The sequence below is a fragment of the Oncorhynchus mykiss genome, chromosome 27 (assembly GCF_057628025.1).
Source record: "Oncorhynchus mykiss isolate SJ-2025 chromosome 27, ASM5762802v1, whole genome shotgun sequence".
NCBI lineage: Eukaryota > Metazoa > Chordata > Actinopteri > Salmoniformes > Salmonidae > Oncorhynchus > Oncorhynchus mykiss.
Window position 1 is genome coordinate 50,205,268 of NC_143048.1, and position 284,448 is coordinate 50,489,715.

Sequence of the window (284,448 nt, forward strand, 5' to 3'; positions counted from 1 at the left end):
GGAGGGCATTAACCAGAGAGGCAACAAAGCGACCAAAGATAACCCTGAAGGCGCTGCAAAGCTCCACAGTGAAGATTGGAGTATCTGCCCATAGGACCACTTTAAGCCGTACACTCCACAGAGTTTAAAGAGCTTTATGGGAGTGGCCAGAAAAAAGCCATTATTTAAAGAAAAAATAAGCAAACACGTTTGGTGTTTTCCAAAAGGCATGTGGGAGATTCCCCAAACATATGGAAGAAGATCCTCTGGTTAGATGAGACTAAAATTGAGCTTTTGGGCCATCAAGGAAAACATTGTGTCTGGCACAAACCCAACACCTCTCATCACCCCGAAAATATCATCCCCACAGTGAAACATGGTGGTGACAGCATCATGCTGTGGGGATGTTTTTCATCAGCAGGGACTGGGAAACTGGTCAGAATTGAAGGAATGATGGATGGCGCTAAATACAGGGAAATTCTTGAGGGACACCCGTTTCAATCTTCAAGAGATTTAAGACTGAGACCGAGGTTCACCTTCCAGCAGGACAATGACCCTAAGCATACTGCTAAAGCAACACTGAAGTGGTTTAAGGGGAAACATTTATGTCTTGGAATGGCCTAGTCAAAGCCCAGGGGTTGAATAGTTATGCATGCTCAAGTTTTCCATTTTCTTTGTCTTGTTTCTTGTTTGTTTCACCCCACAAAATATTTAGCATCTTCAAAGTGGTAGGCATGTTGTGTAAATCAAACTATACAACCCCCCAAAAATCAATTTTAATTCCAGGTTGGAAGGCAACAAAATAGGAAAAATGCAAAGGGGGTGAATACTTTCGCAAGCCACTATAAATACTATCAGCATATTGATTGTATGACCTGTATATACATTGACTCTGTACCGTAAAACCCTGTATATAGCCTTCTCATTGACTGTACCGTAACACCCTGTATATAGTCTCCACATTGACTCTGTACCGGTACCCCCTGTATATAGCCTCCTCATTGACCCTGTACTGGTACCCCCTGTATATAGCCTCCACATTGACCCAGTACTGGTACCCCCTGTATATAGCCTCCACATTGACTCTGTACCGTAACACCCTGTATATAGCCTCCACATTGACTCTGTACCGTAACACCCTGTATATAGCCTCCACATTGACTCTGTACCGTAACACCCTGTATATAGCCTCCACATTGAATCTGTACCGTAACACCCTGTATATAGCCTCCACATTGACTCTGTACCGGTACCCCCTGTATATAACCTCCACATTGACTCTGTACCGGTACCCCCTGTATATAGCCTCCACATTGACTCTGTACCGGTACCTCCTGTATATAGCCTCCACATTGACTCTGTACTGGTACCCCCTGTATATAGCCTCCACATTGACTCTGTACCGGTACCTCCTGTATATAGCCTCCACATTGACTCTGTACTGGTACCCCCTGTATATAGCCTCCACATTGACTCTGTACCAGTACCCCCCTGTATATAGCCTCCACATTGAGTCTGTACTGGTACCCCCTGTATATAGCCTCCACATTGACTCTGTACTGGTACCCCCTGTATATAGCCTCCACATTGACTCTGTACTGGTACCCCCTGTATATAGCCTCCACATTGACTCTGTACCGTAACACCCTGTATATAGCCTCCACATTGACTCTGTACCGTAACACCCTGTATATAACCTCCACATTGACTCTGTACCGTAACACCCTGTATATAGCCTCCACATTGACTCTGTACCGTAACACCCTGTATATAACCTCCACATTGACTCTGTACCGTAACACCCTGTATATAGCCTCCACATTGACTCTGTACCGTAACACCCTGTATATAGCCTCCACATTGACTCTGTACCGTAACACTCTGTATATAGCCTCCACATTGACTCTGTACCGTAACACCCTGTATATAGCCTCCACATTGACTCTGTACCGGTACCCCCTGTATATAGCCTCCACATTGACTCTGTACCGGTACCCCCTGTATATAGCCTCCACATTGACTCTGTACCGTAACACTCTGTATATAGCCTCCACATTGACTCTGTACCGTAACACCCTGTATATAACCTCCACATTGACTCTGTACCGTAACACCCTGTATATAGCCTCCACATTGACTCTGTACCGTAACACCCTGTATATAGCCTCCACATTGACTCTGTACCGTAATACCCTGTATATAGCCTCCACATTGACTCTGTACCGTAACACCCTGTATATAGCCTCCACATTGACTCTGTACCGTAACACCCTGTATATAGCCTCCACATTGACTCTGTACCGTAACACCCTGTATATAGCCTCCACATTGACTCTGTACCGTAACACCCTGTATATAGCCTCCACATTGACTCTGTACCGTAACACCCTGTATATAGCCTCCACATTGACTCTGTACCGTAACACCCTGTATATAGCCTCCACATTGACTCTGTACCGTAACACCCTGAATATAGCCTCCACATTGACTCTGTACCGTAACACCCTGTATATAGCCTCCACGTTGACTCTGTACCGTAACACCCTGAATATAGCCTCCACATTGACTCTGTACCGTAACACCCTGTATATAGCCTCCACATTGACTCTGTACCGTAACACCCTGAATATAGCCTCCACATTGACTCTGTACCGTAACACCCTGTATATAGCCTCCACGTTGACTCTGTACCGTAACACCCTGAATATAGCCTCCACATTGACTCTGTACCGGTACACCCTGTATATAGCCTCCACATTGACTCTGTACCGTAATACCCTGTATATAACCTTGTTATTCTTATTGTGTTACTTTTTATTATTACTTTTTATTTTAGTCTACTTGGTAAATATTTTCTTCTTCTTGAACTGCACTGTTGGTTAAGGGCTTGTCAGGAAGCATTTCACGGTAAGGTCTACACTTGTTGTATTCAGCATTTCACGGTAAGGTCTACACTTGTTGTATTCAGCATTTCACGGTAAGGTCTACACTTGTTGTATTCAGCATTTCACGGTAAGGTCTACACTTGTATTCGGCGCATGTGGCAAATAAAGTTTGTTTTGATTTGATAAAGTGCTTTGAGAGACTAGTCAAGGATCATATCACCTCCACTTTACCTGTCACACTAGACCCACTGCAATTTGCATACCGCCCCACAGATGATGCAATCGCCATCACACTGCACACTGCCCTAACCCATCTAGACAAGTGGAATACCTATGTAAGAATGCTGTTCATTGACTACAGCTCAGCATTTAGCATCATAGTACCCTCCAAGCTCATCATTAAGCTAGAGGCCCTGGGATTCAACCCGGCCCTGTGCAATTGGGTCCTGGACTTTCTGATGGGACCCCCCCCAGGTGGTGAAGGTAGGAAACAACATCTTCACTTCGCTGATCCTCAATACTGTGGCCCCACAAGGGTGCGTGCACAGCCACCTCCTGTACTCCCTGTTCACCAATGACTGTGTGGCCATGCACGCCTCCAACTTAATCATCACGTTTGCAGACGACACTACATTGGTAGGCTTGATTACCAACAACGACAAGACGGCCTACAGGGAGGAGGTGAGGGCCCTCAGAGTGTGGTGTCAGGAAAACAACCTCTCACTCAACGTCAACAAAACAAAGGAGATGATTGTGGATTTCAGGAAACAGCAGAGGGAGCACCCCCCTATCCAAATTGAGCACCTCCCTATCCACAGCGCCTCTTCAACCTCAGGAGGCTGAAGAAATTTGGCTTGTCACCTAAAATCCTCACACACTTTTACAGATGCACAATTGAGAGCATCCTGTTGGGCTGTATCACCACCTGGTACGGCAACTGCACTGCCCTCTCCAGAGGCTGGTGAGGTCTGCACAATGCATCGCTGGGGGGCAAACTACCTGCCCTCCATGACACCTACACCACCCGATGTCACAGGAAGGCCATAAAGATCATCAAGGACAACAACCACCCGAGCCACTGCCTGTTCACCCCACTACCATCCAGAAAGCGAGGTCAGTACAGATGCATCGAAGCTGGGACCAAGAGACTGAAAAATAGCTTCTATCTCAAGGCCATCAGACTGTTAAGCAGCCATCACTAACAGAGGATGCTGCCTACATTGACATACAGACCTGAAATCATTGGCCACTTTAATAATGATGTTTTAATTTCTTGCATTACTCAGCTCATACAGTGCCTTGCGAAAGTATTTGCCCCCCTTGAACTTTGCGACCTTTTGCCACATTTCAGGCTTCAAACATAAAGATATAAAACTGTATTTTTTTGTGAAGAATCAACAACAAGTGGGACACAATAATGAAGTGGAACGACATTTATTGGATATTTCAAACTTTTTTAACAAATCAAAAACTGAAAAATTGGGCGTGCAAAATTATTTGAAGCCTGAAATGTGGCAAAAGGTCGCAAAGTTCAAGGGGGCCGAATACTTTCGCAAGGCACTGTATGTATATACTATACTATACTCATCGCTCATCCATATGTACATGTTCTTATTCCATCCCTTCAGATTTGTGTGTATTAGGAAGTTGTTGTGCAATTGTTAGATTACTTGTTGATATTGCTGCACTGTCGAAACTAGAAGCACAAGCATTTCGCTACACACGCAATAACATCTGCTAACCATATGTATGTGACCAATAACATCTGCTAACCATATGTATGTGACCAATAACATTTGACTTGATTTGATTTTGTTACTTGATAATTAATAATAGTAATAGCCAACGTGTTGCATTCAAGCCTCAAAGTCCTAACCTGATCCCAGATCTGTTCGTACCGTCTTGCCAACGCCTATGGCCATTGTCACAGAAAACAGAAACAGATCTGGGACCAATCAAACACATTTATTTATAAAGTCCCTTTATACATCAGCAGATGTCACAAAATGCTGGTACAGAAACCCAGCCTAAAACCCCAAAGACCACAAACAGCAAGCAGATGTAGTAGCATGTTGGCTAGGAAAAACTCCCTAGAAAGGCAGGAACCTAGAGAGGAACCAGGCTAAGAGTGGTGGACAGTCCTCTTCTGGCTGTTTCCCGGGTGGAGATTATAATTAAGGCCAGATTGTTCAGATGTTCATAGATGACCAGCAGGGTCAAATAATATACAAAGAGGTCAGATGTAAGAATAAATGTCAGATGGCTTTTCATAGCCGAGCTTCAACTGTATATATTGTGTATATGTTGTGTATATGTTGTGTATATGTTGTGTATATGTTGTGTATATGTTGTGTATATGTTGTGTATATGTTGTGTATATGTTGTGTATATGTTGTGTATATGTTGTGTATATGTTGTGTATATGTTGTGTATATGTTGTGTATATGTTGTGTTTATGTTGTGTATATGTTGTGTTTATGTTGTGTATATATTGTGTATATGTTGTGTTTGTTGCATATATGTTGTGTATATATATGTTTAAAATGATAAATGTGGATTAGCTAACACAACGTGCCATTGGAACTGATAATTGGCCACTTTAATCAGCCGTTTCCAGCTACAATAGTCATTTACAACATTAACAATGTCTACACTGGCCTCCCGGGTGGCGCAGTGGTTAAGGGCGCTGTACTGCAGCGCCAGCTGTGCCATCAGAGACTCTGGGATCGCGCCCAGGCTCTGTCGTAACCGGCCGCGACCGGGAGGTCCATGGGGCGATGCACAATTGGCGTAGCGGGCTTGGTCGGTAGGGGTGTCCTTGTCTCATCGCGCACCAGCGACTCCTGTGGCGGGCTGGGCGCAGTGTGCGCTAACCAAGGTGGCCAGGGGCACGGTGTTTCCTCCGGCGCATTGGTGCGGCTGGCTTCCGGGTTGGATGCGTGCTGTGTTAAGAAGCAGTGCGGCTTGGTTGGGTTGTGTATCGGAGGACGCATGACTTTCAACCTTCGTCTCTCCCGAGCCCGTACGGGAGTTGTAGCGATGAGACAAGATAGTAGCTACTCCAACAATTGGATACCATGAAATTGGGGAGAAAAAGGGGTAAAATTAAAAAAAAAATAAAAAAAAAAATATATATATATATATAGTCTAGTCAGTGTGTATATAGTGTGTACACGGTTGAAGTCGGAAGTTTACATACACCTTAGCCAAATACATTTAAACTCAGTTTTTCACAATTCCTGACATTTAATCCTAGTAAAAAAAAAGTACGTTCATTCCTGACATTTAATCCTAGTAAAAATTCCCTGTCTTAGGTCAGTTAGGATCACCACTTTATTTTAAGAATGTGAAATGTCAGAATAATAGAGAGAGAGAATGATTTATTTCAGCTTTTATTTCTTTCATCACATTCCCAGTGGGTCAGAAATGTACATACACTCAATTAGTATTTGGTAGCATTGCCTTTACATTGTTTAACTTCCACAAGCTTCCCACAATAAGTTGGGTGAATTTTGGCCCATTCCTCCTGACAGAGCTGGTGTAACTGAGTCAGGTTTGTAGGCCTCCTTGCTCACAGACGGTTTTCCAGTTCTGCCCAAACATTTTCTATAGGCTTGAGGTCAGGGCTTTGTGATGGCCACTCCAATACCTTGACTTTGTTGGACAAAGACCCCAAAATGGCTTAAGGACATTTGGAAGACCCATTTGCGACCAAGCTTTAACTTCCGGACAGATGTCTTGAGATGTTGCTTCAATATATCCACATAATGTTCCTGCCTCATGATGCTATCTATTTTGTTAAGTGCACCAGTCCCTCCTGCAGCAAAGCACCTCCACAACATGATGCTGCCACCCCCGTGCTTCACGGTTGGGATGGTGTTCTTCGGCTTGCAAGCCTCCTCCTTTTTCCTCCAAACATAATGATGGTCATTATGGCCAAACAGTTCTATTTTTGTTTCATCAGACCAGAGGACATTTCTCCAAGTACGATCTTTGTCCCTATGTGCAGTTGCAAACCGTAGTCTGGGTTTTTTACGGCGGTTTTGAAGCAGTGGATTCTTCCATGCTAAGCGGTCTTTCAGGTTATGTCGATATAGGACTCGTTTAACTGTGGATATAGATACTTTTGTACCTGTTTCCTCCAGCATCTTCACAGGGTCCTTTGCTGTTGTTCTGGGATTGATTTCCACTTTTCGCACCAAAGTACGTTCATCTCTAGGAGACAGAATGCGTCTCCTACCTGAGCGGTATGACGGCTGCGTGGTCCCATGGTGTTTATACTTGTGTACTATTGTTTGTACAGATGAACGTGGTACCTTCAGGAGTTTGGAAATTGCTCCCAAGGATGAACCAGACTTGTGGAGGTCTACAATTTTTTACTGAGGTCTTGGCTGATTTCTTTAGATTTTCCCATGATGTCAAGCAAAGAGGCACTAAGTTTGAAGGTAGGCCTTGAAATACATCCACAGGTACACCTCCAATTGACTCAAATGATGTTAATTAGCCTATCAGAAGCTTCTAAAGCCATGACATCATATTCTGGAATTTTCCAATCTGTTTAAAGGCACAGTCAACTTAGTGTATGTGAACTTCTGACCCACTGGAATTGTGATACAGTGAAGTATAAGTGTCTGTAAAACAATTGTTGGAAAAATGACTTGTGTCATGCACAAAGTAGATGTTCTAACCGACTTGCCAAAACTATAGTTTGTTGTTGGTGGTTGAAAAACAACCAGAAGCGCCATGTGTACTACCTGCTCTTCCTCTAGTAACCCCGGTGGACCAGAACTTTCAATGATCTGTTCACATTGTTGATGTGCAGCAGCTGATTGGTCGGAGATCGATCAGACTCTACTCCACCACAACAGACACGACGACCTGACATATTAATACCTCTAAAGAAACTCTCATTAGGAGGTCAAAGGGTGAGAATACTGGAAAGTCCATGTAGAGTACTGCGAAACAAACTAAAGAATAAATATATAAAAAGAGATGTATTCTGTGATTTACTTACATTTCTTAAATATATGATACTTAAAATCATCTTAATCAGTCCTCTCTGAGAAGATGTTAAGGGAGAAACACTCGTTGGAGCCCAGGCTACAAAGTTCTAGAAACCTGTTTGGTGAGTGTGCTGCCCAAACCATTTCGTCACATCTGAAATAGAAAAATTCTTGCCTGATATGTACTGCTTGTGTCTCCGCCTCAGACAAGTCACAGCAAGCTGACTGGAGACAGAGGGAGAAGTGTTCACAGCAAGTTGACTGGAGACAGAGGGAGAAGTGTTAACAGCAAGCTGACTGGAGACAGAGGGAGAAGTGTTAATAGCAAGCTGACTGGAGACAGAGGGAGAAGTGTTAACAGCAAGCTGACTGGAGACAGAGGGAGAAGTGTTCACAGTAGGCTGACTGAAGACAGAGGGAGAAGTGTTAACAGCAAGCTGACTGGAGACAGAGGGAGAAGTGTTAACAGCAAGCTGACTGGAGACAGAGGGAGAAGTGTTAACAGCAAGCTGACTGGAGACAGAGAGAGAAGTGCTAACAGCAAGCTGACTGGAGACAGAGAGAGAAGTGTTAACAGCAAGCTGACTGGAGACAGAGGGAGAAGTGTTCACAGCAAGTTGACTGGAGACAGAGGGAGAAGTGTTAACAGCAAGCTGACTGGAGACAGAGGGAGAAGTGTTAATAGCAAGCTGACTGGAGACAGAGGGAGAAGTGTTAACAGCAAGCTGACTGGAGACAGAGGGAGAAGTGTTCACAGTAGGCTGACTGAAGACAGAGGGAGAAGTGTTAACAGCAAGCTGACTGGAGACAGAGGGAGAAGTGTTAACAGCAAGCTGACTGGAGACAGAGGGAGAAGTGTTAACAGCAAGCTGACTGGAGACAGAGAGAGAAGTGTTAACAGCAAGCTGACTGGAGACAGAGAGAGAAGTGTTAACAGCAAGCTGACTGGAGACAGAGGGAGAAGTGTTCACAGCAAGCTGATGGAGACAGAGGGAGAAGTGTTAACAGCAAGCTGACTGGAGACAGAGGTAGAAGTGTTAACAGCAAGCTGACTGGAGACAGAGGGAGAAGTGTTAACAGCAAGCTGACTGGAGACAGAGGTAGAAGTGTTAACAGCAAGCTGACTGGAGACAGAGGGAGAAGTGTTCACAGCAAGCTGACTGGAGACAGAGGTAGAAGTGTTCACAGCAAGCTGACTGGAGACAGAGGGAGAAGTGTTCACAGCAAGCTGACTGGAGCCACACTTAAATCACTGATTGCTGTTCCCCTTAATACAGAATGTTTGGTAATGCTTCACATTAAGACATTTATAGTACCATACAAGTTAAATGTGTTTAGATGTTGTTAATAAAACAGTAATAAACCTGTTGAAACATTCTACAGTAGGAGTAATAGTTTAGAAAACAGAATTGACATTTAGATAGAGCTGAGTGTTTTTTCTAATGACCATAAAAATAAAAATAGGATCCTCTGTTTCTGTACCTACCCTTGTTGACCTTGTTGGGCCAGTGGAGTGAGTCTTCTGTACACGTCGTACACACTGGATCTCACTCAACTGGCACCCAACAACAATCAACACACACACCTCTGATCAACTGGCACCCAACAACAATCAACACACACACCTCTGATCAACTGGCACCCAACAACAATCAACACACACACCTCTGATCAACTGGCACCCAACAACAATCAACACACACACCTCTGATCAACTGGCACCCAACAACAATCAACACACACACCTCTGATCAACTGGCACCCAACAACAATCAACACACACACCTCTGATCAACTGGCACCCAACAACAATCAACACACACACCTCTGATCAACTGGCACCCAACAACAATCAACACACACACCTCTGATCAACTGGCACCCAACAACAATCAACACACACCTCTGATCAACTGGCACCCAACAACAATCAACACACACCTCTGATCAACTGGCACCCAACAACAATCAACACACACACCTCTGATCAACTGGCACCCAACAACAATCAACACACACACCTCTGATCAACTGGCACCCAACAACAATCAACACACACCTCTGATCAACTGGCACCCAACAACAATCAACACACACACCTCTGATCAACTGGCACCCAACAACAATCAACACACACACCTCTGATCAACTGGCACCCAACAACAATCAACACACACCTCTGATCAACTGGCACCCAACAACAATCAACACACACACCTCTGATCAACTGGCACCCAACAACAATCAACACACACCTCTGATCAACTGGCACCCAACAACAATCAACACACACCTCTGATCAACTGGCACCCAACAACAATCAACACACACACCTCTGATCAACTGGCACCCAACAACAATCAACACACACCTCTGATCAACTGGCACCCAACAACAATCAACACACACACCTCTGATCAACTGGCACCCAACAACAATCAACACACACCTCTGATCAAGTTGAACTGAATGGTATTGAAAGACTGCTGACGCTGCATCACACGAACAGGTTTCACATCTTATGAACATCCTTTAGACAAGAGGTAACTTGTGACCCCCCCTAGAGGACAATCCACAACCAACAAAACTAAACGTGAGGTAACTTGTGACCCCCCCTAGAGGACAATCCACAACCAACAAAACTAAACGTGAGGTAACTTGTGACCCCCCCTAGAGGACAATCCACAACCAACAAAACTAAACGTGAGGTAACTTGTGACCCCCCCTAGAGGACAATCCACAACCAACAAAACTAAACGTGAGGACAGAATGACTTTATTTTGCTTTATCATTATCAAGATTAGTTTACACACTGACACACATCAGTATACAATCCTATTGGTATCATTGTGTACAATACAATGATACCAATACGATACACAATACATTGTGTACAATCATTGTGTACAATACACACACACACACACACACACACACACACACACACACACACACACACACACACACCCACCCACCCACACACACACACACACACACCCACACACACACACACCGCACAATTTTTCGGGAAAATAAATATATTTATCTCATACAAAAATAATCTCTATCAATTAAAGGCCAAAACCAAATAGCAAAGCCTGGCTGTATATAAGACTGAAGCTATAATGTGTAAATAAGTCAATATAAGTACTGTAATTTGATAATGGACTTATTCACAGGCCCGGGTTGTGAAGCCTTCATCCCAGCAGAGAGAGTTAGTGGTGGTGCTGTAACTCGGGGAGGGTTATTATAAAGATATTTTTGTTAAACAGCAGTGTATAAGGTTGGAGTGAAGCACAAGCTGACAGAGTGACATTCAGGCGGCCATATTGGACCGTTGTTGGACCGTTGTGTCAGAATCTCCTCTGGGTTCTCGGGCGGTTGTCGGTGGAGACCGTGCGGTGTTTACGGTGGGCAGCACCCGTCCCTTCCTCTGTCTGAGAGGAGACAGGAAACGGTCATGTTTAACAACACTCAGAGTCAACGATCATCTACAAATTAATTCAAATCAATCACAAGTGTTGGTACAAACATTTATTATTTCAAAACCACAGAGATACTCACAAAGGGCGCTTCGCCACATAGGAAAGCTCTATCTGCAGGGCGGCCTCCAGCTGAGGCCTGCACATCTGCAATGTATCACAATATCATGTCAGAGAGCGAGTAGGGGGTGGAGACGAGACCACTGGAAAACTCTGGGCTCTAGTTAGGGTCCCTAGACACGGGCAGTAACAGGCTGATCAAAGTTGGGGTCGTTGCAGGGTTGTACTCACATTGCAGCCGACGATTGAGTCGATTCAGGGACAGCAGCACTTTCTGCTCCTCCAGGGAGATGTTGGTGATGGTGGAGACCTGGCCCTGCTCTTGGGCTTGGTGCCCCCGGGCTTGGTGCCCCTGGTGCCCCTGGGCTTGGTGCCCCCGGGCTTGGTGCCCCTGGCTGTGGCTGGTAGTGATCGATTGGCCCTGGTGCTGGCTGTGACCTCCACCTGGCTCTAGCCTCTGGGATGGCACCGTCTCCTTGGCAACCACTATATCACTGTCTGCCAGCAGGCCTTCACTGTGGGCTGCCACTTCTGCATACTCTGAACCAAAAAGCAGTCAAGCAGTCAATCCAGGCAGCACAGACCACACCGTCAGTATAATCAACACAGACAACACGGTCAGTATAATCAACACAGACAACACCGTCAGTATAATCAACACAGACAGTATAGTCAACACAGACAACACCGTCAGTATAGTCAACACAGACAACACCGTCAGTATAATCAACACAGACAACACCGTCAGTATAATCAACACAGACAGTATAGTCAACACAGACAACACCGTCAGTATAGTCAACACAGACAACACCGTCAGTATAGTCAACACAGACAAAACCGTCAGTATAGTCAACACAGACAAAACCGTCAGTATAGTCAACACCGTCAGTATAGTCAACACAGACAACACCGTCAGTATAGTCAACACAGACAACACCGTCAGTATAGTCAACACAGACAACACCGTCAGTATAGTCAACACAGACAACACCGTCAGTATAGTCAATACAGACAACACCGTCAGTATAGTCAACACAGTCAGTATAGTCAACACAGACAACACAGACAACACCGTCAGTATAGTCAACACAGACAACACCGTCAGTATAGTCAACACCGTCAGTATAGTCAACACAGACAACACCGTCAGTATAGTCAACACAGTCAACACCGTCAGTATAGTCAACACCGTCAGTATAGTCAACACAGACAACACCGTCAGTATAGTCAACACAGACAACACCGTCAGTAGAGTCAACACAGACAACACCGTCAGTATAGTCAATACAGACAACACCGTCAGTATAGTCAACACAGACAACACAGACAACACCGTCAGTATAGTCAACACAGACAACACCGTCAGTATAGTCAACACAGACAACACCGTCAGTATAGTCAACACAGACAACACCGTCAGTACAGTCAACACAGACAACACCGTCAGTATAATCAACACAGACAACACTGTCAGTATAGTCAACACAGACAACACCGTTAGTATAATCAACACAGACAACACAGTCAGTAGAGTCAATACAGACAACACCGTCAGTATAGTCAATACAGACAACACCGTCAGTATAGTCAACACAGACAACACCGTCAGTATAGTCAACACAGACCACACCGTCAATATAGTCAACACAGACAACACCGTCAGTATAGTCAACACAGACCACACCGTCAGTATAGTCAACACAGACAACACAGTCAGTAGAGTCAACACAGACAACACTGTCAGTAGAGTCAATACAGACAACACCGTCAGTATAGTCAATACAGACAACACCGTCAGTATAGTCAATACAGACAACACCGTCAGTATAGTCAACAGACAACACCGTCAGTAGAGTCAACACAGACAACACCGTCAGTAGAGTCAGCACAGACAACACCGTCAGTATAGTCAATACAGACAACACCGTCAGTATAGTCAACAGACAACACCGTCAGTATAGTCAACAGACAACACCGTCAGTATAGTCAACACCGACAGTAGAGTCAACACAGACAACACCGTCAGTATAGTCAACACAGACAACACCGTCAGTAGAGTCAGCACAGACAACACCGTCAGTATAGTCAATACAGACAACACCGTCAGTATAGTCAACAGACAACACCGTCAGTATAGTCAACACCGACAGTAGAGTCAACACAGACAACACCGTCAGTATGGTCAACAGACGACACCGTCAGTATAGTCAACACAGACAACACAGTCAGTATAGTCAACACAGACAACACCGTCAGTATAGTCAACACAGACAACACCGTCAGTATAGTTAACACAGACAACACCGTCAGTATAATCAACACAGAAAACACCGTCAGTATAGTCAATACAGACAAAACCGTCAGTATAATCAACACAGACAGCACCGTCAGTATAGTCAATACAGACAAAACCGTCAGTATAGTCAACACAGACAACACCGTCAACACAGACAACACCGTCAGTATAGTCAACACAGACAACACCGTCAGTATAGTCAACACAGACAACACCGTCAGTATAGTCAACACAGACAACACCGTCAGTATATTCAACACTGACAACACAGTCATCGCAGTCTACATAAACATCAAGGTCAACAAATATATATCACAGTCAGCACAGTAATCACAGTCAACACAGTAAAGACAGTCAACACAGTAAAGACAGTCAACACAGTAAAGACAGTCAACACAGTAATCACAGTCAACACAGTAAAGACAGTCAACATAGTAACACAGTAAAGACAGTCAACACAGTAAAGACAGTTAACACAGTAAAGCCAGTCAACATAGTGATCACAGTCAACACAGTAAAGACAGTCAACACAGTAATCACAGTCAACACAGTAAAGACAGTTAACACAGTAAAGACAGTCAACATAGTGATCACAGTCAACACAGTAAAGACAGTCAACACAGTAAACACAGTAAAGACAGTCAACACAGTCAACACGGTAAAGACAGTCAACACGGTAAAGACAGTCAACACGGTAAAGACAGTCAACACGGTAAGACAGTCAACACAGTAAAGACAGTCAACACAGTAAAGACAGTCAACACAGTAAAGACAGTCAACACAGTAAAGACAGTCAACACACACATGTATTTTGTCTCCATGTGTCTATCGCCGATCAGAACATTGACCGATTAGCAACTAGCTGTCCTCTCAAGAGGAAGCTTCTAAAAAATAAAAACAATTGTTCAACTAAATTATGCAAAAGAGATGGCAAACAAGTTAAGCTGCTCAGCTGATTGGTTGACACACAGTAAATTGAGAAATGTAAACAAAACAAAAAATCACAAAAAGAACAAGAACCTATATGACCAAATAAGGATAAATAAAACAACGGGAAAACACTTTGGAGTACCGTAAATCATTACAACAGAAACCTTTGGCTACGGCCAATCATTACAACAGAATCCTTTGGCTACGGCCAATCATTTCAACAGAAACCTTTGGCTACGGCCAATCATTTCAACAGAAACCTTTGGCTACGGCCAATCATTACAACAGAATCCTTTGGCTACGGCCAATCATTTCAACAGAAACCTTTGGCTACGGCCAATCATTTCAACAGAAACCTTTGGCTACGGCCAATCATTACAACAGAATCCTTTGGCTACGGCCAATCATTTCAACAGAAACCTTTGGCTACGGCCAATCATTTCAATCACTATTTCCCTGGGAAAGTGGACAAACTGAGAAGTGAAATGACAACACTGAACAGTGAGCCATCATACTTTTGTATAAAATATCTAATAATGAAAGAGAAGGATCGCTGTTCTGAATTTGGTCACGTTTGTGTGGAAGAGGTGGAAAACCTATTGTTATCCATCAATAATGATGAGCCACCAGGTATAGACAACCTAGATGGTCAACTATAGACAACCTAGATGGTAAACTATAGACAACCTAGATGGTAAACTATAGACAACCTAGATGGTAAACTATAGACAACCTAGATGGTAAACTATAGACAACCTAGATGGTAAACTATAGGGAATGGTAGCAGACTGTATAGACAACCTAGATGGTCAACTATAGAGAATGGTAGCAGACTGTATAGACAACCTAGATGGTCAACTATAGAGAATGGTAGCAGACTGTATAGACAACCTAGATGGTCAACTATAGAGAATGGTAGCAGACTGTATAGACAACCTAGATGGCAAACTATAGATAACGGTAGCAGACTGTATAGACAACCTAGATGGTCAACTATAGAGAATGGTAGCAGACTGTATAGACAACCTAGATGGTCAACTATAGAGAATGGTAGCAGACTGTATAGACAACCTAGATGGTAAACTATAGGGAATGGTAGCAGACTGTATAGACAACCTAGATGGTAAACTATAGATAACGGTAGCAGACTGTATTGCCACCCCTATTGACCATATCTTTAACCAAAGCCTAAAGGAGTGTCTGTCCACAGGCGTGGAAGGACCTAAAGGATTTCCACTGCCTAAAAATAGTAAAGCATCCTTTGCTGGCCCCAACAGCCGGCCAATCAGTTTGCTGCCTGTTCTTAGTAAACAGATGGAGACACAAAGACACAATGCTAACCGCTAACTTTCAGCTTATAGAGGAGAACACTGCACTTGCACTGCACTGATTCAGATGACTGCTGATTGGTTAAAAGAAATTGATAATATGATGATAGTTGGAGCTGTTATTGTTAGATTTGTTAGTGAGAGATGTTATTGATCATAAATTGTTACAAACAAAAAAAATCCACTTTTCTATGGCTTTACACCACCTGTCATCACATGGTTGGTTATTTATCAATATAACCCAGAGAGTATTCTTTAACAGAAGCTTCTCTAACATCAGATATGTACAGTGCGGTGTCCCTCAGGGTAATTTCCTTGAGCCGTTACTCTTCTCCAGATTTACAAATGATTTGCCGCTGGTCTTACAGGCAGCTAGAATGGCGGATGTATGAGGATGTTTACACACTCTACACGTCAGCACCCAAAGCCAACGAGCTACCTGGGATTCTAAATAAGGAGTTACAGTCGATTAATAATGAATAAATACATCTCAGACTAAAAGCCTTGTACCTGGTTCAAAACATTCTCTAAGACCTAAACCTCAACCGGTGTTGTACATAAAAAAGGTGTGACCATTGAACAAGTTGAGGAAGCTAAACTCCTAGGAGTTACATTGGATGGTCAATTATCATAGTCATATTGGCAAAGTTGTTTTGAAGATGGGGAGAGAAAAGAAAAAAAAGAAAAATCTGCATTTGTTTTTTACAAAAAAACAACTGTACTAGGTTCAGGCTCTGATATACTCCCCATCTTGATTACAGTCCAGAAATATGGTCAAGTGCAGCAAGGAAAGAACCAGCAAAGCTTCAGCTGGCTGAAAACAAAGCACCATGCCTTGCCCTTAACTGCACACACAGAAGTAACATCAACAACATGAATGATAGTCTTTCCTGGTTGAGGGTTGACGAGAGATTAACCGCTTCTCTTTATTGTTTTATGAGAAATAATACTGTGATGAAAATGTCATATTGTCTGCATTATCAAATAACATTCGGCTCAGACACCCATACATACCCCACTAGACATGCCACCAGGGGTCTCTTCAGACACCCATACATACCCCACTAGACTTACCACCAGGGGTCTCTTCAGACACCCATACATACCCCACTAGACATGCCACCAGGGGTCTCTTCAGACACCCATACATACCCCACTAGACATGCCACCAGGGGTCTCTTCACAGTCCCCAAGTCCAAAACGAACTCACGGCAACAGACAGTATTATACCAACTAGACATGCCACCAGGGGTCTCTTCACAGTCCCCAAGTCCAAAACGAACTCACGGTAACAGACAGTATTATACCAACTAGACATGCCACCAGGGGTCTCTTCACAGTCCCCAAGTCCAAAACGAACTCACGGTAACAGACAGTATTATACCAACTAGACATGCCACCAGGGGTCTCTTCAGACACCCATACATACCCCACTAGACATGCCACCAGGGGTCTCTTCACAGTCCCCAAGTCCAAAACGTACTCACGGCAACACACAGTATTATACCAACTAGACATGCCACCAGGGGTCTCTTCACAGTCCCCAAGTCCAAAACGAACTCACGGCAACGGACAGTTTTATACAGAGCCGTGATCGCATGGAACTCACTACCATCTCCAGTTACTCAAGCTAACAGTAACATTACCTTTAAAACACAGATTAAAAAACAACTCATTGAACGACATTTATTAACGACAAGCTTGCCATAAAAAAAGGGTTATGGACTCATCACATTTCAGCTTTTAAATTTTAATTAATTTGTAAAAATCACAATTCCACTTTGACATTATGTGGTATTGTCTATAGGCCAGTGACAAACAAATCTCAATTGAATCCATTTTATATTCAGGCTTTAGCACAACAAAATGTAGAAACAGTCAAGGGGTGAGACTACTTTGTGAAGTTGCTGTAGATCATAGAATTTCCTCAGCTATCAGTGCTGTGTTACTTGTCATGTTTTGTGCTTTAGTGTTTTGTTCCATGTTTTGTGCTTTCTGAGGACCCCAGGAAGAGTAGCTGCTGCTTCCGCAAAAGCTAATGGGGATCCCAATAACACATAAACACAGCGTGTTTATGGACAATACAGTCAGCACAGTCATCATGGACAATACAGTCAGCACAGTCAACATGGACAATACAGTCAGCACAGTCAACATGGACAATACAGTCAGCACAGTCAACATGGACAATACAGTCAGCAGTCAACATGGACAATACAGTCAGCACAGTCAACATGGACAATACAGTCAGCACAGACAATACAGTCAGCACAGTCAACATGGACAATACAGTCAGCACAGTCAACATGGACAATACAGTCAGCACAGACAATACAGTCAGCACAGTGAACATGGACAATACAGTCAGCACAGTCATCATGGACAATACAGTCAGCACAGTCAACATGGACAATACAGTCAGCACAGTCAACATGGACAATACAGTCAGCAGTCAACATGGACAATACAGTCAGCACAGTCAACATGGACAATACAGTCAGCACAGACAATACAGTCAGCACAGTCAACATGGACAATACAGTCAGCACAGTCAACATGGACAATACAGTCAGCACAGACAATACAGTCAGCACAGTCAACATGGACAATACAGTCAGCACAGTCAACATGGACAATACAGTCAGCACAGACAATACAGTCAGCACAGTCAACATGGACAATACAGTCAACACAGTCAACATGGACAATACAGTCAGCACAGTCAACATGGACAATAGAGTCAGCACAGTCAACATGGACAATACAGTCAACATAGTCAACACAGTCAACATGGACAATACAGTCAACACAGTCAACATAGACAATACAGTCAGCACAGATACTCCCATACATTCATGTTGAGGGGTTGAAATACCACCTTCCGTACAGATACACACTACTCATACAGACATTACCACAGATACTCCCATACCTCCATGTTGATGTGTCAGGTCGTGTTTGCTGTGTAATGGTGTTATCAGCACCATGGCCTGTGGAAAACAAAACACACACTGACACGAAGAAAACGTGTATTTACAATGTTCTGCAGCAGTCTTCATCATGAAGTCATTGTGTTCTACTCTATTACTCAGTCTTCATCATGAAGTCATTGTGTTCTACTCTATTACTCAGTCTTCATCATGAAGTCATTGTGTTCTACTCTATTACATACAAGAAAACACCTCGGAATGACACATTTACTACCCTGTGCAAGAGTTTTTAATTTTTTTTATAAACTACTGTATACACTTAACTAATTAATTAACTACACGTGTTGTAACAGGTAAACATGACTATACAGCAGAACGCATACTACACTAGTCACCCTATCGAAAAGTACAGCCCGACCTGACAATAAAGAGACCCAGTCACAGTCCCTGCCTTCCCAGTGAATTGCCATATTGATCCGGACTCAAACACAACAAGTTCTGAAACACCCTGTGTTCACAGTAGGATATCAACTATCCCACAATGCAACTGAAGTGCCCAATGCATGCAGCTACCTGAACTGTCATGTACAACTGGCATGTAGTCTATCTGAGACTGAGATTAGGAGGGTACCAACCAACCTATCTGAGACTGAGATTAGGAGGGTACCAACCAGCCCACCTGAGACTGAGATTAGGAGGATACCTGACAGCCTACCTGAGACTGAGATTAGGAGGGTACCTGACAGCCTACTTGAGACTGAAATTAGGAGGGTACCTGACAGTCTGAGACTGAGATTAGGAGGGTACCTGACAGCCTACCTGAGACTGAGATTAGGAGGATACCTGACAGCCTACCTGAGACTGAGATTAGGAGGGTACAAACCAACCTATCTGAGACTGAGATTAGGAGGGTACAAACCAACATACCTGAGACTGAGATTAGGAGGGTACAAACCAACCTATCTGAGACTGAGATTAGGAGGGTACAAACCAACATACCTGAGACTGAGATTAGGAGGGTACAAACCAGCCTACCTGAGACAGCGATTAGGAGGGCACCTGACAGCCTGCCTGAGACTGAGATTAGGAGGGTACCAACCAGCCCACCTGAGACTGAGATTAGGAAGGTACCAACCAGCCCACCTGAGACTGGGATTAGGAGGGTACCTGACAGCCTGCCTGAGACTGAGATTAGGAGGGTACCTGAAATCCTACCTGAGACAGAGATTAGGAGGGTACCTGACATCCTACCTGAGAGCTTGCCAGAGTGTTTGAGGGGATCAGTTTGAGCAAGGCCAGATACAAAATCGCTAATCTTGGTCACATAATGAGTAGTTATTTGGGTTGGACGGTGATTTGTGCAATGCTGCAATGTGCCTGTCTGTATTCATGCACCTGAGACTGGGAGTGTAGAGGAAGGGAAGCCTGTACCTGAGACTGGGATGGTAGAGGAAGGGAAGCCTGTACCTGAGACTGGGAGGGTAGAGGAAGGGAAGCCTGTACCTGGGAGGGTAGAGGAAGGGAAGCCTGTACCTGTACCTGAGACTGGGATGGTAGAGGAAGGGAAGCCTGTACATGAGACTGGGAAGGTAGAGGAAGGGAAGCCTGTACCTGACACTGGGAGGGTAGAGGAAGGGAAGCCTGTACCTGGGAGGGTAGAGGAAGGGAAGCCTGTACCTGAGACTGGGATGGTAGAGGAAGGGAAGCCTGTACATGAGACTGGGAGGGTAGAGGAAGGGAAGCCTGTACCTGAGACTGGGAGTGTAGAGGAAGGGAAGCCTGTACCTGAGACTGAGAGGATAGAGGAAGGGAATCCTGTACCTGAGACTGGGAGGGTAGAGGAAGGGAAGCCTGTACCTGAGACTGTGAGGGTAGAGGAAGGGAAGCCTGTACATGAGACTGGGAGGGTAGAGGAAGGGAAGCCTGTACCTGAAATTGGGAGGGTAGAGGAAGGGAAGCCTGTACCTGAGACTGAGAGGATAGAGGAAGGGAATCCTGTACCTGAGACTGGGAGGGTAGAGGAAGGGAAGCCTGTACCTGAGACTGTGAGGGTAGAGGAAGGGAAGCCTGTACATGAGACTGGGAGGGTAGAGGAAGGGAAGCCTGTACCTGAAATTGGGAGGGTAGAGGAAGGGAAGCCTGTACCTGGGAGGGTAGAGGAAGGGAAGCCTGTACCTGAGACTGGGATGGTAGAGGAAGGGAAGCCTGTACATGAGACTGGGAGGGTAGAGGAAGGGAAGCCTGTACCTGAAATTGGGAGGGTAGAGGAAGGGAAGCCTGTACCTGGGAGGGTAGAGGAAGGGAAGCCTGTACCTGAGACTGGGATGGTAGAGGAAGGGAAGCATGTACATGAGACTGGGAGAGTAGAGGAAGGGAAGCCTGTACCTGAGACTGGGAGTGTAGAGGAAGGGAAGCCTGTACCTGAGACTGAGAGGATAGAGGAAGGGAATCCTGTACCTGAGACTGGGAGGGTAGAGGAAGGGAAGCCTGTACCTGAGACTGTGAGGGTAGAGGAAGGGAAGCCTGTACCTGAGACTGGGATGGTAGAGGAAGGGAAGCCTGAACCTGAGAGGGTAGAGGAAGGACAGAGGAAGGGAAGCCTGTACCTGAGACTGGGAGGGTAGAGGAAGGGAAGCCTGTACCTGAGACTGGGATGGTAGAGGAAGGGAAGCCTGTACCTGAGACTAGGATGGTAGAGGAAGGGAAGCCTGTACCTGAAATTGGGAGGGTAGAGGAAGGGAAGCCTGTACCTGGGAGGGTAGAGGAAGGGAAGCCTGTACCTGAGACTGGGATGGTAGAGGAAGGGAAGCCTGTACATGAGACTGGGAAGGTAGAGGAAGGGAAGCCTGTACCTGACACTGGGAGGGTAGAGGAAGGGAAGCCTGTACCTGGGAGGGTAGAGGAAGGGAAGCCTGTACCTGAGACTGGGATGGTAGAGGAAGGGAAGCCTGTACATGAGACTGGGAGGGTAGAGGAAGGGAAGCCTGTACCTGAGACTGGGAGTGTAGAGGAAGGGAAGCCTGTACCTGAGACTGAGAGGATAGAGGAAGGGAATCCTGTACCTGAGACTGGGAGGGTAGAGGAAGGGAAGCCTGTACCTGAGACTGTGAGGGTAGAGGAAGGGAAGCCTGTACATGAGACTGGGAGGGTAGAGGAAGGGAAGCCTGTACCTGAAATTGGGAGGGTAGAGGAAGGGAAGCCTGTACCTGGGAGGGTAGAGGAAGGGAAGCCTGTACCTGAGACTGGGATGGTAGAGGAAGGGAAGCCTGTACATGAGACTGGGAGGGTAGAGGAAGGGAAGCCTGTACCTGAGACTGGGAGTGTAGAGGAAGGGAAGCCTGTACCTGAGACTGAGAGGATAGAGGAAGGGAATCCTGTACCTGAGACTGGGAGGGTAGAGGAAGGGAAGCCTGTACCTGAGACTGTGAGGGTAGAGGAAGGGAAGCCTGTACCTGAGACTGGGAGGGTAGAGGAAGGGAAGCCTGTACCTGAGAATGGGAGGGTAGAGGAAGGGAAGCCTGTACCTGAGACTGGGATGGTAGGGGAAGGGAAGCCTGTACCTGAGAATGGGAGGGTAGAGGAAGGGAAGCCTGTACCTGAGACTGGGATGGTAGGGGAAGGGAAGCCTGTACCTGAGACTGGGAGGGTAGAGGAAGGGAAGCCTGTACCTGAGACTGGGATGGTAGAGGAAGGGAAGCCTGTACCTGGCAGGGTTGAGGAAGGGAAACCTGTACCTGAGACTGGGATGGTAGAGGAAGGGAAGCCTGTACCTGAGACTGGGAGGGTATAGGAAGGGAAGCCTGTACCTGAGACTGGGAGTGTAGAGGAAGGGAAGCCTGTACCTGAGACTGGTAGGATAGAGGAAGGGAAGCCTGTACTTGAGACTGGGAGGGTAGAGGAAGGGAAGCCTGTACCTGAGACTGTGAGGGTAGAGGAAGGGAAGCCTGTACCTGAGACTGGGAGGGTAGAGGAAGGGAAGCCTGTACCTGAGACTGGGATGGTAGAGGAAGGGAAGCCTGTACCTGAGACTGGGATGGTAGAGGAAGGGAAGCCTGTACCTGAGACTGGGATGGTAGAGGAAGGGAAGTCTGTACCTGAGACTGGGATGGTAGAGGAAGGGAAGCCTGTACCTGAGACTGGGATGGTAGAGGAAGGGAAGCCTGTACCTGAGACTGGGATGGTAGAGGAAGGGAAGCCTGTACCTGGCAGGGTTGAGGAAGGGAAACCTGTACCTGAGACTGGGATGGTAGAGGAAGGGAAGCCTGTACCTGAGACTGGGAGGGTATAGGAAGGGAAGCCTGTACCTGAGACTGGGAGTGTAGAGGAAGGGAAGCCTGTACCTGAGACTGGTAGGATAGAGGAAGGGAAGCCTGTACTTGAGACTGGGAGGGTAGAGGAAGGGAAGCCTGTACCAGAGACTGTGAGGGTAGAGGAAGGGAAGCCTGTACCTGAGACTGGGAGGGTAGAGGAAGGGAAGCCTGTACCTGAGACTGGGATGGTAGAGGAAGGGAAGCCTGTACCTGAGACTGGGATGGTAGAGGAAGGGAAGCCTGTACCTGAGACTGGGATGGTAGAGGAAGGGAAGTCTGTACCTGAGACTGGGATGGTAGAGGAAGGGAAGCCTGTACCTGAGACTGGGATGGTAGAGGAAGGGAAGCCTGTACCTGAGACTGGGATGGTAGAGGAAGGGAAGCCTGTACCTGGCAGGGTTGAGGAAGGGAAACCTGTACCTGAGACTGGGATGGTAGAGGAAGGGAAGCCTGTACCTGAGACTGGGAGGGTATAGGAAGGGAAGCCTGTACCTGAGACTGGGAGTGTAGAGCAAGGGAAGCCTGTACCTGAGACTGGTAGGATAGAGGAAGGGAAGCCTGTACTTGAGACTGGGAGGGTAGAGGAAGGGAAGCCTGTACCTGAGACTGTGAGGGTAGAGGAAGGGAAGCCTGTACCTGAGACTGGGAGGGTAGAGGAAGGGAAGCCTGTACCTGAGACTGGGATGGTAGAGGAAGGGAAGCCTGTACCTGAGACTGGGATGGTAGAGGAAGGGAAGCCTGTACCTGAGACTGGGATGGTAGAGGAAGGGAAGTCTGTACCTGAGACTGGGATGGTAGAGGAAGGGAAGCCTGTACCTGAGACTGGGATGGTAGAGGAAGGGAAGCCTGAACCTGAGACTGGGAGGGTAGAGGAAGGACAGAGGAAGGGAAGCCTGTACCTGAGACTGGGAGGATAGAGGAAGGGAAGCCTGTACCTGAGACTGGGATGGTAGAGGAAGGGAAGCCTGTACCTGAGACTGGGATGGTAGAGGAAGGGAAGCCTGTACCTGACACTGGGAGGGGAGAGGAAGGGAAGCCTGTACCTGAGACTGGGAGGGTAGAGGAAGGGAAGCCTGTACCTGGGAGGGTAGAGGAAGGGAAGCCTGTACCCGAGACTGGGATGGTAGAGGAAGGGAAGCCTGTACCTGAGACTGGGAGGGTAGAGGAAGGGAAGCCTGTACCTGGGAGGGTAGAGGAAGGGAAGCCTGTACCCGAGACTGGGATGGTAGAGGAAGGGAAGCCTGTACCTGAGACTGGGAGGGTAGAGGAAGGGAAGCCTGTACCTGAGACTGTGAGGGTAGAGGAAGGGAAGCCTGTACCTGAGACTGGGAGGGTAGAGGAAGGGAAGCCTGTACCTGAGACTGGGAGGGTAGAGGAAGGGAAGCCTGTACCTGAGACTGGGATGGTAGAGGAAGGGAAGCCTGTACCTGAGACTGGGATGGTAGAGGAAGGGAAGCCTGTACCTGAGACTGGGATGGTAGAGGAAGGGAAGCCTGTACCTGAGACTGGGATGGTAGAGGAAGAGAAGCCTGTACCTGAGACTGTGATGGTAGAGGACGGGAAGCCTGTACCTGAGACTGGGATGGTAGAGGAAGGGAAGCCTGAACCTGAGACTGGGAGGGTAGAGGAAGGGAAGCCTGTACCTGAGACTGGGAGGACAGAGGAAGGGAAGCCTGTACCTGAGACTGGGAGGATAGAGGAAGGGAAGCCTGTACCTGAGACTGGGATGGTAGAGGAAGGGAAGCCTGTACCTGAAACTGGGATGGTAGAGGAAGGGAAGCCTGTACCAGAGACTGGGATCGTAGAGGAAGGGAAGCCTGTACCTGAGACTGGGAGGGTAGAGGAAGGGAAGCCTGTACCTGGGAGGGTAGAGGAAGGGAAGCCTGAACCTGAGACTGGGATGGTAGAGGAAGGGAAGCCTGTACCTGAGACTGGGAGGATAGAGGAAGCGAAGCCGGTACCTGAGAATGGGAGGGTAGAGGAAGGGAAGCCTGTACCTGAGACTGGGAGGGAAGAGGAAGGGAAGCCTGTACCTGAGACTGGGAGGGTAGAGGAAGGGAAGCCTGTACCTGAGACTGGGATGGTAGAGGAAGGGAAGCCTGTACCTGGGAGGGTAGAGGAAGGGAAACCTGTACCCGAGACTGGGATGGTAGAGGAAGGGAAGCCTGTACCTGAGACTGGGATGGTAGAGGAAGGGAAGCCTGTACCTGGGACGGTAGAGGAAAGGAAGCCTGTACCTGAGACTGGGATGGTAGAGGAAGGGAAGCCGGTACCTGAGAATGGGAGGGTAGAGGAAGGGAAGCCTGTACCTGACACTGGGCGGGTAGAGGAAGGGAAGCCTGTACCTGAGACTGGGATGGTAGAGGAAGGGAAGCCTGTACCTGAGACTGGGATGGTAGAGGAAGAGAAGCCTGTACCTGGGAGGGTAGAGGAAGGGAAGCATGTACCTGAGACTGGGATGGTAGAGGAAGGGAAGCCTGTACCTGAGACTGGGATGGTAGAGGAAGGGAAGCCTGTACCTGAGACTGGGAGGGTAGAGGAAGGGAAGCCTGTACCTGAGACTGGGAGGATAGAGGAAGGGAAGCCTGTACCTGAGACTGGGATGGTAGAGGAAGGGAAGCCTGTACCTGAGACTGGGAGGGTAGAGGAAGGGAAGCCTGTACCTGAGACTGGGATGGTAGAGGAAGGGAAGCCTGTACCTGAGACTGGGATGGTAGAGGAAGGGAAGCCTGTACCTGAAATTGGGAGGGTAGAGGAAGGAAAGCCTGTACCTGGGAGGGTAGAGGAAGGGAAGCCTGTACCTGAGACTGGGATGGTAGAGGAAGGGAAGCCTGTACATGAGACTGGGAAGGTAGAGGAAGGGAAGCCTGTACCTGAAATTGGGAGGGTAGAGGAAGGGGAGCCTGTACCTGGGAGGGTAGAGGAAGGGAAGCCTGTACCTGAGACTGGGAGGGTAGAGGGAGGGAAGCCTGTACCTGAGACTGGGAGTGTAGAGGAAGGGAAGCCTGTACCTGAGACTGAGAGGATAGAGGAAGGGAATCCTGTACCTGAGACTCGGCGGGTAGAGGAAGGGAAGCATGTACCTGAGACTGGGATGGTAGAGGAAGCGAAGCCGGTACCTGAGAATGGGAGGGTAGAGGAAGGGAAGCCTGTACCTGAGACTGGGAGGGAAGAGGAAGGGAAGCCTGTACCTGAGACTGGCAGGGTAGAGGAAGGGAAGCCTGTACCTGAGACTGGGATGGTAGAGGAAGGGAAGCCTGTACCTGGGAGGGTAGAGGAAGGGAAGCCTGTACCCGAGACTGGGATGGTAGAGGAAGGGAAGCCTGTACCTGAGACTGGGATGGTAGAGGAAGGGAAGCCTGTACCTGGGAGGGTAGAGGAAGGGAAGCCTGAACCTGAGACTGGGATGGTAGAGGAAGGGAAGCCTGTACCTGAGACTGGGAGGATAGAGGAAGCGAAGCCGGTACCTGAGAATGGGAGGGTAGAGGAAGGGAAGCCTGTACCTGAGACTGGGAGGGAAGAGGAAGGGAAGCCTGTACCTGAGACTGGCAGGGTAGAGGAAGGGAAGCCTGTACCTGAGACTGGGATGGTAGAGGAAGGGAAGCCTGAACCTGGGAGGGTAGAGGAAGGGAAGCCTGTACCCGAGACTGGGATGGTAGAGGAAGGGAAGCCTGTACCTGAGACTGGGATGGTAGAGGAAGGGAAGCCTGTACCTGAGACTGGGATGGTAGAGGAAGGGAAGCCTGTACCTGAGACTGGGATGGTAGAGGAAGGGAAGCCTGTACCTGGGAGGGTAGAGGAAGGGAAGCCTGAACCTGAGACTGGGATGGTAGAGGAAGGGAAGCCTGTACCTGAGACTGGGAGGATAGAGGAAGCGAAGCCGGTACCTGAGAATGGGAGGGTAGAGGAAGGGAAGCCTGTACCTGAGACTGGGAGGGAAGAGGAAGGGAAGCCTGTACCTGAGACTGGCAGGGTAGAGGAAGGGAAGCCTGTACCTGAGACTGGGATGGTAGAGGAAGGGAAGCCTGTACCTGAGACTGGGATGGTAGAGGAAGGGAAGCCTGTACCTGAGGCTGGGATGGTAGAGGAAGAGAAGCCTGTACCTGAGACTGTGATGGTAGAGGATGGGAAGCTTGTACCTGAGACTGGGATGGTAGAGGAAGGGAAGCCTGAACCTGAGACTGGGAGGGTAGAGGAAGGGAAGCCTGTACCTGAGACTGGGAGGACAGAGGAAGGGAAGCCTGTACCTGAGACTGGGAGGATAGAGGAAGGGAAGCCTGTACCTGAGACTGGGATGGTAGAGGAAGGGAAGCCTGTACCTGAAACTGGGATGGTAGAGGAAGGGAAGCCTGTACCAGAGACTGGGATCGTAGAGGAAGGGAAGCCTGTACCTGAGACTGGGAGGGTAGAGGAAGGGAAGCCTGTACCTGGGAGGGTAGAGGAAGGGAAGCCTGAACCTGAGACTGGGATGGTAGAGGAAGGGAAGCCTGTACCTGAGACTGGGATGGTAGAGGAAGGGAAGCCTGTACCCGAGACTGGGATGGTAGAGGAAGGGAAGCCTGTACCTGAAATTGGGAGGGTAGAGGAAGGGGAGCCTGTACCTGGGAGGGTAGAGGGAGGGAAGCCTGTACCTGAGACTGGGAGTGTAGAGGAAGGGAAGCCTGTACCTGAGACTGAGAGGATAGAGGAAGGGAATCCTGTACCTGAGACTGGGCGGGTAGAGGAAGGGAAGCCTGTACCTGAGACTGGGATGGTAGAGGAAGCGAAGCCGGTACCTGAGAATGGGAGGGTAGAGGAAGGGAAGCCTGTACCTGAGACTGGGAGGGAAGAGGAAGGGAAGCCTGTACCTGAGACTGGCAGGGTAGAGGAAGGGAAGCCTGTACCTGAGACTGGGATGGTAGAGGAAGGGAAGCCTGTACCTGGGAGGGTAGAGGAAGGGAAGCCTGTACCCGAGACTGGGATGGTAGAGGAAGGGAAGCCTGTACCTGAGACTGGGATGGTAGAGGAAGGGAAGCCTGTACCTGGGAGGGTAGAGGAAGGGAAGCCTGAACCTGAGACTGGGATGGTAGAGGAAGGGAAGCCTGTACCTGAGACTGGGAGGATAGAGGAAGCGAAGCCGGTACCTGAGAATGGGAGGGTAGAGGAAGGGAAGCCTGTACCTGAGACTGGGAGGGAAGAGGAAGGGAAGCCTGTACCTGAGACTGGCAGGGTAGAGGAAGGGAAGCCTGTACCTGAGACTGGGATGGTAGAGGAAGAGAAGCCTGTACCTGGAAGGGTAGAGGAAGGGAAGCCTGTACCTGAGACTGGGATGGTAGAGGAAGGGAAGCCTGTACCTGAGACTGGGATGGTAGAGGAAGGGAAGCCTGTACCTGAGACTGGGAGGGTAGAGGAAGGGAAGCCTGTACCTGAGACTGGGATGGTAGAGGAAGGGAAGCCTGTACCTGAGACTAGGATGGTAGAGGAAGGGAAGCCTGTACCTGAAATTGGGAGGGTAGAGGAAGGGAAGCCTGTACCTGGGAGGGTAGAGGAAGGGAAGCCTGTACCTGAGACTGGGATGGTAGAGGAAGGGAAGCCTGTACATGAGACTGGGAAGGTAGAGGAAGGGAAGCCTGTACCTGACACTGGGAGGGTAGAGGAAGGGAAGCCTGTACCTGGGAGGGTAGAGGAAGGGAAGCCTGTACCTGAGACTGGGATGGTAGAGGAAGGGAAGCCTGTACATGAGACTGGGAGGGTAGAGGAAGGGAAGCCTGTACCTGAGACTGGGAGTGTAGAGGAAGGGAAGCCTGTACCTGAGACTGAGAGGATAGAGGAAGGGAATCCTGTACCTGAGACTGGGAGGGTAGAGGAAGGGAAGCCTGTACCTGAGACTGTGAGGGTAGAGGAAGGGAAGCCTGTACATGAGACTGGGAGGGTAGAGGAAGGGAAGCCTGTACCTGAAATTGGGAGGGTAGAGGAAGGGAAGCCTGTACCTGGGAGGGTAGAGGAAGGGAAGCCTGTACCTGAGACTGGGATGGTAGAGGAAGGGAAGCCTGTACATGAGACTGGGAGGGTAGAGGAAGGGAAGCCTGTACCTGAGACTGGGAGTGTAGAGGAAGGGAAGCCTGTACCTGAGACTGAGAGGATAGAGGAAGGGAATCCTGTACCTGAGACTGGGAGGGTAGAGGAAGGGAAGCCTGTACCTGAGACTGTGAGGGTAGAGGAAGGGAAGCCTGTACCTGAGACTGGGAGGGTAGAGGAAGGGAAGCCTGTACCTGAGAATGGGAGGGTAGAGGAAGGGAAGCCTGTACCTGAGACTGGGATGGTAGGGGAAGGGAAGCCTGTACCTGAGACTGGGAGGGTAGAGGAAGGGAAGCCTGTACCTGAGACTGGGATGGTAGAGGAAGGGAAGCCTGTACCTGGCAGGGTTGAGGAAGGGAAACCTGTACCTGAGACTGGGATGGTAGAGGAAGGGAAGCCTGTACCTGAGACTGGGAGGGTATAGGAAGGGAAGCCTGTACCTGAGACTGGGAGTGTAGAGGAAGGGAAGCCTGTACCTGAGACTGGTAGGATAGAGGAAGGGAAGCCTGTACTTGAGACTGGGAGGGTAGAGGAAGGGAAGCCTGTACCTGAGACTGTGAGGGTAGAGGAAGGGAAGCCTGTACCTGAGACTGGGAGGGTAGAGGAAGGGAAGCCTGTACCTGAGACTGGGATGGTAGAGGAAGGGAAGCCTGTACCTGAGACTGGGATGGTAGAGGAAGGGAAGCCTGTACCTGAGACTGGGATGGTAGAGGAAGGGAAGTCTGTACCTGAGACTGGGATGGTAGAGGAAGGGAAGCCTGTACCTGAGACTGGGATGGTAGAGGAAGGGAAGCCTGAACCTGAGACTGGGAGGGTAGAGGAAGGACAGAGGAAGGGAAGCCTGTACCTGAGACTGGGAGGATAGAGGAAGGGAAGCCTGTACCTGAGACTGGGATGGTAGAGGAAGGGAAGCCTGTACCTGAGACTGGGATGGTAGAGGAAGGGAAGCCTGTACCTGACACTGGGAGGGGAGAGGAAGGGAAGCCTGTACCTGAGACTGGGAGGGTAGAGGAAGGGAAGCCTGTACCTGGGAGGGTAGAGGAAGGGAAGCCTGTACCCGAGACTGGGATGGTAGAGGAAGGGAAGCCTGTACCTGAGACTGGGAGGGTAGAGGAAGGGAAGCCTGTACCTGAGACTGTGAGGGTAGAGGAAGGGAAGCCTGTACCTGAGACTGGGAGGGTAGAGGAAGGGAAGCCTGTACCTGAGACTGGGAGGGTAGAGGAAGGGAAGCCTGTACCTGAGACTGGGATGGTAGAGGAAGGGAAGCCTGTACCTGAGACTGGGATGGTAGAGGAAGGGAAGCCTGTACCTGAGACTGGGATGGTAGAGGAAGGGAAGCCTGTACCTGAGACTGGGATGGTAGAGGAAGAGAAGCCTGTACCTGAGACTGTGATGGTAGAGGACGGGAAGCCTGTACCTGAGACTGGGATGGTAGAGGAAGGGAAGCCTGAACCTGAGACTGGGAGGGTAGAGGAAGGGAAGCCTGTACCTGAGACTGGGAGGACAGAGGAAGGGAAGCCTGTACCTGAGACTGGGAGGATAGAGGAAGGGAAGCCTGTACCTGAGACTGGGATGGTAGAGGAAGGGAAGCCTGTACCTGAAACTGGGATGGTAGAGGAAGGGAAGCCTGTACCAGAGACTGGGATCGTAGAGGAAGGGAAGCCTGTACCTGAGACTGGGAGGGTAGAGGAAGGGAAGCCTGTACCTGGGAGGGTAGAGGAAGGGAAGCCTGAACCTGAGACTGGGATGGTAGAGGAAGGGAAGCCTGTACCTGAGACTGGGAGGATAGAGGAAGCGAAGCCGGTACCTGAGAATGGGAGGGTAGAGGAAGGGAAGCCTGTACCTGAGACTGGGAGGGAAGAGGAAGGGAAGCCTGTACCTGAGACTGGCAGGGTAGAGGAAGAGAAGCCTGTACCTGAGACTGGGATGGTAGAGGAAGGGAAGCCTGTACCTGGGAGGGTAGAGGAAGGGAAACCTGTACCCGAGACTGGGATGGTAGAGGAAGGGAAGCCTGTACCTGAGACTGGGATGGTAGAGGAAGGGAAGCCTGTACCTGGGACGGTAGAGGAAAGGAAGCCTGTACCTGAGACTGGGATGGTAGAGGAAGGGAAGCCGGTACCTGAGAATGGGAGGGTAGAGGAAGGGAAGCCTGTACCTGACACTGGGCGGGTAGAGGAAGGGAAGCCTGTACCTGAGACTGGGATGGTAGAGGAAGGGAAGCCTGTACCTGAGACTGGGATGGTAGAGGAAGAGAAGCCTGTACCTGGGAGGGTAGAGGAAGGGAAGCCTGTACCTGAGACTGGGATGGTAGAGGAAGGGAAGCCTGTACCTGAGACTGGGATGGTAGAGGAAGGGAAGCCTGTACCTAAGACTGGGAGGGTAGAGGAAGGGAAGCCTGTACCTGAGACTGGGAGGATAGAGGAAGGGAAGCCTGTACCTGAGACTGGGATGGTAGAGGAAGGGAAGCCTGTACCTGAGACTGGGAGGGTAGAGGAAGGGAAGCCTGTACCTGGGACGGTAGAGGAAAGGAAGCCTGTACCTGAGACTGGGATGGTAGAGGAAGGGAAGCCGGTACCTGAGAATGGGAGGGTAGAGGAAGGGAAGCCTGTACCTGACACTGGGCGGGTAGAGGAAGGGAAGCCTGTACCTGAGACTGGGATGGTAGAGGAAGGGAAGCCTGTACCTGAGACTGGGATGGTAGAGGAAGAGAAGCCTGTACCTGGGAGGGTAGAGGAAGGGAAGCCTGTACCTGAGACTGGGATGGTAGAGGAAGGGAAGCCTGTACCTGAGACTGGGATGGTAGAGGAAGGGAAGCCTGTACCTAAGACTGGGAGGGTAGAGGAAGGGAAGCCTGTACCTGAGACTGGGAGGATAGAGGAAGGGAAGCCTGTACCTGAGACTGGGATGGTAGAGGAAGGGAAGCCTGTACCTGAGACTGGGAGGGTAGAGGAAGGGAAGCCTGTACCTGAGACTGGGATGGTAGAGGAAGGGAAGCCTGTACCTGAGACTGGGATGGTAGAGGAAGGGAAGCCTGTACCTGAAATTGGGAGGGTAGAGGAAGGAAAGCCTGTACCTGGGAGGGTAGAGGAAGGGAAGCCTGTACCTGAGACTGGGATGGTAGAGGAAGGGAAGCCTGTACATGAGACTGGGAAGGTAGAGGAAGGGAAGCCTGTACCTGAAATTGGGAGGGTAGAGGAAGGGGAGCCTGTACCTGGGAGGGTAGAGGAAGGGAAGCCTGTACCTGAGACTGGGAGGGTAGAGGGAGGGAAGCCTGTACCTGAGACTGGGAGTGTAGAGGAAGGGAAGCCTGTACCTGAGACTGAGAGGATAGAGGAAGGGAATCCTGTACCTGAGACTGGGCGGGTAGAGGAAGGGAAGCCTGTACCTGAGACTGGGATGGTAGAGGAAGCGAAGCCGGTACCTGAGAATGGGAGGGTAGAGGAAGGGAAGCCTGTACCTGAGACTGGGAGGGAAGAGGAAGGGAAGCCTGTACCTGAGACTGGCAGGGTAGAGGAAGGGAAGCCTGTACCTGAGACTGGGATGGTAGAGGAAGGGAAGCCTGTACCTGGGAGGGTAGAGGAAGGGAAGCCTGTACCCGAGACTGGGATGGTAGAGGAAGGGAAGCCTGTACCTGAGACTGGGATGGTAGAAGAAGGGAAGCCTGTACCTGGGAGGGTAGAGGAAGGGAAGCCTGAACCTGAGACTGGGATGGTAGAGGAAGGGAAGCCTGTACCTGAGACTGGGAGGATAGAGGAAGCGAAGCCGGTACCTGAGAATGGGAGGGTAGAGGAAGGGAAGCCTGTACCTGAGACTGGGAGGGAAGAGGAAGGGAAGCCTGTACCTGAGACTGGCAGGGTAGAGGAAGGGAAGCCTGTACCTGAGACTGGGATGGTAGAGGAAGGGAAGCCTGAACCTGGGAGGGTAGAGGAAGGGAAGCCTGTACCCGAGACTGGGATGGTAGAGGAAGGGAAGCCTGTACCTGAGACTGGGATGGTAGAGGAAGGGAAGCCTGTACCTGAGACTGGGATGGTAGAGGAAGGGAAGCCTGTACCTGAGACTGGGATGGTAGAGGAAGGGAAGCCTGTACCTGGGAGGGTAGAGGAAGGGAAGCCTGAACCTGAGACTGGGATGGTAGAGGAAGGGAAGCCTGTACCTGAGACTGGGAGGATAGAGGAAGCGAAGCCGGTACCTGAGAATGGGAGGGTAGAGGAAGGGAAGCCTGTACCTGAGACTGGGAGGGAAGAGGAAGGGAAGCCTGTACCTGAGACTGGCAGGGTAGAGGAAGGGAAGCCTGTACCTGAGACTGGGATGGTAGAGGAAGGGAAGCCTGTACCTGAGACTGGGATGGTAGAGGAAGGGAAGCCTGTACCTGAAATTGGGAGGGTAGAGGAAGGAAAGCCTGTACCTGGGAGGGTAGAGGAAGGGAAGCCTGTACCTGAGACTGGGATGGTAGAGGAAGGGAAGCCTGTACATGAGACTGGGAAGGTAGAGGAAGGGAAGCCTGTACCTGAAATTGGGAGGGTAGAGGAAGGGGAGCCTGTACCTGGGAGGGTAGAGGAAGGGAAGCCTGTACCTGAGACTGGGAGGGTAGAGGGAGGGAAGCCTGTACCTGAGACTGGGAGTGTAGAGGAAGGGAAGCCTGTACCTGAGACTGAGAGGATAGAGGAAGGGAATCCTGTACCTGAGACTGGGCGGGTAGAGGAAGGGAAGCCTGTACCTGAGACTGGGATGGTAGAGGAAGCGAAGCCGGTACCTGAGAATGGGAGGGTAGAGGAAGGGAAGCCTGTACCTGAGACTGGGAGGGAAGAGGAAGGGAAGCCTGTACCTGAGACTGGCAGGGTAGAGGAAGGGAAGCCTGTACCTGAGACTGGGATGGTAGAGGAAGGGAAGCCTGTACCTGGGAGGGTAGAGGAAGGGAAGCCTGTACCCGAGACTGGGATGGTAGAGGAAGGGAAGCCTGTACCTGAGACTGGGATGGTAGAAGAAGGGAAGCCTGTACCTGGGAGGGTAGAGGAAGGGAAGCCTGAACCTGAGACTGGGATGGTAGAGGAAGGGAAGCCTGTACCTGAGACTGGGAGGATAGAGGAAGCGAAGCCGGTACCTGAGAATGGGAGGGTAGAGGAAGGGAAGCCTGTACCTGAGACTGGGAGGGAAGAGGAAGGGAAGCCTGTACCTGAGACTGGCAGGGTAGAGGAAGGGAAGCCTGTACCTGAGACTGGGATGGTAGAGGAAGGGAAGCCTGAACCTGGGAGGGTAGAGGAAGGGAAGCCTGTACCCGAGACTGGGATGGTAGAGGAAGGGAAGCCTGTACCTGAGACTGGGATGGTAGAGGAAGGGAAGCCTGTACCTGAGACTGGGATGGTAGAGGAAGGGAAGCCTGTACCTGAGACTGGGATGGTAGAGGAAGGGAAGCCTGTACCTGGGAGGGTAGAGGAAGGGAAGCCTGAACCTGAGACTGGGATGGTAGAGGAAGGGAAGCCTGTACCTGAGACTGGGAGGATAGAGGAAGCGAAGCCGGTACCTGAGAATGGGAGGGTAGAGGAAGGGAAGCCTGTACCTGAGACTGGGAGGGAAGAGGAAGGGAAGCCTGTACCTGAGACTGGCAGGGTAGAGGAAGGGAAGCCTGTACCTGAGACTGGGATGGTAGAAGAAGGGAAGCCTGTACCTGAGACTGGGATGGTAGAGGAAGGGAAGCCTGTACCTGAGGCTGGGATGGTAGAGGAAGAGAAGCCTGTACCTGAGACTGTGATGGTAGAGGATGGGAAGCTTGTACCTGAGACTGGGATGGTAGAGGAAGGGAAGCCTGAACCTGAGACTGGGAGGGTAGAGGAAGGGAAGCCTGTACCTGAGACTGGGAGGACAGAGGAAGGGAAGCCTGTACCTGAGACTGGGAGGATAGAGGAAGGGAAGCCTGTACCTGAGACTGGGATGGTAGAGGAAGGGAAGCCTGTACCTGAAACTGGGATGGTAGAGGAAGGGAAGCCTGTACCAGAGACTGGGATCGTAGAGGAAGGGAAGCCTGTACCTGAGACTGGGAGGGTAGAGGAAGGGAAGCCTGTACCTGGGAGGGTAGAGGAAGGGAAGCCTGAACCTGAGACTGGGATGGTAGAGGAAGGGAAGCCTGTACCTGAGACTGGGATGGTAGAGGAAGGGAAGCCTGTACCCGAGACTGGGATGGTAGAGGAAGGGAAGCCTGTACCTGAAATTGGGAGGGTAGAGGAAGGGGAGCCTGTACCTGGGAGGGTAGAGGGAGGGAAGCCTGTACCTGAGACTGGGAGTGTAGAGGAAGGGAAGCCTGTACCTGAGACTGAGAGGATAGAGGAAGGGAATCCTGTACCTGAGACTGGGCGGGTAGAGGAAGGGAAGCCTGTACCTGAGACTGGGATGGTAGAGGAAGCGAAGCCGGTACCTGAGAATGGGAGGGTAGAGGAAGGGAAGCCTATACCTGAGACTGGGAGGGAAGAGGAAGGGAAGCCTGTACCTGAGACTGGCAGGGTAGAGGAAGGGAAGCCTGTACCTGAGACTGGGATGGTAGAGGAAGGGAAGCCTGTACCTGGGAGGGTAGAGGAAGGGAAGCCTGTACCCGAGACTGGGATGGTAGAGGAAGGGAAGCCTGTACCTGAGACTGGGATGGTAGAGGAAGGGAAGCCTGTACCTGGGAGGGTAGAGGAAGGGAAGCCTGAACCTGAGACTGGGATGGTAGAGGAAGGGAAGCCTGTACCTGAGACTGGGAGGATAGAGGAAGCGAAGCCGGTACCTGAGAATGGGAGGGTAGAGGAAGGGAAGCCTGTACCTGAGACTGGGAGGGAAGAGGAAGGGAAGCCTGTACCTGAGACTGGCAGGGTAGAGGAAGGGAAGCCTGTACCTGAGACTGGGATGGTAGAGGAAGGGAAGCCTGTACCTGGGAGGGTAGAGGAAGGGAAGCCTGTACCCGAGACTGGGATGGTAGAGGAAGGGAAGCATGTACCTGAGACTGGGATGGTAGAGGAAGGGAAGCCTGTACCTGGGAGGGTAGAGGAAAGGAAGCCTGTACCTGAGACTGGGATGGTAGAGGAAGGGAAGCCGGTACCTGAGAATGGGAGGGTAGAGGAAGGGAAGCCTGTACCTGACACTGGGCGGGTAGAGGAAGGGAAGCCTGTACCTGAGACTGGGATGGTAGAGGAAGGGAAGCCTGTACCTGAGACTGGGATGGTAGAGGAAGAGAAGCCTGTACCTGGGAGGGTAGAGGAAGGGAAGCCTGTACCTGAGACTGGGATGGTAGAGGAAGGGAAGCCTGTACCTGAGACTGGGATGGTAGAGGAAGGGAAGCCTGTACCTGAGACTGGGAGGGTAGAGGAAGGGAAGCCTGTACCTGAGACTGGGAGGATAGAGGAAGGGAAGCCTGTACCTGAGACTGGGATGGTAGAGGAAGGGAAGCCTGTACCTGAGACTGGGAGGGTAGAGGAAGGGAAGCCTGTACCTGAGACTGGGATGGTAGAGGAAGGGAAGCCTGTACCTGAGACTGGGATGGTAGAGGAAGGGAAGCCTGTACCTGAAATTGGGAGGGTAGAGGAAGGAAAGCCTGTACCTGGGAGGGTAGAGGAAGGGAAGCCTGTACCTGAGACTGGGATGGTAGAGGAAGGGAAGCCTGTACATGAGAATGGGAAGGTAGAGGAAGGGAAGCCTGTACCTGAAATTGGGAGGGTAGAGGAAGGGGAGCCTGTACCTGGGAGGGTAGAGGAAGGGAAGCCTGTACCTGAGACTGGGAGGGTAGAGGGAGGGAAGCCTGTACCTGAGACTGGGAGTGTAGAGGAAGGGAAGCCTGTACCTGAGACTGAGAGGATAGAGGAAGGGAATCCTGTACCCGAGACTGGGAGGGTAGAGGAAGGGAAGCCTGTACCTGAGACTGTGAGGGTAGAGGAAGGGAAGCCTGTACCTGAGACTGGGATGGTAGAGGAAGGGAAGCCTGTACCTGAGACTGGGATGGTAGAGGAAGGGAAGCCTGTACCTGGGAGGGTAGAGGAAGGGAAGCCTGTACCCGAGACTGGGATGGTAGAGGAAGGGAAGCCTGTACCTGAGACTGGGATGGTAGAGGAAGGGAAGCCTGTACCTGGGAGGGTAGAGGAAGGGAAGCCTGAACCTGAGACTGGGATGGTAGAGGAAGGGAAGCCTGTACCTGAGACTGGGAGGATAGAGGAAGCGAAGCCGGTACCTGAGAATGGGAGGGTAGAGGAAGGGAAGCCTGTACCTGAGACTGGGAGGGAAGAGGAAGGGAAGCCTGTACCTGAGACTGGCAGGGTAGAGGAAGGGAAGCCTGTACCTGAGACTGGGATGGTAGAGGAAGGGAAGCCTGTACCTGGGAGGGTAGAGGAAGGGAAGCCTGTACCCGAGACTGGGATGGTAGAGGAAGGGAAGCATGTACCTGAGACTGGGATGGTAGAGGAAGGGAAGCCTGTACCTGGGAGGGTAGAGGAAAGGAAGCCTGTACCTGAGACTGGGATGGTAGAGGAAGGGAAGCCGGTACCTGAGAATGGGAGGGTAGAGGAAGGGAAGCCTGTACCTGACACTGGGCGGGTAGAGGAAGGGAAGCCTGTACCTGAGACTGGGATGGTAGAGGAAGGGAAGCCTGTACCTGAGACTGGGATGGTAGAGGAAGAGAAGCCTGTACCTGGGAGGGTAGAGGAAGGGAAGCCTGTACCTGAGACTGGGATGGTAGAGGAAGGGAAGCCTGTACCTGAGACTGGGATGGTAGAGGAAGGGAAGCCTGTACCTGAGACTGGGAGGGTAGAGGAAGGGAAGCCTGTACCTGAGACTGGGAGGATAGAGGAAGGGAAGCCTGTACCTGAGACTGGGATGGTAGAGGAAGGGAAGCCTGTACCTGAGACTGGGAGGGTAGAGGAAGGGAAGCCTGTACCTGAGACTGGGATGGTAGAGGAAGGGAAGCCTGTACCTGAGACTGGGATGGTAGAGGAAGGGAAGCCTGTACCTGAAATTGGGAGGGTAGAGGAAGGAAAGCCTGTACCTGGGAGGGTAGAGGAAGGGAAGCCTGTACCTGAGACTGGGATGGTAGAGGAAGGGAAGCCTGTACATGAGACTGGGAAGGTAGAGGAAGGGAAGCCTGTACCTGAAATTGGGAGGGTAGAGGAAGGGGAGCCTGTACCTGGGAGGGTAGAGGAAGGGAAGCCTGTACCTGAGACTGGGAGGGTAGAGGGAGGGAAGCCTGTACCTGAGACTGGGAGTGTAGAGGAAGGGAAGCCTGTACCTGAGACTGAGAGGATAGAGGAAGGGAATCCTGTACCCGAGACTGGGAGGGTAGAGGAAGGGAAGCCTGTACCTGAGACTGTGAGGGTAGAGGAAGGGAAGCCTGTACCTGAGACTGGGATGGTAGAGGAAGGGAAGCCTGAACCTGAGACTGGGAGGGTAGAGGAAGGGAAGCCTGTACCTGAGACTGGGAGGGAAGAGGAAGGGAAGCCTGTACCTGAGACTGGCAGGGTAGAGGAAGGGAAGCCTGTACCTGAGACTGGGATGGTAGAGGAAGGGAAGCCTGTACCTGGGAGGGTAGAGGAAGGGAAGCCTGTACCCGAGACTGGGATGGTAGAGGAAGGGAAGCCTGTACCTGAGACTGGGATGGTAGAGGAAGGGAAGCCTGTACCTGAGACTGGGAGGGTATAGGAAGGGAAGCCTGTACCTGAGACTGGGAGTGTAGAGGAAGGGAAGCCTGTACCTGAGACTGGTAGGATAGAGGAAGGGAAGCCTGTACTTGAGACTGGGAGGGTAGAGGAAGGGAAGCCTGTACCTGAGACTGGGATGGTAGAGGAAGGGAAGTCTGTACCTGAGACTGGGATGGTAGAGGAAGGGAAGGCTGTACCTGAGACTGGGATGGTAGAGGAAGGGAAGCCTGTACCTGAGACTGGGATGGTAGAGGAAGGGAAGCCTGTACCTGAAACTGCGATGGTAGAGGAAGGGAAGCCTGTACCAGAGACTGGGATCGTAGAGGAAGGGAAGCCTGTACCTGAGACTGGGAGGGTAGAGGAAGGGAAGCCTGTACCTGGGAGGGTAGAGGAAGGGAAGCCTGTACCTGAGACTGGGATGGTAGAGGAAGGGAAGCCTGTACCTGAGACTGGGAGGATAGAGGAAGCGAAGCCGGTACCTGAGAATGGGAGGGTAGAGGAAGGGAAGCCTGTACCTGAGACTGGGAGGGAAGAGGAAGGGAAGCCTGTACCTGAGACTGGCAGGGTAGAGGAAGGGAAGCCTGTACCTGAGACTGGGATGGTAGAGGAAGGGAAGCCTGTACCTGGGAGGGTAGAGGAAGGGAAGCCTGTACCCGAGACTGGGATGGTAGAGGAAGGGAAGCATGTACCTGAGACTGGGATGGTAGAGGAAGGGAAGCCTGTACCTGGGAGGGTAGAGGAAAGGAAGCCTGTACCTGAGACTGGGATGGTAGAGGAAGGGAAGCCGGTACCTGAGAATGGGAGGGTAGAGGAAGGGAAGCCTGTACCTGACACTGGGCGGGTAGAGGAAGGGAAGCCTGTACCTGAGACTGGGATGGTAGAGGAAGGGAAGCCTGTACCTGAGACTGGGATGGTAGAGGAAGAGAAGCCTGTACCTGGGAGGGTAGAGGAAGGGAAGCCTGTACCTGAGACTGGGATGGTAGAGGAAGGGAAGCCTGTACCTGAGACTGGGATGGTAGAGGAAGGGAAGCCTGTACCTGAGACTGGGAGGGTAGAGGAAGGGAAGCCTGTACCTGAGACTGGGAGGATAGAGGAAGGGAAGCCTGTACCTGAGACTGGGATGGTAGAGGAAGGGAAGCCTGTACCTGAGACTGGGAGGGTAGAGGAAGGGAAGCCTGTACCTGAGACTGGGATGGTAGAGGAAGGGAAGCCTGTACCTGAGACTGGGATGGTAGAGGAAGGGAAGCCTGTACCTGAAATTGGGAGGGTAGAGGAAGGAAAGCCTGTACCTGGGAGGGTAGAGGAAGGGAAGCCTGTACCTGAGACTGGGATGGTAGAGGAAGGGAAGCCTGTACATGAGACTGGGAAGGTAGAGGAAGGGAAGCCTGTACCTGAAATTGGGAGGGTAGAGGAAGGGGAGCCTGTACCTGGGAGGGTAGAGGAAGGGAAGCCTGTACCTGAGACTGGGAGGGTAGAGGGAGGGAAGCCTGTACCTGAGACTGGGAGTGTAGAGGAAGGGAAGCCTGTACCTGAGACTGAGAGGATAGAGGAAGGGAATCCTGTACCCGAGACTGGGAGGGTAGAGGAAGGGAAGCCTGTACCTGAGACTGTGAGGGTAGAGGAAGGGAAGCCTGTACCTGAGACTGGGATGGTAGAGGAAGGGAAGCCTGAACCTGAGACTGGGAGGGTAGAGGAAGGGAAGCCTGTACCTGAGACTGGGAGGGAAGAGGAAGGGAAGCCTGTACCTGAGACTGGCAGGGTAGAGGAAGGGAAGCCTGTACCTGAGACTGGGATGGTAGAGGAAGGGAAGCCTGTACCTGGGAGGGTAGAGGAAGGGAAGCCTGTACCCGAGACTGGGATGGTAGAGGAAGGGAAGCCTGTACCTGAGACTGGGATGGTAGAGGAAGGGAAGCCTGTACCTGAGACTGGGAGGGTATAGGAAGGGAAGCCTGTACCTGAGACTGGGAGTGTAGAGGAAGGGAAGCCTGTACCTGAGACTGGTAGGATAGAGGAAGGGAAGCCTGTACTTGAGACTGGGAGGGTAGAGGAAGGGAAGCCTGTACCTGAGACTGGGATGGTAGAGGAAGGGAAGTCTGTACCTGAGACTGGGATGGTAGAGGAAGGGAAGGCTGTACCTGAGACTGGGATGGTAGAGGAAGGGAAGCCTGTACCTGAGACTGGGATGGTAGAGGAAGGGAAGCCTGTACCTGAAACTGCGATGGTAGAGGAAGGGAAGCCTGTACCAGAGACTGGGATCGTAGAGGAAGGGAAGCCTGTACCTGAGACTGGGAGGGTAGAGGAAGGGAAGCCTGTACCTGGGAGGGTAGAGGAAGGGAAGCCTGTACCTGAGACTGGGATGGTAGAGGAAGGGAAGCCTGTACCTGAGACTGGGAGGATAGAGGAAGCGAAGCCGGTACCTGAGAATGGGAGGGTAGAGGAAGGGAAGCCTGTACCTGAGACTGGGAGGGAAGAGGAAGGGAAGCCTGTACCTGAGACTGGCAGGGTAGAGGAAGGGAAGCCTGTACATGAGACTGGGAAGGTAGAGGAAGGGAAGCCTGTACCTGAAATTGGGAGGGTAGAGGAAGGGGAGCCTGTACCTGGGAGGGTAGAGGAAGGGAAGCCTGTACCTGAGACTGGGAGGGTAGAGGGACGGAAGCCTGTACCTGAGACTGGGAGTGTAGAGGAAGGGAAGCCTGTACCTGAGACTGAGAGGATAGAGGAAGGGAATCCTGTACCTGAGACTGGGAGGGTAGAGGAAGGGAAGCCTGTACCTGAGACTGGGAGGGAAGAGGAAGGGAAGCCTGTACCTGAGACTGGCAGGGTAGAGGAAGAGAAGCCTGTACCTGAGACTGGGATGGTAGAGGAAGGGAAGCCTGTACCTGGGAGGGTAGAGGAAGGGAAACCTGTACCCGAGACTGGGATGGTAGAGGAAGGGAAGCCTGTACCTGAGACTGGGATGGTAGAGGAAGGGAAGCCTGTACCTGGGACGGTAGAGGAAAGGAAGCCTGTACCTGAGACTGGGATGGTAGAGGAAGGGAAGCCGGTACCTGAGAATGGGAGGGTAGAGGAAGGGAATCCTGTACCCGAGACTGGGAGGGTAGAGGAAGGGAAGCCTGTACCTGAGACTGTGAGGGTAGAGGAAGGGAAGCCTGTACCTGAGACTGGGATGGTAGAGGAAGGGAAGCCTGAACCTGAGACTGGGAGGGTAGAGGAAGGGAAGCCTGTACCTGAGACTGGGAGGGAAGAGGAAGGGAAGCCTGTACCTGAGACTGGCAGGGTAGAGGAAGGGAAGCCTGTACCTGAGACTGGGATGGTAGAGGAAGGGAAGCCTGTACCTGGGAGGGTAGAGGAAGGGAAGCCTGTACCCGAGACTGGGATGGTAGAGGAAGGGAAGCCTGTACCTGAGACTGGGATGGTAGAGGAAGGGAAGCCTGTACCTGAGACTGGGAGGGTATAGGAAGGGAAGCCTGTACCTGAGACTGGGAGTGTAGAGGAAGGGAAGCCTGTACCTGAGACTGGTAGGATAGAGGAAGGGAAGCCTGTACTTGAGACTGGGAGGGTAGAGGAAGGGAAGCCTGTACCTGAGACTGGGATGGTAGAGGAAGGGAAGTCTGTACCTGAGACTGGGATGGTAGAGGAAGGGAAGGCTGTACCTGAGACTGGGATGGTAGAGGAAGGGAAGCCTGTACCTGAGACTGGGATGGTAGAGGAAGGGAAGCCTGTACCTGAAACTGCGATGGTAGAGGAAGGGAAGCCTGTACCAGAGACTGGGATCGTAGAGGAAGGGAAGCCTGTACCTGAGACTGGGAGGGTAGAGGAAGGGAAGCCTGTACCTGGGAGGGTAGAGGAAGGGAAGCCTGTACCTGAGACTGGGATGGTAGAGGAAGGGAAGCCTGTACCTGAGACTGGGAGGATAGAGGAAGCGAAGCCGGTACCTGAGAATGGGAGGGTAGAGGAAGGGAAGCCTGTACCTGAGACTGGGAGGGAAGAGGAAGGGAAGCCTGTACCTGAGACTGGCAGGGTAGAGGAAGGGAAGCCTGTACATGAGACTGGGAAGGTAGAGGAAGGGAAGCCTGTACCTGAAATTGGGAGGGTAGAGGAAGGGGAGCCTGTACCTGGGAGGGTAGAGGAAGGGAAGCCTGTACCTGAGACTGGGAGGGTAGAGGGACGGAAGCCTGTACCTGAGACTGGGAGTGTAGAGGAAGGGAAGCCTGTACCTGAGACTGAGAGGATAGAGGAAGGGAATCCTGTACCTGAGACTGGGAGGGTAGAGGAAGGGAAGCCTGTACCTGAGACTGGGAGGGAAGAGGAAGGGAAGCCTGTACCTGAGACTGGCAGGGTAGAGGAAGAGAAGCCTGTACCTGAGACTGGGATGGTAGAGGAAGGGAAGCCTGTACCTGGGAGGGTAGAGGAAGGGAAACCTGTACCCGAGACTGGGATGGTAGAGGAAGGGAAGCCTGTACCTGAGACTGGGATGGTAGAGGAAGGGAAGCCTGTACCTGGGACGGTAGAGGAAAGGAAGCCTGTACCTGAGACTGGGATGGTAGAGGAAGGGAAGCCGGTACCTGAGAATGGGAGGGTAGAGGAAGGGAAGCCTGTACCTGACACTGGGCGGGTAGAGGAAGGGAAGCCTGTACCTGAGACTGGGATGGTAGAGGAAGGGAAGCCTGTACCTGAGACTGGGATGGTAGAGGAAGAGAAGCCTGTACCTGGGAGGGTAGAGGAAGGGAAGCCTGTACCTGAGACTGGGATGGTAGAGGAAGGGAAGCCTGTACCTGAGACTGGGATGGTAGAGGAAGGGAAGCCTGTACCTGAGACTGGGAGGGTAGAGGAAGGGAAGCCTGTACCTGAGACTGGGAGGATAGAGGAAGGGAAGCCTGTACCTGAGACTGGGATGGTAGAGGAAGGGAAGCCTGTACCTGAGACTGGGATGGTAGAGGAAGGGAAGCCTGTACCTGAAATTGGGAGGGTAGAGGAAGGAAAGCCTGTACCTGGGAGGGTAGAGGAAGGGAAGCCTGTACCTGAGACTGGGATGGTAGAGGAAGGGAAGCCTGTACATGAGACTGGGAAGGTAGAGGAAGGGAAGCCTGTACCTGAAATTGGGAGGGTAGAGGAAGGGGAGCCTGTACCTGGGAGGGTAGAGGAAGGGAAGCCTGTACCTGAGACTGGGAGGGTAGAGGGAGGGAAGCCTGTACCTGAGACTGGGAGTGTAGAGGAAGGGAAGCCTGTACCTGAGACTGAGAGGATAGAGGAAGGGAATCCTGTACCTGAGACTGGGCGGGTAGAGGAAGGGAAGCCTGTACCTGAGACTGGGATGGTAGAGGAAGCGAAGCCGGTACCTGAGAATGGGAGGGTAGAGGAAGGGAAGCCTGTACCTGAGACTGGGAGGGAAGAGGAAGGGAAGCCTGTACCTGAGACTGGCAGGGTAGAGGAAGGGAAGCCTGTACCTGAGACTGGGATGGTAGAGGAAGGGAAGCCTGTACCTGGGAGGGTAGAGGAAGGGAAGCCTGTACCCGAGACTGGGATGGTAGAGGAAGGGAAGCCTGTACCTGAGACTGGGATGGTAGAGGAAGGGAAGCCTGTACCTGGGAGGGTAGAGGAAGGGAAGCCTGAACCTGAGACTGGGATGGTAGAGGAAGGGAAGCCTGTACCTGAGACTGGGAGGATAGAGGAAGCGAAGCCGGTACCTGAGAATGGGAGGGTAGAGGAAGGGAAGCCTGTACCTGAGACTGGGAGGGAAGAGGAAGGGAAGCCTGTACCTGAGACTGGCAGGGTAGAGGAAGGGAAGCCTGTACCTGAGACTGGGATGGTAGAGGAAGGGAAGCCTGAACCTGGGAGGGTAGAGGAAGGGAAGCCTGTACCCGAGACTGGGATGGTAGAGGAAGGGAAGCCTGTACCTGAGACTGGGATGGTAGAGGAAGGGAAGCCTGTACCTGAGACTGGGATGGTAGAGGAAGGGAAGCCTGTACCTGAGACTGGGATGGTAGAGGAAGGGAAGCCTGTACCTGGGAGGGTAGAGGAAGGGAAGCCTGAACCTGAGACTGGGATGGTAGAGGAAGGGAAGCCTGTACCTGAGACTGGGAGGATAGAGGAAGCGAAGCCGGTACCTGAGAATGGGAGGGTAGAGGAAGGGAAGCCTGTACCTGAGACTGGGAGGGAAGAGGAAGGGAAGCCTGTACCTGAGACTGGCAGGGTAGAGGAAGGGAAGCCTGTACCTGAGACTGGGATGGTAGAGGAAGGGAAGCCTGTACCTGAGACTGGGATGGTAGAGGAAGGGAAGCCTGTACCTGAGGCTGGGATGGTAGAGGAAGAGAAGCCTGTACCTGAGACTGTGATGGTAGAGGATGGGAAGCTTGTACCTGAGACTGGGATGGTAGAGGAAGGGAAGCCTGAACCTGAGACTGGGAGGGTAGAGGAAGGGAAGCCTGTACCTGAGACTGGGAGGACAGAGGAAGGGAAGCCTGTACCTGAGACTGGGAGGATAGAGGAAGGGAAGCCTGTACCTGAGACTGGGATGGTAGAGGAAGGGAAGCCTGTACCTGAAACTGGGATGGTAGAGGAAGGGAAGCCTGTACCAGAGACTGGGATCGTAGAGGAAGGGAAGCCTGTACCTGAGACTGGGAGGGTAGAGGAAGGGAAGCCTGTACCTGGGAGGGTAGAGGAAGGGAAGCCTGAACCTGAGACTGGGATGGTAGAGGAAGGGAAGCCTGTACCTGAGACTGGGATGGTAGAGGAAGGGAAGCCTGTACCCGAGACTGGGATGGTAGAGGAAGGGAAGCCTGTACCTGAAATTGGGAGGGTAGAGGAAGGGGAGCCTGTACCTGGGAGGGTAGAGGGAGGGAAGCCTGTACCTGAGACTGGGAGTGTAGAGGAAGGGAAGCCTGTACCTGAGACTGAGAGGATAGAGGAAGGGAATCCTGTACCTGAGACTGGGCGGGTAGAGGAAGGGAAGCCTGTACCTGAGACTGGGATGGTAGAGGAAGCGAAGCCGGTACCTGAGAATGGGAGGGTAGAGGAAGGGAAGCCTGTACCTGAGACTGGGAGGGAAGAGGAAGGGAAGCCTGTACCTGAGACTGGCAGGGTAGAGGAAGGGAAGCCTGTACCTGAGACTGGGATGGTAGAGGAAGGGAAGCCTGTACCTGGTAGGGTAGAGGAAGGGAAGCCTGTACCCGAGACTGGGATGGTAGAGGAAGGGAAGCCTGTACCTGAGACTGGGATGGTAGAGGAAGGGAAGCCTGTACCTGGGAGGGTAGAGGAAGGGAAGCCTGAACCTGAGACTGGGATGGTAGAGGAAGGGAAGCCTGTACCTGAGACTGGGAGGATAGAGGAAGCGAAGCAGGTACCTGAGAATGGGAGGGTAGAGGAAGGGAAGCCTGTACCTGAGACTGGGAGGGAAGAGGAAGGGAAGCCTGTACCTGAGACTGGCAGGGTAGAGGAAGGGAAGCCTGTACCTGAGACTGGGATGGTAGAGGAAGGGAAGCCTGTACCTGGGAGGGTAGAGGAAGGGAAGCCTGTACCCAAGACTGGGATGGTAGAGGAAGGGAAGCATGTACCTGAGACTGGGATGGTAGAGGAAGGGAAGCCTGTACCTGGGAGGGTAGAGGAAAGGAAGCCTGTACCTGAGACTGGGATGGTAGAGGAAGGGAAGCCGGTACCTGAGAATGGGAGGGTAGAGGAAGGGAAGCCTGTACCTGACACTGGGCGGGTAGAGGAAGGGAAGCCTGTACCTGAGACTGGGATGGTAGAGGAAGGGAAGCCTGTACCTGAGACTGGGATGGTAGAGGAAGAGAAGCCTGTACCTGGGAGGGTAGAGGAAGGGAAGCCTGTACCTGAGACTGGGATGGTAGAGGAAGGGAAGCCTGTACCTGAGACTGGGATGGTAGAGGAAGGGAAGCCTGTACCTGAGACTGGGAGGGTAGAGGAAGGGAAGCCTGTACCTGAGACTGGGAGGATAGAGGAAGGGAAGCCTGTACCTGAGACTGGGATGGTAGAGGAAGGGAAGCCTGTACCTGAGACTGGGAGGGTAGAGGAAGGGAAGCCTGTACCTGAGACTGGGATGGTAGAGGAAGGGAAGCCTGTACCTGAGACTGGGATGGTAGAGGAAGGGAAGCCTGTACCTGAAATTGGGAGGGTAGAGGAAGGAAAGCCTGTACCTGGGAGGGTAGAGGAAGGGAAGCCTGTACCTGAGACTGGGATGGTAGAGGAAGGGAAGCCTGTACATGAGACTGGGAAGGTAGAGGAAGGGAAGCCTGTACCTGAAATTGGGAGGGTAGAGGAAGGGGAGCCTGTACCTGGGAGGGTAGAGGAAGGGAAGCCTGTACCTGAGACTGGGAGGGTAGAGGGAGGGAAGCCTGTACCTGAGACTGGGAGTGTAGAGGAAGGGAAGCCTGTACCTGAGACTGAGAGGATAGAGGAAGGGAATCCTGTACCCGAGACTGGGAGGGTAGAGGAAGGGAAGCCTGTACCTGAGACTGTGAGGGTAGAGGAAGGGAAGCCTGTACCTGAGACTGGGATGGTAGAGGAAGGGAAGCCTGAACCTGAGACTGGGAGGGTAGAGGAAGGGAAGCCTGTACCTGAGACTGGGAGGGAAGAGGAAGGGAAGCCTGTACCTGAGACTGGCAGGGTAGAGGAAGGGAAGCCTGTACCTGAGACTGGGATGGTAGAGGAAGGGAAGCCTGTACCTGGGAGGGTAGAGGAAGGGAAGCCTGTACCCGAGACTGGGATGGTAGAGGAAGGGAAGCCTGTACCTGAGACTGGGATGGTAGAGGAAGGGAAGCCTGTACCTGAGACTGGGAGGGTATAGGAAGGGAAGCCTGTACCTGAGACTGGGAGTGTAGAGGAAGGGAAGCCTGTACCTGAGACTGGTAGGATAGAGGAAGGGAAGCCTGTACTTGAGACTGGGAGGGTAGAGGAAGGGAAGCCTGTACCTGAGACTGGGATGGTAGAGGAAGGGAAGTCTGTACCTGAGACTGGGATGGTAGAGGAAGGGAAGGCTGTACCTGAGACTGGGATGGTAGAGGAAGGGAAGCCTGTACCTGAGACTGGGATGGTAGAGGAAGGGAAGCCTGTACCTGAAACTGCGATGGTAGAGGAAGGGAAGCCTGTACCAGAGACTGGGATCGTAGAGGAAGGGAAGCCTGTACCTGAGACTGGGAGGGTAGAGGAAGGGAAGCCTGTACCTGGGAGGGTAGAGGAATGGAAGCCTGTACCTGAGACTGGGATGGTAGAGGAAGGGAAGCCTGTACCTGAGACTGGGAGGATAGAGGAAGCGAAGCCGGTACCTGAGAATGGGAGGGTAGAGGAAGGGAAGCCTGTACCTGAGACTGGGAGGGAAGAGGAAGGGAAGCCTGTACCTGAGACTGGCAGGGTAGAGGAAGGGAAGCCTGTACATGAGACTGGGAAGGTAGAGGAAGGGAAGCCTGTACCTGAAATTGGGAGGGTAGAGGAAGGGGAGCCTGTACCTGGGAGGGTAGAGGAAGGGAAGCCTGTACCTGAGACTGGGAGGGTAGAGGAAGGGAAGCCTGTACCTGAGACTGGGAGTGTAGAGGAAGGGAAGCCTGTACCTGAGACTGAGAGGATAGAGGAAGGGAATCCTGTACCTGAGACTGGGAGGGTAGAGGAAGGGAAGCCTGTACCTGAGACTGTGAGGGTAGAGGAAGGGAAGCCTGTACCTGAGACTGGGAGGGTAGAGGAAGGGAAGCCTGTACCTGAGAATGGGAGGGTAGAGGAAGGGAAGCCTGTACCTGAGATTGGGATGGTAGAGGAAGGGAAGCCTGTACCTGGGAGGGTAGAGGAAGGGAAGCCTGTACCTGAGACTGGGATGGTAGAGGAAGGGAAGCCTGTACCTGAGACTGGGAGGGTATAGGAAGGGAAGCCTGTACCTGAGACTGGGAGTGTAGAGGAAGGGAAGCCTGTACCTGAGACTGGTAGGATAGAGGAAGGGAAGCCTGTACTTGAGACTGGGAGGGTAGAGGAAGGGAAGCCTGTACCTGAGACTGGGATGGTAGAGGAAGGGAAGTCTGTACCTGAGACTGGGATGGTAGAGGAAGGGAAGCATGAACCTGAGACTGGGAGGGTAGAGGAAGGACAGAGGAAGGGAAGCCTGTACCTGAGACTGGGAGGATAGAGGAAGGGAAGCCTGTACCTGAGACTGGGATGGTAGAGGAAGGGAAGCCTGTACCTGAGACTGGGATGGTAGAGGAAGGGAAGCCTGTACCTGAGACTGGGATGGTAGAGGAAGGGAAGCCTGTACCTGAGACTGGGAGGGTAGAGGAAGGGAAGCCTGTACCTGAGACTGGGAGGATAGAGGAAGGGAAGCCTGTACCTGAGACTGGGATGGTAGAGGAAGGGAAGCCTGTACCTGAGACTGGGAGGATAGAGGAAGGGAAGCCGGTACCTGAGAATGGGAGGGTAGAGGAAGGGAAGCCTGTACCTGACACTGGGCGGGTAGAGGAAGCTAAGCCTGTACTTGACACTGGGATGGTAGAGGAAGGGAAGCCTGTACCTGAGACTGGGATGGTAGAGGAAGGGAAGCCTGTACCTGGGAGGGTAGAGGAAGGGAAGCCTGTACCTGAGACTGGGATGGTAGAGGAAGGGAAGCCTGTACATGAGACTGGGAGGGTAGAGGAAGGGAAGCCTGTACCTGAGACTGGGAGTGTAGAGGAAGGGAAGCCTGTACCTGAGACTGAGAGGATAGAGGAAGGGAATCCTGTACCTGAGACTGGGAGGGTAGAGGAAGGGAAGCCTGTACCTGAGACTGGGAGGATAGAGGAAGGGAAGCCTGTACCTGAGACTGGGAGGGTAGAGGAAGGGAAGCCTGTACCTGAGACTGTGAGGGTAGAGGAAGGGAAGCCTGTACCTGAGACTGGGAGGGTAGAGGAAGGGAAGCCTGTACCTGAGACTGGGATGGTAGAGGAAGGGAAGCCTGTACCTGAGACTGGGATGGTAGAGGAAGGGAAGCCTGTACCTGGGAGGGTAGAGGAAGGGAAGCCTGTTTCTGAGACTGGGATGGTAGAGGAAGGGAAGCCTGTACCTGAGACTGGGAGGATAGAGGAAGGGAAGCCGGTACCTGAGAATGGGAGGGTAGAGGAAGGGAAGCCTGTACCTGAGACTGGGAGGGTAGAGGAAGGGAAGCCTGTACCTGAGACTGGGAGGGTAGAGGAAGGGAAGCCTGTACCTGAGACTGGGAGTGTAGAGGAAGGGAAGCCTGTACCTGAGACTGGTAGGATAGAGGAAGGGAAGCCTGTACTTGAGACTGGGAGGGTAGAGGAAGGGAAGCCTGTACCTGAGACTGTGAGGGTAGAGGAAGGGAAGCCTGTACCTGAGACTGGGAGGGTAGAGGAAGGGAAGCCTGTACCTGAGACTGGGATGGTAGAGGAAGGGAAGCCTGTACCTGAGACTGGGATGGTAGAGGAAGGGAAGCCTGTACCTGAGACTGGGATGGTAGAGGAAGGGAAGCCTGTACCTGAGACTGGGATGGTAGAGGAAGGGAAGCCTGTACCTGAGACTGGGATGGTAGAGGAAGGGAAGCCTGTACCTGAGACTGGGATGGTAGAGGAAGGGAAGCCTGTACCAGAGACTGTGATGGTAGAGGAAGGGAAGCCTTTACCTGAGACTGGGATGGTAGAGGAAGGGAAGCCTGAACCTGAGACTGGGAGGGTAGAGGAAGGGAAGCCTGTACCTGAGACTGGGAGGACAGAGGAAGGGAAGCCTGTACCTGAGACTGGGAGGATAGAGGAAGGGAAGCCTGTACCTGAGACTGGGATGGTAGAGGAAGGGAAGCCTGTACCTGAGACTGGGATGGTAGAGGAAGGGAAGCCTGTACCAGAGACTGGGATCGTAGAGGAAGGGAAGCCTGTACCTGAGACTGGGAGGGTAGAGGAAGGGAAGCCTGTACCTGGGAGGGTAGAGGAAGGGAAGCCTGTACCTGAGACTGGGATGGTAGAGGAAGGGAAGCCTGTACCTGAGACTGGGAGGAAAGAGGAACCAAAGCCGGTACCTGAGAATGGGAGGGTAGAGGAAGGGAAGCCTGTACCTGAGACTGGGAGGGAAGAGGAAGGGAAGCCTGTACCTGAGACTGGCAGGGTAGAGGAAGGGAAGCCTGTACCTGAGACTGGGATGGTAGAGGAAGGGAAGCCTGTACCTGGGAGGGTAGAGGAAGGGAAGCCTGTACCCGAGACTGGGATGGTAGAGGAAGGGAAGCCTGTACCTGACACTGGGATGGTAGAGGAAGGGAAGCCTGTACCTGGGAGGGTAGAGGAAGGGAAGACTGTACCTGAGACTGGGATGGTAGAGGAAGGGAAGCCGGTACCTGAGAATGGGAGGGTAGAGGAAGGGAAGCCTGTCCCTGACACTGGGCGGGTAGAGGAAGGGAAGCCTGTACCTGAGACTGGGAAGGTAGAGGAAGGGAAGCCTGTACCTGAGACTGGGATGGTAGAGGAAGGGAAGCCTGTACCTGGGAGGGTAGAGGAAGGGAAGCCTGTACCTGAGACTGGGAGGGTAGAGGGAGGGAAGCCTGTACCTGAGACTGGGAGTGTAGAGGAAGGGAAGCCTGTACCTGAGACTGAGAGGATAGAGGAAGGGAATCCTGTACCCGAGACTGGGAGGGTAGAGGAAGGGAAGCCTGTACCTGAGACTGTGAGGGTAGAGGAAGGGAAGCCTGTACCTGAGACTGGGATGGTAGAGGAAGGGAAGCCTGTACCTGAGACTGGGAGGGTAGAGGGAGGGAAGCCTGTACCTGAGACTGGGAGTGTAGAGGAAGGGAAGCCTGTACCTGAGACTGAGAGGATAGAGGAAGGGAATCCTGTACCCGAGACTGGGAGGGTAGAGGAAGGGAAGCCTGTACCTGAGACTGTGAGGGTAGAGGAAGGGAAGCCTGTACCTGAGACTGGGATGGTAGAGGAAGGGAAGCCTGAACCTGAGACTGGGAGGGTAGAGGAAGGGAAGCCTGTACCTGAGACTGAGAGGGAAGAGGAAGGGAAGCCTGTACCTGAGACTGGCAGGGTAGAGGAAGGGAAGCCTGTACCTGAGACTGGGATGGTAGAGGAAGGGAAGCCTGTACCTGGGAGGGTAGAGGAAGGGAAGCCTGTACCCGAGACTGGGATGGTAGAGGAAGGGAAGCCTGTACCTGAGACTGGGATGGTAGAGGAAGGGAAGCCTGTACCTGAGACTGGGAGGGTATAGGAAGGGAAGCCTGTACCTGAGACTGGGAGTGTAGAGGAAGGGAAGCCTGTACCTGAGACTGGTAGGATAGAGGAAGGGAAGCCTGTACTTGAGACTGGGAGGGTAGAGGAAGGGAAGCCTGTACCTGAGACTGGGATGGTAGAGGAAGGGAAGTCTGTACCTGAGACTGGGATGGTAGAGGAAGGGAAGGCTGTACCTGAGACTGGGATGGTAGAGGAAGGGAAGCCTGTACCTGAGACTGGGATGGTAGAGGAAGGGAAGCCTGTACCTGAAACTGCGATGGTAGAGGAAGGGAAGCCTGTACCAGAGACTGGGATCGTAGAGGAAGGGAAGCCTGTACCTGAGACTGGGAGGGTAGAGGAAGGGAAGCCTGTACCTGGGAGGGTAGAGGAAGGGAAGCCAGTACCTGAGACTGGGATGGTAGAGGAAGGGAAGCCTGTACCTGAGACTGGGAGGATAGAGGAAGCGAAGCCGGTACCTGAGAATGGGAGGGTAGAGGAAGGGAAGCCTGTACCTGAGACTGGGAGGGAAGAGGAAGGGAAGCCTGTACCTGAGACTGGCTGGGTAGAGGAAGGGAAGCCTGTACATGAGACTGGGAAGGTAGAGGAAGGGAAGCCTGTACCTGAAATTGGGAGGGTAGAGGAAGGGGAGCCTGTACCTGGGAGGGTAGAGGAAGGGAAGCCTGTACCTGAGACTGGGAGGGTAGAGGGACGGAAGCCTGTACCTGAGACTGGGAGTGTAGAGGAAGGGAAGCCTGTACCTGAGACTGAGAGGATAGAGGAAGGGAATCCTGTACCTGAGACTGGGAGGGTAGAGGAAGGGAAGCCTGTACCTGAGACTGTGAGGGTAGAGGAAGGGAAGCCTGTACCTGAGACTGGGAGGGTAGAGGAAGGGAAGCCTGTACCTGAGAATGGGAGGGTAGAGGAAGGGAAGCCTGTACCTGAGATTGGGATGGTAGAGGAAGGGAAGCCTGTACCTGGGAGGGTAGAGGAAGGGAAGCCTGTACCTGAGACTGGGATGGTAGAGGAAGGGAAGCCTGTACCTGAGACTGGGAGGGTATAGGAAGGGAAGCCTGTACCTGAGACTGGGAGTGTAGAGGAAGGGAAGCCTGTACCTGAGACTGGTAGGATAGAGGAAGGGAAGCCTGTACTTGAGACTGGGAGGGTAGAGGAAGGGAAGCCTGTACCTGAGACTGGGATGGTAGAGGAAGGGAAGTCTGTACCTGAGACTGGGATGGTAGAGGAAGGGAAGCATGAACCTGAGACTGGGAGGGTAGAGGAAGGACAGAGGAAGGGAAGCCTGTACCTGAGACTGGGAGGATAGAGGAAGGGAAGCCTGTACCTGAGACTGGGATGGTAGAGGAAGGGAAGCCTGTACCTGAGACTGGGATGGTAGAGGAAGGGAAGCCTGTACCTGAGACTGGGATGGTAGAGGAAGGGAAGCCTGTACCTGAGACTGGGAGGGTAGAGGAAGGGAAGCCTGTACCTGAGACTGGGAGGATAGAGGAAGGGAAGCCTGTACCTGAGACTGGGATGGTAGAGGAAGGGAAGCCTGTACCTGAGACTGGGAGGATAGAGGAAGGGAAGCCGGTACCTGAGAATGGGAGGGTAGAGGAAGGGAAGCCTGTACCTGACACTGGGCGGGTAGAGGAAGCTAAGCCTGTACTTGACACTGGGATGGTAGAGGAAGGGAAGCCTGTACCTGAGACTGGGATGGTAGAGGAAGGGAAGCCTGTACCTGGGAGGGTAGAGGAAGGGAAGCCTGTACCTGAGACTGGGATGGTAGAGGAAGGGAAGCCTGTACATGAGACTGGGAGGGTAGAGGAAGGGAAGCCTGTACCTGAGACTGGGAGTGTAGAGGAAGGGAAGCCTGTACCTGAGACTGAGAGGATAGAGGAAGGGAATCCTGTACCTGAGACTGGGAGGGTAGAGGAAGGGAAGCCTGTACCTGAGACTGGGAGGATAGAGGAAGGGAAGCCTGTACCTGAGACTGGGAGGGTAGAGGAAGGGAAGCCTGTACCTGAGACTGTGAGGGTAGAGGAAGGGAAGCCTGTACCTGAGACTGGGAGGGTAGAGGAAGGGAAGCCTGTACCTGAGACTGGGATGGTAGAGGAAGGGAAGCCTGTACCTGAGACTGGGATGGTAGAGGAAGGGAAGCCTGTACCTGGGAGGGTAGAGGAAGGGAAGCCTGTTTCTGAGACTGGGATGGTAGAGGAAGGGAAGCCTGTACCTGAGACTGGGAGGATAGAGGAAGGGAAGCCGGTACCTGAGAATGGGAGGGTAGAGGAAGGGAAGCCTGTACCTGAGACTGGGAGGGTAGAGGAAGGGAAGCCTGTACCTGAGACTGGGAGGGTAGAGGAAGGGAAGCCTGTACCTGAGACTGGGAGTGTAGAGGAAGGGAAGCCTGTACCTGAGACTGGTAGGATAGAGGAAGGGAAGCCTGTACTTGAGACTGGGAGGGTAGAGGAAGGGAAGCCTGTACCTGAGACTGTGAGGGTAGAGGAAGGGAAGCCTGTACCTGAGACTGGGAGGGTAGAGGAAGGGAAGCCTGTACCTGAGACTGGGATGGTAGAGGAAGGGAAGCCTGTACCTGAGACTGGGATGGTAGAGGAAGGGAAGCCTGTACCTGAGACTGGGATGGTAGAGGAAGGGAAGCCTGTACCTGAGACTGGGATGGTAGAGGAAGGGAAGCCTGTACCAGAGACTGGGATGGTAGAGGAAGGGAAGCCTGTACCTGAGACTGGGATGGTAGAGGAAGGGAAGCCTGTACCAGAGACTGTGATGGTAGAGGAAGGGAAGCCTTTACCTGAGACTGGGATGGTAGAGGAAGGGAAGCCTGAACCTGAGACTGGGAGGGTAGAGGAAGGGAAGCCTGTACCTGAGACTGGGAGGACAGAGGAAGGGAAGCCTGTACCTGAGACTGGGAGGATAGAGGAAGGGAAGCCTGTACCTGAGACTGGGATGGTAGAGGAAGGGAAGCCTGTACCTGAGACTGGGATGGTAGAGGAAGGGAAGCCTGTACCAGAGACTGGGATCGTAGAGGAAGGGAAGCCTGTACCTGAGACTGGGAGGGTAGAGGAAGGGAAGCCTGTACCTGGGAGGGTAGAGGAAGGGAAGCCTGTACCTGAGACTGGGATGGTAGAGGAAGGGAAGCCTGTACCTGAGACTGGGAGGAAAGAGGAACCGAAGCCGGTACCTGAGAATGGGAGGGTAGAGGAAGGGAAGCCGGTACCTGAGACTGGGAGGGAAGAGGAAGGGAAGCCTGTACCTGAGACTGGCAGGGTAGAGGAAGGGAAGCCTGTACCTGAGACTGGGATGGTAGAGGAAGGGAAGCCTGTACCTGGGAGGGTAGAGGAAGGGAAGCCTGTACCCGAGACTGGGATGGTAGAGGAAGGGAAGCCTGTACCTGAGACTGGGATGGTAGAGGAAGGGAAGCCTGTACCTGGGAGGGTAGAGGAAGGGAAGACTGTACCTGAGACTGGGATGGTAGAGGAAGGGAAGCCGGTACCTGAGAATGGGAGGGTAGAGGAAGGGAAGCCTGTCCCTGACACTGGGCGGGTAGAGGAAGGGAAGCCTGTACCTGAGACTGGGAAGGTAGAGGAAGGGAAGCCTGTACCTGAGACTGGGATGGTAGAGGAAGGGAAGCCTGTACCTGGGAGGGTAGATGAAGGGAAGCCTGTACCTGAGACTGGGATGGTAGAGGAAGGGAAGCCTGTACCTGAGACTGGGATGGTAGAGGAAGGGAAGCCTGTACCTGAGACTGGGAGGGTAGAGGAAGGGAAGACTGTACCTGAGACTGGGAGGATAGAGGAAGGGAAGCCTGTACCTGAGACTGGGATGGTAGAGGAAGGGAAACCTGTACCTGAGACTGGGAGGGTAGAGGAAGGGAAGCCTGTACCTGAGACTGGGAGTGTAGAGGAAGGGAAGCCTGTACCTGAGACTGGGATGGTAGAGGAAGGGAAGCCTGCACCTGGGAGGATAGAGGAAGGGAAGCCTGTACCTGAGACTGGGATGGTAGAGGAAGGGAAGCCTGTACCTGAGACTGGGATGGTATAGGAAGGGAAGCCTGTACCTGAGACTGGGAGGGTAGAGGAAGGGAAGACTGTACCTGAGACTGGGAGGATAGAGGAAGGGAAGCCTGTACCTGACACTGGGCGGGTAGAGGAAGGAAAGCCTGTACCTGGGAGGGTAGAGGAAGGGAAGCCTGTACCTGAGACTGGGATGGTAGAGGAAGGGAAGCCTGTACCTGAGACTGGGATGGTAGAGGAAGGGAAGCCTGTACCTGAGACTGGGAGGGTAGAGGAAGGGAAGACTGTACCTGAGACTGGGAGGGTAGAGGAAGGGAAGCATGAACCTGAGACTGGGAGGGTAGAGGAAGGACAGAGGAAGGGAAGCCTGTACCTGAGACTGGGAGGACAGAGGAAGGGAAGCCTGTACCTGAGACTGGGAGGATAGAGGAAGGGAAGCCTGTACCTGAGACTGGGATGGTAGAGGAAGGGAAGCCTGTACCTGAGACTGGGATGGTAGAGGAAGGGAAGCCTGTACCTGAGACTGGGATGGTAGAGGAAGGGAAGCCTGTACCTGAGACTGGGAGGGTAGAGGAAGGGAAGCCTGTACCTGAGACTGGGAGGATAGAGGAAGGGAAGCCTGTACCTGAGACTGGGATGGTAGAGGAAGGGAAGCCTGTACCTGAGACTGGGAGGATAGAGGAAGGGAAGCCGGTACCTGAGAATGGGAGGGTAGAGGAAGGGAAGCCTGTACCTGACACTGGGCGGGTAGAGGAAGCTAAGCCTGTACTTGACACTGGGATGGTAGAGGAAGGGAAGCCTGTACCTGAGACTGGGATGGTAGAGGAAGGGAAGCCTGTACCTGGGAGGGTAGAGGAAGGGAAGCCTGTACCTGAGACTGGGATGGTAGAGGAAGGGAAGCCTGTACATGAGACTGGGAGGGTAGAGGAAGGGAAGCCGGTACCTGAGAATGGGAGGGTAGAGGAAGGGAAGCCTGTACCTGAGACTGGGAGGGAAGAGGAAGGGAAGCCTGTACCTGAGACTGGCAGGGTAGAGGAAGGGAAGCCTGTACCTGAGACTGGGATGGTAGAGGAAGGGAAGCCTGTACCTGGGAGGGTAGAGGAAGGGAAGCCTGTACCCGAGACTGGGATGGTAGAGGAAGGGAAGCCTGTACCTGAGACTGGGATGGTAGAGGAAGGGAAGCCTGTACCTGGGAGGGTAGAGGAAGGGAAGACTGTACCTGAGACTGGGATGGTAGAGGAAGGGAAGCCGGTACCTGAGAATGGGAGGGTAGAGGAAGGGAAGCCTGTACCTGACACTGGGCGGGTAGAGGAAGGGAAGCCTGTACCTGAGACTGGGAAGGTAGAGGAAGGGAAGCCTGTACCTGAGACTGGGATGGTAGAGGAAGGGAAGCCTGTACCTGGGAGGGTAGATGAAGGGAAGCCTGTACCTGAGACTGGGATGGTAGAGGAAGGGAAGCCTGTACCTGAGACTGGGATGGTAGAGGAAGGGAAGCCTGTACCTGAGACTGGGAGGGTAGAGGAAGGGAAGACTGTACCTGAGACTGGGAGGATAGAGGAAGGGAAGCCTGTACCTGAGACTGGGATGGTAGAGGAAGGGAAACCTGTACGTGAGACTGGGAGGGTAGAGGAAGGGAAGCCTGTACCTGAGACTGGGAGTGTAGAGGAAGGGAAGCCTGTACCTGAGACTGGGATGGTAGAGGAAGGGAAGCCTGCACCTGAGACTGGGAGGGTAGAGGAAGGGAAGACTGTACCTGAGACTGGGAGGGTAGAGGAAGGGAAGCATGAACCTGAGACTGGGAGGGTAGAGGAAGGACAGAGCAAGGGAAGCCTGTACCTGAGACTGGGAGGATAGAGGAAGGGAAGCCTGTACCTGAGACTGGGATGGTAGAGGAAGGGAAGCCTGTACCTGAGACTGGGATGGTAGAGGAAGGGAAGCCTGTACCTGAGACTGGGATGGTAGAGGAAGGGAAGCCTGTACCTGAGACTGGGAGGGTAGAGGAAGGGAAGCCTGTACCTGAGACTGGGAGGATAGAGGAAGGGAAGCCTGTACCTGAGACTGGGATGGTAGAGGAAGGGAAGCCTGTACCTGAGACTGGGAGGATAGAGGAAGGGAAGCCGGTACCTGAGAATGGGAGGGTAGAGGAAGGGAAGCCTGTACCTGACACTGGGCGGGTAGAGGAAGCTAAGCCTGTACTTGACACTGGGATGGTAGAGGAAGGGAAGCCTGTACCTGAGACTGGGATGGTAGAGGAAGGGAAGCCTGTACCTGGGAGGGTAGAGGAAGGGAAGCCTGTACCTGAGACTGGGATGGTAGAGGAAGGGAAGCCTGTACATGAGACTGGGAGGGTAGAGGAAGGGAAGCCTGTACCTGAGACTGGGAGTGTAGAGGAAGGGAAGCCTGTACCTGAGACTGAGAGGATAGAGGAAGGGAATCCTGTACCTGAGACTGGGAGGGTAGAGGAAGGGAAGCCTGTACCTGAGACTGGGAGGATAGAGGAAGGGAAGCCTGTACCTGAGACTGGGAGGGTAGAGGAAGGGAAGCCTGTACCTGAGACTGTGAGGGTAGAGGAAGGGAAGCCTGTACCTGAGACTGGGAGGGTAGAGGAAGGGAAGCCTGTACCTGAGACTGGGATGGTAGAGGAAGGGAAGCCTGTACCTGAGACTGGGATGGTAGAGGAAGGGAAGCCTGTACCTGGGAGGGTAGAGGAAGGGAAGCCTGTTTCTGAGACTGGGATGGTAGAGGAAGGGAAGCCTGTACCTGAGACTCGGAGGATAGAGGAAGGGAAGCCGGTACCTGAGAATGGGAGGGTAGAGGAAGGGAAGCCTGTACCTGAGACTGGGAGGGTAGAGGAAGGGAAGCCTGTACCTGAGACTGGGAGGGTAGAGGAAGGGAAGCCTGTACCTGAGACTGGGAGTGTAGAGGAAGGGAAGCCTGTACCTGAGACTGGTAGGATAGAGGAAGGGAAGCCTGTACTTGAGACTGGGAGGGTAGAGGAAGGGAAGCCTGTACCTGAGACTGTGAGGGTAGAGGAAGGGAAGCCTGTACCTGAGACTGGGAGGGTAGAGGAAGGGAAGCCTGTACCTGAGACTGGGATGGTAGAGGAAGGGAAGCCTGTACCTGAGATTGGGATGGTAGAGGAAGGGAAGCCTGTACCTGAGACTGGGATGGTAGAGGAAGGGAAGCCTGTACCTGAGACTGGGATGGTAGAGGAAGGGAAGCCTGTACCTGAGACTGGGATGGTAGAGGAAGGGAAGCCTGTACCTGAGACTGGGATGGTAGAGGAAGGGAAGCCTGTACCAGAGACTGTGATGGTAGAGGAAGGGAAGCCTTTACCTGAGACTGGGATGGTAGAGGAAGGGAAGCCTGAACCTGAGACTGGGAGGGTAGAGGAAGGGAAGCCTGTACCTGAGACTGGGAGGACAGAGGAAGGGAAGCCTGTACCTGAGACTGGGAGGATAGAGGAAGGGAAGCCTGTACCTGAGACTGGGATGGTAGAGGAAGGGAAGCCTGTACCTGAGACTGGGATGGTAGAGGAAGGGAAGCCTGTACCAGAGACTGGGATCGTAGAGGAAGGGAAGCCTGTACCTGAGACTGGGAGGGTAGAGGAAGGGAAGCCTGTACCTGGGAGGGTAGAGGAAGGGAAGCCTGTACCTGAGACTGGGATGGTAGAGGAAGGGAAGCCTGTACCTGAGACTGGGAGGAAAGAGGAACCGAAGCCGGTACCTGAGAATGGGAGGGTAGAGGAAGGGAAGCCTGTACCTGAGACTGGGAGGGAAGAGGAAGGGAAGCCTGTACCTGAGACTGGCAGGGTAGAGGAAGGGAAGCCTGTACCTGAGACTGGGATGGTAGAGGAAGGGAAGCCTGTACCTGGGAGGGTAGAGGAAGGGAAGCCTGTACCCGAGACTGGGATGGTAGAGGAAGGGAAGCCTGTACCTGAGACTGGGATGGTAGAGGAAGGGAAGCCTGTACCTGGGAGGGTAGAGGAAGGGAAGACTGTACCTGAGACTGGGATGGTAGAGGAAGGGAAGCCGGTACCTGAGAATGGGAGGGTAGAGGAAGGGAAGCCTGTACCTGACACTGGGCGGGTAGAGGAAGGGAAGCCTGTACCTGAGACTGGGAAGGTAGAGGAAGGGAAGCCTGTACCTGAGACTGGGATGGTAGAGGAAGGGAAGCCTGTACCTGGGAGGGTAGATGAAGGGAAGCCTGTACCTGAGACTGGGATGGTAGAGGAAGGGAAGCCTGTACCTGAGACTGGGATGGTAGAGGAAGGGAAGCCTGTACCTGAGACTGGGAGGGTAGAGGAAGGGAAGACTGTACCTGAGACTGGGAGGATAGAGGAAGGGAAGCCTGTACCTGAGACTGGGATGGTAGAGGAAGGGAAACCTGTACCTGAGACTGGGAGGGTAGAGGAAGGGAAGCCTGTACCTGAGACTGGGATGGTAGAGGAAGGGAAGCCTGTACCTGGGAGGATAGAGGAAGGGAAGCCTGTACCTGAGACTGGGATGGTAGAGGAAGGGAAGCCTGTACCTGAGACTGGGATGGTATAGGAAGGGAAGCCTGTACCTGAGACTGGGAGGGTAGAGGAAGGGAAGACTGTACCTGAGACTGGGAGGATAGAGGAAGGGAAGCCTGTACCTGACACTGGGCGGGTAGAGGAAGGAAAGCCTGTACCTGGGAGGGTAGAGGAAGGGAAGCCTGTACCTGAGACTGGGATGGTAGAGGAAGGGAAGCCTGTACATGAGACTGGGAGGGTAGAGGAAGGGAAGCCTGTACCTGAGACTGGGAGTGTAGAGGAAGGGAAGCCTGTACCTGAGACTGAGAGGATAGAGGAAGGGAATCCTGTACCTGAGACTGGGAGGGTAGAGGAAGGGAAGCCTGTACCTGAGACTGGGAGGATAGAGGAAGGGAAGCCTGTACCTGAGACTGGGAGGGTAGAGGAAGGGAAGCCTGTACCTGAGACTGTGAGGGTAGAGGAAGGGAAGCCTGTACCTGAGACTGGGAGGGTAGAGGAAGGGAAGCCTGTACCTGAGACTGGGATGGTAGAGGAAGGGAAGCCTGTACCTGAGACTGGGATGGTAGAGGAAGGGAAGCCTGTACCTGGGAGGGTAGAGGAAGGGAAGCCTGTTTCTGAGACTGGGATGGTAGAGGAAGGGAAGCCTGTACCTGAGACTCGGAGGATAGAGGAAGGGAAGCCGGTACCTGAGAATGGGAGGGTAGAGGAAGGGAAGCCTGTACCTGAGACTGGGAGGGTAGAGGAAGGGAAGCCTGTACCTGAGACTGGGAGGGTAGAGGAAGGGAAGCCTGTACCTGAGACTGGGAGTGTAGAGGAAGGGAAGCCTGTACCTGAGACTGGTAGGATAGAGGAAGGGAAGCCTGTACTTGAGACTGGGAGGGTAGAGGAAGGGAAGCCTGTACCTGAGACTGTGAGGGTAGAGGAAGGGAAGCCTGTACCTGAGACTGGGAGGGTAGAGGAAGGGAAGCCTGTACCTGAGACTGGGATGGTAGAGGAAGGGAAGCCTGTACCTGAGATTGGGATGGTAGAGGAAGGGAAGCCTGTACCTGAGACTGGGATGGTAGAGGAAGGGAAGCCTGTACCTGAGACTGGGATGGTAGAGGAAGGGAAGCCTGTACCTGAGACTGGGATGGTAGAGGAAGGGAAGCCTGTACCTGAGACTGGGATGGTAGAGGAAGGGAAGCCTGTACCAGAGACTGTGATGGTAGAGGAAGGGAAGCCTTTACCTGAGACTGGGATGGTAGAGGAAGGGAAGCCTGAACCTGAGACTGGGAGGGTAGAGGAAGGGAAGCCTGTACCTGAGACTGGGAGGACAGAGGAAGGGAAGCCTGTACCTGAGACTGGGAGGATAGAGGAAGGGAAGCCTGTACCTGAGACTGGGATGGTAGAGGAAGGGAAGCCTGTACCTGAGACTGGGATGGTAGAGGAAGGGAAGCCTGTACCAGAGACTGGGATCGTAGAGGAAGGGAAGCCTGTACCTGAGACTGGGAGGGTAGAGGAAGGGAAGCCTGTACCTGGGAGGGTAGAGGAAGGGAAGCCTGTACCTGAGACTGGGATGGTAGAGGAAGGGAAGCCTGTACCTGAGACTGGGAGGAAAGAGGAACCGAAGCCGGTACCTGAGAATGGGAGGGTAGAGGAAGGGAAGCCTGTACCTGAGACTGGGAGGGAAGAGGAAGGGAAGCCTGTACCTGAGACTGGCAGGGTAGAGGAAGGGAAGCCTGTACCTGAGACTGGGATGGTAGAGGAAGGGAAGCCTGTACCTGGGAGGGTAGAGGAAGGGAAGCCTGTACCCGAGACTGGGATGGTAGAGGAAGGGAAGCCTGTACCTGAGACTGGGATGGTAGAGGAAGGGAAGCCTGTACCTGGGAGGGTAGAGGAAGGGAAGACTGTACCTGAGACTGGGATGGTAGAGGAAGGGAAGCCGGTACCTGAGAATGGGAGGGTAGAGGAAGGGAAGCCTGTACCTGACACTGGGCGGGTAGAGGAAGGGAAGCCTGTACCTGAGACTGGGAAGGTAGAGGAAGGGAAGCCTGTACCTGAGACTGGGATGGTAGAGGAAGGGAAGCCTGTACCTGGGAGGGTAGATGAAGGGAAGCCTGTACCTGAGACTGGGATGGTAGAGGAAGGGAAGCCTGTACCTGAGACTGGGATGGTAGAGGAAGGGAAGCCTGTACCTGAGACTGGGAGGGTAGAGGAAGGGAAGACTGTACCTGAGACTGGGAGGATAGAGGAAGGGAAGCCTGTACCTGAGACTGGGATGGTAGAGGAAGGGAAACCTGTACCTGAGACTGGGAGGGTAGAGGAAGGGAAGCCTGTACCTGAGACTGGGATGGTAGAGGAAGGGAAGCCTGTACCTGGGAGGATAGAGGAAGGGAAGCCTGTACCTGAGACTGGGATGGTAGAGGAAGGGAAGCCTGTACCTGAGACTGGGATGGTATAGGAAGGGAAGCCTGTACCTGAGACTGGGAGGGTAGAGGAAGGGAAGACTGTACCTGAGACTGGGAGGATAGAGGAAGGGAAGCCTGTACCTGACACTGGGCGGGTAGAGGAAGGAAAGCCTGTACCTGGGAGGGTAGAGGAAGGGAAGCCTGTACCTGAGACTGGGATGGTAGAGGAAGGGAAGCCTGTACCTGAGACTGGGATGGTAGAGGAAGGGAAGCCTGTACCTGAGACTGGGAGGGTAGAGGAAGGGAAGACTGTACCTGAGACTGGGAGGATAGAGGAAGGGAAGCCTGTACCTGAGACTGGGATGGTAGAGGAAGGGAAGCCTGTACCTGAGACTGGGAGGGTAGAGGAAGGGAAGCCTGTACCTGAGACTGGGATGGTAGAGGAAGGGAAGCCTGTACCTGAGACTGGGATGGTAGAGGAAGGGAAGCCTGTACCTGGGAGGGTAGAGGAAGGGAAGCCTGTACCTGAGACTGGGATGGTAGAGGAAGGGAAGCCTGTACATGAGACTGGGAGGGTAGAGGAAGGGAAGCCTGTACCTGGGAGGGTAGAGGAAGGGAAGCCTGTACCTGGGAGGGTAGAGGAAGGGAAGCCTGTAGCCAAGACTGGGATGGTAGAGGAAGGGAAGCCTGTACCTGAGACTGGGATGGTAGAGGAAGGGAAGCCTGTACCGGGGAGGGTAGAGGAAGGGAAGCCTGTACCTGAGACTGTGATGTAGAGGAAGGGAAGCCTGTACCTGAGACTGGGATGGTAGAGGAAGGGAAGCATGAACCTGAGACTGGGAGGGTAGAGGAAGGACAGAGGAAGGGAAGCCTGTACCTGAGACCGGGAGGATAGAGGAAGGGAAGCCTGTACCTGAGACTGGGATGGTAGAGGAAGGGAAGCCTGTACCTGAGACTGGGATGGTGGAGGAAGGGAAGCCTGTACCTGAGACTGGGATGGTAGAGGAAAGGAAGCCTGTACCTGAGACTGGGAGGGTAGAGGAAGGGAAGACTGTACCTGAGACTGGGATGGTATAGGAAGGAAAGCCTGTACCTGAGACTGGGAGGGTAGAGGAAGGGAAGACTGTACCTGAGACTGGGAGGATAGAGGAAGGGAAGCCTGTACCTGACACTGGGCGGGTAGAGGAAGGAAAGCCTGTACCTGGGAGGGTAGAGGAAGGGAAGCCTGTACCTGGGAGGGTAGATGAAGGGAAGCCTGTACCTGAGACTGGGATGGTAGAGGAAGGGAAGCCTGTACCTGAGACTGGGATGGTAGAGGAAGGGAAGCCTGTACCTGAGACTGGGAGGGTAGAGGAAGGGAAGACTGTACCTGAGACTGGGAGGATAGAGGAAGGGAAGCCTGTACCTGAGACTGGGAGGGTAGAGGAAGGGAAGCCTGTACCTGAGACTGGGAGTGTAGAGGAAGGGAAGCCTGTACCTGAGACTGGGATGGTAGAGGAAGGGAAGCCTGTACCTGGGAGGATAGAGGAAGGGAAGCCTGTACCTGAGACTGGGATGGTAGAGGAAGGGAAGCCTGTACCTGAGACTGGGATGGTATAGGAAGGGAAGCCTGTACCTGAGACTGGGAGGGTAGAGGAAGGGAAGACTGTAGCTGAGACTGGGAGGATAGAGGAAGGGAAGCCTGTACCTGACACTGGGCGGGTAGAGGAAGGAAAGCCTGTACCTGGGAGGGTAGAGGAAGGGAAGCCTGTACCTGAGACTGGGATGGTAGAGGAAGGGAAGCCTGTACCTGAGACTGGGATGGTAGAGGAAGGGAAGCCTGTACCTGAGACTGGGAGGGTAGAGGAAGGGAAGACTGTACCTGAGACTGGGAGGATAGAGGAAGGGAAGCCTGTACCTGAGACTGGGATGGTAGAGGAAGGGAAGCCTGTACCTGAGACTGGGAGGGTAGAGGAAGGGAAGCCTGTACCTGAGACTGGGATGGTAGAGGAAGGGAAGCCTGTACCTGAGACTGGGATGGTAGAGGAAGGGAAGCCTGTACCTGACACTGGGAGGGTAGAGGAAGGGAAGCCTGTACCTGGGAGGGTAGAGGAAGGGAAGCCTGTACCTGAGACTGGGATGGTAGAGGAAGGGAAGCCTGTACATGAGACTGGGAGGGTAGAGGAAGGGAAGCCTGTACCTGGGAGGGTAGAGGAAGGGAAGCCTGTACCTGGGAGGGTAGAGGAAGGGAAGCCTGTAGCCAAGACTGGGATGGTAGAGGAAGGGAAGCCTGTACCTGAGACTGGGATGGTAGAGGAAGGGAAGCCTGTACCTGGGAGGGTAGAGGAAGGGAAGCCTGTACCTGAGACTGTGATGTAGAGGAAGGGAAGCCTGTACCTGAGACTGGGATGGTAGAGGAAGGGAAGCATGAACCTGAGACTGGGAGGGTAGAGGAAGGACAGAGGAAGGGAAGCCTGTACCTGAGACTGGGAGGATAGAGGAAGGGAAGCCTGTACCTGAGACTGGGATGGTAGAGGAAGGGAAGCCTGTACCTGAGACTGGGATGGTAGAGGAAGGGAAGCCTGTACCTGACACTGGCAGGGTAGAGGAAGGGAAGCCTGTACCTGAGACTGGGATGGTAGAGGAAGGGAAGCCTGTACCTGGGAGGGTAGAGGAAGGGAAGCCTGTACCCGAGACTGGGATGGTAGAGGAAGGGAAGCCTGTACCTGAGACTGGGATGGTAGAGGAAGGGAAGCCTGTACCTGGGAGGGTAGAGGAAGGGAAGACTGTACCTGAGACTGGGATGGTAGAGGAAGGGAAGCCGGTACCTGAGAATGGGAGGGTAGAGGAAGGGAAGCCTGTACCTGACACTGGGCGGGTAGAGGAAGTGAAGCCTGTACCTGAGACTGGGAAGGTAGAGGAAGGGAAGCCTGTACCTGGGAGGGTAGATGAAGGGAAGCCTGTACCTGAGACTGGGATGGTAGAGGAAGGGAAGCCTGTACCTGAGACTGGGATGGTAGAGGAAGGGAAGCCTGTACCTGAGACTGGGAGGGTAGAGGAAGGGAAGACTGTACCTGAGACTGGGAGGATAGAGGAAGGGAAGCCTGTACCTGAGACTGGGATGGTAGAGGAAGGGAAACCTGTACCTGAGACTGGGAGGGTAGAGGAAGGGAAGCCTGTACCTGAGACTGGGAGTGTAGAGGAAGGGAAGCCTGTACCTGAGACTGGGATGGTAGAGGAAGGGAAGCCTGTACCTGGGCGGATAGAGGAAGGGAAGCCTGTACCTGAGACTGGGATGGTAGAGGAAGGGAAGCCTGTACCTGAGACTGGGATGGTATAGGAAGGGAAGCCTGTACCTGAGACTGGGAGGGTAGAGGAAGGGAAGACTGTAGCTGAGACTGGGAGGATAGAGGAAGGGAAGCCTGTACCTGACACTGGGCGGGTAGAGGAAGGAAAGCCTGTACCTGGGAGGGTAGAGGAAGGGAAGCCTGTACCTGAGACTGGGATGGTAGAGGAAGGGAAGCCTGTACCTGAGACTGGGATGGTAGAGGAAGGGAAGCCTGTACCTGAGACTGGGAGGGTAGAGGAAGGGAAGACTGTACCTGAGACTGGGAGGATAGAGGAAGGGAAGCCTGTACCTGAGACTGGGATGGTAGAGGAAGGGAAGCCTGTACCTGAGACTGGGAGGGTAGAGGAAGGGAAGCCTGTACCTGAGACTGGGATGGTAGAGGAAGGGAAGCCTGTACCTGAGACTGGGATGGTAGAGGAAGGGAAGCCTGTACCTGACACTGGGAGGGTAGAGGAAGGGAAGCCTGTACCTGGGAGGGTAGAGGAAGGGAAGCCTGTACCTGAGACTGGGATGGTAGAGGAAGGGAAGCCTGTACATGAGACTGGGAGGGTAGAGGAAGGGAAGCCTGTACCTGGGAGGGTAGAGGAAGGGAAGCCTGTACCTGGGAGGGTAGAGGAAGGGAAGCCTGTAGCCAAGACTGGGATGGTAGAGGAAGGGAAGCCTGTACCTGAGACTGGGATGGTAGAGGAAGGGAAGCCTGTACCTGGGAGGGTAGAGGAAGGGAAGCCTGTACCTGAGACTGTGATGTAGAGGAAGGGAAGCCTGTACCTGAGACTGGGATGGTAGAGGAAGGGAAGCATGAACCTGAGACTGGGAGGGTAGAGGAAGGACAGAGGAAGGGAAGCCTGTACCTGAGACTGGGAGGATAGAGGAAGGGAAGCCTGTACCTGAGACTGGGATGGTAGAGGAAGGGAAGCCTGTACCTGAGACTGGGATGGTAGAGGAAGGGAAGCCTGTACCTGAGACTGGGATGGTAGAGGAAAGGAAGCCTGTACCTGAGACTGGGAGGGTAGAGGAAGGAAAGCCTGTACCTGAGACTGGGAGGGTAGAGGAAGGGAAGCCTGTACCTGAGACTGGGAGGATAGAGGAAGGGAAGCCTGTACCTGAGACTGGGATGGTAGAGGAAGGGAAGCCTGTACCTGAGACTGGGATGGTAGAGGAAGGGAAGCCTGTACCTGACACTGGCAGGGTAGAGGAAGGGAAGCCTGTACCTGAGACTGGGATGGTAGAGGAAGGGAAGCCTGTACCTGGGAGGGTAGAGGAAGGGAAGCCTGTACCCGAGACTGGGATGGTAGAGGAAGGGAAGCCTGTACCTGAGACTGGGATGGTAGAGGAAGGGAAGCCTGTACCTGGGAGGGTAGAGGAAGGGAAGACTGTACCTGAGACTGGGATGGTAGAGGAAGGGAAGCCGGTACCTGAGAATGGGAGGGTAGAGGAAGGGAAGCCTGTACCTGACACTGGGCGGGTAGAGGAAGGGAAGCCTGTACCTGAGACTGGGAAGGTAGAGGAAGGGAAGCCTGTACCTGAGACTGGGATGGTAGAGGAAGGGAAGCCTGTACCTGGGAGGGTAGATGAAGGGAAGCCTGTACCTGAGACTGGGATGGTAGAGGAAGGGAAGCCTGTACCTGAGACTGGGATGGTAGAGGAAGGGAAGCCTGTACCTGAGACTGGGAGGGTAGAGGAAGGGAAGACTGTACCTGAGACTGGGAGGATAGAGGAAGGGAAGCCTGTACCTGAGACTGGGATGGTAGAGGAAGGGAAACCTGTACCTGAGACTGGGAGGGTAGAGGAAGGGAAGCCTGTACCTGAGACTGGGAGTGTAGAGGAAGGGAAGCCTGTACCTGAGACTGGGATGGTAGAGGAAGGGAAGCCTGTACCTGGGAGGATAGAGGAAGGGAAGCCTGTACCTGAGACTGGGATGGTAGAGGAAGGGAAGCCTGTACCTGAGACTGGGATGGTAGAGGAAGGGAAGCCTGTACCTGAGACTGGGAGGGTAGAGGAAGGGAAGACTGTAGCTGAGACTGGGAGGATAGAGGAAGGGAAGCCTGTACCTGACACTGGGCGGGTAGAGGAAGGAAAGCCTGTACCTGGGAGGGTAGAGGAAGGGAAGCCTGTACCTGAGACTGGGATGGTAGAGGAAGGGAAGCCTGTACCTGAGACTGGGATGGTAGAGGAAGGGAAGCCTGTACCTGAGACTGGGAGGGTAGAGGAAGGGAAGACTGTACCTGAGACTGGGAGGATAGAGGAAGGGAAGCCTGTACCTGAGACTGGGATGGTAGAGGAAGGGAAGCCTGTACCTGAGACTGGGAGGGTAGAGGAAGGGAAGCCTGTACCTGAGACTGGGATGGTAGAGGAAGGGAAGCCTGTACCTGAGACTGGGATGGTAGAGGAAGGGAAGCCTGTACCTGACACTGGGAGGGTAGAGGAAGGGAAGCCTGTACCTGGGAGGGTAGAGGAAGGGAAGCCTGTACCTGAGACTGGGATGGTAGAGGAAGGGAAGCCTCTACATGAGACTGGGAGGGTAGAGGAAGGGAAGCCTGTACCTGGGAGGGTAGAGGAAGGGAAGCCTGTACCTGGGAGGGTAGAGGAAGGGAAGCCTGTAGCCAAGACTGGGATGGTAGAGGAAGGGAAGCCTGTACCTGAGACTGGGATGGTAGAGGAAGGGAAGCCTGTACCTGGGAGGGTAGAGGAAGGGAAGCCTGTACCTGAGACTGTGATGTAGAGGAAGGGAAGCCTGTACCTGAGACTGGGATGGTAGAGGAAGGGAAGCATGAACCTGAGACTGGGAGGGTAGAGGAAGGACAGAGGAAGGGAAGCCTGTACCTGAGACTGGGAGGATAGAGGAAGGGAATTCTGTACCTGAGACTGGGATGGTAGAGGAAGGGAAGACTGTACCTGAGACTGGGATGGTAGAGGAAGGGAAGCCTGTACCTGAGACTGGGATGGTAGAGGAAGGGAAGCCTGTACCTGAGACTGGGAGGGTATAGGAAGGGAAGCCTGTACCTGAGACTGGGAGTGTATAGGAAGGGAAGCCTGTACCTGAGACTGGTAGGATAGAGGAAGGGAAGCCTGTACTTGAGACTGGGAGGGTAGAGGAAGGGAAGCCTGTACCTGAGACTGGGATGGTAGAGGAAGGGAAGTCTGTACCTGAGACTGGGATGGTAGAGGAAGGGAAGCATGAACCTGAGACTGGGAGGGTAGAGGAAGGACAGAGGAAGGGAAGCCTGTACCTGAGACTGGGAGGATAGAGGAAGGGAAGCCTGTACCTGAGACTGGGATGGTAGAGGAAGGGAAGCCTGTACCTGAGACTGGGATGGTAGAGGAAGGGAAGCCTGTACCTGAGACTGGGATGGTAGAGGAAGGGAAGCCTGTACCTGAGACTGGGAGGGTAGAGGAAGGGAAGCCTGTACCTGAGACTGGGAGGATAGAGGAAGGGAAGCCTGTACCTGAGACTGGGATGGTAGAGGAAGGGAAGCCTGTACCTGAGACTGGGAGGATAGAGGAAGGGAAGCCGGTACCTGAGAATGGGAGGGTAGAGGAAGGGAAGCCTGTACCTGACACTGGGCGGGTAGAGGAAGCTAAGCCTGTACTTGACACTGGGATGGTAGAGGAAGGGAAGCCTGTACCTGAGACTGGGATGGTAGAGGAAGGGAAGCCTGTACCTGGGAGGGTAGAGGAAGGGAAGCCTGTACCTGAGACTGGGATGGTAGAGGAAGGGAAGCCTGTACATGAGACTGGGAGGGTAGAGGAAGGGAAGCCTGTACCTGAGACTGGGAGTGTAGAGGAAGGGAAGCCTGTACCTGAGACTGAGAGGATAGAGGAAGGGAATCCTGTACCTGAGACTGGGAGGGTAGAGGAAGGGAAGCCTGTACCTGAGACTGGGAGGATAGAGGAAGGGAAGCCTGTACCTGAGACTGGGAGGGTAGAGGAAGGGAAGCCTGTACCTGAGACTGTGAGGGTAGAGGAAGGAAAGCCTATACCTGAGACTGGGAGGGTAGAGGAAGGGAAGCCTGTACCTGAGACTGGGATGGTAGAGGAAGGGAAGCCTGTACCTGAGACTGGGATGGTAGAGGAAGGGAAGCCTGTACCTGAGACTGGGATGGTAGAGGAAGGGAAGCCTGTACCTGGGAGGGTAGAGGAAGGGAAGCCTGTATCTGAGACTGGGATGGTAGAGGAAGGGAAGCCTGTACCTGAGACTGGGAGGATAGAGGAAGGGAAGCCGGTACCTGAGAATGGGAGGGTAGAGGAAGGGAAGCCTGTACCTGAGACTGGGAGGGTAGAGGAAGGGAAGCCTGTACCTGAGACTGGGAGGGTAGAGGAAGGGAAGCCTGTACCTGAGACTGGGAGTGTAGAGGAAGGGAAGCCTGTACCTGAGACTGGTAGGATAGAGGAAGGGAAGCCTGTACTTGAGACTGGGAGGGTAGAGGAAGGGAAGCCTGTACCTGAGACTGTGAGGGTAGAGGAAGGGAAGCCTGTACCTGAGACTGGGAGGGTAGAGGAAGGGAAGCCTGTACCTGAGACTGGGATGGTAGAGGAAGGGAAGCCTGTACCTGAGACTGGGATGGTAGAGGAAGGGAAGCCTGTACCTGAGACTGGGATGGTAGAGGAAGGGAAGCCTGTACCTGAGACTGGGATGGTAGAGGAAGGGAAGCCTGTACCTGAGACTGGGATGGTAGAGGAAGGGAAGCCTGTACCTGAGACTGGGATGGTAGAGGAAGGGAAGCCTGTACCAGAGACTGTGATGGTAGAGGAAGGGAAGCCTTTACCTGAGACTGGGATGGTAGAGGAAGGGAAGCCTGAACCTGAGACTGGGAGGGTAGAGGAAGGGAAGCCTGTACCTGAGACTGGGAGGACAGAGGAAGGGAAGCCTGTACCTGAGACTGGGAGGATAGAGGAAGGGAAGCCTGTACCTGAGACTGGGATGGTAGAGGAAGGGAAGCCTGTACCTGAGACTGGGATGGTAGAGGAAGGGAAGCCTGTACCAGAGACTGGGATCGTAGAGGAAGGGAAGCCTGTACCTGAGACTGGGAGGGTAGAGGAAGGGAAGCCTGTACCTGGGAGGGTAGAGGAAGGGAAGCCTGTACCTGAGACTGGGATGGTAGAGGAAGGGAAGCCTGTACCTGAGACTGGGAGGAAAGAGGAACCGAAGCCGGTACCTGAGAATGGGAGGGTAGAGGAAGGGAAGCCTGTACCTGAGACTGGGAGGGAAGAGGAAGGGAAGCCTGTACCTGAGACTGGCAGGGTAGAGGAAGGGAAGCCTGTACCTGAGACTGGGATGGTAGAGGAAGGGAAGCCTGTACCTGGGAGGGTAGAGGAAGGGAAGCCTGTACCAGAGACTGGGATCGTAGAGGAAGGGAAGCCTGTACCTGAGACTGGGAGGGTAGAGGAAGGGAAGCCTGTACCTGACACTGGGCGGGTAGAGGAAGGGAAGCCTGTACCTGAGACTGGGAAGGTAGAGGAAGGGAAGCCTGTACCTGAGACTGGGATGGTAGAGGAAGGGAAGCCTGTACCTGGGAGGGTAGATGAAGGGAAGCCTGTACCTGAGACTGGGATGGTAGAGGAAGGGAAGCCTGTACCTGAGACTGGGAGGGTAGAGGAAGGGAAGACTGTACCTGAGACTGGGAGGATAGAGGAAGGGAAGCCTGTACCTGAGACTGGGATGGTAGAGGAAGGGAAACCTGTACCTGAGACTGGGAGGGTAGAGGAAGGGAAGCCTGTACCTGAGACTGGGAGTGTAGAGGAAGGGAAGCCTGTACCTGAGACTGGGATGGTAGAGGAAGGGAAGCCTGTACCTGGGAGGATAGAGGAAGGGAAGCCTGTACCTGAGACTGGGATGGTAGAGGAAGGGAAGCCTGTACCTGAGACTGGGATGGTATAGGAAGGGAAGCCTGTACCTGAGACTGGGAGGGTAGAGGAAGGGAAGACTGTAGCTGAGACTGGGAGGATAGAGGAAGGGAAGCCTGTACCTGACACTGGGCGGGTAGAGGAAGGAAAGCCTGTACCTGGGAGGGTAGAGGAAGGGAAGCCTGTACCTGAGACTGGGATGGTAGAGGAAGGGAAGCCTGTACCTGAGACTGGGATGGTAGAGGAAGGGAAGCCTGTACCTGAGACTGGGAGGGTAGAGGAAGGGAAGACTGTACCTGAGACTGGGAGGATAGAGGAAGGGAAGCCTGTACCTGAGATTGGGATGGTAGAGGAAGGGAAGCCTGTACCTGAGACTGGGAGGGTAGAGGAAGGGAAGCCTGTACCTGAGACTGGGATGGTAGAGGAAGGGAAGCCTGTACCTGAGACTGGGATGGTAGAGGAAGGGAAGCCTGTACCTGACACTGGGAGGGTAGAGGAAGGGAAGCCTGTACCTGGGAGGGTAGAGGAAGGGAAGCCTGTACCTGAGACTGGGATGGTAGAGGAAGGGAAGCCTGTACATGAGACTGGGAGGGTAGAGGAAGGGAAGCCTGTACCTGGGAGGGTAGAGGAAGGGAAGCCTGTACCTGGGAGGGTAGAGGAAGGGAAGCCTGTAGCCAAGACTGGGATGGTAGAGGAAGGGAAGCCTGTACCTGAGACTGGGATGGTAGAGGAAGGGAAGCCTGTACCTGGGAGGGTAGAGGAAGGGAAGCCTGTACCTGAGACTGGGATGGTAGAGGAAGGGAAGCATGAACCTGAGACTGGGAGGGTAGAGGAAGGACAGAGGAAGGGAAGCCTGTACCTGAGACTGGGAGGATAGAGGAAGGGAAGCCTGTACCTGAGACTGGGATGGTAGAGGAAGGGAAGCCTGTACCTGAGACTGGGATGGTAGAGGAAGGGAAGCCTGTACCTGACACTGGCAGGGTAGAGGAAGGGAAGCCTGTACCTGAGACTGGGATGGTAGAGGAAGGGAAGCATGAACCTGAGACTGGGAGGGTAGAGGAAGGACAGAGGAAGGGAAGCCTGTACCTGAGACTGTGATGTAGAGGAAGGGAAGCCTGTACCTGAGACTGGGATGGTAGAGGAAGGGAAGCATGAACCTGAGACTGGGAGGGTAGAGGAAGGACAGAGGAAGGGAAGCCTGTACCTGAGACTGGGAGGATAGAGGAAGGGAAGCCTGTACCTGAGACTGGGATGGTAGAGGAAGGGAAGCCTGTACCTGAGACTGGGATGGTAGAGGAAGGGAAGCCTGTACCTGACACTGGCAGGGTAGAGGAAGGGAAGCCTGTACCTGAGACTGGGATGGTAGAGGAAGGGAAGCCTGTACCTGGGAGGGTAGAGGAAGGGAAGCCTGTACCCGAGACTGGGATGGTAGAGGAAGGGAAGCCTGTACCTGAGACTGGGATGGTAGAGGAAGGGAAGCCTGTACCTGGGAGGGTAGAGGAAGGGAAGACTGTACCTGAGACTGGGATGGTATAGGAAGGGAAGCCTGTACCTGAGACTGGGAGGGTAGAGGAAGGGAAGACTGTAGCTGAGACTGGGAGGATAGAGGAAGGGAAGCCTGTACCTGACACTGGGCGGGTAGAGGAAGGAAAGCCTGTACCTGGGAGGGTAGAGGAAGGGAAGCCTGTACCTGAGACTGGGATGGTAGAGGAAGGGAAGCCTGTACCTGAGACAGGGATGGTAGAGGAAGGGAAGCCTGTACCTGAGACTGGGAGGGTAGAGGAAGGGAAGACTGTACCTGAGACTGGGAGGATAGAGGAAGGGAAGCCTGTACCTGAGATTGGGATGGTAGAGGAAGGGAAGCCTGTACCTGAGACTGGGAGGGTAGAGGAAGGGAAGCCTGTACCTGAGACTGGGATGGTAGAGGAAGGGAAGCCTGTACCTGAGACTGGGATGGTAGAGGAAGGGAAGCCTGTACCTGACACTGGGAGGGTAGAGGAAGGGAAGCCTGTACCTGGGAGGGTAGAGGAAGGGAAGCCTGTACCTGAGACTGGGATGGTAGAGGAAGGGAAGCCTGTACATGAGACTGGGAGGGTAGAGGAAGGGAAGCCTGTACCTGGGAGGGTAGAGGAAGGGAAGCCTGTACCTGGGAGGGTAGAGGAAGGGAAGCCTGTAGCCAAGACTGGGATGGTAGAGGAAGGGAAGCCTGTACCTGAGACTGGGATGGTAGAGGAAGGGAAGCCTGTACCTGGGAGGGTAGAGGAAGGGAAGCCTGTACCTGAGACTGGGATGGTAGAGGAAGGGAAGCATGAACCTGAGACTGGGAGGGTAGAGGAAGGACAGAGGAAGGGAAGCCTGTACCTGAGACTGGGAGGATAGAGGAAGGGAAGCCTGTACCTGAGACTGGGATGGTAGAGGAAGGGAAGCCTGTACCTGAGACTGGGATGGTAGAGGAAGGGAAGCCTGTACCTGACACTGGCAGGGTAGAGGAAGGGAAGCCTGTACCTGAGACTGGGATGGTAGAGGAAGGGAAGCATGAACCTGAGACTGGGAGGGTAGAGGAAGGACAGAGGAAGGGAAGCCTGTACCTGAGACTGTGATGTAGAGGAAGGGAAGCCTGTACCTGAGACTGGGATGGTAGAGGAAGGGAAGCATGAACCTGAGACTGGGAGGGTAGAGGAAGGACAGAGGAAGGGAAGCCTGTACCTGAGACTGGGAGGATAGAGGAAGGGAAGCCTGTACCTGAGACTGGGATGGTAGAGGAAGGGAAGCCTGTACCTGAGAATGGGATGGTAGAGGAAGGGAAGCCTGTACCTGACACTGGCAGGGTAGAGGAAGGGAAGCCTGTACCTGAGACTGGGATGGTAGAGGAAGGGAAGCCTGTACCTGGGAGGGTAGAGGAAGGGAAGCCTGTACCCGAGACTGGGATGGTAGAGGAAGGGAAGCCTGTACCTGAGACTGGGATGGTAGAGGAAGGGAAGCCTGTACCTGGGAGGGTAGAGGAAGGGAAGACTGTACCTGAGACTGGGATGGTATAGGAAGGGAAGCCTGTACCTGAGACTGGGAGGGTAGAGGAAGGGAAGACTGTAGCTGAGACTGGGAGGATAGAGGAAGGGAAGCCTGTACCTGACACTGGGCGGGTAGAGGAAGGAAAGCCTGTACCTGGGAGGGTAGAGGAAGGGAAGCCTGTACCTGAGACTGGGATGGTAGAGGAAGGGAAGCCTGTACCTGAGACTGGGATGGTAGAGGAAGGGAAGCCTGTACCTGAGACTGGGAGGGTAGAGGAAGGGAAGACTGTACCTGAGACTGGGAGGATAGAGGAAGGGAAGCCTGTACCTGAGATTGGGATGGTAGAGGAAGGGAAGCCTGTACCTGAGACTGGGAGGGTAGAGGAAGGGAAGCCTGTACCTGAGATTGGGATGGTAGAGGAAGGGAAGCCTGTACCTGAGACTGGGATGGTAGAGGAAGGGAAGCCTGTACCTGACACTGGGAGGGTAGAGGAAGGGAAGCCTGTACCTGGGAGGGTAGAGGAAGGGAAGCCTGTACCTGAGACTGGGATGGTAGAGGAAGGGAAGCCTGTACATGAGACTGGGAGGGTAGAGGAAGGGAAGCCTGTACCTGGGAGGGTAGAGGAAGGGAAGCCTGTACCTGGGAGGGTAGAGGAAGGGAAGCCTGTAGCCAAGACTGGGATGGTAGAGGAAGGGAAGCCTGTACCTGAGACTGGGATGGTAGAGGAAGGGAAGCCTGTACCTGGGAGGGTAGAGGAAGGGAAGCCTGTACCTGAGACTGGGATGGTAGAGGAAGGGAAGCATGAACCTGAGACTGGGAGGGTAGAGGAAGGACAGAGGAAGGGAAGCCTGTACCTGAGACTGGGAGGATAGAGGAAGGGAAGCCTGTACCTGAGACTGGGATGGTAGAGGAAGGGAAGCCTGTACCTGAGACTGGGATGGTAGAGGAAGGGAAGCCTGTACCTGACACTGGCAGGGTAGAGGAAGGGAAGCCTGTACCTGAGACTGGGATGGTAGAGGAAGGGAAGCATGAACCTGAGACTGGGAGGGTAGAGGAAGGACAGAGGAAGGGAAGCCTGTACCTGAGACTGTGATGTAGAGGAAGGGAAGCCTGTACCTGAGACTGGGATGGTAGAGGAAGGGAAGCATGAACCTGAGACTGGGAGGGTAGAGGAAGGACAGAGGAAGGGAAGCCTGTACCTGAGACTGGGAGGATAGAGGAAGGGAAGCCTGTACCTGAGACTGGGATGGTAGAGGAAGGGAAGCCTGTACCTGAGACTGGGATGGTAGAGGAAGGGAAGCCTGTACCTGACACTGGCAGGGTAGAGGAAGGGAAGCCTGTACCTGAGACTGGGATGGTAGAGGAAGGGAAGCCTGTACCTGGGAGGGTAGAGGAAGGGAAGCCTGTACCCGAGACTGGGATGGTAGAGGAAGGGAAGCCTGTACCTGAGACTGGGATGGTAGAGGAAGGGAAGCCTGTACCTGGGAGGGTAGAGGAAGGGAAGACTGTACCTGAGACTGGGATGGTAGAGGAAGGGAAGCCGGTACCATAGAATGGGAGGGTAGAGGAAGGGAAGCCTGTACCTGACACTGGGCGGGTAGAGGAAGGGAAGCCTGTACCTGAGACTGGGAAGGTAGAGGAAGGGAAGCCTGTACCTGAGACTGGGATGGTAGAGGAAGGGAAGCCTGTACCTGGGAGGGTAGATGAAGGGAAGCCTGTACCTGAGACTGGGATGGTAGAGGAAGGGAAGCCTGTACCTGAGACTGGGATGGTAGAGGAAGGGAAGCCTGTACCTGAGACTGGGAGGGTAGAGGAAGGGAAGACTGTACCTGAGACTGGGAGGATAGAGGAAGGGAAGCCTGTACCTGAGACTGGGATGGTAGAGGAAGGGAAACCTGTACCTGAGACTGGGAGGGTAGAGGAAGGGAAGCCTGTACCTGAGACTGGGAGTGTAGAGGAAGGGAAGCCTGTACCTGAGACTGGGATGGTAGAGGAAGGGAAGCCTGTACCTGGGAGGATAGAGGAAGGGAAGCCTGTACCTGAGACTGGGATGGTAGAGGAAGGGAAGCCTGTACCTGAGACTGGGATGGTATAGGAAGGGAAGCCTGTAACTGAGACTGGGAGGGTAGAGGAAGGGAAGACTGTAGCTGAGACTGGGAGGATAGAGGAAGGGAAGCCTGTACCTGACACTGGGCGGGTAGAGGAAGGAAAGCCTGTACCTGGGAGGGTAGAGGAAGGGAAGCCTGTACCTGAGACTGGGATGGTAGAGGAAGGGAAGCCTGTACCTGAGACTGGGATGGTAGAGGAAGGGAAGCCTGTACCTGAGACTGGGAGGGTAGAGGAAGGGAAGACTGTACCTGAGACTGGGAGGATAGAGGAAGGGAAGCCTGTACCTGAGACTGGGATGGTAGAGGAAGGGAAGCCTGTACCTGACACTGGGAGGGTAGAGGAAGGGAAGCCTGTACATGGGAGGGTAGAGGAAGGGAAGCCTGTACCTGAGACTGGGATGGTAGAGGAAGGGAAGCCTGTACATGAGACTGGGAGGGTAGAGGAAGGGAAGCCTGTACCTGGGAGGGTAGAGGAAGGGAAGCCTGTACCTGGGAGGGTAGAGGAAGGGAAGCCTGTAGCCAAGACTGGGATGGTAGAGGAAGGGAAGCCTGTACCTGAGACTGGGATGGTAGAGGAAGGGAAGCCTGTACCTGGGAGGGTAGAGGAAGGGAAGCCTGTACCTGAGACTGTGATGTAGAGGAAGGGAAGCCTGTACCTGAGACTGGGATGGTAGAGGAAGGGAAGCATGAACCTGAGACTGGGAGGGTAGAGGAAGGACAGAGGAAGGGAAGCCTGTACCTGAGACTGGGAGGATAGAGGAAGGGAAGCCTGTACCTGAGACTGGGATGGTAGAGGAAGGGAAGCCTGTACCTGAGACTGGGATGGTAGAGGAAGGGAAGCCTGTACCTGAGACTGGGATGGTAGAGGAAAGGAAGCCTGTACCTGAGACTGGGAGGGTAGAGGAAGGGAAGCCTGTACCTGAGACTGGGAGGGTAGAGGAAGGGAAGCCTGTACCTGAGACTGGGAGGATAGAGGAAGGGAAGCCTGTACCTGAGACTGGGAGGATAGAGGAAGGGAAGCCTGTACCTGAGACTGGGATGGTAGAGGAAGGGAAGCCTGTACCTGAGACTGGGATGGTAGAGGAAGGGAAGCCTGTACCTGAGACTGGGATGGTAGAGGAAGGGAAGCCTGTACCTGAAATTGGGAGGGTAGAGGAAGGAAAGCCTGTACCTGGGAGGGTAGAGGAAGGGAAGCCTGTACCTGAGACTGGGATGGTAGAGGAAGGGAAGCCTGTACATGAGACTGGGAAGGTAGAGGAAGGGAAGCCTGTACCTGAAATTGGGAGGGTAGAGGAAGGGGAGCCTGTACCTGGGAGGGTAGAGGAAGGGAAGCCTGTACCTGAGACTGGGATGGTAGAGGAAGGGAAGCCTGTACATGAGACTGGGGGGGTAGAGGAAGGGAAGCCTGTACCTGAGACTGTGAGGGTAGAGGAAGGGAAGCCTGTACCTGAGACTGGGAGGGTAGAGGAAGGGAAGCCTGTACCTGAGAATGGGAGGGTAGAGGAAGGGAAGCCTGTACCTGAGACTGGGATGGTAGAGGAAGGGAAGCCTGTACCTGGGAGGGTAGAGGAAGGGAAGCCTGTACCTGAGACTGGGATGGTAGAGGAAGGGAAGCCTGTACCTGAGACTGGGAGGGTATAGGAAGGGAAGCCTGTACCTGAGACTGGGAGTGTAGAGGAAGGGAAGCCTGTACCTGAGACTGGTAGGATAGAGGAAGGGAAGCCTGTACTTGAGACTAGGAGGGTAGAGGAAGGGAAGCCTGTACCTGAGACTGGGATGGTAGAGGAAGGGAAGTCTGTACCTGAGACTGGGATGGTAGAGGAAGGGAAGGCTGTACCTGAGACTGGGATGGTAGAGGAAGGGAAGCCTGTACCTGAGACTGGGATGGTAGAGGAAGGGAAGCCTGTACCTGAGACTGGGAGGGTAGAGGAAGGGAAGCCTGTACCTGAGACTGGGATGGTAGAGGAAGGGAAGCCTGTACCTGAGACTGGGATGGTAGAGGAAGGGAAGCCTGTACCTGAGACTGGGATGGTAGAGGAAGGGAAGCCTGTACCTGAGACTGGGATGGTAGAGGAAGGGAAGCCTGTACCTGAAATTGGGAGGGTAGAGGAAGGGAAGCCTGTACCTGAGACTGGGATGGTAGAGGAAGGGAAGCATGAACCTGAGACTGGGAGGGTAGAGGAAGGACAGAGGAAGGGAAGCCTGTACCTGAGACTGGGAGGATAGAGGAAGGGAAGCCTGTACCTGAGACTGGGATGGTAGAGGAAGGGAAGCCTGTACCTGAGACTGGGATGGTAGAGGAAGGGAAGCCTGTACCTAAGACTGGGATGGTAGAGGAAGGGAAGCCTGTACCTGAGACTGGGAGGGTAGAGGAAGGGAAGCCTGTACCTGAGACTGGGAGGATAGAGGAAGGGAAGCCTGTACCTGAGACTGGGATTGTAGAGGAAGGGAAGCCTGTACCTAAGACTGGGAGGGTAGAGGAAGGGAAGCCTGTACCTGAGACTGGGATGGTAGAGGAAGGGAAGCCTGTACCTGAGACTGGGATGGTAGAGGAAGGGAAGCCTGTACCTGAAATTGGGAGGGTAGAGGAAGGGAAGCCTGTACCTGAGACTGGGATGGTAGAGGAAGGGAAGCCTGTACATGAGACTGGGAAGGTAGAGGAAGGGAAGCCTGTACCTGAAATTGGGAGGGAAGAGGAAGGGGAGCCTGTACCTGGGAGGGTAGAGGAAGGGAAGCCTGTACCTGAGACTGGGATGGTAGAGGAAGGGAAGCCTGTACATGAGACAGGGAGGGTAGAGGGAGGGAAGCCTGTACCTGAGACTGGGAGTGTAGAGGAAGGGAAGCCTGTACCTGAGACTGAGAGGATAGAGGAAGGGAATCCTGTACCTGAGACTGGGAGGGTAGAGGAAGGGAAGCCTGTACCTGAGACTGTGAGGGTAGAGGAAGGGAAGTCTGTACCTGAGAATGGGAGGGTAGAGGAAGGGAAGCCTGTACCTGAGAATGGGAGGGTAGAGGAAGGGAAGCCTGTACCTGAGACTGGGATGGTAGAGGAAGGGAAGCCTGTACCTGAGACTGGGAGGGTAGAGGAAGGGAAGCCTGTACCTGAGACTGGGATGGTAGAGGAAGGGAAGCCTGTACCTGGGAGGGTAGAGGAAGGGAAGCCTGTACCTGAGACTGGGATGGTAGAGGAAGGGAAGCCTGTACCTGAGACTGGGAGGGTATAGGAAGGGAAGCCTGTACCTGAGACTGGGAGTGTAGAGGAAGGGAAGCCTGTACCTGAGACTGGTAGGATAGAGGAAGGGAAGCCTGTACTTGAGACTGGGAGGGTAGAGGAAGGGAAGCCTGTACCTGAGACTGTGAGGGTAGAGGAAGGGAAGCCTGTACCTTAGACTGGGAGGGTAGAGGAAGGGAAGCCTGTACCTGAGACTGGGATGGTAGAGGAAGGGAAGCCTGTACCTGAGACTGGGATGGTAGAGGAAGGGAAGCCTGTACCTGAGACTGGGATGGTAGAGGAAGGGAAGTCTGTACCTGAGACTGGGATGGTAGAGGAAGGGAAGGCTGTACCTGAGACTGGGATGGTAGAGGAAGGGAAGCCTGTACCTGAGACTGGGATGGTAGAGGAAGGGAAGCCTGTACCTGAGACTGTGATGGTAGAGGAAGGGAAGCCTGTACCTGAGACTGGGATGGTAGAGGAAGGGAAGCATGAACCTGAGACTGGGAGGGTAGAGGAAGGACAGAGGAAGGGAAGCCTGTACCTGAGACTGGGAGGATAGAGGAAGGGAAGCCTGTACCTGAGACTGGGATGGTAGAGGAAGGGAAGCCTGTACCTGAGACTGGGATGGTAGAGGAAGGGAAGCCAGTACTAGAGACTGGGATGGCAGAGGAAGGGAAGCCTGTACCTGAGACTGGGAGGGTAGAGGAAGGGAAGCCTGTACCTGGGAGGGTAGAGGAAGGGAAGCCTATACCTGAGACTGGGATGGTAGAGGAAGGGAAGCCTGTACCTGAGACTGGGAGGATAGAGGAAGGGAAGCCGGTACCTAAGAATGGGAGGGTAGAGGAAGGGAAGCCTGTACCTGAGACTGGGAGGGTAGAGGAAGGGAAGCCTGTACCTGAGACTGGGAGGGTAGAGGAAGGGAAGCCTGTACCTGAGACTGGGATGGTAGAGGAAGGGAAGCCTGTACCTGGGAGGGTAGAGGAAGGGAAGCCTGTACCTGAGACTTGGATGGTAGAGGAAGGGATGCCTGTACCTGAGACTGGGAGGAAAGAGGAAGGGAAGCCGGTACCTGAGAATAGGAGGGTAGAGGAAGGGAAGCCTGTACCTGAGACTGGGCGGGTAGAGGAAGGGAAGCCTGTACCTGAGACTGGGATGGTAGAGGAAGGGAAGCCTGTACCTGAGACTGGGAGGGTAGAGGAAGGGAAGCCTGTACCTGAGACTGGGAGGGTAGAGGAAGGGAAGCCTGTACCTGAGACTGGGAGGATAGAGGAAGGGAAGCCTGTACCTGAGACTGGGATGGTAGAGGAAGGGAAGCCTGTACCTGAGACTGTGAGGGTAGAGGAAGGGAAGCCTGGACCTGAGACTGGGATGGTAGAGGAAGGGATGCCTGTACCTGAGACTGGGAGGAAAGAGGAAGGGAAGCCGGTACCTGAGAATGGGAGGGTAGAGGAAGGGAAGCCTGTACCTGAGACTGGGATGGTAGAGGAAGGGAAGCCTGTACCTGAGACTAGGAGGGTAGAGGAAGGGAAGCCTGTACCTGAGACTGGGAGGGTAGAGGAAGGGAAGCCTGTACCTGAGACTGGGAGGATAGAGGAAGGGAAGCCTGTACCTGAGACTGGGATGGTAGAGGAAGGGAAGCCTGTACCTGAGACTGGGATGGTAGAGGAAGGGAAGCCTGTACCTGAGACTGGGAGGGTAGAGGAAGGGAAGACTGTACCTGAGACTGGGAGGGTAGAGGAAGGGAAGCCTGTACCTGAGACTGGGAGGATAGAGGAAGGGAAGCCTGTACCTGAGACTGGGATGGTAGAGGAAGGGAAGCCTGTACCTGAGACTGTGAGGGTAGAGGAAGGGAAGCCTGTACCTGAGACTGGGATGGTAGAGGAAGGGAAGCCTGTACCTGAGACTGGGATGGTAGAGGAAGGGAAGCCTGTACCTGAGACTGGGAGGATAGAGGAAGGGAAGCCTGTACCTGAGACTGGGATGGTAGAGGAAGGGAAGCCTGTAACTGAGACTGGGAGGGTAGAGGAAGGGAAGCCTGTACCTGAGACTGGGATGGTAGAGGAAGGGAAGCCTGTACCTGAGACTGGGATGGTAGAGGAAGGGAAGCCTGTACCTGAAATTGGGAGGGTAGAGGAAGGGAAGCCTGTACCTGGGAGGGTAAGAGGAAGGGAAGCCTGTACCTGAGACTGGGATGGTAGAGGAAGGGAAGCCTGTACATGAGACTGGGAGGGTAGAGGAAGGGAAGCCTGTACCTGAAATTGGGAGGGTAGAGGAAGGGAAGCCTGTACCTGGGAGGGTAGAGGAAAGGAAGCCTGTACCTGAGACTGGGAGGGTAGAGGAAGGGAAGCCTGTACCTGAGACTGGGATGGTAGAGGAAGGGAAGCATGTACCTGAGACTGGGATGGTAGAGGAAGGGAAGCCTGTACCTGAGACTGGGATGGTAGAGGAAGGGAAGCCTGTTCCTGAGACTGGGATGGTAGAGGAAGGGAAGCCTGTACCTGAGACTGTGATGGTAGAGGAAGGGAAGCCTGTACCTGAGACTGGGATGGTAGAGGAAGGGAAGACTGTACCTGAGACTGGGATGGTAGAGGAAGGGAAGCCTGTACCTGAGACTGGGATGGTAGAGGAAGGGAAGCCTGTACCTGAGACTGGGATGGTAGAGGAAGGGAAGCCTGTACATGAGGCTGGGAGGGTAGAGGAAGGGAAGCCTGTACCTGAGACTGGGAGTGTAGAGGAAGGGAAGCCTGTACCTGAGACTGAGAGGGTAGAGGAAGGGAAGCCTGTACCTGAGACTGGGATGGTAGAGGAAGGGAAGCCTGTACCTGAGACTGTGGGGGTAGAGGAAGGGAAGCCTGTACCTGAGACTGGGAGGGTAGAGGAAGGGAAGCCTGTACCTGAGACTGGGATGGTAGAGGAAGGGAAGCCTGTACCTGAGACTGGGATGGTAGAGGAAGGGAAGCCTGTACCTGAGACTGGGATGGTAGAGGAAGGGAAGCCTGAACCTGAGACTGGGAGGGTAGAGGAAGGGAAGCCTGTACCGGAGACTGGGAGGGTAGAGGAAGGGAAGCCTGTACCTGAGACAGTGGGGATAGAGGAAGGGAAGCCTGTACCTGAGCCTGGGATGGTAGAGGAAGGGAAGCCTGTACCTGAGACTGGGATGGTAGAGGAAGGGAAGCCTGAACCTGAGACTGGGATGGTAGAGGAAGGGAAGCCTGTACCTGAGACTGGGAGGGTAGAGGAAGGGAAGCCTGTACCTGAGACAGTGGGGATAGAGGAAGGGAAGCCTGTACCTGAGCCTGGGAGGACAGAGGAAGGGAAGCCTGTACCTGAGACTGGGAGGATAGAGGAAGGGAAGCCTGTACCTGAGACTGGGAGGGTAGAGGAAGGTAAGCCTGTACCTGAGACTGGGATGGTAGAGGAAGGGAAGCCTGTACCTGAGACTGGGATGGTAGAGGAAGGGAAGCCTGTACCTGAGACTGGGAGGGTAGAGGAAGGGAAGCCTGTACCTGAGAATGGGATGGTAGAGGAAGGGAAGCCTGTACCTGAGACTGGGATGGTAGAGGAAGGGAAGCCTGTACCTGAGACTGGGATGGTAGAGGAAGGGAAGCCTGTACCTGAGACTGGGAGGGTAGAGGAAGGGAAGCCTGTACCTGAGACTGGGAGGGTAGAGGAAGGGAAGCCTGTACCTGGGAGGGTAGAGGAAGGGAAGCCTGTACCTGAGACTGGGATGGTAGAGGAAGGGAAGCCTGTACCTGAGACTGGGAGGATAGAGGAAGGAAAGCCGGTACCTGAGAATGGGAGGGTAGAGGAAGGGAAGCCTGTACCTGAGACTGGGAGGGTAGAGGAAGGGAAGCCTGTACCTGAGACTGGGATGGTAGAGGAAGGGAAGCCTGTACCTGAGACTGGGATGGTAGAGGAAGGGAAGCCTGTACCTGAGACTGGGAGGGTAGAGGAAGGGAAGCCTGTACCTGAGACTGGGATGGTAGAGGAAGGGAAGCCTGAAACTGAGACTGGGAGGGTAGAGGAAGGGAAGCCTGTACCTGAGACTGGGTGGGTAGAGGAAGGGAAGCCTGTACCTGAGACTGGGATGGTAGAGGAAGGGAAGCCTGTACCTGAGACTGGGATGGTAGAGGAAGGGAAGCCTGAACCTGAAACTGGGATGGTAGAGGAAGGGAAGCCTGTACCTGAGACTGGGAGGGTAGAGGAAGGGAAGCCTGTACCTGAGACTGGGAGGGTAGAGGAAGGGAAGCCTGTACCTGACACTGGGAGGACAGAGGAAGGGAAGCCTGTACCTGAGACTGGGAGGATAGAGGAAGGGAAGCATGTACCTGAGACTGGGAGGGTAGAGGAAGGGAAGCTTGTACCTGAGACTGTGATGGTAGAGGAAGGGAAGCCTGTACCTGAGACTGGGATGGTAGAGGAAGGGAAGCCTGTACCTGAGACTGGGAGGGTAGAGGAAGGGAAGCCTGTATCTGAGACTGGGATGGTAGAGGAAGGGAAGCCTGTACCTGAGACTGGGAGGGTAGAGGAAGGGAAGCCTGTACCTGGGAGGGTAGAGGAAGGGATGCCTGTACCTGAGACTGGGATGGTAGAGGAAGGGAAGCCTGTACCTGAGACTGGGATGGTAGAGGAAGGGAAGCCTGTACCTGAGACTGGGATGGTAGAGGAAGGGAAGCCTGAACCTGAGACTGGGAGGGTAGAGGAAGGGAAGCCTGTACCGGAGACTGGGAGGGTAGAGGAAGGGAAGCCTGTACCTGAGACAGTGGGGATAGAGGAAGGGAAGCCTGTACCTGAGCCTGGGATGGTAGAGGAAGGGAAGCCTGTACCTGAGACTGGGATGGTAGAGGAAGGGAAGCCTGAACCTGAGACTGGGATGGTAGAGGAAGGGAAGCCTGTACCTGAGACTGGGATGGTAGAGGAAGGGAAGCCTGTACCTGAGACTGGGAGGGTAGAGGAAGGGAAGCCTGTACCTGAGAATGGGATGGTAGAGGAAATGAAGCCTGTACCTGAGACTGGGATGGTAGAGGAAGGGAAGCCTGTACCTGAGACTGGGATGGTAGAGGAAGGGAAGCCTGTACCTGAGACTGGGAGGGTAGAGGAAGGGAAGCCTGTACCTGAGACTGGGAGGGTAGAGGAAGGGAAGCCTGTACCTGAGACTGGGAGGGTAGAGGAAGGGAAGCCTGTACCTGGGAGGGTAGAGGAAGGGAAGCCTGTACCTGAGACTGGGATGGTAGAGGAAGGGAAGCCTGTACCTGAGACTGGGAGGATAGAGGAAGGAAAGCCGGTACCTGAGAATGGGAGGGTAGAGGAAGGGAAGCCTGTACCTGAGACTGGGAGGGTAGAGGAAGGGAAGCCTGTACCTGAGACTGGGATGGTAGAGGAAGGGAAGCCTGTACCTGAGACTGGGAGGGTAGAGGAAGGGAAGCCTGTACCTGAGACTGGGAGGGTAGAGGAAGGGAAGCCTGTACCTGAGACTGGGAGGGTAGAGGAAGGGAAGCCTGTACCTGGGAGGGTAGAGGAAGGGAAGCCTGTACCTGAGACTGGGATGGTAGAGGAAGGGAAGCCTGTACCTGAGACTGGGAGGATAGAGGAAGGAAAGCCGGTACCTGAGAATGGGAGGGTAGAGGAAGGGAAGCCTGTACCTGAGACTGGGAGGGTAGAGGAAGGGAAGCCTGTACCTGAGACTGGGATGGTAGAGGAAGGGAAGCCTGTACCTGAGACTGGGATGGTAGAGGAAGGGAAGCCTGTACCTGAGACTGGGAGGGTAGAGGAAGGGAAGCCTGTACCTGAGACTGGGATGGTAGAGGAAGGGAAGCCTGAAACTGAGACTGGGAGGGTAGAGGAAGGGAAGCCTGTACCTGAGACTGGGTGGGTAGAGGAAGGGAAGCCTGTACCTGAGACTGGGATGGTAGAGGAAGGGAAGCCTGTACCTGAGACTGGGATGGTAGAGGAAGGGAAGCCTGAACCTGAAACTGGGATGGTAGAGGAAGGGAAGCCTGTACCTGAGACTGGGAGGGTAGAGGAAGGGAAGCCTGTACCTGAGACTGGGAGGGTAGAGGAAGGGAAGCCTGTACCTGACACTGGGAGGACAGAGGAAGGGAAGCCTGTACCTGAGACTGGGAGGATAGAGGAAGGGAAGCATGTACCTGAGACTGGGAGGGTAGAGGAAGGGAAGCTTGTACCTGAGACTGTGATGGTAGAGGAAGGGAAGCCTGTACCTGAGACTGGGATGGTAGAGGAAGGGAAGCCTGTACCTGAGACTGGGAGGGTAGAGGAAGGGAAGCCTGTATCTGAGACTGGGATGGTAGAGGAAGGGAAGCCTGTACCTGAGACTGGGAGGGTAGAGGAAGGGAAGCCTGTACCTGGGAGGGTAGAGGAAGGGATGCCTGTACCTGAGACTGGGATGGTAGAGGAAGGGAAGCCTGTACCTGAGACTGGGATGGTAGAGGAAGGGAAGCCTGTACCTGAGACTGGGATGGTAGAGGAAGGGAAGCCTGAACCTGAGACTGGGAGGGTAGAGGAAGGGAAGCCTGTACCGGAGACTGGGAGGGTAGAGGAAGGGAAGCCTGTACCTGAGACAGTGGGGATAGAGGAAGGGAAGCCTGTACCTGAGCCTGGGATGGTAGAGGAAGGGAAGCCTGTACCTGAGACTGGGATGGTAGAGGAAGGGAAGCCTGAACCTGAGACTGGGATGGTAGAGGAAGGGAAGCCTGTACCTGAGACTGGGAGGGTAGAGGAAGGGAAGCCTGTACCTGAGACAGTGGGGATAGAGGAAGGGAAGCCTGTACCTGAGCCTGGGAGGACAGAGGAAGGGAAGCCTGTACCTGAGACTGGGAGGATAGAGGAAGGGAAGCCTGTACCTGAGACTGGGAGGGTAGAGGAAGGTAAGCCTGTACCTGAGACTGGGATGGTAGAGGAAGGGAAGCCTGTACCTGAGACTGGGATGGTAGAGGAAGGGAAGCCTGTACCTGAGACTGGGAGGGTAGAGGAAGGGAAGCCTGTACCTGAGAATGGGATGGTAGAGGAAATGAAGCCTGTACCTGAGACTGGGATGGTAGAGGAAGGGAAGCCTGTACCTGAGACTGGGATGGTAGAGGAAGGGAAGCCTGTACCTGAGACTGGGAGGGTAGAGGAAGGGAAGCCTGTACCTGAGACTGGGAGGGTAGAGGAAGGGAAGCCTGTACCTGGGAGGGTAGAGGAAGGGAAGCCTGTACCTGAGACTGGGATGGTAGAGGAAGGGAAGCCTGTACCTGAGACTGGGAGGATAGAGGAAGGAAAGCCGGTACCTGAGAATGGGAGGGTAGAGGAAGGGAAGCCTGTACCTGAGACTGGGAGGGTAGAGGAAGGGAAGCCTGTACCTGAGACTGGGATGGTAGAGGAAGGGAAGCCTGTACCTGAGACTGGGATGGTAGAGGAAGGGAAGCCTGTACCTGAGACTGGGAGGGTAGAGGAAGGGAAGCCTGTACCTGAGACTGGGATGGTAGAGGAAGGGAAGCCTGAAACTGAGACTGGGAGGGTAGAGGAAGGGAAGCCTGTACCTGAGACTGGGTGGGTAGAGGAAGGGAAGCCTGTACCTGAGACTGGGATGGTAGAGGAAGGGAAGCCTGTACCTGAGACTGGGATGGTAGAGGAAGGGAAGCCTGAACCTGAAACTGGGATGGTAGAGGAAGGGAAGCCTGTACCTGAGACTGGGAGGGTAGAGGAAGGGAAGCCTGTACCTGAGACTGGGAGGGTAGAGGAAGGGAAGCCTGTACCTGACACTGGGAGGACAGAGGAAGGGAAGCCTGTACCTGAGACTGGGAGGATAGAGGAAGGGAAGCATGTACCTGAGACTGGGAGGGTAGAGGAAGGGAAGCTTGTACTTGAGACTGTGATGGTAGAGGAAGGGAAGCCTGTACCTGAGACTGGGATGGTAGAGGAAGGGAAGCCTGTACCTGAGACTGGGAGGGTAGAGGAAGGGAAGCCTGTATCTGAGACTGGGATGGTAGAGGAAGGGAAGCCTGTACCTGAGACTGGGAGGGTAGAGGAAGGGAAGCCTGTACCTGGGAGGGTAGAGGAAGGGATGCCTGTACCTGAGACTGGGATGGTAGAGGAAGGGAAGCCTGTACCTGAGACTGGGATGGTAGAGGAAGGGAAGCCTGTACCTGAGACTGGGAGGGTAGAGGAAGGGAAGCCTGTACCTGAGACTGGGAGGATAGAGGAAGGGAAGCCTGTACCTGAGACTGGGATGGTAGAGGAAGGGAAGCCTGTAACTGAGACTGGGAGGGTAGAGGAAGGGAAGCCTGTACCTGAGACTGGGATGGTAGAGGAAGGGAAGCCTGTACCTGAGACTGGGATGGTAGAGGAAGGGAAGCCTGTACCTGAAATTGGGAGGGTAGAGGAAGGGAAGCCTGTACCTGGGAGGGTAAGAGGAAGGGAAGCCTGTACCTGAGACTGGGATGGTAGAGGAAGGGAAGCCTGTACCTGAGACTGGGAGGGTAGAGGAAGGGAAGCCTGTACCTGAGACTGGGATGGTAGAGGAAGGGAAGCCTGTACCTGAGACTGGGAGGGTAAAGGAAGGGAAGCCTGTACCTGAGACTGGGATGGTAGAGGAAGGGAAGCCTGTACCTGAGACTGGGATGGTAGAGGAAGGGAAGCCTGTTCCTGAGACTGGGATGGTAGAGGAAGGGAAGCCTGTACCTGAGACTCTGATGGTAGAGGAAGGTAAGCCTGTACCTGAGACTGGGATGGTAGAGGAAGGGAAGCCTGTACCTGAGACTGGGATGGTAGAGGAAGGGAAGCCTGTACCTGAGACTGTGATGGTAGAGGAAGGGAAGCCTGAACCTGAGACTGGGTTGGTAGAGGAAGGGAAGCCTGTACCTGAGACTGGGAGGGTAGAGAAAGGGAAGCCTGTACCTGAGACTGGGAGGGTAGAGGAAGGGAAGCCTGTACCTGAGCCTGGGAGGACAGAGGAAGGGAAGCCTGTACCTGAGACTGGGAGGATAGAGGAAGGGAAGCCTGTACCTGAGACTGGGATGGTAGAGGAAGGGAAGCCTGTACATGAGGCTGGGAGGGTAGAGGAAGGGAAGCCTGTACCTGAGACTGGGAGTGTAGAGGAAGGGAAGCCTGTACCTGAGACTGAGAGGATAGAGGAAGGGAATCCTGTACCTGAGACTGGGATGGTAGAGGAAGGGAAGCCTGTACCTGAGACTGTGGGGGTAGAGGAAGGGAAGCCTGTACCTGAGACTGGGAGGGTAGAGGAAGGGAAGACTGTACCTGAGACTGGGATGGTAGAGGAAGCGAAGCCTGTACCTGAGACTGGGATGGTAGAGGAAGGGAAGCCTGTACCTGAGACTGGGATGGTAGAGGAAGGGAAGCCTGAACCTGAGACTGGGATGGTAGAGGAAGGGAAGCCTGTACCTGAGACTGGGAGGGTAGAGGAAGGGAAGCCTGTACCTGAGACAGTGGGGATAGAGGAAGGGAAGCCTGTACCTGAGCCTGGGAGGACAGAGGAAGGGAAGCCTGTACCTGAGACTGGGAGGATAGAGGAAGGGAAGCCTGTACCTGAGACTGGGAGGGTAGAGGAAGGGAAGCCTGTACCTGAGACTGGGATGGTAGAGGAAGGGAAGCCTGTACCTGAGACTGGGATGGTAGAGGAAGGGAAGCCTGTACCTGAGACTGGGATGGTAGAGGAAGGGAAGCCTGAAACTGAGACTGGGAGGGTAGAGGAAGGGAAGCCTGTACCTGAGACTGGGATGGTAGAGGAAGGGAAGCCTGTACCTGAGACTGGGAGGGTAGAGGAAGGGAAGCCTGTACCTGAGACTGGGAGGGTAGAGGAAGGGAAGCCTGTACCTGAGACTGGGAGGGTAGAGGAAGGGAAGCCTGTACCTGAGACTGGGAGGGTAGAGGAAGGGAAGCCTGTACCTGACACTGGGAGGACAGAGGAAGGGAAGCCGGTACCTGAGAATGGGAGGGTAGAGGAAGGGAAGCCTGTACCTGAGACTGGGAGGGTAGAGGAAGGGAAGCCTGTACCTGAGACTGGGATGGTAGAGGAAGGGAAGCCTGTACCTGAGACTGGGATGGTAGAGGGAGGGAAGCCTGTACCTGAGACTGGGAGTGTAGAGGAAGGGAAGCCTGTACCTGAGACCGGGATGGTAGAGGAAGGGAAGCCTGAAACTGAGACTGGGAGGGTAGAGGAAGGGAAGCCTGTAACTGAGACTGGGTGGGTAGAGGAAGGGAAGCCTGTACCTGAGACTGGGATGGTAGAGGAAGGGAAGCCTGTACCTGATACTGTGATGGTAGACGAAGGGAAGCCTGAACCTGAGACTGGGATGGTAGAGGAAGGGAAGCCTGTACCTGAGACTGGGAGGGTAGAGGAAGGGAAGCCTGTACCTGAGACTGGGATGGTAGAGGAAGGGAAGCCTGTACCTGAGACTGGGATGGTAGAGGAAGGGAAGCCTGTACCTGAGACTGGGAGGGTAGAGGAAGGGAAGCCTGTACCTGAGACTGGGATGGTAGAGGAAGGGAAGCCTGAAACTGAGACTGGGAGGGTAGAGGAAGGGAAGCCTGTACCTGAGACTGGGATGGTAGAGGAAGGGAAGCCTGTACCTGAGACTGTGATGGTAGAGGAAGGGAAGCCTGAACCTGAGACTGGGATGGTAGAGGAAGGGAAGCCTGTACCTGAGACTGGGAGGGTAGAGGAAGGGAAGCCTGTACCTGAGACTGGGAGGGTAGAGGAAGGGAAGCCTGTACCTGACACTGGGAGGACAGAGGAAGGGAAGCCTGTACCTGAGACTGGGATGGTAGAGGAAGGGAAGCCTGTACCTGAGACTGGGATGGTAGAGGAAGGGAAGCCTGTACCTGAGACTGGGAGGGTAGAGGAAGGGAAGCCTGTACCTGAGACTGGGAGGGTAGATGAAGGGAAGCCTGTACCTGGGAGGGTAGAGGAAGGGAAGCCTGTACCTGAGACTGGGATGGTAGAGGAAGGGAAGCCTGTACCTGAGACTGGGAGGATAGAGGAAGGAAAGCCGGTACCTGAGAATGGGAGGGTAGAGGAAGGGAAGCCTGTACCTGAGACTGGGAGGGTAGAGGAAGGGAAGCCTGTACCTGAGACTGGGATGGTAGAGGAAGGGAAGCCTGTACCTGAGACTGGGATGGTAGAGGAAGGGAAGCCTGTACCTGAGACTGGGAGGGTAGAGGAAGGGAAGCCTGTACCTGAGACTGGGAGGGTAGAGGAAGGGAAGCCTGTACCTGGGAGGGTAGAGGAAGGGAAGCCTGTACCTGAGACTGGGATGGTAGAGGAAGGGAAGCCTGTACCTGAGACTGGGAGGATAGAGGAAGGAAAGCCGGTACCTGAGAATGGGAGGGTAGAGGAAGGGAAGCCTGTACCTGAGACTGGGAGGGTAGAGGAAGGGAAGCCTGTACCTGAGACTGGGATGGTAGAGGAAGGGAAGCCTGTACCTGAGACTGGGATGGTAGAGGGAGGGAAGCCTGTACCTGAGACTGGGAGGGTAGAGGAAGGGAAGCCTGTACCTGAGACCGGGATGGTAGAGGAAGGGAAGCCTGAAACTGAGACTGGGAGGGTAGAGGAAGGGAAGCCTGTAACTGAGACTGGGTGGGTAGAGGAAGGGAAGCCTGTACCTGAGACTGGGATGGTAGAGGAAGGGAAGCCTGTACCTGATACTGTGATGGTAGACGAAGGGAAGCCTGAACCTGAGACTGGGATGGTAGAGGAAGGGAAGCCTGTACCTGAGACTGGGAGGGTAGAGGAAGGGAAGCCTGTACCTGAGACTGGGATGGTAGAGGAAGGGAAGCCTGTACCTGAGACTGGGATGGTAGAGGAAGGGAAGCCTGTACCTGAGACTGGGAGGGTAGAGGAAGGGAAGCCTGTACCTGAGACTGGGATGGTAGAGGAAGGGAAGCCTGAAACTGAGACTGGGAGGGTAGAGGAAGGGAAGCCTGTACCTGAGACTGGGATGGTAGAGGAAGGGAAGCCTGTACCTGAGACTGTGATGGTAGAGGAAGGGAAGCCTGAACCTGAGACTGGGATGGTAGAGGAAGGGAAGCCTGTACCTGAGACTGGGAGGGTAGAGGAAGGGAAGCCTGTACCTGAGACTGGGAGGGTAGAGGAAGGGAAGCCTGTACCTGACACTGGGAGGACAGAGGAAGGGAAGCCTGTACCTGAGACTGGGAGGGTAGAGGAAGGGAAGCCTGTACCTGAGACTGGGAGGGTAGAGGAAGGGAAGCCTGTACCTGGGAGGGTAGAGGAAGGGAAGCCTGTACCTGAGACTGGGATGGTAGAGGAAGGGAAGCCTGTACCTGAGACTGGGAGGATAGAGGAAGGAAAGCCGGTACCTGAGAATGGGAGGGTAGAGGAAGGGAAGCCTGTACCTGAGACTGGGAGGGTAGAGGAAGGGAAGCCTGTACCTGAGACTGGGATGGTAGAGGAAGGGAAGCCTGTACCTGAGACTGGGATGGTAGAGGAAGGGAAGCCTGTACCTGAGACTGGGAGGGTAGAGGAAGGGAAGCCTGTACCTGAGACTGGGAGGGTAGAGGAAGGGAAGCCTGTACCTGGGAGGGTAGAGGAAGGGAAGCCTGTACCTGAGACTGGGATGGTAGAGGAAGGGAAGCCTGTACCTGAGACTGGGAGGATAGAGGAAGGAAAGCCGGTACCTGAGAATGGGAGGGTAGAGGAAGGGAAGCCTGTACCTGAGACTGGGAGGGTAGAGGAAGGGAAGCCTGTACCTGAGACTGGGATGGTAGAGGAAGGGAAGCCTGTACCTGAGACTGGGATGGTAGAGGGAGGGAAGCCTGTACCTGAGACTGGGAGGGTAGAGGAAGGGAAGCCTGTACCTGAGACTGGGATGGTAGAGGAAGGGAAGCCTGAAACTGAGACTGGGAGGGTAGAGGAAGGGAAGCCTGTACCTGAGACTGGGATGGTAGAGGAAGGGAAGCCTGTACCTGAGACTGTGATGGTAGAGGAAGGGAAGCCTGAACCTGAGACTGGGATGGTAGAGGAAGGGAAGCCTGTACCTGAGACTGGGAGGGTAGAGGAAGGGAAGCCTGTACCTGAGACTGGGAGGGTAGAGGAAGGGAAGCCTGTACCTGACACTGGGAGGACAGAGGAAGGGAAGCCTGTACCTGAGACTGGGATGGTAGAGGAAGGGAAGCCTGTACCTGAGACTGTGATGGTAGAGGAAGGGAAGCCTGTACCTGAGACTGGGAGGGTAGAGGAAGGGAAGCCTGTACCTGAGACTGGGAGGGTAGAGGAAGGGAAGCCTGTACCTGGGAGGGTAGAGGAAGGGAAGCCTGTACCTGAGACTGGGATGGTAGAGGAAGGGAAGCCTGTACCTGAGACTGGGAGGATAGAGGAAGGAAAGCCGGTACCTGAGAATGGGAGGGTAGAGGAAGGGAAGCCTGTACCTGAGACTGGGAGGGTAGAGGAAGGGAAGCCTGTACCTGAGACTGGGATGGTAGAGGAAGGGAAGCCTGTACCTGAGACTGGGATGGTAGAGGAAGGGAAGCCTGTACCTGAGACTGGGAGGGTAGAGGAAGGGAAGCCTGTACCTGAGACTGGGAGGGTAGAGGAAGGGAAGCCTGTACCTGGGAGGGTAGAGGAAGGGAAGCCTGTACCTGAGACTGGGATGGTAGAGGAAGGGAAGCCTGTACCTGAGACTGGGAGGATAGAGGAAGGAAAGCCGGTACCTGAGAATGGGAGGGTAGAGGGAGGGAAGCCTGTACCTGAGACTGGGAGGGTAGAGGAAGGGAAGCCTGTACCTGAGACCGGGATGGTAGAGGAAGGGAAGCCTGAAACTGAGACTGGGAGGGTAGAGGAAGGGAAGCCTGTAACTGAGACTGGGTGGGTAGAGGAAGGGAAGCCTGTACCTGAGACTGGGATGGTAGAGGAAGGGAAGCCTGTACCTGATACTGTGATGGTAGACGAAGGGATGCCTGAACCTGAGACTGGGATGGTAGAGGAAGGGAAGCCTGTACCTGAGACTGGGAGGGTAGAGGAAGGGAAGCCTGTACCTGAGACTGGGATGGTAGAGGAAGGGAAGCCTGTACCTGAGACTGGGATGGTAGAGGAAGGGAAGCCTGTACCTGAGACTGGGAGGGTAGAGGAAGGGAAGCCTGTACCTGAGACTGGGATGGTAGAGGAAGGGAAGCCTGAAACTGAGACTGGGAGGGTAGAGGAAGGGAAGCCTGTACCTGAGACTGGGATGGTAGAGGAAGGGAAGCCTGTACCTGAGACTGTGATGGTAGAGGAAGGGAAGCCTGAACCTGAGACTGGGATGGTAGAGGAAGGGAAGCCTGTACCTGAGACTGGGAGGGTAGAGGAAGGGAAGCCTGTACCTGAGACTGGGAGGGTAGAGGAAGGGAAGCCTGTACCTGACACTGGGAGGACAGAGGAAGGGAAGCCTGTACCTGAGACTGGGATGGTAGAGGAAGGGAAGCCTGTACCTGAGACTGGGATGGTAGAGGAAGGGAAGCCTGTACCTGAGACTGGGAGGGTAGAGGAAGGGAAGCCTGTACCTGAGACTGGGAGGGTAGAGGAAGGGAAGCCTGTACCTGGGAGGGTAGAGGAAGGGAAGCCTGTACCTGAGACTGGGATGGTAGAGGAAGAGAAGCCTGTACCTGAGACTGGGAGGATAGAGGAAGGAAAGCCGGTACCTGAGAATGGGAGGGTAGAGGAAGGGAAGCCTGTACCTGAGACTGGGAGGGTAGAGGAAGGGAAGCCTGTACCTGAGACTGGGATGGTAGAGGAAGGGAAGCCTGTACCTGAGACTGGGATGGTAGAGGAAGGGAAGCCTGTACCTGAGACTGGGAGGGTAGAGGAAGGGAAGCCTGTACCTGAGACTGGGAGGGTAGAGGAAGGGAAGCCTGTACCTGGGAGGGTAGAGGAAGGGAAGCCTGTACCTGAGACTGGGATGGTAGAGGAAGGGAAGCCTGTACCTGAGACTGGGAGGATAGAGGAAGGAAAGCCGGTACCTGAGAATGGGAGGGTAGAGGAAGGGAAGCCTGTACCTGAGACTGGGAGGGTAGAGGAAGGGAAGCCTGTACCTGAGACTGGGATGGTAGAGGAAGGGAAGCCTGTACCTGAGACTGGGATGGTAGAGGGAGGGAAGCCTGTACCTGAGACTGGGAGGGTAGAGGAAGGGAAGCCTGTACCTGAGACCGGGATGGTAGAGGAAGGGAAGCCTGAAACTGAGACTGGGAGGGTAGAGGAAGGGAAGCCTGTAACTGAGACTGGGTGGGTAGAGGAAGGGAAGCCTGTACCTGAGACTGGGATGGTAGAGGAAGGGAAGCCTGTACCTGATACTGTGATGGTAGACGAAGGGAAGCCTGAACCTGAGACTGGGATGGTAGAGGAAGGGAAGCCTGTACCTGAGACTGGGAGGGTAGAGGAAGGGAAGCCTGTACCTGAGACTGGGATGGTAGAGGAAGGGAAGCCTGTACCTGAGACTGGGATGGTAGAGGAAGGGAAGCCTGTACCTGAGACTGGGAGGGTAGAGGAAGGGAAGCCTGTACCTGAGACTGGGATGGTAGAGGAAGGGAAGCCTGAAACTGAGACTGGGAGGGTAGAGGAAGGGAAGCCTGTACCTGAGACTGGGATGGTAGAGGAAGGGAAGCCTGTACCTGAGACTGTGATGGTAGAGGAAGGGAAGCCTGAACCTGAGACTGGGATGGTAGAGGAAGGGAAGCCTGTACCTGAGACTGGGAGGGTAGAGGAAGGGAAGCCTGTACCTGAGACTGGGAGGGTAGAGGAAGGGAAGCCTGTACCTGACACTGGGAGGACAGAGGAAGGGAAGCCTGTACCTGAGACTGGGATGGTAGAGGAAGGGAAGCCTGTACCTGAGACTGGGAGGGTAGAGGAAGGGAAGCCTGTACCTGAGACTGGGAGGGTAGAGGAAGGGAAGCCTGTACCTGGGAGGGTAGAGGAAGGGAAGCCTGTACCTGAGACTGGGATGGTAGAGGAAGGGAAGCCTGTACCTGAGACTGGGAGGATAGAGGAAGGAAAGCCGGTACCTGAGAATGGGAGGGTAGAGGAAGGGAAGCCTGTACCTGAGACTGGGAGGGTAGAGGAAGGGAAGCCTGTACCTGAGACTGGGATGGTAGAGGAAGGGAAGCCTGTACCTGAGACTGGGATGGTAGAGGAAGGGAAGCCTGTACCTGAGACTGGGAGGGTAGAGGAAGGGAAGCCTGTACCTGAGACTGGGAGGGTAGAGGAAGGGAAGCCTGTACCTGGGAGGGTAGAGGAAGGGAAGCCTGTACCTGAGACTGGGATGGTAGAGGAAGGGAAGCCTGTACCTGAGACTGGGAGGATAGAGGAAGGAAAGCCGGTACCTGAGAATGGGAGGGTAGAGGAAGGGAAGCCTGTACCTGAGACTGGGAGGGTAGAGGAAGGGAAGCCTGTACCTGAGACTGGGATGGTAGAGGAAGGGAAGCCTGTACCTGAGACTGGGATGGTAGAGGGAGGGAAGCCTGTAACTGAGACTGGGAGGGTAGAGGAAGGGAAGCCTGTACCTGAGACCGGGATGGTAGAGGAAGGGAAGCCTGAAACTGAGACTGGGAGGGTAGAGGAAGGGAAGCCTGTAACTGAGACTGGGTGGGTAGAGGAAGGGAAGCCTGTACCTGAGACTGGGATGGTAGAGGAAGGGAAGCCTGTACCTGATACTGTGATGGTAGACGAAGGGAAGCCTGAACCTGAGACTGGGATGGTAGAGGAAGGGAAGCCTGTACCTGAGACTGGGAGGGTAGAGGAAGGGAAGCCTGTACCTGAGACTGGGATGGTAGAGGAAGGGAAGCCTGTACCTGAGACTGGGATGGTAGAGGAAGGGAAGCCTGTACCTGAGACTGGGAGGGTAGAGGAAGGGAAGCCTGTACCTGAGACTGGGATGGTAGAGGAAGGGAAGCCTGAAACTGAGACTGGGAGGGTAGAGGAAGGGAAGCCTGTACCTGAGACTGGGATGGTAGAGGAAGGGAAGCCTGTACCTGAGACTGTGATGGTAGAGGAAGGGAAGCCTGAACCTGAGACTGGGATGGTAGAGGAAGGGAAGCCTGTACCTGAGACTGGGAGGGTAGAGGAAGGGAAGCCTGTACCTGAGACTGGGAGGGTAGAGGAAGGGAAGCCTGTACCTGACACTGGGAGGACAGAGGAAGGGAAGCCTGTACCTGAGACTGGGATGGTAGAGGAAGGGAAGCCTGTACCTGAGACTGGGATGGTAGAGGAAGGGAAGCCTGTACCTGAGACTGGGAGGGTAGAGGAAGGGAAGCCTGTACCTGAGACTGGGAGGGTAGAGGAAGGGAAGCCTGTACCTGGGAGGGTAGAGGAAGGGAAGCCTGTACCTGAGACTGGGATGGTAGAGGAAGGGAAGCCTGTACCTGAGACTGGGAGGATAGAGGAAGGAAAGCCGGTACCTGAGAATGGGAGGGTAGAGGAAGGGAAGCCTGTACCTGAGACTGGGAGGGTAGAGGAAGGGAAGCCTGTACCTGAGACTGGGATGGTAGAGGAAGGGAAGCCTGTACCTGAGACTGGGATGGTAGAGGAAGGGAAGCCTGTACCTGAGACTGGGAGGACAGAGGAAGGGAAGCCTGTACCTGAGACTGGGATGGTAGAGGAAGGGAAGCCTGAAACTGAGACTGGGAGGGTAGAGGAAGGGAAGCCTGTACCTGAGACTGGGTGGGTAGAGGAAGGGAAGCCTGTACCTGAGACTGGGATGGTAGAGGAAGGGAAGCCTGAACCTGAGACTGGGATGGTAGAGGAAGGGAAGCCTGTACCTGAGACTGGGAGGGTAGAGGAAGGGAAGCCTGTACCTGAGACTGGGAGGGTAGAGGAAGGGAAGCCTGTACCTGACAATGGGAGGACAGAGGAAGGGAAGCCTGTACCTGAGACTGGGAGGATAGAGGAAGGGAAGCATGTACCTGAGACTGGGAGGGTAGAGGAAGGGAAGCTTGTACCTGAGACTGTGATGGTAGAGGAAGGGAAGCCTGTACCTGAGACTGGGATGGTAGAGGAAGGGAAGCCTGTACCTGAGACTGGGAGGGTAGAGGAAGGGAAGCCTGTATCTGAGACTGGGATGGTAGAGGAAGGGAAGCCTGTACCTGAGACTGGGAGGGTAGAGGAAGGGAAGCCTGTACCTGGGAGGGTAGAGGAAGGGAAGCCTGTACCTGAGACTGGGATGGTAGAGGAAGGGAAGCCTGTACCTGAGACTGGGAGGATAGAGGAAGGAAAGCTGGTACCTGAGAATGGGAGGGTAGAGGAAGGGAAGCCTGTACCTGAGACTGGGAGGGTAGAGGAAGGGAAGCCTGTACCTGAGACTGGGATGGTAGAGGAAGGGAAGCCTGAAACTGAGACTGGGAGGGTAGAGGAAGGGAAGCCTGTACCTGAGACTGGGATGGTAGAGGAAGGGAAGCCTGTACCTGGGAGGGTAGAGGAAGGGAAGCCTGTACCTGAGACTGGGATGGTAGAGGAAGGGAAGCCTGTAACTGAGACTGGGATGGTAGAGGAAGGGAAGCCTGAAACTGAGACTGGGAGGGTAGAGGAAGGGAAGCCTGTACCTGAGACTGGGAGGGTAGAGGAAGGGAAGCCTGTACCTGAGACTGGGAGGGTAGAGGAAGGGAAGCCTGTACCTGGGAGGGTAGAGGAAGGGAAGCCTGTACCTGAGACTGGGATGGTAGAGGAAGCCTGTACCTGAGACTGGGAGGGTAGAGGAAGGGAAGCCTATACCTGAGACTGGGAGGGTAGAGGAAGGGAAGCCTGTACCTGAGACTGGGAGGATAGAGGAAGGGACGCCTGCACCTGAGACTGGGATGGTAGAGGAAGGGAAGCCTGTAGCTGAGACTGGGAGGGATGAGGAAGGGAAGCCTGTACCTGAGACTGGGATGGTAGAGGAAGGGAAGCCTGTACCTGAGACTGGGATGGTAGAGGAAGGGAAGCCTGTACCTGACACTGGGAGGGTAGAGGAAGGGAGGCCTGTACCTGGGAGGGTAGAGGAAGGGAAGCCTGTACCTGAGACTGGGAGTGTAGAAGAAGGGAAGCCTGTACCTGAGACTGGGAGGATAGAGGAAGGGAAGCCTGTACTTGAGACTGGGAGGGTAGAGGAAGGGAAGCCTGTACCTGAGACTGTGAGGGTAGAGGAAGGGAAGCCTGTACCTGAGACTGGGAGGGTAGAGGAAGGGAAGCCTGTACCTGAGACTGGGATGGTAGAGGAAGGGAAGCCTGTACCTGAGACTGTGATGGTAGAGGAAGGGAAGCCTGAACCTGAGACTGGGATGGTAGAGGAAGGGAAGCCTGTACCTGAGACTGGGAGGGTAGAGGAAGGGAAGCCTGTACCTGAGACTGGGAGGGTAGAGGAAGGGAAGCCTGTACCTGACACTGGGAGGACAGAGGAAGGGAAGCCTGTACCTGAGACTGGGATGGTAGAGGAAGGGAAGCCTGTACCTGAGACTGGGATGGTAGAGGAAGGGAAGCCTGTACCTGAGACTGGGAGGGTAGAGGAAGGGAAGCCTGTACCTGAGACTGGGAGGGTAGAGGAAGGGAAGCCTGTACCTGGGAGGGTAGAGGAAGGGAAGCCTGTACCTGAGACTGGGATGGTAGAGGAAGGGAAGCCTGTACCTGAGACTGGGAGGATAGAGGAAGGAAAGCCGGTACCTGAGAATGGGAGGGTAGAGGAAGGGAAGCCTGTACCTGAGACTGGGAGGGTAGAGGAAGGGAAGCCTGTACCTGAGACTGGGATGGTAGAGGAAGGGAAGCCTGTACCTGAGACTGGGATGGTAGAGGAAGGGAAGCCTGTACCTGAGACTGGGAGGACAGAGGAAGGGAAGCCTGTACCTGAGACTGGGATGGTAGAGGAAGGGAAGCCTGAAACTGAGACTGGGAGGGTAGAGGAAGGGAAGCCTGTACCTGAGACTGGGTGGGTAGAGGAAGGGAAGCCTGTACCTGAGACTGGGATGGTAGAGGAAGGGAAGCCTGAACCTGAGACTGGGATGGTAGAGGAAGGGAAGCCTGTACCTGAGACTGGGAGGGTAGAGGAAGGGAAGCCTGTACCTGAGACTGGGAGGGTAGAGGAAGGGAAGCCTGTACCTGACAATGGGAGGACAGAGGAAGGGAAGCCTGTACCTGAGACTGGGAGGATAGAGGAAGGGAAGCATGTACCTGAGACTGGGAGGGTAGAGGAAGGGAAGCTTGTACCTGAGACTGTGATGGTAGAGGAAGGGAAGCCTGTACCTGAGACTGGGATGGTAGAGGAAGGGAAGCCTGTACCTGAGACTGGGAGGGTAGAGGAAGGGAAGCCTGTATCTGAGACTGGGATGGTAGAGGAAGGGAAGCCTGTACCTGAGACTGGGAGGGTAGAGGAAGGGAAGCCTGTACCTGGGAGGGTAGAGGAAGGGAAGCCTGTACCTGAGACTGGGATGGTAGAGGAAGGGAAGCCTGTACCTGAGACTGGGAGGATAGAGGAAGGAAAGCTGGTACCTGAGAATGGGAGGGTAGAGGAAGGGAAGCCTGTACCTGAGACTGGGAGGGTAGAGGAAGGGAAGCCTGTACCTGAGACTGGGATGGTAGAGGAAGGGAAGCCTGAAACTGAGACTGGGAGGGTAGAGGAAGGGAAGCCTGTACCTGAGACTGGGATGGTAGAGGAAGGGAAGCCTGTACCTGGGAGGGTAGAGGAAGGGAAGCCTGTACCTGAGACTGGGATGGTAGAGGAAGGGAAGCCTGTAACTGAGACTGGGATGGTAGAGGAAGGGAAGCCTGAAACTGAGACTGGGAGGGTAGAGGAAGGGAAGCCTGTACCTGAGACTGGGAGGGTAGAGGAAGGGAAGCCTGTACCTGAGACTGGGAGGGTAGAGGAAGGGAAGCCTGTACCTGGGAGGGTAGAGGAAGGGAAGCCTGTACCTGAGACTGGGATGGTAGAGGAAGCCTGTACCTGAGACTGGGAGGGTAGAGGAAGGGAAGCCTATACCTGAGACTGGGAGGGTAGAGGAAGGGAAGCCTGTACCTGAGACTGGGAGGATAGAGGAAGGGACGCCTGCACCTGAGACTGGGATGGTAGAGGAAGGGAAGCCTGTAGCTGAGACTGGGAGGGATGAGGAAGGGAAGCCTGTACCTGAGACTGGGATGGTAGAGGAAGGGAAGCCTGTACCTGAGACTGGGATGGTAGAGGAAGGGAAGCCTGTACCTGACACTGGGAGGGTAGAGGAAGGGAGGCCTGTACCTGGGAGGGTAGAGGAAGGGAAGCCTGTACCTGAGACTGGGAGTGTAGAAGAAGGGAAGCCTGTACCTGAGACTGGGAGGATAGAGGAAGGGAAGCCTGTACTTGAGACTGGGAGGGTAGAGGAAGGGAAGCCTGTACCTGAGACTGTGAGGGTAGAGGAAGGGAAGCCTGTACCTGAGACTGGGAGGGTAGAGGAAGGGAAGCCTGTACCTGAGACTGGAATGGTAGAGGAAGGGAAGCCTGTACCTGAGACTGGGATGGTAGAGGAAGGGAAGCCTGTACCTGAGACTGGGATGGTAGAGGAAGGGAAGCCTGTACCTGAGACTGTGATGGTAGAGGAAGGGAAGCCTGTACCTGAGACCGGGATGGTAGAGGAAGGGAAGCCTGAACCTGAGACTGGGAGTGTAGAGGAAGGGAAGCCTGTACCTGAGACTGAGAGGATAGAGGAAGGGAATCCTGTACCTGAGACTGGGATGGTAGAGGAAGGGAAGCCTGTACCTGAGACTGTGGGGGTAGAGGAAGGGAAGCCTGTACCTGAGACTGGGAGGGTAGAGGAAGGGAAGACTGTACCTGAGACTGGGATGGTAGAGGAAGCGAAGCCTGTACCTGAGACTGGGATGGTAGAGGAAGGGAAGCCTGTACCTGAGACTGGGATGGTAGAGGAAGGGAAGCCTGAACCTGAGACTGGGATGGTAGAGGAAGGGAAGCCTGTACCTGAGACTGGGAGGGTAGAGGAAGGGAAGCCTGTACCTGAGACAGTGGGGATAGAGGAAGGGAAGCCTGTACCTGAGCCTGGGAGGACAGAGGAAGGGAAGCCTGTACCTGAGACTGGGAGGATAGAGGAAGGGAAGCCTGTACCTGAGACTGGGAGGGTAGAGGAAGGGAAGCCTGTACCTGAGACTGTGAGGGTAGAGGAAGGGAAGCCTGTACCTGAGACTGGGAGGGTAGAGGAAGGGAAGCCTGTACCTGAGACTGGGATGGTAGAGGAAGGGAAGCCTGTACCTGAGACTGTGATGGTAGAGGAAGGGAAGCCTGAACCTGAGACTGGGATGGTAGAGGAAGGGAAGCCTGTACCTGAGACTGGGAGGGTAGAGGAAGGGAAGCCTGTACCTGAGACTGGGAGGGTAGAGGAAGGGAAGCCTGTACCTGACACTGGGAGGACAGAGGAAGGGAAGCCTGTACCTGAGACTGGGATGGTAGAGGAAGGGAAGCCTGTACCTGAGACTGGGATGGTAGAGGAAGGGAAGCCTGTACCTGAGACTGGGAGGGTAGAGGAAGGGAAGCCTGTACCTGAGACTGGGAGGGTAGAGGAAGGGAAGCCTGTACCTGGGAGGGTAGAGGAAGGGAAGCCTGTACCTGAGACTGGGATGGTAGAGGAAGGGAAGCCTGTACCTGAGACTGGGAGGATAGAGGAAGGAAAGCCGGTACCTGAGAATGGGAGGGTAGAGGAAGGGAAGCCTGTACCTGAGACTGGGAGGGTAGAGGAAGGGAAGCCTGTACCTGAGACTGGGATGGTAGAGGAAGGGAAGCCTGTACCTGAGACTGGGATGGTAGAGGAAGGGAAGCCTGTACCTGAGACTGGGAGGACAGAGGAAGGGAAGCCTGTACCTGAGACTGGGATGGTAGAGGAAGGGAAGCCTGAAACTGAGACTGGGAGGGTAGAGGAAGGGAAGCCTGTACCTGAGACTGGGTGGGTAGAGGAAGGGAAGCCTGTACCTGAGACTGGGATGGTAGAGGAAGGGAAGCCTGAACCTGAGACTGGGATGGTAGAGGAAGGGAAGCCTGTACCTGAGACTGGGAGGGTAGAGGAAGGGAAGCCTGTACCTGAGACTGGGAGGGTAGAGGAAGGGAAGCCTGTACCTGACAATGGGAGGACAGAGGAAGGGAAGCCTGTACCTGAGACTGGGAGGATAGAGGAAGGGAAGCATGTACCTGAGACTGGGAGGGTAGAGGAAGGGAAGCTTGTACCTGAGACTGTGATGGTAGAGGAAGGGAAGCCTGTACCTGAGACTGGGATGGTAGAGGAAGGGAAGCCTGTACCTGAGACTGGGAGGGTAGAGGAAGGGAAGCCTGTATCTGAGACTGGGATGGTAGAGGAAGGGAAGCCTGTACCTGAGACTGGGAGGGTAGAGGAAGGGAAGCCTGTACCTGGGAGGGTAGAGGAAGGGAAGCCTGTACCTGAGACTGGGATGGTAGAGGAAGGGAAGCCTGTACCTGAGACTGGGAGGATAGAGGAAGGAAAGCTGGTACCTGAGAATGGGAGGGTAGAGGAAGGGAAGCCTGTACCTGAGACTGGGAGGGTAGAGGAAGGGAAGCCTGTACCTGAGACTGGGATGGTAGAGGAAGGGAAGCCTGAAACTGAGACTGGGAGGGTAGAGGAAGGGAAGCCTGTACCTGAGACTGGGATGGTAGAGGAAGGGAAGCCTGTACCTGGGAGGGTAGAGGAAGGGAAGCCTGTACCTGAGACTGGGATGGTAGAGGAAGGGAAGCCTGTAACTGAGACTGGGATGGTAGAGGAAGGGAAGCCTGAAACTGAGACTGGGAGGGTAGAGGAAGGGAAGCCTGTACCTGAGACTGGGAGGGTAGAGGAAGGGAAGCCTGTACCTGAGACTGGGAGGGTAGAGGAAGGGAAGCCTGTACCTGGGAGGGTAGAGGAAGGGAAGCCTGTACCTGAGACTGGGATGGTAGAGGAAGCCTGTACCTGAGACTGGGAGGGTAGAGGAAGGGAAGCCTATACCTGAGACTGGGAGGGTAGAGGAAGGGAAGCCTGTACCTGAGACTGGGAGGATAGAGGAAGGGACGCCTGCACCTGAGACTGGGATGGTAGAGGAAGGGAAGCCTGTAGCTGAGACTGGGAGGGATGAGGAAGGGAAGCCTGTACCTGAGACTGGGATGGTAGAGGAAGGGAAGCCTGTACCTGAGACTGGGATGGTAGAGGAAGGGAAGCCTGTACCTGACACTGGGAGGGTAGAGGAAGGGAGGCCTGTACCTGGGAGGGTAGAGGAAGGGAAGCCTGTACCTGAGACTGGGAGTGTAGAAGAAGGGAAGCCTGTACCTGAGACTGGGAGGATAGAGGAAGGGAAGCCTGTACTTGAGACTGGGAGGGTAGAGGAAGGGAAGCCTGTACCTGAGACTGTGAGGGTAGAGGAAGGGAAGCCTGTACCTGAGACTGGGAGGGTAGAGGAAGGGAAGCCTGTACCTGAGACTGGAATGGTAGAGGAAGGGAAGCCTGTACCTGAGACTGGGATGGTAGAGGAAGGGAAGCCTGTACCTGAGACTGGGATGGTAGAGGAAGGGAAGCCTGTACCTGAGACTGTGATGGTAGAGGAAGGGAAGCCTGTACCTGAGACCGGGATGGTAGAGGAAGGGAAGCCTGAACCTGAGACTGGGAGTGTAGAGGAAGGGAAGCCTGTACCTGAGACTGAGAGGATAGAGGAAGGGAATCCTGTACCTGAGACTGGGATGGTAGAGGAAGGGAAGCCTGTACCTGAGACTGTGGGGGTAGAGGAAGGGAAGCCTGTACCTGAGACTGGGAGGGTAGAGGAAGGGAAGACTGTACCTGAGACTGGGATGGTAGAGGAAGCGAAGCCTGTACCTGAGACTGGGATGGTAGAGGAAGGGAAGCCTGTACCTGAGACTGGGATGGTAGAGGAAGGGAAGCCTGAACCTGAGACTGGGATGGTAGAGGAAGGGAAGCCTGTACCTGAGACTGGGAGGGTAGAGGAAGGGAAGCCTGTACCTGAGACAGTGGGGATAGAGGAAGGGAAGCCTGTACCTGAGCCTGGGAGGACAGAGGAAGGGAAGCCTGTACCTGAGACTGGGAGGATAGAGGAAGGGAAGCCTGTACCTGAGACTGGGAGGGTAGAGGAAGGGAAGCCTGTACCTGAGACTGGGATGGTAGAGGAAGGGAAGCCTGTACCTGAGACTGGGATGGTAGAGGAAGGGAAGCCTGTACCTGAGACTGGGAGGGTAGAGGAAGGGAAGCCTGTACCTGAGACTGGGAGGGTAGAGGAAGGGAAGCCTGTACCTGAGACTGGGATGGTAGAGGAAGGGAAGCCTGTACCTGAGACTGGGAGGGTAGAGGAAGGGAAGCCTGTACCTGAGACTGGGAGGGTAGAGGAAGGGAAGCCTGTACCTGGGAGGGTAGAGGAAGGGAAGCCTGTACCTGAGACTGGGATGGTAGAGGAAGGGAAGCCTGTACCTGAGACTGGGAGGATAGAGGAAGGAAAGCCGGTACCTGAGAATGGGAGGGTAGAGGAAGGGAAGCCTGTACCTGAGACTGGGAGGGTAGAGGAAGGGAAGCCTGTACCTGAGACTGGGATGGTAGAGGAAGGGAAGCCTGTACCTGAGACTGGGATGGTAGAGGGAGGGAAGCCTGTACCTGAGACTGGGAGTGTAGAGGAAGGGAAGCCTGTACCTGAGACCGGGATGGTAGAGGAAGGGAAGCCTGAAACTGAGACTGGGAGGGTAGAGGAAGGGAAGCCTGTAACTGAGACTGGGTGGGTAGAGGAAGGGAAGCCTGTACCTGAGACTGGGATGGTAGAGGAAGGGAAGCCTGTACCTGATACTGTGATGGTAGACGAAGGGAAGCCTGAACCTGAGACTGGGATGGTAGAGGAAGGGAAGCCTGTACCTGAGACTGGGAGGGTAGAGGAAGGGAAGCCTGTACCTGAGACTGGGATGGTAGAGGAAGGGAAGCCTGTACCTGAGACTGGGATGGTAGAGGAAGGGAAGCCTGTACCTGAGACTGGGAGGGTAGAGGAAGGGAAGCCTGTACCTGAGACTGGGATGGTAGAGGAAGGGAAGCCTGAAACTGAGACTGGGAGGGTAGAGGAAGGGAAGCCTGTACCTGAGACTGGGATGGTAGAGGAAGGGAAGCCTGTACCTGAGACTGTGATGGTAGAGGAAGGGAAGCCTGAACCTGAGACTGGGATGGTAGAGGAAGGGAAGCCTGTACCTGAGACTGGGAGGGTAGAGGAAGGGAAGCCTGTACCTGAGACTGGGAGGGTAGAGGAAGGGAAGCCTGTACCTGAGACTGGGAGGGTAGAGGAAGGGAAGCCTGTACCTGGGAGGGTAGAGGAAGGGAAGCCTGTACCTGAGACTGGGATGGTAGAGGAAGGGAAGCCTGTACCTGAGACTGGGAGGATAGAGGAAGGAAAGCCGGTACCTGAGAATGGGAGGGTAGAGGAAGGGAAGCCTGTACCTGAGACTGGGAGGGTAGAGGAAGGGAAGCCTGTACCTGAGACTGGGATGGTAGAGGAAGGGAAGCCTGTACCTGAGACTGGGATGGTAGAGGAAGGGAAGCCTGTACCTGAGACTGGGAGGGTAGAGGAAGGGAAGCCTGTACCTGAGACTGGGAGGGTAGAGGAAGGGAAGCCTGTACCTGGGAGGGTAGAGGAAGGGAAGCCTGTACCTGAGACTGGGATGGTAGAGGAAGGGAAGCCTGTACCTGAGACTGGGAGGATAGAGGAAGGAAAGCCGGTACCTGAGAATGGGAGGGTAGAGGAAGGGAAGCCTGTACCTGAGACTGGGAGGGTAGAGGAAGGGAAGCCTGTACCTGAGACTGGGATGGTAGAGGAAGGGAAGCCTGTACCTGAGACTGGGATGGTAGAGGGAGGGAAGCCTGTAACTGAGACTGGGAGGGTAGAGGAAGGGAAGCCTGTACCTGAGACCGGGATGGTAGAGGAAGGGAAGCCTGAAACTGAGACTGGGAGGGTAGAGGAAGGGAAGCCTGTAACTGAGACTGGGTGGGTAGAGGAAGGGAAGCCTGTACCTGAGACTGGGATGGTAGAGGAAGGGAAGCCTGTACCTGATACTGTGATGGTAGACGAAGGGAAGCCTGAACCTGAGACTGGGATGGTAGAGGAAGGGAAGCCTGTACCTGAGACTGGGAGGGTAGAGGAAGGGAAGCCTGTACCTGAGACTGGGATGGTAGAGGAAGGGAAGCCTGTACCTGAGACTGGGATGGTAGAGGAAGGGAAGCCTGTACCTGAGACTGGGAGGGTAGAGGAAGGGAAGCCTGTACCTGAGACTGGGATGGTAGAGGAAGGGAAGCCTGAAACTGAGACTGGGAGGGTAGAGGAAGGGAAGCCTGTACCTGAGACTGGGATGGTAGAGGAAGGGAAGCCTGTACCTGAGACTGTGATGGTAGAGGAAGGGAAGCCTGAACCTGAGACTGGGATGGTAGAGGAAGGGAAGCCTGTACCTGAGACTGGGAGGGTAGAGGAAGGGAAGCCTGTACCTGAGACTGGGAGGGTAGAGGAAGGGAAGCCTGTACCTGACACTGGGAGGACAGAGGAAGGGAAGCCTGTACCTGAGACTGGGATGGTAGAGGAAGGGAAGCCTGTACCTGAGACTGGGATGGTAGAGGAAGGGAAGCCTGTACCTGAGACTGGGAGGGTAGAGGAAGGGAAGCCTGTACCTGAGACTGGGAGGGTAGAGGAAGGGAAGCCTGTACCTGGGAGGGTAGAGGAAGGGAAGCCTGTACCTGAGACTGGGATGGTAGAGGAAGGGAAGCCTGTACCTGAGACTGGGAGGATAGAGGAAGGAAAGCCGGTACCTGAGAATGGGAGGGTAGAGGAAGGGAAGCCTGTACCTGAGACTGGGAGGGTAGAGGAAGGGAAGCCTGTACCTGAGACTGGGATGGTAGAGGAAGGGAAGCCTGTACCTGAGACTGGGATGGTAGAGGAAGGGAAGCCTGTACCTGAGACTGGGAGGACAGAGGAAGGGAAGCCTGTACCTGAGACTGGGATGGTAGAGGAAGGGAAGCCTGAAACTGAGACTGGGAGGGTAGAGGAAGGGAAGCCTGTACCTGAGACTGGGTGGGTAGAGGAAGGGAAGCCTGTACCTGAGACTGGGATGGTAGAGGAAGGGAAGCCTGAACCTGAGACTGGGATGGTAGAGGAAGGGAAGCCTGTACCTGAGACTGGGAGGGTAGAGGAAGGGAAGCCTGTACCTGAGACTGGGAGGGTAGAGGAAGGGAAGCCTGTACCTGACAATGGGAGGACAGAGGAAGGGAAGCCTGTACCTGAGACTGGGAGGATAGAGGAAGGGAAGCATGTACCTGAGACTGGGAGGGTAGAGGAAGGGAAGCTTGTACCTGAGACTGTGATGGTAGAGGAAGGGAAGCCTGTACCTGAGACTGGGATGGTAGAGGAAGGGAAGCCTGTACCTGAGACTGGGAGGGTAGAGGAAGGGAAGCCTGTATCTGAGACTGGGATGGTAGAGGAAGGGAAGCCTGTACCTGAGACTGGGAGGGTAGAGGAAGGGAAGCCTGTACCTGGGAGGGTAGAGGAAGGGAAGCCTGTACCTGAGACTGGGATGGTAGAGGAAGGGAAGCCTGTACCTGAGACTGGGAGGATAGAGGAAGGAAAGCTGGTACCTGAGAATGGGAGGGTAGAGGAAGGGAAGCCTGTACCTGAGACTGGGAGGGTAGAGGAAGGGAAGCCTGTACCTGAGACTGGGATGGTAGAGGAAGGGAAGCCTGAAACTGAGACTGGGAGGGTAGAGGAAGGGAAGCCTGTACCTGAGACTGGGATGGTAGAGGAAGGGAAGCCTGTACCTGGGAGGGTAGAGGAAGGGAAGCCTGTACCTGAGACTGGGATGGTAGAGGAAGGGAAGCCTGTAACTGAGACTGGGATGGTAGAGGAAGGGAAGCCTGAAACTGAGACTGGGAGGGTAGAGGAAGGGAAGCCTGTACCTGAGACTGGGAGGGTAGAGGAAGGGAAGCCTGTACCTGAGACTGGGAGGGTAGAGGAAGGGAAGCCTGTACCTGGGAGGGTAGAGGAAGGGAAGCCTGTACCTGAGACTGGGATGGTAGAGGAAGCCTGTACCTGAGACTGGGAGTGTAGAAGAAGGGAAGCCTGTACCTGAGACTGGGAGGATAGAGGAAGGGAAGCCTGTACTTGAGACTGGGAGGGTAGAGGAAGGGAAGCCTGTACCTGAGACTGTGAGGGTAGAGGAAGGGAAGCCTGTACCTGAGACTGGGAGGGTAGAGGAAGGGAAGCCTGTACCTGAGACTGGAATGGTAGAGGAAGGGAAGCCTGTACCTGAGACTGGGATGGTAGAGGAAGGGAAGCCTGTACCTGAGACTGGGATGGTAGAGGAAGGGAAGCCTGTACCTGAGACTGTGATGGTAGAGGAAGGGAAGCCTGTACCTGAGACCGGGATGGTAGAGGAAGGGAAGCCTGAACCTGAGACTGGGATGGTAGAGGAAGGGAAGCCTGTACCTGAGACTGGGAGGATAGAGGAAGGGACGCCTGCACCTGAGACTGGGATGGTAGAGGAAGGGAAGCCTGTACCTGAGACTGGGAGGGATGAGGAAGGGAAGCCTGTACCTGAGACTGGGATGGTAGAGGAAGGGAAGCCTGTACCTGAGACTGGGATGGTAGAGGAAGGGAAGCCTGTACCTGACACTGGGAGGGTAGAGGAAGGGAGGCCTGTACCTGGGAGGGTAGAGGAAGGGAAGCCTGTACCTGAGACTGCGATGGTAGAGGAAGGGGAGCCTGTACCTGAGACTGGGAGGGTAGAGGAAGGGAAGCCTTTATCTGAGACTGGGAGTGTAGAAGAAGGGAAGCCTGTACCTGAGACTGGGAGGATAGAGGAAGGGAAGCCTGTACTTGAGACTGGGAGGGTAGAAGAAGGGAAGCCTGTACCTGAGACTGTGAGGGTAGAGGAAGGGAAGCCTGTACCTGAGACTGGGAGGGTAGAGGAAGGGAAGCCTGTACCTGAGACTGGAATGGTAGAGGAAGGGAAGCCTGTACCTGAGACTGGGATGGTAGAGGAAGGGAAGCCTGTACCTGAGACTGGGAGGGTAGAGGAAGGGAAGCCTGTACCTGGGAGGGTAGAGGAAGGGAAGCCTGTACCTGAGACTGGGATGGTAGAGGAAGGGAAGCCTGTACCTGAGACTGGGAGGATAGAGGAAGGAAAGCTGGTACCTGAGAATGGGAGGGTAGAGGAAGGGAAGCCTGTACCTGAGACTGGGAGGGTAGAGGAAGGGAAGCCTGTACCTGAGACTGGGATGGTAGAGGAAGGGAAGCCTGAAACTGAGACTGGGAGGGTAGAGGAAGGGAAGCCTGTACCTGAGACTGGGATGGTAGAGGAAGGGAAGCCTGTACCTGAGACTGGGAGGGTAGAGGAAGGGAAGCCTGTACCTGAGACTGGGATGGTAGAGGAAGGGAAGCCTGTAACTGAGACTGGGATGGTAGAGGAAGGGAAGCCTGAAACTGAGACTGGGAGGGTAGAGGAAGGGAAGCCTGTACCTGAGACTGGGAGGGTAGAGGAAGGGAAGCCTGTACCTGAGACTGGGAGGGTAGAGGAAGGGAAGCCTGTACCTGGGAGGGTAGAGGAAGGGAAGCCTGTACCTGAGACTGGGATGGTAGAGGAAGCCTGTACCTGAGACTGGGAGGGTAGAGGAAGGGAAGCCTATACCTGAGACTGGGAGGGTAGAGGAAGGGAAGCCTGTACCTGAGACTGGGAGGATAGAGGAAGGGACGCCTGCACCTGAGACTGGGATGGTAGAGGAAGGGAAGCCTGTAGCTGAGACTGGGAGGGATGAGGAAGGGAAGCCTGTACCTGAGACTGGGATGGTAGAGGAAGGGAAGCCTGTACCTGAGACTGGGATGGTAGAGGAAGGGAAGCCTGTACCTGACACTGGGAGGGTAGAGGAAGGGAGGCCTGTACCTGGGAGGGTAGAGGAAGGGAAGCCTGTACCTGAGACTGGGAGGGTAGAGGAAGGGAAGCCTGTACCTGAGACTGTGAGGGTAGAGGAAGGGAAGCCTGTACCTGAGACTGGGAGGGTAGAGGAAGGGAAGCCTGTACCTGAGACTGGAATGGTAGAGGAAGGGAAGCCTGTACCTGAGACTGGGATGGTAGAGGAAGGGAAGCCTGTACCTGAGACTGGGATGGTAGAGGAAGGGAAGCCTGTACCTGAGACTGTGATGGTAGAGGAAGGGAAGCCTGTACCTGAGACCGGGATGGTAGAGGAAGGGAAGCCTGAACCTGAGACTGGGATGGTAGAGGAAGGGAAGCCTGTACCTGAGACTGGGAGGGTAGAGGAAGGGAAGCCTGTACCTGAGACTGGGAGGACAGAGGAAGGGAAGCCTGTACCTGAGACTGGGATGGTAGAGGAAGGGAAGCCTGTACCTGAGACTGGGATGGTAGAGGAAGGGAAGCCTGTACCTGAGACTGGGAGGATAGAGGAAGGGAAGCCTGTACCTGAGACTGGGAGGGTAGAGGAAGGGAAGCCTGTACAAGAGACTGGGATGGTAGAGGAAGTGAAGCCTGTACCTGAGACTGGGAGGGTAGAGGAAGAGAAGCCTGTACCTGGGAGGATATAGGAAGGGAAGCCTGTACCTGAGACTGGGATGGTAGAGGAAGGGAAGCCTGTACCTGAGACTGTGATGGTAGAGGAAGGGAAGCCTGTACCTGAGACTGGGATGGTAGAGGAAGGGAAGCCTGAACCTGAGACTGGGATGGTAGAGGAAGGGAAGCCTGTACCTGAGACTGGGAGGGTAGAGGAAGGGAAGCCTGTACCTGAGACTGTGGGGGTAGAGGAAGGGAAGCCTGTACCTGAGCCTGGGAGGACAGAGGAAGGGAAGCCTGTACCTGAGACTGGGAGGATAGAGGAAGGGAAGCCTGTACCTGAGACTGGGAGGGTAGAGGAAGGGAAGCCTGTACCTGAGACTGGGATGGTAGAGGAAGGGAAGCCTGTACCTGAGACTGGGATGGTAGAGGAAGGGAAGCCTGTACCTGAGACTGGGAGGGTAGAGGAAGGGAAGCCTGTACCTGAGACTGGGAGGGTAGAGGAAGGGAAGCCTGTACCTGAGACTGGGATGGTAGAGGAAGGGAAGCCTGTACCTGAGACTGGGAGGATAGAGGAAGGGAAGCCTGTACCTGAGACTGGGAGGGTAGAGGAAGGGACGCCTGTACCTGAGACTGGGATGGTAGAGGAAGGGAAGCCTGTACCTGAGACTGGGATGGTAGAGGAAGGGAAGCCTGTACCTGAGACTGGGAGGGTAGAGGAAGGGAAGCCTGTACCTGGGAGGATATAGGAAGGGAAGCCTGTACCTGAGACTGGGATTGTAGAGGAAGGGAAGCCTGTACCTGAGACTGGGATGGTAGAGGAAGGGAAGCCTGTACCTGAGACTGTGATGGTAGAGGAAGGGAAGCCTGTACCTGAGACTGGGAGGGTAGAGGAAGGGAAGCCTGTACCTGGGAGGATATAGGAAGGGAAGCCTGTACCTGAGACTGGGATTGTAGAGGAAGGGAAGCCTGTACCTGAGACTGGGAGGGTAGAGGAAGGGAAGCCTGTACCTGGGAGGACAGAGGAAGGGAAGCCTGTACCTGAGACTGGGATGGTAGAGGAAGGGAAGCCTGTACCTGAGACTGTGATGGTAGACGAAGGGAAGCCTGAACCTGAGACTGGGATGGTAGAGGAAGGGAAGCCTGTACCTGAGACTGGGAGGGTAGAGGAAGGGAAGCCTGTACCTGAGACTGGGAGGGTAGAGGAAGGGAAGCCTGTACCTGACACTGGGAGGACAGAGGAAGGGAAGCCTGTACCTGAGACTGGGATGGTAGAGGAAGGGAAGCCTGTACCTGAGACTGGGATGGTAGAGGAAGGGAAGCCTGTACCTGAGACTGGGAGGGTAGAGGAAGGGAAGCCTGTACCTGAGACTGGGATGGTAGAGGAAGGGAAGCCTGAAACTGAGACTGGGAGGGTAGAGGAAGGGAAGCCTGTACCTGAGACTGGGATGGTAGAGGAAGGGAAGCCTGTACCTGAGACTGTGATGGTAGAGGAAGGGAAGCCTGAACCTGAGACTGGGATGGTAGAGGAAGGGAAGCCTGTACCTGAGACTGGGAGGGTAGAGGAAGGGAAGCCTGTACCTGAGACTGGGAGGGTAGAGGAAGGGAAGCCTGTACCTGACACTGGGAGGACAGAGGAAGGGAAGCCTGTACCTGAGACTGGGATGGTAGAGGAAGGGAAGCCTGTACCTGAGACTGGGATGGTAGAGGAAGGGAAGCCTGTACCTGAGACTGGGAGGGTAGAGGAAGGGAAGCCTGTACCTGAGACTGGGAGGGTAGAGGAAGGGAAGCCTGTACCTGGGAGGGTAGAGGAAGGGAAGCCTGTACCTGAGACTGGGATGGTAGAGGAAGGGAAGCCTGTACCTGAGACTGGGATGGTAGAGGAAGGGAAGCCTGTACCTGAGACTGGAATGGTAGAGGAAGGGAAGCCTGTACCTGAGACTGGGATGGTAGAGGAAGGGAAGCCTGTACCTGAGACTGGGATGGTAGAGGAAGGGAAGCCTGTACCTGAGACTGTGATGGTAGAGGAAGGGAAGCCTGTACCTGAGACCGGGATGGTAGAGGAAGGGAAGCCTGAACCTGAGACTGGGATGGTAGAGGAAGGGAAGCCTGTACCTGAGACTGGGAGGGTAGAGGAAGAGAAGCCTGTACCTGGGAGGATATAGGAAGGGAAGCCTGTACCTGAGACTGGGATGGTAGAGGAAGGGAAGCCTGTACCTGAGACTGTGATGGTAGAGGAAGGGAAGCCTGTACCTGAGACTGGGATGGTAGAGGAAGGGAAGCCTGAACCTGAGACTGGGATGGTAGAGGAAGGGAAGCCTGTACCTGAGACTGGGAGGGTAGAGGAAGGGAAGCCTGTACCTGAGACTGTGGGGGTAGAGGAAGGGAAGCCTGTACCTGAGCCTGGGAGGACAGAGGAAGGGAAGCCTGTACCTGAGACTGGGAGGATAGAGGAAGGGAAGCCTGTACCTGAGACTGGGAGGGTAGAGGAAGGGAAGCCTGTACCTGAGACTGGGATGGTAGAGGAAGGGAAGCCTGTACCTGAGACTGGGATGGTAGAGGAAGGGAAGCCTGTACCTGAGACTGGGAGGGTAGAGGAAGGGAAGCCTGTACCTGAGACTGGGAGGGTAGAGGAAGGGAAGCCTGTACCTGAGACTGGGATGGTAGAGGAAGGGAAGCCTGTACCTGGGAGGACAGAGGAAGGGAAGCCTGTACCTGAGACTGGGAGGACAGAGTAAGGGAAGCCTGTACCTGAGACTGGGAGGATAGAGGAAGGGAAGCCTGTACCTGAGACTGGGAGGGTAGAGGAAGGGAAGCCTGTACCTGAGACTGGGATGGTAGAGGAAGGGAAGCCTGTACCTGAGACTGGGATGGTAGAGGAAGGGAAGCCTGTACCTGAGACTGGGAGGGTAGAGGAAGGGAAGCCTGTACCTGAGACTGGGAGGGTAGAGGAAGGGAAGCCTGTACCTGAGACTGGGATGGTAGAGGAAGGGAAGCCTGTACCTGGGAGGACAGAGGAAGGGAAGCCTGTACCTGAGACTGGGAGGACAGAGTAAGGGAAGCCTGTACCTGAGACTGGGAGGATAGAGGAAGGGAAGCCTGTACCTGAGACTGGGAGGGTAGAGGAAGGGAAGCCTGTACCTGAGACTGGGAGGGTAGAGGAAGGGAAGCCTGTACCTGAGACTGTGGGGGTAGAGGAAGGGAAGCCTGTACCTGAGCCTGGGAGGACAGAGGAAGGGAAGCCTGTACCTGAGACTGGGAGGATAGAGGAAGGGAAGCCTGTACCTGAGACTGGGAGGGTAGAGGAAGGGAAGCCTGTACCTGAGACTGGGATGGTAGAGGAAGGGAAGCCTGTACCTGAGACTGGGATGGTAGAGGAAGGGAAGCCTGTACCTGAGACTGGGAGGGTAGAGGAAGGGAAGCCTGTACCTGAGACTGGGATGGTAGAGGAAGGGAAGCCTGTACCTGAGACTGGGAGGATAGAGGAAGGGAAGCCTGTACCTGGGAGGATATAGGAAGGGAAGCCTGTACCTGAGACTGGGATGGTAGAGGAAGGGAAGCCTGTACCTGAGACTGGGAGGGTAGAGGAAGGGAAGCCTGTACCTGAGACTGTGGGGGTAGAGGAAGGGAAGCCTGTACCTGAGCCTGGGAGGACAGAGGAAGGGAAGCCTGTACCTGAGACTGGGAGGATAGAGGAAGGGAAGCCTGTACCTGAGACTGGGAGGGTAGAGGAAGGGAAGCCTGTACCTGAGACTGGGATGGTAGAGGAAGGGAAGCCTGTACCTGAGACTGGGATGGTAGAGGAAGGGAAGCCTGTACCTGAGACTGGGAGGGTAGAGGAAGGGAAGCCTGTACCTGAGACTGGGAGGGTAGAGGAAGGGAAGCCTGTACCTGAGACTGGGATGGTAGAGGAAGGGAAGCCTGTACCTGGGAGGACAGAGGAAGGGAAGCCTGTACCTGAGACTGGGAGGACAGAGTAAGGGAAGCCTGTACCTGAGACTGGGAGGATAGAGGAAGGGAAGCCTGTACCTGAGACTGGGAGGGTAGAGGAAGGGAAGCCTGTACCTGAGACTGGGATGGTAGAGGAAGGGAAGCCTGTACCTGAGACTGGGATGGTAGAGGAAGGGAAGCCTGTACCTGAGACTGGGAGGGTAGAGGAAGGGAAGCCTGTACCTGAGACTGGGAGGGTAGAGGAAGGGAAGCCTGTACCTGAGACTGGGATGGTAGAGGAAGGGAAGCCTGTACCTGGGAGGACAGAGGAAGGGAAGCCTGTACCTGAGACTGGGAGGACAGAGTAAGGGAAGCCTGTACCTGAGACTGGGAGGATAGAGGAAGGGAAGCCTGTACCTGAGACTGGGAGGGTAGAGGAAGGGAAGCCTGTACCTGAGACTGGGAGGGTAGAGGAAGGGAAGCCTGTACCTTAGACTGTGGGGGTAGAGGAAGGGAAGCCTGTACCTGAGCCTGGGAGGACAGAGGAAGGGAAGCCTGTACCTGAGACTGGGAGGATAGAGGAAGGGAAGCCTGTACCTGAGACTGGGAGGGTAGAGGAAGGGAAGCCTGTACCTGAGACTGGGATGGTAGAGGAAGGGAAGCCTGTACCTGAGACTGGGATGGTAGAGGAAGGGAAGCCTGTACCTGAGACTGGGAGGGTAGAGGAAGGGAAGCCTGTACCTGAGACTGGGATGGTAGAGGAAGGGAAGCCTGTACCTGAGACTGGGAGGATAGAGGAAGGGAAGCCTGTACCTGGGAGGATATAGGAAGGGAAGCCTGTACCTGAGACTGGGATGGTAGAGGAAGGGAAGCCTGTACCTGAGACTGGGAGGGTAGAGGAAGGGAAGCCTGTACCTGAGACTGGGATGGTAGAGGAAGGGAAGCCTGTACCTGGGAGGACAGAGGAAGGGAAGCCTGTACCTGAGACTGGGAGGACAGAGTAAGGGAAGCCTGTACCTGAGACTGGGAGGATAGAGGAAGGGAAGCCTGTACCTGAGACTGGGAGGGTAGAGGAAGGGAAGCCTGTACCTGAGACTGGGAGGGTAGAGGAAGGGAAGCCTGTACCTGAGACTGTGGGGGTAGAGGAAGGGAAGCCTGTACCTGAGCCTGGGAGGACAGAGGAAGGGAAGCCTGTACCTGAGACTGGGAGGATAGAGGAAGGGAAGCCTGTACCTGAGAATGGGAGGGTAGAGGAAGGGAAGCCTGTACCTGAGACTGGGATGGTAGAGGAAGGGAAGCCTGTACCTGAGACTGGGATGGTAGAGGAAGGGAAGCCTGTACCTGAGACTGGGAGGGTAGAGGAAGGGAAGCCTGTACCTGAGACTGGTGTGGTAGAGGAAGGGAAGCCTGTACCTGAGACTGGGAGGATAGAGGAAGGGAAGCCTGTACCTGGGAGGATATAGGAAGGGAAGCCTGTACCTGAGACTGGGATGGTAGAGGAAGGGAAGCCTGTACCTGAGACTGTGATGGTAGAGGAAGGGAAGCCTGTACCTGAGACTGGGATGGTAGAGGAAGGGAAGCCTGAACCTGAGACTGGGATGGTAGAGGAAGGGAAGCCTGTACCTGAGACTGGGAGGGTAGAGGAAGGGAAGCCTGTACCTGAGACTGTGGGGGTAGAGGAAGGGAAGCCTGTACCTGAGCCTGGGAGGACAGAGGAAGGGAAGCCTGTACCTGAGACTGGGAGGATAGAGGAAGGGAAGCCTGTACCTGAGACTGGGAGGGTAGAGGAAGGGAAGCCTGTACCTGAGACTGGGATGGTAGAGGAAGGGAAGCCTGTACCTGAGACTGGGATGGTAGAGGAAGGGAAGCCTGTACCTGAGACTGGGAGGGTAGAGGAAGGGAATCCTGTACCTGAGACTGGGATGGTAGAGGAAGGGAAGCCTGTACCTGAGACTGGGAGGATAGAGGAAGGGAAGCCTGTACCTGGGAGGATATAGGAAGGGAAGCCTGTACCTGAGACTGGGATGGTAGAGGAAGGGAAGCCTGTACCTGAGACTGTGATGGTAGAGGAAGGGAAGCCTGTACCTGAGACTGGGATGGTAGAGGAAGGGAAGCCTGAACCTGAGACTGGGATGGTAGAGGAAGGGAAGCCTGTACCTGAGACTGGGAGGGTAGAGGAAGGGAAGCCTGTACCTGAGACTGTGGGGGTAGAGGAAGGGAAGCCTGTACCTGAGCCTGGGAGGACAGAGGAAGGGAAGCTTGTACCTGAGACTGGGAGGATAGAGGAAGGGAAGCCTGTACCTGAGACTGGGAGGGTAGAGGAAGGGAAGCCTGTACCTGAGACTGTGGGGGTAGAGGAAGGGAAGCCTGTACCTGAGCCTGGGAGGACAGAGGAAGGGAAGCCTGTACCTGAGACTGGGATGGTAGAGGAAGGGAAGCCTGTACCTGAGACTGGGAGGGTAGAGGAAGGGAAGCCTGTACCTGAGACTGGGATGGTAGAGGAAGGGAAGCCTGTACCTGAGACTGGGAGGATAGAGGAAGGGAAGCCTGTACCTGAGACTGGGAGGGTAGAGGAAGGGACGCCTGTACCTGAGACTGGGATGGTAGAGGAAGGGAAGCCTGTACCTGAGACTGGGATGGTAGAGGAAGGGAAGCCTGTACCTGAGACTGGGAGGGTAGAGGAAGGGAAGCCTGTACCTGAGACTGGGAGGACAGAGGAAGGGAAGCCTGTACCTGAGACTGGGAGGACAGAGGAAGGGAAGCCTGTACCTGAGACTGGGAGGATAGAGGAAGGGAAGCCTGTACCTGAGACTGGGAGGGTAGAGGAAGGGAAGCCTGTACAAGAGACTGGGATGGTAGAGGAAGGGAAGCCTGTACCTGAGACTGGGATGGAAGAGGAAGGGAAGTCTGTACCTGAGACTGGGAGGGTAGAGGAAGGGAAGCCTGTACCTGGGAGGATATAGGAAGGGAAGCCTGTACCTGAGACTGGGATGGTAGAGGAAGGGAAGCCTGTACCTGAGACTGGGAGGATAGAGGAAGGGAAGCCGGTACCTGAGACTGGGAGGGTAGAGGAAGGGAAGCCTGTACCTGAGACTGGGAGGATAGAGGAAGGGAAGCCTGTACCTGAGACTGGGAGGGTAGAGGAAGGGAAGCCTGTACCTGAGACTGGGATGGTAGAGGAAGGGAAGCCTGTACCTGAGACTGGGATGGTAGAGGAAGGGAAGCCTGTACCTGAGACTGGGAGGGTAGAGGAAGGGAAGCCTGTACCTGGGAGGGTAGAGGAAGGGAAGCCTGTACCTGAGACTGGGATGGTAGAGGAAGGGAAGCCTGTACCTGAGACTGGGAGGATAGAGGAAGGGAAGCCGGTACCTGAAAATGGGAGGGTAGAGGAAGGGAAGCCTGTACCTGAGACTGGGATGGTAGAGGAAGGGAAGCCTGTACCTGAGACTGGGAGGGTAGAGGAAGGGAAGCCTGTACCTGAGACTGGGATGGTAGAGGAAGGGAAGCCTGGACCTGAGACTGGGAGGGTAGAGGAAGGGAAGCCTGTACCTGAGACTGGGAGGATAGAGGAAGGGAAGCTTGTACCTGAGACTGGGATGGTAGAGGAAGGGAAGCCTGTACATGAGACTGGGAGGGTAGAGGAAGGGAAGCCTGTACCTGAGACTGGGATGGTAGAGGAAGGGAAGCCTGTACCTGAGACTGGGAGGGTAGAGGAAGGGAAGCCTGTACCTGACACTGGGAGGACAGAGGAAGGGAAGCCTGTACCTGAGACTGGGATGGTAGAGGAAGGGAAGCCTGTACCTGAGACTGGGATGGTAGAGGAAGGGAAGCCTGTACCTGAGACTGGGAGGGTAGAGGAAGGGAAGCCTGTACCTGAGACTGGGAGGGTAGAGGAAGGGAAGCCTGTACCTGGGAGGGTAGAGGGAGGGAAGCCTGTACCTGAGACTGGGATGGTAGAGGAAGGGAAGCCTGTACCTGAGACTGGGAGGATAGAGGAAGGAAAGCCGGTACCTGAGAATGGGAGGGTAGAGGAAGGGAAGCCTGTACCTGAGACTGGGAGGGTAGAGGAAGGGAAGCCTGTACCTGAGACTGGGATGGTAGAGGAAGGGAAGCCTGTACCTGAGACTGGGATGGTAGAGGAAGGGAAGCCTGTACCTGAGACTGGGAGGGTAGAGGAAGGGAAGCCTGTACCTGAGACTGGGATGGTAGAGGAAGGGAAGCCTGAAACTGAGACTGGGAGGGTAGAGGAAGGGAAGCCTGTACCTGAGACTGGGTGGGTAGAGGAAGGGAAGCCTGTACCTGAGACTGGGATGGTAGAGGAAGGGAAGCCTGTACCTGAGACTGTGATGGTAGAGGAAGGGAAGCCTGAACCTGAGACTGGGATGGTAGAGGAAGGGAAGCCTGTACCTGAGACTGGGAGGGTAGAGGAAGGGAAGCCTGTACCTGAGACTGGGAGGGTAGAGGAAGGGAAGCCTGTACCTGACAATGGGAGGACAGAGGAAGGGAAGCCTGTACCTGAGACTGGGAGGATAGAGGAAGGGAAGCATGTACCTGAGACTGGGAGGGTAGAGGAAGGGAAGCTTGTACCTGAGACTGTGATGGTAGAGGAAGGGAAGCCTGTACCTGAGACTGGGATGGTAGAGGAAGGGAAGCCTGTACCTGAGACTGGGAGGGTAGAGGAAGGGAAGCCTGTATCTGAGACTGGGATGTTAGAGGAAGGGAAGCCTGTACCTGAGACTGGGAGGGTAGAGGAAGGGAAGCCTGTACCTGGGAGGGTAGAGGAAGGGAAGTCTGTACCTGAGACTGGGATGGTAGAGGAAGGGAAGCCTGTACCTGAGACTGGGAGGGTAGAGGAAGGGAAGCCTGTACCTGAGACTGGAATGGTAGAGGAAGGGAAGCCTGTACCTGAGACTGGGATGGTAGAGGAAGGGAAGCCTGTACCTGAGACTGGGATGGTAGAGGAAGGGAAGCCTGTACCTGAGACTGTGATGGTAGAGGAAGGGAAGCCTGTACCTGAGACCGGGATGGTAGAGGAAGGGAAGCCTGAACCTGAGACTGGGATGGTAGAGGAAGGGAAGCCTGTACCTGAGACTGGGAGGGTAGAGGAAGGGAAGCCTGTACCTGAGACTGGGAGGACAGAGGAAGGGAAGCCTGTACCTGAGACTGGGATGGTAGAGGAAGGGAAGCCTGTACCTGAGACTGGGAGGATAGAGGAAGGGAAGCCTGTACCTGAGACTGGGAGGGTAGAGGAAGGGAAGCCTGTACAAGAGACTGGGATGGTAGAGGAAGTGAAGCCTGTACCTGAGACTGGGAGGGTAGAGGAAGAGAAGCCTGTACCTGGGAGGATATAGGAAGGGAAGCCTGTACCTGAGACTGGGATGGTAGAGGAAGGGAAGCCTGTACCTGAGACTGTGATGGTAGAGGAAGGGAAGCCTGTACCTGAGACTGGGATGGTAGAGGAAGGGAAGCCTGAACCTGAGACTGGGATGGTAGAGGAAGGGAAGCCTGTACCTGAGACTGGGAGGGTAGAGGAAGGGAAGCCTGTACCTGAGACTGTGGGGGTAGAGGAAGGGAAGCCTGTACCTGAGCCTGGGAGGACAGAGGAAGGGAAGCCTGTACCTGAGACTGGGAGGATAGAGGAAGGGAAGCCTGTACCTGAGACTGGGAGGGTAGAGGAAGGGAAGCCTGTACCTGAGACTGGGATGGTAGAGGAAGGGAAGCCTGTACCTGAGACTGGGATGGTAGAGGAAGGGAAGCCTGTACCTGAGACTGGGAGGGTAGAGGAAGGGAAGCCTGTACCTGAGACTGGGAGGGTAGAGGAAGGGAAGCCTGTACCTGAGACTGGGATGGTAGAGGAAGGGAAGCCTGTACCTGGGAGGACAGAGGAAGGGAAGCCTGTACCTGAGACTGGGAGGACAGAGTAAGGGAAGCCTGTACCTGAGACTGGGAGGATAGAGGAAGGGAAGCCTGTACCTGAGACTGGGAGGGTAGAGGAAGGGAAGCCTGTACCTGAGACTGGGAGGGTAGAGGAAGGGAAGCCTGTACCTGAGACTGTGGGGGTAGAGGAAGGGAAGCCTGTACCTGAGCCTGGGAGGACAGAGGAAGGGAAGCCTGTACCTGAGACTGGGAGGATAGAGGAAGGGAAGCCTGTACCTGAGACTGGGAGGGTAGAGGAAGGGAAGCCTGTACCTGAGACTGGGATGGTAGAGGAAGGGAAGCCTGTACCTGAGACTGGGATGGTAGAGGAAGGGAAGCCTGTACCTGAGACTGGGAGGGTAGAGGAAGGGAAGCCTGTACCTGAGACTGGGATGGTAGAGGAAGGGAAGCCTGTACCTGAGACTGGGAGGATAGAGGAAGGGAAGCCTGTACCTGGGAGGATATAGGAAGGGAAGCCTGTACCTGAGACTGGGATGGTAGAGGAAGGGAAGCCTGTACCTGAAACTGTGATGGTAGAGGAAGGGAAGCCTGTACCTGAGACTGGGATGGTAGAGGAAGGGAAGCCTGTACCTGAGACTGGGAGGGTAGAGGAAGGGAAGCCTGTACCTGAGACTGGGAGGGTAGAGGAAGGGAAGCCTGTACCTGAGACTGTGGGGGTAGAGGAAGGGAAGCCTGTACCTGAGCCTGGGAGGACAGAGGAAGGGAAGCCTGTACCTGAGACTGGGAGGATAGAGGAAGGGAAGCCTGTACCTGAGACTGGGAGGGTAGAGGAAGGGAAGCCTGTACCTGAGACTGGGATGGTAGAGGAAGGGAAGCCTGTACCTGAGACTGGGATGGTAGAGGAAGGGAAGCCTGTACCTGAGACTGGGAGGGTAGAGGAAGGGAAGCCTGTACCTGAGACTGGGATGGTAGAGGAAGGGAAGCCTGTACCTGAGACTGGGAGGATAGAGGAAGGGAAGCCTGTACCTGGGAGGATATAGGAAGGGAAGCCTGTACCTGAGACTGGGATGGTAGAGGAAGGGAAGCCTGTACCTGAGACTGTGATGGTAGAGGAAGGGAAGCCTGTACCTGAGACTGGGATGGTAGAGGAAGGGAAGCCTGAACCTGAGACTGGGATGGTAGAGGAAGGGAAGCCTGTACCTGAGACTGGGAGGGTAGAGGAAGGGAAGCCTGTACCTGAGACTGTGGGGGTAGAGGAAGGGAAGCCTGTACCTGAGCCTGGGAGGACAGAGGAAGGGAAGCTTGTACCTGAGACTGGGAGGATAGAAGAAGGGAAGCCTGTACCTGAGACTGGGAGGGTAGAGGAAGGGAAGCCTGTACCTGAGACTGGGATGGTAGAGGAAGGGAAGCCTGTACCTGAGACTGGGATGGTAGAGGAAGGGAAGCCTGTACCTGAGACTGGGAGGGTAGAGGAAGGGAAGCCTGTACCTGAGACTGGGAGGGTAGAGGAAGGGAAGCCTGTACCTGAGACTGTGGGGGTAGAGGAAGGGAAGCCTGTACCTGAGCCTGGGAGGACAGAGGAAGGGAAGCCTGTACCTGAGACTGGGAGGATAGAGGAAGGGAAGCCTGTACCTGAGACTGGGAGGGTAGAGGAAGGGAAGCCTGTACCTGAGACTGGGATGGTAGAGGAAGGGAAGCCTGTACCTGAGACTGGGATGGTAGAGGAAGGGAAGCCTGTACCTGAGACTGGGAGGGTAGAGGAAGGGAAGCCTGTACCTGAGACTGGGATGGTAGAGGAAGGGAAGCCTGTACCTGAGACTGGGAGGATAGAGGAAGGGAAGCCTGTACCTGGGAGGATATAGGAAGGGAAGCCTGTACCTGAGACTGGGATGGTAGAGGAAGGGAAGCCTGTACCTGAGACTGTGATGGTAGAGGAAGGGAAGCCTGTACCTGAGACTGGGATGGTAGAGGAAGGGAAGCCTGAACCTGAGACTGGGATGGTAGAGGAAGGGAAGCCTGTACCTGAGACTGGGAGGGTAGAGGAAGGGAAGCCTGTACCTGAGACTGTGGGGGTAGAGGAAGGGAAGCCTGTACCTGAGCCTGGGAGGACAGAGGAAGGGAAGCTTGTACCTGAGACTGGGAGGATAGAGGAAGGGAAGCCTGTACCTGAGACTGGGAGGGTAGAGGAAGGGAAGCCTGTACCTGAGACTGGGATGGTAGAGGAAGGGAAGCCTGTACCTGAGACTGGGATGGTAGAGGAAGGGAAGCCTGTACCTGAGACTGGGAGGGTAGAGGAAGGGAAGCCTGTACCTGAGACTGGGAGGGTAGAGGAAGGGAAGCCTGTACCTGAGACTGGGATGGTAGAGGAAGGGAAGCCTGTACCTGGGAGGACAGAGGAAGGGAAGCCTGTACCTGAGACTGGGAGGACAGAGTAAGGGAAGCCTGTACCTGAGACTGGGAGGATAGAGGAAGGGAAGCCTGTACCTGAGACTGGGAGGGTAGAGGAAGGGAAGCCTGTACCTGAGACTGTGGGGGTAGAGGAAGGGAAGCCTGTACCTGAGCCTGGGAGGACAGAGGAAGGGAAGCCTGTACCTGAGACTGGGAGGATAGAGGAAGGGAAGCCTGTACCTGAGACTGGGAGGGTAGAGGAAGGGAAGCCTGTACCTGAGACTGGGATGGTAGAGGAAGGGAAGCCTGTACCTGAGACTGGGAGGGTAGAGGAAGGGAAGCCTGTACCTGAGACTGGGAGGGTAGAGGAAGGGAAGCCTGTACCTGGGAGGGTAGAGGAAGGGAAGCCTGTACCTGAGACTGGGATGGTAGAGGAAGGGAAGCCTGTACCTGAGACTGGGATGGTAGAGGAAGGGAAGCCTGTACCTGAGACTGGGAGGGTAGAGGAAGGGAAGCCTGTACCTGGGAGGGTAGAGGAAGGGAAGCCTGTACCTGAGACTGGGATGGTAGAGGAAGGGAAGCCTGTACCTGAGACTGGGAGGATAGAGGAAGGGAAGCCGGTACCTGAAAATGGGAGGGTAGAGGAAGGGAAGCCTGTACCTGAGACTGGGATGGTAGAGGAAGGGAAGCCTGTACCTGAGACTGGGAGGGTAGAGGAAGGGAAGCCTGTACCTGAGACTGGGATGGTAGAGGAAGGGAAGCCTGGACCTGAGACTGGGAGGGTAGAGGAAGGGAAGCCTGTACCTGAGACTGGGAGGATAGAGGAAGGGAAGCTTGTACCTGAGACTGGGATGGTAGAGGAAGGGAAGCCTGTACATGAGACTGGGATGGTAGAGGAAGGGAAGCCTGTACCTGGGAGGGTAGAGGAAGGGAAGCCTGTATCTGAGACTGGGATGGTAGAGGAAGGGAAGCCTGTAGCTGAGACTGGGAGGGTAGAGGAAGGGAAGCCTGTACCTGGGAGGGTAGAGGAAGGGAAGCCTGTAGCTGAGACTGGGAGGATAGAGGAAGGAAAGCCGGTACCTGAGAATGGGAGGGTAGAGGAAGGGAAGCCTGTACCTGAGACTGGGAGGGTAGAGGAAGGGAAGCCTGTACCTGAGACTGGGATGGTAGAGGAAGGGAAGCCTGTACCTGAGACTGGGATGGTAGAGGAGGGGAAGCCTGTACCGAGACTGGGAGGGTAGAGGAAGGGAAGCCTGTACCTGAGACTGGAATGGTAGAGGAAGGGAAGCCTGAAACTGAGACTGGGAGGGTAGAGGAAGGGAAGCCTGTACCTGAGACTGGGAGGGTAGAGGAAGGGAAGCCTGTACCTGAGACTGGGAAGGTAGAGGAAGGGAAGCCTGTACCTGGGAGGGTAGAGGAAGGGAAGCCTGTACCTGAGACTGGGTTGGTAGAGGAAGGGAAGCCTGTACCTGAGACTGGGATGGTAGAGGAAGGGAAGCCTGAAACTGAGACTGGGAGGGTAGAGGAAGGGAAGCCTGTACCTGAGACTGGGAGGGTAGAGGAAGGGAAGCCTGTACCTGAGACTGGGAGGGTAGAGGAAGGGAAGCCTGTACCTGGGAGGGTAGAGGAAGGGAAGCCTGTACCTGAGACTAGGATGGTAGAGGAAGCCTGTACCTGAGACTGGGAGGGTAGAGGAAGAGAAGCCTATACCTGAGACTGGGAGGGTAGAGGAAGGGAAGCCTGTACCTGGGACTGGGAGGATAGAGGAAGGGACGCCTGCACCTGAGACTGGGATTGTAGAGGAAGGGAAGCCTGTACCCGGGAGGGTAGAGGAAGGGAAGCCTGTACCTGAGACTGGGATGGTAGAGGAAGGGAAGCCTGTACCTGAGACTGGGATGGTAGAGGAAGGGAAGCCTGTACCTGAGACTGGGAGGGTAGAGGAAGGGAAGCCTGTACCTGGGAGGGTAGAGGAAGGGAAGCCTGTACCTGAGACTGGGATGGTAGAGGAAGGGAAGCCTGTACCTGAGACTGGGACGGTAGAGGAAGGGAAGCCTGTACCTGAGACTGGGATGGTAGAGGAAGGGAAGCCTGTACCTGAGACTGGGATGGTAGAGGAAGGGAAGCCTGTACCTGAGACTGGGAGGGTAGAGGAAGGGAAGCCTGTACCTGGGAGGGTAGAGGAAGGGAAGCCTGTACCTGAGACTGGGATGGTAGAGGAAGGGAAGCCTGTACCTGAGACTGGGAGGATAGAGGAAGGGAAGCCGGTACCTGAAAATGGGAGGGTAGAGGAAGGGAAGCCTGTACCTGAGACTGGGATGGTAGAGGAAGGGAAGCCTGTACCTGAGACTGGGAGGGTAGAGGAAGGGAAGCCTGTACCTGAGACTGGGATGGTAGAGGAAGGGAAGCCTGGACCTGAGACTGGGAGGGTAGAGGAAGGGAAGCCTGTACCTGAGACTGGGAGGATAGAGGAAGGGAAGCTTGTACCTGAGACTGGGATGGTAGAGGAAGGGAAGCCTGTACATGAGACTGGGATGGTAGAGGAAGGGAAGCCTGTACCTGAGACTGGGAGGGTAGAGGAAGGGAAGCCTGTATCTGAGACTGGGATGGTAGAGGAAGGGAAGCCTGTAGCTGAGACTGGGAGGGTAGAGGAAGGGAAGCCTGTACCTGGGAGGGTAGAGGAAGGGAAGCCTGTACCTGAGACTGGGATGGTAGAGGAAGGGAAGCCTGTACCTGAGACTGGGAGGGTAGAGGAAGGGAAGCCTGTACCTGAGACTGGGATGGTAGAGGAAGGGAAGCCTGTACCTGAGACTGGGAGGATAGAGGAAGGGAAGCCTGTACCTGGGAGGATATAGGAAGGGAAGCCTGTACCTGAGACTGGGATGGTAGAGGAAGGGAAGCCTGTACCTGAGACTGTGATGGTAGAGGAAGGGAAGCCTGTACCTGAGACTGGGATGGTAGAGGAAGGGAAGCCTGAACCTGAGACTGGGATGGTAGAGGAAGGGAAGCCTGTACCTGAGACTGGGAGGGTAGAGGAAGGGAAGCCTGTACCTGAGACTGTGGGGGTAGAGGAAGGGAAGCCTGTACCTGAGCCTGGGAGGACAGAGGAAGGGAAGCCTGTACCTGAGACTGGGAGGATAGAGGAAGGGAAGCCTGTACCTGAGACTGGGAGGGTAGAGGAAGGGAAGCCTGTACCTGAGACTGGGATGGTAGAGGAAGGGAAGCCTGTACCTGAGACTGGGATGGTAGAGGAAGGGAAGCCTGTACCTGAGACTGGGAGGGTAGAGGAAGGGAAGCCTGTACCTGAGACTGGGAGGGTAGAGGAAGGGAAGCCTGTACCTGAGACTGGGATGGTAGAGGAAGGGAAGCCTGTACCTGGGAGGACAGAGGAAGGGAAGCCTGTACCTGAGACTGGGAGGACAGAGTAAGGGAAGCCTGTACCTGAGACTGGGAGGATAGAGGAAGGGAAGCCTGTACCTGAGACTGGGAGGGTAGAGGAAGGGAAGCCTGTACCTGAGACTGGGAGGGTAGAGGAAGGGAAGCCTGTACCTGAGACTGTGGGGGTAGAGGAAGGGAAGCCTGTACCTGAGCCTGGGAGGACAGAGGAAGGGAAGCCTGTACCTGAGACTGGGAGGATAGAGGAAGGGAAGCCTGTACCTGAGACTGGGAGGGTAGAGGAAGGGAAGCCTGTACCTGAGACTGGGATGGTAGAGGAAGGGAAGCCTGTACCTGAGACTGGGATGGTAGAGGAAGGGAAGCCTGTACCTGAGACTGGGAGGGTAGAGGAAGGGAAGCCTGTACCTGAGACTGGGATGGTAGAGGAAGGGAAGCCTGTACCTGAGACTGGGAGGATAGAGGAAGGGAAGCCTGTACCTGAGACTGGGAGGGTAGAGGAAGGGACGCCTGTACCTGAGACTGGGATGGTAGAGGAAGGGAAGCCTGTACCTGAGACTGGGATGGTAGAGGAAGGGAAGCCTGTACCTGAGACTGGGAGGGTAGAGGAAGGGAAGCCTGTACCTGAGACTGGGAGGACAGAGGAAGGGAAGCCTGTACCTGAGACTGGGAGGACAGAGGAAGGGAAGCCTGTACCTGAGACTGGGAGGATAGAGGAAGGGAAGCCTGTACCTGAGACTGGGATGGAAGAGGAAGGGAAGTCTGTACCTGAGACTGGGAGGGTAGAGGAAGGGAAGCCTGTACCTGGGAGGATATAGGAAGGGAAGCCTGTACCTGAGACTGGGATGGTAGAGGAAGGGAAGCCTGTACCTGAGACTGGGAGGATAGAGGAAGGGAAGCCGGTACCTGAGACTGGGAGGGTAGAGGAAGGGAAGCCTGTACCTGAGACTGGGAGGATAGAGGAAGGGAAGCCTGTACCTGAGACTGGGAGGGTAGAGGAAGGGAAGCCTGTACCTGAGACTGGGATGGTAGAGGAAGGGAAGCCTGTACCTGAGACTGGGATGGTAGAGGAAGGGAAGCCTGTACCTGAGACTGGGAGGGTAGAGGAAGGGAAGCCTGTACCTGGGAGGGTAGAGGAAGGGAAGCCTGTACCTGAGACTGGGATGGTAGAGGAAGGGAAGCCTGTACCTGAGACTGGGAGGATAGAGGAAGGGAAGCCGGTACCTGAAAATGGGAGGGTAGAGGAAGGGAAGCCTGTACCTGAGACTGGGATGGTAGAGGAAGGGAAGCCTGTACCTGAGACTGGGAGGGTAGAGGAAGGGAAGCCTGTACCTGAGACTGGGATGGTAGAGGAAGGGAAGCCTGGACCTGAGACTGGGAGGGTAGAGGAAGGGAAGCCTGTACCTGAGACTGGGAGGATAGAGGAAGGGAAGCTTGTACCTGAGACTGGGATGGTAGAGGAAGGGAAGCCTGTACCTGAGACTGGGAGGGTAGAGGAAGGGAAGCCTGTACCTGAGACTGGGAGGGTAGAGGAAGGGAAGCCTGTATCTGAGACTGGGATGGTAGAGGAAGGGAAGCCTGTAGCTGAGACTGGGAGGGTAGAGGAAGGGAAGCCTGTACCTGGGAGGGTAGAGGAAGGGAAGCCTGTACCTGAGACTGGGATGGTAGAGGAAGGGAAGCCTGTACCTGAGACTGGGAGGATAGAGGAAGGAAAGCCGGTACCTGAGAATGGGAGGGTAGAGGAAGGGAAGCCTGTACCTGAGACTGGGAGGGTAGAGGAAGGGAAGCCTGTACCTGAGACTGGGATGGTAGAGGAAGGGAAGCCTGTACCTGAGACTGGGATGGTAGAGGAGGGGAAGCCTGTACCGAGACTGGGAGGGTAGAGGAAGGGAAGCCTGTACCTGAGACTGGAATGGTAGAGGAAGGGAAGCCTGAAACTGAGACTGGGAGGATAGAGGAAGGGAAGCCGGTACCTGAGACTGGGAGGGTAGAGGAAGGGAAGCCTGTACCTGAGACTGGGAGGATAGAGGAAGGGAAGCCTGTACCTGAGACTGGGAGGGTAGAGGAAGGGAAGCCTGTACCTGAGACTGGGATGGTAGAGGAAGGGAAGCCTGTACCTGAGACTGGGATGGTAGAGGAAGGGAAGCCTGTACCTGAGACTGGGAGGGTAGAGGAAGGGAAGCCTGTACCTGGGAGGGTAGAGGAAGGGAAGCCTGTACCTGAGACTGGGATGGTAGAGGAAGGGAAGCCTGTACCTGAGACTGGGAGGATAGAGGAAGGGAAGCCGGTACCTGAAAATGGGAGGGTAGAGGAAGGGAAGCCTGTACCTGAGACTGGGATGGTAGAGGAAGGGAAGCCTGTACCTGAGACTGGGAGGGTAGAGGAAGGGAAGCCTGTACCTGTGACTGGGATGGTAGAGGAAGGGAAGCCTGGACCTGAGACTGGGAGGGTAGAGGAAGGGAAGCCTGTACCTGAGACTGGGAGGATAGAGGAAGGGAAGCTTGTACCTGAGACTGGGATGGTAGAGGAAGGGAAGCCTGTACCTGAGACTGGGAGGGTAGAGGAAGGGAAGCATGTACCTGAGACTGGGAGGGTAGAGGAAGGGAAGCCTGTATCTGAGACTGGGATGGTAGAGGAAGGGAAGCCTGTAGCTGAGACTGGGAGGGTAGAGGAAGGGAAGCCTGTACCTGGGAGGGTAGAGGAAGGGAAGCCTGTACCTGAGACTGGGATGGTAGAGGAAGGGAAGCCTGTACCTGAGACTGGGAGGATAGAGGAAGGAAAGCCGGTACCTGAGAATGGGAGGGTAGAGGAAGGGAAGCCTGTACCTGAGACTGGGAGGGTAGAGGAAGGGAAGCCTGTACCTGAGACTGGGATGGTAGAGGAAGGGAAGCCTGTACCTGAGACTGGGATGGTAGAGGAGGGGAAGCCTGTACCGAGACTGGGAGGGTAGAGGAAGGGAAGCCTGTACCTGAGACTGGAATGGTAGAGGAAGGGAAGCCTGAAACTGAGACTGGGAGGGTAGAGGAAGGGAAGCCTGTACCTGAGACTGGGAGGGTAGAGGAAGGGAAGCCTGTACCTGAGACTGGGAAGGTAGAGGAAGGGAAGCCTGTACCTGGGAGGGTAGAGGAAGGGAAGCCTGTACCTGAGACTGGGTTGGTAGAGGAAGGGAAGCATGTACCTGAGACTGGGATGGTAGAGGAAGGGAAGCCTGAAACTGAGACTGGGAGGGTAGAGGAAGGGAAGCCTGTACCTGAGACTGGGAGGGTAGAGGAAGGGAAGCCTGTACCTGAGACTGGGAGGGTAGAGGAAGGGAAGCCTGTACCTGGGAGGGTAGAGGAAGGGAAGCCTGTACCTGAGACTAGGATGGTAGAGGAAGCCTGTACCTGAGACTGGGAGGGTAGAGGAAGAGAAGCCTATACCTGAGACTGGGAGGGTAGAGGAAGGGAAGCCTGTACCTGGGACTGGGAGGATAGAGGAAGGGACGCCTGCACCTGAGACTGGGATTGTAGAGGAAGGGAAGCCTGTACCTGGGAGGGTAGAGGAAGGGAAGCCTGTACCTGAGACTGCGATGGTAGAGGAAGGGAAGCCTGTACCTAAGACTGGGAGGGTAGAGGAAGGGAAGCCTTTACCTGAGACTGGGAGTGTAGAAGAAGGGAAGCCTGTACCTGAGACTGGGAGGATAGAGGAAGGGAAGCCTGTACTTGAGACTGGGAGGGTAGAGGAAGGGACGCCTGTACCTGAGACTGTGAGGGTAGAGGAAGGGAAGCCTGTACCTGAGACTGGGAGGGTAGAGGAAGGGAAGCCTGTACCTGAGACTGGGATGGTAAAGGAAGGGAAGCCTGTACCTGAGACTGGGATGGTAGAGGAAGGGAAGCCTGTACCTGAGACTGGGACGGTAGAGGAAGGGAAGCCTGTACCTGAGACTGGGATGGTAGAGGAAGGGAAGCCTGTACCTGAGACTGGGATGGTAGAGGAAGGGAAGCCTGTACCTGAGACTGGGAGGGTAGAGGAAGGGAAGCCTGTACCTGGGAGGGTAGAGGAAGGGAAGCCTGTACTTGAGACTGGGATGGTAGAGGAAGGGAAGCCTGTACCTGAGACTGGGAGGATAGAGGAAGGGAAGCCGGTACCTGAAAATGGGAGGGTAGAGGAAGGGAAGCCTGTACCTGAGACTGGGATGGTAGAGGAAGGGAAGCCTGTACCTGAGACTGGGAGGGTAGAGGAAGGGAAGCCTGTACCTGAGACTGGGATGGTAGAGGAAGGGAAGCCTGGACCTGAGACTGGGAGGGTAGAGGAAGGGAAGCCTGTACCTGAGACTGGGAGGATAGAGGAAGGGAAGCTTGTACCTGAGACTGGGATGGTAGAGGAAGGGAAGCCTGTACATGAGACTGGGATGGTAGAGGAAGGGAAGCCTGTACCTGAGACTGGGAGGGTAGAGGAAGGGAAGCCTGTATCTGAGACTGGGATGGTAGAGGAAGGGAAGCCTGTAGCTGAGACTGGGAGGGTAGAGGAAGGGAAGCCTGTACCTGGGAGGGTAGAGGAAGGGAAGCCTGTACCTGAGACTGGGATGGTAGAGGAAGGGAAGCCTGTACCTGAGACTGGGAGGATAGAGGAAGGAAAGCCGGTACCTGAGAATGGGAGGGTAGAGGAAGGGAAGCCTGTACCTGAGACTGGGAGGGTAGAGGAAGGGACGCCTGTACCTGAGACTGGGATGGTAGAGGAAGCCTGTACCTGAGACTGGGAGGGTAGAGGAAGGGAAGCCTATACCTGAGACTGGGAGGGTAGAGGAAGGGAAGCCTGTACCTGAGACTGGGATGGTAGAGGAGGGGAAGCCTGTACCGAGACTGGGAGGGTAGAGGAAGGGAAGCCTGTACCTGAGACTGGAATGGTAGAGGAAGGGAAGCCTGAAACTGAGACTGGGAGGGTAGAGGAAGGGAAGCCTGTACCTGAGACTGGGAGGGTAGAGGAAGGGAAGCCTGTACCTGAGACTGGGTTGGTAGGGGAAGGGAAGCCTGTACCTGAGACTGGGATGGTAGAGGAAGGGAAGCCTGAAACTGAGACTGGGAGGGTTGAGGAAGGGAAGCCTGTACCTGAGACTGGGAGGGTAGAGGAAGGGAAGCCTGTACCTGAGACTGGGAGGGTAGAGGAAGGGAAGCCTGTACCTGGGAGGGTAGAGGAAGGGAAGCCTGTACCTGAGACTAGGATGGTAGAGGAAGCCTGTACCTGAGACTGGGAGGGTAGAGGAAGAGAAGCCTATACCTGAGACTGGGAGGGTAGAGGAAGGGAAGCCTGTACCTGGGACTGGGAGGATAGAGGAAGGGACGCCTGCACCTGAGACTGGGATTGTAGAGGAAGGGAAGCCTGTACCCGGGAGGGTAGAGGAAGGGAAGCCTGTACCTGAGACTGCGATGGTAGAGGAAGGGAAGCCTGTACCTAAGACTGGGAGGGTAGAGGAAGGGAAGCCTTTACCTGAGACTGGGAGTGTAGAAGAAGGGAAGCCTGTACCTGAGACTGGGATGGTAGAGGAAGGGAAGCCTGTACATGAGACTGGGATGGTAGAGGAAGGGAAGCCTGTACCTGAGACTGGGAGGGTAGAGGAAGGGAAGCCTGTATCTGAGACTGGGATGGTAGAGGAAGGGAAGCCTGTAGCTGAGACTGGGAGGGTAGAGGAAGGGAAGCCTGTACCTGGGAGGGTAGAGGAAGGGAAGCCTGTACCTGAGACTGGGATGGTAGAGGAAGGGAAGCCTGTACCTGAGACTGGGAGGATAGAGGAAGGAAAGCCGGTACCTGAGAATGGGAGGGTAGAGGAAGGGAAGCCTGTACCTGAGACTGGGAGGGTAGAGGAAGGGAAGCCTGTACCTGAGACTGGGATGGTAGAGGAAGGGAAGCCTGTACCTGAGACTGGGATGGTAGAGGAGGGGAAGCCTGTACCGAGACTGGGAGGGTAGAGGAAGGGAAGCCTGTACCTGAGACTGGGATGGTAGAGGAAGGGAAGCCTGAAACTGAGACTGGGAGGGTAGAGGAAGGGAAGCCTGTACCTGGGAGGGTAGAGGAAGGGAAGCCTGTACCTGAGACTGGGATGGTAGAGGAAGGGAAGCCTGTACCTGGGAGGGTAGAGGAAGGGAAGCCTGTACCTGAGACTGGGATGGTAGAGGAAGGGAAGCCTGTACCTGAGACTGGGATGGTAGAGGAAGGGAAGCCTGAAACTGAGACTGGGAGGGTAGAGGAAGGGAAGCCTGTACCTGAGACTGGGAGGGTAGAGGAAGGGAAGCCTGTACCTGAGACTGGGATGATAGAGGAAGGGAAGCCTGTACCTGAGACTGGGAGGATAGAGGAAGGGAAGCCGGTACCTGAGACTGGGAGGGTAGAGGAAGGGAAGCCTGTACCTGAGACTGGGAGGATAGAGGAAGGGAAGCCTGTACCTGAGACTGGGGGGGTAGAGGAAGGGAAGCCTGTACCTGAGACTGGGATGGTAGAGGAAGGGAAGCCTGTACCTGAGACTGGGAGGGTAGAGGAAGGGAAGCCTGTACCTGAGACTGGGATGGTAGAGGAAGGGAAGCCTGGACCTGAGACTGGGAGGGTAGAGGAAGGGAAGCCTGTACCTGAGACTGGGAGGATAGAGGAAGGGAAGCTTGTACCTGAGACTGGGATGGTAGAGGAAGGGAAGCCTGTACATGAGACTGGGATGGTAGAGGAAGGGAAGCCTGTACCTGAGACTGGGAGGGTAGAGGAAGGGAAGCCTGTATCTGAGACTGGGATGGTAGAGGAAGGGAAGCCTGTAGCTGAGACTGGGAGGGTAGAGGAAGGGAAGCCTGTACCTGGGAGGGTAGAGGAAGGGAAGCCTGTACCTGAGACTGGGATGGTAGAGGAAGGGAAGCCTGTACCTGAGACTGGGAGGATAGAGGAAGGAAAGCCGGTACCTGAGAATGGGAGGGTAGAGGAAGGGAAGCCTGTACCTGAGACTGGGAGGGTAGAGGAAGGGACGCCTGTACCTGAGACTGGGATGGTAGAGGAAGCCTGTACCTGAGACTGGGAGGGTAGAGGAAGGGAAGCCTATACCTGAGACTGGGAGGGTAGAGGAAGGGAAGCCTGTACCTGAGACTGGGATGGTAGAGGAGGGGAAGCCTGTACCGAGACTGGGAGGGTAGAGGAAGGGAAGCCTGTACCTGAGACTGGAATGGTAGAGGAAGGGAAGCCTGAAACTGAGACTGGGAGGGTAGAGGAAGGGAAGCCTGTACCTGAGACTGGGAGGGTAGAGGAAGGGAAGCCTGTACCTGAGACTGGGTTGGTAGGGGAAGGGAAGCCTGTACCTGAGACTGGGATGGTAGAGGAAGGGAAGCCTGAAACTGAGACTGGGAGGGTTGAGGAAGGGAAGCCTGTACCTGAGACTGGGAGGGTAGAGGAAGGGAAGCCTGTACCTGAGACTGGGAGGGTAGAGGAAGGGAAGCCTGTACCTGGGAGGGTAGAGGAAGGGAAGCCTGTACCTGAGACTAGGATGGTAGAGGAAGCCTGTACCTGAGACTGGGAGGGTAGAGGAAGAGAAGCCTATACCTGAGACTGGGAGGGTAGAGGAAGGGAAGCCTGTACCTGGGACTGGGAGGATAGAGGAAGGGACGCCTGCACCTGAGACTGGGATTGTAGAGGAAGGGAAGCCTGTACCCGGGAGGGTAGAGGAAGGGAAGCCTGTACCTGAGACTGCGATGGTAGAGGAAGGGAAGCCTGTACCTAAGACTGGGAGGGTAGAGGAAGGGAAGCCTTTACCTGAGACTGGGAGTGTAGAAGAAGGGAAGCCTGTACCTGAGACTGGGATGGTAGAGGAAGGGAAGCCTGTACATGAGACTGGGATGGTAGAGGAAGGGAAGCCTGTACCTGAGACTGGGAGGGTAGAGGAAGGGAAGCCTGTATCTGAGACTGGGATGGTAGAGGAAGGGAAGCCTGTAGCTGAGACTGGGAGGGTAGAGGAAGGGAAGCCTGTACCTGGGAGGGTAGAGGAAGGGAAGCCTGTACCTGAGACTGGGATGGTAGAGGAAGGGAAGCCTGTACCTGAGACTGGGAGGATAGAGGAAGGAAAGCCGGTACCTGAGAATGGGAGGGTAGAGGAAGGGAAGCCTGTACCTGAGACTGGGAGGGTAGAGGAAGGGAAGCCTGTACCTGAGACTGGGATGGTAGAGGAAGGGAAGCCTGTACCTGAGACTGGGATGGTAGAGGAAGGGAAGCCTGTACCGAGACTGGGAGGGTAGAGGAAGGGAAGCCTGTACCTGAGACTGGGATGGTAGAGGAAGGGAAGCCTGAAACTGAGACTGGGAGGGTAGAGGAAGGGAAGCCTGTACCTGGGAGGGTAGAGGAAGGGAAGCCTGTACCTGAGACTGGGATGGTAGAGGAAGGGAAGCCTGTACCTGGGAGGGTAGAGGAAGGGAAGCCTGTACCTGAGACTGGGATGGTAGAGGAAGGGAAGCCTGTACCTGAGACTGGGATGGTAGAGGAAGGGAAGCCTGAAACTGAGACTGGGAGGGTAGAGGAAGGGAAGCCTGTACCTGAGACTGGGAGGGTAGAGGAAGGGAAGCCTGTACCTGAGACTGGGATGATAGAGGAAGGGAAGCCTGTACCTGAGACTGGGAGGATAGAGGAAGGGAAGCCGGTACCTGAGACTGGGAGGGTAGAGGAAGGGAAGCCTGTACCTGAGACTGGGAGGATAGAGGAAGGGAAGCCTGTACCTGAGACTGGGGGGGTAGAGGAAGGGAAGCCTGTACCTGAGACTGGGATGGTAGAGGAAGGGAAGCCTGTACCTGAGACTGGGATGGTAGAGGAAGGGAAGCCTGTACCTGAGACTGGGAGGGTAGAGGAAGGGAAGCCTGTACCTGGGAGGGTAGAGGAAGGGAAGCCTGTACCTGAGACTGGGATGGTAGAGGAAGGGAAGCCTGTACCTGAGACTGGGAGGATAGAGGAAGGGAAGCCGGTACCTGAGAATGGGAGGGTAGAGGAAGGGAAGCCTGTAACTGAGACTGGGATGGTAGAGGAAGGGAAGCCTGTACCTGAGACTGGGAGGGTAGAGGAAGGGAAGCCTGTACCTGAGACTGGGATGGTAGAGGAAGGGAAGCCTGGACCTGAGACTGGGAGGGTAGAGGAAGGGAAGCCTGTACCTGAGACTGGGAGGATAGAGGAAGGGAAGCTTGTACCTGAGACTGGGATGGTAGAGGAAGGGAAGCCTGTACATGAGACTGGGATGGTAGAGGAAGGGAAGCCTGTACCTGAGACTGGGAGGGTAGAGGAAGGGAAGCCTGTATCTGAGACTGGGATGGTAGAGGAAGGGAAGCCTGTAGCTGAGACTGGGAGGGTAGAGGAAGGGAAGCCTGTACCTGGGAGGGTAGAGGAAGGGAAGCCTGTACCTGAGACTGGGATGGTAGAGGAAGGGAAGCCTGTACCTGAGACTGGGAGGATAGAGGAAGGAAAGCCGGTACCTGAGAATGGGAGGGTAGAGGAAGGGAAGCCTGTACCTGAGACTGGGAGGGTAGAGGAAGGGACGCCTGTACCTGAGACTGGGATGGTAGAGGAAGGGAAGCCTGTACCTGAGACTGGGATGGTAGAGGAGGGGAAGCCTGTACCGAGACTGGGAGGGTAGAGGAAGGGAAGCCTGTACCTGAGACTGGGAGGATAGAGGAAGGGAAGCCGGTACCTGAGACTGGGAGGGTAGAGGAAGGGAAGCCTGTACCTGAGACTGGGAGGATAGAGGAAGGGAAGCCTGTACCTGAGACTGGGGGGGTAGAGGAAGGGAAGCCTGTACCTGAGACTGGGATGGTAGAGGAAGGGAAGCCTGTACCTGAGACTGGGATGGTAGAGGAAGGGAAGCCTGTACCTGAGACTGGGAGGGTAGAGGAAGGGAAGCCTGTACCTGGGAGGGTAGAGGAAGGGAAGCCTGTACCTGAGACTGGGATGGTAGAGGAAGGGAAGCCTGTACCTGAGACTGGGAGGATAGAGGAAGGGAAGCCGGTACCTGAGAATGGGAGGGTAGAGGAAGGGAAGCCTGTAACTGAGACTGGGATGGTAGAGGAAGGGAAGCCTGTACCTGAGACTGGGAGGGTAGAGGAAGGGAAGCCTGTACCTGAGACTGGGATGGTAGAGGAAGGGAAGCCTGGACCTGAGACTGGGAGGGTAGAGGAAGGGAAGCCTGTACCTGAGACTGGGAGGATAGAGGAAGGGAAGCTTGTACCTGAGACTGGGATGGTAGAGGAAGGGAAGCCTGTACATGAGACTGGGATGGTAGAGGAAGGGAAGCCTGTACCTGAGACTGGGAGGGTAGAGGAAGGGAAGCCTGTATCTGAGACTGGGATGGTAGAGGAAGGGAAGCCTGTAGCTGAGACTGGGAGGGTAGAGGAAGGGAAGCCTGTACCTGGGAGGGTAGAGGAAGGGAAGCCTGTACCTGAGACTGGGATGGTAGAGGAAGGGAAGCCTGTACCTGAGACTGGGAGGATAGAGGAAGGAAAGCCGGTACCTGAGAATGGGAGGGTAGAGGAAGGGAAGCCTGTACCTGAGACTGGGAGGGTAGAGGAAGGGACGCCTGTACCTGAGACTGGGATGGTAGAGGAAGGGAAGCCTGTACCTGAGACTGGGATGGTAGAGGAGGGGAAGCCTGTACCGAGACTGGGAGGGTAGAGGAAGGGAAGCCTGTACCTGAGACTGGAATGGTAGAGGAAGGGAAGCCTGAAACTGAGACTGGGAGGGTAGAGGAAGGGAAGCCTGTACCTGAGACTGGGAGGGTAGAGGAAGGGAAGCCTGTACCTGAGACTGGGAAGGTAGAGGAAGGGAAGCCTGTACCTGGGAGGGTAGAGGAAGGGAAGCCTGTACCTGAGACTGGGTTGGTAGAGGAAGGGAAGCCTGTACCTGAGACTGGGATGGTAGAGGAAGGGAAGCCTGAAACTGAGACTGGGAGGGTTGAGGAAGGGAAGCCTGTACCTGAGACTGGGAGGGTAGAGGAAGGGAAGCCTGTACCTGAGACTGGGAGGGTAGAGGAAGGGAAGCCTGTACCTGGGAGGGTAGAGGAAGGGAAGCCTGTACCTGAGACTAGGATGGTAGAGGAAGCCTGTACCTGAGACTGGGAGGGTAGAGGAAGAGAAGCCTATACCTGAGACTGGGAGGGTAGAGGAAGGGAAGCCTGTACCTGGGACTGGGAGGATAGAGGAAGGGACGCCTGCACCTGAGACTGGGATTGTAGAGGAAGGGAAGCCTGTACCCGGGAGGGTAGAGGAAGGGAAGCCTGTACCTGAGACTGCGATGGTAGAGGAAGGGAAGCCTGTACCTAAGACTGGGAGGGTAGAGGAAGGGAAGCCTTTACCTGAGACTGGGAGTGTAGAAGAAGGGAAGCCTGTACCTGAGACTGGGATGGTAGAGGAAGGGAAGCCTGTACATGAGACTGGGATGGTAGAGGAAGGGAAGCCTGTACCTGAGACTGGGAGGGTAGAGGAAGGGAAGCCTGTATCTGAGACTGGGATGGTAGAGGAAGGGAAGCCTGTAGCTGAGACTGGGAGGGTAGAGGAAGGGAAGCCTGTACCTGGGAGGGTAGAGGAAGGGAAGCCTGTACCTGAGACTGGGATGGTAGAGGAAGGGAAGCCTGTACCTGAGACTGGGAGGATAGAGGAAGGAAAGCCGGTACCTGAGAATGGGAGGGTAGAGGAAGGGAAGCCTGTACCTGAGACTGGGAGGGTAGAGGAAGGGAAGCCTGTACCTGAGACTGGGATGGTAGAGGAAGGGAAGCCTGTACCTGAGACTGGGATGGTAGAGGAGGGGAAGCCTGTACCGAGACTGGGAGGGTAGAGGAAGGGAAAATTGTACCTGAGACTGGGATGGTAGAGGAAGGGAAGCCTGAAACTGAGACTGGGAGGGTAGAGGAAGGGAAGCCTGTACCTGGGAGGGTAGAGGAAGGGAAGCCTGTACCTGAGACTGGGATGGTAGAGGAAGGGAAGCCTGAAACTGAGACTGGGAGGGTAGAGGAAGGGAAGCCTGTACCTGAGACTGGGAGGGTAGAGGAAGGGAAGCCTGTACCTGAGACTGGGATGGTAGAGGAAGGGAAGCCTGTACCTGAGACTGGGAGGATAGAGGAAGGGAAGCCGGTACCTGAGACTGGGAGGGTAGAGGAAGGGAAGCCTGTACCTGAGACTGGGAGGATAGAGGAAGGGAAGCCTGTACCTGAGACTGGGAGGGTAGAGGAAGGGAAGCCTGTACCTGAGACTGGGATGGTAGAGGAAGGGAAGCCTGTACCTGAGACTGGGATGGTAGAGGAAGGGAAGCCTGTACCTGAGACTGGGAGGGTAGAGGAAGGGAAGCCTGTACCTGGGAGGGTAGAGGAAGGGAAGCCTGTACCTGAGACTGGGATGGTAGAGGAAGGGAAGCCTGTACCTGAGACTGGGAGGATAGAGGAAGGGAAGCCGGTACCTGAGAATGGGAGGGTAGAGGAAGGGAAGCCTGTAACTGAGACCGGGATGGTAGAGGAAGGGAAGCCTGTACCTGAGACTGGGATGGTAGAGGAAGGGAAGCCTGTACCTGAGACTGGGAGGGTAGAGGAAGGGAAGCCTGTACCTGAGACTGGGATGGTAGAGGAAGGGAAGCCTGTACCTGAGACTGGGAGGGTAGAGGAAGGGAAGCCTGTACCTGAGACTGGGAGGATAGAGGAAGGGACGCCTGCACCTGAGACTGGGAGGACAGAGGAAGGGAAGCCTGTACCTGAGACTGGGATGGAAGAGGAAGGGAAGTCTGTACCTGAGACTGGGAGGGTAGAGGAAGGGAAGCCTGTACCTGGGAGGATATAGGAAGGGAAGCCTGTACCTGAGACTGGGATGGTAGAGGAAGGGAAGCCTGTACCTGGGAGGGTAGAGGAAGGGAAGCCTGTACCTGAGACTGGGATGGTAGAGGAAGGGAAGCCTGTACCTAAGACTGGGAGGGTAGAGGAAGGGAAGCCTTTACCTGAGACTGGGAGTGTAGAAGAAGGGAAGCCTGTACCTGAGACTGGGAGGATAGAGGAAGGGAAGCCTGTACTTGAGACTGGGAGGGTAGAGGAAGGGACGCCTGTACCTGAGACTGTGAGGGTAGAGGAAGGGAAGCCTGTACCTGAGACTGGGAGGGTAGAGGAAGGGAAGCCTGTACCTGAGACTGGGATGGTAAAGGAAGGGAAGCCTGTACCTGAGACTGGGATGGTAGAGGAAGGGAAGCCTGTACCTGAGACTGGGACGGTAGAGGAAGGGAAGCCTGTACCTGAGACTGGGATGGTAGAGGAAGGGAAGCCTGTACCTGAGACTGGGAGGGTAGAGGAAGGGAAGCCTGTACCTGGGAGGATATAGGAAGGGAAGCCTGTACCTGAGACTGGGATGGTAGAGGAAGGGAAGCCTGTACCTGAGACTGGGAGGACAGAGGAAGGGAAGCCGGTACCTGAGACTGGGAGGGTAGAGGAAGGGAAGCCTGTACCTGAGACTGGGAGGATAGAGGAAGGGAAGCCTGTACCTGAGACTGGGAGGATAGAGGAAGGGAAGCCTGTACCTGAGACTGGGAGGATAGAGGAAGGGAAGCCTGTACCTGAGACTGGGAGGGTAGAGGAAGGGAAGCATGTACCTGAGACTGGGATGGTAGAGGAAGGGGAGCCTGTACCTGAGATTGGGATGGTAGAGGAAGGGAAGCCTGTACCTGAGACTGGGATGGTAGAGGAAGGGAAGCCTGTACCTGAGACTGTGATGGTAGAGGAAGGGAAGCATGTACCTGAGACCGGGATGGTAGAGGAAGGGAAGCCTGAACCTGAGACTGGGATGGTAGAGGAAGGGAAGCCTGTACCTGAGACTGGGAGGGTAGAGGAAGGGAAGCCTGTACCTGAGACTGGGAGGACAGAGGAAGGGAAGCCTGTACCTGAGACTGGGAGGACAGAGGAAGGGAAGCCTGTACCTGAGACTGGGAGGATAGAGGAAGGGAAGCCTGTACCTGAGACTGGGAGGGTAGAGGAAGGGACGCCTGTACCTGAGACTGGGATGGTAGAGGAAGGGAAGCCTGTACCTGAGACTGGGAGGGTAGAGGAAGGGAAGCCTGTACCTGAGACTGGGAGGACAGAGGAAGGGAAGCCTGTACCTGAGACTGGGAGGACAGAGGAAGGGAAGCCTGTACCTGAGACTGGGAGGATAGAGGAAGGGAAGCCTGTACCTGAGACTGGGAGGATAGAGGAAGGGAAGCATGTACCTGAGACTGGGATGGTAGAGGAAGGGAAGCCTGTACCTGAGACTGGGATGGTAGAGGAAGGGAAGCCTGTACCTGAGACTGGGAGGGTAGAGGAAGGGAAGCCTGTACCTGGGAGGGTAGAGGAAGGGAAGCCTGTACCTGAGACTGGGATGGTAGAGGAAGGGAAGCCTGTACCTGAGACTGGGAGGATAGAGGAAGGGAAGCCGGTACCTGAGAATGGGAGGGTAGAGGAAGGGAAGCCTGTACCTGAGACTGGGATGGTAGAGGAAGGGAAGCCTGTACCTGAGAATGGGAGGGTAGAGGAAGGGAAGCCTGTACCTGAGACTGGGATGGTAGAGGAAGGGAAGCCTGGACCTGAGACTGGGAGGGTAGAGGAAGGGAAGCCTGTACCTGAGACTGGGAGGATAGAGGAAGGGAAGCCTGTACCTGAGACTGGGAGGGTAGAGGAAGGGAAGCTTGTACCTGAGACTGGGATGGTAGAGGAAGGGAAGCCTGTACATGAGACTGGGATGGTAGAGGAAGGGAAGCCTGTACCTGAGACTGGGAGGGTAGAGGAAGGGAAGCCTGTATCTGAGACTGGGATGGTAGAGGAAGGGAAGCCTGTAGCTGAGACTGGGAGGGTAGAGGAAGGGAAGCCTGTACCTGGGAGGGTAGAGGAAGGGAAGCCTGTACCTGAGACTGGGATGGTAGAGGAAGGGAAGCCTGTACCTGAGACTGGGATGGTAGAGGAAGGGAAGCCTGTACCTGAGACTGGGAGGATAGAGGAAGGAAAGCCGGTACCTGAGAATGGGAGGGTAGAGGAAGGGAAGCCTGTACCTGAGACTGGGAGGGTAGAGGAAGGGAAGCCTGTACCTGAGACTGGGATGGTAGAGGAAGGGAAGCCTGTACCTGAGACTGGGATGGTAGAGGAGGGGAAGCCTGTACCGAGACTGGGAGGGTAGAGGAAGGGAAGCCTGTACCTGAGACTGGGATGGTAGAGGAAGGGAAGCCTGAAACTGAGACTGGGAGGGTAGAGGAAGGGAAGCCTGTACCTGGGAGGGTAGAGGAAGGGAAGCCTGTACCTGAGACTGGGATGGTAGAGGAAGGGAAGCCTGTACCTGGGAGGGTAGAGGAAGGGAAGCCTGTACCTGAGACTGGGATGGTAGAGGAAGGGAAGCCTGTACCTGAGACTGGGATGGTAGAGGAAGGGAAGCCTGAAACTGAGACTGGGAGGGTAGAGGAAGGGAAGCCTGTACCTGAGACTGGGAGGGTAGAGGAAGGGAAGCCTGTACCTGAGACTGGGATGGTAGAGGAAGGGAAGCCTGTACCTGAGACTGGGAGGATAGAGGAAGGGAAGCCGGTACCTGAGACTGGGAGGGTAGAGGAAGGGAAGCCTGTACCTGAGACTGGGAGGATAGAGGAAGGGAAGCCTGTACCTGAGACTGGGAGGGTAGAGGAAGGGAAGCCTGTACCTGAGACTGGGATGGTAGAGGAAGGGAAGCCTGTACCTGAGACTGGGATGGTAGAGGAAGGGAAGCCTGTACCTGAGACTGGGAGGGTAGAGGAAGGGAAGCCTGTACCTGGGAGGGTAGAGGAAGGGAAGCCTGTACCTGAGATTGGGATGGTAGAGGAAGGGAAGCCTGTACCTGAGACTGGGAGGATAGAGGAAGGGAAGCCGGTACCTGAGAATGGGAGGGTAGAGGAAGGGAAGCCTGTAACTGAGACCGGGATGGTAGAGGAAGGGAAGCCTGTACCTGAGACTGGGATGGTAGAGGAAGGGAAGCCTGTACCTGAGACTGGGAGGGTAGAGGAAGGGAAGCCTGTACCTGAGACTGGGATGGTAGAGGAAGGGAAGCCTGTACCTGAGACTGGGAGGGTAGAGGAAGGGAAGCCTGTACCTGAGACTGGGAGGATAGAGGAAGGGACGCCTGCACCTGAGACTGGGAGGACAGAGGAAGGGAAGCCTGTACCTGAGACTGGGATGGAAGAGGAAGGGAAGTCTGTACCTGAGACTGGGAGGGTAGAGGAAGGGAAGCCTGTACCTGGGAGGATATAGGAAGGGAAGCCTGTACCTGAGACTGGGATGGTAGAGGAAGGGAAGCCTGTACCTGGGAGGGTAGAGGAAGGGAAGCCTGTACCTGAGACTGGGATGGTAGAGGAAGGGAAGCCTGTACCTGAGACTGGGATGGTAGAGGAAGGGAAGCCTGTACCTGAGACTGGGAGGGTAGAGGAAGGGAAGCCTGTAACTGAGACCGGGATGGTAGAGGAAGGGAAGCCTGTACCTGAGACTGGGATGGTAGAGGAAGGGAAGCCTGTACCTGAGACTGGGAGGGTAGAGGAAGGGAAGCCTGTACCTGAGACTGGGATGGTAGAGGAAGGGAAGCCTGTACCTGAGACTGGGAGGGTAGAGGAAGGGAAGCCTGTACCTGAGACTGGGAGGATAGAGGAAGGGACGCCTGCACCTGAGACTGGGATGGTAGAGGAAGGGAAGCCTGTACCTGAGACTGGGAGGGTAGAGGAAGGGAAGCCTGTACCTGAGACTGGGATGGTAGAGGAAGGGAAGCCTGTACCTGAGACTGGGATGGTAGAGGAAGGGAAGCCTGTACCTGACACTGGGAGGGTAGAGGAAGGGAGGCCTGTACCTGGGAGGGTAGAGGAAGGGAAGCCTGTACCTGAGACTGCGATGGTAGAGGAAGGGAAGCCTGTACCTGAGACTGGGAGGGTAGAGGAAGGGAAGCCTTTACCTGAGACTGGGAGTGTAGAGGAAGGGAAGCCTGTACCTGAGACTGGGAGGATAGAGGAAGGGAAGCCTGTACCTGAGACTGGGAGGGTAGAGGAAGGGAAGCCTGTACCTGAGACTGTGAGGGTAGAGGAAGGGAAGCCTGTACCTGAGACTGGGAGGGTAGAGGAAGGGAAGCATGTACCTGAGACTGGGATGGTAGAGGAAGGGGAGCCTGTACCTGAGATTGGGATGGTAGAGGAAGGGAAGCCTGTACCTGAGACTGGGATGGTAGAGGAAGGGAAGCCTGTACCTGAGACTGTGATGGTAGAGGAAGGGAAGCCTGTACCTGAGACCGGGATGGTAGAGGAAGGGAAGCCTGAACCTGAGACTGGGATGGTAGAGGAAGGGAAGCCTGTACCTGAGACTGGGAGGGTAGAGGAAGGGAAGCCTGTACCTGAGACTGGGAGGACAGAGGAAGGGAAGCCTGTACCTGAGACTGGGAGGACAGAGGAAGGGAAGCCTGTACCTGAGACTGGGAGGATAGAGGAAGGGAAGCCTGTACCTGAGACTGGGAGGGTAGAGGAAGGGACGCCTGTACCTGAGACTGGGATGGTAGAGGAAGGGAAGCCTGTACCTGAGACTGGGATGGTAGAGGAAGGGAAGCCTGTACCTGAGACTGGGAGGGTAGAGGAAGGGAAGCCTGTACCTGGGAGGATATAGGAAGGGAAGCCTGTACCTGAGACTGGGATGGTAGAGGAAGGGAAGCCTGTACCTGAGACTGGGATGGTAGAGGAAGGGAAGCCTGTACCTGAGACTGTGATGGTAGAGGAAGGGAAGCCTGTACCTGAGACCGGGATGGTAGAGGAAGGGAAGCCTGAAGCTGAGACTGGGATGGTAGAGGAAGGGAAGCCTGTACCTGAGACTGGGAGGGTAGAGGAAGGGAAGCCTGTACCTGAGACTGGGAGGGTAGAGGAAGGGAAGCCTGTACCTGAGACTGGGAGGACAGAGGAAGGGAGGCCTGTACCTGAGACTGGGAGGACAGAGGAAGGGAAGCCTGTACCTGAGACTGGGAGGATAGAGGAAGGGAAGCCTGTACCTGAGACTGGGAGGGTAGAGGAAGGGAAGCCTGTACAAGAGACTGGGATGGTAGAGGAAGGGAAGCCTGTACCTGAGACTGGGATGGTAGAGGAAGGGAAGCCTGTACCTGAGACTGGGAGGGTAGAGGAAGGGAAGCCTGTACCTGGGAGGATATAGGAAGGGAAGCCTGTACCTGAGACTGGGATGGTAGAGGAAGGGAAGCCTGTACCTGAGACTGGGAGGATAGAGGAAGGGAAGCCGGTACCTGAGACTGGGAGGGTAGAGGAAGGGAAGCCTGTACCTGAGACTGGGAGGATAGAGGAAGGGAAGCCTGTACCTGAGACTGGGAGGGTAGAGGAAGGGAAGCCTGTACCTGAGACTGGGATGGTAGAGGAAGGGAAGCCTGTACCTGAGACTGGGATGGTAGAGGAAGGGAAGCCTGTACCTGAGACTGGGAGGGTAGAGGAAGGGAAGCCTGTACCTGGGAGGGTAGAGGAAGGGAAGCCTGTACCTGAGACTGGGATGGTAGAGGAAGGGAAGCCTGTACCTGAGACTGGGAGGATAGAGGAAGGGAAGCCGGTACCTGAGAATGGGAGGGTAGAGGAAGGGAAGCCTGTACCTGAGACTGGGATGGTAGAGGAAGGGAAGCCTGTACCTGAGACTGGGATGGTAGAGGAAGGGAAGCCTGTACCTGAGACTGGGAGGGTAGAGGAAGGGAAGCCTGTACCTGAGACTGGGATGGTAGAGGAAGGGAAGCCTGGACCTGAGACTGGGAGGGTAGAGGAAGGGAAGCCTGTACCTGAGACTGGGAGGATAGAGGAAGGGAAGCCGGTACCTGAGAATGGGAGGGTAGAGCAAGGGAAGCCTGTACCTGAGACTGGGATGGTAGAGCAAGGGAAGCCTGTACCTGAGACTGGGATGGTAGAGGAAGGGAAGCCTGTACCTGAGACTGGGATGGTAGAGGAAGGGAAGCCTGTACCTGAGACTGGGATGGTAGAGGAAGGGAAGCCTGTACCCGAGACTGTGATGGTAGAGGAAGGGAAGCCTGTACCTGAGACCGGGAGGATAGAGGAAGGGAAGCCGGTACCTGAGAATGGGAGGGTAGAGGAAGGGAAGCCTGTAACTGAGACTGGGATGGTAGAGGAAGGGAAGCCTGTACCTGAGACTGGGATGGTAGAGGAAGGGAAGCCTGTACCTGAGACTGGAAGGGTAGAGGAAGGGAAGCCTGTACCTGAGACTGGGATGGTAGAGGAAGGGAAGCCTGTACCTGAGACTGGGAGGGTAGAGGAAGGGAAGCCTGTACCTGAGACTGGGAGGATAGAGGAAGGGACGCCTGCACCTGAGACTGGGATGGTAGAGGAAGGGAAGCCTGTACCTGAGACTGGGAGGGTAGAGGAAGGGAAGCCTGTACCTGAGACTGGGATGGTAGAGGAAGGGAAGCCTGTACCTGAGACTGGGAGGGTAGAGGAAGGGAAGCCTGTACCTGAGACTGGGATGGTAGAGGAAGGGAAGCCTGTACCTGAGACTGGGAGGGTAGAGGAAGGGAAGCCTGTACCTGAGACTGGGAGGATAGAGGAAGGGACACCTGCACCTGAGACTGGGATGGTAGAGGAAGGGAAGCCTGTACCTGAGACTGGGAGGGTAGAGGAAGGGAAGCCTGTACCTGAGACTGGGATGGTAGAGGAAGGGAAGCCTGTACCTGAGACTGGGATGGTAGAGGAAGGGAAGCCTGTACCTGACACTGGGAGGGTAGAGGAAGGGAGGCCTGTACCTGGGAGGGTAGAGGAAGGGAAGCCTGTACCTGAGACTGCGATGGTAGAGGAAGGGAAGCCTGTACCTGAGACTGGGAGGGTAGAGGAAGGGAAGCCTTTACCTGAGACTGGGAGTGTAGAGGAAGGGAAGCCTGTACCTGAGACTGGGAGGATAGAGGAAGGGAAGCCTGTACCTGTGACTGGGAGGGTAGAGGAAGGGAAGCCTGTACCTGAGACTGTGAGGGTAGAAGAAGGGAAGCCTGTACCTGAGACTGGGAGGGTAGAGGAAGGGAAGCATGTACCTGAGACTGGGATGGTAGAGGAAGGGGAGCCTGTACCTGAGATTGGGATGGTAGAGGAAGGGAAGCCTGTACCTGAGACTGGGATGGTAGAGGAAGGGAAGCCTGTACCTGAGACTGTGATGGTAGAGGAAGGGAAGCCTGTACCTGAGACCGGGATGGTAGAGGAAGGGAAGCCTGAACCTGAGACTGGGATGGTAGAGGAAGGGAAGCCTGTACCTGAGACTGGGAGGGTAGAGGAAGGGAAGCCTGTACCTGAGACTGGGAGGACAGAGGAAGGGAAGCCTGTACCTGAGACTGGGAGGACAGAGGAAGGGAAGCCTGTACCTGAGACTGGGAGGATAGAGGAAGGGAAGCCTGTACCTGAGACTGGGAGGGTAGAGGAAGGGACGCCTGTACCTGAGACTGGGATGGTAGAGGAAGGGAAGCCTGTACCTGAGACTGGGATGGTAGAGGAAGGGAAGCCTGTACCTGAGACTGGGAGGGTAGAGGAAGGGAAGCCTGTACCTGGGAGGATATAGGAAGGGAAGCCTGTACCTGAGACTGGGATGGTAGAGGAAGGGAAGCCTGTACCTGAGACTGGGAGGATAGAGGAAGGGAAGCCGGTACCTGAGACTGGGAGGGTAGAGGAAGGGAAGCCTGTACCTGAGACTGGGAGGATAGAGGAAGGGAAGCCTGTACCTGAGACTGGGAGGGTAGAGGAAGGGAAGCCTGTACCTGAGACTGGGATGGTAGAGGAAGGGAAGCCTGTACCTGAGACTGGGATGGTAGAGGAAGGGAAGCCTGTACCTGAGACTGGGAGGGTAGAGGAAGGGAAGCCTGTACCTGGGAGGGTAGAGGAAGGGAAGCCTGTACCTGAGACTGGGATGGTAGAGGAAGGGAAGCCTGTACCTGAGACTGGGAGGATAGAGGAAGGGAAGCCGGTACCTGAGAATGGGAGGGTAGAGGAAGGGAAGCCTGTACCTGAGACTGGGATGGTAGAGGAAGGGAAGCCTGTACCTGAGACTGGGATGGTAGAGGAAGGGAAGCCTGTACCTGAGACTGGGAGGGTAGAGGAAGGGAAGCCTGTACCTGGGAGGGTAGAGGAAGGGAAGCCTGTACCTGAGACTGGGATGGTAGAGGAAGGGAAGCCTGTACCTGAGACTGGGAGGATAGAGGAAGGGAAGCCGGTACCTGAGAATGGGAGGGTAGAGGAAGGGAAGCTTGTACCTGAGACTGGGATGGTAGAGGAAGGGAAGCCTGTACCTGAGACTGGGATGGTAGAGGAAGGGAAGCCTGTACCTGAGACTGGGAGGGTAGAGGAAGGGAAGCCTGTACCTGAGACTGGGATGGTAGAGGAAGGGAATCCTGGACCTGAGACTGGGAGGGTAGAGGAAGGGAAGCCTGTACCTGAGACTGGGAGGATAGAGGAAGGGAAGCCGGTACCTGAGAATGGGAGGGTAGAGGAAGGGAAGCCTGTACCTGAGACTGGGATGGTAGAGGAAGGGAAGCCTGTACCTGAGACTGGGATGGTAGAGGAAGGGAAGCCTGTACCTGAGACTGGGATGGTAGAGGAAGGGAAGCCTGTACCTGAGACTGGGATGGTAGAGGAAGGGAAGCCTGTACCTGAGACTGTGATGGTAGAGGAAGGGAAGCCTGTACCTGAGACCGGGAGGATAGAGGAAGGGAAGCCGGTACCTGAGAATGGGAGGGTAGAGGAAGGGAAGCCTGTAACTGAGACTGGGATGGTAGAGGAAGGGAAGCCTGTACCTGAGACTGGGATGGTAGAGGAAGGGAAGCCTGTACCTGAGACTGGGAGGGTAGAGGAAGGGAAGCCTGTACCTGAGACTGGGATGGTAGAGGAAGGGAAGCCTGTACCTGAGACTGGGAGGGTAGAGGAAGGGAAGCCTGTACCTGAGACTGGGAGGATAGAGGAAGGGACGCCTGCACCTGAGACTGGGATGGTAGAGGAAGGGAAGCCTGTACCTGAGACTGGGAGGGTAGAGGAAGGGAAGCCTGTACCTGAGACTGGGATGGTAGAGGAAGGGAAGCCTGTACCTGAGACTGGGATGGTAGAGGAAGGGAAGCATGTACCTGACACTGGGAGGGTAGAGGAAGGGAGGCCTGTACCTGGGAGGGTAGAGGAAGGGAAGCCTGTACCTGAGACTGCGATGGTAGAGGAAGGGAAGCCTGTACCTGAGACTGGGAGGGTAGAGGAAGGGAAGCCTTTACCTGAGACTGGGAGTGTAGAGGAAGGGAAGTCTGTACCTGAGACTGGGAGGATAGAGGAAGGGAAGCCTGTACCTGAAACTGGGAGGGTAGAGGAAGGGAAGCCTGTACCTGAGACTGTGAGGGTAGAGGAAGGGAAGCCTGTACCTGAGACTGGGAGGGTAGAGGAAGGGAAGCCTGTACCTGAGACTGGGATGGTAGAGGAAGGGAAGCCTGTACCTGAGACTGGGAGGGTAGAGGAAGGGAAGCCTGTACCCGAGACTGGGATGGTAGAGGAAGGGAAGCCTGGACCTGAGACTGGGAGGGTAGAGGAAGGGAAGCCTGTACCTGAGACTGGGAGGATAGAGGAAGGGAAGCCGGTACCTGAGAATGGGAGGGTAGAGGAAGGGAAGCCTGTACCTGAGACTGGGATGGTAGAGGAAGGGAAGCCTGTACCTGAGACTGGGATGGTAGAGGAAGGGAAGCCTGTACCTGAGACTGGGATGGTAGAGGAAGGGAAGCCTGTACCTGAGACTGGGATGGTAGAGGAAGGGAAGCCTGTACCTGAGACTGTGATGGTAGAGGAAGGGAAGCCTGTACCTGAGACCGGGAGGATAGAGGAAGGGAAGCCGGTACCTGAGAATGGGAGGGTAGAGGAAGGGAAGCCTGTAACTGAGACTGGGATGGTAGAGGAAGGGAAGCCTGTACCTGAGACTAGGATGGTAGAGGAAGGGAAGCCTGTACCTGAGACTGGGAGGGTAGAGGAAGGGAAGCCTGTACCTGAGACTGGGATGGTAGAGGAAGGGAAGCCTGTACCTGAGACTGGGAGGGTAGAGGAAGGGAAGCCTGTACCTGAGACTGGGAGGATAGAGGAAGGGACGCCTGCACCTGAGACTGGGATGGTAGAGGAAGGGAAGCCTGTACCTGAGACTGGGAGGGTAGAGGAAGGGAAGCCTGTACCTGAGACTGGGATGGTAGAGGAAGGGAAGCCTGTACCTGAGACTGGGATGGTAGAGGAAGGGAAGCATGTACCTGACACTGGGAGGGTAGAGGAAGGGAGGCCTGTACCTGGGAGGGTAGAGGAAGGGAAGCCTGTACCTGAGACTGCGATGGTAGAGGAAGGGAAGCCTGTACCTGAGACTGGGAGGGTAGAGGAAGGGAAGCCTTTACCTGAGACTGGGAGTGTAGAGGAAGGGAAGTCTGTACCTGAGACTGGGAGGATAGAGGAAGGGAAGCCTGTACCTGAAACTGGGAGGGTAGAGGAAGGGAAGCCTGTACCTGAGACTGTGAGGGTAGAGGAAGGGAAGCCTGTACCTGAGACTGGGAGGGTAGAGGAAGGGAAGCCTGTACCTGAGACTGGGATGGTAGAGGAAGGGAAGCCTGTACCTGAGACCGGGAGGATAGAGGAAGGGAAGCCGGTACCTGAGAATGGGAGGGTAGAGGAAGGGAAGCCTGTAACTGAGACTGGGATGGTAGAGGAAGGGAAGCCTGTACCTGAGACTAGGATGGTAGAGGAAGGGAAGCCTGTACCTGAGACTGGGAGGGTAGAGGAAGGGAAGCCTGTACCTGAGACTGGGATGGTAGAGGAAGGGAAGCCTGTACCTGACACTGGGAGGGTAGAGGAAGGGAAGCCTGTACCTGAGACTGGGAGGATAGAGGAAGGGACGCCTGCACCTGAGACTGGGATGGTAGAGGAAGGGAAGCCTGTACCTGAGACTGGGAGGGTAGAGGAAGGGAAGCCTGTACCTGAGACTGGGATGGTAGAGGAAGGGAAGCCTGTACCTGAGACTGGGATGGTAGAGGAAGGGAAGCATGTACCTGACACTGGGAGGGTAGAGGAAGGGAGGCCTGTACCTGGGAGGGTAGAGGAAGGGAAGCCTGTACCTGAGACTGCGATGGTAGAGGAAGGGAAGCCTGTACCTGAGACTGGGAGGGTAGAGGAAGGGAAGCCTTTACCTGAGACTGGGAGTGTAGAGGAAGGGAAGTCTGTACCTGAGACTGGGAGGATAGAGGAAGGGAAGCCTGTACCTGAAACTGGGAGGGTAGAGGAAGGGAAGCCTGTACCTGAGACTGTGAGGGTAGAGGAAGGGAAGCCTGTACCTGAGACTGGGAGGGTAGAGGAAGGGAAGCCTGTACCTGAGACTGGGATGGTAGAGGAAGGGAAGCCTGTACCTGAGACTGGGAGGGTAGAGGAAGGGAAGCCTGTACCTGAGACTGGGATGGTAGAGGAAGGGAAGCCTGGACCTGAGACTGGGAGGGTAGAGGAAGGGAAGCCTGTACCTGAGACTGGGAGGATAGAGGAAGGGAAGCCGGTACCTGAGAATGGGAGGGTAGAGGAAGGGAAGCCTGTACCTGAGACTGGGATGGTAGAGGAAGGGAAGCCTGTACCTGAGACTGGGATGGTAGAGGAAGGGAAGCCTGTACCTGAGACTGGGATGGTAGAGGAAGGGAAGCCTGTACCTGAGACTGGGAGGGTAGAGGAAGGGAAGCCTGTACCTGAGACTGGGATGGTAGAGGAAGGGAAGCCTGGACCTGAGACTGGGAGGGTAGAGGAAGGGAAGCCTGTACCTGAGACTGGGAGGATAGAGGAAGGGAAGCCGGTACCTGAGAATGGGAGGGTAGAGGAAGGGAAGCCTGTACCTGAGACTGGGATGGTAGAGGAAGGGAAGCCTGTACCTGAGACTGGGATGGTAGAGGAAGGGAAGCCTGTACCTGAGACTGTGATGGTAGAGGAAGGGAAGCCTGTACCTGAGACCGGGAGGATAGAGGAAGGGAAGCCGGTACCTGAGAATGGGAGGGTAGAGGAAGGGAAGCCTGTAACTGAGACTGGGATGGTAGAGGAAGGGAAGCCTGTACCTGAGACTAGGATGGTAGAGGAAGGGAAGCCTGTACCTGAGACTGGGAGGGTAGAGGAAGGGAAGCCTGTACCTGAGACTGGGATGGTAGAGGAAGGGAAGCCTGTACCTGAGACTGGGAGGGTAGAGGAAGGGAAGCCTGTACCTGAGACTGGGAGGATAGAGGAAGGGACGCCTGCACCTGAGACTGGGATGGTAGAGGAAGGGAAGCCTGTACCTGAGACTGGGAGGGTAGAGGAAGGGAAGCCTGTACCTGAGACTGGGATGGTAGAGGAAGGGAAGCCTGTACCTGAGACTGGGATGGTAGAGGAAGGGAAGCCTGTACCTGACACTGGGAGGGTAGAGGAAGGGAGGCCTGTACCTGGGAGGGTAGAGGAAGGGAAGCCTGTACCTGAGACTGCGATGGTAGAGGAAGGGAAGCCTGTACCTGAGACTGGGAGGGTAGAGGAAGGGAAGCCTTTACCTGAGACTGGGAGTGTAGAGGAAGGGAAGCCTGTACCTGAGACTGGGAGGATAGAGGAAGGGAAGCCTGTACCTGAGACTCGGAGGGTAGAGGAAGGGAAGCCTGTACCTGAGACTGTGAGGGTAGAGGAAGGGAAGCCTGTACCTGAGACTGGGAGGGTAGAGGAAGGGAAGCCTGTACCTGAGATTGGGATGGTAGAGGAAGGGGAGCCTGTACCTGAGATTGGGATGGTAGAGGAAGGGAAGCCTGTACCTGAGACTGGGATGGTAGAGGAAGGGAAGCCTGTACCTGAGACCGGGATGGTAGAGGAAGGGAAGCCTGTACCTGAGACTGGGAGGGTAGAGGAAGGGAAGCCTGTACCTGAGACTGGGATGGTAGAGGAAGGGAAGCCTGGACCTGAGACTGGGAGGGTAGAGGAAGGGAAGCCTGTACCTGAGACTGGGAGGATAGAGGAAGGGAAGCCGGTACCTGAGAATGGGAGGGTAGAGGAAGGGAAGCCTGTACCTGAGACTGGGATGGTAGAGGAAGGGAAGCCTGTACCTGAGACCGGGATGGTAGAGGAAGGGAAGCCTGAACCTGAGACTGGGATGGTAGAGGAAGGGAAGCCTGTACCTGAGACTGGGAGGGTAGAGGAAGGGAAGCCTTTACCTGAGACTGGGAGTGTAGAGGAAGGGAAGTCTGTACCTGAGACTGGGAGGATAGAGGAAGGGAAGCCTGTACCTGAAACTGGGAGGGTAGAGGAAGGGAAGCCTGTACCTGAGACTGTGAGGGTAGAGGAAGGGAAGCCTGTACCTGAGACTGGGAGGGTAGAGGAAGGGAAGCCTGTACCTGAGACTGGGATGGTAGAGGAAGGGAAGCCTGTACCTGAGACTGGGAGGGTAGAGGAAGGGAAGCCTGTACCTGAGACTGGGATGGTAGAGGAAGGGAAGCCTGGACCTGAGACTGGGAGGGTAGAGGAAGGGAAGCCTGTACCTGAGACTGGGAGGATAGAGGAAGGGAAGCCGGTACCTGAGAATGGGAGGGTAGAGGAAGGGAAGCCTGTACCTGAGACTGGGATGGTAGAGGAAGGGAAGCCTGTACCTGAGACTGGGATGGAAGAGGAAGGGAAGCCTGTACCTGAGACTGGGATGGTAGAGGAAGGGAAGCCTGTACCTGAGACTGGGATGGTAGAGGAAGGGAAGCCTGTACCTGAGACTGTGATGGTAGAGGAAGGGAAGCCTGTACCTGAGACCGGGAGGATAGAGGAAGGGAAGCCGGTACCTGAGAATGGGAGGGTAGAGGAAGGGAAGCCTGTAACTGAGACTGGGATGGTAGAGGAAGGGAAGCCTGTACCTGAGACTAGGATGGTAGAGGAAGGGAAGCCTGTACCTGAGACTGGGAGGGTAGAGGAAGGGAAGCCTGTACCTGAGACTGGGATGGTAGAGGAAGGGAAGCCTGTACCTGAGACTGGGAGGGTAGAGGAAGGGAAGCCTGTACCTGAGACTGGGAGGATAGAGGAAGGGACGCCTGCACCTGAGACTGGGATGGTAGAGGAAGGGAAGCCTGTACCTGAGACTGGGAGGGTAGAGGAAGGGAAGCCTGTACCTGAGACTGGGATGGTAGAGGAAGGGAAGCCTGTACCTGAGACTGGGATGGTAGAGGAAGGGAAGCCTGTACCTGACACTGGGAGGGTAGAGGAAGGGAGGCCTGTACCTGGGAGGGTAGAGGAAGGGAAGCCTGTACCTGAGACTGCGATGGTAGAGGAAGGGAAGCCTGTACCTGAGACTGGGAGGGTAGAGGAAGGGAAGCCTTTACCTGAGACTGGGAGTGTAGAGGAAGGGAAGCCTGTACCTGAGACTGGGAGGATAGAGGAAGGGAAGCCTGTACCTGAGACTCGGAGGGTAGAGGAAGGGAAGCCTGTACCTGAGACTGTGAGGGTAGAGGAAGGGAAGCCTGTACCTGAGACTGGGAGGGTAGAGGAAGGGAAGCCTGTACCTGAGATTGGGATGGTAGAGGAAGGGGAGCCTGTACCTGAGATTGGGATGGTAGAGGAAGGGAAGCCTGTACCTGAGACTGGGATGGTAGAGGAAGGGAAGCCTGTACCTGAGACCGGGATGGTAGAGGAAGGGAAGCCTGTACCTGAGACCGGGATGGTAGAGGAAGGGAAGCCTGAACCTGAGACTGGGATGGTAGAGGAAGGGAAGCCTGTACCTGAGACTGGGAGGGTAGAGGAAGGGAAGCCTGTACCTGAGACTGGGAGGACAGAGGAAGGGAAGCCTGTACCTGAGACTGGGAGGATAGAGGAAGGGACGCCTGCACCTGAGACTGGGATGGTAGAGGAAGGGAAGCCTGTACCTGAGACTAGGATGGTAGAGGAAGGGAAGCCTGTACCTGAGACTGGGAGGGTAGAGGAAGGGAAGCCTGTACCTGAGACTGGGATGGTAGAGGAAGGGAAGCCTGTACCTGAGACTGGGAGGGTAGAGGAAGGGAAGCCTGTACCTGAGACTGGGAGGATAGAGGAAGGGACGCCTGCACCTGAGACTGGGATGGTAGAGGAAGGGAAGCCTGTACCTGAGACTGGGAGGGTAGAGGAAGGGAAGCCTGTACCTGAGACTGGGATGGTAGAGGAAGGGAAGCCTGTACCTGAGACTGGGATGGTAGAGGAAGGGAAGCCTGTACCTGACACTGGGAGGGTAGAGGAAGGGAGGCCTGTACCTGGGAGGGTAGAGGAAGGGAAGCCTGTACCTGAGACTGCGATGGTAGAGGAAGGGAAGCCTGTACCTGAGACTGGGAGGGTAGAGGAAGGGAAGCCTTTACCTGAGACTGGGAGTGTAGAGGAAGGGAAGCCTGTACCTGAGACTGGGAGGATAGAGGAAGGGAAGCCTATACCTGAGACTCGGAGGGTAGAGGAAGGGAAGCCTGTACCTGAGACTGTGAGGGTAGAGGAAGGGAAGCCTGTACCTGAGACTGGGAGGGTAGAGGAAGGGAAGCCTGTACCTGAGATTGGGATGGTAGAGGAAGGGGAGCCTGTACCTGAGATTGGGATGGTAGAGGAAGGGAAGCCTGTACCTGAGACTGGGATGGTAGAGGAAGGGAAGCCTGTACCTGAGACCGGGATGGTAGAGGAAGGGAAGCCTGTACCTGAGACCGGGATGGTAGAGGAAGGGAAGCCTGAACCTGAGACTGGGATGGTAGAGGAAGGGAAGCCTGTACCTGAGACTGGGAGGGTAGAGGAAGGGAAGCCTGTACCTGAGACTGGGAGGACAGAGGAAGGGAAGCCTGTACCTGAGACTGCTAGGACAGAGGAAGGGAAGCCTGTACCTGAGACTGGGAGGGTAGAGGAAGGGACGCCTGTACCTGAGACTGGGATGGTAGAGGAAGGGAAGCCTGTACCTGAGACTGGGATGGTCGAGGAAGGGAAGCCTGTACCTGAGACTGGGAGGGTAGAGGAAGGGAAGCCTGTACCTGGGAGGATATAGGAAGGGAAGCCTGTACCTGAGACTGGGATGGTAGAGGAAGGGAAGCCTGTACCTGAGACTGGGAGGATAGAGGAAGGGAAGCCGGTACCTGAGACTGGGAGGGTAGAGGAAGGGAAGCCTGTACCTGAGACTGGGAGGATAGAGGAAGGGAAGCCTGTACCTGAGACTGGGAGGGTAGAGGAAGGGAAGCCTGTACCTGAGACTGGGATGGTAGAGGAAGGGAAGCCTGTACCTGAGACTGGGATGGTAGAGGAAGGGAAGCCTGTACCTGAGACTGGGAGGGTAGAGGAAGGGAAGCCCTTACCTGGGAGGGTAGAGGAAGGGAAGCCTGTACCTGGGAGGATATAGGAAGGGAAGCCTGTACCTGAGACTGGGATTGTAGAGGAAGGGAAGACTGTACCTGAGACTGGGATGGTAGAGGAAGGGAAGCCTGTACCTGAGACTGTGATGGTAGAGGAAGGGAAGCCTGTACCTGAGACCGGGATGGTAGAGGAAGGGAAGCCTGAACCTGAGACTGGGATGGTAGAGGAAGGGAAGCCTGTACCTGAGACTGGGAGGGTAGAGGAAGGGAAGCCTGTACCTGAGACTGGGAGGACAGAGGAAGGGAAGCCTGTACCTGAGACTGGGAGGACAGAGGAAGGGAAGCCTGTACCTGAGACTGGGAGGATAGAGGAAGGGAAGCCTGTACCTGAGACTGGGAGGGTAGAGGAAGGGAAGCCTGTACCTGAGACTGGGAGGGTAGAGGAAGGGAAGCCTGTACCTGAGACTGTGGGGGTAGAGGAAGGGAAGCCTGTACCTGAGCCTGGGAGGACAGAGAAAGGGAAGCCTGTACCTGAGACTGGGAGGATAGAGGAAGGGAAGCCTGTACCTGAGACTGGGAGGGTAGAGGAAGGGAAGCCTGTACCTGAGACTGGGATGGTAGAGGAAGGGAAGCCTGTACCTGAGACTGGGATGGTAGAGGAAGGGAAGCCTGTACCTGAGACTGGGAGGGTAGAGGAAGGGAAGCTTGTACCTGAGACTGGGATGGTAGAGGAAGGGAAGCCTGTACCTGAGACTGGGAGGATAGAGGAAGGGAAGCCTGTACCTGAGACTGGGAGGGTAGAGGAAGGGACGCCTGTACCTGAGACTGGGATGGTAGAGGAAGGGAAGCCTGTACCTGAGACTGGGAGGATAGAGGAAGGGAAGCCTGTACCTGAGACTGGGATGGTAGAGGAAGGGAAGCCTGTACCTGAGACTGTGATGGTAGAGGAAGGGAAGCCTGTACCTGAGACCGGGATGGTAGAGGAAGGGAAGCCTGAACCTGAGACTGGGATGGTAGAGGAAGGGAAGCCTGTACCTGAGACTGGGATGGTAGAGGAAGGGAAGCCTGTACCTGACACTGGGAGGGTAGAGGAAGGGAGGCCTGTACCTGGGAGGGTAGAGGAAGGGAAGCCTGTACCTGAGACTGCGATGGTAGAGGAAGGGAAGCCTGTACCTGAGACTGGGAGGGTAGAGGAAGGGAAGCCTTTACCTGAGACTGGGAGTGTAGAGGAAGGGAAGCCTGTACCTGAGACTGGGAGGATAGAGGAAGGGAAGCCTGTACCTGAGACTGTGAGGGTAGAGGAAGGGAAGCCTGTACCTGAGACTGGGAGGGTAGAGGAAGGGAAGCCTGAACCTGAGACTGGGATGGTAGAGGAAGGGAAGCCTGTACCTGAGACTGGGAGGACAGAGGAAGGGAAGCCTGTACCTGAGACTGGGAGGACAGAGGAAGGGAAGCCTGTACCTGAGACTGCTAGGACAGAGGAAGGGAAGCCTGTACCTGAGACTGGGAGGGTAGAGGAAGGGACGCCTGTACCTGAGACTGGGATGGTAGAGGAAGGGAAGCCTGTACCTGAGACTGGGATGGTAGAGGAAGGGAAGCCTGTACCTGAGACTGGGAGGGTAGAGGAAGGGAAGCCTGTACCTGAGACTGGGATGGTAGAGGAAGGGAAGCCTGTACCTGAGACTGGGATGGTAGAGGAAGGGAAGCCTGTACCTGACACTGGGAGGGTAGAGGAAGGGAGGCCTGTACCTGGGAGGGTAGAGGAAGGGAAGCCTGTACCTGAGACTGCGATGGTAGAGGAAGGGAAGCCTGTACCTGAGACTGGGAGGGTAGAGGAAGGGAAGCCTTTACCTGAGACTGGGAGTGTAGAGGAAGGGAAGCCTGTACCTGAGACTGGGAGGATAGAGGAAGGGAAGCCTGTACCTGAGACTCGGAGGGTAGAGGAAGGGAAGCCTGTACTTGAGACTGTGAGGGTAGAGGAAGGGAAGCCTGTACCTGAGACTGGGAGGGTAGAGGAAGGGAAGCCTGTACCTGAGATTGGGATGGTAGAGGAAGGGGAGCCTGTACCTGAGATTTGGATGGTAGAGGAAGGGAAGCCTGTACCTGAGACTGGGATGGTAGAGGAAGGGAAGCCTGTACCTGAGACCGGGATGGTAGAGGAAGGGAAGCCTGTACCTGAGACCGGGATGGTAGAGGAAGGGTAGCCTGAACCTGAGACTGGGATGGTAGAGGAAGGGAAGCCTGTACCTGAGACTGGGAGGGTAGAGGAAGGGAAGCCTGTACCTGAGACTGGGAGGACAGAGGAAGGGAAGCCTGTACCTGAGACTGCTAGGACAGAGGAAGGGAAGCCTGTACCTGAGACTGGGAGGGTAGAGGAAGGGAAGCCTGTACCTGAGACTGGGAGGGTAGAGGAAGGGAAGCCTGAACCTGAGACTGGGATGGTAGAGGAAGGGAAGCCTGTACCTGAGACTGGGAGGACAGAGGAAGGGAAGCCTGTACCTGAGACTGGGAGGACAGAGGAAGGGAAGCCTGTACCTGAGACTGCTAGGACAGAGGAAGGGAAGCCTGTACCTGAGACTGGGAGGGTAGAGGAAGGGACGCCTGTACCTGAGACTGGGATGGTAGAGGAAGGGAAGCCTGTACCTGAGACTGGGATGGTAGAGGAAGGGAAGCCTGTACCTGAGACTGGGAGGGTAGAGGAAGGGAAGCCTGTACCTGAGACTGGGATGGTAGAGGAAGGGAAGCCTGTACCTGAGACTGGGATGGTAGAGGAAGGGAAGCCTGTACCTGACACTGGGAGGGTAGAGGAAGGGAGGCCTGTACCTGGGAGGGTAGAGGAAGGGAAGCCTGTACCTGAGACTGCGATGGTAGAGGAAGGGAAGCATGTACCTGAGACTGGGAGGGTAGAGGAAGGGAAGCCTTTACCTGAGACTGGGAGTGTAGAGGAAGGGAAGCCTGTACCTGAGACTGGGAGGATAGAGGAAGGGAAGCCTGTACCTGAGACTCGGAGGGTAGAGGAAGGGAAGCCTGTACCTGAGACTGTGAGGGTAGAGGAAGGGAAGCCTGTACCTGAGACTGGGAGGGTAGAGGAAGGGAAGCCTGTACCTGAGATTGGGATGGTAGAGGAAGGGGAGCCTGTACCTGAGATTTGGATGGTAGAGGAAGGGAAGCCTGTACCTGAGACTGGGATGGTAGAGGAAGGGAAGCCTGTACCTGAGACCGGGATGGTAGAGGAAGGGAAGCCTGTACCTGAGACCGGGATGGTAGAGGAAGGGTAGCCTGAACCTGAGACTGGGATGGTAGAGGAAGGGAAGCCTGTACCTGAGACTGGGAGGGTAGAGGAAGGGAAGCCTGTACCTGAGACTGGGAGGACAGAGGAAGGGAAGCCTGTACCTGAGACTGCTAGGACAGAGGAAGGGAAGCCTGTACCTGAGACTGGGAGGGTAGAGGAAGGGACGCCTGTACCTGAGACTGGGATGGTAGAGGAAGGGAAGCCTGTACCTGAGACTGGGATGGTCGAGGGAGGGAAGCCTGTACCTGAGACTGGGAGGGTAGAGGAAGGGAAGCCTGTACCTGGGAGGATATAGGAAGGGAAGCCTGTACCTGAGACTGGGATGGTAGAGGAAGGGAAGCCTGTACCTGAGACTGGGAGGATAGAGGAAGGGAAGCCGGTACCTGAGACTGGGAGGGTAGAGGTAGGGAAGCCTGTACCTGAGACTGGGAGGATAGAGGAAGGGAAGCCTGTACCTGAGACTGGGAGGGTAGAGGAAGGGAAGCCTGTACCTGAGACTGGGATGGTAGAGGAAGGGAAGCCTGTACCTGAGACTGGGATGGTAGAGGAAGGGAAGCCTGTACCTGAGACTGGGAGGGTAGAGGAAGGGAAGCCCTTACCTGGGAGGGTAGAGGAAGGGAAGCCTGTACCTGGGAGGATATAGGAAGGGAAGCCTGTACCTGAGACTGGGATTGTAGAGGAAGGGAAGCCTGTACCTGAGACTGGGATGGTAGAGGAAGGGAAGCCTGTACCTGAGACTGTGATGGTAGAGGAAGGGAAGCCTGTACCTGAGACCGGGATGGTAGAGGAAGGGAAGCCTGAACCTGAGACTGGGATGGTAGAGGAAGGGAAGCCTGTACCTGAGACTGGGAGGGTAGAGGAAGGGAAGCCTGTACCTGAGACTGGGAGGACAGAGGAAGGGAAGCCTGTACCTGAGACTGGGAGGACAGAGGAAGGGAAGCCTGTACCTGAGACTGGGAGGATAGAGGAAGGGAAGCCTGTACCTGAGACTGGGAGGGTAGAGGAAGGGAAGCCTGTACCTGAGACTGGGAGGGTAGAGGAAGGGAAGCCTGTACCTGAGACTGTGGGGGTAGAGGAAGGGAAGCCTGTACCTGAGCCTGGGAGGACAGAGAAAGGGAAGCCTGTACCTGAGACTGGGAGGATAGAGGAAGGGAAGCCTGTACCTGACACTGGGAGGGTAGAGGAAGGGAGGCCTGTACCTGGGAGGGTAGAGGAAGGGAAGCCTGTACCTGAGACTGCGATGGTAGAGGAAGGGAAGCCTGTACCTGAGACTGGGAGGGTAGAGGAAGGGAAGCCTTTACCTGAGACTGGGAGTGTAGAGGAAGGGAAGCCTGTACCTGAGACTGGGAGGATAGAGGAAGGGAAGCCTGTACCTGAGACTCGGAGGGTAGAGGAAGGGAAGCCTGTACCTGAGACTGTGAGGGTAGAGGAAGGGAAGCCTGTACCTGAGACTGGGAGGGTAGAGGAAGGGAAGCCTGTACCTGAGATTGGGATGGTAGAGGAAGGGGAGCCTGTACCTGAGACTGGGAGGGTAGAGGAAGGGAAGCCTGTACCTGAGACTGTGGGGGTAGAGGAAGGGAAGCCTGTACCTGAGCCTGGGAGGACAGAGAAAGGGAAGCCTGTACCTGAGACTGGGAGGATAGAGGAAGGGAAGCCTGTACCTGACACTGGGAGGGTAGAGGAAGGGAGGCCTGTACCTGGGAGGGTAGAGGAAGGGAAGCCTGTACCTGAGACTGCGATGGTAGAGGAAGGGAAGCCTGTACCTGAGACTGGGAGGGTAGAGGAAGGGAAGCCTTTACCTGAGACTGGGAGTGTAGAGGAAGGGAAGCCTGTACCTGAGACTGGGAGGATAGAGGAAGGGAAGCCTGTACCTGAGACTCGGAGGGTAGAGGAAGGGAAGCCTGTACCTGAGACTGTGAGGGTAGAGGAAGGGAAGCCTGTACCTGAGACTGGGAGGGTAGAGGAAGGGAAGCCTGTACCTGAGATTGGGATGGTAGAGGAAGGGGAGCCTGTACCTGAGATTGGGATGGTAGAGGAAGGGAAGCCTGTACCTGAGACTGGGATGGTAGAGGAAGGGAAGCCTGTACCTGAGACCGGGATGGTAGAGGAAGGGAAGCCTGTACCTGAGACCGGGATGGTAGAGGAAGGGAAGCCTGTACCTGAGACTGGGATGGTAGAGGAAGGGAAGCCTGTACCTGAGACTGTGATGGTAGAGGAAGGGAAGCCTGTACCTGAGACCGGGATGGTAGAGGAAGGGAAGCCTGAACCTGAGACTGGGATGGTAGAGGAAGGGAAGCCTGTACCTGAGACTGGGATGGTAGAGGAAGGGAAGCCTGTACCTGAGACCGGGATGGTAGAGGAAGGGAAGCCTGTACCTGAGACCGGGATGGTAGAGGAAGGGAAGCCTGAACCTGAGACTGGGATGGTAGAGGAAGGGAAGCCTGTACCTGAGACTGGGAGGGTAGAGGAAGGGAAGCCTGTACCTGAGACTGGGAGGACAGAGGAAGGGAAGCCTGTACCTGAGACTGCTAGGACAGAGGAAGGGAAGCCTGTACCTGAGACTGGGAGGGTAGAGGAAGGGACGCCTGTACCTGAGACTGGGATGGTAGAGGAAGGGAAGCCTGTACCTGAGACTGGGATGGTCGAGGAAGGGAAGCCTGTACCTGAGACTGGGAGGGTAGAGGAAGGGAAGCCTGTACCTGGGAGGATATAGGAAGGGAAGCCTGTACCTGAGACTGGGATGGTAGAGGAAGGGAAGCCTGTACCTGAGACTGGGAGGATAGAGGAAGGGAAGCCGGTACCTGAGACTGGGAGGGTAGAGGAAGGGAAGCCTGTACCTGAGACTGGGAGGATAGAGGAAGGGAAGCCTGTACCTGAGACTGGGAGGGTAGAGGAAGGGAAGCCTGTACCTGAGACTGGGATGGTAGAGGAAGGGAAGCCTGTACCTGAGACTGGGATGGTAGAGGAAGGGAAGCCTGTACCTGAGACTGGGAGGGTAGAGGAAGGGAAGCCCTTACCTGGGAGGGTAGAGGAAGGGAAGCCTGTACCTGGGAGGATATAGGAAGGGAAGCCTGTACCTGAGACTGGGATTGTAGAGGAAGGGAAGCCTGTACCTGAGACTGGGATGGTAGAGGAAGGGAAGCCTGTACCTGAGACTGTGATGGTAGAGGAAGGGAAGCCTGTACCTGAGACCGGGATGGTAGAGGAAGGGAAGCCTGAACCTGAGACTGGGATGGTAGAGGAAGGGAAGCCTGTACCTGAGACTGGGAGGGTAGAGGAAGGGAAGCCTGTACCTGAGACTGGGAGGACAGAGGAAGGGAAGCCTGTACCTGAGACTGGGAGGACAGAGGAAGGGAAGCCTGTACCTGAGACTGGGAGGATAGAGGAAGGGAAGCCTGTACCTGAGACTGGGAGGGTAGAGGAAGGGAAGCCTGTACCTGAGACTGGGAGGGTAGAGGAAGGGAAGCCTGTACCTGAGACTGTGGGGGTAGAGGAAGGGAAGCCTGTACCTGAGCCTGGGAGGACAGAGAAAGGGAAGCCTGTACCTGAGACTGGGAGGATAGAGGAAGGGAAGCCTGTACCTGAGACTGGGAGGGTAGAGGAAGGGAAGCCTGTACCTGAGACTGGGATGGTAGAGGAAGGGAAGCCTGTACCTGAGACTGGGATGGTAGAGGAAGGGAAGCCTGTACCTGAGACTGGGAGGGTAGAGGAAGGGAAGCTTGTACCTGAGACTGGGATGGTAGAGGAAGGGAAGCCTGTACCTGAGACTGGGAGGATAGAGGAAGGGAAGCCTGTACCTGAGACTGGGAGGGTAGAGGAAGGGACGCCTGTACCTGAGACTGGGATGGTAGAGGAAGGGAAGCCTGTACCTGAGACTGGGAGGATAGAGGAAGGGAAGCCTGTACCTGAGACTGGGATGGTAGAGGAAGGGAAGCCTGTACCTGAGACTGTGATGGTAGAGGAAGGGAAGCCTGTACCTGAGACCGGGATGGTAGAGGAAGGGAAGCCTGAACCTGAGACTGGGATGGTAGAGGAAGGGAAGCCTGTACCTGAGACTGGGATGGTAGAGGAAGGGAAGCCTGTACCTGACACTGGGAGGGTAGAGGAAGGGAGGCCTGTACCTGGGAGGGTAGAGGAAGGGAAGCCTGTACCTGAGACTGCGATGGTAGAGGAAGGGAAGCCTGTACCTGAGACTGGGAGGGTAGAGGAAGGGAAGCCTTTACCTGAGACTGGGAGTGTAGAGGAAGGGAAGCCTGTACCTGAGACTGGGAGGATAGAGGAAGGGAAGCCTGTACCTGAGACTGTGAGGGTAGAGGAAGGGAAGCCTGTACCTGAGACTGGGAGGGTAGAGGAAGGGAAGCCTGAACCTGAGACTGGGATGGTAGAGGAAGGGAAGCCTGTACCTGAGACTGGGAGGACAGAGGAAGGGAAGCCTGTACCTGAGACTGGGAGGACAGAGGAAGGGAAGCCTGTACCTGAGACTGCTAGGACAGAGGAAGGGAAGCCTGTACCTGAGACTGGGAGGGTAGAGGAAGGGACGCCTGTACCTGAGACTGGGATGGTAGAGGAAGGGAAGCCTGTACCTGAGACTGGGATGGTAGAGGAAGGGAAGCCTGTACCTGAGACTGGGAGGGTAGAGGAAGGGAAGCCTGTACCTGAGACTGGGATGGTAGAGGAAGGGAAGCCTGTACCTGAGACTGGGATGGTAGAGGAAGGGAAGCCTGTACCTGACACTGGGAGGGTAGAGGAAGGGAGGCCTGTACCTGGGAGGGTAGAGGAAGGGAAGCCTGTACCTGAGACTGCGATGGTAGAGGAAGGGAAGCCTGTACCTGAGACTGGGAGGGTAGAGGAAGGGAAGCCTTTACCTGAGACTGGGAGTGTAGAGGAAGGGAAGCCTGTACCTGAGACTGGGAGGATAGAGGAAGGGAAGCCTGTACCTGAGACTCGGAGGGTAGAGGAAGGGAAGCCTGTACCTGAGACTGTGAGGGTAGAGGAAGGGAAGCCTGTACCTGAGACTGGGAGGGTAGAGGAAGGGAAGCCTGTACCTGAGATTGGGATGGTAGAGGAAGGGGAGCCTGTACCTGAGATTTGGATGGTAGAGGAAGGGAAGCCTGTACCTGAGACTGGGATGGTAGAGGAAGGGAAGCCTGTACCTGAGACCGGGATGGTAGAGGAAGGGAAGCCTGTACCTGAGACCGGGATGGTAGAGGAAGGGTAGCCTGAACCTGAGACTGGGATGGTAGAGGAAGGGAAGCCTGTACCTGAGACTGGGAGGGTAGAGGAAGGGAAGCCTGTACCTGAGACTGGGAGGACAGAGGAAGGGAAGCCTGTACCTGAGACTGCTAGGACAGAGGAAGGGAAGCCTGTACCTGAGACTGGGAGGGTAGAGGAAGGGAAGCCTGTACCTGAGACCGGGATGGTAGAGGAAGGGAAGCCTGAACCTGAGACTGGGATGGTAGAGGAAGGGAAGCCTGTACCTGAGACTGGGATGGTAGAGGAAGGGAAGCCTGTACCTGACACTGGGAGGGTAGAGGAAGGGAGGCCTGTACCTGGGAGGGTAGAGGAAGGGAAGCCTGTACCTGAGACTGCGATGGTAGAGGAAGGGAAGCCTGTACCTGAGACTGGGAGGGTAGAGGAAGGGAAGCCTTTACCTGAGACTGGGAGTGTAGAGGAAGGGAAGCCTGTACCTGAGACTGGGAGGATAGAGGAAGGGAAGCCTGTACCTGAGACTGTGAGGGTAGAGGAAGGGAAGCCTGTACCTGAGACTGGGAGGGTAGAGGAAGGGAAGCCTGAACCTGAGACTGGGATGGTAGAGGAAGGGAAGCCTGTACCTGAGACTGGGAGGACAGAGGAAGGGAAGCCTGTACCTGAGACTGGGAGGACAGAGGAAGGGAAGCCTGTACCTGAGACTGCTAGGACAGAGGAAGGGAAGCCTGTACCTGAGACTGGGAGGGTAGAGGAAGGGACGCCTGTACCTGAGACTGGGATGGTAGAGGAAGGGAAGCCTGTACCTGAGACTGGGATGGTAGAGGAAGGGAAGCCTGTACCTGAGACTGGGAGGGTAGAGGAAGGGAAGCCTGTACCTGAGACTGGGATGGTAGAGGAAGGGAAGCCTGTACCTGAGACTGGGATGGTAGAGGAAGGGAAGCCTGTACCTGACACTGGGAGGGTAGAGGAAGGGAGGCCTGTACCTGGGAGGGTAGAGGAAGGGAAGCCTGTACCTGAGACTGCGATGGTAGAGGAAGGGAAGCCTGTACCTGAGACTGGGAGGGTAGAGGAAGGGAAGCCTTTACCTGAGACTGGGAGTGTAGAGGAAGGGAAGCCTGTACCTGAGACTGGGAGGATAGAGGAAGGGAAGCCTGTACCTGAGACTCGGAGGGTAGAGGAAGGGAAGCCTGTACCTGAGACTGTGAGGGTAGAGGAAGGGAAGCCTGTACCTGAGACTGGGAGGGTAGAGGAAGGGAAGCCTGTACCTGAGATTGGGATGGTAGAGGAAGGGGAGCCTGTACCTGAGATTTGGATGGTAGAGGAAGGGAAGCCTGTACCTGAGACTGGGATGGTAGAGGAAGGGAAGCCTGTACCTGAGACCGGGATGGTAGAGGAAGGGAAGCCTGTACCTGAGACCGGGATGGTAGAGGAAGGGTAGCCTGAACCTGAGACTGGGATGGTAGAGGAAGGGAAGCCTGTACCTGAGACTGGGAGGGTAGAGGAAGGGAAGCCTGTACCTGAGACTGGGAGGACAGAGGAAGGGAAGCCTGTACCTGAGACTGCTAGGACAGAGGAAGGGAAGCCTGTACCTGAGACTGGGAGGGTAGAGGAAGGGACGCCTGTACCTGAGACTGGGATGGTAGAGGAAGGGAAGCCTGTACCTGAGACTGGGATGGTCGAGGGAGGGAAGCCTGTACCTGAGACTGGGAGGGTAGAGGAAGGGAAGCCTGTACCTGGGAGGATATAGGAAGGGAAGCCTGTACCTGAGACTGGGATGGTAGAGGAAGGGAAGCCTGTACCTGAGACTGGGAGGATAGAGGAAGGGAAGCCGGTACCTGAGACTGGGAGGGTAGAGGTAGGGAAGCCTGTACCTGAGACTGGGAGGATAGAGGAAGGGAAGCCTGTACCTGAGACTGGGAGGGTAGAGGAAGGGAAGCCTGTACCTGAGACTGGGATGGTAGAGGAAGGGAAGCCTGTACCTGAGACTGGGATGGTAGAGGAAGGGAAGCCTGTACCTGAGACTGGGAGGGTAGAGGAAGGGAAGCCCTTACCTGGGAGGGTAGAGGAAGGGAAGCCTGTACCTGGGAGGATATAGGAAGGGAAGCCTGTACCTGAGACTGGGATTGTAGAGGAAGGGAAGCCTGTACCTGAGACTGGGATGGTAGAGGAAGGGAAGCCTGTACCTGAGACTGTGATGGTAGAGGAAGGGAAGCCTGTACCTGAGACCGGGATGGTAGAGGAAGGGAAGCCTGAACCTGAGACTGGGATGGTAGAGGAAGGGAAACCTGTACCTGAGACTGGGAGGGTAGAGGAAGGGAAGCCTGTACCTGAGACTGGGAGGACAGAGGAAGGGAAGCCTGTACCTGAGACTGGGAGGACAGAGGAAGGGAAGCCTGTACCTGAGACTGGGAGGATAGAGGAAGGGAAGCCTGTACCTGAGACTGGGAGGGTAGAGGAAGGGAAGCCTGTACCTGAGACTGGGAGGGTAGAGGAAGGGAAGCCTGTACCTGAGACTGTGGGGGTAGAGGAAGGGAAGCCTGTACCTGAGCCTGGGAGGACAGAGAAAGGGAAGCCTGTACCTGAGACTGGGAGGATAGAGGAAGGGAAGCCTGTACCTGAGACTGGGAGGGTAGAGGAAGGGAAGCCTGTACCTGAGACTGGGATGGTAGAGGAAGGGAAGCCTGTACCTGAGACTGGGATGGTAGAGGAAGGGAAGCCTGTACCTGAGACTGGGAGGGTAGAGGAAGGGAAGCTTGTACCTGAGACTGGGATGGTAGAGGAAGGGAAGCCTGTACCTGAGACTGGGAGGATAGAGGAAGGGAAGCCTGTACCTGAGACTGGGAGGGTAGAGGAAGGGACGCCTGTACCTGAGACTGGGATGGTAGAGGCAGGGAAGCCTGTACCTGAGACTGGGATGGTAGAGGAAGGGAAGCCTGTACCTGAGACTGGGAGGGTAGAGGAAGGGAAGCCTGTACCTGGGAGGATATAGGAAGGGAAGCCTGTACCTGAGACTGGGATTGTAGAGGAAGGGAAGCCTGTACCTGAGACTGGGATGGTAGAGGAAGGGAAGCCTGTACCTGAGACTGTGATGGTAGAGGAAGGGAAGCCTGTACCTGAGACCGGGATGGTAGAGGAAGGGAAGCCTGAACCTGAGACTGGGATGGTAGAGGAAGGGAAGCCTGTACCTGAGACTGGGATGGTAGAGGAAGGGAAGCCTGTACCTGACACTGGGAGGGTAGAGGAAGGGAGGCCTGTACCTGGGAGGGTAGAGGAAGGGAAGCCTGTACCTGAGACTGCGATGGTAGAGGAAGGGAAGCCTGTACCTGAGACTGGGAGGGTAGAGGAAGGGAAGCCTGTACCTGAGACTGGGAGGATAGAGGAAGGGAAGCCTGTACCTGAGACTGTGAGGGTAGAGGAAGGGAAGCCTGTACCTGAGACTGGGAGGGTAGAGGAAGGGAAGCCTGAACCTGAGACTGGGATGGTAGAGGAAGGGAAGCCTGTACCTGAGACTGGGAGGACAGAGGAAGGGAAGCCTGTACCTGAGACTGGGAGGACAGAGGAAGGGAAGCCTGTACCTGAGACTGCTAGGACAGAGGAAGGGAAGCCTGTACCTGAGACTGGGAGGGTAGAGGAAGGGACGCCTGTACCTGAGACTGGGATGGTAGAGGAAGGGAAGCCTGTACCTGAGACTGGGATGGTAGAGGAAGGGAAGCCTGTACCTGAGACTGGGAGGGTAGAGGAAGGGAAGCCTGTACCTGGGAGGATATAGGAAGGGAAGCCTGTACCTGAGACTGGGAGGGTAGAGGAAGGGAAGCCTGTACCTGGGAGGATATAGGAAGGGAAGCCTGTACCTGAGACTGGGGTGGTAGAGGAAGGGAAGCCTGTACCTGAGACTGGGAGGATAGAGGAAGGGAAGCCGGTACCTGAGACTGGGAGGGTAGAGGAAGGGAAGCCTGTACCTGAGGCTGGGAGGATAGAGGAAGGGAAGCCTGTACCTGAGACTGGAAGGGTAGAGGAAGGGAAGCCTGTACCTGAGACTGGGATGGTAGAGGAAGGGAAGCCTGTACCTGAGACTGGGATGGTAGAGGAAGGGAAGCCTGTACCTGAGACTGGGAGGGTAGAGGAAGGGAAGCCCTTACCTGGGAGGGTAGAGGAAGGGAAGCCTGTACCTGGGAGGATATAGGAAGGGAAGCCTGTACCTGAGACTGGGATTGTAGAGGAAGGGAAGCCTGTACCTGAGACTGGGATGGTAGAGGAAGGGAAGCCTGTACCTGAGACTGTGATGGTAGAGGAAGGGAAGCCTGTACCTGAGACCGGGATGGTAGAGGAAGGGAAGCCTGAACCTGAGACTGGGATGGTAGAGGAAGGGAAGCCTGTACCTGAGACTGGGAGGGTAGAGGAAGGGAAGCCTGTACCTGAGACTGGGAGGACAGAGGAAGGGAAGCCTGTACCTGAGACTGGGAGGACAGAGGAAGGGAAGCCTGTACCTGAGACTGGGAGGATAGAGGAAGGGAAGCCTGTACCTGAGACTGGGAGGGTAGAGGAAGGGAAGCCTGTACCTGAGACTGGGAGGGTAGAGGAAGGGAAGCCTGTACCTGAGACTGTGGGGGTAGAGGAAGGGAAGCCTGTACCTGAGCCTGGGAGGACAGAGAAAGGGAAGCCTGTACCTGAGACTGGGAGGATAGAGGAAGGGAAGCCTGTACCTGAGACTGGGAGGGTAGAGGAAGGGAAGCCTGTACCTGAGACTGGGATGGTAGAGGAAGGGAAGCCTGTACCTGAGACTGGGATGGTAGAGGAAGGGAAGCCTGTACCTGAGACTGGGAGGGTAGAGGAAGGGAAGCCTGTACCTGAGACTGGGATGGTAGAGGAAGGGAAGCCTGTACCTGAGACTGGGAGGAGAGAGGAAGGGAAGCCTGTACCTGAGACTGTGAGGGTAGAGGAAGGGACGCCTGTACCTGAGACTGGGATGGTAGAGGAAGGGAAGCCTGTACCTGAGACTGGGATGGTAGAGGAAGGGAAGCCTGTACCTGAGACTGGGAGGGTAGAGGAAGGGAAGCCTGTACCTGGGAGGATATTGGAAGGGAAGCCTGTACCTGAGACTGGGATTGTAGAGGAAGGGAAGCCTGTACCTGATACTGGGATGGTAGAGGAAGGGAAGCCTGTACCTGAGACTGTGATGGTAGAGGAAGGGAAGCCTGTACCTGAGACCGGGATGGTAGAGGAAGGGAAGCCTGTACCTGGGAGGATATAGGAAGGGAAGCCTGTACCTGAGACTGGGATTGTAGAGGAAGGGAAGCCTGTACCTGAGACTGGGATGGTAGAGGAAGGGAAGCCTGTACCTGAGACTGTGATGGTAGAGGAAGGGAAGCCTGTACCTGAGACCGGGATGGTAGAGGAAGGGAAGCCTGAACCTGAGACTGGGATGGTAGAGGAAGGGAAGCCTGTACCTGAGACTGGGAGGGTAGAGGAAGGGAAGCCTGTACCTGAGACTGGGAGGACAGAGGAAGGGAAGCCTGTACCTGAGACTGGGAGGACAGAGGAAGGGAAGCCTGTACCTGAGACTGGGAGGATAGAGGAAGGGAAGCCTGTACCTGAGACTGGGAGGGTAGAGGAAGGGAAGCCTGTACAAGAGACTGGGATGGTAGAGGAAGGGAAGCCTGTACCTGAGACTGGGATGGAAGAGGAAGGGAAGTCTGTACCTGAGACTGGGAGGGTAGAGGAAGGGAAGCCTGTACCTGGGAGGATATAGGAAGGGAAGCCTGTACCTGAGACTGGGATGGTAGAGGAAGGGAAGCCTGTACCTGAGACTGGGAGGATAGAGGAAGGGAAGCCGGTACCTGAGACTGGGAGGGTAGAGGAAGGGAAGCCTGTACCTGAGACTGGGAGGATAGAGGAAGGGAAGCCTGTACCTGAGACTGGGATGGTAGAGGAAGGGAAGCCTGTACCTGAGACTGGGAGGGTAGAGGAAGGGAAGCCCTTACCTGGGAGGGTAGAGGAAGGGAAGCCTGTACCTGGGAGGATATAGGAAGGGAAGCCTGTACCTGAGACTGGGATTGTAGAGGAAGGGAAGCCTGTACCTGAGACTGGGATGGTAGAGGAAGGGAAGCCTGTACCTGAGACTGGGATGGTAGAGGAAGGGAAGCCTGTACCTGAGACTGGGAGGGTAGAGGAAGGGAAGCCCTTACCTGGGAGGGTAGAGGAAGGGAAGCCTGTACCTGGGAGGATATAGGAAGGGAAGCCTGTACCTGAGACTGGGATTGTAGAGGAAGGGAAGCCTGTACCTGAGACTGGGATGGTAGAGGAAGGGAAGCCTGTACCTGAGACTGTGATGGTAGAGGAAGGGAAGCCTGTACCTGAGACCGGGATGGTAGAGGAAGGGAAGCCTAAACCTGAGACTGGGATGGTAGAGGAAGGGAAGCCTGTACCTGAGACTGGGAGGGTAGAGGAAGGGAAGCCTGTACCTGAGACTGGGAGGACAGAGGAAGGGAAGCCTGTACCTGAGACTGGGAGGACAGAGGAAGGGAAGCCTGTACCTGAGACTGGGAGGATAGAGGAAGGGAAGCCTGTACCTGAGACTGGGAGGGTAGAGGAAGGGAAGCCTGTACCTGAGACTGGGAGGGTAGAGGAAGGGAAGCCTGTACCTGAGACTGTGGGGGTAGAGGAAGGGAAGCCTGTACCTGAGCCTGGGAGGACAGAGAAAGGGAAGCCTGTACCTGAGACTGGGAGGATAGAGGAAGGGAAGCCTGTACCTGAGACTGGGAGGGTAGAAGAAGGGAAGCCTGTACCTGAGACTGGGATGGTAGAGGAAGGGAAGCCTGTACCTGAGACTGGGATGGTAGAGGAAGGGAAGCCTGTACCTGAGACTGGGATGGTAGAGGAAGGGAAGCCTGTACCTGAGACTGGGAGGGTAGAGGAAGGGAAGCCCTTACCTGGGAGGGTAGAGGAAGGGAAGCCTGTACCTGGGAGGATATAGGAAGGGAAGCCTGTACCTGAGACTGGGATTGTAGAGGAAGGGAAGCCTGTACCTGAGACTGGGATGGTAGAGGAAGGGAAGCCTGTACCTGAGACTGGGAGGATAGAGGAAGGGAAGCCTGTACCTGAGACTGGGAGGGTAGAGGAAGGGAAGCCTGTACCTGAGACTGGGATGGTAGAGGAAGGGAAGCCTGTACCTGAGACTGGGATGGTAGAGGAAGGGAAGCCTGTACCTGAGACTGGGATGGTAGAGGAAGGGAAGCCTGTACCTGAGACTGGGAGGGTAGAGGAAGGGAAGCCCTTACCTGGGAGGGTAGAGGAAGGGAAGCCTGTACCTGGGAGGATATAGGAAGGGAAGCCTGTACCTGAGACTGGGATTGTAGAGGAAGGGAAGCCTGTACCTGAGACTGGGATGGTAGAGGAAGGGAAGCCTGTACCTGAGACTGGGATGGTAGAGGAAGGGAAGCCTGTACCTGAGACTGGGAGGGTAGAGGAAGGGAAGCCCTTACCTGGGAGGGTAGAGGAAGGGAAGCCTGTACCTGGGAGGATATAGGAAGGGAAGCCTGTACCTGAGACTGGGATTGTAGAGGAAGGGAAGCCTGTACCTGAGACTGGGATGGTAGAGGAAGGGAAGCCTGTACCTGAGACTGTGATGGTAGAGGAAGGGAAGCCTGTACCTGAGACCGGGATGGTAGAGGAAGGGAAGCCTGAACCTGAGACTGGGATGGTAGAGGAAGGGAAGCCTGTACCTGAGACGGGGAGGGTAGAGGAAGGGAAGCCTGTACCTGAGACTGGGAGGGTAGAGGAAGGGAAGCCTGTACCTGAGACTGGGAGGGTAGAGGAAGGGAAGCCTGTACCTGAGACTGTGGGGGTAGAGGAAGGGAAGCCTGTACCTGAGCCAGGGAGGACAGAGAAAGGGAAGCCTGTACCTGAGACTGGGAGGATAGAGGAAGGGAAGCCTGTACCTGAGACTGGGAGGGTAGAGGAAGGGAAGCCTGTACCTGAGACTGGGATGGTAGAGGAAGGGAAGCCTGTACCTGAGACTGGGATGGTAGAGGAAGGGAAGCCTGTACCTGAGACTGGGATGGTAGAGGAAGGGAAGCCTGTACCTGAGACTGGGAGGGTAGAGGAAGGGAAGCCCTTACCTGGGAGGGTAGAGGAAGGGAAGCCTGTACCTGGGAGGATATAGGAAGGGAAGCCTGTACCTGAGACTGGGATTGTAGAGGAAGGGAAGCCTGTACCTGAGACTGGGATGGTAGAGGAAGGGAAGCCTGTACCTGAGACTGTGATGGTAGAGGAAGGGAAGCCTGTACCTGAGACCGGGATGGTAGAGGAAGGGAAGCCTGAACCTGAGACTGGGATGGTAGAGGAAGGGAAGCCTGTACCTGAGACTGGGAGGGTAGAGGAAGGGAAGCCTGTACCTGAGACTGGGAGGACAGAGGAAGGGAAGCCTGTACCTGAGACTGGGAGGACAGAGGAAGGGAAGCCTGTACCTGAGACTGGGAGGATAGAGGAAGGGAAGCCTGTACCTGAGACTGGGAGGGTAGAGGAAGGGAAGCCTGTACCTGAGACTGGGAGGGTAGAGGAAGGGAAGCCTGTACCTGAGACTGTGGGGGTAGAGGAAGGGAAGCCTGTACCTGAGCCTGGGAGGACAGAGAAAGGGAAGCCTGTACCTGAGACTGGGAGGATAGAGGAAGGGAAGCCTGTACCTGAGACTGGGAGGGTAGAGGAAGGGAAGCCTGTACCTGAGACTGGGATGGTAGAGGAAGGGAAGCCTGTACCTGAGACTGGGATGGTAGAGGAAGGGAAGCCTGTACCTGAGACTGGGAGGGTAGAGGAAGGGAAGCCTGTACCTGAGACTGGGATGGTAGAGGAAGGGAAGCCTGTACCTGAGACTGGGAGGAGAGAGGAAGATAAGCCTGTACCTGAGACTGTGAGGGTAGAGGAAGGGACGCCTGTACCTGAGACTGGGATGGTAGAGGAAGGGAAGCCTGTACCTGAGACTGGGATGGTAGAGGAAGGGAAGCCTGTACCTGAGACTGGGAGGGTAGAGGAAGGGAAGCCTGTACCTGGGAGGATATTGGAAGGGAAGCCTGTACCTGAGACTGGGATTGTAGAGGAAGGGAAGCCTGTACCTGAGACTGGGATGGTAGAGGAAGGGAAGCCTGTACCTGAGACTGTGATGGTAGAGGAAGGGAAGCCTGTACCTGAGACCGGGATGGTAGAGGAAGGGAAGCCTGTACCTGGGAGGATATAGGAAGGGAAGCCTGTACCTGAGACTGGGATTGTAGAGGAAGGGAAGCCTGTACCTGAGACTGGGATGGTAGAGGAAGGGAAGCCTGTACCTGAGACTGTGATGGTAGAGGAAGGGAAGCCTGTACCTGAGACCGGGATGGTAGAGGAAGGGAAGCCTGAACCTGAGACTGGGATGGTAGAGGAAGGGAAGCCTGTACCTGAGACTGGGAGGGTAGAGGAAGGGAAGCCTGTACCTGAGACTGGGAGGACAGAGGAAGGGAAGCCTGTACCTGAGACTGGGAGGACAGAGGAAGGGAAGCCTGTACCTGAGACTGGGAGGATAGAGGAAGGGAAGCCTGTACCTGAGACTGGGAGGGTAGAGGAAGGGAAGCCTGTACAAGAGACTGGGATGGTAGAGGAAGGGAAGCCTGTACCTGAGACTGGGATGGAAGAGGAAGGGAAGTCTGTACCTGAGACTGGGAGGGTAGAGGAAGGGAAGCCTGTACCTGGGAGGATATAGGAAGGGAAGCCTGTACCTGAGACTGGGATGGTAGAGGAAGGGAAGCCTGTACCTGAGACTGGGAGGATAGAGGAAGGGAAGCCGGTACCTGAGACTGGGAGGGTAGAGGAAGGGAAGCCTGTACCTGAGACTGGGAGGATAGAGGAAGGGAAGCCTGTACCTGAGACTGGGATGGTAGAGGAAGGGAAGCCTGTACCTGAGACTGGGAGGGTAGAGGAAGGGAAGCCCTTACCTGGGAGGGTAGAGGAAGGGAAGCCTGTACCTGGGAGGATATAGGAAGGGAAGCCTGTACCTGAGACTGGGATTGTAGAGGAAGGGAAGCCTGTACCTGAGACTGGGATGGTAGAGGAAGGGAAGCCTGTACCTGAGACTGGGATGGTAGAGGAAGGGAAGCCTGTACCTGAGACTGGGAGGGTAGAGGAAGGGAAGCCCTTACCTGGGAGGGTAGAGGAAGGGAAGCCTGTACCTGGGAGGATATAGGAAGGGAAGCCTGTACCTGAGACTGGGATTGTAGAGGAAGGGAAGCCTGTACCTGAGACTGGGATGGTAGAGGAAGGGAAGCCTGTACCTGAGACTGTGATGGTAGAGGAAGGGAAGCCTGTACCTGAGACCGGGATGGTAGAGGAAGGGAAGCCTGAACCTGAGACTGGGATGGTAGAGGAAGGGAAGCCTGTACCTGAGACTGGGAGGGTAGAGGAAGGGAAGCCTGTACCTGAGACTGGGAGGACAGAGGAAGGGAAGCCTGTACCTGAGACTGGGAGGACAGAGGAAGGGAAGCCTGTACCTGAGACTGGGAGGATAGAGGAAGGGAAGCCTGTACCTGAGACTGGGAGGGTAGAGGAAGGGAAGCCTGTACCTGAGACTGGGAGGGTAGAGGAAGGGAAGCCTGTACCTGAGACTGTGGGGGTAGAGGAAGGGAAGCCTGTACCTGAGCCTGGGAGGACAGAGAAAGGGAAGCCTGTACCTGAGACTGGGAGGATAGAGGAAGGGAAGCCTGTACCTGAGACTGGGAGGGTAGAGGAAGGGAAGCCTGTACCTGAGACTGGGATGGTAGAGGAAGGGAAGCCTGTACCTGAGACTGGGATGGTAGAGGAAGGGAAGCCTGTACCTGAGACTGGGAGGGTAGAGGAAGGGAAGCCTGTACCTGAGACTGGGATGGTAGAGGAAGGGAAGCCTGTACCTGAGACTGGGAGGAGAGAGGAAGGGAAGCCTGTACCTGAGACTGTGAGGGTAGAGGAAGGGACGCCTGTACCTGAGACTGGGATGGTAGAGGAAGGGAAGCCTGTACCTGAGACTGGGATGGTAGAGGAAGGGAAGCCTGTACCTGAGACTGGGAGGGTAGAGGAAGGGAAGCCTGTACCTGGGAGGATATAGGAAGGGAAGCCTGTACCTGAGACTGGGATTGTAGAGGAAGGGAAGCCTGTACCTGAGACTGGGATGGTAGAGGAAGGGAAGCCTGTACCTGAGACTGTGATGGTAGAGGAAGGGAAGCCTGTACCTGAGACCGGGATGGTAGAGGAAGGGAAGCCTGTACCTGGGAGGATATAGGAAGGGAAGCCTGTACCTGAGACTGGGATTGTAGAGGAAGGGAAGCCTGTACCTGAGACTGGGATGGTAGAGGAAGGGAAGCCAGTACCTGAGACTGTGATGGTAGAGGAAGGGAAGCCTGTACCTGAGACCGGGATGGTAGAGGAAGGGAAGCCTGAACCTGAGACTGGGATGGTAGAGGAAGGGAAGCCTGTACCTGAGACTGGGAGGGTAGAGGAAGGGAAGCCTGTACCTGAGACTGGGAGGACAGAGGAAGGGAAGCCTGTACCTGAGACTGGGAGGACAGAGGAAGGGAAGCCTGTACCTGAGACTGGGAGGATAGAGGAAGGGAAGCCTGTACCTGAGACTGGGAGGGTAGAGGAAGGGAAGCCTGTACAAGAGACTGGGATGGTAGAGGAAGGGAAGCCTGTACCTGAGACTGGGATGGAAGAGGAAGGGAAGTCTGTACCTGAGACTGGGAGGGTAGAGGAAGGGAAGCCTGTACCTGGGAGGATATAGGAAGGGAAGCCTGTACCTGAGACTGGGATGGTAGAGGAAGGGAAGCCTGTACCTGAGACTGGGAGGATAGAGGAAGGGAAGCCGGTACCTGAGACTGGGAGGGTAGAGGAAGGGAAGCCTGTACCTGAGACTGGGAGGATAGAGGAAGGGAAGCCTGTACCTGAGACTGGGATGGTAGAGGAAGGGAAGCCTGTACCTGAGACTGGGATGGTAGAGGAAGGGAAGCCTGTACCTGAGACTGGGAGGGTAGAGGAAGGGAAGCCTGTACCTGACACTGGGATGGTAGAGGAAGGGAAGCCTGTACCTGAGACTGGGAGGATAGAGGAAGGGAAGCCGGTACCTGAGAATGGGAGGGTAGTGGAAGGGAAGCCTGTACCTGAGACTGGGATGGTAGAGGAAGGGAAGCCTGTACCTGAGACTGGGAGGGTAGAGGAAGGGAAGCCTGTACCTGAGACTGGGATGGTAGAGGAAGGGAAGCCTGGACCTGAGACTGGGAGGGTAGAGGAAGGGAAGCCTGTACCTGAGACTGGGAGGATAGAGGAAGGGACGCCTGCACCTGAGACTGGGATGGTAGAGGAAGGGAAGCCTGTACCTGAGACTGGGAGGGTAGAGGAAGGGAAGCCTGTACCTGAGACTGGGAGGGTAGAGGAAGGGAAGCTTGTACCTGAGACTGGGATGGTAGAGGAAGGGAAGCCTGTACCTGAGACTGGGATGGAAGAGGAAGGGAAGTCTGTACCTGAGACTGGGAGGGTAGAGGAAGGGAAGGCTGTACCTGGGAGGATATAGGAAGGGAAGCCTGTACCTGAGACTGGGATGGTAGAGGAAGGGAAGCCTGTACCTGAGACTGGGAGGATAGAGGAAGGGAAGCCGGTACCTGAGACTGGGAGGGTAGAGGAAGGGAAGCCTGTACCTGAGACTGGGAGGATAGAGGAAGGGAAGCCTGTACCTGAGACTGGGATGGTAGAGGAAGGGAAGCCTGTACCTGAGACTGGGATGGTAGAGGAAGGGAAGCCTGTACCCGAGACTGGGAGGGTAGAGGAAGGGAAGCCTGTACCTGAGACTGGGATGGTAGAGGAAGGGAAGCCTGTACCTGAGACTGGGAGGATAGAGGAAGGGAAGCCGGTACCTGAGAATGGGAGGGTAGTGGAAGGGAAGCCTGTACCTGAGACTGGGATGGTAGAGGAAGGGAAGCCTGTACCTGAGACTGGGTGGGTAGAGGAAGGGAAGCCTGTACCTGAGACTGGGATGGTAGAGGAAGGGAAGCCTGGACCTGAGACTGGGAGGGTAGAGGAAGGGAAGCCTGTACCTGAGACTGGGAGGATAGAGGAAGGGACGCCTGCACCTGAGACTGGGATGGTAGAGGAAGGGAAGCCTGTACCTGAGACTGGGAGGGTAGAGGAAGGGAAGCCTGTACCTGAGACTGGGAGGGTAGAGGAAGGGAAGCTTGTACCTGAGACTGGGATGGTAGAGGAAGGGAAGCCTGTACATGAGACTGGGATGGTAGAGGAAGGGAAGCCTGTACCTGAGACTGGGAGGGTAGAGGAAGGGAAGCCTGTATCTGAGACTGGGATGGTAGAGGAAGGGAAGCCTGTAGCTGAGACTGGGAGGGTAGAGGAAGGGAAGCCTGTACCTGGGAGGGTAGAGGAAGGGAAGCCTGTACCTGAGACTGGGATGGTAGAGGAAGGGAAGCCTGTACCTGAGACTGGGAGGATAGAGGAAGGAAAGCCGGTACCTGAGAATGGGAGGGTAGAGGAAGGGAAGCCTGTACCTGAGACTGGGAGGGTAGAGGAAGGGAAGCCTGTACCTGAGACTGGGAGGGTAGAGGAAGGGAAGCCTGTACCTGAGACTGGGATGGTAGAGGAGGGCAAGCCTGTACCTGAGACTGTGAGGGTAGAGGAAGGGAAGCCTGTACCTGAGACTGGGAGGGTAGAGGAAGGGAAGCCTGTACCTGACTGGGATGGTAGAGGAAGGGGAGCCTGTACCTGAGATTGGGATGGTAGAGGAAGGGAAGCCTGTACCTGAGACTGGGATGGTAGAGGAAGGGAAGCCTGTACCTGAGACTGTGATGGTAGAGGAAGGGAAGCCTGTACCTGAGACCGGGATGGTAGAGGAAGGGAAGCCTGAACCTGAGACTGGGATGGTAGAGGAAGGGAAGCCTGTACCTGAGACTGGGAGGGTAGAGGAAGGGAAGCCTGTACCTGAGACTGGGAGGACAGAGGAAGGGAAGCCTGTACCTGAGACTGGGATGGTAGAGGAAGGGAAGCCTGTACCTGAGACTGGGAGGATAGAGGAAGGGAAGCCTGTACCTGAGACTGGGAGGGTAGAGGAAGGGACGCCTGTACCTGAGACTGGGATGGTAGAGGAAGGGAAGCCTGTACCTGAGACTGGGATGGTAGAGGAAGGGAAGCCTGTACCTGAGACTGGGAGGGTAGAGGAAGGGAAGCCTGTACCTGGGAGGATATAGGAAGGGAAGCCTGTACCTGAGACTGGGATGGTAGAGGAAGGGAAGCCTGTACCTGAGACTGGGAGGATAGAGGAAGGGAAGCCGGTACCTGAGACTGGGAGGGTAGAGGAAGGGAAGCCTGTACCTGAGACTGGGAGGATAGAGGAAGGGAAGCCTGTACCTGAGACTGGGAGGGTAGAGGAAGGGAAGCCTGTACCTGAGACTGGGATGGTAGAGGAAGGGAAGCCTGTACCTGAGACTGGGATGGTAGAGGAAGGGAAGCCTGTACCTGAGACTGGGAGGGTAGAGGAAGGGAAGCCCTTACCTGGGAGGGTAGAGGAAGGGAAGCCTGTACCTGAGACTGGGATGGTAGAGGAAGGGAAGCCTGTACCTGAGACTGGGAGGATAGAGGAAGGGAAGCCGGTACCTGAGAATGGGAGGGTAGAGGAAGGGAAGCCTGTACCTGAGACTGGGATGGTAGAGGAAGGGAAGCCTGTACCTGAGACTGGGATGGTAGAGGAAGGGAAGCTTGTACCTGAGACTGGGAGGGTAGAGGAAGGGAAGCCTGTACCTGAGACTGGGATGGTAGAGGAAGGGAAGCCTGGACCTGAGACTGGGAGGGTAGAGGAAGGGAAGCCTGTACCTGAGACTGGGAGGATAGAGGAAGGGACACCAGAACCTGAGACTGGGATGGTAGAGGAAGGGAAGCCTGTACCTGAGACTGGGAGGGTAGAGGAAGGGAAGCCTGTACCTGAGACTGGGATGGTAGAGGAAGGGAAGCCTGTACCTGAGACTGGGATGGTAGAGGAAGGGAAGCCTGTACCTGACACTGGGAGGGTAGAGGAAGGGAGGCCTGTACCTGACACTGGGAGGGTAGAGGAAGGGAGGCCTGTACCTGAGACTGGGATGGTAGAGGAAGGGAAGCCTGTACCTGAGACTGGGATGGTAGAGGAAGGGAAGCCTGTACCTGACACTGGGAGGGTAGAGGAAGGGAGGCCTGTACCTGGGAGGGTAGAGGAAGGGAAGCCTGTACCTGAGACTGCGATGGTAGAGGAAGGGAAGCCTGTACCTGAGACTGGGAGGGTAGAGGAAGGGAAGCATTTACCTGAGACTGGGAGTGTAGAGGAAGGGAAGCCTGTACCTGAGACTGGGAGGATAGAGGAAGGGAAGCCTGTACCTGAGACTGGGAGGGTAGAGGAAGGGAAGCCTGTACCTGAGACTGTGAGGGTAGAGGAAGGGAAGCCTGTACCTGAGACTGGGAGGGTAGAGGAAGGGAAGCCTGTACCTGAGACTGGGATGGTAGAGGAAGGGGAGCCTGTACCTGAGATTGGGATGGTAGAGGAAGGGAAGCCTGTACCTGAGACTGGGATGGTAGAGGAAGGGAAGCCTGTACCTGAGACTGTGATGGTAGAGGAAGGGAAGCCTGTACCTGAGACCGGGATGGTAGAGGAAGGGAAGCCTGAACCTGAGACTGGGATGGTAGAGGAAGGGAAGCCTGTACCTGAGACTGGGAGGGTAGAGGAAGGGAAGCCTGTACCTGGGAGGGTAGAGGAAGGGAAGCCTGTACCTGAGACTGGGAGGGTAGAGGAAGGGAAGCCTGTACCTGAGACTGGGAGGATAGAGGAAGGAAAGCCGGTACCTGAGAATGGGAGGGTAGAGGAAGGGAAGCCTGTACCTGAGACTGGGAGGGTAGAGGAAGGGAAGCCTGTACCTGAGACTGGGAGGGTAGAGGAAGGGAAGCCTGTACCTGAGACTGGGATGGTAGAGGAGGGCAAGCCTGTACCTGAGACTGTGAGGGTAGAGGAAGGGAAGCCTGTACCTGAGACTGGGAGGGTAGAGGAAGGGAAGCCTGTACCTGACTGGGATGGTAGAGGAAGGGGAGCCTGTACCTGAGATTGGGATGGTAGAGGAAGGGAAGCCTGTACCTGAGACTGGGATGGTAGAGGAAGGGAAGCCTGTACCTGAGACTGTGATGGTAGAGGAAGGGAAGCCTGTACCTGAGACCGGGATGGTAGAGGAAGGGAAGCCTGAACCTGAGACTGGGATGGTAGAGGAAGGGAAGCCTGTACCTGAGACTGGGAGGGTAGAGGAAGGGAAGCCTGTACCTGAGACTGGGAGGACAGAGGAAGGGAAGCCTGTACCTGAGACTGGGATGGTAGAGGAAGGGAAGCCTGTACCTGAGACTGGGAGGATAGAGGAAGGGAAGCCTGTACCTGAGACTGGGAGGGTAGAGGAAGGGACGCCTGTACCTGAGACTGGGATGGTAGAGGAAGGGAAGCCTGTACCTGAGACTGGGATGGTAGAGGAAGGGAAGCCTGTACCTGAGACTGGGAGGGTAGAGGAAGGGAAGCCTGTACCTGGGAGGATATAGGAAGGGAAGCCTGTACCTGAGACTGGGATGGTAGAGGAAGGGAAGCCTGTACCTGAGACTGGGAGGATAGAGGAAGGGAAGCCGGTACCTGAGACTGGGAGGGTAGAGGAAGGGAAGCCTGTACCTGAGACTGGGAGGATAGAGGAAGGGAAGCCTGTACCTGAGACTGGGAGGGTAGAGGAAGGGAAGCCTGTACCTGAGACTGGGATGGTAGAGGAAGGGAAGCCTGTACCTGAGACTGGGATGGTAGAGGAAGGGAAGCCTGTACCTGAGACTGGGAGGGTAGAGGAAGGGAAGCCCTTACCTGGGAGGGTAGAGGAAGGGAAGCCTGTACCTGAGACTGGGATGGTAGAGGAAGGGAAGCCTGTACCTGAGACTGGGAGGATAGAGGAAGGGAAGCCGGTACCTGAGAATGGGAGGGTAGAGGAAGGGAAGCCTGTACCTGAGACTGGGATGGTAGAGGAAGGGAAGCCTGTACCTGAGACTGGGATGGTAGAGGAAGGGAAGCTTGTACCTGAGACTGGGAGGGTAGAGGAAGGGAAGCCTGTACCTGAGACTGGGATGGTAGAGGAAGGGAAGCCTGGACCTGAGACTGGGAGGGTAGAGGAAGGGAAGCCTGTACCTGAGACTGGGAGGATAGAGGAAGGGACACCTGCACCTGAGACTGGGATGGTAGAGGAAGGGAAGCCTGTACCTGAGACTGGGAGGGTAGAGGAAGGGAAGCCTGTACCTGAGACTGGGATGGTAGAGGAAGGGAAGCCTGTACCTGAGACTGGGATGGTAGAGGAAGGGAAGCCTGTACCTGACACTGGGAGGGTAGAGGAAGGGAGGCCTGTACCTGACACTGGGAGGGTAGAGGAAGGGAGGCCTGTACCTGAGACTGGGATGGTAGAGGAAGGGAAGCCTGTACCTGAGACTGGGATGGTAGAGGAAGGGAAGCCTGTACCTGACACTGGGAGGGTAGAGGAAGGGAGGCCTGTACCTGGGAGGGTAGAGGAAGGGAAGCCTGTACCTGAGACTGCGATGGTAGAGGAAGGGAAGCCTGTACCTGAGACTGGGAGGGTAGAGGAAGGGAAGCATTTACCTGAGACTGGGAGTGTAGAGGAAGGGAAGCCTGTACCTGAGACTGGGAGGATAGAGGAAGGGAAGCCTGTACCTGAGACTGGGAGGGTAGAGGAAGGGAAGCCTGTACCTGAGACTGTGAGGGTAGAGGAAGGGAAGCCTGTACCTGAGACTGGGAGGGTAGAGGAAGGGAAGCCTGTACCTGAGACTGGGATGGTAGAGGAAGGGGAGCCTGTACCTGAGATTGGGATGGTAGAGGAAGGGAAGCCTGTACCTGAGACTGGGATGGTAGAGGAAGGGAAGCCTGTACCTGAGACTGTGATGGTAGAGGAAGGGAAGCCTGTACCTGAGACCGGGATGGTAGAGGAAGGGAAGCCTGAACCTGAGACTGGGATGGTAGAGGAAGGGAAGCCTGTACCTGAGACTGGGAGGGTAGAGGAAGGGAAGCCTGTACCTGGGAGGGTAGAGGAAGGGAAGCCTGTACCTGAGACTGGGAGGGTAGAGGAAGGGAAGCCTGTACCTGAGACTGGGAGGACAGAGGAAGGGAAGCCTGTACCTGAGACTGGGAGGACAGAGGAAGGGAAGCCTGTACCTGAGACTGGGAGGATAGAGGAAGGGAAGCCTCTACCTGAGACTGGGAGGGTAGAGGAAGGGACGCCTGTACCTGAGACTGGGATGGTAGAGGAAGGGAAGCCTGTACCTGAGACTGGGATGGTAGAGGAAGGGAAGCCTGTACCTGAGACTGGGAGGGTAGAGGAAGGGAAGCATTTACCTGAGACTGGGAGTGTAGAGGAAGGGAAGCCTGTACCTGAGACTGGGAGGATAGAGGAAGGGAAGCCTGTACCTGAGACTGGGAGGGTAGAGGAAGGGAAGCCTGTACCTGAGACTGTGAGGGTAGAGGAAGGGAAGCCTGTACCTGAGACTGGGAGGGTAGAGGAAGGGAAGCCTGTACCTGAGACTGGGATGGTAGAGGAAGGGGAGCCTGTACCTGAGATTGGGATGGTAGAGGAAGGGAAGCCTGTACCTGAGACTGGGATGGTAGAGGAAGGGAAGCCTGTACCTGAGACTGTGATGGTAGAGGAAGGGAAGCCTGTACCTGAGACCGGGATGGTAGAGGAAGGGAAGCCTGAACCTGAGACTGGGATGGTAGAGGAAGGGAAGCCTGTACCTGAGACTGGGAGGGTAGAGGAAGGGAAGCCTGTACCTGGGAGGGTAGAGGAAGGGAAGCCTGTACCTGAGACTGGGAGGGTAGAGGAAGGGAAGCCTGTACCTGAGACTGGGAGGACAGAGGAAGGGAAGCCTGTACCTGAGACTGGGAGGACAGAGGAAGGGAAGCCTGTACCTGAGACTGGGAGGATAGAGGAAGGGAAGCCTCTACCTGAGACTGGGAGGGTAGAGGAAGGGACGCCTGTACCTGAGACTGGGATGGTAGAGGAAGGGAAGCCTGTACCTGAGACTGGGATGGTAGAGGAAGGGAAGCCTGTACCTGAGACTGGGAGGGTAGAGGAAGGGAAGCCTGTACCTGGGAGGATATAGGAAGGGAAGCCTGTACCTGAGACTGGGATGGTAGAGGAAGGGAAGCCTGTACCTGAGACTGGGAGGATAGAGGAAGGGAAGCCGGTACCTGAGACTGGGAGGGTAGAGGAAGGGAAGCCTGTACCTGAGACTGGGAGGATAGAGGAAGGGAAGCCTGTACCTGAGACTGGGATGGTAGAGGAAGGGAAGCCTGTACCTGAGACTGGGAGGGTAGAGGAAGGGAAGCATTTACCTGAGACTGGGAGTGTAGAGGAAGGGAAGCCTGTACCTGAGACTGGGAGGATAGAGGAAGGGAAGCCTGTACCTGAGACTGGGAGGGTAGAGGAAGGGAAGCCTGTACCTGAGACTGTGAGGGTAGAGGAAGGGAAGCCTGTACCTGAGACTGGGAGGGTAGAGGAAGGGAAGCCTGTACCTGAGACTGGGATGGTAGAGGAAGGGGAGCCTGTACCTGAGATTGGGATGGTAGAGGAAGGGAAGCCTGTACCTGAGACTGGGATGGTAGAGGAAGGGAAGCCTGTACCTGAGACTGTGATGGTAGAGGAAGGGAAGCCTGTACCTGAGACCGGGATGGTAGAGGAAGGGAAGCCTGAACCTGAGACTGGGATGGTAGAGGAAGGGAAGCCTGTACCTGAGACTGGGAGGGTAGAGGAAGGGAAGCCTGTACCTGGGAGGGTAGAGGAAGGGAAGCCTGTACCTGAGACTGGGAGGGTAGAGGAAGGGAAGCCTGTACCTGAGACTGGGAGGACAGAGGAAGGGAAGCCTGTACCTGAGACTGGGAGGACAGAGGAAGGGAAGCCTGTACCTGAGACTGGGAGGATAGAGGAAGGGAAGCCTCTACCTGAGACTGGGAGGGAAGAGGAAGGGACGCCTGTACCTGAGACTGGGATGGTAGAGGAAGGGAAGCCTGTACCTGAGACTGGGATGGTAGAGGAAGGGAAGCCTGTACCTGAGACTGGGAGGGTAGAGGAAGGGAAGCCTGTACCTGGGAGGATATAGGAAGGGAAGCCTGTACCTGAGACTGGGATGGTAGAGGAAGGGAAGCCTGTACCTGAGACTGGGAGGATAGAGGAAGGGAAGCCGGTACCTGAGACTGGGAGGGTAGAGGAAGGGAAGCCTGTACCTGAGACTGGGAGGATAGAGGAAGGAAAGCTTGTACCTGAGACTGGGAGGGTAGAGGAAGGGAAGCCTGTACCTGAGACTGGGATGGTAGAGGAAGGGAAGCCTGTACCTGAGACTGGGAGTGTAGAGGAAGGGAAGCCTGTACCTGGGAGGGTAGAGGAAGGGAAGCCTGTACCTGAGACTGGGATGGTAGAGGAAGGGAAGCCTGTACCTGAGACTGGGAGGATAGAGGAAGGGAAGCCGGTACCTGAGAATGGGAGGGTAGAGGAAGGGAAGCCTGTACCTGAGACTGGGATGGTAGAGGAAGGGAAGCCTGTACCTGAGACTGGGATGGTAGAGGAAGGAAAGCCTGTACCTGACACTGGGAGGGTAGAGGAAGGGAAGCCTGTACCTTGGAGGGTAGAGGAAGGGAAGCCTGTACCTGAGACTGGGATGGTAGAGGAAGGGAAGCCTGTACCTGAGACTGGGAGGGTAGAGGAAGGGAAGCCTGTACCTGGGAGGGTAGAGGAAGGGAAGCCTGTACCTGAGACTGGGAGGGTAGAGGAAGGGAAGCCTGTACCTGACACTGGGAGGGTAGAGGAAGGGAAGCCTGTACCTGGGAGGGTAGAGGAAGGGAAGCCTGTACCTGAGACTGGGATGGTAGAGGAAGGGAAGCCTGTACCTGGGAGGGTAGAGGAAGGGAAGCCTGTACATGAGACTGGGAGGGTAGAGGAAGGGAAGCCTGTACCTGACACTGGGAGGGTAGAGGAAGGGAAGCCTGTACCTGGGAGGGTAGAGGAAGGGAAGCTTGTAACTGAGACTGGGATGGTAGAGGAAGGGAAGCCTGTACCTGAGACTGGGAGGGTAGAGGAAGGGAAGCCTGTACCTGATACTGGAAGGGTAGAGGAAGGGAAGCCTGTACCTGGGAGGGTAGAGGAAGGGAAGCCTGTACCTGAGACAGGGATGGTAGAGGAAGGGAAGCCTGTACCTGAGACTGGGAGGGTAGAGGAAGGGAAGCCTGTACCTGAGACTGGGATGGTAGAGGAAGGGAAGCCTGTACCTGAGACTGGGAGGGTAGAGGAAGGGAAGCCTGTACCTGAGACTGGAAGGGTAGAGGAAGGGAAGCCTGTACCTGGGAGGGTAGAGGAAGGGAAGCCTGTACCTGAGACTGGGATGGTAGAGGAAGGGAAGCCTGTACCTGGGAGGGTAGAGGAAGGGAAGCCTGTACCTGAGACTGGGAGGGTAGAGGAAGGGAAGCCTGTACCTGACACTGGGATGGTAGAGGAAGGGAAGCCTGTACCTGGGAGGGTAGAGGAAGGGAAGCTTGTAACTGAGACTGGGATGGTAGAGGAAGGGAAGCCTGTACCTGAGACTGGGAGGGTAGAGGAAGGGAAGCCTGTACCTGACACTGGAAGGGTAGAGGAAGGGAAGCCTGTACCTGGGAGGGTAGAGGAAGGGAAGCCTGTACCTGAGACTGGGATGGTAGAGGAAGGGAAGCCTGTACCTGGGAGGGTAGAGGAAGGGAAGCCTGTACCTGAGACTGGGAGGGTAGAGGAAGGGAAGCCTGTACCTGACACTGGGAGGGTAGAGGAAGGGAAGCCTGTACCTGGGAGGGTAGAGGAAGGGAAGCTTGTAACTGAGACTGGGATGGTAGAGGAAGGGAAGCCTGTACCTGAGACTGGGAGGGTAGAGGAAGGGAAGCCTGTACCTGACACTGGAAGGGTAGAGGAAGGGAAGCCTGTACCTGGGAGGGTAGAGGAAGGGAAGCCTGTACCTGAGACAGGGATGGTAGAGGAAGGGAAGCCTGTACCTGAGACTGGGAGGGTAGAGGAAGGGAAGCCTGTACCTGAGACTGGGATGGTAGAGGAAGGGAAGCCTGTACCTGAGACTGGGAGGGTAGAGGAAGGGAAGCCTGTACCTGAGACTGGGAGGGTAGAGGAAGGGAAGCCTGTACCTGAGACTGGGATGGTAGAGGAAGGGAAGCCTGTACCTGAGACTGGGATGGTAGAGGAAGGGAAGCCTGTACCTGAGACTGGGAGGGTAGAGGAAGGGAAGCCTGTACCTGAGACTGGGGTGGTAGAAGAAGGGAAGCCTGTACCTGAGACTGGGAGGGTAGAGGAAGGGAAGCCTGTACCTGGGAGGGTAGAGGAAGGGAAGCCTGTACCTGAGACTGGGATGGTAGAGGAAGGGAAGCCTGTACCTGGGAGGGTAGAGGAAGGGAAACCTGTACCTGAGACTGGGAGGGTAGAGGAAGGGAAGCCTGTACCTGAGACTGGGAGGACAGAGGAAGGGAAGCCTGTACCTGAGACTGGGAGGACAGAGGAAGGGAAGCCTGTACCTGAGACTGGGAGGATAGAGGAAGGGAAGCCTCTACCTGAGACTGGGAGGGTAGAGGAAGGGACGCCTGTACCTGAGACTGGGATGGTAGAGGAAGGGAAGCCTGTACCTGAGACTGGGATGGTAGAGGAAGGGAAGCCTGTACCTGAGACTGGGAGGGTAGAGGAAGGGAAGCCTGTACCTGGGAGGATATAGGAAGGGAAGCCTGTACCTGAGACTGGGATGGTAGAGGAAGGGAAGCCTGTACCTGAGACTGGGAGGGTAGAGGAAGGGAAGCCTGTACCTGAGACTGGGAGGGTAGAGGAAGGGAAGCCTGTACCTGAGACTGGGATGGTAGAGGAAGGGAAGCCTGTACCTGAGACTGGGATGGTAGAGGAAGGGAAGCCTGTACCTGAGACTGGGAGGGTAGAGGAAGGGAAGCCTGTACCTGAGACTGGGGTGGTAGAGGAAGGGAAGCCTGTACCTGAGACTGGGAGGGTAGAGGAAGGGAAGCCTGTACCTGGGAGGGTAGAGGAAGGGAAGCCTGTACCTGAGACTGGGATGGTAGAGGAAGGGAAGCCTGTACCTGGGAGGGTAGAGGAAGGGAAGCCTGTACCTGAGACTGGGAGGGTAGAGGAAGGGAAGCCTGTACCTGAGACTGGGAGGACAGAGGAAGGGAAGCCTGTACCTGAGACTGGGAGGACAGAGGAAGGGAAGCCTGTACCTGAGACTGGGAGGATAGAGGAAGGGAAGCCTCTACCTGAGACTGGGAGGGTAGAGGAAGGGACGCCTGTACCTGAGACTGGGATGGTAGAGGAAGGGAAGCCTGTACCTGAGACTGGGATGGTAGAGGAAGGGAAGCCTGTACCTGAGACTGGGAGGGTAGAGGAAGGGAAGCCTGTACCTGGGAGGATATAGGAAGGGAAGCCTGTACCTGAGACTGGGATGGTAGAGGAAGGGAAGCCTGTACCTGAGACTGGGAGGATAGAGGAAGGGAAGCCGGTACCTGAGACTGGGAGGGTAGAGGAAGGGAAGCATGTACCTGAGACTGGGAGGATAGAGGAAGGGAAGCCTGTAACGTGAGACTGGGAGGGTAGAGGAAGGGAAGCCTGTACCTGAGACTGGGATGGTAGAGGAAGGGAAGCCTGTACCTGAGACTGGGAGTGTAGAGGAAGGGAAGCCTGTACCTGGGAGGGTAGAGGAAGGGAAGCCTGTACCTGAGACTGGGATGGTAGAGGAAGGGAAGCCTGTACCTGAGACTGGGAGGATAGAGGAAGGGAAGCCGGTACCTGAGAATGGGAGGGTAGAGTAAGGGAAGCCTGTACCTGAGACTGGGATGGTAGAGGAAGGGAAGCCTGTACCTGAGACTGGGATGGTAGAGGAAGGGAAGCCTGTACCTGACACTGGGAGGGTAGAGGAAGGGAAGCCTGTACCTTGGAGGGTAGAGGAAGGGAAGCCTGTACCTGAGACTGGGATGGTAGAGGAAGGGAAGCCTGTACCTGAGACTGGGAGGGTAGAGGAAGGGAAGCCTGTACCTGAGACTGGGATGGTAGAGGAAGGGAAGCCTGTACCTGAGACTGGGATGGTAGAGGAAGGGAAGCCTGTACCTGAGACTGGGAGGGTAGAGGAAGGGAAGCCTGTACCTGGGAGGATATAGGAAGGGAAGCCTGTACCTGAGACTGGGATGGTAGAGGAAGGGAAGCCTGTACCTGAGACTGGGAGGGTAGAGGAAGGGAAGCCTGTACCTGAGACTGGGAGGGTAGAGGAAGGGAAGCCTGTACCTGAGACTGGGATGGTAGAGGAAGGGAAGCCTGTACCTGAGACTGGGATGGTAGAGGAAGGGAAGCCTGTACCTGAGACTGGGAGGGTAGAGGAAGGGAAGCCTGTACCTGAGACTGGGAGGACAGAGGAAAGGAAGCCTGTACCTGAGACTGGGAGGACAGAGGAAGGGAAGCCTGTACCTGAGACTGGGAGGATAGAGGAAGGGAAGCCTCTACCTGAGACTGGGAGGGTAGAGGAAGGGACGCCTGTACCTGAGACTGGGATGGTAGAGGAAGGGAAGCCTGTACCTGAGACTGGGATGGTAGAGGAAGGGAAGCCTGTACCTGGGAGGATATAGGAAGGGAAGCCTGTACCTGAGACTGGGATGGTAGAGGAAGGGAAGCCTGTACCTGAGACTGGGAGGATAGAGGAAGGGAAGCCGGTACCTGAGACTGGGAGGATAGAGGAAGGGAAGCATGTACCTGAGACTGGGAGGATAGAGGAAGGGAAGCCTGTACCTGAGACTGGGAGGGTAGAGGAAGGGAAGCCTGTACCTGAGACTGGGATGGTAGAGGAAGGGAAGCCTGTACCTGAGACTGGGAGTGTAGAGGAAGGGAAGCCTGTACCTGGGAGGGTAGAGGAAGGGAAGCCTGTACCTGAGACTGGGATGGTAGAGGAAGGGAAGCCTGTACCTGAGACTGGGAGGATAGAGGAAGGGAAGCCGGTACCTGAGAATGGGAGGGTAGAGGAAGGGAAGCCGGTACCTGAGACTGGGATGGTAGAGGAAGGGAAGCCTGTACCTGAGACTGGGATGGTAGAGGAAGGGAAGCCTGTACCTGACACTGGGAGGGTAGAGGAAGGGAAGCCTGTACCTTGGAGGGTAGAGGAAGGGAAGCCTGTACCTGAGACTGGGATGGTAGAGGAAGGGAAGCCTGTACCTGAGACTGGGAGGGTAGAGGAAGGGAAGCCTGTACCTGAGACTGGGATGGTAGAGGAAGGGAAGCCTGTACCTGAGACTGGGATGGTAGAGGAAGGGAAGCCTGTACCTGAGACTGGGAGGGTAGAGGAAGGGAAGCCTGTACCTGGGAGGATATAGGAAGGGAAGCCTGTACCTGAGACTGGGATGGTAGAGGAAGGGAAGCCTGTACCTGAGACTGGGAGGGTAGAGGAAGGGAAGCCTGTACCTGAGACTGGGAGGGTAGAGGAAGGGAAGCCTGTACCTGAGACTGGGATGGTAGAGGAAGGGAAGCCTGTACCTGAGACTGGGATGGTAGAGGAAGGGAAGCCTGTACCTGAGACTGGGAGGGTAGAGGAAGGGAAGCCTGTACCTGAGACTGGGGTGGTAGAGGAAGGGAAGCCTGTACCTGAGACTGGGAGGGTAGAGGAAGGGAAGCCTGTACCTGGGAGGGTAGAGGAAGGGAAGCCTGTACCTGAGACTGGGATGGTAGAGGAAGGGAAGCCTGTACCTGGGAGGGTAGAGGAAGGGAAGCCTGTACCTGAGACTGGGAGGGTAGAGGAAGGGAAGCCTGTACCTGAGACTGGGAGGACAGAGGAAGGGAAGCCTGTACCTGAGACTGGGAGGACAGAGGAAGGGAAGCCTGTACCTGAGACTGGGAGGATAGAGGAAGGGAAGCCTCTACCTGAGACTGGGAGGGTAGAGGAAGGGACGCCTGTACCTGAGACTGGGATGGTAGAGGAAGGGAAGCCTGTACCTGAGACTGGGATGGTAGAGGAAGGGAAGCCTGTACCTGAGACTGGGAGGGTAGAGGAAGGGAAGCCTGTACCTGGGAGGATATAGGAAGGGAAGCCTGTACCTGAGACTGGGATGGTAGAGGAAGGGAAGCCTGTACCTGAGACTGGGAGGATAGAGGAAGGGAAGCCGGTACCTGAGACTGGGAGGGTAGAGGAAGGGAAGCATGTACCTGAGACTGGGAGGATAGAGGAAGGGAAGCCTGTACCTGAGACTGGGAGGGTAGAGGAAGGGAAGCCTGTACCTGAGACTGGGATGGTAGAGGAAGGGAAGCCTGTACCTGAGACTGGGAGGATAGAGGAAGGGAAGCCGGTACCTGAGAATGGGAGGGTAGAGGAAGGGAAGCCTGTACCTGAGACTGGGATGGTAGAGGAAGGGAAGCCTGTACATGAGACTGGGATGGTAGAGGAAGGGAAGCCTGTACCTGACACTGGGAGGGTAGAGGAAGGGAAGCCTGTACCTTGGTGGGTAGAGGAAGGGAAGCCTGTACCTGAGACTGGGATGGTAGAGGAAGGGAAGCCTGTACCTGAGACTGGGAGGGTAGAGGAAGGGAAGCCTGTACCTGGGAGGGTAGAGGAAGGGAAGCCTGTACCTGAGACTGGGAGGGTAGAGGAAGGGAAGCCTGTACCTGACACTGAGAGGGTAGAGGAAGGGAAGCCTGTACCTGGGAGGGTAGAGGAAGGGAAGCCTGTACCTGAGACTGGGATGGTAGAGGAAGGGAAGCCTGTACCTGGGAGGGTAGAGGAAGGGAAGCCTGTACCTGAGACTGGGAGGGTAGAGGAAGGGAAGCCTGTACCTGACACTGGGAGGGTAGAGGAAGGGAAGCCTGTACCTGAGACTGGGAGGTAGAGGAAGGGAAGCCTGTACCTGACACTGGAAGGGTAGAGGAAGGGAAGCCTGTACCTGGGAGGGTAGAGGAAGGGAAGCCTGTACCTGAGACTGGGAGGACAGAGGAAGGGAAGCCTGTACCTGAGACTGGGAGGGTAGAGGAAGGGAAGCCTGTACCTGAGACTGGGATGGTAGAGGAAGGGAAGCCTGTACCCGAGACTGGGAGGGTAGAGGAAGGGAAGCCTGTACCTGAGACTGGGATGGTAGAGGAAGGGAAGCCTGTACCTGAGACTGGGATGGTAGAGGAAGGGAAGCCTGTACCTGAGACTGGGATGGTAGAGGAAGGGAAGCCTGTACCCGAGACTGGGAGGGTAGAGGAAGGGAAGCCTGTACCTGAGACTGGGATGGTAGAGGAAGGGAAGCCTGTACCTGAGACTGGGATGGTAGAGGAAGGGAAGCCTGTACCTGAGACTGGGATGGTAGAGGAAGGGAAGCCTGTACCTGAGACTGGGAGGGTAGAGGAAGGGAAGCCTGTACCTGAGACTGGGGTGGTAGAGGAAGGGAAGCCTGTACCTGAGACTGGGAGGGTAGAGGAAGGGAAGCCTGTACCTGAGACTGGGAGGGTAGAGGAAGGGAAGCCTGTACCTGAGACTGGGAGGGTAGAGGAAGGGAAGCCTGTACCTGAGACTTGGATGGTAGAGGAAGGGAAGCCTGTACCTGAGACTGGGAGGGTAGAGGAAGGGAAGCCTGTACCTGAGACTGGGAGTGTAGAGGAAGGGAAGCCTGTACCTGAGACTGGGAGGGTAGAGGAAGGGAAGCCTGTACCTGAGACTGGGAGGGTAGAGGAAGGGAAGACTGTACCTGGGAGGGTAGAGGAAGGGAAGCCTGTACCTGAGACTGGGATGGTAGAGGAAGGGAAGCCTGTACCTGAGACTAGGAGGGTAGAGGAAGTGAAGCCTTTACCTGAGACTGGGAGGGTAGAGGAAGGGAAGCCTGTACCTGAGACTGGGAGGATAGAGGAAGGGAAGCATGTACCTGAGACTGGGAGGATAGAGGAAGGGAAGCCTGTACCTGAGACTGGGAGGGTAGAGGAAGGGAAGCCTGTACCTGAGACTGGGATGGTAGAGGAAGGGAAGCCTGTACCTGAGACTGGGAGGATAGAGGAAGGGAAGCCGGTACCTGAGAATGGGAGGGTAGAGGAAGGGAAGCCTGTACCTGAGACTGGGATGGTAGAGGAAGGGAAGCCTGTACATGAGACTGGGATGGTAGAGGAAGGGAAGCCTGTACCTGACACTGGGAGGGTAGAGGAAGGGAAGCCTGTACCTTGGTGGGTAGAGGAAGGGAAGCCTGTACCTGAGACTGGGATGGTAGAGGAAGGGAAGCCTGTACCTGAGACTGGGAGGGTAGAGGAAGGGAAGCCTGTACCTGGGAGGGTAGAGGAAGGGAAGCCTGTACCTGAGACTGGGAGGGTAGAGGAAGGGAAGCCTGTACCTGACACTGGGAGGGTAGAGGAAGGGAAGCCTGTACCTGGGAGGGTAGAGGAAGGGAAGCCTGTACCTGAGACTGGGATGGTAGAGGAAGGGAAGCCTGTACCTGGGAGGGTAGAGGAAGGGAAGCCTGTACCTGAGACTGGGAGGGTAGAGGAAGGGAAGCCTGTACCTGACACTGGGAGGGTAGAGGAAGGGAAGCCTGTACCTGAGACTGGGAGGGTAGAGGAAGGGAAGCCTGTACCTGACACTGGAAGGGTAGAGGAAGGGAAGCCTGTACCTGGGAGGGTAGAGGAAGGGAAGCCTGTACCTGAGACTGGGAGGACAGAGGAAGGGAAGCCTGTACCTGAGACTGGGAGGATAGAGGAAGGGAAGCCGGTACCTGAGAATGGGAGGGTAGAGGAAGGGAAGCCTGTACCTGAGACTGGGATGGTAGAGGAAGGGAAGCCTGTACATGAGACTGGGATGGTAGAGGAAGGGAAGCCTGTACCTGACACTGGGAGGGTAGAGGAAGGGAAGCCTGTACCTTGGTGGGTAGAGGAAGGGAAGCCTGTACCTGAGACTGGGATGGTAGAGGAAGGGAAGCCTGTACCTGAGACTGGGAGGGTAGAGGAAGGGAAGCCTGTACCTGGGAGGGTAGAGGAAGGGAAGCCTGTACCTGAGACTGGGAGGGTAGAGGAAGGGAAGCCTGTACCTGACACTGGGAGGGTAGAGGAAGGGAAGCCTGTACCTGGGAGGGTAGAGGAAGGGAAGCCTGTACCTGAGACTGGGATGGTAGAGGAAGGGAAGCCTGTACCTGGGAGGGTAGAGGAAGGGAAGCCTGTACCTGAGACTGGGAGGGTAGAGGAAGGGAAGCCTGTACCTGACACTGGGAGGGTAGAGGAAGGGAAGCCTGTACCTGAGACTGGGAGGGTAGAGGAAGGGAAGCCTGTACCTGACACTGGAAGGGTAGAGGAAGGGAAGCCTGTACCTGGGAGGGTAGAGGAAGGGAAGCCTGTACCTGAGACTGGGAGGACAGAGGAAGGGAAGCCTGTACCTGAGACTGGGAGGGTAGAGGAAGGGAAGCCTGTACCTGAGACTGGGATGGTAGAGGAAGGGAAGCCTGTACCCGAGACTGGGAGGGTAGAGGAAGGGAAGCCTGTACCTGAGACTGGGATGGTAGAGGAAGGGAAGCCTGTACCTGAGACTGGGATGGTAGAGGAAGGGAAGCCTGTACCTGAGACTGGGATGGTAGAGGAAGGGAAGCCTGTACCCGAGACTGGGAGGGTAGAGGAAGGGAAGCCTGTACCTGAGACTGGGATGGTAGAGGAAGGGAAGCCTGTACCTGAGACTGGGATGGTAGAGGAAGGGAAGCCTGTACCTGAGACTGGGATGGTAGAGGAAGGGAAGCCTGTACCTGAGACTGGGAGGGTAGAGGAAGGGAAGCCTGTACCTGAGACTGGGGTGGTAGAGGAAGGGAAGCCTGTACCTGAGACTGGGAGGGTAGAGGAAGGGAAGCCTGTACCTGAGACTGGGAGGGTAGAGGAAGGGAAGCCTGTACCTGAGACTGGGAGGGTAGAGGAAGGGAAGCCTGTACCTGAGACTTGGATGGTAGAGGAAGGGAAGCCTGTACCTGAGACTGGGAGGGTAGAGGAAGGGAAGCCTGTACCTGAGACTGGGAGTGTAGAGGAAGGGAAGCCTGTACCTGAGACTGGGAGGGTAGAGGAAGGGAAGCCTGTACCTGAGACTGGGAGGGTAGAGGAAGGGAAGACTGTACCTGGGAGGGTAGAGGAAGGGAAGCCTGTACCTGAGACTGGGATGGTAGAGGAAGGGAAGCCTGTACCTGAGACTAGGAGGGTAGAGGAAGTGAAGCCTTTACCTGAGACTGGGAGGGTAGAGGAAGGGAAGCCTGTACCTGAGACTGGGAGGATAAAGGAAGGGAAGCATGTACCTGAGACTGGGAGGATAGAGGAAGGGAAGCCTGTACCTGAGACTGGGAGGGTAGAGGAAGGGAAGCCTGTACCTGAGACTGGGATGGTAGAGGAAGGGAAGCCTGTACCTGAGACTGGGAGGATAGAGGAAGGGAAGCCGGTACCTGAGAATGGGAGGGTAGAGGAAGGGAAGCCTGTACCTGAGACTGGGATGGTAGAGGAAGGGAAGCCTGTACATGAGACTGGGATGGTAGAGGAAGGGAAGCCTGTACATGAGACTGGGATGGTAGAGGAAGGGAAGCCTGTACCTGACACTGGGAGGGTAGAGGAAGGGAAGCCTGTACCTTGGTGGGTAGAGGAAGGGAAGCCTGTACCTGAGACTGGGATGGTAGAGGAAGGGAAGCCTGTACCTGAGACTGGGAGGGTAGAGGAAGGGAAGCCTGTACCTGGGAGGGTAGAGGAAGGGAAGCCTGTACCTGAGACTGGGAGGGTAGAGGAAGGGAAGCCTGTACCTGACACTGGGAGGGTAGAGGAAGGGAAGCCTGTACCTGGGAGGGTAGAGGAAGGGAAGCCTGTACCTGAGACTGGGATGGTAGAGGAAGGGAAGCCTGTACCTGGGAGGGTAGAGGAAGGGAAGCCTGTACCTGAGACTGGGAGGGTAGAGGAAGGGAAGCCTGTACCTGACACTGGGAGGGTAGAGGAAGGGAAGCCTGTACCTGAGACTGGGAGGGTAGAGGAAGGGAAGCCTGTACCTGACACTGGAAGGGTAGAGGAAGGGAAGCCTGTACCTGGGAGGGTAGAGGAAGGGAAGCCTGTACCTGAGACTGGGAGGACAGAGGAAGGGAAGCCTGTACCTGAGACTGGGAGGGTAGAGGAAGGGAAGCCTGTACCTGAGACTGGGATGGTAGAGGAAGGGAAGCCTGTACCCGAGACTGGGAGGGTAGAGGAAGGGAAGCCTGTACCTGAGACTGGGATGGTAGAGGAAGGGAAGCCTGTACCTGAGACTGGGATGGTAGAGGAAGGGAAGCCTGTACCTGAGACTGGGATGGTAGAGGAAGGGAAGCCTGTACCCGAGACTGGGAGGGTAGAGGAAGGGAAGCCTGTACCTGAGACTGGGATGGTAGAGGAAGGGAAGCCTGTACCTGAGACTGGGATGGTAGAGGAAGGGAAGCCTGTACCTGAGACTGGGATGGTAGAGGAAGGGAAGCCTGTACCTGAGACTGGGAGGGTAGAGGAAGGGAAGCCTGTACCTGAGACTGGGGTGGTAGAGGAAGGGAAGCCTGTACCTGAGACTGGGAGGGTAGAGGAAGGGAAGCCTGTACCTGAGACTGGGAGGGTAGAGGAAGGGAAGCCTGTACCTGAGACTGGGAGGGTAGAGGAAGGGAAGCCTGTACCTGAGACTTGGATGGTAGAGGAAGGGAAGCCTGTACCTGAGACTGGGAGGGTAGAGGAAGGGAAGCCTGTACCTGAGACTGGGAGTGTAGAGGAAGGGAAGCCTGTACCTGAGACTGGGAGGGTAGAGGAAGGGAAGCCTGTACCTGAGACTGGGAGGGTAGAGGAAGGGAAGACTGTACCTGGGAGGGTAGAGGAAGGGAAGCCTGTACCTGAGACTGGGATGGTAGAGGAAGGGAAGCCTGTACCTGAGACTAGGAGGGTAGAGGAAGTGAAGCCTTTACCTGAGACTGGGAGGGTAGAGGAAGGGAAGCCTGTACCTGAGACTGGGAGGATAAAGGAAGGGAAGCATGTACCTGAGACTGGGAGGATAGAGGAAGGGAAGCCTGTACCTGAGACTGGGAGGGTAGAGGAAGGGAAGCCTGTACCTGAGACTGGGATGGTAGAGGAAGGGAAGCCTGTACCTGAGACTGGGAGGATAGAGGAAGGGAAGCCGGTACCTGAGAATGGGAGGGTAGAGGAAGGGAAGCCTGTACCTGAGACTGGGATGGTAGAGGAAGGGAAGCCTGTACATGAGACTGGGATGGTAGAGGAAGGGAAGCCTGTACCTGACACTGGGAGGGTAGAGGAAGGGAAGCCTGTACCTTGGTGGGTAGAGGAAGGGAAGCCTGTACCTGAGACTGGGATGGTAGAGGAAGGGAAGCCTGTACCTGAGACTGGGAGGGTAGAGGAAGGGAAGCCTGTACCTGGGAGGGTAGAGGAAGGGAAGCCTGTACCTGAGACTGGGAGGGTAGAGGAAGGGAAGCCTGTACCTGACACTGGGAGGGTAGAGGAAGGGAAGCCTGTACCTGGGAGGGTAGAGGAAGGGAAGCCTGTACCTGAGACTGGGATGGTAGAGGAAGGGAAGCCTGTACCTGGTAGGGTAGAGGAAGGGAAGCCTGTACCTGAGACTGGGAGGGTAGAGGAAGGGAAGCCTGTACCTGACACTGGGAGGGTAGAGGAAGGGAAGCCTGTACCTGAGACTGGGAGGGTAGAGGAAGGGAAGCCTGTACCTGACACTGGAAGGGTAGAGGAAGGGAAGCCTGTACCTGGGAGGGTAGAGGAAGGGAAGCCTGTACCTGAGACTGGGAGGACAGAGGAAGGGAAGCCTGTACCTGAGACTGGGAGGGTAGAGGAAGGGAAGCCTGTACCTGAGACTGGGATGGTAGAGGAAGGGAAGCCTGTACCCGAGACTGGGAGGGTAGAGGAAGGGAAGCCTGTACCTGAGACTGGGATGGTAGAGGAAGGGAAGCCTGTACCTGAGACTGGGATGGTAGAGGAAGGGAAGCCTGTACCTGAGACTGGGATGGTAGAGGAAGGGAAGCCTGTACCCGAGACTGGGAGGGTAGAGGAAGGGAAGCCTGTACCTGAGACTGGGATGGTAGAGGAAGGGAAGCCTGTACCTGAGACTGGGATGGTAGAGGAAGGGAAGCCTGTACCTGAGACTGGGATGGTAGAGGAAGGGAAGCCTGTACCTGAGACTGGGAGGGTAGAGGAAGGGAAGCCTGTACCTGAGACTGGGGTGGTAGAGGAAGGGAAGCCTGTACCTGAGACTGGGAGGGTAGAGGAAGGGAAGCCTGTACCTGAGACTGGGAGGGTAGAGGAAGGGAAGCCTGTACCTGAGACTGGGAGGGTAGAGGAAGGGAAGCCTGTACCTGAGACTTGGATGGTAGAGGAAGGGAAGCCTGTACCTGAGACTGGGAGGGTAGAGGAAGGGAAGCCTGTACCTGAGACTGGGAGTGTAGAGGAAGGGAAGCCTGTACCTGAGACTGGGAGGGTAGAGGAAGGGAAGCCTGTACCTGAGACTGGAAGGGTAGAGGAAGGGAAGACTGTACCTGGGAGGGTAGAGGAAGGGAAGCCTGTACCTGAGACTGGGATGGTAGAGGAAGGGAAGCCTGTACCTGAGACTAGGAGGGTAGAGGAAGTGAAGCCTTTACCTGAGACTGGGAGGGTAGAGGAAGGGAAGCCTGTACCTGAGACTGGGAGGATAGAGGAAGGGACGCCTGTACCTGAGACTGGGATGGTAGAGGAAGGGAAGCCTGTACCTGAGACTGGGAGGGTAGAGGAAGGGAAGCCTGTACCTGAGACTGGGATGGTAGAGGAAGGGAAGCCTGTACCTGAGACTGGGATGGTAGAGGAAGGGAAGCCTGTACCTGACACTGGGAAGGTAGAGGAAGGGAAGCCTGTACCTGGGAGGGTAGAGGAAGGGAAGCCTGTACCTGAGACTGGGATGGTAGAGGAAGGGAAGCCTGTACCTGAGACAGGGAGGGTAGAGGAAGGGAAGCCTGTACCTGGGAGGGTAGAGGAAGGGAAGCCTGTACCTGAGACTGGGAGGCTAGAGGAAGGGAGGCCTGTACCTGACACTGGGAGGGTAGAGGAAGGGAAGCCTGTACCTGAGACTGGGATGGTAGGGGAAGGGAAGCCTGTACCTGAGACTGGGAGGGAAGAGGAAGGGAAGCCTGTACCTGAGACTGGGAGTGTAGAGGAAGGGAAGCCTGTACCTGAGACTGGGAGGGTAGAGGAAGGGACGCCTGTACCTGAGACTGGGATGGTAGAGGAAGGGAAGCCTGTACCTGAGACTGGGATGGTAGAGGAAGGGAAGCCTGTACCTGAGACTGGGAGGGTAGAGGAAGGGAAGCCTGTACCTGGGAGGATATAGGAAGGGAAGCCTGTACCTGAGACTGGGATGGTAGAGGAAGGGAAGCCTGTACCTGAGACTGGGAGGATAGAGGAAGGGAAGCCGGTACCTGAGACTGGGATGGTAGAGGAAGGGAAGCCTGAACCTGAGACTGGGATGGTAGAGGAAGGGAAGCCTGTACCTGAGACTGGGAGTGTAGAGGAAGGGAAGCCTGTACCTGGGAGGGTAGAGGAAGGGAAGCCTGTACCTGAGACTGGGATGGTAGAGGAAGGGAAGCCTGTACCTGAGACTGGGAGGATAGAGGAAGGGAAGCCGGTACCTGAGAATGGGAGGGTAGAGGAAGGGAAGCCTGTACCTGAGGCTGGGATGGTAGAGGAAGGGAAGCCTGTACCTGAGACTGGGATGGTAGAGGAAGGGAAGCCTGTAACTGACACTGGGAGGGTAGAGGAAGGGAAGCCTGTACCTTGGAGGGTAGAGGAAGGGAAGCCTGTACCTGAGACTGGGATGGTAGAGGAAGGGAAGCCTGTACCTGAGACTGGGAGGGTAGAGGAAGGGAAGCCTGTACCTGGGAGGGTAGAGGAAGGGAAGCCTGTACCTGACACTGGGAGGGTAGAGGAAGGGAAGCCTGTACCTGGGAGGGTAGAGGAAGGGAAGCCTGTACCTGGGAGGGTAGAGGAAGGGAAGCCTGTAACCTAGACTAGGATGGTAGAGGAAGGGAAGCCTGTACCTGAGACTGGGAGGGTAGAGGAAGGGAAGCCTGTACCTGACACTGGAAGGGTAGAGGAAGGGAAGCCTGTACCTGGGAGGGTAGAGGAAGGGAAGCCTGTACCTGAGACTGGGATGGTAGAGGAAGGGAAGCCTGTACCTGAGACTGGGAGGGTAGAGGAAGGGAAGCCTGTACCTGAGACTGGGATGGTAGAGGAAGGGAAGCCTGTACCTGAGACTGGGAGGGTAGAGAAAGGGAAGCCTGTACCTGAGACTGGGAGGGTAGAGGAAGGGAAGCCTGTACCTGAGACTGGGATGGTAGAGGAAGGGAAGCCTGTACCTGGGAGGGTAGAGGAAGGGAAGCCTGTACCTGAGACTGGGAGGGTAGAGGAAGGGAAGCCTGTACCTGACACTGGGAGGGTAGAGGAAGGGAAGCCTGTACCTGAGACTGGGAGGGTAGAGGAAGGGAAGCCTGTACCTGACACTGGAAGGGTAGAGGAAGGGAAGCCTGTACCTGGGAGGGTAGAGGAAGGGAAGCCTGTACCTGAGACTGGGAGGACAGAGGAAGGGAAGCCTGTACCTGAGACTGGGAGGGTAGAGGAAGGGAAGCCTGTACCTGAGACTGGGATGGTAGAGGAAGGGAAGCCTGTACCCGAGACTGGGAGGGTAGAGGAAGGGAAGCCTGTACCTGAGACTGGGATGGTAGAGGAAGGGAAGCCTGTACCTGAGACTGGGATGGTAGAGGAAGGGAAGCCTGTACCTGAGACTGGGATGGTAGAGGAAGGGAAGCCTGTACCCGAGACTGGGAGGGTAGAGGAAGGGAAGCCTGTACCTGAGACTGGGATGGTAGAGGAAGGGAAGCCTGTACCTGAGACTGGGATGGTAGAGGAAGGGAAGCCTGTACCTGAGACTGGGATGGTAGAGGAAGGGAAGCCTGTACCTGAGACTGGGAGGGTAGAGGAAGGGAAGCCTGTACCTGAGACTGGGGTGGTAGAGGAAGGGAAGCCTGTACCTGAGACTGGGAGGGTAGAGGAAGGGAAGCCTGTACCTGAGACTGGGAGGGTAGAGGAAGGGAAGCCTGTACCTGAGACTGGGAGGGTAGAGGAAGGGAAGCCTGTACCTGAGACTTGGATGGTAGAGGAAGGGAAGCCTGTACCTGAGACTGGGAGGGTAGAGGAAGGGAAGCCTGTACCTGAGACTGGGAGTGTAGAGGAAGGGAAGCCTGTACCTGAGACTGGGAGGGTAGAGGAAGGGAAGCCTGTACCTGAGACTGGAAGGGTAGAGGAAGGGAAGACTGTACCTGGGAGGGTAGAGGAAGGGAAGCCTGTACCTGAGACTGGGATGGTAGAGGAAGGGAAGCCTGTACCTGAGACTAGGAGGGTAGAGGAAGTGAAGCCTTTACCTGAGACTGGGAGGGTAGAGGAAGGGAAGCCTGTACCTGAGACTGGGAGGATAGAGGAAGGGACGCCTGTACCTGAGACTGGGATGGTAGAGGAAGGGAAGCCTGTACCTGAGACTGGGAGGGTAGAGGAAGGGAAGCCTGTACCTGAGACTGGGATGGTAGAGGAAGGGAAGCCTGTACCTGAGACTGGGATGGTAGAGGAAGGGAAGCCTGTACCTGACACTGGGAAGGTAGAGGAAGGGAAGCCTGTACCTGGGAGGGTAGAGGAAGGGAAGCCTGTACCTGAGACTGGGATGGTAGAGGAAGGGAAGCCTGTACCTGAGACAGGGAGGGTAGAGGAAGGGAAGCCTGTACCTGGGAGGGTAGAGGAAGGGAAGCCTGTACCTGAGACTGGGAGGCTAGAGGAAGGGAGGCCTGTACCTGACACTGGGAGGGTAGAGGAAGGGAAGCCTGTACCTGAGACTGGGATGGTAGGGGAAGGGAAGCCTGTACCTGAGACTGGGAGGGAAGAGGAAGGGAAGCCTGTACCTGAGACTGGGAGTGTAGAGGAAGGGAAGCCTGTACCTGAGACTGGGAGGGTAGAGGAAGGGACGCCTGTACCTGAGACTGGGATGGTAGAGGAAGGGAAGCCTGTACCTGAGACTGGGATGGTAGAGGAAGGGAAGCCTGTACCTGAGACTGGGAGGGTAGAGGAAGGGAAGCCTGTACCTGGGAGGATATAGGAAGGGAAGCCTGTACCTGAGACTGGGATGGTAGAGGAAGGGAAGCCTGTACCTGAGACTGGGAGGATAGAGGAAGGGAAGCCGGTACCTGAGACTGGGATGGTAGAGGAAGGGAAGCCTGAACCTGAGACTGGGATGGTAGAGGAAGGGAAGCCTGTACCTGAGACTGGGAGTGTAGAGGAAGGGAAGCCTGTACCTGGGAGGGTAGAGGAAGGGAAGCCTGTACCTGAGACTGGGATGGTAGAGGAAGGGAAGCCTGTACCTGAGACTGGGAGGGTAGAGGAAGGGAAGCCTGTACCTGGGAGGGTAGAGGAAGGGAAGCCTGTACCTGGGAGGGTAGAGGAAGGGAAGCCTGTACCTGGGAGGGTAGAGGAAGGGAAGCCTGTAACCTAGACTAGGATGGTAGAGGAAGGGAAGCCTGTACCTGAGACTGGGAGGGTAGAGGAAGGGAAGCCTGTACCTGACACTGGAAGGGTAGAGGAAGGGAAGCCTGTACCTGGGAGGGTAGAGGAAGGGAAGCCTGTACCTGAGACTGGGATGGTAGAGGAAGGGAAGCCTGTACCTGAGACTGGGAGGGTAGAGGAAGGGAAGCCTGTACCTGAGACTGGGATGGTAGAGGAAGGGAAGCCTGTACCTGAGACTGGGAGGGTAGAGAAAGGGAAGCCTGTACCTGAGACTGGGAGGGTAGAGGAAGGGAAGCCTGTACCTGAGACTGGGATGGTAGAGGAAGGGAAGCCTGTACCTGAGACTGGGATGTTAGAGGAAGGGAAGCCTGTACCTGAGACTGGGAGGGTAGAGGAAGGGAAGCCTGTACCTGAGACTGGGGTGGTAGAGGAAGGGAAGCCTGTACCTGAGACTGGGAGGGTAGAGGAAGGGAAGCCTGTACCTGAGACTGGGAGGGTAGAGGAAGGGAAGCATGTACCTGAGACTGGGAGGGTAGAGGAAGGGAAGCCTGTACCTGAGACTGGGATGGTAGAGGAAGGGAAGCCTGTACCTGAGACTGGGAGGGTAGAGGAAGGGAAGCCTGTACCTGAGACTGGGAGTGTAGAGGAAGGGAAGCCTGTACCTGAGACTGGGAGGGTAGAGGAAGGGAAGCCTGTACCTGAGACTGGGAGGGTAGAGGAAGGGAAGCCTGTACCTGAGACTGGGATGGTAGAGGCAGCCTTCTGTTCCCTGAGCCAGTTATTCCTCTTCTCCTGGCCCCACTACCACGACTCTCCTGGGGTTGTCTCCTCACCACACTCCTGGCTGATCACAATAATAAGGAATAATGCTAAATACATGTGCATTTATTACCAATGAGGTATAATCAAATGTTCCATAATTATGTTTTTTTTTAAGGAAATTGCATAGTCAGAGAAACAAATCAAATGGATGAAATCCTTAATAGAATTTGAGTTATCAGTGTCAAATGTGTGCGATGTTGGGTAACTACTAGGAGGTCGACCAATTAATCGAAATGGCCGATTAATTTGGGCCGATTTCAAGTTTTCATACCAATCGGTAATCTGCATTTTTGGACACCGATCGTGGCCGATTACATTGCACTCCACGAGGAAACTGCGTGGCAGGCTGACTACCTGTTATGTGAGTGCAGCAAGGAGCCAAGGTAAGGTGCTAGCTAGCATTAAACGTATCTTATAAAAAACGATCAATCTTAACATAATCACTAGTTAACTACACATGGTTGATGATATTACTAGTTTATCCAGTTGCATATAATCGACGCGGTGCCTGTTAATTTATCATTGAATCATAGCCTACTTCACCAAAAGGGTGATTTAACAAGGGCATTCACGAAAAAAGCACCGTCGTGGCAGCAATGTACCTAACCATAAACATCAACGCCTTTCTTAAAATCAATACACAATTATATATTTTTAAACCTGTATATTTAGTTAATATTCCCTGCTAACATGAATTTCTTTTAACTAGGGAAATTGTGTCACTTCTCTTGCGTTCAGTGCAACAGAGTCAGGGTATATGCAGCAGTTTGGGCCACCTGACTCGTTGCGAACTGTGTGAAGACCATTTCTTCCTAACAAAGACAGCCAACTTCGCCAAACGGGGGATGATTTAACAAAAGAGCATTTGCGAAAAAAAGCACAATCGTTGCACGACTGTCCCTAACCATAAACATCAATTATTTTCTTAAAATCAATACACAAAAGTAAATATTTTTTAAACCTGCATATTTAGTTAAAATAAATTCATGTTAGCAGGCAATATTAAACTAGGTCAATTGTGTCACTTCTCTTGCGTTCGTTGCACGCAGAGTCAGGGTATATGCAACAGTTTGGGCCACCTGGCTCGTTGCGAACTAATTTGCCAGAATTGTACGTAATTATGAGATGACATTGAAGGTTGTACAATGTAACAAGAATATTTAGACTTATGGATGCCACCCGTTAGATAAAATACGGAACGGTTCCATATTTCACTGAAAGAATAAACGTTTAGTTTTCGAAATGATAGTTTCCTTATTTGAGCATATTAATGACCGTATTTCTGTGTGTTATTATATTATAATTAAGTCTATGATTTGATAGAGCAGTCTGACTGAGCGGTGGTAGGCAGCAGCAGGCTCGTAAGCGTTCATTCAAACAGCACTTTCCTGTGTTTGCCAGCAGCTATTCGCTGTGCTTCAAGCATTGAGCTGTTTATGAGTTTTTTTTAAAATGTTTTTACCTTTATTTAACTAGGCAAGTCTGTTAAGAACAAATTCTTATTTTCAATGACGGCCTAGAGGAGGCCGTCATTGGGTTAACTGCCTGTTCAGGGGCAGAACGACAGATTTGTACCTTGTCAGCTCGGGGGTTTGAACTTGCAACCTTCCGGTTACTAGTCCAACGCTCTAACCACTAGGCTACCCTGCCGCCTTCAAGCCTATCAACTCCCAAGATTAGGCTGGCAATACTAAAGTACCTATTAGAACATCCAATAGTCAAAGGTGAATGAAATACAAATGGTATAGAGAGAAATAGTCCTATAATAACTACAACCTAAAACTTCTTACCTGGGAATATTGAAGACTCCTGTTAAAAGGAACCACCAGCTTTCATATGTTCTCATGTTCTGAGCAAGGAACTGAAACGTTAGCTTTCTTACATGGCACATATTGCACTTTTACTTTCTTCTCCAACACTTTGTTTTTGCATTATGTAAACCAAATTGAACATGTTTCATTATTTATTTGAGACTATCTTGATTTTATTGATGTATTATATTACATTTAAATAAAAGTGTTAATTTAGTATTGTTGTAATGGTCATTTTATATATATATATAAAATACAAATAAAATTGGTTGATTAATCGGTATCGGCTTTTTTTGGTCCTCCAATAATCAATATTGGTTTCGGCGTTGAAAAATCATAAATCGGTCGACCTCTAGTAACTACAGGTCAAGTAATTCCTATTTCTTCTGAATCAGAGGGAAGATCTTTGGGGGCGGCAGATACCCTCGAGATTAGAGCGTTGCGCCAGAAACTAAAAGGTTGTTGGTTCGAATCCCGGAGCCCTTGAGAAAGGCACTTAACCCCGCTGGACAATGGTGACCCTGGCCATAACCCCACTCCCTGCGGGTGTCTCAGGGGGAGTTATTCAAGAAACACACTTTCATTACACACTTGTAGAAAGTGTGTAAGAGCACATATATAAGCTACACCCACTACATTTAATATTACAACAGAAGGCTCATGTTTATTAAAAAGATAAGCTGCAACAAAAAGTATTTCCCTTTTATCGAACGTTGTGTTGCACAAGTTTACTTCAAAATGGCGCTCTTTGACAGACAGATAATATTACGAGGCTGCATGCCAGATGGTATCCTATTCCCTACATCAGGGGACTGATTGGTGTCATGCCAGATGGTACCCTATTCCCTACATCAGGGACACCTCCAGTCTTCAGGGGACTGATTGGTGTCACGCCAGATGGTACCCTATTCCCTACATCAGGGGACTGGTTGGTGTCACGCCAGATGGTACCCTATTCCCTACATCAGGGGACTGGTTGGTGTCACGCCAGATGGTACCCTATTCCCTACATCAGGGGCACCTCCAGTCCTCAGGGGACTGATTGGTGTCACGCCAGATGGTACCCTATTCCCTACATCAGGGACACCTCCAGTCTTCAGGGGAGTGATTGGTGGCACGCCAGATGGTACCCTATTCCCTACATCAGGGGACTGGTTGGTGTCACGCCAGATGGTACCCTATTCCCTACATCAGGGGACTAGTTGGTGGCACGCCAGATGGTACCCTATTCCTTACATCAGGGGCACCTCCAGTCATCAGGGGACTGATTGGTGTCACGCCAGATGGTACCCTATTCCCTACATCAGGGGACTGGTTGGTGTCACGCCAGATGGTACCCTATTTCCTACATCAGGGGCACCTCCAGTCCTCAGGGGACTGATTGGTGTCAAGCCAGATGGTACCCTATTCCCTAAATCAGGGGCACCTCCAGTCATCAGGGGACTGGTTGGTGTCACGCCAGATGGTACCCTATTCCCTACATCAGGGGACTGGTTGGTGTCACGCCAGATGGTACCCTATTCCCTACATCAGGGGCACCTCCATTCCTCTGGGGACTGATTGGTGTCACGCCAGATGGTACCCTATTCCCTACATCAGGGGACTGGTTGGTGTCACGCCAGATGGTACCCTATTCCCTACATCAGGGGCATCTCCAGTCATCAGGGGACTGGTTGGTGTCACGCCAGATGGTACCCTATTCCCTACATCAGGGGCACCTCCAGTCATCAGGGGACTGGTTGGTGTCACGCCAGATGGTACCCTATTCCCTACATCAGGGGCACCTCCAGTCCTCACGGGACTGATTGGTGTCACGCCAGATGGTACCCTATTCCCTACATCAGGGGCACCTCCAGTCATCAGGGGACTGATTAGTGTCACGCCAGATGGTACCCTATTCCCTACATCAGGGGACTGGTTGGTGTCACGCCAGATGGTACCCTATTTCCTACATCAGGGGCACCTCCAGTCCTCAGGGGACTGATTGGTGTCAAGCCAGATGGTACCCTATTCCCTAAATCAGGGGCACCTCCAGTCATCAGGGGACTGGTTGGTGTCACGCCAGATGGTACCCTATTCCCTACATCAGGGACACCTCCATTCCTCTGGGGACTGATTGGTGTCACGCCAGATGGTACCCTATTCCCTACATCAGGGGACTGGTTGGTGTCACGCCAGATGGTACCCTATTCCCTACATCAGGGGCAAGAAACACACTTTCATTACACACTTGTAGAAAGTGTGTAAGAGCACATATATAAGCTACACCCACTACATTTAATATTACAACAGAAGGCTCATGTTTATTAAAAAGATAAGCTGCAACAAAAAGTATTTCCCTTTTATCGAACGTTGTGTTGCACAAGTTTACTTCAAAATGGCGCTCTTTGACAGACAGATAATATTACGAGGCTGCATGCCAGATGGTATCCTATTCCCTACATCAGGGGACTGATTGGTGTCATGCCAGATGGTACCCTATTCCCTACATCAGGGACACCTCCAGTCTTCAGGGGAGTGATTGGTGGCACGCCAGATGGTACCCTATTCCCTACATCAGGGGACTGGTTGGTGTCACGCCAGATGGTACCCTATTCCCTACATCAGGGGACTAGTTGGTGGCACGCCAGATGGTACCCTATTCCCTACATCAGGGGACTGGTTGGTGTCACGCCAGATGGTACCCTATTTCCTACATCAGGGGCACCTCCAGTCCTCAGGGGACTGATTGGTGTCAAGCCAGATGGTACCCTATTCCCTAAATCAGGGGCACCTCCAGTCATCAGGGGACTGGTTGGTGTCACGCCAGATGGTACCCTATTCCCTACATCAGGGACACCTCCATTCCTCTGGGGACTGATTGGTGTCACGCCAGATGGTACCCTATTCCCTACATCAGGGGACTGGTTGGTGTCACGCCAGATGGTACCCTATTCCCTACATCAGGGGCACCTCCAGTCATCAGGGGACTGGTTGGTGTCACGCCAGATGGTACCCTATTCCCTACATCAGGGGACTGGTTGGTGTCACGCCAGATGGTACCCTATTCCCTACATCAGGGGCACCTCCAGTCCTCAGGGGACTGATTGGTGTCACGCCAGATGGTACCCTATTCCCTACATCAGGGGCACCTCCAGTCATCAGGGGACTGGTTGGTGGCACGCCAGATGGTACCCTATTCCCTACATCAGGGGACTGGTTGGTGTCACGCCAGATGGTACCCTATTCCCTACATCAGGGGCACCTCCAGTTCTCAGGGGACTGATTGGTGTCACGCCAGATGGTACCCTATTCCCTACATCAGGGGCACCTCCAGTCCTCAGGGGACTGATTGGTGTCACGCCAGATGGTACCCTATTCCCTACATCAGGGGACTGGTTGGTGTCACGCCAGATGGTACCCTATTCCCTACATCAGGGGACTAGTTGGTTTTACGCCAGATGGTACCCTATTCCCTACATCAGGGGCACCTCCAGTCATCAGGGGACTGATTGGTGTCACGCCAGATGGTACCCTATTCCCTACATCAGGGGCACCTCCAGTCATCAGGGGACTGATTGGTGTCACGCCAGATGGTACCCTATTCCCTACATCAGGGGACTGGTTGGTGTCACGCCAGATGGTACCCTATTCCCTACATCAGGGGCACCTCCATTCCTCTGGGGACTGATTGGTGTCACGCCAGATGGTACCCTATTCCCTACATCAGGGGACTGGTTGGTGTCATGCCAGATGGTACCCTATTCCCTACATCAGGGGCACCTCCAGTCATCAGGGGACTGGTTGGTGGCACGCCAGATGGTACCCTATTCCCTACATCAGGGGCACCTCCAGTCCTCAGGGGACTGATTGGTGGCACGCCAGATGGTACCCTATTCCCTAAATCAGGGGCACCTCCAGTCCTCAGGGGACTGATTGGTGTCACGCCAGATGGTACCCTATTCCCTACATCAGGGGCACCTCCAGTCCTCAGGGGACTGATTGGTGTCACGCCAGATGGTACCCTATTCCCTACATCAGGGGCACCTCCAGTCCTCAGGGGACTGATTGGTGTCACGCCAGATGGTACCCTATTCCCTACATCAGGGGACTGGTTGGTGTCACGCCAGATGGTACCCTATTCCCTACATCAGGGGACTGGTTGGTGTCACGCCAGATGGTACCCTTTTCCCTACATCAGGGGCACCTCCAGTCCCCAGGGGACTGATTGGTGTCACGCCAGATGGTACCCTATTCCCTACATCAGGGGACTGGTTGGTGTCACGCCAGATGGTACCCTATTCCCTACATCAGGGGCACCTCCAGTCCTCAGGGGACTGATTGGTGTCACGCCAGATGGTACCCTATTCCCTACATCAGGGGCACCTCCAGTCCTCAGGGGACTGGTTGGTGTCACGCCAGATGGTACCCTATTCCCTACATCAGGGGCACCTCCAGTCCTCAGGGGACTGATTGGTGTCACCTCAGATGGTACCCTATTCCCTACATCAGGGGCACCTCCAGTCCTCAGGGGACTGATTGGTGGCACGCCAGATGGTACCCTATTCCCTACATCAGGGGACTGGTTGGTGTCACGCCAGATGGTACCCTATTCCCTACATCAGGGGACTGGTTGGTGTCACGCCAGATGGTACCCTAGTCCATACATCAGGGGCACCTCCAGTCATCAGGGGACTGATTGGTGGCACGCCAGATGGTACCCTATTCCCTACATCAGGGGCACCTCCAGTCCTCAGGGGACTGATTGGTGTCACGCCAGATGGTACCCTATTCCCTACATCAGGGGCACCTCCAGTCCTCAGGGGACTGATTGGTGTCACGCCAGATGGTACCCTATTCCCTACATCAGGGGACTGGTTGGTGTCACGCCAGATGGTACCCTATTCCCTACATCAGGGGACTGGTTGGTGTCACGCCAGATGGTACCCTATTCCCTACATCAGGGGCACCTCCAGTCCTCAGGGGACTGATTGTTGGCACGCCAGATGGTACCCTATTCCCTATATCAGGGGACTGGTTGGTGTCACGCCAGATGGTACCCTTTTCCCTACATCAGGGGCACCTCCAGTCCTCAGGGGACTGATTGGTGTCATGCCAGATGGTACCCTATTCCCTACATCAGGGGACTGGTTGGTGTCACGCCAGATGGTACCCTATTCCCTACATCAGGGGCACCTCCAGTCCTCAGGGGACTGATTGGTGTCACGCCAGATGGTACCCTATTCCCTACATCAGGGGACTGGTTGGTGTCACGCCAGATGGTACCCTATTCCCTACATCAGGGGCACCTCCAGTCCTCAGGGGACTGGTTGGTGGCAAGCCAGATGGTACCCTATTCCCTACATCAGGGGCACCTCCAGTCCTCAGGGGACTGGTTGGTGTCACTCCAGATGGTACCCTATTCCCTACATCAGGGGCACCTCCAGTCCTCAGGGGACTGGTTGGTGGCACGCCAGATGGTACCCTATTCCCTACATCAGGGGCACCTCCAGTCATCAGGGGACTGATTGGTGTCACGCCAGATGTACCCTATTCCCTACATCAGGGGACTGGTTGGTGTCACGCCAGATGGTACCCTATTCCCTACATCAGGGGCACCTCCAGTCCTCAGGGGACTGATTGGTGTCACCTCAGATGGTACCCTATTCCCTACATCAGGGGCACCTCCAGTCCTCAGGGGACTGATTGGTGGCACGCCAGATGGTACCCTATTCCCTACATCAGGGGACTGGTTGGTGTCACGCCAGATGGTACCCTATTCCCTACATCAGGGGACTGGTTGGTAGCACGCCAGATGGTACCCTATTCCCTACATCAGGGGCACCTCCAGTCCACAGGGGACTGGTTGGTGGCACGCCAGATGGTACCCTATTCCCTACATCAGGGGCATCTCCAATCCTCAGGGGACTGATTGTTGGCACGCCAGATGGTACCCTATTCCCTACATCAGGGGACTGGTTGGTGTCACGCAAGATGGTACCCTTTTCCCTACATCAGGGGCACCTCCAGTCCTCAGGGGACTGATTGGTGTCACGCCAGATGGTACCCTATTCCCTACATCAGGGGCATCAGGGGTTGGTGTCACGCCAGATGGTACCCTATTCCCTACATCAGGGGACTGATTGGTGTCACCTCAGATGGTACCCTATTCCCTACATCAGGGGCACCTCCAGTCCTCAGGGGACTGATTGGTGGCACGCCAGATGGTACCCTATTCCCTACATCAGGGGACTGGTTGGTGTCACGCCAGATGGTACCCTATTCCCTACATCAGGGGACTGGTTGGTAGCACGCCAGATGGTACCCTATTCCCTACATCAGGGGCACCTCCAGTCCTCAGGGGACTGGTTGGTGGCACGCCAGATGGTACCCTATTCCCTACATCAGGGGCATCTCCAATCCTCAGGGGACTGATTGTTGGCACGCCAGATGGTACCCTATTCCCTACATCAGGGGACTGGTTGGTGTCACGCAAGATGGTACCCTTTTCCCTACATCAGGGGCACCTCCAGTCCTCAGGGGACTGATTGGTGTCACGCCAGATGGTACCCTATTCCCTACATCAGGGGCATCAGGGGTTGGTGTCACGCCAGATGGTACCCTATTCCCTACATCAGGGGACTGGTTGGTGTCACGCCAGATGGTACCCTATTCCCTACATCAGGGGACTGGTTGGTGTCACGCCAGATGGTACCCTATTCCCTACATCAGGGGACTGGTTGGTGTCACGCCAGATGGTACCCTATTCCCTACATCAGGGGCACCTCCAGTCCTCAGGGGACTGATTGGTGTCACGCCAGATGGTACCCTATTCCCTACATCAGGGGCACCTCCAGTCATCAGGGGACTGGTTGGTGGCACGCCAGATGGTACCCTATTCCCTACATCAGGGGCACCTCCAGTCCTCAGGGGACTGATTGGTGTCACGCCAGATGGTACCCTATTCCCTACATCAGGGGACTGGTTGGTGTCACGCCAGATGGTACCCTATTCCCTACATCAGGGGACTGGTTGGTGTCACGCCAGATGGTACCCTTTTCCCTACATCAGGGGCACCTCCAGTCCTCAGGGGACTGATTGGTGTCACGCCAGATGGTACCCTATTCCCTACATCAGGGGACTGGTTGGTGTCACGCCAGATGGTACCCTATTCCCTACATCAGGGGCACCTCCAGTCCTCAGGGGACTGATTGGTGTCACCTCAGATGGTACCCTATTCCCTACATCAGGGGCACCTCCAGTCCTCAGGGGACTGGTTGGTGTCACGCCAGATGGTACCCTATTCCCTACATCAGGGGCACCTCCAGTCCTCAGGGGATTGATTGGTGTCACCTCAGATGGTACCCTATTCCCTACATCAGGGGCACCTCCAGTCCTCAGGGGACTGATTGGTGGCACGCCAGATGGTACCCTATTCCCTACATCAGGGGACTGGTTGGTGTCACGCCAGATGGTACCCTATTCCCTACATCAGGGGACTGGTTGGTGTCACGCCAGATGGTACCCTATTCCCTACATCAGGGGCACCTCCAGTCATCAGGGGACTGATTGGTGGCACGCCAGATGGTACCCTATTCCCTACATCAGGGGCACCTCCAGTCCTCAGGGGACTGATTGGTGTCACGCCAGATGGTACCCTATTCCCTACATCAGGGGCACCTCCAGTCCTCAGGGGACTGATTGGTGTCACGCCAGATGGTACCCTATTCCCTACATCAGGGGACTGGTTGGTGTCACGCCAGATGGTACCCTATTCCCTACATCAGGGGACTGGTTGGTGTCACGCCAGATGGTACCCTATTCCCTACATCAGGGGCACCTCCAGTCCTCAGGGGACTGATTGTTGGCACGCCAGATGGTACCCTATTCCCTATATCAGGGGACTGGTTGGTGTCACGCCAGATGGTACCCTTTTCCCTACATCAGGGGCACCTCCAGTCCTCAGGGGACTGATTGGTGTCACGCCAGATGGTACCCTATTCCCTACATCAGGGGACTGGTTGGTGTCACGCCAGATGGTACCCTATTCCCTACATCAGGGGCACCTCCAGTCCTCAGGGGACTGATTGGTGTCACGCCAGATGGTACCCTATTCCCTACATCAGGGGACTGGTTGGTGTCACGCCAGATGGTACCCTATTCCCTACATCAGGGGCACCTCCAGTCCTCAGGGGACTGGTTGGTGGCAAGCCAGATGGTACCCTATTCCCTACATCAGGGGCACCTCCAGTCCTCAGGGGACTGGTTGGTGTCACGCCAGATGGTACCCTATTCCCTACATCAGGGGCACCTCCAGTCCTCAGGGGACTGGTTGGTGGCACGCCAGATGGTACCCTATTCCCTACATCAGGGGCACCTCCAGTCATCAGGGGACTGATTGGTGTCACGCCAGTTGTACCCTATTCCCTACATCAGGGGACTGGTTGGTGTCACGCCAGATGGTACCCTATTCCCGACATCAGGGGCACCTCCAGTCCTCAGGGGACTGGTTGGTGTCACGCCAGATGGTACCCTATTCCCTACATCAGGGGCACCTCCAGTCCTCAGGGGACTGATTGGTGTCACCTCAGATGGTACCCTATTCCCTACATCAGGGGCACCTCCAGTCCTCAGGGGACTGATTGGTGGCACGCCAGATGGTACCCTATTCCCTACATCAGGGGACTGGTTGGTGTCACGCCAGATGGTACCCTATTCCCTACATCAGGGGACTGGTTGGTAGCACGCCAGATGGTACCCTATTCCCTACATCAGGGGCACCTCCAGTCCTCAGGGGACTGGTTGGTGGCACGCCAGATGGTACCCTATTCCCTACATCAGGGGCATCTCCAATCCTCAGGGGACTGATTGTTGGCACGCCAGATGGTACCCTATTCCCTACATCAGGGGACTGGTTGGTGTCACGCAAGATGGTACCCTTTTCCCTACATCAGGGGCACCTCCAGTCCTCAGGGGACTGATTGGTGTCACGCCAGATGGTACCCTATTCCCTACATCAGGGGACTGGTTGGTGTCACGCCAGATGGTACCCTATTCCCTACATCAGGGGACTGGTTGGTGTCACGCCAGATGGTACCCTATTCCCTACATCAGGGGACTGATTGATGTCACATCTGTTGCACCCTCGACAACCACTGTGATGATGATGATTATTATTATTATTATTTAACCCTGCTGGTCATCTATGAACGTTTGAACATCTTGGCCATGTTCTGTTATAATCTCCACCCGGCACAGCCAGAAGAGGACTGGCCACCCCTCATAGCCTGGTTCCTCTCTAGGTTTCTTCTCTAGGTTTTGGCCTTTCTAGGGAGTTTTTCCTAGCCACCGTGCTTCTACACCTGCATTGCTTGCTGTTTGGGGTTTTAGGCTGGGTTTCTGTACAGCACTTTGAGATATCAGCTGATGTACGAAGGGCTTTTTAATACATTTGACTGGCAGTTTTAACCCAGCCCCAGCTAACACACCTGACGACAATAATTAACTAATCATGATCTTCAGTTTAGATTTAAATAAGTTTAAATCAGCTGTGTTGGCTAGGGATGTGGGAAAAGTGTGACACCAATCAGGCACCCGAGGACTGGAATTGCCCGTCCCTTCCCTATGCATTCGGAAAGTATTCAGACTCCTTGACTTTATTCACATTTTGTTACAGACTTATTCTAAAATGGATTAAACATTTTTTTCTTTTTTTTTTCTCAATCTAAACAAAATACCCCATAATGAAGAAGCAAAAAAAGGTTTGTATAAATGTTTTGGGGAAAAAAACAAGAAAAAGTCAATTAAATATCACATTTAGTATTCAGACCCTTTACTCAGTACTTTTGGCACCTTTGGCAGCGATTACAGCCTCGAGTTTTCTTGGGTATGATGCTACAAGCTTGGCACACCTGTATTTGGAGAGTTTCTCCTATTCTTCTCTGCAGATCCTCTCAAGTTATTTTCGGGTCTCTCCAGAGATGTTCAATCGGGTTGAAGTCTAGGCTCTGGCTGGGCCACTGAAGGACATCAGATACTTGTCCCGAAGCCGCTCCAGCATCGTCTTGGCTGTGTGCTTAGGGGCATTGTCCTTTTGGAAGTTCAACATTGGCCCCAGTCGGAGATCCTGTGCGCTCTGGAGCAGGTTTTCATCAAGAATCTCTCTGTACTTGGCTCCGTTCATCTTTCCCTTGATCCTGACTAGTCTCCCAGTCCCTGCCACTGAAAAACGTCCCCACAGCATAATGCTGCCACCACCATGCTTCACCGTAGGGATTGTGCCAGGTTTCCTCCAAACATGACACTTGGTATTCAGGCCAAAGGTTTCATCAGACCAGAGAATCTTGTTTCTCATGGTCTGAGAGTCTTAAGGTGCCTTTTGGCAAACGCCAAGAGGGCTGTCATGTGCATTTTTACTGAGGAGTGTCTTCCGTCTGGCCACTCTACCATAAAGGCCTGATTTCTGGAGTGCTGCAGAGATGGTTGTCCTTCTGGAAGGTTCTACCATCTCCACAGAGGAACTCTAGAGCGCTGTCAGAGTAACCATCAGGTTCTTGGTCACCTCCCTGACCAAGCCCCTTCTCCCCCCAATTGCTCAGTTTGTCCGGGCGGCCAGCTCTAGGAAGAGTCTCGGTGGTTCCAATCTTCTTCCATTTAAGAATGATGGAGGCCACTGTGTTCTTGGGGACCTTCAATGCTACGGACATTTTTTGGAACCTTCCCCAGATCTGTGCCTCGATACAATCCTGGCTCGGAGCTCTACGGACAATTCCTTCGACCTCATGGCTTGGTTTTTGCTCTGACATGTACTGTCCTCACACCTCTCTGATTCAGAGGGCTTGGGTTAAATGTGGAAGACCCATTTGAGTTCAATGCATTCAGTTGTATTCAGTTGTACAACTGACTAGGTATCCCCCCCAATCAAGTTGTAGAAACATCAAGGATGATCAATGGAAACAGGATGAACCTGAGCTCAATTTCAAGTCTCATAGCGAAGGGTATTTCAGTTTTTTATTTTTAATACATTTGCAAAAATGTCTAAAAACCTGGTTTCACTTTGTCATTATGGGGTATTGTGATGTCATTATGGGGCATTGTGATGTCATTATGGGGTATTGTGATGTCATTATGGGGTATTGTGGTGTCATTATGGGGTATTGTGATGACATTACGGGGTATTGTGATGACATTATGGGGTATTGTGGTGTCATTATGGGGTATTGTGATGACATTATGGGGTATTGTGATGACATTATGGGGTATTGTGATGACATTATGGGGTATTGTGTGTAGATTGATGAGGAAAAACATGAATTTAATCCATTTTAAAATAAATCTGTAACGTAGTGCATAAAATAGGGAATAGGGTGCAATTTGGGACGCAACCTAGGCTAAATCTTTTTTTACCTTTCTTACCATTGGTTGGGGAGAGGAAGAAGTCTCCCATCGTGGTGATGGCTTTAACTCCGTTGATCAGGCTGTCCCCGTTGATAGTAACGCGAGACAGGTTGGCACGTGCTTGAGGCAGGACAGTTATAGGGTCACCTAAAGAGACAAAACAGCAAGTCAGAGGTTCCTAGTTTCCCTCCCTGCTCCAGATTCTGTTATGAAAAACCTGAAGTTTCTCTCCAAACTATCCCAAAAACATGACCCAAAAATAAGGACATTTTCACCATTATATATTTCACCGGTGTAGTGATCCCATATGTGGTGGTGAGTGGTACAGGGGGGGGGGGGGCAATGAAAACACAGTGTATCGATACAACTTAAGAAGAAGCTTTCCCAAGAAATGTTTTCATACCTAAAGAATCTCAAACAAAGTTACAAACTGGCAGCCACACAAAGAGAGTACTGTCCCGTCAAAAGGGTTTCTGTTGGACTAGCCAACAGCACAAGGTGCAGTGAGTTCAGTGGGGAGGCTTTAGGTCACTGGGTCCTCAGTACTTTCCATGAATATATTTCCAAAAGCAGGTGGATGACATCAGTCATAAATCACATACAATAAAAATAACTACCTACTATGCCATGGAACGATTCAACATTACATGTCGGCCCCCGGTTCAAATGGATAAACTGTGAGTGCATCAGAGCCTAAACCGATCCAAATGAAGCATGCATTGGTCAGAAAACTAATTCAAACTTCAGGAATCAATGGTTCACTGTTGTTTTTAACTCATTTTGTTATACCTTATCTGAATTGAAGACATCTTTACTAATGCTGCAGAAATGTGTTTGAAAAGCAGTATCCAGATCCATCAGATGTAGCCATCACAATATAGTAGCCATATCTACCAACGTTCCAAAGGCTGGGCCTAATATAGTGTATGAGAGGACAGGCTGGGCCTAATATAGTGTATAAGAGGTCAGGCTGGGCCTAATATAGTGTATAAGAGGTCAGGCTAGGCCTAATATAGTGTATAAGAGGTCAGGCTGGGCCTAATATAGTGTATAAGAGGTCAGGCTAGGCCTAATATAGTGTATAAGAGGTCAGGCTGGGCCTAATATAGTGTATAAGAGGTCAGGCTGGGCCTAATATAGTGTATAAGAGGTCATACAATAAGTTTTGTAGTAATTCCTATGTTGTAGATGTAAAGAATATCTGTTGGTCTGTGGTGTGTAATGAGGAGCAACCAGACGCTGCTGGTCTGTGGTGTGTAATGAGGAGCAACCAGACGCTGCTGGGTCTGTGGTGTGTAATGAGGAGCAACCAGACACTGCTGTTCTGTGGTGTGTAATGAGGAGCAACAAGACACTGCTGGTCAGTGGTGTGTAATGAGGAGCAACCAGATGCTGCTGGTCTGTGGTGTATAATGAGGAGCAACCAGACGCTGCTGGTCTGTGGTGTGTAATGAGGAGCAACCAGACGCTGCTAGTCTGTGGTGTGTAATAAGGAGCAACCAGACGCTGCTGGTCTGTGGTGTGTAATGACGAGCAACCAGATGTTGCTGGGTCTGTGGTGTGTAATGAGGAGCAACCAGACACTGCTGGTCTGTGGTGTGTAATGAGGAGCAACCAGATGCTGCTGGGTCTGTGGTGTGTAATGAGGAGCAACCAGACACTGCTGGTCTGTGGTGTGTAATGAGGAGCAACCAGACGCTGCTGGGTCTGTGGTGTGTAATGAGGAGCAACCAGACACTGCTGGTCTGTGGTGTGTAATGAGGAGCAACCAGACGCTGCTGGTCTGTGGTGTGTAATGAGGAGCAACCAGACGCTGCTGGTCTGTGGTGTGTAATGAGGAGCAACCAGACGCTGCTGGGTCTGTGGTGTGTAATGAGGAGCAACCAGACGCTGCTGGTCTGTGGTGTGTAATGAGGAGCAACCAGACGCTGCTGGTCCGTGGTGTGTAATGAGGAGCAACCAGACGCTGCTGGTCCGTGGTGTGTAATGAGGAGCAACCAGACGCTGCTGGTCTGTGGTGTGTAATGAGGAGCAACCAGACGCTGCTGGGTCTGTGGTGTGGAATGAGGAGCAACCAGACGCTGTTGGTCAGTGGTGTGTAATGAGGAGCAACCAGACGCTGCTGGTCCGTGGTGTGTAATGAGGAGCAACCAGACGCTGCTGGTCTGTGTCGTGTAATGAGGAGCAACCAGACGCTGCTGGTCTGTGGTATGTAATGAGGAGCAACCAGACGCTGCTGGTCTGTGGTGTGTAATGAGGAGCAACCAGACGCTGCTGGGTCTGCGGTGTGTAATGAGGAGCAACCAGACACTGCTGGTCTGTGGTGTGTAATGAGGAGCAACCAGACACTGCTGGTCAGTGGTGTGTAATGAGGAGCAACCAGATGCTGCTGGTCTGTGGTGTGTAATGAGGAGCAACCAGACGCTGCTGGTCTGTGGTGTGTAATGAGGAGCAACCAGACGCTGCTGGTCTGTGGTATGTAATGAGGAGCAACCAGACGGTGGAGCACCTTAAATTACATTTTGGGAAAAAATCAAACTCAGCTCCATCATTCATTGAATCAAAAGGCTCATTCATCACAAAACCAACTGATATTGCCAATTACTTACTGTTTTTTTCATTGGTAAGATTAGCAAACTGAGGCATGACATGCCAGCAACAAATGCTGACACTACACATCCAAATATAACTGATCAAATTATGAAAGAGAAGCATTGTCATTTTTAATTCCGTAAAGTGAGTGTGGAAGAGGTGAAACATTATTGTTGTCTATCAACAATGACAAGCCACTGGGGTCTGACAACATGGTTGGAAAATAACTAAGGATAATAGCGAACGATATTGCCATATCTTCAATCTAAGCCTACTAGAAAGTGTGTTCCCTCAGGTCTGAAGGGAAGCTGAAGTCATTCCTCTACCTAAGAATAGTAAAGCCCCCTTTACTGGCTCAAATAGCCGACCAATCAGCCTGTTACCAACACTTAGTACACTGTCGGGAGAATTTTTTGTTGTTGACCAGATACAATGCTATTTTACAGTAAACAAATTGACAGACTTTCAGCATGCTTATAGAGAAGGACATTCAACAAGTACAGCACTTACACAAATTACTGATGATTGGCTGAGAGAAATTGATGATAAAAAGATTGTGGGGGCAGTTTTGTTAGACTTCAGTGTGTCTTTTGACATTATCGATCATAGTCTGCTGCTGGAAAAACATATGTGTTTTGGCTTTACACCCCCTGCTATAATGTGGATAAAGAGTTACCTGTCTAACAGAACACAGAGAGTGTTCTTTAATGGAAGCCTCTCAAACATAATCCAGGTAGAAATCAGGAATTCCCCAGGGCAGCTGTCTAGGCCCATTACTTTTTTCAATCTTTACTAACTACATGCCACTGGCTTTGAGTATGCGGATGACTCAACACTATACACGACAGCTACTACAGCGGCTGAAATGACTGCAACACTTAACAAATAGCTGCAGTTAGTTTCAGACTGGGAGGCAAGGAATAAGTTAGTTGTAAATATTAAAAGCACTGTATTTGGGACAAATCATTCACTAAACCTCAACTAAATATTGTAATGAATGATGTGGAAATTGAGCAAGTTGAGGTGACTAAACTGCTTGGAGTAACTCTGGATGGTAAACTGTCATGGTCAAAACATATTGATACAACAGTAGCTAAGATGGGGAGAAGTCTGTCTATAATAAAGCGATGCTCTACCTTCTTAACAACACTATCAACAAGGCAGGTCCTACAGGCCCTAGTTTCTACCTTCTTAACAACACTATCAACAAGGCAGGTCCTACAGGCCCTAGTTTTGTCACACCTGGACTACTGTTCAGTGGTGTGGTCAGGTGCCACAAAGAGGAAAATTGCAATTGCCTCAGAACAGGGCAGCACGGCTGGTCCTTGGATGAACACAGAGAGCTAATATTAATAATATGCATGTCAATCTCTCCTGGCTCAAAGTGAAGGAGAGATTGACTTTATCACTGCTTGTATTTATGAGAGGTATTGACATGTTGAATGCACCGAGCTGTCTGTCTAAACTACTGGCACACAGATCAGACACCCATGCATACCCCATTAGACATGCCACCAGGGGTCTCTTCACAGTCCCCAAGTCCAGAACAGACTATTGGAGGTGCACAGTACTGCATAGAGCCATGACTACATGGAACTCTATTCCACATCAAGTAATTTTTGCTAACAGTAACATTTGATTTTAAAAAAACAGATACAAAAATACTATGCTACTGCGGGGAATGTGAAGCAACACAAACACAGGCACTGACACATGCATACATATGATAATATACGCACCATACTCACGCGTACACGTGGATTTCGTGTTGTAGATATGTGGTAGCAGAATAGGGGCCTGAATTTGTTGTAATGTTTTTAAATTGTATTACTGCCTTAATTTAGCTGGACCCCAAGAAGAGTAGCTGCTGTCTTGGTAGGAACTAATGGGGATCCATAATAAACCCCAGGAAGAGTAGCTGCTGTCTTGGTAGGAACTAATGGGGATCCATAATAAACCCCAGGAAGAGTAGCTGCTGTCTTGGCTGGAACTTGGCTGTATGGTTCCTGTATCGTACCAGACGCGTATCGAATTGTTCATGAAAGGAAAGATGCACATCCCTACTATGCCGTAAAACATGAAATCTCAAACTACACAACAAGCTAAATGTGATAAAGTTAATCTAATTTGACTGATATGCACATTCATGTCTGTGAAGGAACATTTAATGTTTGTGCTTTTCTAATAACCAATTCCACTGGGTTCACGCAAGTGACTGATTGATCATGCCTGGGAGGAATCCTCACAATCAGTAGAAGCAATTTGGCAGTATGCCCAGAACATTGTTTTGAGAAACGAAAGGGGTGTCTCAGTAACAAGGTCTCAGCTTGGAGAGAAGAAGCCTTGTGAGGTATTGGTCTGTCACATGCATGAACCAAATGTTAATGATGAATTAATTATGAATAATGATTAAGCTAAATCATGCAAAAATACTGTGTATATTACTTACTGTGTAAGCAGTATATGAGAGAACTAACGGGACTGCCTCGGCAGAGCTCCCGACCGACATGTACTATTTTCTTTCTTTATTTTTTATTTTACCTTTATTTAACTAGGCAAGTCCGTTAAGAACAAATTCTTATATTCAATGACGGCCTAGGAACAGTGGGTTAACTGCCTGTTCAGGGGCAGAACGACAGATTTGTACCTTGTCAGCCCGGGGGTTTGAACTTGCAACCTTCCGGTTACTAGTCCAACGCTTACTAGTCCAACTCTCTAACCACTTGCAACCTTCCGGCTTGCAACCTTCCGGTTACTTCCGGTTACTAGTCCAACGCTCTAACCACTAGGCTACCTTCCGGTTACTTCCGGTTACTAGTCCAACGCTCTAACCACTAGGCTACCTTCCGGTTACTTCCGGTTACTAGTCCAACGCTCTAACCACTAGGCTACCTTCCGGTTACTTCCGGTTACTAGTCCAACGCTCTAACCACTAGGCTACCTTCCGGTTACTTCCGGTTACTAGTCCAACGCTCTAACCACTAGGCTACCCTGCCGCCCCGGAGCGTTACGTTTTTTGGAACCTCTCCAGCTTGCTGATAATAAAGAATGATTAATTTAATATTGACTTCAGGTGTCCCTGGTGGTCATTTCCACGACACGTCCTTCTCAACTGGTGACAACAACACATGTATTAGAGACGTGAGGACCGTACAGTCTGATCAATCTACAGTACAGTACATTACCGTCCTTGGTGGCTAAGGCACTACGGACTCCATGCCAGAGCTGGGAGATCTCCTCGTCTGTGGGAGTACGGTCCAGACAGAGGCCATTCTCATGGTACAGAAGCCCCCATCTGGCAGCCTCTCCCTGGGTGTCCTGCTGGCCTGACATGGGGGTGGCCTTGGATGGGTTGGAAATAACGCTGCTATCTGCCCTAATGACATGTGTACGGGTTTGGGACGGGGCAAAGCTGTCCAGGGTGTTATTATTGCACAAAGCCTCATCTACAGGAATCCCTGCTTTAGTAGCAGCAGAGTTAGACTGATCCATGTTGTAAGGACTCTTGGTGGTGTGATTAGTGGGATCCATTTTGTAAGGAGTCTTGGTGGTGTCATTAGAGTGATCCATGTTGTAAGGAGTCTTGGTGGTGTATGATACTACAGCATCCGTCTCTCTTGTGTGTGTTTTTGGTTCCATGGTTTCAGTGCGGGGCGGGGGACGAGGCACCATGACCTTCCCGTGGGTCACCCAGGCCACGTGGCTGCTGGCCTCCGTAGCAGATTGGGGTCTGATGACCGTGCCTTTTCTGGAGAGGGACGAAACAGGATCCATCCCTGCCCTGGCAGATCTCACTCTCCTGGGGACTCTGGGGCACCCGGCTCTCCCACTGCTCCCCCGCTGGACCCTGACCTCCCTGGCTTCCACTCTTGTCTCCCTGGCCTCCTGGCCTCTCTCCTGGATCCCCTGGTGCCCCTGCAGCCTGCTCTCCTGGACCCTGACATCTGCCCAGGCCTGCTTGGTAAAGTGATAGCCGGTGGAGGCCAGAGGGGTGTTGGTGGCCACCGTCTGGCCCTGACCCTGTTGGTGGTCTGATGATGCTGAGTGTTTATGTGGAGGTAGTGGATACTCAGAAACACACTTGTTGTTTGTTATAGGACTCCGTTCCATCTCCTCCTCTTCCTCCAGATTTACCTCGTCCAACCAGCGTATCTTCTTTTTGATCATCTTGTCTGCATCCTTGCCTTTCCTTCTGGTCAGTTCCACACTATCTCTGATGGACATGGTGAATTGTTTGGTGAATATTAAATGCCTGGCGTTATACATACTAGAACAAGCGTTTCCTCCCGACACGCCGTATTTTGATTGTTTTTTAAGAATTCCCTTTATGCATCGGACTTCAGTGCCTTTATGATCTGTGGCTGTGCTGACAACAGCTACAGGTGGAGGAGATGGAGGTGTATCTGGGAGGGTTGTTGGTGTTATTTCCACCTGCAGGCTCTTTAGGCCTTTAGGGAAGTCAGACCTGATATTACAATGACCCAATGTCTGACTGAGAGGGTCTGTGTTCTTAGACCTCTCGGCTTTGGGCTCAGAGTTGGACCCTGCATTGGGCTCAGAGTTGGGCCTTGCTTTGGGCTCAGAGTTGGTCCTTGCTTTGGGCTCAGAGTTGGTCCTTGCTTTGGGCTCAGAGTTGGACCCTGCTTTGGGCTTAGAGTTGGGCCTTGCTTTGGGCTCAGAGTTGGTCCCTTTGTTGAGGTCGTTCATGGCATCTTCTACACTGGGTTTGCTCCCATGTGACTGGTGTTGTGTGCTTTTTGTTGGCTGAATGTTGGCCGTGTCCTCTCGGACCCCTGAGCTACTTTTAGTGTTATAACTGAGGATATGATCAGGGTTTGAGGAGGGGGCTTCACACAGAAGGTCTTTGTGCCTGCAAGTTTTCCCAGGCAGAAGGACCTGTGTCGCCGACGGTTGTTTGGAATACTTGTCCTCCGGGTCTCTCACCTGCTGCCTAAATTCTAACTTTCCCTCTGGGATCAGACAAGAGGTGAACTCTAGCAGCGTTCTGTCTGGGGTAGAAGCCTTGGAGCACGCTACGACCCCCGAGACTCTGTGGTCCCCCCTCAGATTACTTTTCCTCTCCTGAGAGTGTTGGTCACCGTTATCTGAACGTATTGAGGATGTATCTATAATCCCACTCACAGTTAGCATGCTGTGGTGACTGACACTGAGGAGTGGGGACTGGGTTATAGTGTTACTCTGTGATGATGATTGGTCTGTACAACTCTGCCACCCAGTGGCCTGAGAGAGCTGGTGCAGTCTGCTGTTACAATCTTCGACAGACTCCTCTGTCTGCCTTGGTCTGGGGGGCTGAGGGCTAGCATCAACTTTGCCCTGTTGGAGTAGGAGGTTACCACTTAGGAAACTCTTTGTTGATGGACAAAGGGACAAGTTGGTTGGACCATTGGGGTGTTTCTGGTGATCTAACCAAGAGCTGTGGACTCTCTGTACTGTGTTGTTGTGGTTTAAGCCGTCCTCCATTTCCAAGCTATCCAGACTGGACAGGCTCTCTGACTGAGTCACATTATGATGCTGGAATACAGAAGAGATAGTTGTGTTGGTTGATTCATGGATATTTGGGTAAAACAATTCATACAGATAAAAATACTATTTTAAAAAGTATAAAGAACCCCAGAGGATTACCCATGAAAGCATAAAAACACTTATTTTCAATGAGTTCCTCGGAGATGTATTAATTCAACAACAGAAGAGATGTATTATTCAACAAGTGATGCATGTCATGACGGTATGATAGATATCCTTAATAATGTGCATAGCTACACTATATATACACAAAGGTATGTGGACACCCCTTCAAACTAGTGGATTTGGCTATTTCAGCTACACCCGTTGCTGACGGGTGTATAAAATCGAGCACACAGCCATGCAATCTAGGATGCTACCTTTCCAACAAGTCAGTTCGTCTAATGTCTGCCCTGCTAGAGCTGCCCCCCGTTCAACTGTAAGTGCTGCTATTGTGAAGTGGAAATGTCTAGGAGCAACAACGGCTCAGCCGGAAAGTGGTAGACCACACAAGCTCAAAGTGCGGGACCGCTGAGTGCTGAAGCGCGTGAAAATCATCTATCCCCGAGTTTCAAACTGGCTCTGGAAGAAACGTTAGAACAACAACTGTTCGTTAGGGAGCTTCATGAAATGGGTTTCCATGGCCGAGCAGCCGCACACAAGCCTAAGATAACCATGCACAATGCCAAAGTGTCGGCTGGAGTGTAAAAGTGTGCCGCCATTTGACTCTGGAGCAGTGGAAACACGTTCTCTGGAGTGATGAATCACGCTTCACCATCCGGCAGTCCGAAGGAACAAATCTTTTTGGCAGAAGCCAGGAGAACGCTACCTGCCCGAATGCATAGTGTCAACTGTAAAGTTTGGTGGAGGAGGAATAATGATCTGGGGCTGTTTTTCATGGTTGGGGCTAGGCCCCTTAGTTCCAGTGAAGGGACATCGTAAAGCTACAGCTTCCAACTTTGTGGCAACAGTTTGGGGAAGGCCCTTTCCTGATTCAGCATGACAATGCCCCCGTGCACAAAGCGAGGTCCATACAGAAATGGTTTGCGGAGACTGGTGTGGAAGAACTGGACTGGCCTGCACAGAGCCCTGACCTCAACCCCATCGAAGATCATTGAACATTGATAAATTGGAATGCCGACTATAAAACATTCCCAAACCAGAAACCGTGGATTGATGGCAGCATTCGTGTGAAACTGAAAGCCCAAACCACTGCTTTTAATCAGGGCAAGGTGACCAGAAACATGACCGAATACAAACAAAAAAAGTGTAGCTATTCCCTCAGCAAGGCAATCAAACAAGCTAAGCGTCAGTATAGAGACAAAGTAGAGTCGCAATTCAACGGCTCAGACACAAGAGGTATGTGGCAGGGTCTACAGTCAATCACGGATTACAAAAAGAAAGCCGGACCAGGATGTCTTGCTCCCAGGCAGACTAAATAACTTTTTTGCCCGCTTTGAGGACAATACAGTGCCACTGACACGGCCCGCAACTAAAACATGCGGACTCTCCTTCACTGCAGCCGACGTGAGGAAAACATTTAAACGTGTCAACCCTCGCAAGGCTGCAGGCCCAGACGGCATCCCCAGCCGCGCCCTCAGAGCATGCGCAGACCAGCTGGCTGGTGTGTTTACGGACATATTCAATCTCTCCCTATCCCAGTCTGTTGTTCCCACATGCTTCAAGAGGAACACCATTGTTCCTGTTCCCAAGAAAGCTAAGGTAACTGAGCTAAACGACTACCACCCCGTAGCACTCACTTCCGTCATCATGAAGTGCTTTGAGAGACTAGTCAAGGACCATATCACCTCCACCCTACCTGACACCCTAGACCCACTCCAATTTGCTTACCGCCCAAATAGGTCCACAGACGATGCAATCTCAACCACACTGCACAATGCCCTAACCCATCTGGACAAGAGGAATACCTATGTGAGAATGCTGTTCATCGACTACAGCTCGGCATTTAACACCACAGTGCCCTCCAAGCTCGTCATCAAGCTCGAGACCCTGGGTCTCGACCCCGCCCTGTGCAACTGGGTACTGGACTTCCTGATGGGCCGCCCCCAGGTGGTGAGGGTAGGCAACAACATTTCCACCCCGCTGATCCTCAACACTGGGGCCCCACAAGGGTGCGTTCTGAGCCCTCTCCTGTACTCCCTGTTCACCCACGACTGCGTGGCCATGGCACGCCTCCAACTCAATCATCAAGTTTGCGGACGACACAACAGTGGTAGGCTTGATTACCAACAACGACGAGACGGCCTACAGGGATGAGGTGAGGGCCCTCGGAGTGTAGTGTCAGGAAAATAACCTCACACTCAACGTCAACAAAACTAAGGAGATGATTGTGGACTTCAGGAAACAGCAGAGGGAACACGCCCCTATCCACATCGATGGAACAGTACTGGAGAGGGTAGTAAGTTTTAAGTTCCTCTGCGTACACTTCACAGACAAACTGAATTGGTCCACCCACACAGACAGCATCGTGAAGAAGGCGCAGCAGCGCCTCTTCAACCTCAGGAGGCTGAAGAAATTCGGCTTGTCACCTAAAGCACTCACAAACTTCTACAGATGCACAATCGAGAGCATCCTGTCGGGCTGTATCACCGCCTGGTACGGCAACTGCTCCGCCCACAACCGTAAGGCTCTCCAGAGGGTAGTGAGGTCTGCACAACGCATCACCGGGGGCAAACTACCTGCCCTCCAGGACACCTACACCACCCGATGTCACAGGAAGGCCATAAAGATCATCAAGGACAACAACCACCCGAGCCACTGCCTGTTCACCCCGCTATCATCCAGAAGGCGAGGTCAGTACAGGTGCATCAAAGCTGGGACCGAGAGACTGAAAAACAGCTTCTATCTCAATCTCTGTTAAACAGCCACCACTAACATTGAGTGGCTGCTGCCAACACACTGACTCAACTCCAGCCACTTTAATAATGGGAATTGATGGGAAATGATGTAAAATATATCACTAGCCACTTTAAACAATGCTACCTAATATAATGTTACATACCCTACATTATTCATCTCATATGTATATGTATATACTGTACTCTATATCATCTACTGCATCTTTATTTAATACATGTATCACTAGCCACTTTAACTATGCCACTTTGTTTACATACTCATCTCATATGTATATACTGTACTCGATATCATCTACTGTATCTTGCCTATGCTGCTCTGTACCATCACTCATTCATATATCTTTATGTACATATTCTTTATCCCCTTACACTTGTGTCTATAAGGTAGTAGTTTTGGAATTGTTAGCTAGATTACTTGTTGGTTATTACTGCATTGTCGGAACTAGAAGCACAAGCATTTCGCTACACTCGCATTAACATCTGCTAACCATGTGTATGTGACAAATAAAATTTGATTTGATTTGATTTGATCTAGTGGAAAGCCTTCCCAGAAGAATGGAGGCTGTTATAGCAGAAATGTTCCAACATCTAGTGGAAAGCCTTCCTAGAAGAGTGGATATTCATACCCATGATTTTGGAAGGAGATGTTCGACGACCAGGTGTCCACATACTTTTGGTCATGTAGTGTATGTCAAGTATCTAGTGCCCCTGGGCCCATGCACAGACATAGGTAACATTCCTGTGTGTGCGCAGAGGGGCCTCTGTCTGTTGATGCAGGTCCAGGCAGTAGTAGCTACAGGCTAACATTACACTACAGGGACCTTTTAACTTTCACCTCCACAGCAACACAGCCACAGAGAAGAGATGTAACGGTTAGCTTTTCCAGAGTTTAATTCAACAAGGATTTTGGAATTGAAACAACTCATTGATATAGGCTATGAATGTAATAGAGATATGAACGGTAAAGCTTCAGAAGACAGAAGTTTGCATGATTTAATAGAGATAGTTTACCCACAATGCCTACCTGTGGACTGCTACAGGTCTCCTTGTCCCACAGCTGTGTGTCCTGCAGCTCATTGAGGAACACCATGTCCCGCTCCCTGTCCCTCAGCTGTGTCCCCTGCAGTTCGTCCCTGTCCCTCAGCTGTGTGTCCTGCAGCTCGTCCCTCTCCCTCGGCTGTGTCCCCTGCAGTTCGTCCCAGTCCCTCAGCTGTGTCTCCTGCAGCTCGTCCCTGTCCCTCAGCTGTGTGTCCTGCAGCTCGTCCCTCTCCTTGTCCCTCTCCCTCGGCTGTGTGTCCTGCAGCTCGTCCCTCTCCTTGTCCCTCTCCCTCGGCTGTGTGTCCTGCAGATCGTCCCTGTCCCTCAGCTGTGTCTCCTGGTGCTGGCTGAGGAATAGTAGCCTGTTCTTGAAGCTGCTGAAGGTTCTGTCCTGCATCAGTTTGCTGTAGGCCTCCAGGGCAGACAGGGTCCCCTGGTGGAGCGACGGGCTGGGTGTCGGGGGAGGCTTAGGGGATGAAGTGCAGCTCCTGTGTTTAAACCAGAGGAACATGCTGATGGTGATATGTGGTATAATAATGTTCATTATAAATGCCGGTAAACTATAGGGTTTCTAACCTGATCCCAGATCAGTTTGTACTCTTGCCAGATCCATTGCTGCCAATGTCAAGCCAAACATGACAATGAGTGACAAAGAGTCTGTGGTATGATAGCACAAACAGACTGGGACTCAGGCTAGAAAATTACATGAATGAAAAGCCTGGAGAAATATGCAGATGGTGTAATAACGTTAATGAATTAGCCATTATAAATGTTTATAAAGTCATTTTAATAGTTTATGTGTTCATAGGGTAACGGTTATACGTACATGTCTATATATATATGTTGGAATATTCACTTCTTACTAGTACACATAGTACTTGTAAACAGTTTAGCTATTATAGCAGACATCCTGACCTGTCGGGGGTGGGAGATTGTCTGGTATAGGAACTCAAGGTCAAGGTGCCTTGTATGTGATTAAGTGCCTCCTCGATATTAAGGGTGCTCTTCCTGAAAGCTGCAATACAACCGAGAGAAAAGTCTGTTAATGTAACTTGTTGGTATAATTACAGAGCCTTCAGAAAGTATTCAGACCCCTTGACTTTTTCCACATTTTGTTACGTTACTTATTCTAAAATGGATTTAAAAAATAAATCATTAAATCCTCAGCAATCTACACACACTACTCCACAATGACAAAGCAAAAACAGGTTTGTAGAAATGTTTGCAAATATCACATTTACATAAGTATTCACACCATTTACTCAGTATTTTGTTGAAGCACCTTTGGCAGCGATTACAGACTCTAGTTTTCTTGGGTATGATGCTACAAGCTTGGCACACCTGTATTTGGTGAGCTTCTACCATTCTTCTCTGCAGATCCTCTCAAATTATTTTCAGGTCTCTCCAGAGATGTTAGATCAGGTTCAAGTCCGGGCTCTTGCTGGGCCACTCAAGGATATTAAGAGACTTGTCCCGAAGCCACTCCTGCATTGTCTTGTCTGTGTGCTTAGAGTCGTTGTCCTGTTGGAAGGTGAACCTTTGCCCCAGTTTGAGATCATGGGTGCTCTGGAGTAGGTTTTCATGAAGGATCTCTCTGTACATTGCTCTGTTCATCTTTCCCTCGATCCTGACTAGTCTCCCAGTCCCTGCCTCTGAAAACCACCCCCACAGCCTGATGCTGCCACCACCATGCTTCACTGTAGGGATGGTGCCAGGTTTCCTACAGATGTGACGCTTGGCATTCAGGCCAAAGAGTTCAATCTTGGTTTCATCAGACCAGAGAATCTTGTTTCTCATGGTCTGAGAGTCCTTTAGGTGCCTTTTGGCAAACTCCAAGCGGGCTGTCATGTGCCTTTTACTGAGGAGTGGCTTCTGTGGGACACTACCATGAAGGCCTGATTGGTGGAGTGCTGCAGAGATATTTGCCCTTCTGGAAGGTTATCCCATCTCCACAGAGGAACTCTGGAGCTCTGTCAGTGACCATCAGGTTCTTAGTCACCTCCCTGACCAAGGTCCTTCTCCCCCGATTGCTCAGTTTGGCCCGGTTGCCAGCTCTAGGAAGATTCTTGGTGGTTCCAATCTTCTTCCAATTAAGAATGATGGAGGCCACTGTGTTCTTGGAGACCTTCAATGCTGTATAAATGTTTTGGTCCCCTTCCCCAGATCTGTGCCTCGACACAATCCTGTCTCTGTGCTCTACGGACAATTCCTTCAACCTCATGGTTTGGTTGTTGCTCTGACATGCACTGTCAACTGTGGGACCTTATATAGACGGGTGTGTGCCTTTCCAAATGTCAAATCAACTGAATTGACCACAGGTGGACTCCAATCAAGTTGTAGAAACATGGATGATGATCAATGGAAACAGGATGCACCTGAGCTCAATTTCGAGTCTCATAGCAAAGGGTCTGAATACTTATGTAAATAAGGTATTTACTTGTATCTTTTTATTATTTAAAAAAAATAGCAAACATTTCTAAAAACCTGTTTTCGCATCGTCATTATGTGGTATTGATGAGGTAAAAAATATATTTATATCATTTTTAAAATAAGGCTGCAACTTAACGAAATGTGTAAAAAGTCAAGGGGTCTGAATACTTTCCGAACGCCTTGCAGTGTGTGACTCATTCCATTCAGGTATTTTCTCAAGAACGCATTACAGTTACAAACCACAAAGAGTAAAGTAGAGGCCAGTAAATGTGTTTTTCTGTGTGAAACACAGCTTTGGGTTGTGCGACTGACATTGTCTGCGTCTCTGTGAGGGGGGCAGATGTGCCCTCTGGAAGCGTTCGGTAGCATCCTGGACTCTCTGTTTACGTTGCTGTAGGATGCTTTCCCTCAGCCTCTGTTCCTGGACATCCCACAGCTTCCTCCTCTCCTCCAGAACCCTATATGGAAAACACAGAGAATACATTACAGACTGGTCCCAGACCTGTTAAACCAACTCCTCTCCTCCAGAACCCTGCATGGAAAACACAGAGAATACATTACAGACTGGTCCCAGACCTGTTTAACCAACTCCTCTCCTCCAGAACCCTGCATGGAAAACACAGAGAACACATTACAGACTGGTCCCAGACCTGTTTAACCAACTCCTCTCCTCCAGAACCCTGCATGGAAAACACAGAGAATATATTACAGACTGGTCCCAGACCTGTTAAACCAACTCCTCTCCTCCAGAACCCTGCATGGAAAACACAGAGAACACATTACAGACTGGTCCCAGACCTGTTTAACCAACTCCTCTCCTCCAGAACCCTGCATGGAAAACACAGAGAACACATTACAGACTGGTCCCAGACCTGTTTAACCAACTCTTCTCTTATTATCATAGTCACAACGAGAATATATAGACTGGTCCCAGATTGTACCTTAGCCAACTCCTCTGACTAGCATTTTCACATAGGTTTTAACCTGGTCCCAGTTCCATCAAGATTGATTGAAGTGATCTTTTGTTTAAGCCCACAGGAAACTGAGTCCATTCTTTGAGGTGCATTCACAGCAGTCATTAAATAGTTGAAGGAAACACTCCTGTGACAACTGGTTAGTTTAGAGAGGGAAAATTACATATCAGGCTTTTATGAACAAAAACTCACAATATTATAGAATATGTGCCATTTAACAGACACTTTTATCTAAAGCGACTGACAGTCATGTGTGGGTGGCCCGAGCGAGAATCAAACCCATAACCTTTGGGCGATGCAAGCGCCCTGCTCTACCGACTGAGCCACACAGGACACCTTGGTAAATGGCTTCAAAAACAATATGATGATTTCTCCCAGGAAGACTTCTCTTGGCTGGCCTGTAAATGCTCCTTCCATAGAAGTAAACAATTAAAGAGGTTGGCTACTGTTCATCAATCACACACACACACACACACACACACACACACACACACACACACACACACACACACACACACACACACACACACACACACACACACCTCATTAGGTAGTGTTGTCCTTAGAAACCCTAACGCTGACTTAATCCTACTTCTGTCCTGTCAGCGGTCTCTGGAGCTCTCCACATTTATTCTACAATAAATCACTCCTCCAGTAGTCTAGTCAGACCTGACAGGGTCTCCCCTCCAGTAGTCTAGTCAGACCTGACAGGGTCTCCTCCAGTAGTCTAGTCAGACCTGACAGGGTCTCCTCCAGTAGTCTAGTCAGACCTGACAGGGTCCCCTCCAGTAGTCTAGTCAGACCTGACAGGGTCTCCCCTCCAGTAGTCTAGTCAGACCTGACAGGGTCTCCTCCAGTAGTCTAGTCAGACCTGACAGGGTCTCCCCTCCAGTAGTCTAGTCAGACCTGACAGGGTCTCCCCTCCAGTAGTCTAGACAGACCTGACAGGGTCTCCTCCAGTAGTCTAGTCAGACCTGACAGGGTCTCCCCTCCAGTAGTCTAGTCAGACCTGACAGGGTCTCCTCCAGTAGTCAAGTCAGACCTGACAGGGTCTCCCCTCCAGTAGTCTAGTCAGACCTGACAGGGTCTCCTCCAGTAGTCTAGTCAGACCTGACAGGGTCTCCCCTCCAGTAGTCTAGTCAGACCTGACAGGGTCTCCCCTCCAGTAGTCTAGTCAGACCTGACAGGGTCTCCCCTCCAGTAGTCTAGTCAGACCTGACAGGGTCTCCCCTCCAGTAGTCTAGTCAGACCTGACAGGGTCTCCTCCAGTAGTCTAGTCAGACCTGACAGGGTCTCCTCCAGTAGTCTAGTCAGACCTGACAGGGTCCCCTCCAGTAGTCTAGTCAGACCTGACAGGGTCTCCTCCAGTAGTCTAGTCAGACCTGACAGGGTCTCTTCCAGTAGTCTAGTCAGACTAGCCCTGGCCTGCAGTTGGCTCATTACCAGGAGGTCTATTTCAAGATAACAGGATAAAATCCTGCTGATGTAACAATAGAACTTTAATCCGTCTCCTCGCCCCGACCCGGGCTCGAACCAGGGACCTTCTGCACACATCAACAGTCACCCTCGAAGCATCGTTACCCATCGCTCCACAAAAGTCACAGCCCTTGCAGAGCAAAGGGGAACCACTACTTCAGGTCTCAGAGCAAGGGGAACCACTACTTCAGGTCTCAGAGCAAGGGGAACCACTACTTCAGGTCTCAGAGCAAGGGGAACTACTACTTCAAGGTCTCAGAGCAAGGGGAACCACTACTTCAGGTCTCAGAGCAAGGGGAACCACTACTTCAGGTCTCAGAGCAAGGGGAACCACTACTTAAGGTCTCAGAGCAAGGGGAACCACTACTTCAAGGTCTCAGAGCAAGGGGAACCCCTACTTCAGGTCTCAGAGCAAGGGGAACCACTACTTCAGGTCTCAGAGCAAGGGGAACCACTACTTCAGGTCTCAGAGCAAGGGGAACCATTACTTAAGGTCTCAGAGCAAGGGGAACCACTACTTCAAGGTCTCAGAGCAAGGGGAACCACTACTTCAGGTCTCAGAGCAAGGGGAACCACTACTTCAGGTCTCAGAGCAAGGGGAACCACTACTTCAATGTCTCAGAGCAAGGGGAACCACTACTTCAAGGTCTCAGAGCAAGGGGAACCACTACTTCAAGGTCTCAGAGCAAGGGGAACCACTACTTCAGGTCTCAGAGCAAGGGGAACCACTACTTCAAGGTCTCAGAGCAAGGGGAACCACTACTTCAAGGTCTCAGAGCAAGGGGAACCACTACTTCAGGTCTCAGAGCAAGGGGAACCACTACTTCAAGTCTCAGAGCAAGGGGAACCATTACTTAAGGTCTCAGAGCAAGGGGAACCACTACTTCAAGGTCTCAGAGCAAGGGGAACCATTACTTAAGGTCTCAGAGCAAGGGGAACCACTACTTCAAGGTCTCAGAGCAAGGGGAACCACTACTTCAGGTCTCAGAGCAAGGGGAACCACTACTTCAGGTCTCAGAGCAAGGGGAACCACTACTTCAGGTCTCAGAGCAAGGGGAACCACTACTTCAGGTCTCAGAGCGAGTGACGTCACCTGATTGAAACGCACCACCGCTAACTAGCTAGCCATTTCACATCGGTTACACTGACAACGACAGCACATTGTTGAAAAACCTCCTCTAGATAGCTTTACAGTCACAGTGGCTGTGTCCTCCTCTAGATAGCTTTACAGTCACAGTGGATATGTCCTCCTCTAGATAGCTTTACAATCACAGTGGCTGTGTCCTCCTCTGGATAGCTTTACAGTCACAGTGGATATGTCCTCCTCTAGATAGCTTTACAGTCACAGTGGCTGTGTCCTCCTCTAGATAGCTTTACAGTCACAGTGGCTGTGTCCTCCTCTAGATAGCTTTACAGTCACAGTGGCTGTGTCCTCCTCTAGATAGCTTTACAGTCACAGCGGCTGTGTCCTCTAGATAGCTTTACAGTCACAGCGGCTGTGTCCTCCTCTAGGTAGCTTTACAGTCACAGTGTCCCAAATGGAACCCTGACGTGACCCCCCAAAACAACATTTACACCATTATATAAATCCATTAGGAAAATGACAGGGCGCCAGGTAGCGGTTAGAGTGTTGGGCCAGTAACCGAAAGGTTGCTAGATCGAATCTCAGAACAAGGCAGTTAACCCACTGTTCCCCGGTAGGCCGTCATTGTAAATAAGAATTTACCTAGCTAAATAAAAGGTTAAATATAACAAAAGTAGTGCACTAAACAAGGCAGAAATATGAGTTGTACTTGGACGGAGGGATTCGCTAGTAGCAGCAGGGTGCTAATGACGTGGTCCAGACTAAAGGACACAGATACATGAGGCGGCAGGGTAGCCTAGTGGTTAGAGTGTAGAGGAGGCAGGTAGCAGCAGGGTGCTAATGACGTGGTCCAGACCACAGGACACTTTAGAACATGAACATACAACTCATTTTTAGTCAGGCTATGCTTTCAGACACCACAATGATAGTACAAACAGATCTGGGACCAGGCTATGCTTTCAGACACCACAATGATAGCACAAACAGATCTGGGACCAGGCTATGCTTTCAGACACCACAATGATAGTACAAACAGATCTGGGACCAGGCTATGCTTTCAGACACCACAATGATAGTACAAACAGATCTGGGACCAGGCTATGCTTTCAGACACCACAATGATAGTACAAACAGATCTGGGACCAGGCTATGCTTTCAGACACCACAATGATAGCACAAACAGATCTGGGACCAGGCTATGCTTTCAGACACCACAATGATAGCACAAACAGATCTGGGACCAGGCTATGCTTTCAGACACGGCCTACGGTTGTTAGGTAGTAACCTGCCACATGACAATGACCATAGTGGTTTGCAAGACAGCACAAACAGATCTGGGACCAGGCTATGATTTAAGCGTAGGTAAAGAAACGTACTTCCTTCGTCGGTTGGTTTCCAGGGAGAAGCAGCGAGCTCGGGCCCTGCATGACTTCTGTTCCTCCACCAGAACATGCCGGTCATCTTCAAACACCCCGTCAGCTCCAATCCTGCTGGTTTTGACATCAGGCCCGGTTAAGGTGTTTATGCCGATTGTGTCATTAGTAGGTACAATTCATACAATAGAACAAAGATATACCTGCCCACTTTCATATGTAAAAAATAAACACCCCTACTTTTTGGCAGGCAACAACTGCAGCACCTACTACAACTCTTCTGTTAAGCCTAGATTCAGCCTAAACTCAATGGGCTAGGCCTAGTTGCAGAATATAAATGTCAAAGTAGAATGTTTATAGTCAGAACCATGTGAATTCATTCCAACCCAATTAGGCCTATTTAGATAGAGTACAAATAAAAACAGTATCAATCTACGAATGAATGCCATTTAATTTTTCAGGTCAAACTGTTAGTTGGCAAAACCCCCATCCCTAATGGGATTAATTGACACATAAATAAACATTACAATAATTCACTGTGATAATAATCATTCCGGTGTTCTGCCTGCCTGCCTGCCTGCCAGTCTGCCTGCCTGCCTGCCTGCCTGTCTGTCTGTCTGTCTGTCTGTCTGTCTGCCTGCCAGTCTGTCTGCCAGTCTGCCTGCCTGTCTGTCTGTCTGTCTGTCTGTCTGTCTGTCTGTCTGTCTGTCTGTCTGTCTGTCTGTCTGTCTGCCTGCCTGCCTGCCTGCCTGCCTGCCTGTCTGCCTGCCTGCCTGCCTGCCTGCCTGCCTGCCTGCCTGTCTGTCTGTCTGTCAGCCAGCCAGTCTGTCCAAAAAATATAAGCATTAGGACCTAAACTACCATCTATAGCTGGATAATTGTCTATAGGTAAGACACAAAACACACTACTACCTAAGGCTATGTTTCCCACTGAGCCAACGTTAGCCAGGCTATATTAGCAATGCCAATGTAGTGCAAGGATACGAGTAGAAGAAGTTGTCCTTCAGAGCTTTCATTCTAGGAAACAGCTGACGGGCTCGACAGGGTTACCAATACCACCCACAGTCTTCATTCGACCCAGTTCAGGATTAGACCCAGGACAAAAAAACTAAACCCAGACAGAAATGCTAGATAGAAAACGGGCAGTGACCCAGCTAACGAAACGTTAAACACTCACTGCTTTCCCGTTCATTTCGTCGCATGTAATATCACATCGGCAATGGTAACCATTGCCACACACCAGGGGGAAAAAAGGATCCAAAGCTAAACTTTATTAATAAGCAAGTAAAAAACAAGTTAGCGTTTTCTAGCTAAATTAATTGTCTGTGTACAACAGACACACGCCATGTTGGCAACCCGAGGACGCGCTTCCTTGACAACGGAGAATAATATAAAAGGTTGTAGTTTCTGCACAGTACCGGAACTGGCCAGCAGGTGGCCCCTCTTCAACACCTTTCAGATGTGGTCAGGCTACCTGTTGAAGATGGACTGACAACACATTTACTGCGCAGCCTGTGCACCTGGGTATGCAGGAGTCCAGTTTAAACCTGATATTCCAACGAACATGATACACAATATGTTTGAACCCATATAATGGTTGATCCAACCTAGCCTGTGGACCTAATCAACTAAACGGCACCTAAAGTTTTTATGTACATAATAGTCAAATGCATATTGCTATTGAAAGCAGTTTGCTAATACTAAAGGTGGGTTTTATTGCCATCCTCCCATCAGCTAGAATGGAGCTGGCGTTTATAGCAGCCATTTTATGGGCTCCTGATCAGTCATTCTACTTTGTGTGTTTTTTTTTGTTGCTCTGATCTTAAAGCTGCAATATGTCCCTTTAGCTTTCCGCTAGATGTTGGAACATTGCTGCGAGGAATTGCTTCCATTCAGCCACAAGAGCATTAGTGAGCTTGGGCACTGTTGTTGGGCGATTAGGCCTGGCTCACAGTCGGCATTCCAATTCATACCAAAGGTGTTCGATGGGGTAGTATCAACATGTTTTGTTGATCCAGAGTTACTCCAAGCAGCTTAGTCACCTCAACTTGCTCAATTTCCACATTATGAATTACTAGATTTAGTTGAGGTTTAGGGTTTATTTAATGATTTTTCCCAAAGACAATGCTTTTAGTTTGAGTTATTCCTCCTCCACCAAACTTTACAGTAGGCACTATGCATTCGGTCAGGTAGCGTTCTCCTGGCATCCGCCAAATCCAGATTCATCCGTCGGATTGCGAGATGGTGAAGCGTGATTCATCACTTCAGAGAACGAGTTTCTACTGCTCAAGAGTCCAAAAACAACGAGCTTTACACCACTCCAGCCAATGTATGGCATTGATCATGGTGGTCTGCTCGGTCATGGAAACCCATTTCATGAAGCTCCCGAAGAATAGTTATTGTGCTGATGTTGCTTCCAGAGACAGTTTGGAACTCAGAGAGATGATTTTTTACATGCTTCAGCACTCGGAGGTCCCATTCTGTCAGTTTGTGTGGCCTACCACTTCGCAGCTGAGCCGTTGTTTCTCCTTGACGTTTTCCACTTCACAATAACAGAACTTTCAGTTCTAGCAATGCAGACTGACTTGTTGGAGGTGAAAGTCACAGAGCTCTTCAGTAAGGCCATTCTACTGCCAATGTTTGTCTAGAGAGATTGAGAGATGAGAGATTGCATGGCTGTGTGCTCGATTGTATACACCTGTAAGCAATCGGTGTGGATGAAATAGCCGGATCCACTAATTTAAAGGGTGTCCACATACTTTTGTATATATATAGTGTATGTGTTCACGAGATTCTCACCTACATCTTTCAATAGAGGGGTCATAGTTTGTTGGCCAAACAGTTCTGACGTTACAGACGATTTTGTGAGAAGACCGATTTTCTGGCGGTCTGACAAATATCTCTCTAGCTCGTTCACCTTTCACCGCAGATGCGGAAGTGCATCGGTTGGCGGATGTGGTGGAATGAGATGCATCCAATGCAAAACATATATCTCCAGCTTAAATGGTCCGAGGTTTTATATCAGACATTCAACAGACATTACCTGTTAAATCTCTTGTGCACAATAACTTTTGCATTGATTGTCATAGAAACATAAAAACAAGTGATAATTATTCCAAAAAGGTGTGGTCTACTTGTACAACCTTTGATTTGCATAAAAAGGTGTGGTCTACTTGTACAACCTTTGATTTGCATAAAAAGTCAAGTGTTGATTTGTTAGAAATATTCAAATCATATAACAATGCTTTTTAATCTCTTGTCAGAACCTAGCAATTGCTAGGGCCCAGGTTGCCAGGTGCCTTATCACAACGTGGGGTCAGCCAATCAAAGGCAGTCGTAGTAGAGGGAGGGACATTGTAGTTGTGTATATTACTGCTGGTTGGTCAGTAGTAGTAGAGGGAGGGACATTGTAGTTGTGTATATTACTGCTGGTTGGTCAGTAGTAGTAGAGGGAGGGACATTGTAGTTGTGTATATTACTGCTGGTTGGTCAGTAGTAGTAGAGGGAGGGACATTGTAGTTGTGTATATTGATGCTGGTTGGTCAGTAGTAGTAGAGGGAGGGACTTTGTAGTTGTGTATATTACTGCTGGTTGGTCAGTAGTAGTAGAGGGAGGGACTTTGTAGTTGTGTATATTGGTTGGTTAGTAGTAGTAGAGGGAGGGACATTGTAGTTGTGTATATTACTGCTGGTTGGTCAGTAGTAGTAGAGGGAGGGACATTGTAGTTGTGTATATTACTGCTGGTTGGTCAGTAGTAGTAGAGGGAGGGACATTGTAGTTGTGTATATTACTGCTGGTTGGTCAGTAGTAGTAGAGGGAGGGACATTGTAGTTGTGTATATTACTGCTGGTTGGTCAGTAGTAGTAGAGGGAGGGACTTTGTAGTTGTGTATATCACTGCTGGTTGGTCAGTAGTAGTAGAGGGAGGGACATTGTACTTGTGTATATTACTGCTGGTTGGTCAGTAGTAGTAGAGGGAGGGACATTGTACTTGTGTATATTGATGCTGGTTGGTCAGTAGTAGTAGAGGGAGGGACATTGGAGTTGTGTATATTACTGCAGGTTGGTCAGTAGTAGTAGAGGGAGGAACTTTGGAGTTGTGTATATTGGTTGATCAGTACAATAGTTCTGTACAGTTCTTTGCCATTTGTTTCTGCTCCTGTGAGCTCCTGTATCTGTAACTTCTTGCCCTGGTGGATTCATTTGGTATGTGAATATTCATCGCCTCTATTTTCTCCTGTCACAGAACCACTTCCGTTCTACTTTCCATGTCTGCCTGTGAATGTCCATAAAGTAACATTACAATGTAACTCTGAAGTTGAATCATTCCCCATCTTCTCTGACCGGGGGGCGGGGCTAGAGGGTCACAGACCAACAAAATACGGAGAGCCAGGTCGCTCTTTCAAATGGTGTGGAATTACTGATGTACATAATGAGATGATCTATAAGTTCCCTTGTCTGTCCAGAGCCCTGTCCACTGTTTTGTTTTAATGTACTTATAAAGACAACACTGAGTGACCTGTTCTTGAGATACCTCAATCCTGAAGACCTCCACCTGGCTGACACCACAACCCCGAAGACCTCCACCTGGCTGACACCACAACCCTAAAGACCTCCACCTGGCTGACACCCCAACCCTGAAGACCTCCACTTGGCTGACACCTCAACCCTGAAGACCTGCACCTGACACCACAACCCTAAAGACCTCCATCTGGCTGACACCTCAACCCTGAAGACCTCCACCTGGCTGACACCACAACCCTGAAGACCTGCACCTGACACCTCAACCCTAAAGACCTGCACCTGACACCACAACCCTAAAGACCTCCATCTGGCTGACACCTCAACCCTGAAGACCTCCACCTGGTTGACACCACAACACTAAAGACCTGCACCTGACACCACAACACTAAATACACCCACCTGGCTGACACCTCAACCCTAAAGACCTGCTCCTGGCTGACACCTCAACCCCAAAGGCCTGCTCCTGGCTGACACCACAACCCTAAAGACCTCCACCTGACACCTCAACCCTAAAGACCTCCACCTGGCACCTCAACCCTAAAGACCTCCACCTGGCTGACACCTCAACCCTAAAGACCTCCACCTGGCTGACACCACAACCCTAAAGACCTCCACCTGGCACCTCAACCCTAAAGACCTCCACCTGGCTGACACCTCAACCCTAAAGACCTGCTCCTGGCTGACACCTCAACCCTAAAGACCTGCTCCTGGCTGACACCTCAACCCTAAAGACCTCCACCTGGCTGACACCTCAACCCTAAAGACCTGCTCCTGGCTGACACCTCAACCCTAAAGACCTCCACCTGACACCTCAACCCTAAAGACCTCCACCTGGCTGACACCTCAACCCTAAAGACCTCCACCTGGCTGACACCACAACCCTAAAGACCTCCACCTGGCTGACACCTCAACCCTAAAGACCTGCTACTGGCTGACACATTGAAGCTCAGTCAGAACAAGCTGCATAAGTCAACATTCATTTGGATAAGTAGAAAATGCTGCATCCCACATGCCATAAATTGCACTGGACCAGTGTACCTATAGACCAGGGTACCTATAGACCAGTGTACCTATAGACCAGGGTACCTATAGACCAGGGTACCTATAGACCAGGGTACCTATAGACCAGGGTACCTATAGACCAGTGTACCTATAGACCAGTGTACCTATAGACCAGGGTATCTACAGACCAGTGTACCTATAGACCAGGGTATCTATAGACCAGTGTACCTATAGACCAGTGTACCTATAGACCAGTGTACCTATAGACCAGGGTATCTACAGACCAGGGTATCTATAGACCAGGGTGCCTATAGACCAGGGTACCTATAGACCAGGGTACCTATAGACCAGGGTACCTATAGACGAGGGTATCTATAGACCAGGGTGCCTATAGACCAGGGTACCTATAGATCAGGGAGCCTATAGACCAGGGTATCTATAGACCAGGGTACCTATAGACCAGTGTACCTATAGACCAGTGTACCTATAGACCAGGGTATCTATAGACCAGGGTACCTATAGACCAGGGTGCCTATAGACCAGGGTACCTATAGACCAGGGTATCTATAGATCGGGGTGCCCTATAGACCAGGGTGCCTATAGACCAGGGTACCTATAGATCAGGGTGCCTATAGACCAGGGTGCCTATAGACCAGGGTGCCTATAGATCAGGGTGCGAATAGACCAGGGTGCCTATAGACCAGGGTACCTATAGACCAGGGTACCTATAGACCAGGGTACCTATAGACCAGGGTATCTATAATGGGATTCCGTTGGTTTTGTTGATGTGAGGATTGTTAATTATGTTTTCTGTACTAATGATTCTGATGTGCCGCTTGAAACATGAAATCTGTTTAATCATGTCATGGTTTCATCCTCGCCGGTATAACGTTTCCCCTGTCTCCTCTCCGTCTGTCATGGTTTCATCCTCGCCGGTATAACGTTTCCCCTGTCTCCTCTCCGTCTGTCATGGTTTCATCCTCGCCGGTATAACGTTTCCCCTGTCTCCTCTCCGTCTGTCATGGTTTCATCCTCGCCGGTATAACGTTTCCCCTGTCTCCTCTCCGTCTGTCATGGTTTCATCCTCGCCGGTATAAAGTTTCCCCTGTCTCCTCTCCGTCTGTCATGGTTTCATCCTCGCCGGTATAACATTTCCCCTGTCTCCTCTCCGTCTGTCATGGTTTCATCCTCGCCGGTATAACGTTTCCCCTGTCTCGTCTCCGTCTGTCATGGTTTCATCCTCGCCGGTATAACGTTTCCCCTGTCTCCTCTCCGTCTGTCATGGTTTCATCCTCGCCGGTATAAAGTTTCCCCTGTCTCCTCTCCGTCTGTCATGGTTTCATCCTCGGCGGTATAAAGTTTCCCCTTTCTCCTCTCCGTCTGTCATGGTTTCATCCTCGCCGGTATAGCGTTTCCCCTGTCTCCACTCCGTCTGTCATGGTTTCATCCTCGCCGGTATAACGTTTCCCCTGTCTCCTCTCCGTCTGTCATGGTTTCATCCTCGCCGGTATAACGTTTCCCCTGTCTCCTCTCCGTCTGTCATGGTTTCATCCTCGCCGGTATAACTTTCCCCTGTCTCCTCTCCGTCTGTCATGGTTTCATCCTCGCCGGTATAAAGTTTCCCCTGTCTCCTCTCCGTCTGTCATGGTTACATCCTCGCTGGTATAAAGTTTCCCCTGTCTCCTCTCCGTTTGTCATGGTTTCATCCTCGCCGGTATAACGTTTCCCCTGTCTCCTCTCCGTCTGTCATGGTTTCATCCTCGCGTGGTATAACGTTTCCCCTGTCTCCTCTTCGTCTGTCATGGTTTCATCCTCGCCGGTATAAAGTTTCCCCTGTCTCCTCTCCGTCTGTCATGGTTTCATCCTCGCCGGTATAACGTTTCCCCTGTCTCCTCTCCGTCTGTCATGGTTTCATCCTCGCCGGTATAAAGTTTCCCCTGTCTCCTCTCCGTCTGTCATGGTTTCATTCTCGCCGGTATAACGTTTCCCCTGTCTCCTCTCCGTCTGTCATGGTTTCATCCTCGCCGGTATAACGTTTCCCCTGTCTCCTCTCCGTCTGTCATGGTTTCATCCTCGCCGGTATAACGTTTCCCCTGTCTCCTCTCCGTCTGTCATGGTTTCATCCTCGCCGGTATAACGTTTCCCCTTTCTCTTCTCCGTCTGTCATGGTTTCATCCTCGCCGGTATAACGTTTCCCCTGTCTCCTCTCCGTCTGTCATGGTTTCATCCTCGCCGGTATAAAGTTTCCCCTGTCTCCTCTCCGTCTGTCAGGGTTTCATCCTCGCCGGTATAAAGTTTCCCCTGTCTCCTCTCCGTCTGTCATGGTTTCATCCTCGCCGGTATAAAGTTTCCCCTGTCTCCTCTCCGTCTGTCATGGTTTCATCCTCGCCGGTATAAAGTTTCCCCTGTCTCCTCTCCGTCTGTCATGGTTTCATCCTCGCCGGTATAACGTTTCCCCTGTCTCCACTCCGTCTGTCATGGTTTCATCCTCGCCGGTATAACGTTTCCCCTGTCTCCTCTCCGTCTGTCATGGTTTCATCCTCGCCGGTATAACGTTTCCCCTGTCTCCTCTCCGTCTGTCATGGTTTCATCCTCGCCGGTATAACGTTTCCCCTGTCTCCTCTCCGTCTGTCATGGTTTCATCCTCGCCGGTATAAAGTTTCCCCTGTCTCCTCTCCGTCTGTCATGGTTTCATCCTCGCCGTTATAACGTTTCCCCTGTCTCCTCTCCGTCTGTCATGGTTTCATCCTCGCGTGGTATAACGTTTCCCCTGTCTCCTCTTCGTCTGTCATGGTTTCATCCTCGCCGGTATAAAGTTTCTCCTGTCTCCTCTTCGTCTGTCATGGTAACATCCTCGCCGGTATAACGTTTCCCCTGTCTCCTCTCCGTCTGTCATGGTTTCATCCTCGCCGGTATAACGTTTCCCCTGTCTCCTCTCCGTCTGTCATGGTTTCATCCTCACCGGTATAACGTTTCCCCTGTCTCCTCTCCGTCTGTCATGGTTTCATCCTCGCCGGTATAACATTTCCCCTGTCTCCTCTCCGTCTGTCATGGTTTCATCCTCGCCGGTATAACGTTTCCCCTGTCTCCTCTCCATCTGTCATGGTTTCATCCTCGCCGGTATAACGTTCCCCTGTCTCCTCTCCGTCTGTCATGGTTTCATCCTCGCCGGTATAACGTTTCCCCTGTCTCCTCTCCGTCTGTCATGGTTTCATCCTCGCCGGTATAACGTTTCCCCTGTCTCCTCTCCGTCTGTCATGGTTTCATCCTCGCCGGTATAAAGTTTCCCCTGTCTCCTCTCCGTCTGTCATGGTTTCATTCTCGCCCGTATAATGTTTCCCCTGTCTCCTCTCCGTCTGTCATGGTTTCATCCTCGCCGGTATAACGTTTCCCCTGTCTCCTCTCAGTCTTTCATGGTTTCATCCTCGCCGGTATAACGTTTCCCCTGTCTCCTCTCCGTCTGTCATGGTTTCATCCTCGCCGGTATAACGTTTCCCCTGTCTCCTCTCCGTCTGTCATGGTTTCATCCTCGCCGGTATAAAGTTTCCCCTGTCTCCTCTCCGTCTGTCATGGTTTCATTCTCGCCCGTATAATGTTTCCCCTGTCTCCTCTCCGTCTGTCATGGTTTCATCCTCGCCGGTATAACGTTTCCCCTGTCTCCTCTCAGTCTTTCATGGTTTCATCCTCGCCGGTATAACGTTTCCCCTGTCTCCTTTCCGTCTGTCATGGTTTCATCCTCGCCGGTATAACGTTTCCCCTGTCTCCTCTCCGTCTGTCATGGTTTCATCCTCGACGGTATAAAGTTTCCCCTGTCTCCTCTCCGTCTGTCAGGGTTTCATCCTCGCCGGTTTAAAGTTTCCCTTGTCTCCTCTCCGTCTGTCATGGTTTCATCCTCGCCGGTATAACGTTTCCCCTGTCTCCTCTCCGTCTGTCATGGTTTCATCCTCGCCGGTATAACGTTTCCCCTGTCTCCTCTCCATCTGTCATGGTTTCATCCTCGCCGGTATAACGTTCCCCTGTCTCCTCTCCGTCTGTCATGGTTTCATCCTCGCCGGTATAACGTTTCCCCTGTCTCCTCTCCGTCTGTCATGGTTTCATCCTCGCCGGTATAACGTTTCCCCTGTCTCCACTCCGTCTGTCATGGTTTCATCCTCGCCGGTATAACGTTTCCCCTATCTCCTCTCCGTCTGTCATGGTTTCATCCTCGCCGGTATAACGTTTCCCCTGTCTCCTCTCCGTCTGTCATGGTTTCATCCTCGCCGGTATAAAGTGTCCCCTGTCTCCTCTCCGTCTGTCATGGTTTCATTCTCGCCGGTATAACGTTTCCCCTGTCTCCTCTCCGTCTGTCATGGTTTCATCCTCGCCGGTATAACGTTTCCCCTGTCTCCTCTCCGTCTGTCATGGTTTCATCCTCGCCGGTATAACGTTTCCCCTGTCTCCTCTCCGTCTGTCATGGTTTCATCCTCGCCGGTATAACGTTTCCCCTGTCTCCTCTCCGTCTGTCATGGTTTCATCCTCGCCGTTATAACGTTTCCCCTGTCTCCTCTCCGTCTGTCATGGTTTCATCCTCGCCGGTATAAAGTTTCCCCTGTCTCCTCTCCGTCTGTCAGGGTTTCATCCTCGCCGGTATAAAGTTTCCCCTGTCTCCTCTCCGTCTGTCATGGTTTCATCCTCGCCGGTATAACGTTTCCCCTGTCTCCTCTCTGTCTGTCATGGTTTCATCCTCGCCGGTATAACGTTTCCCCTGTCTCCTCTCCATCTGTCATGGTTTCATCCTCGCCGGTATAACGTTCCCCTGTCTCCTCTCCGTCTGTCATGGTTTCATCCTCGCCGGTATAACGTTTCCCCTGTCTCCTCTCCGTCTGTCATGGTTTCATCCTCGCCGGTATAACGTTTCCCCTGTCTCCTCTCCGTCTGTCATGGTTTCATCCTCGCCAGTATAAAGTTTCCCCTGTCTCCTCTCCGTCTGTCATTTTTTCATTCTCGCCGGTATAACATTTCCCCTGTCTCCTCTCCGTCTGTCATGGTTTCATCCTCGCCGGTATAACGTTTCCCCTGTCTCCTCTCCGTCTGTCATGGTTTCATCCTCGCCGGTATAACGTTTCCCCTGTCTCCTTTCCGTCTATCATGGTTTCATCCTCGCCGGTATAACGTTTCCCCTGTCTCCTCTCCGTCTGTCATGATTTCATCCTCGCCGGTATAACGTTTCCCCTGTCTCCTCTCCATCTGTCATGGTTTCATCCTCGCCGGTATAACGTTCCCCTGTCTCCTCTCCGTCTGTCATGGTTTCATCCTCGCCGGTATAACGTTTCCCCTGTCTCCTCTCCGTCTTTCATGGTTTCATCCTCGCCGGTATAACGTTTCCCCTGTCTCCTTTCCGTCTGTCATGGTTTCATCCTCGCCGGTATAACGTTTCCCCTGTCTCCTCTCCGTCTGTCATGGTTTCATCCTCGCCGGTATAACGTTTCCCCTGTCTCCTCTCCGTCTGTCATGGTTTCATCCTCGCCGGTATAAAGTTTCCCCTGTCTCCTCTCCGTCTGTCAGGGTTTCATCCTCGCCGGTTTAAAGTTTCCCCTGTCTCCTCTCCGTCTGTCATGGTTTCATCCTCGCCGGTATAACGTTTCCCCTGTCTCCTCTCCGTCTGTCATGGTTTCATCCTCGCCGGTATAACGTTTCCCCTGTCTCCTCTCCATCTGTCATGGTTTCATCCTCGCCGGTATAACGTTCCCCTGTCTCCTCTCCGTCTGTCATGGTTTCATCCTCGCCGGTATAACGTTTCCCCTGTCTCCTCTCCGTCTGTCATGGTTTCATCCTCGCCGGTATAACGTTTCCCCTGTCTCCACTCCGTCTGTCATGGTTTCATCCTCGCCGGTATAACGTTTCCCCTGTCTCCTCTCCGTCTGTCATGGTTTCATCCTCGCCGGTATAACGTTTCCCCTGTCTCCTCTCCATCTGTCATGGTTTCATCCTCGCCGGTATAAAGTGTCCCCTGTCTCCTCTCCGTCTGTCATGGTTTCATTCTCGCCGGTATAACGTTTCCCCTGTCTCCTCTCCGTCTGTCATGGTTTCATCCTCGCCGGTATAACGTTTCCCCTGTCTCCTCTCCGTCTGTCATGGTTTCATCCTCGCCGGTATAACGTTTCCCCTGTCTCCTCTCCGTCTGTCATGGTTTCATCCTCGCCGGTATAACGTTTCCCCTGTCTCCTCTCCGTCTGTCATGGTTTCATCCTCGCCGGTATAAAGTTTCCCCTGTCTCCTCTCCGTCTGTCAGGGTTTCATCCTCGCCGGTATAAAGTTTCCCCTGTCTCCTCTCCGTCTGTCATGGTTTCATCCTCGCCGGTATAACGTTTCCCCTGTCTCCTCTCCGTCTGTCATGGTTTCATCCTCGCCGGTATAACGTTTCCCCTGTCTCCTCTCCATCTGTCATGGTTTCATCCTCGCCGGTATAACGTTCCCCTGTCTCCTCTCCGTCTGTCATGGTTTCATCCTCGCCGGTATAACGTTTCCCCTGTCTCCTCTCCGTCTGTCATGGTTTCATCCTCGCCGGTATAACGTTTCCCCTGTCTCCTCTCCGTCTGTCATGGTTTCATCCTCGCCGGTATAAAGTTTCCCCTGTCTCCTCTCCGTCTGTCATGGTTTCATTCTCGCCGGTATAACATTTCCCCTGTCTCCTCTCCGTCTGTCATGGTTTCATCCTCGCCGGTATAACGTTTCCCCTGTCTCCTCTCCGTCTGTCATGATTTCATCCTCGCCGGTATAACGTTTCCCCTGTCTCCTCTCCATCTGTCATGGTTTCATCCTCGCCGGTATAACGTTCCCCTGTCTCCTCTCCGTCTGTCATGGTTTCATCCTCGCCGGTATAACGTTTCCCCTGTCTCCTCTCCGTCTGTCATGGTTTCATCCTCGCCGGTATAACGTTTCCCCTGTCTCCACTCTGTCTGTCATGGTTTCATCCTCGCCGGTATAACGTTTCCCCTGTCTCCTCTCCATCTGTCATGGTTTCATCCTCGCCGGTATAACGTTCCCCTGTCTCCTCTCCGTCTGTCATGGTTTCATCCTCGTCGGTATAACGTTTCCCCTGTCTCCTCTCCGTCTGTCATGGCCCGGTATGTTGCTACTCGCCTGGGGGCAGGGGCCATTACATAATGGAAGACTTGTGGGTCTTTTACAGTTATGAATTGATGTGCCCATATGAATTACATGTTGTTTCTGCTACATACTGTATATGAACAGCTGTTCTTGGAAGATGTTAAACTGCTATTAGAATCTACTACTTTGAGGTGTTGATGCTGTAAAACTAATTGTCTGTTTCTCTTCGTGGACTATGGAAGAGGAGACATTTATATTTTCAAATGGAAGTGTCGTATTCATGCCCTTTAACCCCATAGAGACTAATGGCCCGGGGTTGGGTTTATACTAAGCTAACATCTTAAAATAATTACATTTGGTCATACCAAGGATCATTTAGCCAATAAATATAGAATTTTAGGACCCGTGTAGTAAAAAACAAATATTTAAAAACATGTATTTGATGAAACTTACTGCTATTAACTTAATCCCATAGAAACACATTGAATGACAGATTCATACATTGAAAAACAGACAGCACAAAAATAAATCAAAGGAAGTTTGTTTTAAAGTGTCTGTCCTCTCTATGTTGAAGTGTCTGTCCTATCTATGTTGAAGTGTCTGTCCTATCTATGTCGTAGATCTACACTATACTATATATACAACAGTATGTGGACACTTCTTCAAATAAGTGGATTTGGCTATTTCTGCCACACCTGTTGCGGACAGGTCTATAAAATCGAGCACACAGATATGGTTTTTGTGAAGGGGAACCTTCTAGGAGAAACAACGGCTCAGCCGCAAAGTGGTAGGCCACACAAGCTCACAGAACAGGACAGCCAAGTGCTGAAGCGTGTAGCGTGTAAAAATAGTATTTCCTCGGTTGCAACACTCACTGCAGAGTTCATGCTTCATGAAATGGGTTTCCATGGCCGAGCAGCCGCACACAAGCCTAAGATCACCACGCCCAATGCCAAGCGTTGGCTGGAGAGGTGTAAAGCTCGCCTCCATTGGACTCTGGAGCAGTGGAAACGTGTTCTCTGGTGAATGATGCTTCACCATCTGGAAGTCTGATGGATGAATCTGGGTTTGGCGCATGCCAGGAGAACGCTACCTGCCCCAATATATACTGTAGAGCCAATTCTACATTTTGGTGGAGGAGGAATAATGGTATTGGGCTGTTTTTCATGGTTCGGGTTAGGCCCCTTAGTTCCAGTGAAGGGAAATCTTAACGCTACAGCATACAATGACATTCTAGACAATTATTTTGCGTCCAACTTTGTGGCAACAGTTTGGGGAAGGCCCTTTCCTGTTTCAGCATGACAATGGCCCCGTGCACAAAGCGAGGTCCATACGGAAATGGTTTGTCGAGATCAGTGTGGAAGAACTTGACTGGCCTGCACAGAGCCTGTTTTAGCAGCAAAGAGAGGACCAACTCCATATTAATGCCCAACGAGTGTCCACATAATGTTGGTCAAGTAGTGGATATCTCTTGTGTTTGCGAGAGTCTCATCTTTCCATAGAGGTGTCATGATAGTTTGTAGGCCAAAACATTCGGCGTACAGACATTTTTGTGAGAAGAATGAATTTCACAATGTCTCCTTAGCTCTGCCACCTTTCAGAAGGCCGACATCGTTGGATTGAGACAGAAAACCCTGATGTCTCTAGCTTAAACCGACAAACTTTTACAGGGATTTTATTGTCATGCTAATTTGATTCTCACAGGCGCATGCATCAAACATATATTTTCAAATCAAGGGTCGTATTCCGGACCTATGACAAGGGTCGTATTCTGGCCCTATAACAAAGGTCGTATTCCGGCCCTATAACAAGGCTCGTATTCCGGCCCTATAACAAAGGTCGTATTCTGGCCCTATAACAAAGGTCGTATTCCGGCCCTATAACAAGGCTCGTATTCCGGCCCTATAACAAGGCTCGTATTCCGGACCTATAACAAAGGTCGTATTCCGGCCCTATAACAAAGGTCGTATTCCGGCCCTATAACAAGGGTCGTATTCCAGCCCTATAACAAAGGTCGTATTCCGGCCCTATAACAAGGGTCGTATTACTGCCCTATAAAAAGGGTCATATTCCGGCCCTATAACAAGGGTCGTATTCCGGCCCTATAACAAGGGTCGTATTACTGCCCTATAAAAAGGGTCATATTCCGGCCCTATAACAAGGGTCATATTCCAGCCCTATAACAAAGAGCAATGAAACAGTTGAATTAATTTAATGCAATAGCAGTTGTAGACCAACAGTGAAATGCTTATTTACGAACCTTTCCCAAAAATGCACAGAGAAACATTTAACATTTGTAGATAAAAAAAATTAAAATGAGAAACAAATACACAATGAGCAATGATAGCCTGGCTATATACACAGGGTACCAGTCCCGAGTCGATGATAGCCTGGCTATATACACAGGGTACCAGTACAGAGTCGATGATAACCTGGCTATATACACAGGGTACCAGTCCCGAGTCGATGATAACCTGGCTATATACACAGGGTACCAGTCCCGAGTCGATGATAGCCTGGCTATATACACAGGGTACCAGTCCCGAGTCGATGATAACCTGGCTATATACACAGGGTACCAGTACCGAGTCGATGATAACCTGGCTATATACACAGGGTACCAGTACCGAGTCGATGATAACTTGGCTATATACACAGGGTACCAGTACCGAGTCGATGATAACTTGGCTATATACACAGGGTACCAGTACCGAGTCGATGATAACTTGGCTATATACACAGGGTACCAGTACCGTGTCGATGATAACCTGGCTATAGACACAGGGTACCAGTACCGAGTCGATGATAACTTGGCTATATACACAGGGTACCAGTACCGAGTCGATGATAACTTGGCTATATACACAGGGTACCAGTACCGAGTCGATGATAACTTGGCTATATACACAGGGTACCATTACCGAGTTGATGATAACTTGGCTATAGACACAGGGTACCAGTACCAAGTCAATGAGTAATGATAACTAGGCTATATACACTGGGTACCAGTACCGAGTCAATTATAACTTGGCTATATACACAGGGAACTGTCATGATGTGCCCTGGGGGCAGGATCACAGCACTCCCCCCCAGTTTATGACAGTCGTAAATACTCTGCTTCTGGGTCTGTAGAATTGATATTGGAATGTGTGACTGTGGGACACAGAGAGAGACTTGGCCAAACTCCTAATCCCCAAAATGAAAGAACTAAACAATATTTATATTTTTGAGGGACAGTCATGACGAGTGTGTTTCATTTGGTGATCTCACAAAGGACAGGAAACAGACATAACTGTATCTCTTAAAGTGTACATTTCCCAGCAATCAGGTTTATATCTAAATATTGTGAAACGTATGTGATTAAACATGAAACTATTTGTGAAAAGATGCAATGGGATGTTAAACCTCTAAATGAGAGTATGGGTTTTTCATATAAAGATTAACTAGTCAGTGGCCACACCCCCGTGAGCCCAGACATCACATTAGGAGTCATAGAACCGTCCCTTTTTCCACAGACTATAAAACCCACTTTCTACAAAATATACATTAAGAGAACGCCGGGACAGAGTCCCCACGTTGGAATGACTACAATTCTATTGACCATTAGACCATACAGCTGTAGTTTTGGTTACATGGCTGGAAAAGTCTGAGACAATCGATCACGACAGAATAAGAGCAAATCTTAGACGTACTAGTCTGCAGCTAGAAATGATGTAAGTCTAATACGAGAATACCGACAACCGCCGAAGCATCTATTCTATGAGAACATTTCCGAATGGTACCCTGAAGTATCCATTCTAACCACCTACAACCACAAAAGACATTGTCAAAATCAAATCAAATCAAATCTATTTATATAGCCCTTCTTACATCAATCAGCTGATATCTCAAAGTGCTGTACAGAAACCCAGCCTAAAACCCCAAACAGCAAGCAATGCAGGTGTAGAAGCACGTTGGCTAGGAAAAACTCCCTAGAAAGGCCAAAACCTAGGAAGAAACCTAGAGAGGAACCAGGCTATGAGGGGTGGCCAGTCCTCTTCTGGCTGTGCCGGGTGGAGATTATAACAGAACATGGCCAAGATGTTCAAATGTTCATAAATGACTAGCATGGTCAAATAATAATAATCACAGTAGTTGTCGAGGGTGTAGCAAGTCAGCACCTCAGGAGTAAATGACAGTTGGCTTTTCATAGCCGATCATTAGGAGTATCTCTACTGCTCCTGCTGTCTCTAGAGAGTTGAAAACAGCAGGTCTGGGACAGGTAGCACATCCGGTGAACAGGGCAGGGTTCCATAGCCGCAGGCAGAACAGTTGAAACTGGAGCAGCAGCACGGCCAGGTGGTCTGGGGACAGCAAGGAATCATCATGCCAGGTAGTCCTGAGGCATGGTCCTAGGGCTCAGAGTCCTCCGAGAGAGAGAAAGAAAGAGAGAAAGAGAGAATTAGAGAGAGCATACTTAAATTCACACAGGACACCGAATAGGACAGGAGAAGTACTCCAGATATAACAAACTGACCCTAGCCCCCCGACACATAAACTACTGCAGCATAAATACTGGAGGCTGAGACAGGAGGGGTCAGGAGACACTGTGGCCCCATCCGATGATACCCCCGGACAGGGCCAAACAGGAATGGATATAACCCCACCCACTTTGCCAAAGCACAGTCCCCACACCACTAGAGGGATATCTTCAACCACCGACTTACCATCCTGAGACAAGGCCGAGTATAGCCCACAAAGATCTCCGCCACGGCACAACCCAAGGGGGGGGGGGGGGCAACCCAGACAGGATGATCACATCAGTGTCTCAACCCACTCAGGTGACGCACCCCTCCCAGGGACGGCATGGAAGAGCACCAGTAAGCCAGTGACTCAGCCCCTGTAATAGGGTTAGAGGCAGGGAATCCCAGTGGAGAGAGGGGAACCGGCCAGGCAGAGACAGCAAGGGCGGTTCGTTGCTCCAGAGCCTTTCCGTTCACCTTCACACTCCTAGGCCAGACTACACTCAATCATATGACCCACTGAAGAGATGAGTCTTCAGTAAAGACTTAAAGGTTGAGACCGAGTCTGCGTCTCTCACATGGATAGGCAGACCATTCCATAAAAATGGAGCTCTATAGGAGAAAGCCCTGCCTCCAGCTGTTTGCTTAGAAATTCTAGGGACAATTAGGAGGCCTGCGTCTTGTGACCGTAGCGTACGTGTAGGTATGTACGGCAGGACCAAATCAGAGAGATAGGTAGGAGCAAGCCCATGTAAGGCTTTGTAGGTTAGCAGTAAAACCTTGAAATCAGCCCTTGCTTTGACAGGAAGCCAGTGTAGAGAGGCTAGCACTGGAGTAATATGATCAATATGTTTGGTTCTAGTCAGGATTCTAGCAGCCGTATTTAGCACTAACTGAAGTTTATTTAGTGCTTTATCCGGGTAGCCGGAAAGTAGAGCATTGCAGTAGTCTAACCTAGAAGTGACAAAAGCATGGATTAATTTTTCTGCATATTTTTGGGACAGAAAGTTTCTGATTTTTGCAATGTTACGTAGATGGAAAAAAGCAGTCCTTGAAATGGTCTTGATATGTTCGTCAAAAGAGAGATCAGGGTCCAGAGTAACACCGAGGTCCTTCACAGTTTTATTTGAGACGACTGTACAACCATCAAGATTAATTGTCAGATTCAAGTTTGCAGCCATCCACTTCCACTTCCTTATGTCTGAAACACAGGCTTCTAGCGTGGGCAATTTTGGGGAACACCGAAATGTACAGTTGATTTGTCAGAGGACAAACCATTCACAGAGACAAACTGATATCTTTCCGACAGATAAGATCTAAACCAGGCCAGAATTTGTCCATGTAGACCAATTTGGGTTTCCAATCTCACCAAAAGAATGTGGTGATCGATGGTATCAAAAGCAGCACTAAGGTCTAGGAGCACGAGGACAGATGCAGAGCCTCGGTCTGATGCCATTAAAAGGTCATTTACCACCTTCACAAGTGCCGTCTCAGTGCTATGATGGGGTCTAAAACCAGACTGAAGCATTTCGTATACATTGTTTGTCTTCAGGAAGGCAGTGAGTTGCTGCGCAACAGCTTTTTCTAACGTTTTTGAGAGGAATGGAAGATTCGATATAGGCCGATTAGTTTTATAATTTTCTGGGTCAAGGTTTGGCTTTTTCAAGAGAGGCTTTATTACTGCCACTTTTAGTGAGTTTGGTACACATCCGGTGGATAGAGAGCCGTTTATTATGTTCAACGTAGGAGGGCCAAGCACAGGAAGCAGCTCTTTCAGTAGTTTAGTTGGAATAGTGACTTCTGGGAAAGTTAACCAGAGACCAAAATTACCATAATTACGCCAATTTGTATATCGCTGAGTCATGATTTTGGCTAGGGTTCGTGCAGATATCCAAGGGTTTGCGACATTCAGTAATGAGAACTGATGAGGTAGTAATAACACATTAATGAGACTAATCGATCAGATATTGAAATATCTGAAGAGTTATATTCGGGAAAATTGTAGTTCATTTGATGTTTTAATGATTAGTTTAATCATGTAATAAATAAGATATAAATGATATAATAAGTCTTCACATTTAATGATGAGTCCAGACACGACAGTACTGAGTCATTTATAACTAGGCTATATGCATGGGGTACCAGTACCGAGTGCATGTGCAGGGGTACGAGGTCATTGAGGTAGATATGTACATATAGGCAGGGGTGAAGTCACTAGGCAACAGGATAGATAATAAACAGTAACATTAGCGTATGTGATGAGTGTGGAAGTGTGTGTGTGGCGAATGTGTACCTGTGTGAACGTGAGCGTCTGTGTTCGTGTGCGCATTTGTGTGTGTGTATGTGTTGGAGTGTCAGTATGTGTGAGTGTATTGGTAGAGTCCAATGTGTGAGTGTATTGGTAGAGTCCAGTGTGTGAGTGAATTGGTAGAGTCCAGTGTGTGAGTGAATTGGTAGAGTCCAGTGTGTGAGTGTGGGTAGAGTCCAGTGTGTGAGTGTGGGTAGAGTCCAGTGTGTGAGTGTGGGTAGAGTCCAGTGTGTGAGTGAATTGGTAGAGTCCAGTGTGTGTGTGTATGGGTAGAGTCCAGTGTGTGAGTGAATTGGTAGAGTCCAGTGTGAGTGTGGGTAGAGTCCAGTGTGTGAGTGTATTGGTAGAGTCCAGTGTGTGTGTGTATGGGTAGAGTCCAGTGTGTGTGTGTATGGGTAGAGTCCAGTGTGAGTGTGTGGGTAGAGTCTAGTGTGTGAGTGTATTGGTAGAGTCCAGTGTGTGAGTGTGGGTAGAGTCCAGTGTGTGAGTGTGGGTAGAGTCCAGTGTGTGAGTGTGGGTAGAGTCTAGTGTGTGAGTGTATGGGTAGAGTCCAGTGTGTGAGTGTATTGGTAGAGTCCAGTGTGTGTGTGTATGGGTAGAGTCCAGTGTGAGTGTGTGGGTAGAGTCTAGTGTGTGAGTGTATTGGTAGAGTCCAGTGTGTGAGTGTGGGTAGAGTCCAGTGTGTGAGTGTGGGTAGAGTCCAGTGTGTGAGTGTGGGTAGAGTCTAGTGTGTGAGTGTATTGGTAGAGTCCAGTGTGTGAGTGTGGGTAGAGTCCAGTGTGTGAGTGTGGGTAGAGTCCAGTGTGTGAGTGTGGGTAGAGTCCAGTGTGAGTGTGTGGGTAGAGTCTAGTGTGTGAGTGCATTGGTAGAGTCCAGTGTGTGTGTGTGGGTAGAGTCCAGTGTGTGTGTGTGGGTAGAGTCCAGTGTGTGAGTGTATGGGTAGAGTCCAGTGTGTGAGTGTATGGGTAGAGTCCAGTGTGTGAGTGTGGGTAGAGTCCAGTGTGTGAGTGTGGGTAGAGTCCAGTGTGTGAGTGTATGGGTAGAGTCCAGTGTGTGAGTGTATGGGTAGAGTCCAGTGTGTGAGTGTATGGGTAGAGTCCAGTGTGTGAGTGTATGGGTAGAGTCCAGTGTGTGAGTGTATGGGTAGAGTCCAGTGTGAGTGTATGGGTAGAGTCCAGTGTGTGAGTGTGTGGGTAGAGTCCAGTGTGTGAGTGTATGGGTAGAGTCCAGTGTGTGAGTGTGGGTAGAGTCCAGTGTGAGTGTATGGGTAGAGTCCAGTGTGTGAGTGTATGGGTAGAGTCCTCTTCAAAACTCCCGAAGAGGCAAAACGTTTTTTGAAAGACAATCCTGGCCAATGAGAATGCCATTAATGCCATTACTAAAGGAGGTAAGACGACATATAGCCGATATCCAGAGACCCACCCCCTAAAGGTCATTATAGCCGTCCAATTTATATTTATTTTCCTTTAACTGAGAGGGATGGGCTGTATAGCCTAACCTAGGCCTACTAATGTTTCAGCCTACTTTTATTTCCCTGTTTTTTTGTTGTTGTTGCTATTATTACTTGGGGTTCCCTATGTCCCTCGGGGGAGGTATATGTAGGCTTGGCTATTGATTTTATTTTTCTCCCCTCTTTTACTGTGGTCTGGACGAGGGCAACTATGTTATTTACTCAATGCGGGGTGGAGAGGATGAGGCATTTCTTTGGTGGGGAGAGGGAGACGTTGTGCGTTGCTAACTGTTCCCGGTTTTTGTTTTATTCGGAACACAGAATTGAGACTGGGGGGGGGGGGGGGGGGGGGTAATAGATCCAACGGGATGTGTCGAGTTGTTTGGGAACTCGGCTGGGGTGTTCAGAGATTATTATTTTATGTACACCATTTATTTTCCTTTTATGTGAACGCAGCTGTAATTACTATCCATTTTTACCCAGCGATGACTTGCACTAAAGTTCGATTACTGCTCGATGACGATGACTAGTACCTTGAATCTATTGACATGGAACTGCCATGGTCTAGGGCATGCAATAAAACGAAAAAAGATACTATGTGCTCTAAAAAAAGGAAAAAGCAGACATCGCGCTATTACAAGAGACACACCTCTGTGATGCTGAACATGCCAAACTCCGCAGAGCTTGGGTGGGACAGGTGTATTTCTCATCTTTCAAATCAAACAGTAGAGCCACAGCCATACTTATCCATAAAAATGTTCCATTCATAATTGACAAAAACATATCTGATCCGGAGGGGAGATTTATTTTGATAACTGGGTCACTATATGGTCAACCAATTACTATATTAAACATATACGCCCCTAACACAGATACTCCTGCCTTTATGTCAAAAATTATAACCCTGTTCAATGAGCATTGTGTCTCCTTTGGCGTGGTGGCCGGAGATTTTAATTGTACCCTTAACCCAACCCTAGACAAATCATCTCAAGTCCCCACCACAAATCCTAGATCTGCAAAGATGTTGCACTCTCTTACTAAAGAGATGGGACTGATAGATATCTGGAGAGAGAATAATAGCTCATCTATGGACTATACATACTACTCTAATGTCCATAACACCTACTCCCGTATAGATTACATTTTTATCCCAAAGAGTTTCATAAATTCAGCCACTTGTACAATCGGACCCATAGCACTTTCAGATCACGCCTTAGTCCACCTCCGCTCTGACCTCTGCAAAAACATCCCGAGGTCAAAGAGCTGGAAATTCAACACCTCCATGCTATCAAACGAAGCGTTCCATACATTGGTAACTACATGGATAGACAACTACACACAAGACAATAAAGATTCTCCTGTTTCTCCGGCCACAATGTGGGACGCTGCTAAAGCCACACTAAGAGGTCATCTAATTGCATATGCTTCCTCTAAGAAAAAAGCAATGGAAGCACACAGGCTAGATCTTGAGAGGGAGCTGGAATGCTGTGAAAAAATACATAAACAATCCCTAGACAGCACCTCCTGGAGTCATCTTAAAGCAGCCAAAGCCAAACTGAATTTGGACTACACTCGGGAGATAAAAAAAAAAGTTTTCTTTACTAAACAGAAATACCATGAGTATAGCAATAGGCCCAGTAGATTGCTTGCTTACCAATTAAAAAAGGAGCAGTCAGAGCGTGCAATCATGGCTATCCGAACAGCAGAGGACGAGGTCACATACGACCCAAAAAAGATCAATTTAACTTTTCATGATTTTTACTGCAAACTATATACCTCTGAGAGAAAACACACGGAGGCAGAACTCCACTCTTTCCTAGAGGGAATCTCTATCTCTACACAACGCAAATAGTCCGGGTAGCCATTTGATTACCTGTTCAGGAGGCTTGGGGGTAAAAACTGTTGAGAAGCCTTTTTGTCCTAGACTTGGCTTGCCATGCGAGTCCAGGATCCAGTTGCAGAGGGAGGTGTTTAGTCCCAGGATCCTTAGCTTAGTGATGTGCTTTGAGGTTACTATGGTGTTGAACGCTGAGCTGTAGTCGATGAATAGCATTCTCACATAGGTGTTCCTTTTGTCCAGGTGGGAAAGGGCAGTGTGGAGTGCAGTAGAGATTGCATCATCTGTGGATCTGTTTGGGCGTTATGCAAATTGGAGTGGGTCTAGGGTGCCTGGGATAATGGTGTTGATAGACAAACAGTCCTGTAGTTTAGTATCTGCTTCATCTGACCACTTATTTTATGGACCGAGTCACTGGTGCTTCCTGCTTTAATTTTTGCTTGTAAGCAGGAATCAGGAGGATAGAGTTGTGGTCTGATTTACCAAATGGAGGGCGAGGGAGAGCTTTGTACACGTCTCTGTGTGTGGAGGACAGGTGATCTAGAATTTGTTCCCCTCTGGTTGTACATTTAACATGTTGATAGATATTTGGTAGAACTGATTTAGCCTTATTCTAAAATGGAGGAAATTATACAAACATGTCACAATACCCCATAATGACATCACAATACCCCATAATGACATCACAATACCCCATAATGACATCACAATACCCCATAATGACATCACCATACCCCATAATGGCATCACAATACCCCATAATGACAAAGTGAAAACAGGTTTTTAGACATTTTTGCAAAACCCCCCTCAAAATACCTTATTTACATAAGTATTCAGACCCTTTGCTATGAGACTTGAAATTGAGCTCAGTTGCATCCTGTTTCCACTGATCATTCTTGAGATGTTTCTACAACTTGATTGGAGTCCACCAGTGGTAAATTCAATTGATTGGACATGATTTGGAAAGGCACACACCTGTCTATATAAGGTCCCACAGTTCACAGTGCATGTCAGAGCAAAAACCAAGCCATGAGGTCCAAGAAATTGTCCATGGAGCTCCGAGACAGGATTGTGTCAAGGCACAGACCTGGGGAAGGGTACCAAACATTTCTGCAGCATTGAAGGTCCCCAAGCACACAGTGGCCTCCATCATTCTTAAATAGAAGAAGTTTGGAACCACCAAGACTCTTCCTAGAGCTGGCCACCCGGCCAAACTGAGCAACCAGGGAGAGGGGCCTTGGTCAGGGAGGTGACCAACAACCCGATGGTCACTCTGACAGAGCTGCAGAGTTCCTCTGTAGAGATGGGAGAACCTTCCAGAATTACATTCATCTCTGCAGCACTCCACAAATCAGGGCTTTATGGTAGTGACCAGATGAAAGCCACTCCTCAGTAAAAGGCACATGACAATCCGCTTGGAGGCACCTAAAGGACTCTCAGACGATGAGAAACAAGATTATCTTTTCTGATGACAACAAGATTGGACTCTTTGGCCTGAATGCCAAGCGTCACGTCTGGAGGAAACCTGACACCACCCCCACGCAACATGCTGTGGGGAAGTTTTTCATCGGCAGGGACTGGGAGACTAGTCAGGATCGAGGGAAAGATGAATGGAGAAAAGTACAGGGAGATCCTTGATGTAAATCTGGCATTCAGACTAGGGCAAAGGTTCACCGTCCAACAGGACATTGACCCTGAGTACACAGCCAAGACAACGCAAGAGTGGCTTTGGGACACGTCTCTGAATGTCCTTGAGTGGCCCAGCCAGAGGCCGGACTTGAACCCGATCGAACATCTCTGGAAAAACCTGAAAATAGCTATGCTGCGACGCTCCCGTCTGCATACTGAATATAAGATCAGCATCAACTCACCATCAGTACGACCAAGAATATGTTTTTCGCGACGCGGATCCTGTGTTCTGCCTTACAAACAGGACAACGGAGTGGATCCTATGCAGCGACCCAAAAAAACGACTCCGAAAGAGAGGGAAACGAGGCGGTCTTCTGGTCAGACTCCGGAGACGGGCACAGCGCGCACCACTCCCTAGCATTCTTCTTGCCAATGTCCAGTCTCTTGACAACAAGGTTGATGAAATCCGAGCAAGGGTAGCATTCCAGAGGGACATCAGAGACTGTAACGTTCTTTGCTTCACGGAAACGTGGCTTACTGGAGAGACGCTATCCGAAGCGGTGCAGCCAACAGGTTTCTCCACGCATCGCGCAGACAGGAAAAAACATCTTTCTGGAAAAAAGAGGGGCGGGGGCGTATGCCTTATGACTAACGTGACATGGTGCGATGAAAGAAACATACAGGAACTCAAATCCTTCTGTTCACCTGATTTAGAATTCCTCACAATCAAATGTAGACCGCATTATCTACCAAGAGAATTCTCTTCGATTATAATCACAGCCGTATATATCCCCCCCCAAGCAGACACATCGATGGCTCTGAACGAACTTTATTTAACTCTCTGCAAACTGGAAACAATTTATCCGGAGGCTGCATTCATTGTAGCTGGGGATTTTAACAAGGCTAATCTGAAAACAAGACTCCCCAAATTTTATCAGCATATCGATTGCGCAACCAGGGGAGGAAAGACCTTGGACCATTGTTACTCTAACTTCCGCGACGCATATAAGGCCCTGCCCCGCCCCCCTTTCGGAAAAGCTGACCACGACTCCATTTTGTTGATCCCTGCCTACAGACAGAAACTAAAACAAGAGGCTCCCACGCTGAGGTCTGTCCAACGCTGGTCCGACCAAGCTGACTCCACACTCCAAGACTGCTTCCATCACGTGGACTGGGAGATGTTTCGTATTGCGTCAGATAACAACATTGACGAATACGCTGATTCGGTGTGCGAGTTCATTAGAACGTGCGTTGAAGATGTCGTTCCCATAGCAACGATTAAAACATTCCCTAACCAGAAACCGTGGATTGATGGCAGCATTCGTGTGAAACTGAAAGCGCGAACCACTGCTTTTAATCAGGGCAAGGTGTCTGGTAACATGACCGAATACAAACAGTGCAGCTATTCCCTCCGCAAGGCTATCAAACAAGCTAAGCGCCAGTACAGAGACAAAGTAGAATCTCAATTCAACGGCTCAGACACAAGAGGCATGTGGCAGGGTCTACAGTCAATCACGGACTACAGGAAGAAACCCAGCCCAGTCACGGACCAGGATGTCTTGCTCCCAGGCAGACTAAATAACTTTTTTGCCCGCTTTGAGGACAATACAGTGCCACTGACACGGCCTGCAACGAAAACATGCGGTCTCTCCTTCACTGCAGCCGAGGTGAGTAAGACATTTAAACGTGTTAACCCTCGCAAGGCTGCAGGCCCAGATGGCATCCCCAGCCGCGCCCTCAGAGCATGCGCAGACCAGCTGGCCGGTGTGTTTACGGACATATTCAATCAATCCCTATACCAGTCTGCTGTTCCCACATGCTTCAAGAGGGCCACCATTGTTCCTGTTCCCAAGAAAGCTAAGGTAACTGAGCTAAATGACTACCGCCCCGTAGCACTCACATCCGTCATCATGAAGTGCTTTGAGAGACTAGTCAAGGACCATATCACCTCCACCCTACCTGACACCCTAGACCCACTCCAATTTGCTTACCGCCCAAATAGGTCCACAGACGATGCAATCTCAACCACACTGCACACTGCCCTAACCCATCTGGACAAGAGGAATACCTATGTGAGAATGCTGTTCATCGACTACAGCTCGGCATTCAACACCATAGTACCCTCCAAGCTCGTCATCAAGCTCGAGACCCTGGGTCTCGACCCCGCCCTGTGCAACTGGGTACTGGACTTCCTGACGGGCCGCCCCCAGGTGGTGAGGGTAGGCAACAACATCTCCTCCCCGCTGATCCTCAACACTGGGGCCCCACAAGGTTGCGTTCTGAGCCCTCTCCTGTACTCCCTGTTCACCCACGACTGCGTGGCCACGCACGCCTCCAACTCAATCACCAAGTTTGCGGACGACACAACAGTGGTAGGCTTGATTACCAACAACGATGAGACGGCCTACAGGGAGGAGGTGAGGGCCCTCGGAGTGTGGTGTCAGGAAAACAACCTCACACTCAACGTCAACAAAACTAAGGAGATGATTGTGGACTTCAGGAAACAGCAGAGGGAACACCCCCCTATCCACATCGATGGAACAGTAGTGGAGAGGGTAGCAAGTTTTAAGTTCCTCGGCATACACATCACAGACAAACTGAATTGGTCCACTCACACAGACAGCATCGTGAAGAAGGCGCAGCAGCGCCTCTTCAACCTCAGGAGGCTGAAGAAATTCGGCTTGTCACCAAAAGCACTCACAAACTTCTACAGATGCACAATCGAGAGCATCCTGGCGGGCTGTATCACCGCCTGGTATGGCAACTGCACCGCCCTCAACCGTAAGGCTCTCCAGAGGGTAGTGAGGTCTGCACAACGCATCACCGGGGGCAAACTACCTGCCCTCCAGGACACCTACACCACCCGATGTCACAGGAAGGCCATAAAGATCATCAAGGACATCAACCACCCGAGCCACTGCCTGTTCACCCCGCTATCATCCAGAAGGCGAGGTCAGTACAGGTGCATCAAAGCTGGGACCGAGAGACTGAAAAACAGCTTCTATCTCAAGGCCATCAGACTGTTAAACAGCCACCACTAACACTGAGTGGCTGCTGCCAACACACTGACACTGACTCAACTCCAGCCACTTTAATAATGGGAATTGATGGGAAATGATGTAAATATATCACTAGCCACTTTAAACAATGCTACCTTATATAAATGTTACTTACCCTACATTATTCATCTCATATGCATACGTATATACTGTACTCTATATCATCGATGGTATCCTTATGTAATACATGTATCACTAGCCACTTTATACTATACTATGCCACTTTGTTTACATACTCATCTCATTTGTACATACTGTACCCGATACCATCTACTGTATCTTGCCTATGCTGCTCTGTACCATCACTCATTCATATATCCTTATGTACATATTCTTTATCCCCTTACACTGTGTACAAGACAGTAGTTTTGGAATTGTTAGTTAGATTACTTGTTATTACTGCATTGTCGGAACTAGAAGCACAAGCATTTCGCTACACTCGCATTAACATCTGCTAACCATGTGTATGTGACAAATAAAATTTGATTTGATTTGATTTGATTTGATTTGATTTGATCTCAGTGCTAGAGGCGTCACCACAGACCCTGGTTCGATCCCAGGCTGTATCACAACTGGTCATAATTGGGTGTCCCATAGGGCGGCTCACAATTGGCCCAGCGTCTTCCGGGTTTGACCGGGGCAGGTTTTCATTGTAAAATAAGAATTTGTTCTTTAACTGACTTGCTTAGTTAAAAAAAGGTTAAATAAAATACAATTTAAAAAAAATCTAATTCATTTGTTAGAAGAAATGATGGCAGATACAAATTAACAGTTGAAACAGTTATTCAATACAATGCATTGGAGCCAATGTTTTACGGTATTTGTGATACAATGATACAATTTATAGGCTTCACCACGTTATTGACTGTGTGTATTTAATGCATGGTAATGCTATACTTACAGTATATGTAGGTATATAGTTTAGGCACAGAGTTTCTAAACCCAGAGGCGCAACATCGCAGGACTTCTGGGAATGCTTGCGAAGCAGACCAAACAAAACAGGCCGGGGTTTGAGAAGTCAATGAGAGAAGTGAAACGTTCTTCATTAGTTGTTAATGATTAGATTCCCCCGCCCCCTCTCCATCTCGTACTTCTGAGTGGGAGACCTGCCTAGCTCACAAACTAGAACCAGGACGCCCACTCCGACAAGGTTAACTGACTCACAAGTCCCACATGGTGACATGATATCATAGACGTGACGTGAAAATGAGCGATAGAAAACAGGTCGCGCAAAATGTCACCATTCCAATTTTTTTTTGTGCGGCCGCCCGGTGCCGCCCCCGGCAAGATGCCGCCCTGCGCGGCTGCGGATGTCGCCTATACCTAAATCTGCCACTGGACCCCACTGTGCAAAGGGGAGATTCTCACAAAAATCATGGTGTTCTACCACAAGTGTCACAAGACTCATCCGAATGTTTAAAAAAACAAGGTAGTATTGAGGTAGTTTTGTTGTTACCAAGAAATGGGGTTAAATATGTGTAAATGTAGATTTCCTGAGCTTTCTTATATTTCCTAGAAATAGGACAGACACTGAATCATTTTTTACTGTCTTTTTTGCCATTAATGAATGTTAGTCAATGCATTTCTATGGGCTATAGTAGTAAAGGCCAAATTCAATGTATTATCATATCACTTTTTTAATAAATCATTTTAATACCTAAAGGGGTCCTACAATTCAAAATCAAATAGCTAAATGATCCGTGGTATGACCTTAAAACAATTCCAGGTGCTCCCCCATCCCCCATTAGTAAATTATAGTAAAAAGCAATATTGTCTGTATATGTTCCGATTTGAGAAATCCACACTGAGTGAGATTTTAGGCGCAGGAGAGGGGGCTATGCCTTTTACCCATGGGAGTGAAAACTAAACGTGTGCCCTGAGCCCTATGATTTGTAGGCCTATGTGGAAAAAAACGTTCTGACAAATTGGCAATAAACAGGAGCACTTCAAACTGGACCCCATTCACAACGGTAGTGAGTTGATTAACCTACCACAGCACACAACATAATTGTCGTCAAAAGAACGTCACCATCAACCGTCTACGGTAGACTGTTCTGTGGTCAGGGTACAGACGCGCTCATTCTGCGCTCAGCGTCAGTCCATTCCAAGAGTGGATTTAGGAGGTTTGTAGCGTCTTTGTCTGTGCGCTTCTGTTGATGATCAGCTGGGTTGAGATTGACAAGAAATGACTCACAGAAGACTGTATTTCAATGAAAGTCATTCAACAAAACGATGTTCTACCGAAGGAGATTCTGATAGAGATCATCCACCGTTGAAGACAGACTCATCTGCTAACAGTAGCGCAAACTGCCACGGACACGACAAGAGGTGAGTGTCATATTTTCAGAGTTGTATCAATGATAGCCTTATTATAAAGACAAAACAACATTGTATTCCTGACCGTTACGCGTTGTTGTATGAAGGCTATATCGATGGTTAGACTATGAAAAAGGAAAATACATTCATAATATCGCTATTAAAAAATGTTTAGTCTACAGTCCCCAAAAGTATTTTTAGTCGACAGTATCTGTGACCTCGTGGATGAAGAAAAACAGCGGATGTTAAGTAGCCTTTCTCCGTGTCCAAAGGGACCCGATGGAAAATGAAATACATTGGACTCTATTAGCCCAGGAGTGCTTAACATTGACAGTCCATGAAATTGACTAATTGGACACTAGCTCTTGCTATTAATTTTATGTTACGTCAAGATGTTATGTCTGTCTGTGTCCCCTTGATTTTGTGAAGGAAGCCTATACTTAAAGAAAGTATAGCCTACTTTTCTATGCTGAAAATAAAAATATAAATGCAATCATTTAAATAATTTTACAGATTTACAGTTCATATAATGAAATCAATCAATTCAAATGAATTCATTAGTTCCTAATCTATGGATTTCACATGACTGGCCAGGGGGCACAGCCCTGGGAGGGCATAGGCCCACCCACTTTGGAGACAGGCCCACCCACTGGGGAGCCAGGCCCAGCCAATCAGAATGAGTTTTTTCCTCACAAAAGGGCTTTATTACAGACAGAAATACTCCTCAGTTTCATCAGCTGTCCGGGTGGCTGGTCTGATGAAGCCGGATGTGGAGGTCCTGGTGTGGTTACACGTGGTCTGTGGTTGTGGAGGTCCTGGATTGGCGTGGTTACACGTGGTCTGTGGTTGTGGAGGTCCTGGGTTGGCGTGGTTACACATGGTCTGTGGTTGTTTGGCCAGTTGGACGTACTGCCAAATTCTCTAAAACAACTTTGGAGGTGGTTTATGGTAGAAAAATGAACGTACAATTATCTGGCAACAGCTCTGGTGGACATTCCTGCAGTCAGCATTCCAATTGAACGCTCCTTCAAAACTTTAGACATATATGGCATTGTGTTGTGTGACAAAACTGCACATTTTAGAGTGGCCTTTTATTGTCCCCAGCGCAAGGTGCACCTGTGTAATGATCATGCTGTTTAATCAGCTTCTTGATACACCACACCTGTCAGGTGGATGGATTATCTTGCAAAAGGAGAAATGCTCACTAACAGGGATGTAAACACATTTTCGAGAAATAAGCTTTTTGTGCTTATTGAAAATGTATAGTATATTTTATTTAAATTCATAAAACAAAGGAACCAACATGTTGCATTTTATATTTTTGTTCAGTGTGATATAGTGTAATAGAACGGGCAGAGAGCTCGGGGTTTGAACCCTCAACCTCCTGGCCCGAAGCCCAGTGCGCCATCGACTGTACCGCAAAAATATGCTCAAGAGTCAGAGACTTTATGTACGTTTATAAACCAGGGTCGATACAGAGCCTTCAGGAAGTATTCACACCCCTTGGCTTTCCCCACACTTTATTACGTTACTTGTTTTCAACGCCCGGGGAACAGTGGGTTAACTGCCTTGCTCAGGGCCAGAATGACAGATTTTTACCTTGTCAGCTCAGGGATTCGATCCAGCAACCATTTGGTTACTGGCCCAACGCTCTAACCACTAGGCTACCTGCCGAAGGGGCCCAAGTATATACAAAGTGGTCTAGTTAACCCAGAAGCGAGTAGCACACTCTCTCATAAGTAGCCAGCCCAGCTTGGCCATGGTAGTGACCCACTCCAAAGGGAAGGGGATAGTCTTTTTTCCAATGCCTTCAGAGTAAGCACTTAACCTTGTTTAGGTGGTCAGATATTTGTTCCTGTAGCAGGTGATCTCAGAGCCACCCACTTGTGTGCTAATGGCTTGGTTAGTAATTCTTCAATCGGGCTGGCGATGGGACAGGCTGGCGATGGGACAGGCTGGCGATGGGACAGGCTGGCGTTGGGAGGGGCTGGCGTTGGGACAGGCTGGCGTTGGGACAGGCTGGCATTGGGAGGGGCTGGCGTTGGGACAGGCTGGCGTTGGGACAGGCTGGCGATGGGAGGGGCTGGCGTTGGGACAGGCTGGCGATGGGAGGGGCTGGCGTTGGGACAGGCTGGCGATGGGACAGGCTGGAGATGGGACAGGCTGGTGATGGGACAGGCTGGCGTTGGGACAGGCTGGCAATGGGAAAGGCTAGCATTAGGACAGGCTGGCTATGGGACAGGCTGGCGATGGGACAGGCTTGCTATGGGACAGGCTGGCGATGGGACAGGCTGGCGATGGGATGGGCTGGCTATGGGACAGGCTGGCGATGGGACGGGCTGGCTATGGGACAGGCTGGCTATGGGACAGGCTGGCTATGGGACAGGTAAGGTAAGGACAGCTTCCCAGCCATTTTGACAAAGACTTTGCAATTGGAGAGGACTCCAATATTGATCCTGTGGCAGATTATATTTATTAGAAATCTGGGCCAAGTTTAAGAATAGCTTAATACGGTTAAATAGAGCCAACAGACAAGTGATCCCTACATATTACCACGGTTCCCAAAGGATGGTTTACCTCCAATTAGGATACACTTATTGTGCCACAGAGGGGCCTGAGGTGATTTCTTCTGGTCCCAACGTCCAACTCTGTGCAATTTACCCCACAATGTTTTGGAGTTTCTAACAGTGGGGAGGTCCTTCAGCAGTGGACTCACTGTGCTAAATATTCTGAGCCAGGGCTCCCCCACAGGCCCCAGACTCCATCTGGTACGAGCCTGGTTTAGCCCCTCCCTTCCATCTGTACCAGCCTGGTTTAGCCCCTCCCTTCCATCTGGTACCAGCCTGGTTTAGCCCCTCCCTTCCATCTGGTAACAGCCTGGTTTAGCCCCTCCCTTCCATCTGGTACCAGCCTGGTTTAGCCCCTCCCTTCCATCTGGTACCAGCCTGGTTTAGCCCCTCCCTTCCATCTGGTACCAGCCTGGTTTAGCCCCTCCCTTCCATCTGGTACCAGCCTGGTTTAGCCCCTCCCTTCCATCTGGTACCAGCCTGGTTTAGCCCCTCCCTTCCATCTGGTACCAGCCTGGTTTAGCCCCTCCCTTCCATCTGGTAACAGCCTGGTTTAGCCCCTCCCTTCCATCTGGTACCAGCCTGATTTAGCCTGGTTTAGCCCCTCCCTTCTATCTGGTACCAGCCTGGTTTAGCCCCTCCCTTCCATCTGGTACCAGCCTGGTTTAGCCCCTCCCTTCCATCTGGTAACAGCCTGGTTTAGCCCCTCCCTTCCATCTGGTAACAGCCTGGTTTAGCCCCTCCCTTCCATCTGGTAACAGCCTGGTTTAGCCCCTCCCTTCTATCTGGTACCAGCCTGGTTTAGCCCCTCCCTTCCATCTGGTACCAGCCTGGTTTAGCCCCTCCCTTCCATCTGGTAACAGCCTGGTTTAGCCCCTCCCTTCCATCTGGTAACAGCCTGGTTTAGCCCCTCCCTTCCATCTGGTACCAGCCTGGTTTAGCCCCTCCCTTCCATCTGGTACCAGCCTGGTTTAGCCCCACCCTTCCATCTGGTACCAGCCTGGTTCAGCCCCTCCCTTCCATCTGGTACCAGCCTGGTTTTGTCCCTCCCATCTGGTACCAGCCTAGTTTTGTCCCTCCCATCTGGTACCAGCCTGGTTTAGCCCCTCCTGTTTCTGGACAGACACAATAGCAGGAAAACGCAGAATGAAGTGGATGTTAGATCCGTTTGAATGCCATCCTCTGTTCTTTACCTCCTTTTAGAATAGTCTGAGGATATAGTCCCAATCTTGTCAACTTTAGAATAGTCTGAGGACATAGTCCCAGCCATGTCAACTTTAGAATAGTCTGAGGACATAGTCCCAGCCATGTCAACTATAGAATAGTCTGAGGACATAGTCCCAGCCATGTCAACTTTAGAATAGTCTGAGGACATAGTCCTAGGCATATCAACTTTAGAATAGTCTGAGGACATAGTCCCAGCCATGTCAACTATAGAATAGTCTGAGGACATAGTCCCAGCCATGTCAACTTTAGAATAGTCTGAGGACATAGTCCTAGGCATATCAACTTTAGAATAGTCTGAGGACATAGTCCCAGCCTTGTCAACTTTAGATTAGTCTGAGGACATAGTCCCAGGCATGTCAACTTTAGAATAGTCTGAGGACATAGTCCCAGCCATGTCAACTATAGATTAGTCTGAGGACATAGTCCCAGGCATGTCAACTTTAGAATAGTCTGAGGACATAGTCCCAGCCTTGTCAACTTTAGAATAGTCTGAGGACATAGTCCCAGCCTTGTCAACTTTAGTGGACAAACTCATTTCTCAGATTTTTGGAGGCAAGAAAGGTCAGAGTGGGCTTGCAAGTTGCAGTGTCTGGCTTTGCTGGCCCGTAGCCTCCATTTTCTTGCTAAGCTTGGACAGTTGTGCCTGCAGTGAATCCTTTATGCGCTGTGGTTTGCAGCTATCCCGGTTAGACATGTGTAATGTTTGGTTGAAACAAAAATCTGTCTTTCACTTGTATGCGTATCACTATGCCCCAAAATGGGTAAATATTGTTGCCAAAATCAATTTTAGTGTCGAGTTCGATGAAGCTCCTCATCTACACAGCCATCCTCGTCGAGAGCACACTTGGTTACCCTAGTAACAGTTTTGTTTTAAATCAGCTTGAAAATCTATGGCAAGAATTGAAAATGTCTGTCTTGCAATGATCAACAACCAACATATAACAGAGTTTAAATATTTTTTTTAAAGAATTTGAAAAATATTGTACATTCCACGTGTGCAAATCTTTTAGAGACCTACCCAAAGAAGACTCACAGATGTAATCATTGCCAAAGGTGATTCTAACGTGTGTTAACTCAGGGGTGTGAATATTTATGTAAATTAGATATTTATGTATTTAATTCTCAATACATTTCTAAAAACATGTTTTTACTTGGTCATTACGGAGTATAGTGTGGAAATGGGTGAGAGGAAAATGCAACATGTTACAAATCAAGGGGGTATGAATACTTTCTGAAGGCACAGTACTTCCAAACCTATTCTTCCATTACACATTAGACAGGCCGGGTGTGCATATGACCAAATATAGTTGGGCTACACTTATAGCAGGAGTGCTTGTATTATTATGCCAATTCCTTGGCTTATATTGTCATTCCAAATGGAAAACATGTTGGCTTGACAAGGAGCAATGGAGTAAGCAAGAGCACAAACAGATCAGGGAGCAGGCTCAGATCAGGGAGCAGGCTCAGATCAGGGAGCAGGTTCCGGTCTGGGAGCAGGCTCGGGTCTGGGAACAGAGTCGGGTCTGGGAGCAGGCTCAGGTCTGGGAGCAGGCTCGGATCAGGGAGCAGGCTCAGATCAGGGAGCAGGTTCAGATCAGGGAGCAGGCTCTGATCAGGGAGCAGGTTCGGATCAGGGAGCAGGTTCGGATCAGGGAGCAGGCTCGGATCATGGAGCAGGTTCAGATCAGGGAGCAGGCTCAGATCAGGGAGCAGGCTCGGATCAGGGAGCAGGCTCGGATCAGGGAGCAGGTTCCGGTCTGGGAGCAGGCTCGGATCAGGGAGCAGGTTCCGGTCTGGGAGCAGGCTCGGTCTGGGAACAGGCTTGGGTCTGGGAGCAGGCTCAGGTCTGGGAGCAGACTCAGATCAGGGAGCAGGCTCAGGTCTGGGAGCAGACTCAGATCAGGGAGCAGCCTCAGGTCTGGGAGCAGGCTCGGGTCTGGGAGCAGGCTAGGGTCTGGGAGCAGGCTCAGGTCTGGGAGCAGGCTCAGATCAGGGAGCAGGCTAGGGTCTGGGAGCAGGCTCGGGTCTGGGAGCAGACTCAGGTCTGGGAGCAGGCTCAGATCAGGGAGCAGGCTCAGATCAGGGAGCAGGCTAGGGTCTGGGAGCAGGCTCGGGTCTGGGAGCAGACTCAGGTCAGGGAGCAGGCTCAGATCAGGGAGCAGGCTAGGGTCTGGGCGCAGACTCAGGTCAGGGAGCAGGCTAAGGTCTGGGAGCAGGCTAGGGTATGGGAGCAGACTCAGGTCAGGGAGCAGGCTAGTGTCTGGGAGCAGGCTCAGATCAGGGAGCAGGCTCAGATCTGGGAGCAGGCTAGGGTCTGGGAGCAGGCTCAGATCAGGGAGCCGGCTTGGGTCTGGAAGCAGGCACAGATCAGGGAGCAGGCTAGGGTCTGGGAGCAGGCTCGGGTATGGGAGCAGACTCAGGTCAGGGAGCAGGCTCAGATCAGGGAGCAGGCTCAGATCAGGGAGCAGGCTAGGGTCTGGGAGCAGGCTCAGGTCTGGGAGCAGACTCAGGTCAGGGAGCAGGCTAGGGTCTGGGAGCAGGCTAGAGTCTGGGAGCAGGCTAGGGTCTGGGAGCAGGCTCGGGTCTGGGAGCAGGCTCAGATCAGGGAGCAGGCTAGGGTCTGGGAGCAGGCTCGGGTATGGGAGCAGACTCAGGTCAGGGAGCAGGCTCAGATCAGGGAGCAGGCTCAGATCAGGGAGCAGTCAGCTACCACAGGACTTGACCAATCCCCTATTAGAGTCCTGAGTTAATTCTGGTCATGTCTAATGGACTGGGCTTCTGATTAGAGTCCTAAACTAATTCCTGGTGAGGTCACTTGATCAGGAAAAACTGAAATCCATAATTATGACGCATGATGAACAAATTGTGTGTTTTACCGGCTGCTCAAAAGGGAGAAATCAGCCCAAAAATCCAATTAAAGAAAATGCTTATCTTAAGTAATACAGGGACTAGACCGTACAGGGCCAGACTATATATGTGATACAGGGACTAGACCGTACAGGGCCAGACTATATATGTGATACAGGGACTAGACCGTACAGGGCCAGGCTATATCAGTGATGCAGGGACTAGACAGTACAAGGCCAGGCTATATCAGTGATGCAGGGACTAGACCGTACAGGGCCAGACTATATATGTGATACAGGGACTAGACCGTACAGGGCCAGGCTATATCAGTGATACAGGGACTAGACAGTACAAGGCCAGGCTATATCAGTGATGCAGGGACTAGACAGTACAGGGCCAGACTATATATGTGATACAGGGACTAGACCGTACAAGGCCAGGCTATATCAGTGATGCAGGGACTAGACAGTACAGGGCCAGACTATATATGTGATACAGGGACTAGACCGTACAGGGCCAGGCTATATCAGTGATACAGGGACTAGACAGTACAGGGCCAGGCTATATCAGTGATACAGGGACTAGACCGTACAGGGCCAGGCTATATATGTGATACAGGGACTAGACCGTATAGGGCCAGGCTATATCACTAATACAAGGACTAGATAGTACAGGGCCAGACTATATATGTGATACAGGGACTAGACCGTACAGGGCCAGGCTATATCAGTGATACAGGGACTAGACCGTACAGGGCCAGACTATATCAGTGATACAGGGACTAGACCGTACAGGGCCAGACTATATATGTGATACAGGGACTAGACCGTACAGGGCCAGACTATATCAGTGATACAGGGACTAGACAGTACAAGGCCAGGCTATATCAGTGATGCAGGGACTAGACAGTACAGGGCCAGACTATATATGTGATACAGGGACTAGACAGTACAGGGCCAGGCTATATCAGTGATACAGGGACTAGACCGTACAGGGCCAGACTATATCACTAATACAGGGACTAGACAGTACAGGGCCAGACTATATATGTGATACAGGGACTAGACCGTACAGGGCCAGGCTATATCAGTGATACAGGGACTAGACCGTACAGGGCCAGGCTATATATGTGATACAGGGACTAGACCGTACAGGGCCAGGCTATATCAGTGATACAGGGACTAGACCATACAGGGCCAGACTATATCACTAATACAGGGACTAGACAGTACAGGGCCAGACTATATATGTGATACAGGGACTAGACCGTACAAGGCCAGGCTATATATGTGATACAGGGACTAGACCGTACAGGGCCAGGCTATATCAGTGATACAGGGACTAGACCGTACAGGGCCAGGCTATATATGTGATACAGGGACTAGACCGTACAGGTCCAGACTATATATGTGATACAGGGACTAGACCGTACAGGGCCAGGCTATATCAGTGATACAGGGACTAGACCGTACAGGGCCAGGCTATATATGTGATACAGGGACTAGACCGTACAGGGCCAGGCTATATATGTGATACAGGGACTAGACCGTACAGGGCCAGGTTATATCAGTGATACAGGGACTAGACCGTACAGGGCCAGGCTATATCACTAATACAGGGACTAGACAGTACAGGGCCAGACTATATCAGTGATACAGGGACTAGACAGTACAGGGCCAGACTATATCAGTGATACAGGAACTAGACAGTACAGGGCCAGACAATATATGTGAGCTGCTTTAAATTGAGATTGGTACTTCCACCATCCCCTGCACTTTGATCATTCTGATATAGGTAGTCTCTCTCTTCTCTCTGGCTTTTTAAAATCATGTCTGGTCTGGTATCTGACCTGCACAATTAGGGCCCCCTCTCTGCTCCGCCCCCAGACTATGGTTGCGTCCCAAATTACAGCCTATTTTCTATATAGTGCACTACTTTTGAACAGGATCCATGGGCTCTGGCAGTGTGCTATGTAGGAAATAGGTTTCATAGGGCTCTGATCAAACTTAGTGCGCAATGTAGGGAATAGGGTCCCCTCCCTCAACCACCAGACTGTGTCTGTCATTGTGAAATCACTGACTTCCCGTGTGTGTGTGTGTGTGTGTGTGTGTGTGTGTGTGTGTGTGTGTGTCTGTGTGAGAGAGAGAGATCTATATATTCAGTTACAATATCAGATATCAACCTTGTATTTTAGCCTGGTCCTATACACCGTTAGCAGTGTGGTATTGTTGTTGCCTACACATTTCAAGTCCTATCCCATTCCCCAATACCGCTGAACAGCCAACTTAAAAAAATGTAATAATCTACAAGTAGTATTTGTCGAATGCTTCGTAAACATCAGGTGTAGACTAACAGTGTAATGCTGACTGATGGGTCCTTGGTAAACAACAGGTGTAGACTAACAGTGTAATGCTGACTGATGGGTCCTTGGTAAACAACAGGTGTAGACTAACAGTGTAATGCTGACTGATGGGTCCTTGGTAAACAACAGGTGTAGACTAACAGTGAAATGCTGACTGAAGGGTCCTTGGTAAACAACAGGTGTAGACTAACAGTGTAATGCTGACTGACTGGTCCTTGGTAAACAACAGGTGTAGACTAACAGTGAAATGCTTACTTATGGGCTCTTCTAAACAATGCAGAGAGAAACATATAGAAATAACCACAGTAACAACATAAGGAATACGTTCACAATGCTAATATACACAGGGTACCCATCCCGAGTCGATGGGTACCAGTAGGTACCAGTACCGAGTCGATGGGTACCCGTACCGAGTTGATGGGTACCCGTCCCGAGTCGATGGGTACCAGTAGGTACCAGTACCGAGTCGATGGGTACCAGTAGGTACCAGTACCGAGTCGATGGGTACCCGTCCCGAGTCGATGGGTACCAGTAGGTACCAGTACCGAGTCGATGGGTACCCGTCCCGAGTCGATGGGTACCCGTCCCGAGTCGATGGGTACCAGTAGCGAGTCGATGGGTACCAGTACCGGGTCGATGGGTACCAGTACCGGGTCGATGGGTACCAGTACCGAGTCGATAGGTACCCGTCCCGAGTCGATGGGTACCCGTCCCGAGTCGATGGGGCCCAGTAGCGAGTCGATGGGTACGAGGTAGTTGAGGTAGATATGTACATATAGGTGGGGATAAAGTGACTAGACAGCAGGCCAGATAATAAAAACTGTAGCAGCAACGTGATGTCCAGGTAGTTAACCTGGACTAACAACTTATCAGTCTTATGGCTTGGGGGATAGAAGCTGTTCAGGGTCCTGTTGGTTCTAGACTTGATGCATCGGTACCGCTTTCCGTGTGGTAGCAGAGAGAACAGTCTTTGACTTGGGTGGCTGGAATATTTGAACATTTTTTAGGGCCTTCCTCTGACACCGCCTGGTATAGAGGTCCTGGATGGCAGGAAGCTCGGCCCAAGTGATGTACTGCGTTGTTCACACTACCCTCTGTAGCTCCTTGCGGTCGGATGCCAAGCAGTGGCCGTACCAGGCGGTGATGCAGTCTGTCAAGATGCTCTTAATGGTTCAGCTGTAGAACTTTGAGGGTATGAGAACCCATGCCAAATCTTTTCAGCTTCCTGAGGTGGAAGAGGTGTTGTCATGCCTTCTTCATGACTGTGTTGGGTGTGTCGAAAACATAATTCTTTAGTGCTGTGGAGGAACTTGGAGCTGAAGACCCACTCCCCTACAGCTCTGTCAGTGTGGATGAGGGCGTATTCGGCCCTCTGTTTCCCGAAGTCCATGATCAGCTCTTTTTGTGTTACTGATCTTAAGGGAGAGATTGTTGTCCTCACACCACACTCCCAGGTCACTGATCTCCTTCCTATAGGCTGTCTCATTGTCGTCAGTGATCAGGCTAACCACTGTTGTGTCGTCAGCAAACTTAATAATGCTGTTGGAGTCATGTACGGTCACAGAAAGTACAGGAGGGTACTAAGAACACACCCCTGAGGGGCTCCTGTGTTGAGGATCAGCGTGGCAGATGTAGTTGTGTTGTTATCTACCCTTACCACATGGGGTGGCCCATCAGGAAGTCCAGGATCCAGTTGCAGAGGGAGGTGTTCAGTACCAGGGTCCTGAGCTTAGTGATGAGCTTGCAGGCCACTATGGTGTTGAACGCTGAGCTGTTTTCAAATGAACAGCATTCTCACATAGGTGTTCCTCTTGTCCAGGTGGGAGAGGGCATTGTGGAGAGCAATAGGATGGCTTCATCTGTGGATCTGTTGGTGCGGTATGAGAACTGGAGTGGGTGTCCAGAGTGTCTGGGATCATGGTGCTGATGTGAGCCATGACCAGACAGTCAAAGTATTTAATGGCTACAGATGTGAGTGCAATGGGGCGATAGTCATTTAGACAAGTTACCTTGGCATTCTTGGGCATCTGCTTGAAACATGTAGGTATTACAGACTCTGTCAGGGAGAGGTTGAAAATGTTAGTGAAGACACTTGCCAGCTGGTCAGCGCACCTTCTGAACACGTGTCCTGGTAATCCGTTTCGCCCTGCAGCTTTGTGAATTTTAAGCTGTTTAAATGTCTTACTCCCATCTGCTACAGAGAGCGAGATCACACAGTTGGCCGGAACAACTGGTGCTCTCATGCATGGTTCACTGTTGCTTGTCAATCTTAGTCCTGTATTGACATTCTGACTGTTTGATGGCTTGTTGTTGGTCGTAGTGAGATTTATTTTAAGTGTCTGGATTAGTTGTACACTCCTCGAAAGCGGCAGCTCTACCCTTTAGCTCGGTGCGGATGTTTCCTGTAATCCATGGCTTCTGGTAGGGATATGTACGTACTGTCACTGTGGAGTCAACGTCGGTGATGCACTTATTAATGAAGCCGTTGAATGAGGTGGTATACTCTACAATGTCATCGGATGAATCCCGGGAACATATTCCAGTCGGTGCTAGCGAAACAGTCCTGTGGCTTAGCATCCGCTTCGTTGGACCACTTCTGTATTGAGCGTGTCATTGGTACTTCCTGTTTGAGGTTTTGCTTGTGAGCAGGAATCAGGAGGATAGAGTTATGGTCAGATTTGTCAAATGGAGAGTGAGGGAGAGCTTTGTATGCATTTCCTACTGATAGAAATGAGATAAGACCTAGATTAAAAAAACAAACATAGGATATTACAGTTCTCGAACGGAGCTCTCCAACCTGTTCCGCATGACAATGATCAAACAGAGCAGTTGCACAAACAGACTGGATCAGACCAGTGAAGTCCTGGGTGTTGAACTCCAATGTATTCTGAGTGGGAGGTAGAACCATCCATCCTGGCCTAACCACCATCCGTCCAGCTGTCTTCCTCCATACGGAAGCAGTAGTCTTACCTCGCGACCTCAAACACAATTATGTAATTTCTAAATGCAATTATCTCAGAGAGATGGTACGTCTAGTTGGTCTGTCTTTAAGTACCCTTCCCAAAGTGCAGTAAATAATTCAACGTATGTTCCTACTGCTTTTGTTGTGACGTACGTACCCTATATAATGGGGGTTGATGTTTGATATACTCATTGTGACGTACATACCCTATATAATGGGGGTTGATATACTCATTGTGACGGGGGTTGATGATTTTTAAAATTTTTTTTAACCTTTTAACTAGGCAAGTCAGTTAAGAACAAATTCTTATTTTCAATGACGGCCTAGGAACAGTGGGTTAACTGCCTGTTCAGGGGCAGAATGACCTTGTCAGCTCGGGGGTTTGAACTTGCAACCTATCGGTTACTAGTCCAACACTCTAACCACTAGGCTACCCTGCCGCCCCGATTGATATACTCATTGTGACATATATAATGGGGATTGATGTTTGATATACTCATCTTGGAGTTCCTTGCTGTAATTACATGTATTTGACCACAGCTTTCCAGTATCCTGGGTCCAGAAAGGAAAGGAGGAGAGGAGAGAATAGAGAGGAGGGGGGAGGGGAGAGGAGTGGAGAGGAGTAGAGGGGAGAGGAGAAAGGAGGAGGGTAGAGGAAAGGAGGAGAGGAGAGAATAGAGAGGAGGGGGGAGGGGAGAGGAATGGAGAGGAGTAGAGGGGAGAGGAGAAAGGAGGAGGGGAGGGGAAATGAGGAGAGGAGAGAATAGAGAGGAGGGGAAAGGAGGAGAGGAGAGAATAGAGAGGAGTAGAGGGGAGAGGAGAAAGGAGGAGGGGAGGGGAAAGGACAAGAGACAATATCGCTCATACACATAGTGTATGTAGTAGTGAATGTGAATCCATAACCTTCCAATACTGTGTGTGGGGAGTCCTAGTTACTGTTAGATAGCTGCAGTATGAACATAGTTAGAAGGCTGCAGTATGAACATAGTTACTGTTAGAAGGCTGCAGTATGAACATAGTTACTGTTAGAAGGCTGCAGTATGAACATAGTTACTGTTAGAAGGCTGCAGTATGAACATAGTTACTGTTAGAAGGCTGCAGTATGAACATAGTTACTGTTAGAAGGCTACAGTATGAACATAGTTACTGTTAGAATGCTGCAGTATGAACATAGTTACTGTTAGAAGGCTACAGTATGAACATAGTTACTGTTAGAATGCTGCAGTATGAACATAGTTACTGTTAGAAGGCTGCAGTATGAACATAGTTACTTTTTAGATGGCTGCAGTATGAACATAGTTAGTGTTAGAAGGTTGCAGTATGAACATAGTTAGAAGGCTGCAGTATAAACATAGTTAGTAGGCTGCAGTATGAACATAGTTAGTTAGAAGGCTGCAGTATGAATAGTTACTGTTAGAAGGCTGCAGTATGAACATGGTTAGTTAGAAGGCTGCAGTATGAACATAGTTACTGTTAGAAGGCTGCAGTATGAAAATAGTTACTGTTAGAAGGTTGCAGTATGAACATAGTTAGAAGGCTGCAGTATAAAACATAGTTAGTAGGCTGCAGTATGAACATAGTTAGTTAGAAGGCTGCAGTATGAAAAAAGTTACTGTTAGAAGGCTGCAGTATGAACAAAGTTAGAAGACTGCAGTATGAATAGTTACTGTTAGAAGGCTGCAGTATGAACATGGTTAGTTAGAAGACTGCAGTATGAACATGGTTAGTTAGAAGGCTGCAGTATGAACATAGTTACTGTTAGAAGGCTGCAGTATGAACATAGTTACAGTTAGAAGGCTGCAGTATGAACATAGTTAATGTTAGAAGGCTGCAGTATGAAAATGGTTAGTTAGAAGGCTGCAGTATGAACATAGTTACTGTTAGAAGGCTGCAGTATGAACATAGTTAGTTAGAAGGCTGCAGTATGAACATAGTTACTGTTAGAAGGCTGCAGTATGAACTTAGTTACTATTAGAAGGCTGCAGCATGAACATAGTTACAGTTAGAAGGCTGCAGTATGAACATAGTTAGTTAGAAGGCTGCAGTATGAACTTAGTTACTATTAGAAGGCTGCAGCATGAACATAGTTACAGTTAGAAGGCTGCAGTATGAACATGGTTAGTTAGAAGGCTGCAGTATGAACATAGTTAGTTAGAAGGCTGCAGTATGAACATGGTTAGTTATAAGGCTGCAGTATGAACATAGTTAGTTAGAAGGCTGCAGTATGAACATAGTTAGTTAGAAGGCTGCAGTATGAGCATAGTTACAGTTAGAAGGCTGCAGTATGAACATAGTTAGTGTTAGAAGGCTGCAGTATGAACATAGTTACTGTTAGAAGGCTACAGTATGAACATAGTTACTGTTAGAATGCTGCAGTATGAACATAGTTACTGTTAGAAGGCTACAGTATGAACATAGTTACTGTTAGAATGCTGCAGTATGAACATAGTTACTGTTAGAAGGCTGCAGTATGAACATAGTTACTTTTTAGATGGCTGCAGTATGAACATAGTTAGTGTTAGAAGGTTGCAGTATGAACATAGTTAGAAGGCTGCAGTATAAACATAGTTAGTAGGCTGCAGTATGAACATAGTTAGTTAGAAGGCTGCAGTATGAATAGTTACTGTTAGAAGGCTGCAGTATGAACATGGTTAGTTAGAAGGCTGCAGTATGAACATAGTTACTGTTAGAAGGCTGCAGTATGAAAATAGTTACTGTTAGAAGGTTGCAGTATGAACATAGTTAGAAGGCTGCAGTATAAAACATAGTTAGTAGGCTGCAGTATGAACATAGTTAGTTAGAAGGCTGCAGTATGAAAAAAGTTACTGTTAGAAGGCTGCAGTATGAACAAAGTTAGAAGACTGCAGTATGAATAGTTACTGTTAGAAGGCTGCAGTATGAACATGGTTAGTTAGAAGACTGCAGTATGAACATGGTTAGTTAGAAGGCTGCAGTATGAACATAGTTACTGTTAGAAGGCTGCAGTATGAACATAGTTACAGTTAGAAGGCTGCAGTATGAACATAGTTAATGTTAGAAGGCTGCAGTATGAAAATGGTTAGTTAGAAGGCTGCAGTATGAACATAGTTACTGTTAGAAGGCTGCAGTATGAACATAGTTAGTTAGAAGGCTGCAGTATGAACATAGTTACTGTTAGAAGGCTGCAGTATGAACTTAGTTACTATTAGAAGGCTGCAGCATGAACATAGTTACAGTTAGAAGGCTGCAGTATGAACATAGTTAGTTAGAAGGCTGCAGTATGAACTTAGTTACTATTAGAAGGCTGCAGCATGAACATAGTTACAGTTAGAAGGCTGCAGTATGAACATGGTTAGTTAGAAGGCTGCAGTATGAACATAGTTAGTTAGAAGGCTGCAGTATGAACATGGTTAGTTATAAGGCTGCAGTATGAACATAGTTAGTTAGAAGGCTGCAGTATGAACATAGTTAGTTAGAAGGCTGCAGTATGAGCATAGTTACAGTTAGAAGGCTGCAGTATGAACATAGTTAGTTAGAAGGCTGCAGTATGAGCATAGTTACAGTTAGAAGGCTGCAGTATGAACATAGTTACAGTTAGAAGGCTGCAGTATGAACATAGTTAGTTAGAAGGCTGCAGTATGAACATAGTTAGAAGGCTGCAGTATGAACATAGTTACTGTTAGAAGGCTGCAATATGAGCATAGTTACAGTTAGAAGGCTGCAGTATGAACATAGTTAGTTAGAAGGCTGCAGTATGAACATAGTTACAGTTAGAAGGCTGCAGTATGAACATAGTTAGAAGGCTGCAGTATGAACATAGTTACTGTTAGAAGGCTGCAGTATGAACATAGTTAGTTAGAAGGCTGCAGTATGAACATAGTTAGAAGGCTGCAGTATGAACATAGTTACTGTTAGAAGGCTGCAGTATGAACATAGTTAGAAGGCTGCAGTATGAACATAGTTACTGTTAGAAGGCTGCAGTATGAACATAGTTATTTAGAAGGCTGCAGTATGAACATACAGTTAGTTAGGCTGTCATTGTAAATAAGAATTTGTTTTTAATTTACTTGCCTAGTTAAATAAAAATATATCTGAGTCCAGGCTACCATAAACCATTCTCTCAAACTCTCTCTGACCTGAGATTTCAAGCTACCATAAACCATTCTCTCAAACTCTCTCTGACCTGAGATTTCAAGCTACCATAAACCAGCCTCTCAAACTCTCTCTGACCTGAGATTTCAAGCTACCATAAACCAGCCTCTCTAACTCTCTCTGACCTGAGATTCCAGGCTACCATAAACCAGCCTCTCTAACTCTCTCTGACCTGAGATTCCAGGCTACCATAAACCAGCCTCTCTAACTCTCTCTGACCTGAGAGTCCAGGCTACCTTAAACCAGCCTCTCAAACTCTCTCTGACCTGAGATTCCAGGCTACCATAAACTAGCCTCTCTAACTCTCTCTGACCTGAGAGTCCAGGCTACCTTAAACCAGCCTCTCAAACTCTCTCTGACCTGAGAGTCCAGGCTACCATTAACCAGCCTCTCTGACCTGAGAGTCCAGGCTACCATTAACCAGCCTCTCTAACTCTCTCTGACCTGAGAGTCCAGGCTACCATAAACCAGCCTCTCTAACTCTCTCTGACCTGAGAGTCCAGGCTACCATTAACCAGCCTCTCTAACTCTATCTGACCTGAGAGTCCAGGCTACCATTCACCAGCCTCTCTAACTCTCTCTGACCTGAGAGTCCAGGCTACCATTAACCAGCCTCTCTAACTCTCTCTGACTTGAGAGTCCAGGCTACCATAAACCAGCCTCTCTAACTCTCTCTGACCTGAGAGTCCAAGCTACCATTAACCAGCCTCTCTAACTCTCTCTGACTTGAGAGTGCAGGCTACCATTAACCAGCCTCTCTAACTCTCTCTGACCTGAGAGTCCAGGCTACCATTAACCAGCCTCTCTAACTCTCTCTGACTTGAGAGTCCAGGCTACCATTAACCAGCCTCTAACTGTCTTTGTATGTTTTGGATGTTCAGATGGATCAATGAGGACCGTCACACCATGCTACGACAGACCCTGGCCAAGACACGGAGACTGGGCATGCGGGGGCCGGCCTACATGTTCAGCGCCCGCTCAGCCAGCCTATCCCTGACCGAGGAGCGCTTCCTGGACGCGGCGGAGTACGGCAACATCCCCGGGGTCCGCAAAATGCTGGAGGAACTTCCTGAACTCAACGTCAACTGTGTGGACTACATGGGCCAGAATGCATTACAGCTGGCGGTGGCCAACGAGCATCTAGAGGTTACGGAGCTGTTACTGAAGAAGGATAATCTGGCCAGGATAGGGGATGCTCTACTGTTGGCAATCAGTAAAGGATACATTAGGATAGTGGAGGCAATATTGAGTCACAGGGCCTTCGCAGACACACGGAGGCTCGTCAACAGTCCTGGCCGAGCAGAGACACAAGACGACTCCTTCTCCTATGACGAGGATGGTACACGGTTTTCTCATGACATCACCCCCATCATCCTGGCCTCTCACTGCCATGAGTACGAGGTAGTACACATCCTCCTGAGGAAGGATGCCATTATTGAGCGACCACACGACTACCTCTGTAAGTGTGGCACCTGCAGCTACCACCAGAAGCATGACTCGTTCAGCCACTCTCGGTCCCGTATCAACGCCTATAAAGGGCTGGCCAGCCCAGCCTACATGTCTCTCTCTAGCAAAGACCCTGTGATGGCTGCTCTGGAGCTGAGCAACGAGCTGGCTGTCCTGGCTAACATCGAGAAGGAGTTTAAGGTACTGCAATGGGAGCATGACTCGCCCCATCAAATAATTCAGTTACAGTGGGGCAAAAATGTATTTAGTCAGCCACCAATTGTGCAAGTTCTCCCACTTAAAAGATGAGAGAGGCCTGTAATTTTCATAATAGGTACACTTCAACTATGATGGACAAAATGGAAAAAAAATCCAGAAAATCACATTGTAGGATTTTTAATGAATTTATTTGGAAATTATGTTGGAAAATAAGTATTTGGTCACCTACAAACAAGCAAGATTTCTGGCTCTCACAGACCTGTAACTTCTTCTTTAAGAGGCTCCTCTGTCCTCCACTCGTTACCTCTATTAATGGCACCTGTTTGAACTTGTTATCAGTATAAAAGACACCTGTCCACAACCTCAAACAGGGACAGGGACTCAAATCCTGCAGTGCCAGACGTGTCCCCCTGCTTAAACCAGTACATATCCAGGCCTGTCTGAAGTTTGCTAGAGAGCATTTGGATGACCCAGAAGAAGATTGGGAGAATGTCACATGGTCAGATGAAACCAAAATATAACTTTTTGGTAAAAACTCAACTCATCGTGTTTGA

At 53.0% G+C, this 284,448-nt stretch overlaps 2 protein-coding genes across 2 annotated transcripts in view; one reads left to right on the forward strand and one right to left on the reverse strand.

The window, feature by feature from the left end:
- Positions 1-10,620: 10,620 nt before the first annotated feature.
- Positions 10,621-237,805, reverse strand: cep126 (centrosomal protein 126). Its single transcript, XM_036965485.2, has 12 exons — positions 237,403-237,805; positions 236,422-236,535; positions 231,824-231,969; positions 229,997-230,096; positions 229,068-229,569; positions 222,827-225,173; positions 217,068-217,196; positions 203,775-203,884; positions 18,899-18,956; positions 11,641-11,949; positions 11,432-11,496; positions 10,621-11,304 (listed from the first exon to the last, which is right to left on the reverse strand). Exons 1-12 carry the CDS (start codon positions 237,432-237,434, stop codon positions 11,221-11,223), a joined length of 3,996 nt encoding a protein of 1,331 aa, XP_036821380.2. The 5' UTR covers positions 237,435-237,805; the 3' UTR covers positions 10,621-11,220.
- Positions 237,806-265,946: 28,141 nt separating this feature from the next.
- Positions 265,947-284,448, forward strand: part of trpc6b (transient receptor potential cation channel, subfamily C, member 6b) — a 75,265-nt gene continuing 56,763 nt past the window's right edge. Inside the window, exons 1-2 of the mRNA XM_090224051.1 lie at positions 265,947-266,145; positions 283,111-283,876. Coding sequence (XP_090080177.1) covers positions 266,003-266,145; positions 283,111-283,876 — 909 coding nt within the window. The 5' untranslated portion in view covers positions 265,947-266,002. The remainder of the gene's footprint in view (positions 266,146-283,110; positions 283,877-284,448) is intronic.

Excerpts from the sequence above, each read along its gene's own strand:
- cep126 (XM_036965485.2), bottom strand. The coding sequence starts at position 237,434 with ATGAAAGCTCTGAAGGACAACTTCTTCTACTC. Across the intron at positions 11,497-11,640 it reads ACTCAATCGTCGGCTGCAAT|ATGTGCAGGCCTCAGCTGGA; the intron begins GTGAGTACAACC and ends GATACATTGCAG. Across the intron at positions 11,305-11,431 it reads TATGTGGCGAAGCGCCCTTT|ACAGAGGAAGGGACGGGTGC; the intron begins GTGAGTATCTCT and ends GTCTCCTCTCAG.